The sequence below is a fragment of the Tetrao urogallus genome (assembly GCF_951394365.1).
Source record: "Tetrao urogallus genome assembly, chromosome: 8".
In the NCBI taxonomy this organism is placed as follows: domain Eukaryota; kingdom Metazoa; phylum Chordata; class Aves; order Galliformes; family Phasianidae; genus Tetrao; species Tetrao urogallus.
This window is the reverse complement of record NC_136821.1, coordinates 26673390-26961747: the sequence shown is the minus strand read 5'-3', so window position 1 is coordinate 26961747 and position 288358 is coordinate 26673390. Positions and strand designations below refer to the sequence as shown.

Here is a 288358-nt window from a genome sequence, read left to right as displayed (position 1 = left end):
ATAATTAAGACATCAATAGCTGATTTGGTAAGTGCTTTTAATGGTGAGAAGCTTCCTCTCAGATATATAAAAACGAATTTAACATTACACAAAAAACACTGCATTTTATAGAACAGAAACAGAAGCAGCAGTTTATTGAGGTATGTAAAAAAAAAAAATTGTTGGGATAAGTATGAGCAGGGCACAGCATTTTTGTTTTTAACAGACTATTTCTCCTGGTTTGCAAACACTTTTAAAAGCATTTCCTATCCGAACAGTTTAAGACTTGAACTACCAACAGTCTTTTGCAGTGCTTTAGGAAGAGCATTAATGGCTTTCCATCTCCGTGTTTTCTAACAGCTCTAGGGCATTTGTGTTGCCACATACAGGTGAGGGACTCTACTAAACACACAGTTGAAGCCACACTGGAGAACAAATTCGTGTTTTTTTTTTTTGTTGTTGGAGAATGCATTCGTGCTTTGATTCAATAAAAAGGCCTAAGATAATGAAATACATAAAAGACATTCTTGTAAAATGAAGACTGAGCAGTGTACATAAGTGTATGTAAAGAATTTTAATAACAGGAGCATTTAAAGAAAACTTACCAACAGTCTTACCCTCCCTCACAGCTCTTCTGCTTTACAAACTTTGAATTAAAAGAAAAAAAGGTGCTAGTAATGAACAACATTAGGAATGGCACACCTCAGTGCTCTAATTTGCGTAAGAGCATAACGAAACACGTAGCTTCAATTAGAATCCTCTCTACAGAAAATACACCCTCTCCTTTTCACTTCTTCAAATGAGATGGAAAATCTCTTTGTAATTACAAGTTCTGAAAGCCGTCTTTTGTTTTAGAAGCACTTTCAGATATTTCAGCATTCGTGCCCTAACCCAACCCAACCCAAGGTGGGTTAATTCTGTGTTCTTCAGATAGTGCATGAAGGCAGGTCATTCACATGCAGCCTTCATACGGACCGAGCAAACCCTTTCCTCTGTTTTTAAAAGGTCTTGCAGCAGGAAACCACTCTGCTACCCTTCTACAACAAGCCAACTCAGTCCAGCTCTCCCAGAGAAGAAGAATAGTAAGTCTAAGGACTAATGAGACCACGTGTTTGTGGTTCAGCGACTTTCAAAGAGAACTGAGTGTGTTTTTTCCTTTCAGGAATTTTTCAGTCACCTTTTAGATTCACGTAGCTTTATGTACAACATCCTGCAGCAGGAGTTGCACAGCCAGCTGAATAAATACTTGTTTCAAACCTTACTACTTACCATTTCCATTATTCCCTTGAGCTCTTGTATTAAAAAAAATGTGCTGAGGAACTTAATCTTTTGCTGCTCTCTCCATGCCACTCCCTTTACACGTATCTCTCCTGTCAATCTGGCAGGAAACCTTTTTTTTTTCCAGGTGAAGAATTGTATTTGGTTTGTTTCCAGTACAGAACCTAAATGTAGCCCTGTGAGGTGAAAGACAGTAGAAAACTAGAAGACAATCTAGATGAATGCTAATGCAGCAGGGGCAACTTTGTGCCCTGTGAGACAAATGGCATTATAAACCAAATAAAAATAAACCATTCTGTCCTTAACTGAATACCCATTGCTAAATGAGTTCAGAGAAAGAAATTTAGCATATTTACATATCAATAAATTTACAGAAGTTTGCAGCACAATCAAAACGTATTGAGACTCAAGAGCGAGGACTGAAGTACATTCACAACTCTGAAACAGAGCCACGTTCCTTTTTAGTAGCCTGTTTAAGAAAAGCTTCTCTTGCTAAAAAATGGGAATATTCCAGAATAGACTGGTGGACATCCAGACTGCTCTCTTGCAAAAATGGAATCTCCTGTGCTTATATCCCATCAATCATATGGGAGAAGCTTTTTTAGAAAAAGCATCTGGATACTCGTTGGACTTTTCTGCATTCTCACCACCTGGTGGGAAGAAAAGACCTCAATTAAAAGTTAAATGATTCTTTTTATCCAATAAATGCATTTTGGAAATAGTGACTGCATTTAAGTTAGTGCTTTACATATTATAACATAAATAGTTGCGATTTAGTTTTAAGATTCATTAATGTTAACTACTGTGGTACTCCTTTTTAAGGGGTAATTTTTTCTGAAACACACAGAAAGCTTTTAAACGTGTGTTGCCAGTTTTTTGGACCAAATTTTGCTGCTTTTTACAAGTTTGACTTGTATGGAGAACCACCAGCAGTTAAAATTAATGGCACACATGCGAGAGTATTGCGGGCTTTTTTGGATAACTTCTGAAAAACAGTTTCAGGAGTACAGCATCATATTCCAAGCTGCAGAAGACCAACAGCTGTCCCATTTTTAATATGCTGAAATTATTTAGCATTCTGCCAGAGACAGATTTTCCACATGTGTACATGCTACGTGTGTAGCACCATAGAGGAGCTGCCTGCTCTTCCAGGGCCACAACTCAGCGGGCTGCATTAGATGACAGCTCTGGGTGGGGGCACACAGCCACCACTCTCCCCTTCAGCAGGGAGATCCCCTGCAGTTGTCCCAGATGGGAAGAACGTGAGGTTTGTGCCCCACATCTGAGAGCTCAAGATGCCAGTGGGAAAGCAGGGAGAGACCTCGACAAGGCTGCATTTCTTAGTGTGCCTGCTACCCCAGGTTCTTCTGCAGCCCTCCTGCAGCTCCACACTGTGCACAGTGCTCTTGCTACTCCAGCGGCATGGATTTGGCTCTTACAACAGTCACATTCAGAGCTACTTTGCTAAACTGCCACCATTTTTGCTAAGAAACACAAATGAGAGAAAGAAGCTGCACTTGTCAGCAGTGTGCAACAGGAAAATAAGAGTAATTCATGGGCTGTCTCCAGTTCCAGGATTTACGGACAGGGAGAAGAAAACCTCTCTCGCAAACAGTTGTTAGAGTTGCTCTTTTCTACAGTGAAATTGGGAAATAACTCCAAAACGACACCATTTCAAGCTCCCACAACAAACCTCAGACAAGTGAGAAAACTGTCAGTGTCACCCCAGAAAAATAACTTGCAACAGGACTAAACATCTTTCTTTAGCTCTGCTACTAGGTTTTTTTTTAAATTAAGTCTTGAGATTTCCATTAATCTCAACTTCTTACAGACAGCACAGGCAGTAACTAAGTTATAGTATACTACGTAAAAATGCCAATACTGATCTGAGGAAAGAAAATAAATAAATTAGAATTTCTTTTCTTGTGGCTTTTGACTTTCTCCCAACTGTAGTGGCAGACCAGCTTTGAAGGAAGCTGAACATCAAACCAATTCGCCTCTCCTTACAAGAGCCCGCCTGAGCTCATCCCTACAGTAAGGATGGAATCCCAGGAACTTCCATCTTGCCCCTGAGCAGCATTCACGGTATCTGATGCAGTTGGATATAGTTTATCCAGTGTGATATTCAGTTAGCAAGGAATTTTTAGAATATATATATAATCTGTCAGCGTTTTTGTATCAAGTCTCATGTAATATTGTCTACTTCTTCCCCAATGCATATCATCAGCGTCACTGTGCACCTCGCTGTCAGTGTTTCATATACAGCCCCTCAAACTACTTCACAGAATGCAAGTTACCCGACTTCGGTGGCAAGGTTCTGCATTTCCACTCATATTAAGTCATGAATATATCATGCCATTTTCATATACAAAGTGATATACTGAGATAGCTTGGAACAGGGGACCTCAGAAAATCCTGCATAGGTGAGATTGTATTACAAGAACCAACACCTGCCTACAGCCTTCAGAAATCTTCTGTACATAGCAGGCTGAAGACAGCTTAAATCAACCCTCTATAGCATACGACTTGCATTTCTCCAGGCTTTTGAGTTCAGGCAGAGCAAGTGAAAAGTAAAGTGAAAACATAACAAAATGCAGATAATTCTTCCCTCCCCCACCCCCCCCACTCATATTTACAAGTCTTAAAAAACAGTAATTAAAAAAAACAGGCAATAACCAGTCCTCCAGCTTGTGGAAAATGCTCAGCATCCACATTCCTTTCTCTCTTACAGAACACAAACTGTCATTTCTTTTTTTGCAGCTTCTGTTTTCCTATTTATTAAAAATATTAACAACAAGCAGCAGAGCACCCATTTAGGTAGTTATTCTACTGAAGACAGACAGGAAGCCGAATTATTTTGCAGTAGTATTATTACTACAGTAGGATTAGCATAACAAAGAAACAGACACCAACACAAAATGAGTCTGGGAAAAGTCATAAGCTTACACCAATGCAATGAAAGAAGTACACTGTTTTACATTTGTGTGAATTATGTACATGTCCATCTGATGCAGTTACTTACTTGATCACATACATGTGACCTGAGTGACTCCATCTTCCTGGTCAAACTGTCCATCATCCAGCTCCCTTAATGCTCCATCGCTGCTACCGAAGCCTGAGAAACCCCCATAGTGGGAGGAAGCCTCTTTGACACAACATTGTTTAGAAGGAGACAGGTGAAACTCATCAGGTGGTTGTCCAATTTCTACAGGGTGAGAAGTAGCAGGGTCTAATCCAACACTTCTGCTAGCAGCTTTGCCTTTTTCCTCCCCAGTAACTTGCTTCAAGGATTTCTTCTGAAATACAGGAGAATGTGTAAACATTAGCTTATGTAGAAAAAAAAGCCAAATGCTTTGCAGCGAGCCACCAATCTGTCTGGAATTAATGCAAACTGCATTCTAAATAAGGTAGCATTTAACACCGGCTTAAATTATGAACCCCTCTGGAGAAAAATCCCAACAGATACTTTTCTATCCAAAATAAATAAATTTCGAGAGAGATGCAAAAGGTACAGCACAGTCAGGATTCAAGGAAGCATACACAAATGGTAAAAAGAAAAAAAAAATATTTCAGCAATATTCAATTCCTATGCAGTACTTCGTAGATCCAGAACGATTTACAAGTCTTACCCCCTGATAAAACCAGCTGTTTGCAGAAAGCCTAACATACATGCCTGACTCTGACCAAAGCAAAACAAAACCAGTACAGCTGTTTGTGCCACGCTCCGGCGAGTTCTTTGTTCCTCCTATACATCTATAATGTTTTTCCCAAACCCTTTTGGAAGAGTAAAAACAATGGCCCTTGAGGCGAAAGGAAATGTATTTAAGGGAAGCTGTTACAGGAGACATCAAGAAATGAGACCAACGGGAAATACTGTTGCCCCAAGAGAAGCAGAAGGAAATAAACTTTGCCTGGATGCCACAGTAAGAGGATGGAAAATCTGCCTGAAAGAAATAAAGAAAAAAGAGAAAACTCTGGAACATGAGTGTGGTTTAACATCAGATCTCCTCCTGATTCTGATCTGGTTTCTTAGAAAAGCAAATGGTATGTGATGAGGAACCCATCAGCACAATGCAGCCCTTCCAAATCCAAGAGGTGTTTGAACCACAACATAAATCATAATCCAGAGCATACTGCACAGGCCCATGAATATACAAGTAGACAGAGATATGAGGCACGAGGACATAAGATACAGTCTCCTCAGAAAGAGAATAATGGGAATAAAAGACCAGATAACCGAGGATTTCCTCAATTCTTACTTAAACAAAGTTTTTTAGTATCAATCTACTAATTGCAAAAGCAGCAACAAAGCCAACCCTAATTACACAAAGCGACCCGCATCATGTACTGCCAGCCCCCACAAGGTGAATCACAGTGGACCAAGAGCTGGTACTGCCTGTGGGTCAAAGCCCTGCCATGGCCCCAGCCCACTGTGCTACTCTGCTAAGCGTTTCAGCTCTAGCCTCAACCACCTCTTTATCCCATGCTCAAATGACCTCATCAGACTGAGATTTCCTGGCAGAGAAGTAAAATATTCACTGGTATTTAAGAGGCACATTTAGATCCTATGTCTCCTCAGATTTTGAATGCTGTAATGCTTGTGTAAATGGCTACAAAATCACCTATTTCTTGTTGATTTCCAATATTTTAATGCTTACATCAAAGACTTTCCATTGCAGCAAAACAGTGATCAAAAGCATACTCACCATTCTACTGTATAAATAAAGAACATGCAGGTCCAACAACTTCTGAACACCTCGCAATCAGGCCACAGCATTTACACAGCAAGCATAATGCTTCCTCTATTTCTAATTTCAAACACGTCTCAAAGACTCACCAGTTCCTCAGACTGAATGTTTTTACAGAACTGGTTTGTATTACAGCATCTCCTGGCAGAATCCAGTCTTAACCCTTCTAACCTGAGTCATGTAGCTAGGCTGCCTTTCACAAGCTGGTTGCAGTTAGAAACAGCGTGTCTTACAGCCACCAAGGAAAGAATATTCACACCAGGAGACCACATACTTGGTTAAAAAAAAAAAAAAGTTCAGGAATATCAGAAAATCTACTTTATTTGATCATAAACCAACATGGTTTTATGCATTTACAATACTTGATACCAACAAAATTATGTTCCAGAAGAAGCAGACTACAAAAGCAAGAAAGCCAGGGTCATAAGCTGTGACAATGTGTGGCACATGGGGAGAAAGTGAAGGAAAATTACAAGAGGAACTGGCAGAATTTAGAAGAGGGCATTGGCAAGGAATACAGCACAGGACAGAGATGAAAAAAACTAGCTCAAATTTTGTAGATCAGGAAAACAAACTACAGACAGCATACAAGAACCAGCTAGCAATTAAGGTGGTGATGGAGATGAAAAATAAAGCAGAATTTTAATTGTGCAAGCTGAAAGCCATTCTTCCAGGACTGGAAGAATAAACTACCATGGGACACAGAGAAAAGGAAGTTAAGCTGGAGATAAGCAGACATCTGGAAGAGAACAAAAAAGAAAGACTGTATTTTAGAAACACTAATCAGAGGAAAACAGTTGACAGTAGCAGTCTGGATAAAAGGTGAAAAGATCAAATAAGAATTTCAGATATTTAGAAACTTATGGCACTAATTATACAGATTGGGAAAGAAGAGGTTAAGTATCATTCCTTCACCAAAGTCTAAAAACATATAAGGCAAAATTTGTAAAGTTTCTATTGCAGTGTTGGCCTAAGTTGAAACACATAAAGCTCTCATAGCTTCTTAAAAGACTGTAATGGGAGAAGAAAGTTAAAGACAGAATAGCCATTAAAAAAAAAAAAACAAAAAAAGCCATAAAGGAAAATGCACTGTGGGATGCATAAAGACTTGGCAAAGAAGAAGCCTCCAGTTTATCCTTCCCTGGCCCTTCCTACAGCACAACAGGTGCCACAGCTATTGTGAGCTTGTGAGCAGGATGTGACGTTTATCAGTTGTTTAATCCTCAAAATACAGCCACCGTTACAGCAGCCTCATTCAAAAGGGACAAGGGGCTGCAGTGCTACAGCCACAGGCATTCTAAGGCCTGTATTTCTGTCATACATTTTCATGCAGCAATGGCTAACACTCCTTCACTCTGTTAACCTCCAGACTGCAGAATCCATAGTGCAGCTTGAAACTCGTGTTCTTTTACAGGTGTGAAACTGGATGCTTTGGAGGTCAAAATAAAGCGTCATCTTTTTCATAGGCAACAGAGGCAGGATTTGAGGCAGCTCACTTAGGAATTCCCTGAGACTTCCACAGAAACACTTGCAGCACAGCCTGCTTCACCCCCCCAAAAAGCAGTTATTTCTTACTGTATATAGCTACTGTGTGAATTACTCATTTTTTTACTTATCATTTTAATATTGATGCCATCAGCACATTACTCACCTCTGGTGTCTGGACAGCAGAATTCCATACAACAGGTCTCTGAAGAAAAACAACTTGCTTTGTGGCCAGATTTCCTTCACTAAAATGTAAAGAAAATGGTTTGAACATTTGAAGACAGTAATATTCACTGTAATACATTCACACGTTTCAGAGTCAATTGTGAATTGCTGCATGAGTCAGAAAAGCACAGACTGCCAAGCATTTACCGCTGTATTAATTCTTAAATAGGTCTGTAATTGTACTGAAAAAAAGCAGAAGCACATAGCTGGGTTCACGTACTGCACATGAAAACAAAGTATAAAGTAAGGGGTTATTTGTTCTGGAGTAACAACTGCACTTGAAAGCTTAAGTCCACACGTTTATAGCATCTGAAATTAAATCTCAAAGTCTTTTCATCTGTCTTTGCTGGCAGATGTACAACATGCAACTACCTGTCAGCACCACAAGTACCCTCAATCTTGAGAGCTCCACAGCTCCAAATATCTCAAGACCTTTGTGATATGACATTTGTGAAGTCAGACTCTTTGTTGCTAACTAAAAGGTCCTTTCTGGTTCCAAGGTGACATCTAACTAGGACGGTGGAATAAGCTTGCCACTTCATCACCTATGATTAAAAGGTCTCAGCTCAGTTTAACCTATACATCCTCAATGAGATCAATGCTGCAAACTTTTGTGCATGGGATGGAGAATGGCATAGGATACACAATAGAATAAAGAAGACAAACAGAGGAAAAAAGGGGAATTCAGTTTTTCGCTCTTGAACTTTTACAAATATTGATGCAGCCGCAGAAGTGATCTAAGGCAACTGCTATTTTATTAAAAAAGACACATGGTTCCTCAAAACCAACTCATGTTCATATCTCAAAACCAGTACATTCTTTTACTATTGGTAATAGTACAATCCTTCTTTACATTCTCTTGAAAATATAAGGCATATGTATTCACCACCTTTCCATCAGAAACAGGCCAGCAAATTGATCACGTGCCTTGCAGAGCAAGGCTGGGGGAATTAGATAAGAACAGCGAGACCAGAGCTCTCATACTGTGTTTTGATAAATTCCCTCATAAAGGAATTATGATAATTATGATAAGTCACAATCTTAACAACCACGTACAGAAGGCTGAAGTAACTGATTTGTTTTCATGCCAGTGCTGGAATGACAGCATGAATTTGTATTTCATGCTAAGGACCTGCTCCAAGAACAACTGGGAATTAAAACGGTTGCAATGGGATCAGGAAGAATTTATTAAGAGCTTCCCCTAGCAGAGGCCCTAAAGTAAGCTCTGAGAAAATACACAAAACAGCAGTACTCCCAGCTGTGCTGAGTTGATCAATAGTGAATCACAGTGACTTTGCCATGGTGTTTAGCTCCTCACAATCTTCTCAATGCAGCTGAGCTCAGGCCATAGTGGGTCTTTGCATATCTTCCTTGGATGAAAAAGAGAACTATCATAAACTACAGCCTATGGTGTAAGCAGGGAAACAGGGCAATGAGCCCACTGGTTTTCTCTTCTGAGAATCCCTACTTCACTTACTTCACTATTCCCATTCATTGAAAGAAAATGAATGTGTTACAGTTCCACACTATAACAAGAAAATCAGTAATCCTGCAAACTTACTCCACTTTGCCAGTTATCTTCCCCAGCCTGGTTGTGCCTATTTTAATAGCAATCAAATGGGAAATCTCTCTTAAGAGACAAGGTTGTGCAGAGTCCCTGCTATGGGGAGATGTCTAAGCCTTACTTCACAACTGTGTCTGCATTGCTTTAGAGAAAACAAAAAGAAACAAATGTGAAGCTTCCTTCAGCTTGTACAAGTTCTCCTAGAACAGAGGAAGGACACGATGGTGAGTAGACAATGAGTAAATTAGCAAATGCCTAAGTCTGACCTGATTAAAATGCTGCACACGACAAAGTAGCTATGAGCTTCATTCACAAAGAACTCGAAGACAGTGGGGTTTCCAAAGAATTTAAATGAGGAAAAAAATGCTTAGAGCAAGCTACTCCACAGCTTCCCTCACACTTTCTCCTTCCCACTTTGCTTCCTAAATTAGGACATTTTGAAAGCTTAGATTAAGTTGCTTGTGATGACAAACTAATAACTAAGTCAGTGTTTCTGCACTGTATTTGCCTGCTTGCTTTTCTATGCTAGCAGACACTTTGTGCTGCCCATTTTCAAGGACTACAGTAATCACTGAGGGGAAATAAAGGTCACTGCTAAGTAAGGCTGCTGAAGCCTTTTCCTGTCCCTTCTTTTACAAGGGATGAAGAGCAACAGAGACTCTTTTGTTAGAACACCACTGTTTTGCTTGTCTGCTTATGCTGTTTGGGCAGCAAACTCTTCATCCAAGGAGCAATCCATCCTCTTCATCTACATGTCTCTCAAAAAAAAAATCTCTCTAAGAACAATCATCCTACTTGAACCCAGATAGGACCACAAACAGCCAGGATTTTTACATCTGCTTTTACTTCTGTGCAGAAACCTTTTATATAAGGATCAATTAAGGTTGGACAGCATACCTTGAAAAACGAAGAAAAGGGGCAAGATAAATTCTTTTTAACCAATTCAGTTTATCTGCATTTCCTAAGAGAAATTTTCACACTCTTTTGGAATTGCATTGCATTTGGACTCCCAGTTATGAGGCAAATAGCAGTGGGACAATAAGGCTCCTGGCTGGTTTGAACCACAACTGTTCCATCAGATACTAATATTAAAAAATACATTTTAATAAAATCTTGCTTTAGACCATAATCATGCACAAGGTTCTACAAAACCACAGTACTTTTTTTTTCTTTTTTAACTGTAGTAGCACTGTAACACCAACAACATATTTTCTGACACGTTTTTCCCCCCAGTCGCTAGACTTAACATCTAAAAGGAATTCATTTTAGTCGTGCCATACAGCTTCTGAACTTGGAATAATTATGATCAAATTCTTGTCTTGAAAGCATTTAACTACAAGTAACAGCTGTATATAAATGTAGGAGGCTCCCTAAGTCTCTTCCATTCTTCCTTGGTCTGATTTGTTGGTTAAAACAAAAAGTATCAAAGATATCAACAGATACAAACATTGCATCATTGGCACTCCAGTTTTTATGTTCCATGTTCCTATATGCCTGGAAAAAACAGAATCCCTGACAGAAGGCAAGGAACTTGTATGGGTATTACAGCCTGCTAACTGAAACAAAAAAACCCATACTCCAAAACTGTCCTCACTTTTCAAGCAGTGTGGCACAAAAGACAACTCTGCATGCTATCTACTATTGCTCTGTTTGTAACAACAAAGATCACAGTTCTTAAGGAAATATTTCCTGTATCCAGCACGATTCAGCCTGAGGTGGGAACTGAAGGACAAAATAGGTCTACAGACTACTGCCCGTGCCTGAAATGGGACCGTGATGCATGACATGCAGTTAGCATGTGTCAGGACACCCCACACAACAGGACATTATTTTATGGGGAAGAACAGCTTTCAGGACGACAGACAACAGAACCACACAAGAAGAGGCTTTGTAGCCTGGAACTTTTCAACCCTTTCCTAACCAGAAGAAAAAAAAAAAACACAAAAAAACCCAAACGAGAAATACCCTGTGCATCACACACCTGCTACAATAAACAAACTTAGTCTGTGGTCACACCTTCTGTCTATGGACAAGCAGCAGGCTCAATGGCAAGGAGCAGATCAGAGAGATCTGCAATTACCAAAGTTTTGCAATACTTTAGGAGTAGATTAAGACAGAATACACTAAAACATGTAGGCAAATATAAGTGGGCAGCAGGCTGCTCTGCTTACCTACATCTTTTATTCTTGAATAGAATTTTCATTACATATTTTGCACAGTTTTCAGTTTTTAAATAAATGTGAAAACATTAATTTCTCATACCATCTCAACACATTGTTTACTCTGTTTGTTCAGTGGCTCTGGACCCTGTTCATATTCAGCCTGAGATGTGAGGTCAGAGTTCTCAGTCTCAGAAAAGAACAGCTGTTTGGCAGCAGTAAGTATCCTTCTTTATTCAGCACTTAACTGACATTCCTAGATAATCTGCCAACACAGTAATGGCATCTTTCATATCAGACACATAGTAATCATCTAGGAATTTCCTTCTCTTCTTTAAATTCCAACATCAAGGCCTAAAAATAGCATTCATCAATCAGTCTTTTAAGAATTCTTCACTCCCAATTAGGAATTCTTATTCATGAGCTTTTAGGGTTGTTTTTTTTTGGTTTTTTTTTTTTTTTGGTTTTTAAGAAACTGGGATAGTTGTGTATTAGATATATCACAACCATTCAGGCCAAATCACTCTGCAAACTACCAGGCACAAAACAGCGTCATTCTGTCCTGAGCAGAGCCATGTTGCAGAGCAGACCCCCCCTGCCCTATGAGCCCTTGGGGATATGCACAGTTACACTGCTTGTGCCATAAAAGAGAATGTAAACCTCTCACACCTTGTGACTTACAACCTTTCTATCCTGTTGTCCACTCAAGACCTCTCAACAAGTTCACCTGGATCTGAAGGTTTGCTTCTCAAGCTTTGAGAAAGACTAGAAGTCTCAGATGTTTACCAGCAGTTTGCATCCCTTAAGGCATATGTCCAAAGCCAACACACTTAGATTAGTTTTTAAAAATGAATTGAAAGATAGCAAAATTTTGTTTCATGTTCTGAAAACAACTTCTCTCTGGAATGGGAGCTCTGCAAAGTCAGTTAAGAACTTCCTGTGCTTATGAAGAAAAGAAAAACATACAGCAGCCCTTAATAGCAGAATGCACCAAATTTATCATCTGAATTTCTGCTGCCTTTGCTTGTATCCAGTTGGTTAAAACTATTAAAAAATCTCAACAAAACAAATACACAAAATTAAAAAAAAAAACAGAAAAAAACCCCACAGAAACAAAAGAGGTCCTTTCGGATCAGAAAAACCTCCTTCTCACATGGGTGAGTTTGTTTAATTATTTCATATCACTTCAGCAAAGTTCCATGTACTTGGAGCAGCTCACTTTGAATTTCCATTCGCATCCTTTTTAAGCTGTCTTGATTTAATACAGTGAGGTCTGCTTCCAAAGATTACTGAAGTTACTCAGTCCTTCCATTGTTTTTAATGAGTCCCAAGCTATGTCTCAGTACATTTATTTTTTTTCCCCTGAACATTAGCATTCTTAATCTCTAAAAAAACCCCCACACCATGTCAGCTTAGCTCAGTGATGTGCTTGCCATTTTTTAGCTTGGTATTATGAATCAAAGAGCAGTGCATTTTCCTTTAAAAAGAAAAAAAAAAGTCTGGAACAAAACAGAGGACCTATGTCTACTATTTCGCTCTTCCTATACCTACAAATGTTTGTTTCTCTGAAGAAATCTGAAGTAACATTATAGCAACAGAATTGAAGAGAAGAAGAAGAGAATTGAAATCCAGTACTTCGGTACTCCATGTAAACTGAAACAACATCTGTGTTACAGATGAGAAACAGCTCAATAACTTGCTGGACCAGCACATTCTCCTCCCTAGTTTGTCATATGCATGTGCATGACTGTCTTGTGACAAAATCATTTCTTACATAGTCTAAAATAGCCACTGACCAAGGCCCCAAGTTAGTGAGACGTTTTGACACTTGCTTAAACATGAAGCATACGAGTAACCCCATCACTGAGGGCTGGGTGTGTGAGAAAAAGGTTACTAAATGAAATACTTTATGCTTATATATAAACAATGGATTTTACACTTTGGATTCTTGGTGTAATTTTGAAACTTACTGAAGTTGGTAGTCCTGACTCAGGGTGGTGCAAGAAAATCCACCATAATGCTAAACAATTACCAAGTTTTACATGCAGTTAACATTGCTAGCATATTTTTTGCTTTTATATTTCAGTAGAGAAAGTAATTGCTTGATAATTCTCTAAGCTGTGTAACTTTGAATATACACCAAGATGCTGCATACCTGTCATGTCGTACAATAGGTGTAGGCAGCACACAGGTCAGGAGCCATCCAAACTCAGCCAACGTGTTCAGTAAAGGTCCATAATCTGTTTTCACTTCACACCCCTACATCAATAATTACAGAATTACTGAAGACACACTGCACAGTTTTCTTCGCATTTTTATACTTAACAAATCACAAACACTCTCAGTTCTAATGTTGTAATTTGTTGTGGTTGGTACAAAAAAGATTTTTCACATTTCAAACAAAGCACTTCGAAAAGTTTAAGACAAGACAAGCTTAGGAAAACAAAGAGGAGAATATGAACTATAGACACGAGTCCTGATTCAGCAAGACACTCAAAGCACGCCTCTGTTATATTTGTCGTGTACATTTGTCATTTGCACATGTCAATTAACCCCCAAAGCAAAACTTTTTAAATAGCAGAAAAGTTTTCACAACTGATACATTTTGCTTTTTATTTCAGATCTGAGTAACAAGCATCTCCCTCGAAATAAATCTAAATAAATCTACTTTTGTAGGTATTAGTCTTGTACCATCTCTTTTCAGGTAAGTAAATGTATTTATTATTGCCTATCTCAAAAGCAAGCCCTTAGCAACCTTCCAGCCATTACTTTAGATGCTACTAATTCATAACAAGCATATTATTTTAACATTTTATTATCAGTTTTATTGCTTTGCCACTCTATATGAGCACATGCAACTTTACTAGAAAAAAAAAATTAAGTCTTCCCCTATTTAAAAGAGAAGCCATTCCATATTTACTAAGAGAAGCCCTACAACTGAAAGACCTACTTAATTCATTTACTACATTTTTTTAAATCTCACTTTCAGATTTTGCTATTTGTCTTCCTCTTTAATACCTCAGCATGTTGTCTGTGAACCAATACTTGCTGAAATTAAATAGACATATTTCATACCAAAATAGATATAAAATAATTAATTTTATTTAGTTGTTGTATTTGCTGGTGTGAACATTTATTAGTATTAAACCAGGACACTAACCAATGATGGCCAGAAGTCTGACTTCATTTTTATGACTCAAAGCTAGTTTTAACGTATCCAGGTGGCTTAAAGAAAGCAGCCTGTAAAGTTCATCAAACACTGGTACAGCAATTCTAAGGATATGAATAAACTGTAAGCAGGAAATTGTACTGCCAAATAATCACCAATTTACCTCAATGACTGTCCATTGTTCAACAACAATTGCATCATTTCCTTTCCTGCTGGAACCTGGAACCCCAGAACCTTCTTCTTCATAGATAAATAATCCTTCTAAAGATCTGGGCAAATGGTCACCTGTGAACATAAAGACAAACTTAAGCTGAAATACAGATTTTTAGGTCAGAATCTCACTGTGACGTACACGTGGGCTTATTTTTTCACTGAAAAATCCTTTAAAGTGAACTAGGAAATCAAATTATGTAACTCCTATGTAACATAACTGACATTTCTTTCTGCGTCTAGTTACAACTTCGTGAAGCAGGTCAGCCAGCTTGTTATTCAGAACTCCTTTTCCTATACAAATTGAGCTATGAACTGTTTCATTTTCTCAAAAGCAAGTCTAAATTGAAGTTTCCCATATTCAACATATCCCCCGCAGCAGACAGGCACAAAACCTCTTTATTCAACTTCAATACTGTACGTCTGACAATAAATGTGGCTTTTGGTGTGGTGAGAGAGGCTGTGAAGACGAATGAAGCATGAAGTGTAAAGCCTAGCTGCAGTTACTTTAATACGCGAATGGGCGCAGGAAGAGCCTGAAACAGAAGTAATTGTAGGAAGATTCCTGATGGGAAGGAAGTTTGAGAGCCCACCTCCTTCACTTAGTTGTGAAAGTCTAACAGTACAATCACCCCAACTAAAGCTGCACATCAAATATGAGTTCATATTTTGGCTCTTCCCTCACAGTGATGTATGGCTTTGGGCACAGTCATATGAACGCCTGCACAGCTCCTGCTAGTTCAAAAATACTCCACCTCTTTAGTTCACCAACTTCAGCCATTTTCCAGTACTCAGGCAGATACTAAAAATGGTCAGCCAGAATTTTACTTTCGTCGTTGTTCAAACATAACTCTAAATCTTACACCAGGTACCACCATTCAGTGGCTTTTAAGTCAAAGCTCTAATTCAAAGCGTATCATGTCCTCCAGGTTATAATTATTGATATCATTAAAAAATGTGCTGCATGTCCTACATACTTCTATGGCTAACAGACTCTGCAAGGAAGAATGGAAGTAAACCAAATGGCTGGTAAAACAGGATTACTCAGATTACTTTTGTGACTGGGTTCTCTTTTGAGAACAGAAGACAGTTAAGAATTATGAGTGATTTGGTTCTAACAAACATCCACCTGTCTTAAATTAGGAATTGAGTTTTGAGAGGAGCGTTTCTGTGGCAGCTCTACCTGCATCTACTGTCTTCATTTTTATTTAATCAATAGTTAAAATCTTGCTCAATTCACTAAAGCAACGTGGAAGAAAAACCGCTGCTTAAGGTGCCTCACAACTGAAAGCAAACTAAAAAATGGAAGTGAAGACAACTAGATGTATTGCAAACTCAGCAGCTGAAATAATCCTTTACTGTGGTCACAGATACTTGTCAGCTGCAGAACGTGATTCACATGGGGGGCTGTGCCTTCAAATGCATTCAGTTTAATTCAGTAGCGTCACACCTATGTGTCCAGCTGAAATCTATACCCGTCCAGTGGGCCTGGAGAAGGAGCACCAACTGCTGCAAGAGGCAGCACGAATCCCTAAGCAAGTAATAACCTGGGTATTAAAGTTGGGAGAGTTACTCACATAGAAAAGAGTAGACAGCAACAGAGGAATGGGAAGATTGCAAAAACTGTTTTTGGAGAACAGCTGCAAAGATTAATTTCAACAGCTGCTGAAAATATCCCATGGTGAGTTGTAACTTATCTCCACAGAGTTATTTTGCAGCTCTAAAAAAAAACTGTATTGAAAACCAGTACCATTTCTCACCTCTCCACATTCAAAGTAATCTTGGCTTTTGTACTGACTTTAATAGATGGGAATTTAAATCTAAGAGACCGAAGAGACTGCCAATACAAACTGTGCCATTACATTCTTTATGTGCACAAAATTTGCAATTTGAGAGGGAATAGGTGACAAATTCAATTTGATGGAAATATAATGATGCTGATGCACTTGTTCCTTCATAGATTCTGATAAGTACTAAATTGACTTTGTTGCTGAGCTAACAGAAATGTAAGTAACAGTTAAAGCTAAGTTAGTGAGAAAAAAAAATGTTAACCTCATTCTCTCATGATTTGATTTATGAAGAACACAATATATATAACCTAGAGATCTCATACTTTTTAAAAGTTGAACAACATTTATTACAATAGACAGTGAGTTCTGAAATGATCAACTGTGTCAGACTCCCTTGGACTGTTCACTGAGCACTAGAGCATTGCCACTTCCTTAGTAATAATTTCAAGTAACTGCACAATGCTAACTACATATGGTTTCTACAACTCTTGCAACTCCCGACTTCAAGACAAATTCAGTCCTCTTAATCACATTTAGGAACTCTGAAATAGCAAGAAGAACAACTGAGATCAAACTCAGAATGAACAAGGAAATACAAAAATCTGAGGGAAAGTCCTGCAGGCTGAAGCTTTTTATTTGTAACCATTTCTGAACTGCTAACTGAGCTTGTACATCTCACAAGGAGGGAGCATCCAGTGTCTTCCCCTCCCAGCTACATGAAAAGATGCAGGAGGATCTCCCTACAGTTGAGAGCAAGAGCAAAAAGCAGATTCCTCTACTCTGTGTATTTGTCCAATTTTGACAGAACAATGTAATGAAAGATGCTGGATCTGAAACTTCAGGATACACAGTCAACACAATTCATGGTTTTGCTAAGAATTTTAAATCTGGCAGAACGCTGAAGAAAGGAGAAATTATTGGAAGCCTTACTTCGACTTTAGGCTTAATGGTACAATAAGCACAATGAGAACTGAAGTTTCTGTATCTCATTAGAAATGTTTCAAGCGAGCAGCAGCAGAACATGTGCAGGAGTGAAACATATCTTATGATTTTTTTCCCATTATCTTTCCCTTTAAAAAAAAAAAGAACTACTGAATAAAGTTTATTACATTATTATGCTTTGAAAATTGTGAATTTCAATTGCTGTTATTCAGAGTTATAACTGCACAAAACCATTTCCTTTTCAGGCATCAGATTCTACTAACTTACTGTGACTATCCGAACATGTTTACATACTGCCTTTCACCATCATGCAAAACAAGACCTACTTTTTGCACAGTAATTAGATCCACATGAATAAGTAAAAGCTTCAAGGAACTCTGGGATAGTACTCACCTTTAGAAATTTCCCAGTGTACAAAAGAATCAATTAAAGATAATCCTTGTTTGTAATAAAATGTGGTTAGTTCTAGCCAGTCTGCTTCCAGTGTACTGATAACTGGTCCCTTTCTTGTTACTTTCATGGACAAGGTGCCTTCATGATAGGTCCAGCAGGTAGAGTCATCATCAAAAACATTGAAGACTGTATAAAGCTTGTCTAAGAAAAGAAGAAAAAAAAAAAGAACATCTAGAAGACAGAGCTTTCAAATAAAGACATTTTCTTATTCCAGCCTGTTTCTCTAAGTAACAGTTTTACAAATTGTTTCCTGACATGACTGCACTCACCTAGAGCCCTAGGCACCAGGAAAAAAAAACAAAAACAAAAGATGAGGCTTTAGGAGGGTAAGTTGTGGGGTACTGTACAAATTGGAACATACTGCAGTTGAGTTCTCACCAGACCTTTTGCGTAGGCATATCTTGCAAAAAGGAAAACATAGTAGATTTAAGTGAAAACCCACTGGGAATACACTTTACTTTTGCCAGTCGTGGAACTTAAGGCTAAAAATATTTGAAGTGACTGCAAAGAAAGATTAAAAAACACATTCTAAGTTTTTATATATTACAAATACTCATATTCATTTTTACCATTCTTTTCTGAAGATGACTTAAATACCTGTATAATCAGTGGCCTGCTGGGGTTTTCCACACAGAAACTCATGAGAGCTTGAGTGTATGCAGAACAAACAGAACCTGCATATTCTCAAATGTGCTAAATACCTACCTATTGAGATAGTGCTCTTACAAAAAGGTCAAATATTCATCCAAAATAAAAATTCGAAAAGTCATACTATTTAAGTAATTGCTGGTGCTGAGTTACAAAATCTTAGCTAACTGAATGTATTCTAGAAGGAAAGAACAAGATAGACTCGTGTCACTGTAGTAGGGAAATAAAACAATTGTTTAAAAAACAAAAAACCAAAGCCCTCATGTTATGTCTGCTACTGCAACTTCTGAGCAGCCTAAATCAACACAGCCCTCTAGAAAGCAGAAGCGTTCACAATGCCAAAACAGGGGAACTCGGATGATCCCAGTTAAGATGTCACTCTCTCTAAGCTCAAGAAATATTGGGAGAATCCATTCTGTTACGGACAGGAAACTCACTATCTCAGGCTGTAAGGAAAGAGTTAAGCTTTAATGGATCATGCTATAAAGGCTCAGCATGTTGTACGAGAACTGCTTTAATTGAAGTGTTAAAAATAAGAGTGACATTGATTATCTCAGTGCTTAGTCATTATCCTCACAGCCCACCAGCTAGAGAGAGTGCTTAACTCTTTTGCAGGCAAGTGACAAGACTGCAATTAAACATGTGGCAAATCACAGGTGACCCTATTATCAGTGTAATCTTATGTGCAAGTTTATTTCATGCTTTCAATATAGTACATTAGTACATATAGTACTATAATACATTACTTCTTATGAGTTTACGATTCCTTCTTCCTTTCCACATTTTCCTCCTAGCAAATGAGAAGGACCTAGTGCTTCAGCATCAGAAGTCACAGTTTCAGGCAGCATCTTCTACACTACGTACCTTATAGATTCTTGTACAGCTAAATCTTCTACTATAGCAACAACATTTTTCAATGACACTTTTCCTAAGCAACTTTTCAGTGCTTCATTTTCTCTAGTGTAAACTCGTTCTGTAACAATTATCCTCTTTGATTTCACGGTCAGTGCATTAGTTGAAGTAATCTCTTTCAAGATACTTCTTGAAGGCATGTTAACTAGAAAGAATCCATTATGAATGGATTTGCTTGCCGTACATTATGCGAGCTGGCTAGAAGCACGTAGAATCACAGCTCTGAATGAATGGGGATCCCCTCATTGTCATTTTAAAACAGACAGGAGGACTCGGACCATTATAGTGTATTTTTAGATGCTTATTACAAGCTTAGGGTCAATATTAAGACAAGGTGAAAACCAACATATTTGGAAATAGCTTTAAAAGCATCCACATCACATTTTTCCTGCCACATTTGCTACACATATATCAAGCAAAAAAGTTACCTGTTTGTACCACACTTAAAACCAGGGCTTTTAAAAAAAAAATCTAAATATTACCATAGTTCACATATATAAAGCAGGAAGTAATGACTTTCTAAAAAAGCATGGAAGCATTTAGGAAAGATGTATCTTCCAAAACCAGTATTTGATGACAGGATATGCTGTTTTATTCTACTCCTTTTTAAAACAACAACCTATCTTATTTCTGCCACAAAAAAAGCATTCATTACCATTTCCTTTTCGTGGTTTAATAGGGCTGACTTCTTTTCCAAACTGGAAATCTGCATCCTGTAACAGTCCGCTATCTGCTTGCATTTCCTCTTCATTCCCACTCTCAGACAGGTTATCACACAGTGACTTTTCATTCCAGTTTCTATAGTCATCATCGGAACTTTTTCTTCTGTGTTCCCTATTTCTTCTGCCCAGCGTCGATTCCAGCTCTGCATTCCCATCTGTGCTTGCTCCATTACAGGCTTTAATTTGAGGAAAATGTTGTGTTACAAATCCCACAAACTTCCTTCCTCTTTTAGCTGTTTCATTAACCTGCATTTAAAACCAAAATTTACCTGTAAAGCTGTTTTAAGACACTGTGCCACACATTAAAAAACAATATAGTGTATATTACTATAATACACATTTTACTTAGTAAACTGCTGATTTTCAAGGAGACGTGGGGTTCCAGTGTTGCACTACAGAAGGGTAGCTTGTCTATGTAAATTGTCTATGTCTTTCAAGTAAATAGAAGCCTTCCAGCATGTATTTGGGCTCAGGCCAAGAAGGACGGCCAACACTGCTACTGACTTCAGTGTACACAGAATGCTTCAATAAGCACAAACCCAAAGAATTTTTTTTCCCCTCTCTGCATCCCAGTGACACACAGCATGCTGGTGCAATAAGCAGTATGGTACTTCTGAACTCGTGTGAAGTCAGTCACTCTAAGATTACTAACTCTTCACTCTGCTTTTAGCCGGGGGTGTTTTTCCCTCTCCTGGGGTCCCCAAAGACAACTGCACAATATGTGCAATCAGTAGGAAGTATCTGTTCTTGGAAGCAGGGTTTTTCTTTTCTTTTGCTGGGATAAAGAGCATTTCCTCTTACTGCAATAAAGACTTGACAAAAACACAGGGAAACCCCAGCCCCAAAAGAAGTACTCATTTGTGAAGCACTCAGTGAGGGCAGACAGGGAAAGATCTCTACCTAGGTAACTATGGAAACTATTTTATTCAGAATGATTAATTCTCTAACCACTGGAGGTACTACAAGATCATTTAGGTATCACAACAGTATTACAGATTATCACCATTATGTATGCATGCACAGCAATGATCTGCACATGTACCTGCAATCATTATGGAAAAAACCTCATTTTTTCTTGTTTTTGAGATCTTGAAAAATGTGTATGTAAGTTTACAATGGATTCCTCCCTCATCTTTTTAAAAACACCAGGAACAACTAAAAATAATTTTTCTGTAGCTCTTCTCTTCTACATTTCCTTGCAAGACTGAGTCACTACTTAATTTTAAGCATTTTTCCCCACTACTAACGTGGCAATAGGCACATCATATAAATGCATAATGAAACAAATCACAATTTTTAACTCCTGAAGATTTCAAAAAAAGCCATTTAGAAACTTGAAAGAACTCTGCTAATTTCAGTGATCATTCAAGTATTTCCAATATTTTTACTCTGCTTCCTTCTTCGACAACTGATGAAAAGATAACTCTTACAATAACAACAATTTCCTGTTTAAGCAAGTCTTCAATTTTGCAGAGGAAGTGAAACAAAAATAAGTGGAACTAGAGTTTCATTTCAGTGGAAGTTCAGTTTTCTGTAATTTACAATGTTTTCAGAAGCTCTGCCAACTAAACATTGTAATATAATTACTGTATCTATTAAATTTTGCTCGAAGAAAGAAGTACTTAGAAAAAAATCACTAAATTCACTGGAGGTATTCCTAATGAACTTTACACAGAATACGATCGAACTTGAGATTAAAAACAAAACAAAACAACAACCACCTAACTCAAGGAAAAACTACAAAGCAAGCGATTTACCACGACTGACCGAAAGTTTGGGCCTGATTCTGCAGTTCTGCTTGCAGTGCTCTCAGCAGCTATTCTCCCAAAGCTTTCCAGGTCTAAATAATAAATTCTAAGTTAGAAAATCAGTGAAGAAAATGATCTCTCTGCATAAAGGAAACACTTAGCTTCTAAAAAGTAAAACCAAAAGCTAAAGCTCAGAGAGAGCTAAAATAAACACAAACAAATCTGTCATTTGCTAATCCTCAGCTATTTACATGCACCCTACAAAAAAAAATCCAAGGAGAAGTTTGAAAAAAAAAAATACCAAAAAGCACAACTTACCACCACAAAATATAACAAACAAGAACCCACAAAATTCCATTACCTTTTCTAACAGTTCTTTCACTACCTCATTTGTCAGTGTTTCACATGTTAAAGGACATTCCTCAATCACTAGCCTGGGGTTCCTTTGTCCTCTGGGTGCTGCATGCTTCTGGCTGGAACACAGAAAGAAAGCAGGCTTTGTCAGTAGTTTGCTGCTAACTTGGGCAAATACAGAATTCTTTTCTTCTGGTATAAAAGTTATAAAATGAATCCTGGAAACATTTTTTCATATTTAAAACTCCACATTTTTTTGTGTTTTGCTCTACTTCTTACACACAGTAAGTTGCTATTTTGTACTTCAACATCAGGATAAAAATATATTTTATATAGAAATTTCATTTGAAGATCATTTATAGACATCTTCTGAAACTCAGCTTTGAAATGGTAATTTTACACTATTAATATGCTGTTGATTAATTTTAGCAATCAAAGCAGCTAGATTATCAAACAACAGCCCAGGCACATGTTAGAAATCAGTGTAGTCACAAGTACTTTGGGTTACACAATGTTAACTTCACTCTTAGGTTTCAGAACCCTAAAAGCTTCCTTTACAGAGTAGCATTAATCATTTTTTATCTTAAGTCAGTTACGCTGTTAATCACACAACATTTGGTGCATATCATCTACATAATGAGACCATCTTAGCTGATGATCCCATTACATAAGCCCCTGCCTTAGAATGAAGCATCAGTGAGATTTTTCAAGTATCAAAGGTTTCCTTCCAGTTAGTGGCTGGACAAGCTGCATCTGCATTCAAGAAATCCAACAGAGGTACATATGGCATCAGCATAGGAGGCTGAGAACTTACACCTAACAGTTTAGAGGAGATTGCAGGTTCTTGTCCCTCACCTGTTCCCAGGGCCCACCAGTTCAAATGACAGCTTCATAAGGATCCCACATCAACAGGGCTAAGATGTGCTGAGGGAGCTGAGCATAGGCAGTCTCAGCTCTTGGAAACCTCAGCTTCACAAAGCAAATTTTTTTCTTCAAGCATTTGTCCACACAGACAACATTCACCCTGTTTGTAGGTGAATTTATGAAGTTAAGTTGTATCAGCTATGGGTGATGCTTGCTTACATAAAGCATTTGACCAAAGAAACATCCCTCAAATGAGCCATGTTTTGTAGAACTCCAAGAGTCACATTTCTGCAGACTTTCAGAAGCAGCTGGAAGAACCTTTGTTCATCGTACTAGAACAGATAGAAGGGGAAGCATGACACCTCTTAATGCAAAAACAAAACCGACCCTTCTAGCTACTCAAATTAAGAACAGAAGGTTGCTTTCCTTGCAATTAAAGGAACATTTCTTTATACCTTTTCTTAATGATCACATGTTGATTATAATTCAGTGAAAACATGAGTAATATATAAGATTATGTACCTGGAATGAAAACAAAGTATTGAATCTCTTTTGCTGTAGCAAACAAGTTTTGTATGGCCTCCCCACTCACAATCATATAACACAGAATGGCTTGGGTTGGAGGGTTAGGGTTAGGTTATCAGGTTCCAACCCCCTGCCACAGGCAGGGCCACCAAACTCCAGATCTGGTACTTGACCAGGTTGCCCAGGGCCCCATCCTGAGCAACCTGGTCACAGAGCGCCTCCTCCTTAGTAAGAAGGATCACCTACTTCTCTTTGAGGAACTGTATTTCACCTACAGACAAGTAATGATCTTACAGAACAAATGAAAAGACAAATTTAAAAAAACAAAGAAGAAAAGACAGATGTGAGAGAATTGAAGCAGGTTATTAGTCTCCTGGCATTTTGTTTGATCTTTTACTTGTTGCAGGCTCTAAGACATGGTTCTTTATTATAAGAGTGTACTAAAAATATAAGGGGTAAATTTTAACAATCTCTCCGCAAATTCATTTTAAAATTCGGTTATAATTACAATAAGCAAATTTAGATTTGTTTTAAAGTTAACTGAAGTAAACATTCACCTATTATACGCTTAGGGTTAATTAAAAAAATATTATTGAGTTGGTCACCTTTCCAGATAGGGAACGGTTACTTGGTTCTTTGAGGTACTTTAAAACCATGTGTGCTGAGCAACCCTCTTACAAGCACTGGGGCAAAATAATAAAATTACTTCATTGTTACCTTAATTTTAATCGTGAAAGTACCACCCGATACATGTGACTTGCAGGGAAATTTCTTCTATGTCCAATTGGCAGCAGAATAGGATGAACAGCTCCCACAACATATCCTTTGTTGTAATATTCTTCTACCTTAGATGCTATATCCAACACAGAACTGATCCTGATAACTTCTGGATTAGAGGAAGCTAAAATCATTGAAAGGATAGAAGAGAAGCACATTATACCATGGACACACATACTCCTAAGAGAGTTTCTATTATTTAAAACACACAAAACCTATCCCAAGGTGCCTACTAAAAATATGTCGTACACGGCTGATCACTAAGTGCACAGCTAGGTGAAATACACGCACTTACAAATAAACATGATAATAAACATGATCTATTTACCAGTACTTCACCGGATATAGCTTTGTCAAGCTAATTTAAAAGCTGCATCAACACCAAAATATGCAATAGGTCTGAATACTAAAGCAACTACTTCATCTAGCCAGAGCCTTAAGCATATTGCAGCAGAACCCTCTGAATCCCTGTTGAGAGGTAAATTTCCACAGAACTAATGTAAGCCTACAACAATTGGTTTCTCCTCTTCAAATACTTTTTTTTTTTTTAATCTCTTAGAAGTGATTTGTGGATTGCAGGTTGACATTTTAACATAGTCCCAATTACAGTTCTCAAGTAGACTTAAATTGATGTCACAATAAGCTATGTGCTGTCACTAATTGCCAAGCAGGATCCCTCTGAGGGTATGCAAGCATTTCTGATTAGTAGGTTAACAGCACATAGGAGTTGGAAAAAGCTTTTGAACAGTCTTGTCCACAACTTTTGCATAGAGAAAAGAAACATTCTGCACTGTCAATAGCTCATGTATTTTGCCACAGTATTGAAGTACTAAAGAACTAACTATGCTACAGCAATGCAAACACAGAATAAAAGCAGTTGAGTGCAACATTATCATCATTTCAGAGATTTTCCAATTGCCTTAACCATTAAAGATCATTTACTTCCCAATATGTAACCAAAATACTCGTACAAATAACAGAACTACAGCTAACGTGCAAATTGTATAATTAGCTTTAGAAGCACCTATTGAAGATGATGACAGAACAGCTACTCCACACATATTCATACACTCTGTTGTTCAGAGTGATAAGAACTTAAAGCATGTCATTGTCATGGGCTGACATGACATACCCTTGCCTCAATATTCTTTCTCCTCCCTAGTAGGAGGGTTCTGGAAAAGCCTTAAGCATTCTGCTTGAAAAGGAATATTTAGCTTAGCCCTACATCATGCATAAGCTGACCTCCAGTTGCTTCTGAATCTGAGATATGCCTCATGATTGAAACTATGGAATTCACAGTCCTTGACAGGCATTTCAAATTACACTTTGAAGTTCACTGCTCCCCAGCAAAATGAAAGACTGGCTGTAATGTTTCTTGCTGGGGATTCCCCTGGTGCAGGGGTACCTCCATGGAACTCAGAGCTGATTCAGGCAGTAGGAACATGGGAATATTGGAGGGAACAAGAAAGTACAAGAGACAAGGTAAGATACACTGCTCACAACAAATTAAGATGCTCAGAAATGCCATCCAGAATATGTAGACTGCAGTATGGTAGATCTAATCTACATCATGGCTAGCGAGAAGATCAGGGACTCCTGCCAGTCTCTCAAATAGGCCTATTCCAACTTCATGCATCTCAAATCCAATGAAGCAGAGAATAAGGAACATAAAGCTGAAATAAAATGAGTTTATCCTTGGAGTACTTTCATATTAATGCAGGCTATTGCTTCCTTAACAAGGAAGGACATTCAGTTTGATTAAGGTTTTTTTTTTCTTTTTCTTCCTTTTTTTTTTATTTTTTATTTGGTTCCAGATCCAATGGTAACACGTCACATAAGGGGAAGACCTTGCTCTGGAAATCACCAGAGTATCATGAAGATATAACACACAACTTGACAGCCTAGTGAAAACTAAGTTTGGTCTGCAGTGATAAAAAGCTCGCTCTTTAAGTTGCATTTAGCCCGAGGATACTGGAATAGCAACAAGCATGCAAATGAGTTGAATGGGTTAAAAGGAAAGAGTAGTTCAACTTATTTTCTACAGTGCTTCAGCCAATCCTCATGTTTTATACGCAAGCGACATTCAGAAATGCCTCCAAGAAAGACTCTACAGACCACTTTTTACCTGTTTTCACGATTGTAGCTGTTGAGAGGCTTCAAAACAAAGACCCTCAGTGTTACATACGTGCACATAGCCAAAACCATTCAACAGAACCACATGTACGTTCACAAATCCAATTGCTTGCAGTTAGTACTTACAACCAAGCAACCATCTAATCTTAATATCACAGTAAGTTACAGAAGCTAAGCACTTCTGAATATCCGACTAAAAAGGAGAAAGTAAATCTTTGCCACTGGAAAGAATGCTAAAATACTTTGAAGAGAAACCTTTATTTGCAGTTCTCATTGCAATTTCTCCTTAAAGCCTCGATGTTCTTTTAAGCAGATCCTTTACACAACACTTCCAAAAGCTTGGTACTTCAAAACACAGCTAAGCTATTCAGGACACAAACTACTGAAAAATATTAAATGCATGTAAGCATAAAAAACCTGAACTCTATTGTCCTTCCTATTATCAGTAGGTCAGTAGGCAATTCATGTATTCATTCAAGTCCATCTTCATTTCCAGCAAGTTACCTAGTACTACCTATCTACCCAAAGCTTTGTTTATCCCAAAAGAATAAACCAATGAGAACCTCATCTGTCTATGAGTAAATAAACAGAGCAATAAATACAGGCAAGTACTACAACTTAGTAGAACATTGCTTCAGGTAGTTCTTGTAGTTCTTCAGGGAACACATTGATAAATTTTAACAAAAACATTACTACAATCCTTTAATTTGGGAAGAAAACTAAGCAGAGATTAAGTTTTGTTTGTGAAAAAGTTCCCGAACATGTAACAGGGCATGTGCTTACACTTCCTCCCTTCATCAAATCCCTCTATCTAGAACATTCACTATAATTACTTAATATTAAGAATTTCCAGTAGATTGGATGGTTATAAAATGCAAGTTAACAAAAAAGTGGCTGCAAAACTGAGCTGCCTGCTCTGAGAGGGCAGCCATCTGGGCTTGTTTATGTTTTCAACTTTCTGGAAACAGGGAGTTGCTCTGTTAGAGACAGGACACCCTCGGGAAGGAAGTATCCCACAGAGCACTGTCTGCCTCCAGCTATGCATACAAATTTTGTTTCATTTTGGTCACAATTTCAAAAGCCTATTCAGCAACTAGAAATGAAGCACTTGCAGAAAAAAGCTCAAGCAAAACTATAATGCTCTTAAAAGACCTACCAAAAGCTTGGGATGTACCTCAGAGGAAAGTATTCCCTGTATAAACTAAGGAATAGACTTTCTCTTGCACAAAGTAACAAAGACAATGACAGCCTGTTTTCCAAATTTGAATGCATTTTAAGACAATGTTTCCTCAGTTAAGGCATCCTGCTCTCCTTACTGAGGCACGGCATATTTTCTGAACAGTTGCACTAAATTCAGACAACCATTACTCAAAGTGAGTAAGGATGGCAGTGTCTGACTCACAGGAAACTAGGAAAATCTCTAGCAGTTTTCAGCCAGCTTCCCAACAAGGACAGTTGTGTAACTCAGACAGTTTGGTTGTTAAAAATACTTTGGTAGTTTCCACTGTAATTTTATCTAAGTGAAACCTTTGTCACGATTTGCGTTTCAAAATAAAAGTCTTACATTTTGGCTGGCTTTGATTAAAATAACAGACTTACTACAACTCAGACACAACAGAACAAAGTTAAATTCTATTTCCTACTTTTTCAGAATAGCAAAGCCGTAACGAAAGAATTACCTTCTAAAGTAAAATCCAGTAACACATATTCATAAGCAGAATCAGTCTTTGTTTCAACTTGTGGTCTCTTCAATGTAGAAAAAATTTTTCCAGGGCTGCTATCATCTGGGTCTTCCAGCTTTCTCAGTCCGCACCCCATGGTAAGATCTGCAAGTGATTAAATCTCAGGAGAAGGAGGGGGGGAGCAACGAGATCTGCTGCTCTCACTAAAAACAAAACAAAACAAAAAAGCCCCCCAAAAAACAGTAACCAAGAGATTCCCTTTGATTTTGTTTTCTATGAGCTGTAAATCCAAATACAGAAAAAGTCTGTCTCCCGAAACAAAAAGTGGAGGTACTTCCCATTCATTTTTTATATATAAACAGCAAATCCATCATGATTTCAAGCCATAAACTTAGTTCGAGTAGGCTTGATTTCTGCAGCAACGTTAGAGCTGCTACAAGCTAGCAGAGATTTTCCATGCCACGTCAATTTACAGCCAGCCCCCTATCAGTGCTCTCTCGCAGAGGACACCAATAGTGCTTTGTTTGTCCTTCTAGACCGACTGAGTAAGGAGGGGCGGCGGGTGTGGGGGGGTGGGAAGTAAAGAACTGAAAAAGAAAGTTAGAGAAACTTGTATGTGTGTAATTACTTACCTCCAGAAGGAGTACCCAAATGCAGTAGCAAGTCAGAGGAAAAAAAGCAAGTTAGTCAGAATGAAAGAATGAGAAAAAGAGCCTCAACATGGTTGGAGACGAAAATCATTTCCAGAAAGGAAGTCAGCTTCAAGAGGAAATTGCTTCTGGCATCTCAAAGGGCAGAAAAGTAAATGAAAAGCAGTTTAGTCTTTATTTTAGATTTCCAAGTTTGGTTCCTATTTCCTTTTCACAGAAACTTTCTTCCAGAGGGAGGAAAACACAAACATAAGGTAATAACGTAAAAATGTTGTAAAGAAGCCTCATATCAAGAAAATCGTGAAAATATGATTATGATAAAGCATATACATCCCTAAGACCAACTTACATAACTGGATTTGAGAAACACTGAAAAGTAATTCTGGCATTCACTTCAGGTCAGAGGGACCTTTTCAAGCTAATATGAACATAATTACAAGACCGCCTGCCCCACTTTTCATGAGTATTGAACAACTGAAGTCCTCTTCTCTGTCAGGCTGACCTTGGCTGAATAACTGCACACACTCAGCACTGCTCCCTAAGCATCTTCTTCCTGCAAGTGCTGAAAATTTAGTACAATTCCAAAGGCTCAGAATACATTTAATTAAAAAATAAACAAAATAAGAAAAAAAGAGGGAAAAAAATACCAACCAACACCTAATATAAGCCCTCATTATTCTTACATTAACTACTGCAATCACTTGTAGTCGTATTACACCTGATGCAGACCACAATAACGTATGGAGACAAAAGGAATGGTGAGTGATATTTCAGGGCTCTGGTACTGCAGGGATGGGCAGGAAAAGAATTTTCATTATTTATTTTTGGACTACATGTAGAATAATTCAGTCCAAGCCAGAGATTCACAATGCCATTTTGGATTAAAGGAATCGTGAATTTCAATTTTAAAAGCTTTCAAATAATTCTCCCTGAAGAAAAGCGATCTCATCAAAATGGCTCACCTTTTCTACAACCACTGTGATTTAGACAAACCATTTTTTGTTTTCTCCCTGCTCTAATGTAAACCAAATGATGTCACTTTATTATTAACATTACTATTTAAAGTAGCTTACCAGGAGTAATAAGGGGGCAGACTACACTGGCTCTGAAATCTATGCTGTACTCCAAATTTACTTATTCTGGAATAACTTAAGTCACTGAGCATGGAATCTATACACTATCACCAGTTCAGTCTTACAGCCTTTAAAGCAAATCCCCAGGTGCCAAAACCAAGAAGAGATCCTTGCCCTCTCTTCTGATTAAAACCTAGAAAAACATACCAACTAAGCAGTGGAGCTCTTCAGCTTCCTGCATGACTGTTTACACAGGGATCGCTTCCAAACAGATTTTCCTTTTCCCCCCAGAAAAGGTAATCCATGACCCGTTGCTATCCCAAACAGACACCTAAGGGTCTATTCAACCTGGAGAATCCTGCTGTCCAATTCCACAAGGATCTTGTAACCTCCTGTACAAAGACACGATGACAGCTAAAATAGCAACAACTGAAAAGCTTTCTGCAGCAAGAAACCAGCTGACACCTGGATTTTATTTTAACTAAAGCAATCTTTGCATTTAATGAGGCCAGTACTCAGTCATTTGAGCCTTTGCAGCAAGGCTCAAAACAGTATATCCCAACTCTCTCTCCAAGACACGGTTTTTCACAGTATCAACAAACTCTCTGGATACCAATGCAGAAACACTGCGATGGATGAAAATGACGCACTTTACTTTAGGTAACACTGGCTTAGTCAAGTAAGTTACAAGCTTCCAAATTGAAAGTCAGTCAATAAAGTCATTGAAGACTTGACTCAAGAGTTGTTAGACTGAACCAATGAAATAATGTTGATTAGAGAGAAACAATTTCCTTTGATTCCTGGCTATGAGAGGTGCTTCTGGAACTGTTTTGCTGTTGAAAATATTTACTTTGCAACAAGGTACTGCAACAAACCTGCCCATTTCCAGTGATCAAAATGCAGAGTCTCTGGCAAGTGGCACTAGAAAAGAAGAGATTGCTCATCACACTGATTCACAGCAAGTCCCACAAAAAAAGAGTGTGAGACTCAGTCATTCAACCTCAGTATCATTTTTAGACCTTTCAAAGGGAAAAGAGAGGCAGCACAAGCAAATGATGGACACGTTAATTCTAAGTAACTATGCTTCTGTGGAATGCTCTCAGGGTCCTGTAATTGCTTTCATTCTGATGAAATGAGAAAATGCTACAAAGATGGACTCATAAGAAGGCTTATAGAATTTGCAAGTTGCATTGCAATCAAGGGAAATGATTCCTCCCCAACCATATGATTTATAACTGGCTGACACTGAGAAAACTTTTTAGCCTGTCTGGTCACCACTGGGACAAAACCATCACCATCTAACTGCATCTTGTGAGAACATCATTCAGTCAAACATTTGAGCTGGTTAGCTTACCTGGAGTAAATTCAGCTGCACAGTCTTTGGAGATCTGCTTCCATTCTGGAGGTTAGAGTTGCAATCTTCAGAAATAAAAATACCTTAAAACTGTACCAACTCCCTACAGAATAAATCATTGCCATTTATTAAGATTTCACTAGGACAACTAGCAAGAAAAGAAAGTTTATTCTTAATTTGACAAAGTAAAGATGTAAAATAATATTGCCACCAAACTTCCCAGCTGAACCTATAATTCCCCGTGTCTGCAGCTTACAAAGGTGAGCTACATCTTTGTATTTAACAGCAACACTAAGGCATATTAGCATCATCACCTGCGACACAGCAGCCATCTCTGACACAGCTCTTAGCAGATGACAGAAATATTAGTAAGATTCAGGAGGATGGACTGCAAACTAGAACTAAATCATTCAACACCTGAGGTTAGCCCAACACTTACAGAAATGAAAAAATAATGCACTTCACAGCTCCTCTGTGTATTTCTCTTCAGGCTTACTTCCCTTGTTTTATGACTCCAGATAAAAAGTAAAGGTTTTGCTTGGGAAAGGGCAGAAGGACAATAGAGAACAAAGGAAAAAAGTTAAAAAAAAAAAAAAAAAAAAAATCGCATTCCCTTCAAGACTTCAAGAACTGTAACTAAAACAAAGCACTGGCACTTAGCAGTTCTTTTTCTGCAAAATGATTTGATAGTCTTTTGTCTATAACCTACATAGAAATTTTGTGAAGAAATCATTGAAGTCTTCTTGGCCACCCTCCTCCCCCCTTTTAATGCACCTCTTTTCTTCTTCCTCTGCAGGAATAATTTTGAAAATAAAACAGGAACTACAGCCTTGTTAGAGCAGAACAGCCAGCTCTTCTGGATTAATATTTACCTTCATAATCTAAAAAGTTTGATCAGATAGATGACAACAATGGTTTATTTTAATGACTGCAGAAGCACAGTTTAATGACAACAGCTCATCAGTTCCATTCTTAACATTTTTCTATAACTGTTTAAATTACTCATCTGTGCTACAATAAACAAAAAATGACAATTAAAACAGTAGATAGGGACCAATGTATATACATTAAACTCCCAGTTACCAAACCAGAACTTTGTGAAATGCTAAAAACCACTATTTATTCTATTTTTAACTGCTATATCGCACACAGAAAGAGCTTTGGATTTGTAAAGCTGCTAACAATTCTCTGAGACCTACACACGTATTACACATTTTTATCTATGCACATCTCACTTAACAAGGCTGCATTAAATAGATCTTCTGTACCTGCAATACAGTATCAAATGTAACAACTGTGATTATATGAAACCACACATTTTAGAATGTGTTTTTAATTATCTGATTTAAAAACAATTAAATATATATTTTTAAAATGTACACACTTATGTAGACAACAACTCCACTGGTGAACAGAGACATAAAATGACCATGTGAGGCCCTCAAAATTCGTTTCAGTATTTTCTAATTATTTGTGGCTCAAGAAGTCCAAGGTGGCCTGGTAAGATGTGCACTTTCCCATTACATCTCAGGAGCAATATTAAACATTGCTCAAATAAGAGCCACATATTACTGTTCTGCTTTCTGTATTTCCACTCAGACTTTCTACACTAAAGCTGTATGGAATTGTACAAGTGTATCAAGACACTGACATTTTTGATCTTTAATATAATGATACACAATATGCATCTTTTAAAAAGGAAACAGAAGTGAAGAAAATTGTATACCACGTGCATTTAAACTACTGTATCTGTTCAACATTACAAAGCCACAAACCCATTTTACTGTTATATTTACACTCAAAAACTTTCAACTATTTCACAACCATACAACTACTTACATTTAAAAACTGCTAAAAACAGGAAAACATTTTTAGAAAGCCATGTGTTCTGTCAGGTTTTGTTCAGTTACTACTGGAATGCAGTTGCTCATTGACTATTTTGAGAAACGAATATCAGAACAGAAATAATCAAACATAAGTAAGCAAAAAACTAAATAGCTTACAAGGATGATGAACAGACTTCCAGTACACAGGATCAGAAGCAGCAGGAACCCAAAACATTAAGGAACTAGAAAATTCTACTTAATGCATAAGTGAATCCCCGATCAAATACATAAAAATACAGGTGATAACTTTTGTAGCTCTCCTGTACGTCTAGGGGTTGTTAGTGTCACTTAGCACAACGTCAGAACTAGCAGTTTGCCATGGATATGTAGCATTAAACAAACAACAATCACTAGAAATACTGTGAAAGCTAGCTCAGAAAACAATACTGGCAGGGTCACTAAAATCTCAGTGAGTGAGAATCAGGGTGTTAATTCTGTTTGCTAATATGTGACAAGCAGTGCACAAAGACTTGCCGCTAGCTAGTGCACATCCAGGGAGCACAGTCCTCATCTGCCCCAATCTCTCTTAACATATATAAGGCCTGCAGAAGCCCAAAGGAAGCACTGCTGTTCTCCAAACCCCAAATCAAGACCCCACTTTTCTACACTTAACTGGATGACTTCAGTAAAGAATCACCGTATTGTGATGACTTTAAACGGTAGGAAAGTAACAGTGTAAAGTTTAAGAAATAAAAAAGTGCTGAAAGCTGTGATGTCAAAATAATGCAATTTTAGGCACTTGTGAGAAAAAATTGTTCATTCTTAGTGCATCTCTCCAATGTATTCCTGCACAAACTACAAAAGCTGGTTACTGTACCTCCACTGTGTCTAAGAAAGGATTCAACTACAGGAAGCTTAGAAGTTCACTTCCTAGTAACTGGTATTATGCCATCATTGTTGGCAGACATTTTAAAGAAAGAGAAGTTACAATGTCATTGGAAAGCCCTCAGTATTTCAACAGTTACTGGTAATTCCTGGAGGAAGGCCAAAAATTGGTGGTTCATTTTTTATTTTTTTTCCCCTCTAGAGGTCTCAGATCGAATCTAAACACTGTTAAAAAATGGTGACATAACCTTCACAAACAACATCTCTAGACTAAGTTAGAGAGCCTGTAAAAGAACACCCGGGAATACTTCTGTGCCCAATTCTGAACATGCTTCCAAATGATCAATTTCACATGCAAGGTAAAATGAAGTAAATGTTCTTTGAAACAAAGGTCAGGAAATCAACTCATTTAGCAATAATTTACCACCTGTCCCAACAAATGGAAATAAATGACATTTTTTTATTTGCATTAGATGCCACTCCATCTGATAGATGGACAAATGACTGCACTAGAGTCATACATTTTCAAGCAATCAGTTTAGAAGACTTCCCCAATACAGTACTTGCTGTGAACTTGACCTCTTCCATCTGTAAGCCACTACAGAAACAGGTAAATCCTATTTGTAAACTGAAACTGCAAATATCAAAAATAAGGATTTAGGACTAAATATTCTCAGCCTTGAGTCAAATGAGCTCTTGTTTCATGACAGAGCAAATAAGGCTCTAACAGAACACAGCACTTTCCTTTGACTCCTTCCGAGCCATTCCAGCATTTACAACAATACCATAACTACACAGAAATTCTTCCACAGAAATGACTTATTGTTAGGATGCATCAATATTTCTGTAACTTTTATACTGATGAATTCTAAAATCTAATTCTAAAATCTGCATCAAATAGAAGCCAGCTGGACGGCTCAGAGACAGGACAAGCTACAGCAACTATTTTCGCCCTCAAAAACATGCAAACAAGTTGCAAGTATCTGATACTTATTGGGCCCAACAATCTCCCAGTTTCTATAGTTTCTATTTCTTTAAAAACAAATGCACAAAAAGTTGAAATCATATTGCCTAGATTTCTTTCCACTTAGCAAAACATGGAAAACACCTTCAGCAAACATACAACCAACACAATAAATAAAACGACTGTGTGTGGCATCTCCTTTCATATAATTCCAAACCAGTGTAGGAACAGCATCTGACTCCATCTTTTTTCCTGTATAACACAAAGAGATGCTACTGGCTGTCAGAATCACCATTAAGGTATTTACCTATTACACACAGTTTAGTGGCTGACAGTAATGCCCACTGTGTAGGATCCCTGAGTGCTTCAAAACCAGAAGAAATAAAAAACCACCCCAACAACCAAAAAGCAAATTTCTATAGAGAAGATAAATTGAAAGCTCCAGGATATTATACATACATGCCAATAAAGTCATTATAGATTCTTTTTGCTATTAAGTACACTGAGGCTGTGTCTTTGAAGAATGCAAGTTTTACAAAATATAAAAGGTATTCAAGGGGGGTGAGGGGAGAAGCAAGGAGAATAAGTCACTTTCTGTAGCTGAGGACAGAGAGCGTTCTTTCTGTAGGACAGAGAGCGTTCCATATCCATTCATGGCACTGCCAACAAGTTCCTAAAGCCTTGCTCAGACAACAGAAAAATTGAAGGCAGTAAGGGGAAGTTTCTAAATGACCTTGTCAGAGAATTAAGTCAATTCTTGTCTTCTTCTGTAAATTAAAACATAGCAGAAACCCAAATATATTGCTTTCTGTGTACCAGAAAAATATCACCCTCCTATGAAAATAACCAATCATTAAACTAGTGGTTCAAACTTTCAAGTTATTACCCTCCAGCACTAAAATGACACAACCAGTGAAGATATCTTATAAAAGCAGAGAATTCCAATTGAAAAAAAAATCAAAAATAAACAAAAACTATTGCAATACAGATTTAAATAACCACATTTTAATCCATAGCAGGTAAATGCTGTTAGTACGTGGGGAAGATGGCGTTTCCACCTTTACTAACAAATCTTTTAAATCTATATAGTCCAGAAATGAAAAGTAACTTTTCCCTTGAAAAATGGCATATTTCATTAAATCTATGTAAGTAATCCGTATCTAAATAGTAGGTTGTATACTAGAAATTACAGTTTTGTCCAGTGAAAGTATTTTTATTAGGAAAGGCTATATAGAATAAAAACACAGTTTTGGGTGTTTCCCTGTCCAAACTGCAAAACCAAATGTTCTTCCTTTACAAAAGCTAACGGCATTTTCATTTAGGCACATCCAGGCAAATGTTACAAGTCAGGAACGACACTTCCTCCACGTGATAGGAACGCCAGCAAATGGGATGGCTAAAAATCTATTTTACAGAGTCTGTAGGTAAAGGTGGTGTAAGAATTTTATCTTCCAGTCTGTAATCTTTTCTAGGATGAAAATGGGGACTTCTTGTATACCAAGGTTTCAGATTCACGGAGACAACGGATGTGAAAAATTTCTTCTCACAGAATGCAACCTTGGTTCCTAAGGAGAGAGGAAAAATGCTGTGTTGTTTCCTCTAGTTTGAGCTGTGTCTGAATTATTACATTAATAATGCTCTAACGAAAAATAACTGTGCATTTTGATATTGCATCAGCAAGACAGATGTGGTTCAAGAAGGAAAGACAGACTTCTATTAAGTACACAGGTGAAACTGACAGTGGCCAAAAGAACCTTCACTTGTGTATAAGAACATTAAATGAGTTCAGATTTAATTTACCTAAAAGTTTTGTTCACTGATCATTTAGCCTTAGTGAAGTATTTTTATAATGTTATCATGCAAAACCACGTAGCAGATTCTATATATGTATTCTCTATAAAAGCTCAAAACTCAGCATTAGGTATTCCTAAGAACTGTTTTAATTTTACATGTTATATAAATATATAATCTGATACCTGAACGCTTCAACGTAGCTCTCTGCAGCCAATCTTTGTATCTTTCTTTTGTTATTCAACTATTCACATTGTCCTCTCCCTTCAAGCTCTGTCAGTTTCCTAACACTATCAGCTAACACTGTACTTCTTATATTCCTATTAGGATATCCAATCAACCTGAACCTCAAGATTTCAGTTTATTACCATCTACTCAATCCAAACCATCTTGTGGATTTCCATCCCAAATTTCTAGGCTCACAGGCTGTCTAGTACCAGCCTTCATCTAGAGCCCATTTTAATCTTCCTTATGTCAGCAGAACTTCAGTTCCAAATATTTTTCACTCTTTCTTTAGTTTTGACTCCTATAAAAATATGGATGGCACAAAATGTTTTCTCCTCTGTACTGCCACGTGCCAATGTGATGTTGAAGACTTAATTTCACACTGGTGGGACTTTTAAAAGTCATATCCGGGGACAAATTTTACAGACACATAAGCAGACAAAAAGTCACATTCTAAGCACGTACCAAGCCCCTGCTATGTACTATGGGGCTGTTAAAAGGCTATCACATAACAAACCAAAATAAATTACTTTAACATGTGTAAAACATATATTTTTCTCTAACTTCATCTTATTAAAATACTCCATCTTTGAAGAGAAGTAAACAACTCAAAGCAGCACCTTTTTCACAGAAGAAATATGGTTGAGCACTTGCCACAGAGTATAACTCCATGAATACAAATCACCACGTATCACAGAATAAAAAGAGGGAGGGAAGAAACTACAGTGCTAATAATGGAAACTTAAACAGTTTCATGAACAAAAATCATGTACCGAAGAACTAAGAACTGTCCTTGTTGGTAAAGGAAAAGCAACCCTGCACTGAACTTGGAAAATTGAACAACAAAGAAAATAACTGTGGAGTGAATATACACAGAAGTATCTCAGGAATTAATTACACGAATTACGTTATGTCTGTTTTACATAAATATCAGAACATTTACAAATAGGCAAAAAGCAGTTAAGTAGTACCGCAGATTATGTTAAATTCTCCCTTAGCAGGTTTTGTTGTTTAGCTATTTGTAAATATCAAGTATTGCAATGGAACAACTGACCCTAAGCTTCACAACAGGCAGCTGCTAGCTGGTATGTTGATGATCTCAGCCACACTGGAAGGACTGGACAAGAAAATCAGAACAGGTACACTAAAGCTGCCCAAAGTGCTTAATAGTGAATGCTCCACACTGCCTGTAAAGAGAGAGAGAGAAAATAAGATCAGAAAAAGCAAAATAAGCCACTAAACTAGAGTAAGAACAACCTATTGGAAAAATACAAGCTCATTGACAGAACACAGCAGGAAATAATGTGAGACAAAGAATGCCATCTGCAACTTGCTATGTTAATATAAAATTAACGAACATGGTTTTGGTGGTGCTCAACCTATCCCTGTGAGGAGCAATAGATCGTGCCACAGTTGGTGACAAACCTCTCCTTAATTGTGCATGAGGACAACTTCTGTGTTATTCATGCTTCTGAGACTTAGGGAACTTAAAACAAAAGCTTTAGTCTACCTTAATTACACTACATGTACTAATGAAAAAAAACTTACTGGACTGAAAACATGCTTTAAGGTTATATTTTGTTGCTGCTGTTCCAGATGGAATGCCCCAAGTGCACAAGTCGACATAATACAAAATTACTATACTTTTCCCAAAATAATTACTCTAAGACTTCCACTTTAAAAGATAACTTAGGTATAAATATGCATACATATACACAACTATATGCTTATATAAACATACGGATATTTACGTGCATTATATGCACACTTAAAACACATTCTAGCTTATTATTGCAAAGAAAAATGAAGTGCTCTAAGTTCAATTAAATTTACAGAATCATCAGTATCTGAGGCTGAGGCGTTAGCATCCTGCACCAAGAAAACCAGAAGGTGTATGTGCACAAAAGTTTGATTACACACCAAATGAATGCTCTAAATTCTGTTCTCACATTGGAAGATCTTTCTTTGGTTTTTGAGTTAGAGGCAATGCAATTATCTGCAACATCCAAGTGAACAATGTTTGATGTTTCTAAAAACATTTCCTTACAGCAAATATAAAATCTTATTGAAAAGCTAGTGAAATGATTGTGGAGAAAAAAGAACAAAGTGGTAACAAAAACCAAACACACAAATCTGAAAACCAAATTTTTCTGCTGTTGGCAGGTTCTTGATTCAAAAGCCAGCAAATAGCACATTCAGGAAAAAAAAACCAAACCAAAAAACAAACAAAAACCCCTATGTTCCTACTTTTGTACCCTTCTATGAATTTCTACAAGATTTTCTGAAGGCTGAGCTTAAAATTAATTAATACCAAAGCTCAGTGCTCCATTCCAGTGCCCAGCACTTTCAGTTTCCAACAACAAGATCAGGGAAGAGCAGCTGGCCATCAGCTAAAACTGTGAGGATAGACATAGAGGTGAAGTAGATCAATTTATGTCCCCTTACAGGACACTTCCAAGTTCAATAAAAGAGAAAGCATCTTAAGGCCCTAAAACATCTCCCACAGGAAGACACCGTATCATTACGCACTTTCAATGTTGGCCAAAATATTCCACTGGATAAAAACCACAGTGACAGCAAAGATACACCCCTACAAAGTTCACAACAGTTGGAAAAAATGACTGAGAAGAAATAAAAGCATGAAATAAATTTACTAAACCCATTCACCTTCCCACCCCCACATGGCACAACTTTTTTGTATCTACCCTTGGTTTTTGTAGACATAACAACCAGCTCCCTGTGCCTCAGGAGTTTCCCTCAAAGTAATTTTCCCTGGTCTGGAACCAGAAGAATTTCGGTTTTCCCTTACTGTTACCATAGACTACACAGATCTCTCTCCCAAAGACAATTCCCTATCTGCCCTCTAGATGCAACCAAGCACTGATCCCCTTATTACAAGAGGTAATACAAGATCTACAGAGAGAAAAGATGATCAAGGGGAGGCTACTAGTATACTATACTCAAACTGAATATTGGTATTAAACAACAAATTTGGATCCAATTATCATTTACTTCCAGAAATTGGGCAGTTTTATTCTAGTTTTAAGGGCATTACAAACTCTGTACCAAAAAAGTGATATTGGGAAAATACTATGTAAATATTATTTGTCACAATAGAGAAAATGAAGAACAAATTGAAGCACTGTCAGAGCTGAAGCTCTGTTAACTGTTAAACAAATGCTTTACAAGATGAACAAACAGAGTTCTTATACATTCACAACAGCAATGGAAACACAGACTCAGAAGTGCACGACTTTCTTCCTTGGTAAATATTTCATAGGTTTTGGTTGTTCACCTTTGTGGCTTCATTAAAATATGACTGCAGTGCACACTCTCTAGTAGCACAAGCTACATTTGAAAGTACTATGTTAGCAGTGCCAAAACTATCCAGACAGGGTCTGTTAGCCACTCTCACCATGTGACTTAAAGCTCCTAGCAGGACTAATATTAAAGCATATGTTTAATCCTAACAGAATTCCTATTGCACTGGAGACAATTACTTTCAATACAATGCCTGTATTTTAGAACGTGCTACCTCTTACAAGGCCACTACTTGTTATTTTTCAAGCAGCAAAGATACATTTGTTGGTATATTTTACCAAGAATGCAGTCAGCAGGCAATATTTTTCTGCAGCTGTGAAGCAGGTGGTAAGGATACAACCACTCACTTAATACACACCAGCCTGCTCTCAACATTTGCTCTTTTATTTCCAATCTCTGTTGAGTGTCCAGCCATTGAGATAGACAACACCAGCTGATACATGCATAGCATATTCAAAACTATGTGAAAAGTTAGAGTGAATGGAGAATTGTGTTCCAGAACTGTTAGTTACTAAATATAGTTAAAAACCAAACAAGAAATTAAGAACTGTCTGAAATGATTTGACATGATCCCTTAATAAATAAAATCATCAGAATTCTACCAGTCATTAGAAGGTTCTGAAGATATTTGTGAAGCTGTTTGAAACCTGAATAGAACTTAGTTTCAGTTACAGTCTCTAATGGAAAAATTCAGAGAAAACAGGTGAGATTGAGCAACAAATACAATGAAGGAATGGACAGCATTAGTCGCTCCAAGCTTAATCAAGCTTCAGTCTGCACTGCTAACACAACTACTTGGTCCACCCTGACCCAAACTTCCAGGGTAAGTAGAACAGCTTGTGCAATTGCCTGACAAACTGGTCTGAGAAATTAACACAAGTTTAAGCTAATGCATTCTGTGTAGTGGGAATGAAGAATCATATTTAATAACATCAGTTCCCTGACCTGTTTTAACACACTGCCACACAAAAACTTGTACCAGCACAGAAAATGGGTGATATGGAAAAAAGATTGAGTTCCTGGGTTACACCAGCTTCAGCTGTGCGCGAAATTACTGCTAAAGCTGTGAAAAGAGACATATGTAACACTGCTTCACAAGATAAATGAGTATGAGCTCATTTCCTATGCCACAGTAACTGTTCAAACACACTTTACCATGCACAGACATACCCTATGGTCAATTAACATGTCATCACTTACTGCTAAGTAAACTACTTCACCACAAAGAAAAGCCTTGGTACCATGCTAGTTATTGTGCAAGAGAAAGAGCTACCCCGTGCTACAGATGCATCTTGCAATTTACTTCACACTACTTTGCTCCTTAGGGCTAGGAGAAACAGTAAGTCAGGTACCAAGGAAAAAACCTCCTTCTGTGTTTGATACAGTAAGAATGATTTGTTTTTTACTCTGAGAGTACTGATATCAATTTTTTTCTTTGTTTTAGTGTCTTAATACGATGAGAAAAATGGAATGTAAACTGAATATTATAGTCACTGTGTTATGCCCACTTCCATTAAGTGTCTAAGTGTATGAACTACTCAGCATTACTATTCCTGAGTTCATATCCAGCTTGTATTTTCTTTTTTCAGTTGGAGTAATTACATTTTATTTCCAAACAACTCTTAATGTTACAGCTCCCTCTACTGGCTATTTTAGTAGATACTGTTACACAGTGGTCTGGGAAAAGATTCTTCTCAAGAGAAACCTAAAACAATACAGGTGCAAGCTTTGGAGTAGTCCCTATTCATTGTTATTTGTAGCTGGAGCAAGTATATTCACTGAAAAAACACTGCCGTATCAAGTAAACCCACTAAGACACTTAATCCCCTCTTACGATGCGAGATCTAGGCTAGATTCAATTTCACAACTTTTGGTATCATCCTTAGTGCTGCTCCAGAAGTTATACCTCCTGTTTTATTACGCTGGCCCACAACATCAGAGGTAGATGTGGTCTGGCAGTAGGGGCTGGACCTTCCCACCAATATTCCATTACATTTTATTGCTGTGTGACACATGACAGCAAAGGGGCAGTCTGACAAAGTGGTGCCTGACAAGAAGAGTGTATGAAGCAGAAGTAAATTACTGAATTCCTCCTTTTGGAAAAAAATGGCACCAACACTCATCAATGCTTGCTGAACATTTAAGGAGACCAAATAATGGATGTGAGCACAGTGAAAGGTAGGCAGTGCATTTCAGTAGTGGCAACAGCTAATCACCTCTGCTGGTGCAGAATTTTTACTTGTGACACACACACTCTTGTCCATCACTAGAAAAAAAAGGATCCCTAACTGTCATAGAACTGTAGGATGGATTGGGTTGGAAGGGACCATAAAGATTATCTAGTCCCAGCTAGTTTCCTGCCACAGGCAGGGCTGTCAACCTCTAAATCAGGTACAATTGTCCAGTCTTATCCAACCTGGTCATGAACATCTCCAGGGAAAAAGCATTCATAACTTCCCTCAGCAGCCTGTTCCAGCATCTCATCCTTCTTTCAGTGGAAAATTTCACTCTCACATCAAATCTAAATTCCACTTCTTTTAGCTTAAAGCCATTCTCTTATGTCCCTTCACTACCTACTCCTTTCTGCACATAAGCTCTCTTCAAGCTCTGGAAAGTTGCCATGACATTTCCCCTGAGCCTTCTCTTAATGAAGTTGAACAAGCCCAGCTCCCCCAACCCGTCTTCACAGGAGAGGTGCTCCAGCCCTCTGATCATCTTCATGGTCCTTGTCTGGTCCCACCACAAAAGCTCCGCATCCTTGTCATGTTTGAGGTGCCAGACCTGGATGCAGTACTCCAGATGGAGCCTCATAAGCACAGAGCAGAGGGGGACAATCCCTTGCCCTGGTGGCCTCCTCTCATTTGATGCAAGCCAGGATGCAGTTGGTACTCTGAGTCACAAGCACACACTGCTGGTTCATGTTATGTGTTTAATATACCAGGACCCCCAACCCCTTCTGATGATGCTACCCTTAAAGAGTTCTCCCTGAGTGTACTCATACTTGGGATTGCCCTGACCCAAGTGCAACACAATACACCTGGCCTTGCTTAACCTCATTAGGTTTACATGGACTGTTTTCAGGCTCGCTCAGGTCCCTCCGGATAGCATCTCTTCCTTCTGTTGAACTAAACCACTCCCTCAGCTTGGTGTTTTCTGCAGACTTGCTGAGGATGCACTTGATTCCATCATCTGTGTCAAGATGGAACCCTGGGGAAACCACCCAACGTTGGCCTCCACGTGGACATAGAGCCATTGACCACAACACTCCTGCTGTGACCTTCCAACCAATTCTTATCCAAAAAATAGTCCACTCTTCTAACACATCTCTCTTCCATTTTAGAGATAAAGATGTAGCGTAGGACCATGTCAAAGGCCTTGCAGAAATCCAGGTATACAACACCAGTCACCATTTCTTTGCTCACTAGTGCAGTCACTCCATCGTAGGCAGCTTTGTTCAGCCACAATCTGCCTCTGGTGAAACCATACTGGCTGTTTCAGATCACCTCTGTGCCTTAACACGTCTTCCAGGAGGATGTATTCCATGATCTTTTCAGGCACAAAGGTGAGGCTCACTTCTGTAGCTCCACATCTTCCTTTCTCCCTTTCTTAGAAGTGGGAGTAGCATTTCCCTTTTTCCAGTCACCAGGGACTTCACCTGACAGTCATGACTTTTCAGATATGATGGAGAGCTGCTAGGCAATCACACCAGCCAGCTCCTTCAAGACTCAGGGATGCATGTCATTTGGCCCCATAAACTAATACACATTCAATCTCATGAGATGGTCTCAGACTTGCTTTTCTCTTGACAATTGCTACCCCAGCCTCAACTTACTGGTTCAAGGATACAAGGTTCAGGAATGTGAGATAAATGACAAGTGTGGCTGCCAGTGAAGACTGAGACAAAGAACTCAGTGAGTACCTTTTCTATACGTGCTGTAGCAAGATAGTGACTAAGTTGAAAAATAGTGCTTAGTAGCTGAAAATTTGCTCCATCAAATAATAACATTGTGGTCCTTGTATCTGTTGCAGTTTCCATGGAAATAATTAGCAGATATTCCTTTCAGAGCAACCCATGTAATTTAGGCAAAAGGTTCTCAAATCGACGCTCAAGCAAAACCTTGTATTAGGTGACAGAAAAATCACTTTTTAGAATGCCCATTCAGAACTAGAACTGCAGAGTAGACACGTGTAGGTGATCAATCTAAACAGTTTTGCATCCTGTTCTAAAACTCCACCTTGCCATAACAAGAGGTGCTTGCCTAACACTGTAAGAAACGACTTCAGTTTCTCAAGACAGAGACAAAGAATTCACAACAATTTTCTCTCAAAATATACCTTCATTTGCAGTTCTCTAATTCAAGTATCACAATAACTAGTCTTTTTCTTTTTTAATTTCCATAAGCTGTTTCAAAAAAAAAAAAAAAAGAGTAATCTCAATGCCCAATCTCCATCTCTATCTAAATCTGTAATAGATATCTAGATAGATATCTCTATCTATCTATAATCTCTATCTAAGAAAGCCTCATGTGAAGAAAAAAAAAAATCACTTTCTCTGAAGCATTACCATTTTCCTTAATTATTAATCTATTAATAAAAGACTCTGATCCTTTCCCCTCTTCCTGACCCCTTTCCAAAGACTACCATGCTTACTTTAACTTGCTTAGTTTGACTCACAGGTGCAGGCATGGCTACAGCATTCTGGGCAAAAGGCTGGTGAGGGGTTGCTTGAACTCCATGATCAGAAAATGGCTGGAATAAAGAAGAAAGGGAAAAAAAAACAAACAGAAGTGAGCATAAAAGTATGTATTTTTTTACTCCTGGAAAACTTCCACACTAATTTAGACCCCTTAACACTTCAAACTGTGGTCTAACCACGCAAACCATGAACAACTGTTTAGAAACTGAAAACTCCATATTTAAACTTAAGTCTTCCTCGCTGTATCAAAGTTAAGTAAATACAATTTACTTAGATCACTGTCAGGTCTTCATCTCAAAGCTACTTTACTTAGATAAGTGCCAGAAAGCACTTTTGCAGTACAAATCCAGTTCACACAGTTCTAACTGGAACCGAGTTTCAGCGTGCAGATTAGCAAAGTGTAATAGTGTTGGGAATTCTGTTTCAGACTATTTACACTTAAATAACACAAAGGCCTCTCTTCGAATTTTACGTTGTCTTCTGCATTTCCACATAATGCTTCTTTTAAAACTAGCAAACGATACACCTGTGAACTAAGAGCACGATACAGCCAAATATTCCTCAACTAATTTCATGTTTTTCTGCTTATTGTTCCTATACTCTAAATTTCTCTCTATATAAATTCAGAACTATCTGATTAGATCTGATTTATGAAATACAAGAGCTAAAACAACGACAGTGAGATTCATGACTATACATTTAATACTGACATTCATGCATTTTATAAAGGAAGAAAAACCCCAACAACCAAAGCCTTGTCTTATTCACAAAGAATTTTTGAAGGGAAATCATGTGTGCCACGATTTCTCACCAAAGATGTATGGCGTATCAGTTGTGGAACTTTTCTCTTGTAGCAATAAAATTCTCAACTTTTAAAAAAATACTTGATTACTGCCCTAATTTACCATTTACTCTGATATCCCTGTTAAGAAGAACTGAATTAACAAAGCAGAAGAATAGCCATTATTTGTAACACATGTTCAATTCTTTAAAATAAGACTTTCTGTAGCCAATTACTGTCATTTTTCATACCCAATCGTAAGTAGCCTTATTGTACGTAAGTAACCTCTTGGAATTGGAACAGCTATTGACACAGAAGTAAGAAAAGCATAGCAAGGAAGAGCAGAAGAAACTGAGGTCACTCAACTACTCTTAATCCACCCCAGCCTCCAGATTATTCAGGAATTAGCCTGTACTTACACGGAAAAAGTATGTAACAAAATTGACATTGTTTGAGTAGATTAATTCAGCATTGTGATGGACTCCTGTTTTGTTTTTTATTTTCAAATAAAATGACTATCCTTTATACTGCTGTTTGTCAGATACCCTGTGACCTTCTAAGGTACTCCAGAATTAAGGCATCTGCCTAGAAAATGGAAGAGATACTCTAACCATAAGACAACTCAAACCAATCAGCAGAGCAGCAGCGCAGGTTTGGGGGACACTAGACAAACAGTTGACCCAAGTGCTCTGAACTACCTGTGCTAAAACTGAAGTGTGTTTTTCAACTGCAGATAAATGCTATGACTAAGAATAAAATTGTTCATAGAAATACCTCAGGAACTGCAGCTTCCACTAGAAGGAAAGGAGAAGGTACGCAACCACCTTCCTGGGCAATCCCTACCGGCTGATAAATAACTTCAGATGGGTGCAGATAAAACAACGAAGGCGAAGAGGTTGGAGACTGAAATAAAACACAATGCTTCCATAAATCATTTAATTCTTGCACTATATCTAGCAAATCTTGCTTTATTGTCATTTTTGCTACATATAAACAAGTTAAAGTTAAAAGTTAAAACTTTTAATGAAAGTGTAAAATTCAGCTTTGCTAATTTAAGGAAACCAGCTGATGGGGAGTACTTAGTGAAGCTGGATAGCAGGAAAAAAGAAAAATGTCTTTTAAGCTCTTCTTAAATTTCCAAAACACTGCTGGAAAAATCCTAAGCTCTATAGAACAGACACTGTCGAAATCACATAGTACAGTTCACAGAACCATAAAATGGCCTAGGTTGGAAGGGACCTCAAGGATCATTGAGCTCCAGCATCCCTGCCGCAGGCAGGGCCACCAGCCTCCATATGTAAAACTAGACCAGTTGTAATTCTCTTGCAGAGAGTTAAATAAAAAAATACATTTTCTCTTAAAATACGAACCACAATAATTTGAATGCTTAAGTTTACCCATGTCTATGCACTGAAAGCACTAAAGTCCTGACACATCTTTGGTTTAGTCAGCTAGCTGTCTGAACAGACCTTGCATTTTCTCTCTTTACACCAAGAGAGAAGATCCCTAGACGAGTCAGTCAGTCTGTTATCTTGGAAGAGCTAAGCCTGCAGTCTAAGTACAGGACTGCCTGATCCCATTGCTCAAGAGAAGTACCCTACCCTTTGTTGGCAGCAGGTGCTACCAAAAAGGGATCCAAAATTTAGAACTATATAACTCATAATTGATGCACATCAAACCTAACAATTTGGCACTTAAATTTCCAAGTAGCCAACTCATACTCACAGTGGACTAATAAGAACATGAAGAAAATAATAAGAATATGACTGGCCAGTACTGAAGTTATAAAGACACATTTTAATAGTTCAACAATCCTGGTTATTCTTTTAGCTTTAAATTCTAAATTCCCTCAGCGACAAGGTTTCCATATTAAGAGCCTCTGCTACACAGATCAGAAAATTGTGAAGTATATCCCCCACAAAATATCACACTTTTTCTCCTGCTTCAAAGGCCTGGGTCTAATTTTGCCATACTTGCATGCTTACCAGCTTCTACTACTACTGAACTAGTAAAATGTCAGTTATTACCAGGTAATGAGCTAGTTAACATTAATTTCTCCTATCAGGCACAATGTAGTAGTTCAGACACACTTCTGAAAGTCTCTTTGATAAAGTAATAAAAACCCCTTGCCAAAGGAAGAAGGGAAAATGCCTTCCTTAAAAGAAGTTTACATTTTACATTTCAATAAATGCTACATTTTGTCTTCTATCCTACTAGTGTTGCAGATTAATTGATAAAATATAGCTATTTATTTCAACAGTGCTACAATTAGTAATTTTTGCATTTGATTTGCAAACAAACTTGAGCACTTGATAAGCACACCCTACTTTTAAACTAACTGGACACTAAGGGTAAAATACTAGAACTACAAATGGTGTTTACCTGTGAAACAGACCACTGCCACTGACCTGGAAGACACTGCGTTGGTGCCTAAATTCAAGGACACAAGAAAGATATTACTTACATAATTAAAAACATATGTGAAGACATACACCTTTCTCATGTATTAGAACCAAAAATATCCCAAATCTTCATTACAATCTTATTAAAAGGAACAAATATGATTTACATAAACCCTCAATTCAAGAATTTTGTCTACTACCACTCAGCTGGGCATCTCATAATAATGAATAATGAAGCATCTAAGAAATGTGATTACTTAAAAAAGACACCCAATACAGCCAACTTTCCAGCATACAAGACAAATTGCCTAAGCTCAGCAGTGGGCTGCCAAGCTGGTTAAGGGCCTGTAGAATAGACATATCAGGTTAACAACTGAAATGGCTTCGCTAAACCTTAAAAAGGATAAAGGAGTCATGATGTAATTACTACTGGCTACAACTACATATTGGGAGGGTATAAATATGAGTAAGTCAGACTCAAAGGTGTTCAGAGCACAAGAGTTGACAAGCACGTATTAGAACTCTGAAAATTCTCCTATACAAGAATAAAAATATGCAATAAAAAAAGGCCCTAAGCCTTTCAGCAAGAGAAAGATCATCTACTGAAAGAGGTTGCCCAGATAGGATGTGGAATCTCTCTTGTTGGAGTCTTGTAAAATTGAACTGGATGATCTCCACCTAACCATTACTGCTTTGAGCAGGAATTTGGCTTAGAACAATTAAAAGATCCTTAAGAATGATACTAAGCCAGTTTTCTAGCAACCAAGAAGATTCCAATTTATTCAATTTCCATGTAATTAAATAGGAAGGAAGAAACTGTACTCTAAGGGCAGGGGGAGAAAAAAGTCTTCAACAAAATTGAAATCTGTTTCACAGAATTATTTCTTATTTTTCAAGAATAAACCGAACAGACTGTGCTGCAAACAAAATTGCACAGCTGACTGAAAAGAATACTGCTGCTCTGAAACTCATTTGCAAACATACCTGATAATGGCAAGTAGGAGGTTGATAAACTGGTTGCGTTACCACCACAGGTGAGCTGGAAACAGTGCGTGACTTGAAAAGACAAAACAGTTACAAGTCAATGCAGCAATTTCATCATTTGTCGCTTCTGTTAAGACCCAATCTTCAATACTACCTGCTGGATTATATCTCCTACCCTTTAAAAAATGGACTGACCATATTTTAGCATTCATTTAGATTCTTCAAGATCATTACTTGCAAGAGGGCCTACACTACAGATGAAGCAAAAACCCGTCTTTTTATCATAGTAACAAGTGCTTTCTGGAATTGGTTAAGCTCAGCCATTATGTCCTCACTATACGTACATTCCTGTAACAATTTTAGCCAATACAAATTATCAGTGATCTATTCCTATCCTCTCATAGTCCCATCCCATCTTCCGTTTTCCAAGTCCTTTCCTTACACCAGCCCCAGCACTCATCTGGTTGGGCGGTGATTCAGTTTAAATAACTGAACTAGCTGGAAATTTGCTTTTGTTTTTTGTAGGGTCAGAAAAACATCAGTGAAAGAAAGGGGTCAATCTCCCCATACCCATTAAAGCCAAGTAATTAACCTACTGCATTCTTCCTCCTAAAATAAGCAGCAGCATAATCTCAGACAAACAGAAGGAAAAAAAAAAGGAATACGGATGGAACATAAAAGTTATGGAGTATATATATATATATATGGAGTGCATAAAATTACTTAAGTTTTAGCATTAAGTTCTCCTTTTATATTCAATACATTGGCCACTGCAGCCAGGAACACCTCACTCATGGGGCAATAATAAATGAAGCCAAGCATGGATCCTAAGCACCAACAAATCCCCAGTAACAAAACTTCTGGAGCAATGACCACACTGATTCTGAATGAATTCTGTCCCGCTCAGTCACATCAAAGCAAAGCCCTCCCACACAAGAACAATAAACTATAAGAACAATAACCTTAAGTAACGTATTTTTAATCTGAATACAAGAAGGAAACTATTTAAATACCAAAGATACGCTGTAGCTGGAGAAACTGGAAGTAAGAGACTTGGAAACTCTGCATTCATCACCTCAGTAAAACATACATACAAAAAAAATCAATTACTTACTGGCCATGGCTGCTGAACAGAAGCAACTTCAGGAGTATGAAAATAAGCCACTCCATTATGGTAAATATAAGGATATCCACTTGAAGTCGTTAAGTACATTGTACTACCTTCTGGTATCACATTAGAACCTGAAATTATTTTTTTAAGATGATTTACTTAACAGTATTTGTTGACCAATGCAAAAGCCACAAAGAAGAAGGAAAGATCATTTCTGATCTTCAGAAACTCAAAACATTCAAAGGAAAGAACATGGGAAAGAGCGTGTCTTGTGCCACCTCAACTCTCAAACAAAGAATCACAGGCTGGTGCTGGGGTAGATGGGAAGGGGTACAGAAGATAACATGCATATTGATTACTGAACACAGACAACTCCAATTACCAGCAAATAATTTTTTTTATAATCTTCAAATGTCCAAAGGTAACTTCACATTGTGGGAGATTTTCATTGGTAACCTCCACATACTCATATTTAGCTGAAACAGGATCCAAGCACTAAAAACAACAGAAGGATTTCATTATAAAATGCAACCTGATTTCTCAAAGCACAAAAATTGTGTGACGGCACATTTCCTGACAAAAGAAAGAACAGATATCCAGATTTCAGCAACAAGGACACTTCTCAGCAACGTTACCATACTGCACAGGCTACAGTGTTCTAATCCCAAAGCACAGTTCCAGCTGTCCAGCTCTCTAACAGGAACTGACAATAAGCTTTGTTCAATTAAGGAGACTTCCATTCCTAAGCAGAGGTTGCTTATCTTCCTCAATCACTGCTTTTGGGATCACCTGGAGTCTGTTCCTGTCTGCATTTTGTGGGTAGGTAGAAAGAACATCGTGTAAAAGACAAATTTTGGTATGAATTACACACGATGCTAAGGAAAAAAAAAAACAAAAAAAAAAAAGTAAAGGAAAAATTATTCCATAACCAAAATGGAAATGCTGAAATCACATTTAACATGCAAAATAAATAAATCAGGAAAAACACAAGATGGAGGGCATCATCCCTTGCGTCTTCCTTGCAAAGGTAACTGCATCTGGAAACACCCTTTTACGGACAGATACAATGCCGAGGGATTGCCAGAATGATAAGTGGAGACCAAAAAGGACCCAGCTATGATATAAACTGCCTTTGTAGATGCTAGGAGTTTGGCTGACCCCTTGAAAAACCCGAGGATGCTTGTTTACAACAAAGCTGAAATATTATCCATTGAAATGTCACATGCTAAGTGATTCTTAAGAGAGTTAAAGAGATGTGAGAAGAATCAGAGACTACATGAATTCCATTAAGCAACCTAGAAAAGCATTGTTATCTCAAATCTTGTTATCTCAAATGAAGAAATTGAGAGAATTCACTCATCAACTGTTCTATCCACTTTGCCAAGTACAGAGCTCTTAGTGGGGAAAAAAAAAATCTTACTAAATGAAAGAAAAGTTTAGCTATCAAACCCAAATTCATTGCAACAGAAAAATGCAAGAACTTGGAGGAGACATAGCTAACCTGAAGCTTAGGAGATCCAGTCACAACTTCACTGCAGGTACTTGAACTTCTTGAGATACGTAAGCATTTTCAACTATAAGCTGTGACTATTTAATTCAGACACCTGTATTTGAGACCACCCTGGAGTATACATGAAAATAAAATTTACCTACTTACAACAAGCAATGATGTAACTGCTCTTGACTGAACCAAGAGAACCTCAGTGCCTTGACTAGAACATGATCTAATCTTACACCAGATTTGCATGGCCTTAACTGTAAGAATACTGATCATCCCAATATGGTCAAAGCTCTTCACAGAAAAGGTCCTGCAATAACAGCAGAGATGGAAATTGCTCTGCTGAACAGTAGGGGAAGACAGCAACTCAGTTGGGCTGGAAAAGACCAATAAATGAGAGTATCGAAGGAATGATCTTTTAAATTCTGCTAACTAACACAGAGCTACAGTGACACTGTGAGTCTAGATATCATGGCTTCACAAGCCTCCAAATGATCAAACTACCTTCATGACTAAGGTTACTGAGTTGAGCATGACAGGAGATGAACGCAAATTAGATCCCAGAATGTGTATCCAGATGCCAACTGGATCTTCTAACACAGTCTGATCATAGGCACACTGGGCAAAACCATCAGGAGAACTGAGTGATACGAGTCCAGCAATGCACTTGAGAATACTCACATCAAAGACAAAAAGGGAAACAAAACACTGCAAACTAACAGACCAAACAACAACAACAACAACAACAAAAAAAAAAAAGAAGAAAAAAAACACCAAAACCAACCAACCAAAAAAATGAACAAAAAGTCACAATTGAACACAAAACCCCTTGATGATGGCTGAGCAAAGATCACACAACTATTTCCTAAGCAAAGAAACAACATAGCAGGAAGGAAGAATTTCCACTCTCCTGGGCGAATCCTACTCTGCACACTTAAGAGGGAGAGTGTACCTATGCATACAGGAGTAGAAATTTCCTTTCAAGTGGAAGTATGTCTGCAGCAACAGCAGTAGCGTGCATATGAGAATATGTACATACGAATGATCTCAATAGAGGGCAACAAAAAATAAGAAAACTTCAGAATTAAAACTAAAGTTCCACAGAATTGCCCTCAAACGGAAAAGGTTCAAATGCTTGTGTTCCCCCCCTCCCCGCCAAAAGGTACCATAAGACAAACACTGAAGCACAAAGTCATGCTTCATTTGCTTCTGCATTTCTCAAGTAACATATTTTACTTCTCTGATTTTATTGACATTACTAAGGAATAACAAAATAGCATGTCTGGCTATACAAAAAAGCTGGCAGCTCTTATCTTCAAAGTTAGTGGTTTACACCTTTTGTAATTTATTATGGAAACAAAACAGTGCCTAGCGGAAGGCAATGGTATGTTATCTAGAAGGAAGCCCATAAAATGGAAAGATCACCCACGGAACTTTTAACAGCATACTTGCCCAAAGTAACAAATAAGCACCTGACAAAGGCATCTGACCAATGATTCTCTCTTGTATGTTTTCAGCTTAAATAGTTCTCTGCCCAAGAAGGAACCCTCAGCAACCCTGCCTTTATTTTCAAGCAAAGAAACACCAAGAATTCAACAAAGACTGGAAACACCCACTCGGTATGGTTTCTACTGAACAAAGCAAGGCGTAGTGGTCCTGATGGATTTTGCTACTAACTAGTAGTAACCCAGAACCAGGGAAACCTGCTAAACAATTTGTGAGGGCGGTATTTAGATTCGAGGTTCTGCATCGTAACTAAGAGAAGATTCCATTCCCCATGTCCCTAGGTAAATAATCATTCCAAGAGGGTAAACATATATATTAGAGGGGAGAAAGAAGTTCTGAAGATCAATCCTGGGCATGCCAAATCTGGACTTCTCCATTGGTACGTATTTACTCTGTGTTCTGTCTATAGCATGAATGCAACACATGATCAGGCATGTTGTGGTTAAAAACGAGATGTGCAATTACATCTGTAACAGACAAGTGTGAGTGAATATACATACGAGGAATCCGTGTTTGCTGTTTTCTTATTGCTGGTCCAATATTCAACTTCTTATCCTTGTAATTAAGTTTTTTAGCCTAGAATTTTTAAAAATAGTATATTCAGTATTTATATTTTTTTTTTAACATAGATCAAGGCATTTAAAACAAAGAACAACAAACAGAGCCACTACTTCTTATTTAGAATGCATCTTAGTAAAACAAGAAACACACTAGCTCCTTTTTTAACCTGATCTTAGACTTTACATACTTAAAAGCAATCATTACTTATTTCAAGTACTCCTTATTCATCATAGAGCCAGTAACAGATACCTATAATTGTCAGATTTTTGTTTGTTCAACTCTTCTCAGTCACATTTCTACTATTTGAACAAAAAGTAAAACATACTTAGAAATGGACAATTTCAAGTGCAAAGATTAAACTTATTTTTCTCACAATTACAACATCATTTTACTAAAGATGAGAACAAGTCAATAAAAAGAACCAGAGCATAAGGACTGAAGGCGATAACAAGCTTAAATTTTATGTGAGACCTGGTACTGCCTTAAACTTTACTTTCCTTATATCCAAGCTAACAAGATATAAACTAAATAATAAGAATCCGAAAATAGATATTCTAGTAAGATTAAATCATAGCAGAATAGCTAAAAAAGAGTGCTAAGTACCAACAAGTTATACAGTCTTCTGATTCCTACTCAGTTCTAAATGCTACCCTACTACACCACGACATTTCCAGTGTCAGGTGTAATTTTTTCAGTAAGGAAATAAAAAATTATTTATTAAAGAAGAACATAGAAATAGTTTGAAATCACATTGAAAAGATGGACAACAGTTACAAATAAAAACCAAAGCATTCTCTTTATTTGAACCCTTCTTAGTGAAACATGTGAGCACTTCATAATAACATACATCTGAACATAAGTAGAAGCTAAACTTCTCTTTTAGATTTGGGTCTTCATAAACAAATACTAACTACTGCAAATATACCAACTAAACCAATTTAAAACTAACCAACTCCCACAAAAACTGTTGTCAGTTTCAGTCCAACTGCATTCCACCACAGACAATAGGAGATGACTCTTCCCAACACATTTATTTCATTTCTGTGATCCATAAGAATTCAGGCTGCTTTTTCAAATATGACTTTCTCAGTTAAAGGAAATTTCTCATCTGGGTGGATTTCCTTAAAGCATTCTATATGGCACTGCACGAAAAAATTACATATGATGCTACAAAAAAAGCATATTAATAGGAGAAGCTGTGATTACTTTAAAGTAAAATAAAAAAAGATGGGAAGAGGTAGCATTAGATGTAGTAGTACAGGACTGAGAAGAGGCCCCTACAGAAATTCCACACAGTCTGTTCTTCAGATGCAATTCAATACTTTTGAGGAATGAAAAATACTAAGAAAAAACATCTGAAGATATAATTGATGACCAAGAAGTAGGATGTTTATAAATGAGAAGAAATTCAATAGCATAAAATACAAAATAATTTACATTACAATAAACTATTAAAACTGGGAAACCATCCACTCAAATAGCCTAAAAAAGGCTTAGATCGTAACTGATCTAAGGATGAATGAGGCTAAGAAAAATACAACCTAACTGCAGAATGTCTGAGATGAAACATTTGCTGCAGACAAAGAGGTTTTGGTCTCACACAGTCAGATACCACTAAGACTTGACATGGAACAGCCTTTCAGTTACAACACAGGCAAACATTCTGGACCAAGTTCACAAGGGTAACCTTGGTATTCTATTTCATAGAAATAAAACAAAATCCATGAGGAGAAGGAAAAAAACAAACAAAAACCCCAGCGTTTCTGTCTGCTCACTCCTCTGCTTACACTAGTGATACTTGTTTGGAAATACCCAAGAAAATACCCAAGATTTCTTTTTAAATGTCCCAGTTTGTATTTTGAATTTTAACACGTAAACATTCAACAGAGACTCAGTATTCTGGTATTTTAAACTTGCTTTATATTTGGCAGAAGACATTTTGCAACCCTTGGATACTGTCTTCTGTTTTCCTCCAACCCGTGTCTTCTAATATTTCTGCATATATGAACAGATTCCCACCAACTGATTTATCCAATATGTCAACCAGAATACGGAGCACCTATTTGCAAGTAAGAGCTGAAAGGCTAATAACCACCTAACAGCTAATTTTGTCTCAAGGAAGGCTTTAGAGGGAACATCAAGATGGTAACTTAGCTAAGTGGAAAAGCAACCACTGCGTAACATTAAATGAACTTCACTGTTTAAGACCTCTAACAAATCTATTCCTGAGAAGTATTACAACAGCTCTGATGAGCAAATGTGTCAGAATAAAATAAAGCAGTTATCTTTTCCAATTCCCCACAAGATCTTAACAATGGATTTTCTGGTAAAGCAAATGAAAGCAACTGTGAAGGATAAAGAGTAATCAGCATGCATCAGAAGAACAGACTGTATGGAGCACATGTAGAGTAAGAAAGTAAATATTATATGTCAAAGTGAAGTATTCTAATATCAAGTGACAGCTCACTTCCCTAGATTCAGAATACTTATATATACATCTTGTGTTCATAGAATGGCCCAGGTTGGAGGGGACCTTAAAGATCATTTAGTTCCAATCCCCTGCTATGGGCTGGGTTGCCAGCCACTAGATCAGGCTGCCCAGGGCCCCAACCAACCTGGCCTTGACTGCCTCCAGAGATGGGGCATCCACAGCTCCTCTGGGCAACCTGCTCCAGCACCTCACCACCCTCTTAGTAAAAGAACTCCTAATATCTAACCTAAATTTGTCTTCTTCTAGTTAAAGCCACTCCTCCTTGTCCTATAACTTTCAGACTGTGTAAAAAGTCAGTCCCCTCCCGCTTAAGCTCCCTTAAAGTACTAGAAGGTCACACTGAGGTCCCCCAGAACCATCCCTCCTCCAACCTACATAAGCCCAGCTCCCTCAGCTTGTCCTCATACGGAGGTATCTTGAATCTCTGTCTCTCTAAATATTTTCTCAGCTACATTGTATGAAGACAGAATGACCAATCTTAACAGACCTACCAATCCATGCAGGCCAGCAAACCAGAGATACCTTATGGCCGCTGTGAAATAAATTATTTAAAAGGGAATCGTAACAGAGAATATTACTCACCTCTTGTAGTATCTTCTGTGCATCTTCCTGAGTTTCAAAAGTAATGAAACCATACCTAAATAAAAAGAGAGCTAAGTCTCTGAAGATCATTATCACAATCACATATTGCATGTTCATACTTTACATACAGTAATGATATCAGAAGGGAAATTATTGGGGAAAAAAAAAATCAGCTGTAGAAATAGAGACTGTAGTAACAACTGTAATTTTAATTTGTTAATAATCCTTGTAGTAGTCTACTTTCTAATCTAGTTTAATCTAATTTAGATACATGGTCATACATTATTGTTTCCATGCAATAAATGAGTAGTTCACCTACACAGCTAAGCAAAACCTGCAGGACTACTGGTGTTGCATGGTGAATGTATGTAGATATTTCTTATCTATAAAAGAAAGGAATTCTGTTCTGGATCTCTCCATTGTTAGGAGTGCCCAAGATGAGATGCACTCCTAACTTTTTAAAAATTATTATTATACAGCCTTTTCAGCATAGCTCCCATTATGCCAGTGAAAACTGTGAACACTCCACATCTCCCTAAGCACTACGCAGTACATTTAATTGAGTTCTCAGACAAAGCAGCAAAACACAGCTATGGTTTACCTGGGAATTATTCTTGCCACTCTTGACACAACTAACAATAAACAACAGTTTTGAGGCAGACTCAAGGATAAAGTACTCTCACATTTCATGACATAATACATCTCCTTCACTGTATATCTCTCAACTGTTGCAACAAATCAAACAGGCTTTTGATAAAGAACTCCTACTACACCACAACACATCAATATTCCCACATAAATCTGTCACTGAACCAAGTACTGTCTGTGCAAACCAAGTGCCTCATCACACAATTAAAGTACATAACCCAATATGTACATGGAAGATAATTTTTTGTCTTGTTTTACAGAAAGAACTGCAACTTTCTGAATTGTAACAGTTTTTCTTAATCTTGTAATAGTTTTGAATGCATCATTTCTTAGGTTCATGGCTCACTCTCAAGGCCAGACTTCAGAAAAATACTAAGAAAGCCTGAAAGCTTCCATCATTCCAGACAGCCTATCAAAATTTGCAGTACAAAATATGTTTTCTGAGCATCTCCGTGTTCACGTGAGTACAGAGATACTGCTAAACCTACGGGCTCTTGCTAGATTGCCTTCTCTAATCAAATTTGGAAACATTTCCAAAACCAAGGGCACAAGAACAAGAAGGTAATTCCTTCATTTGGGATCTTACCTATACACAGACATCACATTCTACATGCAATTTGGACAATAATTAATCAGACATAGTCAATCTTAATTAGACAAAGAATCTTAAAATGAGTCTCTTCAACCACTTGTCAGCCACAAGCAATAAAGCTTGTGCTTGGATTTGACTAGAAATCCCAAATATCACTGAAACATTCTTATCCAACACGTTTACTTTCTATATGGAGGTGTAGCAATTTAAGTGTCAAATTCACTCTCAGAATTGATTAAAAAGTTCTGGTATATATACCACGTATACCTTTGGCTCAGTCTGCCATTTGCACATCTACGTAAGCTAGGGACTGAACTAAGATCAGGAGATTTGGACACCAAATCTCATCTCTACTGAGCTTCCTGCTAAGAAGAAAACTCAGCAAAGAACTTTACAGGTAATACAGATTCCCACAGATATTCCTTTTTGCCCCAGCCTTCTTTCTACCCTTGTGCTGCAGCACACTTCCCCACTTCACTGACTCCCCCGTCCATGCATCACCCCTTGGGTTTAAACAGTAACTTTACCTTCCAGTTTTAATCTTCCTCCAGATTTTTCTCTCCTCTCATTACTGACATCTTGTCCCAGCCTCCCTTTACTGCACTCATGATTCTTTCTCAGATTTGCCTATGTTCCCACGAATCTCCACAAACTAATCTCTGATCTCGCCCTGCGCTCCAGCACAATCAGCCTCATCTCACCTATTCCTCAGGATTCTTTCCCATGCTGACTCACAACAATGAAAAATTATGTATTCTTAATATATAATCCCCAAAAGGACATTTTAATTCATGTTTTAATTCACATGACAACAATTAAGCACGTTGCAAAGGCATTTACTTAGGTAAATGTTAGAGAACACAAGAAGATTTTTGCATACATGAAATATCTAAGGCCAATAACACAGTATTAATAATATTCTGAGCAAAGAAAAAATTAATAAAATTCACTACAGTCCGGCAATTTTCTGTTACATTTTCAGTTTCCACAACATGCTTAATCTACTATACCAACCCTTTTGATATTCCAGCTCTGTCATTTACTATCTTCACCTCTCTGACACAGCCATACTGAGCAAAAAACTTCCTCAGGTCATGTTCATTGGTCTAGTAAATTAAATCAAGAGGGGAAAAAAAAGAAAGAAGAAAAGCTGATTTGTATAGTTATTGTCAATGAGTACATTCCATAAGACTTCTAATGGATACACTTTGGATACAGGTTACCACAAACTATAACCCCATACTAAAAAACAAATTAATGAGCATAGACGTGTGCCTCAAAGCAAGAGAACAGCATTACTGTTTAATTGTTGCCTTTCCATATTCAGTGGTAACCTGGAAAACCACTAAAACATTCAGATGTTTTTACACAGTAACAGTCCCCTTACAAGTATATGCACTGAAGCCAGATAACAACCTGACTTTTTTTCAAACTTATCAGAACGCTGCTGACAAATCACTGCAGTCTTCTCAGACTTCAGAGCAGAAAAATATGTAGGCCTTCAAATGTATACATGCATCTCTGCACTTGTGTACATGTATACTTACATATACACACACGAAGGCATGCATATCATACACACACAGGCACATCATGGGAAAACCCTGCCATAAATTAAGTAAGAAAAGGTGCTTCTAATGGAGAATGCTCTAAATCCACTTGCAGGAAACTCTTCTCTCTAACCAGAGTGCACATATAGGAGGACAAGTTCCTAACAGATGCACACTCAAGGAATGTGAGCACTTGTCTCCCTTCTCTGAATTAGCTTTCTTTAATCCTCTGAACATAAATCAAATACGATGTCCTCAACACCATATTTCAGAATTTCTTGTCCTGCACTGATCTGTACTTTCAGGCTATTTCTGTACTTGTCCACATTCTTTCATTATTTTAGGTACACAAGTACTGTTTCACCTTTAAGTGAAAAACTTCTGCTGATTTAAAAAGTATATATATAATTTAGCAGAAAATCCCTTTTGCACATTAAGAACTTACCTGAGTTTGAAAAGCAAAAAAAATTTTAAAAGAAAAACTAAAACTCTAATTCGAGTAACATTCATAAATGAAAAGAATACGAAGCTAACACTTTAGGAATAACTCTGCCCTCAATACATATTTTATGAAAAGAATGCAATTTACTTGTTGCAATCTTCAAGTCCAGGGAGCACTCATGGTACAAGACTTAGCTCCTCATGTCTCCAAGTGTTCTGGCATTACAACAATATAAAATACAGCCACGCTGTAGAAGTGTGGGGAGCAGTAACAGACAGGAGTGCTCTCAACAGGCAGGAAATAGACTTCACTGGGTGTAGCAACTGGACAGGTCTGTGTGATAGGAATGGCATTACAACGAAGATGTGATGACAGAAGGACCAACACGATAGGAAGGTGTTCTAAAGGAAAGGAAGAAGTTTGCTCACCCATATCAGAAGATTCTAGGTTCACGGGAGAAAGTTTCACTAAGGAGGGATCTCCAGAAAGAGATCCTTCCCCAGTGGCAGTCAGAGAGGTGCTTCACCCCTTCCAGTCACACAGCTGAACTGCCTGCACCTATGCTTCCAGGGCTGACCAGGTCCCTTCCCCAGGTGCTCAACCAGTGGCTCAGGTGTGACTCAGCTGTTCCCATACAATTGGGTAATTATGTCTTCCCCTTGGAAATCCCCTGCACCAGATCCCGAGCAACTACGCACCACTGAAAGGTTAATGTATTACTAAATGGCACCCCAAACCATCCTCCTGAACAGATCACCATGCTTTACACCTGAAGAGAAATGTGAAGTTCTGTTTATGTAGGAAAACAATTCCAGCCGAACAAATGATAGCATATGCTCATTGAACTGTTTTATATAAGCTGAAGCATTCTCACATTCTTACACAATGAACAGCAAATAATGGGCAATAAAGATCGATGGTAAGATTTGTCTTTTCCTTAAAACTTACAATTCCTGGGAGAGCATTCGCTTTCTGGGAGAATGTTGCTTGTAAGCTCTGCATCTTATCAGCAGCTATGATGCTTCACGAGAAAAAGAATGTGATACACAATAGAATAGCTGAAGATAAAAATACATTAAGCAACACTTGAAGAGTTCTTAAGACTGCCATCAGTGCAGAAAGTTATACTGGACTCTTAACGGATGGCAAGGATGTATACACACAGGACAGTAGGCTTCAAAAGCCAAAGATATAGAAATAGATTCTTAAAAGATGGTAAAATAAAAAGCCTAAGGTTCACAGTGCAGTTTGCAAATATCTGGACGAACATGGTAACTGTAATTTTACCAGAAACACCCCTAGGACTTGTTTTCCTGCTCCTGACAGGACAAGGCACTTGTGAGACTCCCAAGAAAGCCTAATGTTAAGCCTACACAATGTTAAATAGTAATGGCATCCTCCACTAAAGAAAGACCTCTTCAGACTGAATCAAAAAGGTACCCAACCATAACTTCTCTTATTGAATTCTTGGAAGTGCAAAAGCTAACAACTAAAATCTGTACTGCAAATTGCCCAGAAAAGACCTTTTATATTCCTTTTTGCTTTTAAGAAAAAATTACTGCGGTAGGTGAAGAACACACATACTGTAGCTCCATCTTTGTGGGAATGGAAAGGAAAGCACTGAAGGAGCTGAAGCTACCCACGGCTGCTATGTTTGCAACATATACCACCGAGCTTACAATTAAATGTTACACTTAATTAAAATGTTACTAAATGTTACGCTTAATTAAAAATCCATACATTCTTACTAACAAATCTGCTTATTAAAAAATCTACCTCCTTTGAACAATAAAAAAAAAGGTAAAAACCAGCATGTCAAAAGTTCCTAGCTTCTTGTTAAGTGAAGAAGTTTATGCAACTTTGTAGCCCAATGATGTAAATCAAGGCTTAAACATTATTTTCTGCTGTTCATTCGAAGACTGCAATGAAAGGCACCACCTAAGCAAACACATCATTAGTCTTACTCTTCTTACTGAGCTTTATAGCCTATAAAATACCACTTAGTAGTAAAATGAGGAAAGAAAATACCTTAAAATCAATTCCTCCTACAAAGATGCGATTTGGAGTAACTGTTCCAAACCTTGGTGCACCGGTTGGGTTATTCAGTGGCACTGGTGACATAGCGTTGGGAGACGAAGATAAAGATTCTGTTTGTGTCTCATTTGCAGTCTGTTGATTAGAAAAAAAACAAAACAAAACAAAAAACTAAACTTTTCAAAGATTGCCTGTATCTCACACAGTACAGGCTGTAAAGTGAAATAACTCTGAACAGAAAACATATACAAACTTTTGGTGGGTAAATGCTGAAAAATGAGCACGTGTATTTTTATTATAAACGAGCTCAATTTTAAGCAATTCTGTAACACCTTGAACAAGCTAGTCCGATGTTTCACCTACAATTCCAACATCTTTTTGAATTAAACATTCTAGGCCTAGTTTCCAAACGTTTTTTCCCCTTTGGGTTTGCACAGCACTCTCTGTACCAGTGTCTGCAGTGTGTGACTACGGCTCTTTTAGCAGAATCAGCAAACGCTCGTGTTGGCGTTGAACGAACCTACGGCCAGTCACATCAGACCTCCAATGAACCCCACCTTCCAACAAACATCCCCTCTATCCTGCAACATCGAGAGGCAGACATCCGTCCCTCCGGATTCGTGGCTGCACAGGTCTCCAAAGCAGACACCCTCAGCTGCGTCTGAAGACCCACGGGGGCCGTATTTTAGCGCAACACTCGGCACCGTACCACAGGGGAAGCGGGCAGATGGCACAGAGCGCCAGCCCCTCCGCTGAGGAGAAGGGCCGAGGGGCTGAACCCCCTGACAGCGGCTGTCCCCCGCGCCGTAACGGAGCCGCACGCAAGCCGGGTTTCCCGGCACCGTCGGCCTCGGCCCGCCGCGCAGCGCCGCACACAAAATGGCGGCCCACCATAACCGCCAGCGAGGGCCGCTGCGGCGGGGAGGCGCCTCTCAGCTCAGGGCCGCCCCATCTCGCGGCCGACGAAGGGGCTCTCAGCTCCCGGCCCCGCCGCCCGCCCTCTCCCCAGAGCGGCCTCGGAGCTCTCGGGCCTCGTCTCACCGCGCCGTCGGGCTCCATCGGTCCCTCGCCGCTCAGCACGGCACGTTCCCGGCACGTGTCGCGTCCTCGGCTCCGCCTCGGCCCGGCAGACGAACCTCCAGAGGAAGAGGAGAGAGGAAAGCCTCGCCGCGGCGCTGAGAAAAGCGCGCGGCCCGGGGGCTTCGGCGCCGCGCGGCGGAACGCCGGCCACAGCTCGAGGCGCGAGGGTCGAACCGCTGCGGCCCCGCCCCGGCGCCCGGCCCGGCCCCGCCCACCGACCGAGCGGCCGCTCCCGCCGCTGCCGTGCCCCTCCGCCCTCCTTTCCGCACGCAAAGTGCCCCCTCGTAACGCCCGTCCCGCCGAGGCCTGCTCTCCCGCGGCGATCCCCGCAGCTCCTCCCGGCCCCGCCGGGCCCCGCACCTGTGCCTGTCGCTCAACGCCTCTCCTCGGGCTGCGGCTCCCCCCGCGGCTCGGGTTTCAGGGCACACGCACACCTGGCTCCGACGAGAGGCTGGCGGCGGGCGAGGTGCGCGGAGCCCGGGGCCGGCCTTCCCCCGCCGCTCTTCTTGCGTCGGGGGGCGAGAAGCGGCCGCGCGCCTCACCTGTTTGCCGGCCCAACGGAAGAAAGCAAGGAAGCGCCCCAAAACCGACAGCCCACGGTTTGAGGCTCCGCGCGGGTCACTCACTCGGCCTTACGTGATGGCGGCAGAAACAGATCAGCCCTTTTCATTGCTGGTGTGGAGAAGTACTGAGCGCAGCTCGGACACCGCTGAAGTTCTGAACGAAACTCAATCAGGCACGCTGCCCTGAATGCTGCCATGCAGCACCGGGCCTGCACGGCCCCACCGAGGCTAGTTGGGGCCCCCTAGCAGAGGCCTGGCAAACACAATGCTGCACATCTCATAGCCGCTTCTCAAACTATCACAGCTCTTTTCGGCCCTTGTAGGAGCAGGAGACACTTCAATAGCAATATTTCTGGTGGTCCTCCAAAGAGCAGCACCCCTGCCTGTTTGCAGTTACATCTTCTCACGTTGTTTGCAAATGGAAATTGGTGGGCTGCTAAACGGGTTTAGGAAAAAAGTGATGTAGGTGTCTGGTTCCTAACCACTAGAATTGCCAGGCAAAAATGCTTGTTTTGATGATGGCAAGAGCTAAAATGACAACAAATGTGTGCTGGGAGAGACCCTGACCTCCCTCCTCCCCATGAACATGCTGCTTTTTAAAGTGATTAAACATACAGAGAATAATCATAGAATGGCAAGGTTGGAAACGACCTGCAAGATCATCTAGAGCAACCATCCTCCCACTACCATTGCTACCACAAACCAAACCATATCTTGTAACTCCTCATCCAGGCGCCTCTTGAACACTGCCAGGGACGGCGACTCCACCACCTCCCTGGGCAGCCATTCCAGTTTGCCTGACCACTCTCTGAGAGAAAAAGTTCTTCCTTATGTTTAACCTAAACCTCTCCTGGTACAACTTGCGGCCAACAAAAAAGGTGAAACATTCACAGACTTCATCACGGCTGCTCAATCCCCACATACAGCACCAGGATTTACTGTAGGGTCAATTCATCATTGGTTATTCTCCTGTTTTACTTCTTTTGGATGCTTGAAATAAAATCTTCAAGGAAAGAGTATCGTGATTATCTTCTGTACAACAAAATGTTGTAGTTGCATTCAAATATTCTTGTCTTGCTTAATCTGCTTTATGCTACATGGACCCAACCCCAAACAAGCAGCACTTTCCACATGAATTACATCTTTAAACTCTCACTGAGCAGTGGCCCATTGTGGGACTCTGCACTGGTGCACGGTGCACCCTTCTGGTGTTTCTGCAGCATCTACCAGGGTCTGCAGCATTACTGTTACCACAGGAAATTAAAAATAATAATAATATTAAAGACTTGCCCCTAATTGTGTTTACGATATAACAATATAATGCTGAGCTGTTAGCAGCAAGTTTTTTTTTTCATTCCCTGAGAAAACTATAAAAGTTTTAGAAGAGCTGATGAGATTTAAAAAAAAAAAAAACCAACAAAAAAACAGTTGATATTTTATGGCAAAACTGTTGAATTGCATTCCTTCACTTTCTTGAATATTTACCACAGAGTAACAAAGCTTACCCTAGGAACAGCTGTGCTGTCTGTGTATGCTTAAGACCATTCAACTACTAGCAAAATGATTTCAAGTTCATTCTTCCTGCAGCACAGACCACCAAGTTGTACCAGCTGAGTCACAGTTGTTCCCCAAACTCTCTTGTATAACCTGCAAACATTTTTTTTTCCCCTTCTACAAGATTCGCTGGCCTGAAAGAGGGATTACTAACTAGAAGTCATTAGATTCAAGCTACCAGGCAGCTATTCTTACTAATCTCAGCTAATCTCATGCCTGCTTAAACTCTGTTTTTAAAAACTTCTGCTCAATCAGTTACAAAACAGCCTGCACTCACAAGAATGACCGATGTCATAAACAGCCTCTAACCTTCATCATACCTCTCTCATCTGACTTGAATAAATGCTTAATCCATGAAACTTTGTGGTACATGGAGGACAGGGAATTCTGGCCTGCATGGGCAATGTGAGGGTCACTGTGTTCTCCCAGAGTTGTTTTTTGTTCCTGCTCCACCACAGAGCTTTGTTAGCCAATCCGCCGTGCTTTCTGTCTCCACATTTCCTGCATACCCAGTGAGAACACACAGTGCTGCCCAAAGGGTACAGGCAGCAGAAATACTGCTTAGTGCTACCATGTTAGAATAACACATCCAAGCCCTGAGACTACAAAAGTTGCATGGGAGTTCTTCCAGGAAAACCGGACAATCTCCCCACTCCTTGAGCACACACCTGAAAAAAAAAAGGTGACTTTACAGCCTATTTTCAAAGAAAATATGCAAAATGGCACAAGCTAACCACTCAATGTGGACCTCACACATTTGAGTTGCCTTCTCAAAGGTGAAGACATAAAGCTGAGCTCTCTGTTACTAAAATATGCCAGGAGAGCAGAGGCTGCACACCATCACCCCTGCTGCCCTGCATCCTTGCAGCCCACCCATGTCCACATGCAGTCCCATAGTACCAAGCAGACGCCTGTCCCACTCTGTCCCTGAATGAGAGCTGACCCTCTGCCACACTGGGATGCAGAGGCAAGGCTCTTCCCAGAAAAACAGTGTGGACAGTGGCACTGAATCCCTGTCCAATGCCTCAGCCATTCTGCATGCTGCTGGAGGCAATTTTCTAAACAGTCACTGGTTTCATAGGATGTGCAGTTAGGCAGATTCATCCTTTCTTGGATTTTCTTGGTCAAAAGGTTACTAAAGAATCTATCATTTGGCTTTGTACAGGAAGAGCTGTCACAGCTAGCTACCTTTTGTACTTACAATGCCTTGGTTTCTCTTTATGGATTTCTACTACAGATACTTCTTGTAAATGGCAGAAAACAAGCATTGTTAGGATAAAACAAATTCTCTCCCACAGTCTGCAGCTAAAACAGACGGGACGAATTGCTGCCTAAAAACTACCAGCCTCAGCACTGGCTATAAGAATGGTTTAGCTGCACAGTGAAACCCTTATTGCTGGCAGCCCCCCACACACAGAGGAGCTGCTCAGGCATTGACCGGCACCACTGCTTGCAGGAACCCACCCTGGCCTCCCTGCTGGGCTGAGCTGCTGTGACCTTTGATGCTGCTCCAAGTGGGAGCTGCTGCACACCCCTGTGGGGAGCTCCAGGTCAGAGCATCCCACCCACAGCTCAAGTTCTGGGCAGCACTGATCCTCTACAATGGCAAAGCACCGTCTCCAACCCCTCACTATCTAGGAAAAGACAGGCCTTACGGGTACCTGCAGCTCAGATGCAAGGACAAACTGCTGGGTTTTTTGCTGGATAAGAGGATCCAGAGACATCAGCATGTAAAGCTACCCCATAAAAATCTCTCACACCAGGCCTTTTTCCCATGCACATCATTATTAAACACTATTTAGATAATTTTCACATCTAATTGACATAAGTAATGGGAAGAATCAAAACTGGTGCCATTCTGTCTTCAATTAATGCTGTTGTCTGACTCCATGTTAGAGGCTTTCATGTGCCCTTGATTTGCTGCCTGGTAAAAACATTTCTCCTATGAACATTTGGGTTCATTCAATGTTAATTATGACCTTTAAGCATTAAATCCCCTGGTAACAGCCTCCATGCACAAAAAAAGACATGACAGACCCTGGTGTCAGTTTTCAAATAACACTTCCCCTCGAGATCTAGGACACACAATTCCAACTGAACTACGGATGTGGGTTTATTGCAATCACCTTGCTAGAAGTGCTAGAATCAGTAACAAACAGAAAAATCTCTTTTCCTGTGGGACTGACACAACCCAACACAAGCAGAAGCACTGAAGTCAGTGGAACCACGGCATTATTTCTCTGGCTCTTCTTGTACAACAGATCGGTGAACACCTGAAATAAAATTGACCATGTTTTCAAAGTGCCCAATGTGAGAGGCCAAGGAAGCCACAAGAAGAAAAGCAAGTATCAAATGCAAACATGAAAACCTATGGGGGGGTTATTCATATTCCAGTAAGCAGGTGAACTCTGCTAACAGCTGAAGATAAAACTTCTGTCCCAGCACACAGCTGCCAGGGGGGGAGGTGAAGGTGGGAGTCAGAGCTGCTGCTGGAGCACTTTTCCTGGTCAGCTTTGCTGTGCTGCCTCTCAGTCCAGGCAAAAGCCTTCCTTTGCTAACAGTCCTATATGGCATAGGTCTGATACAGCATAGGAGGGAGCAAAACAGCCTGGCATGCAGCATGGTTTTAGTTTGCACATCTCCTGTCACACGGGTACCTGGGACTGTCTGCTGATCCCTCCAAGCCTGCTGTTGCTTCTCAGACCCTAAATTCTGCAGCAGGGTTTCCAGGATCACAGGATCAATTTGTCCTTGCCATAAGGAATATGTGCCAAACCTGAACCAAACAATATTGACCCCATTAAAGAAAAAAATTCACACCCCAAGGTTTTTTGCTGCCTCTGTGCTGTGCCAGCAGTGCAGGGGCCCCTCTCACCTCTATCCAGCCTTTCCACTGCAGCTCGTTGCCTCTTGGTCTCTGCGGAACAAGGTGAGATTATTTCGTTCTCCTTTGCAGGAGTGTAGCTGTTCTGCACTGGCTTTGAAAGTACAGCAACACCAGAAAGAAATGGATTTGCCAGTACCAATACGTCCTTCAGTACTTTACTCCAGCATCACCAGCACTCTCTAACTTGTTTTTCACTTGAGCAGAGCCCAGCTACAGAACGCAGCAGTGACCAAAGCTTTGGCCCACTTGCTTTGCGTGGTTGGAGGTAGCAGTGCATCCTCTCCCTTGTGCATGGCTCACTAATGCTGCAACTGCAAGGCCACAAAACTCCTGCTGCTCTCTGTTGCCAGCATCCTTCTCCGGATGGTGAGATAAAAAGCATCATAAATAATCACAGCAGCTCCTGCTGAATCATAATTTGTATCTCTTTTCTAATTGTATTACATGTAGCTGGCCCACCAGACCCTATCTGAGGAAGCATACAGATAATTCATCTATATTCCTCCACTCTCCTCATATGTACTTCCTGACAAGCCAGATTGATACTGGTCTTTGTCTACTTCTAATCTCATCTCCATCTTGTACGTCTAGTATCTTCTTTCAGCTGCCATCTGCAATTAACACTTCACATGGCATGTTCAATCTCTTCCCATATTCTGAATTCTTGATTACATTCAATTCAGAGGCCAAGGATGAACTACAGACATTCAGTCAGATTGATTTTGACGACTAATACTTTTGGGTCAAAAATTATTGTTTTCTTTTCCTTACAAAAAAAGTAGCACCTCATACATTACTGCAAGCAAAAATTTCTAAGATGCTCTTAATTGTGCATTACATAATTGAAGCATAGCAATTCTGTGAGTCAAATGAGGTGATTTAATGAGGTGTCACTTTGACAGTGATTGACACCTAGTCAAGAACTGCACTGAGCAGCAGGCTGGAGCAACAAACCACTCGCATCCAGTGGCAGCAGTGCCACTGTCCTGGCCAACAGGACCCTTCCCAGCCCCAGAGGGCTCCTGCTCCTGGAGGCCTTGGTCCTGTCCCGAGTTTGTCCCACACATTGGTCTGGGACACAGACCTGTGCTATCTTCTGCTGGCAGAAGGCATCCCCACCAGCTGCCTCTTGCTCACTTCCCGAGCAACCCCCCCATGCTGCAGTGATGGATGGCTCCTCCTGGGGGCTTCAGCCAGTGCTCCCAACACGCCAGCTCACCTCCTCCTCTCCCTGCTTGCATACTCTTCGTCTCAAGCACGATGTTTGCTTCCCAAGCCCAATGTATTCACGTCTGAATAAATTAATGGGTTCCCACTGCGCAATTTAACAGAGAAAACACTTCTGACATTACAGATAAGTCATACTTGCCTTCACAATCTTTCATTTTTCTTCCAGTTTCCAGTGGATGGCAGTGTGCACCGGCTACAACAAACAACTGCCAAATATAACACTGCTTTGTGCTCATGTGCTGTCTGCTGAGATTTTGATGTCTGCACATTCTCTTGAAATTACTCCATGAAGATTAGATGCAAAAACAATTTATTTTTCATAAACTACTTCAAACAACCAAAGAGAGCAGAAAAAATGCATTCAAAGCATGACCTGTTTGGTCAGGGCATGCTCACACAGTGTTCTCTGTTACACAGGAACAGCTGCTGGAATAGCTCTTGCATCACTTCTCTGGCCCAGCTGCTCACATATCGGTTACTGAACTCCTATACTCCTCAACATTAATTTAAAAAGAAAACTTGTTTTTTGTTTTTTGTTTTTTTTTTTTTCTTTTTCCCAGAGATCTGTTGTTGAAAGCAAACAGAAGACTACTCTGCCATAGCCTGTGAATGGGAACCCAAAGGATGGTGCTAGACCATTCTGATACAGAGGGATACCCTGGGATTTTCTTACCTGCCCTGGGAAGTCAGTGGGAACATTGCAGTGCCCGCAGTTTCCTCTACCCAGAGAGCTTCTACCACCTTCCTTTTCTTCCACAAGATGGCTGTAATGCGACCAAGCATTACAGGTACAGCCACATGCAGGATTTTCTCTTGCATTTGGAAAGTGGAGAATGATTTTTATCAGTGACCCCCAAAACAGCAATAATATAGCCCTGGCCTCTCTAAGCCATATTTCATTCCCCCATTTCTGCAGCACTGGGTAATACACCCAGCACATAGGTTTACTAGCCCCAGCTGAGCCACAGCCAGCTGCAGATAAACGTGAAACAAAATCAAAATCATCTCTTAAATAACTGTTCCTGCAGCACTGGTTCTACCCATCACATCCACTTCTCATGTACTCCAGGAGATTTCAAGTATTTCTGGAGTGAATCCTGTGGCCTGAAACCATTAAATCACCCTGTGTTCCCAAATGCCCATTCACTGTGCCCAGGTGTTTTCATATCTTACAGTCACCTTGCCCCTGTTATACTCTGCACTTTACAAGAGGTAAGTCTCAGATTTATTGAATGCATACATCACCTGCTGCTGCAGCAGCATGAGCTGGGACCACTACTCCCAGTCCTGCAGCAAGGAGAGGAGGTAGGAAGAGATTGCTCCTGCAACCCTGTCACCTTCTTGTGTCATGGAGTTCCTTGAGTTAGTCCCCTGAGTAAGGCTGCTGTCTGCCACTGCTGGACTGGGATGAAGGCCAATGAGGCTATGACCTAATGTTTTAGTCTGAACAGACAGGCAGAAGAGAGAGATTGTTATAAAGGAAAGCTCTCTCCATGCATGCAATTACCTGATAACAATCTATTATGGGAGGTTAATCTCAAGTGGAGGAATGTGCAAAGCTCTCACCTTGTTCATGCTGGGAAGTTGTGTTATCCCTTTAAAATCAGAATAAAATCCATGAAAATGATACAGAAAGAAAGAAAGCAGCATGTTGCTTTAACTCATGCTGAGCTCAGGAAAGGGAGGGGAAGGGGTCAGTCCTGCTGGTCAAGCAAGCATGTGAACTTTGGTAAAGAATTACCCCGGATGATATCTAGGTCCACGAACAGCTGGACTAATTCAGCCTCCTCTTCAGTGTCTCACGGTCAGACTCCTTCACGTATACAAAAAGCAAAATGCAAGTGAAACCCTCTGCATCTACTCTTTCCCTCATGGGCCCTGGTGCCAAACATAGTCAGAGGTCACACTGCAGCCTTGTTGCAGGAGAGCGGCTGTCAGGGCCTCTCTGAACCACTCACCCTGTGTTTTCTTGGGAAATCTGCAGGAACACCTGTGAGGTGGCCATCTCTGCCACACTCGACCAAAAGTGTGGTTTAGTAAGTGCCTGACACGCCAGTGAGCAGACAGCACGCTCCTGAGTGCTGCAGGATGCAATGCCCTTGGGAGAGAAGAACAAGTTGGGGCTCAGCCCTTGCGGCACGTGCTGGCTTCCCTGTCTTCACCAGTAGGAGAAGACTTGAAAGACACTGGTGGTACAGGACAGCCCAAACACAGTGTGGATCTCTTCCTGAGAGCACCAGCACAGTCAAGGGAGTTTTAGAAATCTATAACCTAACCCATACTTAGGAAGGGAAGAATAATTATTCCTATCTTACAGATGAGAGAATGACACATGCAAAAAAAAAAAAAAAAAAAAAATCGTAAAGAGCACAAACTTGATGGCAGAGCAACAAGAAGAACCAAGGTAAATTCACACCTGTACTCTCTCCAGCAGACACCTTGCATGTCAGTCCACTGAGAGCTCCCTGATTTCTCCTTGCCATCACACTGTAAACAATTGCACATACCTGTATCCTTCCCTACCGTAACTTATACAAAAGAAATTGCTATGATAATATCTGTCCATTAAGGAAGGAAATCAGGGAAATCATACTGACATGGAACAAAGGAAAGGCTGTACCACTCCAGTGAGCATGTCATGAAATCCCTCCCGATGGGCCAGACAGTCTTTCACGTGTTGTTGCACGAATGCTGGATATGATCTTTCCACATGTATACCTTCAAGACTGAATTTTTATTACGCTGGCTTCACTTTTGCATCCTCTCCCAGCGACTTTGAAAGGTGCACAGACGAAGGGAAGGTGCCGCTGGCCTCTCTCTTCTTGTTGGAGGGAGCACGGCTGCAGCTGCCAATGCCAGGATCAACCTGGCCTCAGCAGCATAGGACTGTAGAGTTTTATCCTTGTGTTTAAGCACAGAATGTCACACAGTTATGAGCTTGGTGCAGGACCTGATATGAATGTTAAACATGGCGTGACAGGTACGTGTCCTGCATGCTGTGGGATTTCTCGCTAGCCACCATCTTCTGCTTCAGCAAATAGGCATAGAACAGGTGGTACACCTCTCTGCAACTTCATCACAGAAAGTATGCCCATTTCTCCTATTCTGTAGCAACCTTGACCTTCTGAGAGAAATTACAAAGACCGCTTCCTTCACAACTGATGACATTAGGCCAGTTATTTCCATCCTCCCTAACTAATGCTGAAGGTCAAGTACTGTTTTTCATAAAAACACAACCCATGATGAAATAAAGAATGTGATCCAGGAGGGTAACATGTGAGCATGCACTGGTCACACCATGATCTGGGATTTAGGTCTCACGTGAAACTCAAGACACTCCTCTACAAATCTAACTGAAAGCTAAATACATTCACAGTCTAATAGAGAGATAAACAGAGAATTTAGGACTGCATCTGAGTAAGTACAGCAAGTTTTACTGAAATGGTATTTACAGCATCTGAGTTACAACCTTTGCAATAATATGGTTCCTGTTGGAGCAGGATCTCCTCTCACCAGCAACACACCCACTTCAAGTCTCACTGGTTACCTTCTGTCTTAAATCACTTTAAAAACATGGCTCAAAGTTGTTTCATAGCTTTACTCTCTCAGAAATGTGCAACATGAACATAATAGTGTTATTAAGAAGTCAAAAATAACTTAACACAATAGCTATATAAGATTCTCCAATGGTCAAACTTTAAACAATTATTTTTTTGTTAAGTTCAGAAAATTAGCATATTTGTTAATCAAATTAATTTAAAAAGTAGCTTTTCAAAATAAAAGCAATGCTTTAAATAAATATAGTCTTTTTTATAACCATAAAACACTTACTCCTGTTTAGGTAACACAAATACTACACTCAAGCACAGTACTTAAACAATTGAAATGAACGTTGTGAGCATATATGAACTGGACACTGGGAAGGACAAGAATGCATTGCTTTGTGACATTTTCTGTTTTCTTTCTACAGCAACACAAAAAGATGTCCAATTCTCAGCACTACCCTAAACACTTGATATATGCTAGGACATTTGTAACTGCTGCATATAAATGCTGGTACCCCCTTTTTTTGCCAAGCTATTTATCTGTACTACATCCACAGTAGTTCTGCAGCCTTGTTTCAAATGTCTAGCATGGTATGATTCTTAACCACCGCAACGTAAGGCCAGATCCTGCCCATACGCTGACTTCTCGCACTTCTTCAATAAAGCTCACGCTATGTGGGATTTTTAAAACCTTCCTTCCAATACTGGCACCACAGTGTGTTTCAGAAGGACCTGAAGCTCACCTTCAGAGTATTACCAAAGAATATTCACAGCTCTCCTTACAACTACAGCGCTGACTAGCTATGTTCATCACTATACAAGTTAAATATAAATGCCTATCAGAAAAGACTGTAGATGTCCTGCAGATCTACAAGGTAGCAATGATGTACTAGAATGAAATAAATCAGCTAGTTCTTATGTTAGCATGTGTTATCTGGATGTATCCCAAAGAGCAGTTTGCTAAAATTCAGTGAAATGTACATCTGAAATCTAATCACAATCTACTTAGCAATTCTGACCATTTAATATATTCCCTATTTAAATTGTTCATTAAAAATCATGTTCAGGATCTGCAGCAAACCATTGTTTTTGCCCTCACAAAAACAGTAGTTAATGACATTTGTTGACATATTTTGTCTGTTTAACAAAAGTGTAACAATAATATAACTTTAAGTTCAATGATAGAAGTTGGAGAGTAAAATAAAGCACAAAAGCTGATACAAGTACTCTCTATTTGTTTTGATCTTCAGAAGGAACAGGCCTATTCAAAGACGACAAAGGAATAAATTAGTAAATGACTAATGTGATGCATAAAACGGGTCTACAGGATCTGCATATGCGCACACGCGCACTTGCATACAGACAGCTGGGTTTCATTAGAAATCTTACTACCGGAGTTCAACTTAGATAAATTAACTGCATTAAAATACTGACATTGTGAGGATTTTAATACTATTAACACCCTGTACAGGGCATTCCTGTGTGAATTTTTAAAAGCTTTAGAAAAATAGTTTAGAGCTATTGAAATCTGTGACAAACGTGACAGCTCTGCCTCCTAGCACAGCCTCCCGTTTTCATCTCCTGTATCCTTCTCCTGTATCGCTTCTAGGCACCGTTTTGACTTTGCATCTGCATGCCCGCTTCCAGTTTTGCTCAGTCCGCAGGATAGGCATGCCAGCTGGATCTGTTTCATGTTTTCCAGGGCTTCATTCTTGGCATTCTTCAGGAGGTCTCCTTGGCCCTAAGGATGCACAGATAGAGAGAATCAGGGATCACACACATTGCTCAGAACCAAAAACAGGAGCAATACTCTGTCACTGGTTCAGTACTGTGGAATGTGAGCCAGGTGCTGTCTCAAACCTCCCTGAATACCAGCCCCAGGGGAAGGAACTGAAGTCTCTTCTGCAGCTCAGCTCACCAAGGAAGGCAGCAGCTGGCACAGTGAGCATGAATGCAATGGGAGCCAAACTTTCTGCCTTTTAGGGCACCCCTTGGGAAGTAAGTTGGGCTGACTGACTTACGGAGTTCATTGCTCCCAAGTGCTCATCTCTACAGAGAAATGGACTATCTTCTTCCACAGTCAGTAGCAAGGATCTGCCAGGGATGCGGTAGCAATGACACCCTCTCCCCATGCCATTGCTTCATCTTCGCAGGAACACTCATTGCATCAGATCCCAAACAGCAACAACTACATGACCACAGCCAAGGTCCCTTACAAGCTGAGACCCCAGTTACCTGTCTCTCCTTGTACCCAGATTTGCTCTCTAGTTCTTAGGAATGGCAGGCCAAATTGTGGTTACAAGAAGCATGACATTCTCTAGCACCACAGTGAATCTCTTCAAACCACTCTGAGACCTCTGATCAAGCAAGCTGGGAGCAAGGGACCGTATGAGTAAAGGCCTGTTTTTGTGTCTTGTTAAAGCATGCAAAAGTGAGGTGACTACAGGCTGTCAATACAATTTGTAACTATCAAGAAAAACATGTTACTTGAAATTTGTATTAAAGAATTTGTTGTTCAGAAATGCCAAAATGAATATTTATGTAATACTGATATCTCAAGTACCATGGTGTAACAAGATTCTGGTACTGCAGGATACAAATAAATAAAAGCTAGGAGATGCATCTGGTAATTAAAATTCAGTATCACTAAGAACCTGAGCTGCTCTTCTCCTAACATCACCCCAAGTACAGCTAAAAGTACACCAACTCTATGCAGCTGTTTGTGAGCATATTCAAAAGGAACACCCACACTGACTTAAATGTCACATTCACCTCTCTGCCACCTAACTTGACCTCCTGCAACCGGAGTTGCTCAGTGAGGTCTCACAGGAGGCAACAGATGCAAGAGTTGGGAAAAACTAGAAGGGCAACTAACCACTGAATCTCCTTCAGTTTTCAAAACAAACCACATGTGTTGGAGGAAGAACAGCATAACAACTTCCAGCAATGGGAGCATTTCAGCTCTCCCTTCCTCAATAATGAGAGGAAGAGTTTATCCCACACTGATGACCACATTTCCCTTTTTACCAGTGCCTGGCACTGGGCTTGCACCACCTGAGCCTCTGTTAACAGCGTTCACAAGGACGACACAATGGTTGCTTGCAAGTCTCCCAGCACTGGTAAACACCACGTGGGAAACAACATCAGCCAGAGATGGCATCCTGCATCCGAGGAGGTGATTGCCTCATCTCCTGCTGACATGAATTTGTCCCTGCTGAACAATGCAGATCCTTCCCCAGATGCTAGGAATCCAACTTAACACTAGAATAACAAAAAGCACTGGGATGGAGAAAGCAGCTCTGTGCTATTTGGTATGGAGCACTTTTGAAGAGGTTTCTAACTCGGCAGCATGACAGTTATGGGTAAGCAGACAAACAGCTTGGAATCCAGTAGGGAGATAATGCTTAAAAAAAAAAAAAAAAAAAAAAAATTTATGCAGCACACACTTCATATAAATGCATTCTTGCTCTTAGGATAAAGGTTGAGCTTATTTTTAAAGGTGGAAGGCAGGGATTCAACAGCCCCATAGATCTGCCTCTAGTGCTCAGCGTGCCTTGCTCTCCCCATCTGCAAATGGAAGGGGAAGCAAACCAGTCCTATGTTGCACATCGCAGCACAGCCAGAGAGCTCCAACAGCAGTGTTACTTATGACACAATAACATTATGAAAGATGGTAGTAGACTCCCCACTATACAAATGCATTTCTGAATAGCTTGGTTTTAGCACAAAACAAACCCACTTGCAGTGGGACTTGTTACTGGTTCTTTGTTTTGTCATGCATACAGGACTGCAGACACTGAAGGTTGCTCCAATGAGATGACAAATCAGTGCGATGATGCTTTGCAGCCTTAACTTCTCTGAGCAAAAAAAACCTGGCACTACATACTCACAGAATAATCTCTTTAGCACAGAAAGCAATTCAATATACCCATCCCTACAGCACAAAGCACAATTACACCCCAAAGTGGGAAGAAGCAGTGCAACAGAGGTAAAATAACACTGATGATGATGACAATGGAGGCCCAGCACCCAGAAGCATCTGGCATCCCCTTTGTTGGGGTGTCTGGGAAAAAATTTCTAGGGAAACTACTTGGGATTTGGTACACCCCTGTTTGGAGGATGGCACTCTTAGTCCACCCTGGAAAGACTCATATCTGAAGTCCCCAGCAGCCAGGGGATTCTTCACAGCCAGTGTGGCAGCACTGAGCCATCAGCTCTCCTTTATGCATATTCTGATTTCACATTTAAGTAACCAGGCAATTCTGATTACAGGTTTCATTTGAGGAAATACATGACATGTCTTCTGGTTCCAAGAAGAGAAAAACTCCTCCTTCAAGGTTTTGAAGACATATTTTGCAGTGATCTAAAAACAGAAATGGACTTACCAAAACAGTGCAATTCCATTAATGTGCAGACCAACCGATTTATGTCTTGGTTTCCTTGTGCTTTTTATTTTTAAACAGCTGTTTCACTTGAGCAAGCTGAAGGAAAAATTATTTTGAACGATTTGTCACAAACCAACCCCCTCTGACAGAACCGTGGTAATTCTAGAGATACTGAAAAAAAAAATAATCTGTGGGCATTCTCGGTTTGAAAAGCCATCTGTTTGCTTTGTAAAACTGGCTGTGAACATAATCCACTTAAGGAAAAAGTCAGCAAAATTGTGTCAACACCTTAACAAACTAAATACTGGATTGAAGCTAGAGTAAACTTCAAAAGTATGACTGCACTGAAACATTCTTCATAAGCCAGTCTTTGTGATAATCTCTGTGCACAAAACAACCCTCTTTGCTCTTACAAACAAAGCATCTCTCTTCCAGAGATCACAGCAGTGCATGTCAGCATCTATCCATCTATCTTCCTTCTGCTGCAGATATCATCAGCCTTCCTGAACACGAATACTTGTGAGAAAGGTTAAACTCAACATTTGGCAGGACATTAAGCTACGCCAAAAGAGATTAATCAAGGGTTACACTTCAAGAAACAATCAAGAGGCCCATTTTAATTTAGAGTTAGGGGACATTAAGTGTAAGGTTTCATACACCTAACTACAACAAGCCATGGAATCTCAGCATAAATTAACATTACTGTAAAAATAATGGAGCTTGTCAAGCAAGTGTGAGATTATGAGCTTTTACCTTGACAGGCTAATAGTACTGAGGAAACAGGGATCATCTAGCACAGCTTTAAGTACTGCTCAGTTCCAGTGACAACCTGTGAGAAGACTTCAGATGTGCATGAGTAGCTCCAGGTAGACATTGGCACAACGGGCACAGCTGAATTTTGTAGATATTATTATTTAAAATTCTTACAAAATCAAACTCCTGCATAGTTATGAGTCAAGATCACAGGTTCTTATATCCAGTGAAAAGCCAGAGCCTGATGTCAGACAAATGAAAGGAGAAGGTGGTTTAGGAAAGGAGCATCATTTTGTCCATTTTGTGTTTGATTTCACAATGCTTTCCTTTTTTTCTTTTTTTTTTTTAATACACAATGCATGTTATTTCCTTATGAATATAAATACACAGGTAGGTACCTGTACATACATTAATAATTATTATTTCTATTCTCATGCTTTCCAAGAAATTTTGGCCTTTATGTCATGATGCACTGCTAGCTTTGGGCTCTTACCATTACTGGGGCTCAGATGGTCAGAAGGGCAGGACACGAACCTCCCCAGGCTGCAGCTGCTCACACCAGCCCTGGGGCTAACGGTGGACCCTGGGGGTCATGGTCCAGCCCAGTGAGACACAAGCACCTTGCTTTGCCACAAACCAAGCAGAAAACCCTTGGTTGTGTTTCCAGGGGGCTGGAATACTGTCTGTGAAGGCCATTTTGTAATCTGCTCCTTGTAAAAGCAGACAGCGCTTATCTCCAGGCAGACACACTCCCTGACGGCATATTATGGGAGTGTTCCTTTTCATTCCACAGGAGCTGAGTACACAAACAATAAGTAAGAGAGGTCTCTATTCCTCCCCTGCTGTCCATGTCACATCACACTTGTGATATTACTGTTATTTTTTAGCTTTTTCTCAAAGAAACAAGCCCTTTATTATTTAATCACAAAGCAACATCCCCACTCTGGAGTACTTGGCTGAAAAAGCCAGACACAGCAAAATAGAACAACTGCAAAACAATGGCACTGATAATCAACTGAAGGACTTGGAAAGCACAAATGCCAGAGTGCAGTTGGGATATTCATGTACTCTGTGTGAAGGCTGCATTTACTGTGAGGGGTGCATTCTTGAAGTGTCATAGTGGGAACTTCATTGTCTTTAATATTAATAAGGAGGCACACAATTAAACAACCATACATGGCTTTGAAAATGTAATCCTGAGGAGGAAATCATGAATGAAATGATTAGTCTGCTATGTCAAACTTATAAAGAGCAGATATCTTTGCAAGCCTTCTTCAAAGTCAAATGTGGGGACAGCAGATACAAATTCAACTATGATACAACCATATATTTTTGGATCAGGTTTCTAATCCAAAAGACAGAAGGAGGAAGAAGAACTGACAGAACAGTCTCCTGCAGTGAGGGTCATTCATATTCTTGTGGACACAGACAACAGCTGACCCCCCCAACCAGTGACCACACAATCACACTGCCTACTGGCAGACCAGCAGGAGGAAACTGCCCGAGGCAGAAGGCAGATACAGACATCGGGGATGAGACAGAACAGCCACAGCAGTGACACATCTCATCCTTCTTCTTCACTTGACGTTTGCATGAGTCTTAGAAGGGAAACCACACCAGCAGCCTCAAAAGCACTCACTCCCTTGCCAAGATACACAGCCGTAAGGCCGATACGTCCCAGCCACCAACCTCCTGCCAACAGCACCAACTGTAGGATAATTCCTGTGTGAAGACCTCACAGGTGACTGAAAATACTGTTTCACAAAGCAGCCTCTCCTTTTGCAATTGTATAAGAACAACCCTAGCATTACTCCGGGTGGTTGGTAAAATTCTCATGAGCAACAGGGACTTGTCCGAAACAAGCAGTTCCCTGTACACCCAAAAGGGGCTCCCAGCAGTTTAAGTGGGAAAGGCAGGAATCAGGACTATGTCCCCTCCACAGAGTCCTTATGACCCCAGCCTGACCTGAACACTCAGCATGCTCATCTATCAGCCCAGTCCTCTTCAAGTCATGTATCTAAGCATCCAATGGCTACGCAACTGCAAACTGGTACTCTGACCCAGGGGTGGAGCCTGATGCTAAAATCATGCATGTGGTGGAAGCGTACAAGAGGTTCAAGTTACATGAAATACAGTTTGGTTTGATTTATCTACTTACATTTGAGCTCCCAAACTAGACTGATCTACCATCAGCTGATTTTTGGGCTGTCACATACAAGCCCCAAAACGTTTTAACTGATTTTATTTGTCATTTTGGTCTCATTCCAAAGGTCTGAGTTGGAAGTAAAGATTAAAAAAATGATCTATAAAATAGTCTGTAAAGGTGTTAAGCATTAGCCTGACTAGCTTTCTAGCAGGCTGGTGACAGACCATAGTAGCCAATGCAGTACAAGGTAGTGACGTGAGCAGCTGGGAAGAGGGAATGCCAGATATGGCACTGCCTCAAAAATTATCTGGGGTGTTCTCCAGCTGTTGTAAAGGTGCAATTAAAATCTAAATGACAGTGCTTGATATCAAGAGGCAGTTCCTTTGGCACCGCACTGGGCAAGGCTCTGTAATTCACTACGAAACTGCCAATCCACAACTTGTATATTTCCAAACTGTGCAACACAGCCCAAATGCAGACTTTGAGGACAGCCTGGGCGGCGAAAATTAGCAAAACTCCACTGTGACATAAGAATCACAGAATCACTCAGGTTGGAAAAGACCTAAAGATCATCGAGTCCAACCATGATCTAACCATACTGCCCTAACTCTAACAACCCTCTGCTAAATCATGTTCCTGAGCACCACATCCAAGTGGTTTTTAAACACATCCAGGGATGATGACTCAACCGTGTCCCTGGGGGGCCTATTCCAGTGCTTAACAACCTTTCTGTAAAGCTTTCCCTGATATGCAACCTAAACTTACCCGGGCACAACTTGAGGCCATTTCCCCTCGTCCTGTCACCAAGGAGAAGAGACCAACACCGCTCTCGCTGTAGGCACCTTTCAGATACTGGAAGAGAGCAATAAGGTCTCCCCTCAGCCTCCTCTTCCCCAGACTAAACAGCCCCAGTTCCCTCAGTCTCTCCTCGTAAGCCACATTCTCCAAGCCCTTCACAAGCCTTGTTTCTATTCTCTGGACCTGCTCCAGCACCTCCATGTCCTTTCTGTACCAAGGCACCCAAAACTGAACACAGTACTCAAGGTGAGGCCTCACCAGTGCCGAGTACAGGGGCAGGATGACTTCCCTGGTCCTGCTCACCACACCATTCCTGATACAAACCAGGAAGCCAACGGCCTTCTTGGCCACCCAGGCACACTGCTGGCTCATATTCAGCCGACTGTCCATCGGTACACCAAGGTCCCTTTCCATCAGGCAGCTTTACAGCCACTCCTCCCTAAGCCTGTAGGGTTGTCTGGGGTCGCTACGACCAAAACGCAGGACACTTTGCCCTATTGACACTTGGCCCTATTGAAACTCATAGTTTGCCTTGGCCCATCGATCCAGTCTATCCAGGTCCCCCTCTGTAGTGCCTTACTACCCTCCAGCAGATCAAGGTGTGGTCTGCTTACTGTGAGTGCACTCAATCCCCTGATCAAGATCATTGATAAAGATGTTAAATAGGAGTGGCTCTAGTACCAAGCCCTGAGGGACACTGCTCCTGACTGGACACCAACTGGATTTAACTCCACTCACCACAACTTTTTGGCCCAGCCATCCAGCCAGTGTTTCACCCAGCAGAGTGTAAGCCCATCCAAACCATGTGCAGCCAGCTTCTCCGTGAGGATGCTGTGGGGGACAGTGTCAAAGGCTTTACTGAAGTCCAGGCAGACCACTTGACAGCCTTACCTTCATCCACTAAGCAGGTCATTTTGTCATAGGATAAAATCAAGTTTGTCAGACAGGATCTACCATTTGTAAACCCATGTGTTTGTAATTCTCTTACATGATTTGCTTAATGCAATAAAGGAGAAGGTCCTATGTGGCCAAACTGCCACACAGTCAAGTGCCCTCCCAAAGACTGCTGGTCCTAGACCAAAGCCTGAGACATCAACATCAAGCATTCTCCTGAACAACAAAGCAGGAAAAGCATTCAAAGCTGTTATGTTCCCTATTGATCTTTAAACAGAGCTCTCCACTGAAATCAGTGGCCTCTTGCAAATCAGTGGCACTGTACAGCTACTAGCCTATTCCTTCATGCAAACATTTTATGAAAAAAAGAGGTGAGCATTTATTTTCATTAAAAAAAAAAAAAAAGCCTCTTGGTTCTCTCTCATCTGGGCATTTCAATTAAATTACCTTATACGAGGTTGTCATAGCCAATGAATGTGAGCACTGACTGTATCAGTGCTGCAGCAGGAATTTGCTTTCAGAAATGATGGTATTAATTTGAAGTTAGCAATATGCTGAGCAGTTCAACTGTTTGAGCATCTTCCAGGCACTGCCTCTTGCAGATAGCTTCCATGCACAGGCACAAATGTATGGACTGTGGCTGTCAATCCCTCCTTGCTTGGAGCCTGCCTTTTTTTTGGTGATAACTTTGAAACTGAAGGGCTGGCTGGAAGTCCCAGAGTGCACAATCAGTACCAAGAAAACCTCATATTATTAAAGAAATTGGGATATTATTTTAGATACGTGGTCTTGAGATGGAAGTCTAAGCATATGTTTAGACTTGTGTTGGTCCTCCTCCTGTCACAAAAACAAGCTCCTCACACGTACTAGCACCAGCTAATAACTCTAGTAAAGTCTGGAGAGAGTCAGCAAAAACAAAAGAAGGGGAGAAAATGAGGCTACAAGGGCTGACTTCTCTTGCATTTCATTTTTCTAAATAAAATAAAAGGATCAGATGCAGGAAAATACACATTTTGCAGCTCACAGAACTCCTGTGCAAGACAAGCCCTAAACAAAACACTAGGCTGGAAATAGCTGGCACTCCCCCACCTCCCTGCTCCCCCATGCTCTCCGCATTGTCACACTGGCTGCAAATCACATTTAATGCTGAAATCACGTCCTTCGTCACAAATGTTGACACCAAACATCCATTAAATACATCAGGATCTGGAAAGGCTTTACTGGCCTTCTCACATGTGGACTGAACAATGGGTACCTGTGCTGGTTTGGCATTTGGGCTGTTTTGTGTTTGCTTTTTCGGGTTTTGGAAAGAAGGTTTTTAGGAGGAGATGCAGCAGAAATAGTGCCTGCTCACCCTAGATTGCTGCTTAGGGCAAATAGCTAGAAAAATACCTGCAGCTGTGCTTCCAGCTAGCTGAAACAATCTCATTAAGGTGAAATGAGATTCAGAATGCAGTTCCCAGAGAGGTAATGGAGCATTCTTATATGGGGCCTGCTCCTACAAACAGCTCCTTACATTCTCATCTGATTGCCACAAGCATTGATTTCTTAGGAACTGTATGGTTTGCAGACCCAGTGTTCCGGTGTCTGGCAAACATCACCCACTGACTGGGCTGTGGGAATTACAGAAACTGCCAGAGTTTCTATACAGGGGACATGAAACCCTCTCTCTACTTCACCTGAGGTGCTCCAGGAAGCCTGTCTGTAACCTGTTCCGAAACAGCACAGATGACAAAGGATTTTACACTGAAGCAGAAAGCCTTAAGCTGAAACAACAAATTCCAGATCACATGAAAGGTAAGGGGGAGTGGAGGAGAATCTAATGGCTAGGAGGAAACAGGTTTTGTAAAGACACCAGGGTAAATGCTCTGATCCACCTGATCCTTGCCAGCTCAGATGTTAGTCCTCTGAAGTCAAAGGCCAGCTTGCCAGTGACCTCAGTAACAGCAGAACCAAGCTATTTCCTCCACTCACTTTCCACCAGGCAGAGGTCAGAAAGCTGCTATCTGCTAGCATCTGTGGGACCTGTGTGCAACACAGCTTGTTTGCCTTGGGAGAATCCCAGCTTGTCCCTTCCAGCGCAGATGTGAAACCAAGTACAAACAAGAGTGCATAAGGTTATTTCTGTAAAAAGCACACTGACCCGGGGGGTAAAGAGCTACTGAAATAAAGTGACTGTGAAGGAAGAAGAAAATCAGGAGAGGTCAGACACAAGATGTGAGAACTTTCTGTGAAAGATGAAAATGTAGGCAAAAAGCAAATCAAGTGAGCCAAGCACAAAAAACAATGGTGCAAGACAAGATTATAGTATTAATTTACACACTCATTCCCCCAAAATGTCAGTGAGGAAATCAAACAATTTCCAATCCGCTACAATGCCATGCCACTGAAAACGAGATGCTTTCAACAAAATTTAACTCAACTTTTAAGACCATTACAGAGAACTTTAACACTTCCCAAGTTTACTTGGGTGAGAGCTGAAGAACTTGCACAGGGGAAATTTATGTTCTCCAATCTCAGATCATCAAGTCACCGTGAAGTTGTCCGTACACGGATGCTGCCAGGTGCTTCCAGACTCAGTTCATTCATCTCTCACTGCTAAACTGGGCGCCTTTAACTGAGCTGTGCAACTTCCACCACCTTCATCACTGCTAGAAAATGTAAACCAGGGCTGGAGGACACAAACTCATGATGACAAGTACACATTGTTTTAACAGCTCATCTGAGTTTTGTTCAGCAAAGCAAAAAGTGATTAGATTATGGACCTCAGTTGGGTCCTACATTTATCACTAGTTGCCAGACAAGACTGTAAGATCACTGTCTAAGAAATGAAGACAGTAGGGACATCCAGAGTGTGCTGAGGGCAACCACCTTTGTGAATGATCTTTGGAGACCTCCTCATGTTACTCATAGAGATCGCCTGAAGAAGTTAGAGTCAAAATTAAATCCAGATGCCCGGCGCAGATATCCATCCCGAAGGAAACTACACAAATACATGTCTGCTCCAGGTGCTTTTTCATCACCTTCTGGCCCTCCTCCTCTCCGCTGCTTGGTACACCAGCATGACCAGTCCCCACGCACTAAGGCACAAGAGTCCAGGTGATACCAGGAGAGAACATGCAGAGCACTTAACTGTCATTATTGTCACTGCTAATTCTGTCAACTCAGAGTAAGTCACAATGCATCTGTAATGCGTCTTGCCAACATGGAACCTGTTTCTGACCTGTAAAATGGAAGAGCCTGGGCACTGAGCTTTTTAATTTACTCCTTTAACGCAGCCTGATGAGTCTCTCTAGTCTGCTCTCATACGTACACAGCTAGACATAAGTAATGCCATCTTTTTGTGATCTAAAAATAAACAGAAGCTGCCACAGCAACACAGTCTCTGCTTTTGTCTCAGCTTTTCTCACCAAATGCATCCCATAGGATCCTCTGAAGTGGGAAATTACCCGGACCTGGGAATCGATCCATAGGAGATGGAATCACCTTTGGATCCAGTAGGGCTAATTATCTTGCACTTTATTTCCAATGACTGTATTAGGTTAGATGCTACGCTTTTTTAAAAAAATATTATTATTATTATTTAACTTAGAGGGTGGTGCAGCAGTGGCACAGGTTACCTAGAGAAGCTGTGGATGTGCCATTTGCTGGAGGCATTCAAGGACAGCCATATCTGGTGGGTGGCAACCTGCCCATAGCAGGAGGCTGGAACTAAATGATCTGTAAGGTCCCCTCCAACCTAAGCCATTCTGTGATCTAGAAAAAAGGGAAAAAAAAAAAAGAAAACTGCAGTTGTCAAGGATATGACAACTACAAGGATACAAAAGATCATGGTTTTCCAATCTGCTGTTCCTGGAGTAAAGCTTACTTCCACCTGCAAGCACTTCAGTCTCTGACTCTTCAAGCAACTGCTGCACAGCATCTGCACAGATTTTTGGGATTACCTGCCATGGTTAGGGCTTACAGGATCTAACAAGGTCACTGTGATGAACAACCACAAAGCAATGCCAATGCCTGATCTTGCAGAATACCCTTGACACAGTTTGTGGCTTTTAACTAATCACCCAAGTCCACCCTGCAGATCCACATTGCCAATAAATGCGTATGTCAACATGGAAGTCTTTACTCAACAACCAGTGATTAGACTTAAAAAATAAATCAATATCACCACTGAGCTAAGTGTCACCACTTCATTAACCACAGATCTCAGAATATATTAGCAATGTGGATGACTGTTTTCTAATTTCAATGTAAGCAGGCAGAAAATTGAAGACGGGCTGGTACAATGACGTGGAGAAGGTCACACAAGCAAGTCACTGCCTACTGGATTCAGAATTCGGCTCTCTTGGCTCCTGCACTCATGTAAATGCAAAACAAGTCACAGAGGTCCTCGCTAGCAGTGAGATCATGCGTGTTCCAACAAATGCAGAGAGAATTTCTGTGTATGCCCAGGAGGGAGGAAGGAAGGGCTTGTTTTTCATAAAGAGGTATGCTATCCCCCATCTTCAGTAAAACAGTTATTAAGTACGTTACCAGATGTGACTGAGGTCACTGACAGCCAGAGAAAACCAAGCACCTCAGCAACAGAAGAAGAGGAAGTTTCAATGGAGCAAATGGCAGCTTTCATCACCTCCTGAGACCCCTCTAGAATCAGCTTCATTTAGACACTCATTCCCCCTGGGAGCACGGTTTTGTAGACAGTGTCATGCAATTCACCTAACAAAAGGGGCAGTCAACTTTGCATGCTCATACAAAGATATGTGACCTGCAGCCAGGAACTCAAGACACACACAACAAAGGCAGTTTTAAAAATACCTTAACTTTCTGGCACACACACAAAGATTACAATAAACCACAGCTGTTCCCAAAGAACTATATTCTTGAGTCTCTTAACTGGAGAAAGAGCAACGTGCAAGTCTTGTATGGCCCTTCCCCATGTACTAATCAGTACTCCACCTCCCTCTGATACTCAACAACCTTGCACAAAATCAGGCAAATTAACTGTGGCTGGAGGCTTCTAGCAGCAGCTCCCACCTGCCCTTTCCCGGATGGCCAACCATGAGACAACCTTCTGCTCACACCCTGGCTGCCTAAAGAAGCTTCCCCACAGCTCACAGCCCCATGTCTAAATGAAGCAGTGAATTTAACAGCTTAGGAACACAACCACTTGGGGTAAAAATCTTCCCAGAGCCCTGTGGTTTATTCTACCTCAGGCAAGGAACTGAGCTGATGCAGGTTAGCTCCATGTTTACAGAAAAACAGAGTATCCCACCTGCCTTTTTTTGCTCTGAAGCTATCCCAGCTCTGCTAGACCTTTATCAGGATGCACGATGCTGATTTGCAATGGCATTCAACAATTTAAAACACAACGAAGGCAAAACACCCTGCCAGGCACCGTCAGTCTCATCTCTGCACAGAGCAGAAACAGCAACGTGTGTCAGCTGGGAGGGACAAGATCAGCCCAGCAAAAGCAAATCCTCAGTTGTAATGTGAACTTCCTAAATTCACATTAAAATAGAATTAAAAGATTAAAATAGAAACAAAGTCATTTAAAAATGTAACACATTCTTTCAATAACAAATAACCATGCAACTGAATCTCTCTTGCCATATATTATTTAAGAGGTATCAGGAATCCTCTCAGTTGCATAGAGAGAGAACTGAAGATTCCTAAGCAGTACTCAGTGCTCACACTGTTACAAATGAATCTAACCAATTATGTCCAAGAAGAAATGCTCCATTTGATGCGTCTCAGCACAGGAAAAATATCCTTTGCTTAACTGGCCACTCTGAAACAAAATCAACAGTATGTAGGAGAGCAAAGAAGGAGGCCACCAACTTCTTCACTGTTATGAATCATCATTCAGGCAAGGTACTATAGGACACTGCAGTCTTCAACACATCGGAGGCAGCCACTCATTTCTTTTAATTATTTGTCAGTTCAGTCATCTGTTAGCAACAGATCAAAGGATGAAATGTGCAAATTTCTGCTAGAACTTTTACTTTCACTACAGCCCTTTTAATTCTGAATGAGGTCATGTTGTCAGATCAGCACACATTCCACATCAGACACTTCCACGTCTTCCAGGCTGTGTTAATTAACTCCACCTCTGGGCGAGGCAGCCTTTGATATCCTGTGTATTTGATATTTGATGTCTCGAATGGAAATGGCAACAGTGCAGGGGAGGCGATGGAGGAAGAAGTTGCTGAAGTTTCCTGCTCCACTTGAGTTCCTGCCTTCACTACCTCCTTTAAAGGATGGCAGATGATATTGACCTAGACTGACACAAGCTTCCTTCAGCAAGGAAACCTCTACAAATGCTATTCCAGTCAGTCACTACCTGTTTTTTCTTGTTTGCTTTTTCCTTATGACAACCTGTTTTCATGCTCAATTCTGCTCAGGCACGCCTATGTGCTGCAGCAGCTCTTGAAACTGTATCTGTTGATTTTTCAAATACCCTCCTCATAAGCAATAACCTTGTTGATAACCAGTGGCAACCAGTACTCACAGCACAAGCTCTCTTTCTATTTCACACGCTGCCACTTGACCACTATTGATTACTAATGCCAGTTACACACTCTTTGGACAGGATGACCTACAAATGTGACCGAAGTTGGCCTTCACACCTGGGTACTAAGAACAATGACAAGTTTGCAGAGAACAAAGCCTGCAGCAGCTGCAGCACAGGGCAGAGCAGTGCCAGCTCCCACATGCAGCCACCCCATGGGGTGTCAGTGTGAGTCTGCAGCAACAAGCTCACATGAAACAGAGTGCAACGAGACAGCTTCTGAGCCAGGACATGTCTAGTCCAGGTCAAAGATGGGGGGAGTCTGACACATGGGTATAACAGACAGCATGGTGGTGAGCAGCACCACATGCAATTTTATATATATATATATGTTTATAAACATAAAAATATAAATGCAGTTCTCAGCATGCCAACTCCCTGCTTGGGGGCGGGGGGTCCCGCCTGTTCCACCGAGGTGCCCGTGGCACAAGGGGCACCAGGCACAGTGACCCTGCAGGTCCCAGCCCTGCCTCCTGCCACCACCATCATGGCAGCACGATGCACCTTGTTCCACTTAGCATCCACAGCTTCTGGCAATTTGTCGTGTCACTGTAAACAAAATGTGCCTTGTAAGACTGCTTGCCACTTCTCTATGGCTTATCTTAAGCAAACACAAGAAAACCAGGCAAAGTCAAGACATCACTGGAGGCATTTTGTATCATCTTTTACTTCCCCGATCTGTGCTTGTCTCAGTGTTACTGCTGTTCTGCATACATGTTTGACGGCTTCTTACACTGCCTGATCTGAATGTCTGGGTCATTGCTTCTGGCCAGCTAACAAAGAACTGCTACCATGTCAGTAGTGGATAAGACCCCAGGTCTTATCTAACTAACATCGGATTAAGTCTCTCTTTTTTGACAAACCATGCCTATTTGAAAGCCATGTTCATCTTGGTATCCTGACACATATCTTTAGAAATTCAAGGTGTCATGAAGAAGCCAGAGCTGTGAACCCTGGCAGCTGTTGCTCTCCACTCCCCTCTCAGTCTCCTCCCTTGCCACCATTTGGTACCTGCAGATTTAAGATTCCCTGGATGGCCTTCACATATATTTTAAACATGTGAATATTTGTGTCTTGAAATTTAATTTGATCAAGAAAGTAGGCCTGGTCAGAAACACCATTAGAGCTTCCAAAGCTCACACAGAGCAGTTGGGTACCCTGAGAGACAACACATTACTTGTCTGAGACTGCTAACTACATCCTCCCCAGAGCAATGCTCCTGCACCATGGCTGACAGCCAAGAAGAACAGGATATTCAAGCTGATTAACCAGTACTGCTTAGAGACTGGGATTACAATCCTTTTACACTGATGCACACTGTTCAAGTAACCTGAAAAGTTTGCAGATGCAACTGACAAATTCCACCAAGATCCCACTGTCTTGGTGCTCAGCAGGTGCATTCCTACTTTCAAGTTTGGACAAGAAATGCAGAAGGTGGTACTGTGAGCAGAACAAGGGAGAGCTCAGGGCAGCATTTACCAACCTAATCAGCAGAGAACAGCATCCTGCTGAATACAAGAAGGATCCACCTACCTAGTAATTACGTGGTTTAGGTCTGTTGGTCTACAAAATATGCTGATTAAAACAGCTTTGTGTGGAATTCACACACTGTTACATCTCGTAACTCAGTATCATTGAAAGGTCTCTAAATCCCTATCCCAGAAAAATTATAAAACACCACCCAGAAGGCACAGGTGTGCCCCAAGAGTCAAGGGAGGCTTTGCCTCCTGAAACCTGGAGCCTCCACCATACTTGCCACCATCTTCAGGCCACACAAAGGGCCCAGAAATGAAATGTTCTCCCATTCTGTTCTTCTAAGCTCCTCACATGGTCAGCAAGCAGCGACTTAAGCAACTTTGTCCTTCCTGACCTTTCTCTTCACTTTTAAATAAAATGAATCTAGTTAAGCAGACTGGTACTTACAAGAATAAGTGGATGTTCACTTGGCTGGACCTTCATCTTCTCTTTAGCACCTTCTCGGTCAACCTTTTCATGTTATTTTTTTCCCTCTCTGGAAAATGAATCTTCTGAGTAACCACTTTCAAAACATATTTATCTAGGGAGATCTGTAGATGAGTAAACATGGCACAATATACCCAGCCCTGCATCTGAAGGGAGGTGTGAACGCTCCAATACCACACAGACCACTCCTGCCACACTGCTCCTGCAGGACTATCACTGTCACAAGGCGACAGCACATCAGAAGAATTTGTTGCTGAGCCACTACAGTACGTATTGCATCTACTTTTGCAGTTTTGCAGACTGAGTACCAAGGTTCTCAGGTTCCCAGAGAAGTGCTGGGAAGAGCAAGGACAGCAGATATGGGGATACTTTGGGAAGAGGCAAAGGCATGACTGACTTACAGGGGGAAAGAAAAAAATACACGTGCATGGAATGCAGTAGCTTTGCAGGTACTTGTGAGTTCACTATGTTCTAGCTTAAGACCAACAGAGCATAAACTCTCACACAAATCTTCTGGCAACAGTTGCATGACAAGAGGTAGAATACATTGCTACAGTCATGCCTTCTTGAAAATGCTGCACTGCTCCGGGGTCTTCTGCAGCATGCCGAGCAGCAAAGCCATAGTTCCTACCTAACTATAGGAAAAAAGACCTGTGTGAAAACAAGCACATCTTACTTACTAGATGGTTCCAGAGTACTGTACAACTCACACTAAAAACAGTGCCATACTGTGATATAATAACCATGTGAAAGGACCTTGTTTTTCCAAAGGATTCAGCAGCAGCTCTTCGCATGGTACCATTGTAAGGATCCTCAATTTATAATCACTGTCAGATACATTGCTTGTCTTCCTAAAGAAAATTGATACCTCATTATAGATGTGAAGTTCAGTTCAGTTGAGGTGAAGCCTGGTGAGAATTCATCTGTTTGCATGTACATATTTCAGAAATCTGTCTTTTACTTGTCCAAGAAGCCTCGAGGTGCCCACTTGGGGTTCTGCCACCCAAATGAGATGTCTGGATGCTGCAGGTCTCCAGTTACCAAGGGCTGATTACTCCATTGTAACAAATAACTGTGATAAAGAAGCATTAGTGGAAATGGTGGTCTGGAACTGGAACTTGTGCAGTTTCACTGCATAACTCTGCTAGATCTGAGCCAATGTATTGGTGATGACTACATCATAAATTTGAGGATTTCTCCCTCAAAGAGTGACTTGCATTAGCAATTTAATAACTGCATGCCTTCTGCACCAAGCAACCTTTCTCTTTATAAATCTAATCAGCAGTAATTTAAGTGCAAGATAATTAGCAGATGAACTGATGGACAGGTGGTTAAATGATCCCTGAAAATTTAACCACTTGATGTCTTGTAGTCAGGTCCTAATAATACACGCTAATAAGAATACAATTACAGCACTAGGAGCAAAACCCTATCACAGACAGCAAAATATTTATAAAACATGAACACATTCCAGAGCAGAGATCAAACTCAAACATTTGTTTTTCTATTTTGTTTTTTGATCAAAACAGTAAATGCCACTTTGTCTTCTCATGGCTTGTCTATAAATAAGTCTGCATGTAGATAAGTTGACTAACCAGACAGTTACCATGAACATAAACGCAGGTATTTGGGGACATTATTGCTAGACTGTGTACATGCTGATCATGAACACCCAGGAAAACACATTTGCACACATAACACATCCATGTGAGAGCACTAAATGTGAACCCACACAACACACACAAATCTCGTGGACTTGGGCACTCTGGTGGATCCCAGTTTCCATGCCTGAGCAAATACCTCCATGGCACATTCACCTCAGCAAGGGAGTAGTTTTGAAGGCTACATTTCCCCCCCAAGTACATTTCCCCCCCTTCTCTCCTCCAAGCTGAGCAGTTTGGCAGGGTCATTGGGTAATACCACGGCTCACATAAGGTGATAAACAGAACTTTCTTGCTACCTTTGCACTTTAGTGGTACTTAAGTACAAAAGAAAAACAGAAATAGAGGTGCACAGAAATAAAAATGAAAGCGAGGCTACATTTGAGATTATAATGACTAATTATGCTGTGAGAAAATGATTATTCCACCTACTGTAATTACACTGTGCTTCTCAATATTACCAACTGCATGTGTAATGCTACTTTACACACCATGGGTCCAAATAGAAAGACATAACATTTTATTAATAAACATCAGGAACTGACTCGTTAGATAGGCACAGAGTTGTAATGTCCCTGTTCTTAGCAATATCTCCAATATCTCTATATTCTGGTAAATAGCTTGTCCTTCTGATGGTGGGTGTTTCTAATCCACAATCATGTTTATATAAACTAAAGAAGAAAATAACATTGTTTTGATTTGCCCTCATTACATACCTCCCAAAAAACAACCCGGGTATTTTGAAACATGAAGAATGCTTGCAGTTGTGATTCTTGTAAAAAGTAATTTTATTTTACACTCCGTTACTATTTCATGATTTGGCCTGGATCATTTTCTTTTACTGCATCCCCTCTTTGAATTCAAAGCTCACCTACTGCAATGAATATTTATAAATAACACATTAATTAAATGTGCGTTTCCTTCACCAGCCTAGGAAGACTATTAATCATTCGGCGAGCATGCAAGCACAACAGCTATTACTGCTCATGGGCACAAACATGCAGGAAAAGCAGACTACTGCTGCGTAACATAACTGCCTCCAACAACCTGAGCACGTGAAGAAGCTTCCTCCCAGAGACGTTTTGCCTTTCTCTCACCTCACCCAGTGATGATTCATCTGATGTGTTTGCTAGATACTGCAGGCTGTTTTTCTTTTCTTACCTCTATGCCAACAGCTAGTGAAATGCATTCGTAGTGACCACCCTGAGAATGGGCATGCAGACAACACCCTGTTTTACTGGGGAAAGGTTTGCTGGTCTCTCATCAACACCTCCCTGAGAGCTCTCACCAGCACACCGCGGAGAGCAAGTGCCAAACACGAGATGCAGCTGTAACCAGCAGTAGGTTTGTTAGGGGCAGGGTTACTGAAATACAGTATTTTTTAATAGAACAAAAGAAGTTTGAAAAAAAGAAAAGGAACAATCACCAACTGCTTTATATCAAACATCTGAGGTACAAACATGTGCATCTTTGCCTCGTGGCATGGCTGAATCAAAATTCAGTCAGAATGAAAAGGTGTTTCATGTACTCTTCTATCGACAGTAGCTGCAACCAACATGGTTGGCACCTTAATGTGTAAGTAAATAAACCCAAGAGGCTGTGGCTTAAAAACTATGCTCAATTTATTCTTTTACCTTGACTAAATGTTCATAATGTTCTTTGATACATGACAGTATGTATTAGGCAGCAAATATTTTTCATGGGAAATGCTTCCCTGATACCCGACTCATATCTTCATTAATCACAAACCATCTGAGAGATCTGAACTTCTAAATTGACAAGCATCTAAAAATGCGTAAGTTTAGAGCAGCCCTGGCTGTGGGAACAGTGACTCAATGTGAGGGATTTATTTTACCTAACACAGCTAAAGGCATTCAGAATGATGTACACAATTGCCTAGTGCTTTTTTTTGTTCTCTGTAGCTACTCACCTTAATTATACTGTGTGGAAAAGGTCGGTCCCTTCCATCATGTTTGAACTGACTGCCTTTTCTCTCCATCAGAGGTTGTATTAACTGTACCTATGCTGACTCCGTTGCCCTTTTTCCTCCCTCTCTCACAGTGAATCAACATACACATTAACCACAGGTGTCCCTCAAATCTTCTAACTCTTCCTTCATACCACGACCCTCTCCCACCCATTTTTGTCCCTCAGCATCTCCATTCCCAATTCCTTTTTGTTAGTGCTCTTTCTATCTCAAAGAAGCAGAGGCCTGCCACCTCCTGCTGCTCTTGCTGCTGCTGTTGCACATCGTGTTTCAGTGTCTGTTTGATTGGTAAAGTCCCTCTGTCCTGCAAATGGAAAGGTGCTAGGGGGCTAGAGACAGGGCAACCCACCTACTGGGAGCTGGAGGGAGCGAGTGGCAGGGAGGGAGCAAGGGGACATGAGTGAACAAAGTGTGATCTAGCAGAGCAAGGTGGGAAATGAGGCTGTGAAGCAAGGTGTAAGCTGAATGCTAACAATCTGAATGCTTGGCTGGGTTCCTCTCGTTGCCTTTGATAAAGCTACACCAGATCCTCTCCTCTTTCCATCTGTCCCGGGGCAACTTCACCCAGGCCCAGATGTTCAACACTGGCAGCTGTAAATTGCCATGGCAGCTGGACCTGTCGCTAAAGCCTGGAGAGCAAAGTGCTCACTGCACAGCATGGCAATGTGCAGCCAGAATGGAGGCTCTTTTTGCCACTCAGATGGTGCTCCACTTTTGAAACACATCTCTGACATCTGCAGGATCTACAGTACTTGTTGTGTGTTTTTTTCCATCACAGCCTACCCCATTGCCCACCTTTCCCAAGAGACACTCTTGTCCTCATATTACAAATGAAGTGTGTAAAACCCAGCGTCAGGTCACATACAGGGTGTGTGAAGGCAGAACAGGGAAATGAAACCGGGTCTGTGAGCACACAAACTCATGAGCTATCTTTCCTCCTTTGTGCAGGCTTACATAAATCCCCCTTCACAACTTCCAAACCACAGTTGTGATTAAATATATACAAAATGCTCAGTAATTGGGAGTGACAAGCTAAAAAGACCAAAGATTTGTTAATAGGAGGCACAAGGCAGTGTTTTCTGTGCTTACCTTCAGCACTGTGATATTCCATGCAAAGCTTTCAATGGCTTTGCTTAATTTTCTTCCTTTCAAACCTTCCTTTGTCCCGAGGTTATGAAGCTCTTCATGGAATTCCATCCCTAAAAAAAAACACAAGATCATTGCATCATCCTCTGTATGATAGCATTTTTCTACTCACAGCTGGCACTTCCTACATCCTGTTTCCATGTTCCCCCTTTCTTCCCCATCGGAACACCATGCCCGGAGAGAACCTTCCAGAACAGCAGTGTTAGCAGAACCTCGCACACCCCTTGTTCCCCTTTAGACACTCCTCCAGTGCTTCTGCTTGCAGTCTGCATTGCTGAAATACTGTGATAAAAGGTGACTGTTTGTCCCTCTCCTTCAAAGGATGATTGTGCCCTGGGAGGCAATCTGGCAGATGTGGAAGATACCTGTGCAGCACAGAAAGACAGGCTCACGTGCACAGCTTCTTATTAATCTTAATCACAGTCATAAAGAAAAACCATTGTACTCCACAATGACAATTTCATGAATATACACCGCTAATGGTAGGATTGCTGTTCCTGCAGCCTGTTGAATGGAGACTTCCAACCATAGCCCTGGCCACTGTGACATTTCATTGCTGGATACTAGAACTGTAGAAATCCAGGAGCAGATTACAAACCTTTATGAGTCCAACTAGCTCACCAATTCTATGAGATTTGCACAGTATTTGCAAACATTCCTCTGAGGTTACTGAGAATGAAGAGAAAAAGGAGAAAGAGCTCCTTGTGTTCCATTAATTTTTACTTTACGAAGGCCTAATTGGCACTAAATCACTCCAAAACATCTGAAGCCCATTCTGGGCTGAAGAACGCGAGGTGGATCTCCAGTTCAATCTCCAGTTTCAAAGCTCTCCCTCCCCTAGTGTTTTAAGGCAAACATCACTCACAAGTTTAAGTTTTGTTGAAATTACATCAAAGAAACCCTCACTGACACCTGACAAAGAGCACCTGAACAGAGCAGTTGTTTTAGCAAGGTTGCTAAAGGAGAGAGAACCTGATGCCCTGAGGGGCAACCTGCCCAAAGCTCTTCTGGAAAACTGGCAACAGACTTCCTCTTGCCCTGCACTGAATCTGGAGGTGGCTGAGCCACAGCTCGAGAAATACTGAGGGAGTTCAACCTCACACAATGCAAGGTTTATCTACAGTTTATTGTCCAGAATGTCACTCACTCACAAGTTTTCCTTGTGTTACAAAAAGATAACAAAGCTCCTGCAATGCTTCCTTTGGAAAACAGTTTAGATAATTGTACCTTAAGCAAGATTCCCCTGTAAGCTGCCTCACACCAACAGAGTTACAGATCACTTGAATAAGAGAAAGAAAATAGACAGGTGACTTGCTTTGTCCACTGAAGAACTAAGAAGGGTCTACAGTGCTCAGTTTCACTTAGACAGCCCTGCCTTTGAATCATAGAATTGCTCAGGTTGGAAAAGACCTTCAAGATCATCAAGTCCAAGCTCAACCTAGCCATACTTAACCAGCCTTTCAACTTATTTCAAGCTGTATTCTGCTATGAGGATTAGCCTGAAGTCCCATTCAGCATCTTGAACCATTTGAAGGCCCAGAAAACAAGACTGCAAAATACTGCCAGTTTATGTAGTGCACGTTATTTTTCACCCAAAACTTACTTCTTCAGTAGTCGACTGGAGATAGTGCTGCCCCACATAGAAGCAGCTGCTAATATCTGTTGGGCTGTGGGAAGGAGCATCAGTGAAGAAGCATCAAACCCACACATGAAAAATAAATAAATAGAACAACAAATCAGCAGCTTGAGAAGTCATTTGGGGTCCTGTGGCACAGGGAGCCTGGGTCAAACCAGGCTGGGAATGCACTTGCTAAGGGAGCAGGATTGAGCTGACGTTGGTGAAGGATAATGCTGAAGGCAATTTTACTTCTAACATCTCACAACAGCAGGAGCCAAGGCACAACCAAGATGAAGCCCTTCAAATTCAGGAAGATGTACCACCTCTCCTCCATTTGCTATCACAGCTCTGGCCACTGCTTCAGAGTTCTGAATTTCAAAGAACAAAGACTGGGTTCCACCTTGCTCTTGTAACACTTAAAAATAAGTTAAATACGATTACTGAAACAGTTTTCAAGTTTCCTTCAATTAAAAAGATGGGTTTAAAAAGATGAATTAAAGCATTTACTACAAAGCACCAGTTTCATTCATTATTTACATTCAGTAGAAGCAAATGGGTGTAGATTGTTTCATTTGCCAAATCAAAAAATAACTACTGGAAAAAATAGTACTTGGAATTGTTGTGGCCCTAGAAGACTATGCCTGAGACCACGAATCAGATGCAGTAGCTAGTGTTTTTGCATTACTGAGCTTAGAGGCTCATTGCAGGTTATAAAAGGTGCAGCTATGCAACTAAATTGACTGAAAGCAGATTTTATTTCCTTAGTGTAAACCCATAAATTCACTGCATGAATTTATTCAGCGTGGCTTCTGATACATGAAAGCTGATGGATTTAGTTGTAGAGGATTAAGATCTTAACACTGCCTAATGTGGACTCTTATCTCTGTAGCAGAGCTTACTTTTTGTTATCATCATAAACTACAGGAAACATGTCCCAGTTAGGAGTCTGGGTTACTGTCCTGAATAAGAGATGAAGGGGTTGCATGAATAAGCTGAGCTGTGAATCACAGACATTTAGTAATTCCTACCATCCTGGAAAAGGAGCATTATCTTGTTGTGGCAGAGCAATCAGCATATATGGGTGGCGACTTTGGAACCCATCTCCTCCTCTTATACTGATATATGCAAAACAGAGTCCCAGCTCAGGTAGAGACACCTAGTATAATATAACAACAAGACAAGATCTGCTTTAAGCCCACTTACACTGGTTTGTGCTCACCTAATGCATGATGTGCATTATGCATGGCCACATGGATTTGTTGAACACAATAGAATTATATTGGTGCACGTTTCCAAGATCTAAAACAAACCTAAACGGCACAATTAAGTAAAGATAGGCAAGAAAACTTGGTCCTGTGGGTTTCAAACCTCTTGCCTATTGCATGTTCAAGGGAACAACCTGACAGAGAACAGAGCTCAGAAAATAAAGGTAACACATCTTCTCACTCTCTTTTTAATTGAATTTCTTTCTGGTTCACTTAACTAATTTAAATGCTGTCAGACATTTCAGGTCTGCAGACCAAATGAAGAAATAGCTTTTGGGATGAAAGCTGAGCATTCTTCCCTGATCCTACACCTCCACTGCTGCTGGAGGATGAGCCTTCTGGAGGACAGAGCCTGCTAAGGTAGACCAGGATGCTCATTTAACTATCAAGTGAAAGATGATGCACAGTCACAAACTGTAAGAAAATTCTGTCATGTTGTTTCCCATCTCCCATCCAGAACTGCACATTAGAGAAGGATTACCTGCTTTCTGACACTGAACGATCTTGTCGTGAGTGATGTCTGCCGTCTCAATAAGAACCCTGCTCTCTTGAATCATCTGTCAGAAATAAATGAAAAACAACAGCATTACTGGGGTCTCCTGCAACATATCATCCACAAAAAGTAACAAAGGTAAAACCCAGGAAGAGCTCTGTTCTGCAAGCAAAACCATAAAGATTGGATCACTGCTTCACATCAGGTTCCCTAGATCTATATTAAGCTAAGTGACAGTTGCTCAGGAGATGTTTTGTTCCAGAAATTAAAGAACAGCTGTTTTACATCAGTGAGACATACTGTAAATAATATGAAGTGATTTCAGGAGAAAGAGTTAGCAGGCAAACAAAACTCATCCTATGTGAAACCAGGCCCTTTCTGATTAGTAATTCCCTTGAAATGGATGAAGTAGTAAATATAGAACCCAGTATAAGCTGTTATCAAAAGCATTACCAAGTCATGAGCAGTGCTGATATCAAGAGGTACTTAAGCCTGTGCGTAACTTTATGCGTTACAGCCATTCAAACAGTTCAGTTGCTTGAGGTTCTCTTTCAAGAAATTCAGATTGAAATCATACAGCTTTCAGCATCTTGGTTTTGCAGTTGAAGTTTACAAGGGAGAGCAAGAAGTCAGCCAGACAGTTTCAACAGGACTACTCACAAGTTTCAAGAGACATCGTCATCTACGCAGCTTCCTAGAGCAGGCCATTAAGACAAACAGATGAAACATCCATTATGTGACACATTTCCTGAGCCTCTTCTCTTGAAACTACTTTTCTCCTTTGACGTTAACAATCCTTCCAAAGCTCTTCAGAAGCTCAGGCAAGCAAACAAATTGTTTCAATGCTTATTCCGTGAAATTGCAGAAGGTAGCACATACATCTGTTGCTGTAGGAAAGAACATGCTGTATAGCAAATTATGCCTGAGAATAATCTCGCTCTCCTGGGACTTCCATCACGAAAACCAGGCAGAACGAAAGCGGTGCCAATTAGAAATGAAGCAGAGTACTGCTTAATTTCTGAAAATACAGAAACCATCATCTGAAAGCTCTGCCAAAGCGCCACAACTGTAAAAAGCAGCCCTACTGTCAAATGCACTAAGTATGAAAACACAACCAGTCAGTTGCAAAGATTTTGGTGGAAGACATTATGGAAGCACTAAGCCAACCCCCACAGATGAAGATGTCTTACTGTTCTAATTAGATACAAAGGAGGAGACGTTTCTACACATCACACACAAAATTCCAAATCCTGGAGAAATTCAGACCCAAATTTTGCTGCTTATGCCATCTCCATTGCTAAATAAAGCTATTAAGAAAGGCTTACTTTAATAAAAATGCCTACACCCTTACTTCAACATAAACAAGAACACAAGAAAAACTAAATCCATTACCAGATTCACAAGCAGAAAGAAAGAGGCCTGACACATTTGTAAGAGTGCAAAATTATTTTTCAACAGAAGATGCCCAGTAGATATGCCTGAGCATTAAATTACTTTAGATAGTATCCTCTGCCTTTCACTGTGTATTACTCTGTTGTTCGTGCATCATGTTCATGTTTTCTCTTTGGTATTTTGGTATCTGGAAAGCAATAACAATTTCTACCCACCCTCTGGCTTCTCTGCGCTGCAGCACGTAGTCAGCTTGTGCAGGAGACATTCAGTCACCAACTACAAAGCTGCAGTCGGTCTGAACAGCAAAGAGAGTCACTAAGGGGCCAGCCAGAGGACCAGCGTGCATCTCATGGCCACGCAGACCCGCAGCCAGGCACTGCTGGCCACTCCCCACTGCCCCAGGGCTTGCCCACAGCCCCAGTGTGGGTCTGCACTTGCACTTCCTCTGCAGCAGCATCAGGGAGCTGCACACTGAGGTCAGTGCACCTCAGCCAATGTGTCTGACTCACATGCACAGATCTCTGAAGTGTAAAACCCGATTTATGAGAGTCAGAGCTGCAATAAACAGAAGGCAAGCTTGAAAATCATGAGTTTTTACACGCAATTTGGTAACATAGGTTTGACCATATCTTCCTCCAACTACTGGACCCATTCCCGGGATCTTGTGGTGCAGTTGTCTTTGGATTGTTTTCGAAAGAGAAGTAGCGAGAGGATGTCAATTTCCCTTTACTGCAGAGCAGGTAGAGCAGCACTCCTCTCCTTTGATGCTGACATCAAAGTCTCACTGCTCTCATCTCAGAAAGAACAATTAGAAACAGATCATGCAGCAGAATTTAACCTGTTCCTGTCCTCTTGCACAGTGGCACTTTTGACAAAACAAGCTGCTTTTGTCCCGTGACGTATCCTGAGAACTAAGTCAGAGCCCAAGGCTCAGGGACCAGGCTTAGATAACGCCTTCAGTTCACCACCTGGCATTTGCCCTCAGATATTTGTCTAGGAAATACCGTTAGGAAGAAATAATACAACCTGGCCCCATGACAATACATGATTTTGGAGGCTCTACAGTGTCTACCTGGCGTGCTAACACCAGGTGGGATCAGTACTTCTGCACTTCAGGCCAGAAACTGTTCCCAGCAGAACTGCGTCTGAAGTTTCAGCAGTTCAGGCCAAAAATATGCTTCCCAGCTCTGCAGTAAAAGATCACAGAGACAGGTTAGTGTGAAGAGGAAGTGAGAATGTTTGCTTCAAAGAATCAGAGATGGATTCATATAGTTAACAGTAGGACAAGCAAGTAACTGCTATCCAGGATAGCAATGTGCTTTGGTTTTGTGGGTGTTTGTTTTTTTTTTTTCCCTTTGTGTCTGTTACAATAGATGCTCTTCAAAGGTTTAGGAGTACAATCTTATACAATCTCCAAAAAATAATCCAACAGCAATGTGGAAATCCATTTCTTTTTTTCCTCTTGCATGTTTATTTATGTAATATTTACAAAGTTATTGCTGTAAGGATCACCTGAAATGCTGTCCCTGGTAACTGTTCACAGGAATTACTGCTAATAATGCCTCAGTACACAGTCTACTGCAGGTATAAGCAGGTGAAAGCTGCAGCTAGGGAGCCAGGGCTCCACACACATCCCCATGCTTGACCCGTGAGAGCAGCAGCAGGTTTCCTGGCCACAGCAGAGGATGCTGACCAGGGACACAGTATGTTGGCCAGGCCCATGGCTCTGCTCCTGTCAGCTGCTCCTGCACACAGCCCTGTGCTGTGGCATCTAGAAACACTTCTATATTTTTTTCCCCTCTTTCTTTGGCATTGGTTCTTAAATGACTCCAGAAGCTCTTAGTCTGAACACTCCCCTGCTTTTCCAGCTGGCACCAAACCCAGAGCCCTGCTCACGGATGTCAGCTACCTCTACTAGCAGTGCCAAGACAAGAACCAGAAGCATGAAACACAACATGGAGCTGTGGGATTTTCTGCTGGGAAGGTAACCCCATAAATCATACAACAGTCTGAGATTTCCAACGCCCAGTTTTGCCAGCAATGTTATGACATCCAGCAATATGTCTCAGATGTGAAAAGTGAGCACTTTTTTGCAATCTGAATTTCCATACACATCTGCACTGCTAAGATCACTATTGAGCAATGCTTTTGAGGCACTTTTTAAGACCCAGTCACCTGCCTGGAGTCCACCAGGCTGCTTTTTAATGGCAGCTCCCAAATGGCGCTCACTTTGGCCACTGCCTTCCAGAAGCAAGATATTTCTCATTCCTCTGTAAACTCATGGTTCACCTCTCTGACACTGAGCCTTAAGGGACTGACCACAAATAAGTATGTACTAATAAGCAACTTTCAAAGGCTGGATGCTGATATCTGGGTCCACTCAGACCCAAGATCTTGTTTCCCATGTTAGAAAGATTCATCTTGAGAGTGATGTGTTTCAAGTAACTACAGGGAAAAAAACATGGACAAAAAAGGCAGTGAAGCCACGCAAAAGCTTGATTCTGTTGCAGGTGCTTTGAGAGGTAGTTTGCTGACACAACACTGCATGTCCTGGAGGTGCTGACCCTGCTGTAGAGGCTGCAGTGCAAGAAATACTCTCATAATAAGAAGGGAAGAAGTTGTTGTTCAGAGTGACAGAAGACGCACATAGCATAAACCCCAGAAGAACATGTCACATTTAATAAACTAATGGGGATGAGGAACACAAAACCTCATCTGCATGTGTTAGTTATTTTCCTGCAAAGTTGCTCATTTAATTTAAATATTCTTACAGAATGCTGAAAACAAGTAGCTTAAACTTGATTCACCTCAACCTACCTGAAGCACCCTGCTGAAACCAGGCAGGTTTCTCACAAAAGCAAAGGCGGGAGCTGGCACAAACCCAGGAGCTCTCTAATACACAGTGCATGAGAACCAGGAGGTGGAACAGACCGTGGGCTGAAAATATACGTGGCCTGGCTTACTGAAGTGTCTAAACACTGTCTGCAATATCAACTTCTAAATCACATTCGCAGAAAGAGTTTAACTTTGTCATATCTGTTAAGTGTTATTACAAAGGTAAATAATATAGAAAGTACGTTTACACTACATTCTTTTTTTTTTTAACTGAAGAATTGCATGTTTGTGCTAAGGTTTAATCACAAGATAAGCAAAAAGTGAACAAAAATGTTTTCTTTTTTATTTTAACAAACTCCTGTGCTAAAAACCTATTTCATCCTTTTATTACAAACTACTCTAGAAATTGAAAAGGGGAGAGGAAATTAACACAGCAGAGTCTCACCAAAAAAAAAAAAAAAAAAGACTGGAAAAACTCCCAGCGTCAAATTAAAACACTGCTTCTGCTGGGAAGATAAATGATAGAGAAGGGACAGTTCAAAGAATCTACTCAGAAATATTCTGAAGTTTGAACAGAAACCGACAGAACATCAAACTAAAAAAGAGAAAGCTTCCCCCTCTCTGCCATTCTCCTGTGCCTGCCTCAGACAAGGAGGAATTCTGCCTGGGTAAGGATTGCCATATCATGCCTCTATTGCTGCAAAAAACGCCACAGAAACACAGCCAATTGGAAAAACATCCAAAGCACACAGTGAGCTCATGAAAATTTAAAGAGGATTTCCTCTAGCATCGAACATTTCTTGCAGACATTTGAGACTTGAACTTGAAACTGCCAGACAATCATGTGCCAGCAAGTATCGTAGAGAGGATGTCCACATAGTACCAAAATGTGGGAAGAAATAGAAGAAATACTGGCCATCTACTGTGCCTTGCCTGTGAACCAGTGCACTCCAGACCAGGTTTCTGTATTTGAGCATGGATGAGTTCAGCCCAGTAATTATCAGGGATGGTCACATTACCTGGAAGCCTCTGAAATACCTTAGCTACATGGACTGCAGAAAGAAATGAAGGAAATTCACCATAAGTTCCAATTTCATGGTTTTGCTTCCAAGTATTTCTGGACAAGTATGGTGTCAAGATCACATCCTGCAATGCTCTCTCATGGTTCATAGTTTTTCATTGGTATTCCATATCATGACATCATGCAATGCACTGGGAGTTAGAGAGTTAATGTTGTAGTTCCGTGCATTGTTGCTGTACTTTTTGAGTTCCAGTCTCTTGGTCTCAGAAGAGAAGAATGAGCTACAACTCCCACAAGACTTCATTTTTCCATTTTCTGTTTGGAGGGGGAAAGATAAAACAGACTGGGAGTCATGAGACTGCCCTCCATGCTCCCTGGCCATCTCACCTACAGAATGACAGTAAGGACTTTGGTTTCGGGAACTCTGTCTCTTTTGCATTTTATTTGTTTCAATTTCAATCATATTGTATTATCTAGCTTTTTGTCCTTAATCTCATCACCACTGTTCTTTCTCATCCAGACACATCTCTCTACCCTCTCCCTTTTTCTCCTACATCCCCCCCTTCCTGGGGCACAGATCCATGGATCTCTTCACTTGTCATGCAAACCAGGTCAAACCAGACAGACCTGGTGCACAAAGACCAGTACTCTATAAAACAATAGAAACAAGCAAGAAACAGGGGAAGGAATCAGCTTTCAACACGCTTGTGCTAAATGACTAACTAAAGCACCAACCAGAATTTCAGTCTATAAGAAAAGTTCCGATGGGACCACTTTCAGGTCCTAATTTACAAGAATGGACATGGTTATCAGAGAGAGAAAATGAGAGACTAGTGAGAAAAGAGAGAATTGCAAGAAAAGGAGAAAGAAAAAGTATAATTGCTTTCCCAGCCTAAGACCAATTTTGGATAGAAAGTTCTTTAAGACAGCTATGAATTCAACGTCCATGTACCGGACTGTGTTTGACGTCAGTGCCTTACGACACTTTCTTGGCAGCAAATATGCTCTGCAATATCCCTTGTTTTCAGCTGTTCAGAGAATTGTGAAAAATGTCCCTTTGGGGATGATGCTGTCCCAGCTGAAATACAAATTTCAGTGGAAAAGCTCATCAAAACCCATTCGGTCACTTCGCATTTACATAAACCGGAAAAAATGGATTTCCTCGCTGGGAATAAATAGCTGTCATGCCCACACCAAGACAAGGAAACCCAAAAGACCGAATCTGAAACAAGAATGTACAGACATACACACCTCTGCAGATTTCTGCCAGCGTGAATGGACCAATACTTGTATCAGAAAACCCACTGCCATTAAATACATCGTCTTATTTCCCAGCAGTGCATTTCTTATCGAAAATCCCCAATCCATCTCCACGTTAGCTGTGAAGTTAACTCTAACTTGCCTTCTCTCAACCATATCAACAGACACACCATCCTTCCTTCCTTACCTATCTGTTACAAAACAATCACGATCAGTTCCCAGAAAGAGGCGTGAATACAGAGCAAAACGAACATTTGAACATGAGTATATATAACAAAAACATCACCCATCCTTTGTGCAACTGTCATTCAAAAACTGAGTGAGAAAAATTCTTGGGGAGCTTCTTTCACTTTCTCCTGAAAAAATACTTGCACAAGAGCCAGATGACTGGGAAAAGACAAGAAAATGTATTACCAAGTGTGTGTTATTTCTAATTTCCAAATGATTTAATCATTTCATCTCAGAGGAAAAATAAAGCTGAACCAATAACTGTAAAGCAAACTGCACAAGCGATTCTTGGTTCATACATGCTTGCATCAGCAAATGAATATACTGTGCAGAGAAACCACAATCTGTTTACCCAAAAAAATTTCACACACAAAAAAAATCTCACTTCACAGGATAACTGTTTGCAATGAATAATTCAGCCATCTGTCACGTCCAGCTGGGTCCCATTCATATTCCTCACATGGAATATCTCCTTTGCTTTCTTTTCTTTTCTCCCTCCCTCCTCACCCCCCTTTAAGTGTGACCACTGAACACCAGCACCAGTTTGGCAGACTGTAAGGTGCAGCACATGCTGCCTCACCTGAGCGAGCTCCGTGCAGTGTCCAACCACCCATGATGGGGAGCCTAGAGGTAAAAAGCAACAGGCAAGGTCTGAGGAACAGCTCTGCAAATGGCATGCCCTGCTATCCTCTGTTCATGCAATCGCTTGAGTTGGAAGAAGCCTGCAAGGACCACTGAGTCCAACCCCTGGCACCACACTGCACCATCCAGATTTCAAAACCTCCTTCTTCCAAGCACTCCTTGATCTCCAGCAGCACAGGGATGTGCCCACTGCCCTGGGCAGACTGTTCCATGCTCACCGCCCCCAGGGGCACCACCTTTCCCTCACTCCCAGCTGACCCTCCATGACATCACACACTACGCTATGTATAGTAGTAATCAAAACTGCACATAAGCTGAAATCAACTGTTCTCAACTGTGTTTCTAGTAGCACACATATTCTTCAAGAATGCTTTCTCTGCATTGCCCGTGTTCTACCTGATTTTCAAGTGGTCCTGTTCTCTGTACTCTCCAAAACTCCCCTACCATTGAAGGTATCACCACTGAAGACCCCTCCCCCATAAGACACAACAGTAGTTGAGTTCCATAAAATCACTCCAATGCGACTGTAAGAAAAATAGAGCCTTAAAAAAATCATTTGGAATCCTGAGACAAAGCACATCAGATTTTATTCTAATAGAGCCTCTCTCAAAAGAAAATGTTTAAGGCTGAACACAATAGTAGAACTAATTACCCAGGAAAACACAAACAAACTGGTCTTTGTCTATCTGCCTGCTCTGACAAAGGCTGAACACAACGGAATAAACACTTATTTGTTTTCAGGAGGGCTGTGGCTGGTCTCAGAGTATTTGCACCCTCCATTTGCCCAGGCTGTCAGCACTGCCCATGCCACATTATACACACAGGCAGAGTTTATATTTTCTTTGGGGAAAGAAAGAAGATGTGGTCAAAACCCACTTTGAGCCATTTATGGGGAATGCAGCAAGTAATTGCTCTAGTCCATCAAGATCCATGGAGCTACGCTCATCAACAACTTCTAACTGTACTATATCTTTTTGGTTTGTGAGTTTTCTTAATCATATCTAAAAGTTTTAGTTTGCTTTCCAACATCTCCTTGTGCACATTCACACTGCTTCCAAGTATTTCTCTCTGGAGAACAAAAGCACAGAAAAATCGCCCCTGTATGTTAACTTCTTCCTTTCTCTTTCTCTCTCTGTACCTCCTTCAACACCCCCTGACACGCTCTAGCTTACGCTTGCTGAATCACATGCTGACTGCCTGATTCAACCCCTCACGCAAACTGACCAGGAAAAGCTTCATAATAACAAGTTCCTTTCTAAAGAGAAGTACACTCTTGGTTAGAACAAGTCACTACAAATACCATAGCAAGAATACTTTCTCAGTATTAAAAGCACAAAACCCTCCACCGCACACTCACTGTATTTTCAAATATCAGAGACTTTATGTTTTAAATATAGAAAGGACAAAATAGATTTCAATCTTCTGCTGACACTGCTTCAAGAAGGGAATAACCAAAATAAAGCAAATATATTCATAAAATCTAGCTTTTGCTTTTTCAAAAGCAAATTGTATTAGCAACATAAGACATCCAACCAGCCAGACAACATGAACGAAAGTATCATAAGCTATGTTCTTCTTAACAAGAACTGCAGCTCAAATCAGCTAAAATGGAAGAATCATTTCTCTTCACTATGATATAGCCCTTGTGCTGTATCTCGATAGTAAACCTTTTCTCCATCAGAGACAAATGTGAAAGTAAACATTATTTAAAAACAGTTATTAAAAAGCTTTGATCTGCAACTCAAAGAGGCCTTTCACCTATTTAAAACAGAACAACTATTTCTAAAGTGCGTGGAGACCTTGATATGTCTCATGCGTACTCTCCAGTACATAATTATAAAGATCAGAGGTGACACATTCATTTTGGTAAACTCCATCAGCAAACCTCCGAATACAGAAGAAATCCTTGTTTCGTGGCATTTGCTCATTCAGCCAAGCATCACACATAACAACTCCATCCTAAACATGGCAGGTGACTGGACATCAAATCCTCATTCTAATATTGATACAGCTGGTATTTTATTACCACAAATGCATTACCTTCAAATTATACAAACCACTCTGGAAGGAACCCAAAGTTTTTTTTTTCAGAGTATTTGTAGCATTTCTCCTGAAAAGTGTGTTAAAACAGCAAAATTGGAGATGGAATGGAGGAGGGCATTTGGCACAGTAATAGCTGGTCAAAGATGCAGTCAATTTTATAACACTTCAGGGTCTCTGGAAGCAATTTGATACCCCTCAACTTACTTGCAATTCTTACTTTTATTCCATGTGTACATAAGCTGTGGAAATAATTGCTGTGCACTGTAAATGCATGTGATATGTAAGTTACATTTCACAGAACTATGCAGTTTTCTACCAGTTGATGAGGATCAGCTACCAAAGATGGGAAGATACAAGGCAGTCTAATAACATGAGAGGTATGATGTAAGAACAACTATTCCTGCAACAAGTCACACGTGCTCAGCACATGAAGCTGAGCAGCAGCATTTACATCAAATTATTTTAGATTGACTCTTCACATTTTGCAAGTACTTCTGTACCATACCACTTTCTCCTTCCCCACATGTAAGAGGGGGCATTTCAAAACGTTCCTTCTGTGTCCTCTTAAACAAAGACACTTAATTGGTTTTAGCAGGGACACAGACACTATGTACAGTGCTGCAGAAAGGCATTGAGAGAGGACAGCTCAGCTTTGCCTCCCTATCTGATGGCCTTGCTCTCTGCTGAGAGGAGACAAGCAAAGGGAAACACAAATCTTGCTCCTTCTCAAGGACAATGACAAACAGCCTCTGGTACATGCTGAACTGCTGCTGTTTTCATAAACAAAGTCACTCGTTAAGTGCCAACATGTGCTAGTCACAGCCATGTTTAAAGGAAAAAAAGGAACAACAAGGAAATGCCCACTGTTGTGATTTGAATGATAGGACAATTTTGCATAGTTTAAATTGCTTGAAGAGCTCCATTCGTTTAACAGAAACTTCCAGGCAGAAGAAAGCCAGCAAGAAGCCTGCCATTTTTGCAACCATGGGAAAAGACACAGGTAGCAGTGGGAAGCACCTACCAGGTCATATGCAGCCAGAACCTTTTTCTGCACGTCAGGCACAGTCCCCAGAGGCTCTAGGTAAGGAAACGCGTCCTTCATACAGAGGGTAACAGAGGGAGCATTCTCACTGCTTACGAGCCGCGAGGACAGGGTCAGGATGCACTGCTTCAGGCTTGCGATGGGTGGCAGCCCACACAGCTCTTTGACTGACACTATGGCATTCTGGGGGAAGAAAAAGAAATAGTTTTGCACAAATCCTCACCTGCCATTAGTTCCCCACCTGCCAGCATACAGTCATTGCCTTGGGGCTTCCCTTTCCACCACACATCCAAATACAGGCGCAAGCACACCTTCAAGCTCAGAAGGGTCATGTTAGCATTTGCAGGATTTTAAGTTTTGCTTTCATACTCAAGACGTTGACAAGACAACATTGCCAGGACTATTCCCATGGCTAGTTTTACAGCTTCTCTGCATTGCAAATCCAGCCCCTGTGGGGACAAGCTTTGGTCCCAAGTATATCAAGCCACCAGCCTAAAATGCTATTTCTCTTCTCAAGTGTTTGGAGTCCAATTGCTTTTGATGCTGTAATCGCCTCACTCTCCTGTCATTATCATCCTCCAGCAAGAACAAGTTCGACAGACATATTTCCCATGGGAAAGGCAGACAGAAAAAACATACTTTGTTTTCAGCCCTGCATTACCACACCATAAAGAAATACAAACACTCTTTCTTCTTAATAGGTCACATGTAAGAAAAATCAATACTGGATATACAGGTCAAATCCAACTAACATACGACAATTTATTTATTTATCAAGTCAGTGGATGTATGGCTGAATCACCCTCAATAATTTAACTTCTCAAGTCATACAATCTGTGACCACGACACCAAAAAAATCTAAGTGAGAGAATAATGTAACAGCTCATAACTCACCCTACAATGTCTTCCTGAAAAAAGTCAAATGCCCAACTTATTAACAGAGAAGTCTCTCATTAATCAAATGCATTAGCATGCTGTTCAATCTAATGACAGCGTCTTTACGGAGCCTTCCCAAAAGCAAGATCTTGTACTGAAATTTTGTTTGGCAGGCAGATTAATGCTATTTCTGAGTTCAAGTCGAAGAACATTTTCTTTCATTATAGTTCACGTATATAATCCTGACCTAGACAGAAGGTGGAGTCAGCAGCTCAAACTAGTTACTTTCAAGGCTTGCAGGAAAGGCTGGGAAGAGTTTCCCATTCTTAAAAATATGCTTAGACTAATCCTTTGGGAGTGATTTAAAACTTATGTCATTTTGTAAACTTTTCTAGCTGCCAACATTTCATTTGCTTTAGACTCCATCCAGAAGAGTGGGGTCAATGAAGTGATACGCATTTTTTTCCTGTTTTCAAGACAGAAAAATGAATTGTTTATGTATCTTTACCAAGGAGATAGACAGTTGTGGCTGATTTCAGTTTCTCATTAAAGAAAACTCATTGTTTAATTGCTCCTCGGTTTTGTTTCTAGGCAGCGCATGGACCTCTGAGCTGAGTTCACACTTACCAAACCTGCACAGCTGCCCAGCACACAGAAGACAACACCCTTGCTGTGGCAGCACCTCCTGCTGCCCACAACAGTATAACCCAGGCACTTACACACAGTGAGCTCTGGCTGCTCTCAGAGCAGAGCAGGCAAGCAGACAAGGTGCCAGGAGAACATCTGAGCCACAGTGCATCACCACTGTCTGGGCAGGCACTCAGCCAGGCAAGGCAACACGGCTATTTAGCAAGGCAGAAATTACAACCCAAGCAGCCTTTAGCTATGTACATCAAACATTCACAGCCCTTGGCTGAACAGTGGCAACAGGCACTCAGGGCAATGTGCTGTTCTTAGCATGATGGGTTTCTGTGGTGCAGGCAATACTCTAAGGAAAAGAAAAAAAATATATAGCATAACCCTCATTGAGACAGCAAAGCAAAAGCTTGCTGACATTTTCCTGCAAGAAATGCAAAGAAATGAAGCTTTGAAGACCTGAGGATGTAAATGTATCCGCCCATCTGCTTTCCTGGACAAGGACACCCAGTAACGTGTGTGTTCAGAGAGAACATACTGATTTTTAAACAATTTTGCCTAGCCCCATATCTGCTTATTAGGTAACACCTATAACTGTCAGCCTCTTAACACCCAGTTACAAGGTGAGATGGCTGTGGGCCTCACACTTCTCCAGTTTTCCACCAAGCTTTCCCTACTGGCAAGGCTCACCAGGACCTCTGCTTCTGCATTCAGTATACACCAATGCAGACAACAGCCATACCTGCATGTTCTCTCTCATGTCGGTGGCCTCTCGTAGTGGATGCACAGCCAACTTAAAAATGTCATCGATAGTCTTGAGCCCAGTGTTCCTCAGCATGGTGTACTCCCTTGCTTTCTTTCCTATCCTCACCGAGAGGCTGCGCTTTTGGGCCTTTCCACCTCCACTTCGATTGGTTATTGCAATATGAACAAACAGCGTAACGTGCTCCATGATATCGCCAACAAAAGACCGCAGCGGTATGTGCCTGTATCCAGGCTGCAGGCACTCCAGTGGGATGGTGTACTGGCCTATGAACTCATCCCCGATGTAGTCATCGTCCAAAACAACAAAACGGATCATGGCCAACTCTGGTAGATTGATCTGGAACTCAAAGCTCTCATCAAAAATTGGGTTATCACTGTTTTGCTGAACGGTTTTAGTTCTTTGTTCAGTGCAATCTGCAGGAATCCCATGTATTTCTATACAAACGTAGGGATCAATGACATCCCCTTTTGCACACGCACCTTTGGGTTTTGGAAAGTTCTGTCCACTGATTATTTTGACATGTAGAACTTGAGGAGAGACTCCTGGAACAATGCCCTTTGTATTTGCACTGAAATAAGACACTTCTTCACGCATCACTGAAGGCCTGAGAACATACCCGCATCCACCATTCTGTAGAAACCAGCCAGTGTGCAGGTCCATCATGGGCCCTGGAGTCTGATAGTTCATTGCCACTATCTGACAACCACAATTCCAAAAATCTTGAGGATTTAAATTACTGGAGTCTATCCTCATAGCACTGGGGTACACTCTGGAAAGAAACTTTTTGTTGTAGTTGACAAAATCCTCAGGGTATTCATTTGCAATTCGACTGGCTTCTGCTTCACTAAAGGAGCAGATCTCCCAATAATTTTGAGCTTTCATGGACGTCTCAAAGTCTTTGTATTGGACAGATTTGCATAGCGACACCAAGTCAGATAACTCCCTGCACAGCCAGATCAGCTTTGGTTCCCTTGAGAAGTCTTCTGACAGTCTCCGGGATATTTCAGCCTCTTCATCTTCATCTGTGACTTCCCCTTCTAGTATATCCTGGTCGCAGGGCAGCTTCTTCCCCTTTACAATGATCTTCATTTTCAGTTTCTCAGGTGACGGGAGGTAGGCTTCTGAAGATAAAGGTGTCTCCGTGTAGAGTTTGTTTCCAAAGATCCTTTTCATGTGTTGTACCACAACCTTCTGCTGTTGTACGGAGCAGTGGTTCCCCAAGCATAGAATAAGGGGGTATTCTGATGCAAAGAATGCCAATTTGTTTATCACCTCGATAACATTTTGAAATGAAAGTGGCGATGTCATGTTGTTACGGTTACAAATAATGGGCTCATTATCTGGGCCATCACAGACATCTAGTTCAATACTCCGACAACTCATTTTTAAAGCTCTGATGTAACCATTGATATCAGCTGGCCCTCTGAGCTGGTCTTCAATGAGATATGTGTTGTGGGATGCATTGATGTAGTAATGCGACAAGGGCTGTGTCATGTCTTGGACAATCTTTTTGTGCTCGGGATCAAAAATGTCACATTCTGGGGACAGCAAATATTGAGTAAATCCATCAATTGCAAGAAAACCTTTCAAACGTCCTTCTTGAGAAAGCTCATATCTGCGTATAATATCTAGACACATTTCTTCTGTTATGTGGGTCACTCCTTGCTCAGCCTCTAAAAACAGCATGAGGTCATTGGCATCTAGATACTCTTTGTTTTTAGATATCTGCACAAGTAAGAAATAAACTTCTGGTCTGGTGCAAAGTTCGCAGAATGCTTCGTAAAATTCCTCTTCTGTTACTCGTGTTGTCAGTTTCTCTTTGCTCTTCTGGATTTCCTTGAATTTTAATCTAATTTTTGATTCCTTTAAGGTGGGGTTAAGCTTCTTTATTAGTTCCACAGATGTATCTTCTAACATTATGCCATTACCATCAACGTCTGCTGCTTCAAAGACAGTTTTCAGCCAGGCAAACCGTGGAGTATTATGGCTGCTTTCCATCAAATCCAGGGGTTGTTTGCTACGAGAAACCAAGTACCTTAATCCCGATACCCAAATATTGGCCACGTCAGCTGAATTGGCAACCAGGTCGAGGGACTCATAGTTCTCACCGTGAATTACCGACAGCGCGCAGTCCTCAGAAATCTGATCTGCAAGTCCGTTATTCCTGAACGTTTCTGTGTTCTTCCCTAGCCTGATTTCTTTTATAGCAGAAATATCGAGCTTGGCTTTCTCAAGGTCCTTTTTGGAAGGCTCCCAACGAAGAGCCTGCAGATCAGGATCCAAAGTAAAAAAACGGTTATAAATCCGGGAATTTGGACGAACTTTCTTCAGTTCACACCCAGCCTGCATAAAGCTGATACAGTCACTAGCACTGCTTATTTTTTTCTCTGATGGCATGCTGCTGAAGGACACTGTTTTCTTTCTTCCACATTTCTGGTTTGAAGGATCCTGTGAATGATTGTGTTTAAAGGAAAAAAAAAAGAAAAAAAAAAGAATGATTAATTTTTCTTTGGCCATTCCACAAGTACATAAATAATAGAGAAGATATTTTTACGTAAAGATAATTCATGATCTCCCGAACCTCAAAACACCACACGTTATCCCTTCCCACCATTCAGTTCCCTGCTGAGCTATAAAACAGTCATACAGTGACTTGACTGATCACAGCATTTCAGACACCAACTTTCCATGAGTGACATTTGCAGCTATTTAACTCTTCTCCAGATCTCAGCAACTTGCTAGAGGTGTGATGAGATAGCATTCAGTTGTGTCATGTCTTCAGAAAAGATACGGGAAGAGGGCTTTGTGCAAAGCTCCAGAACCTGATCTTAGATTTGCTTAAAAGTTGAGTAGAACTGCATTTACAAACAGGATTTAAAAGATGTAAAAGAGAAACTTTGGGATAAAAAGGCATTAGAAAAAGTCTCAGAGTGCATAGGAGGAGAAAGGAAAGAAGTCAACAAAGCAAGGCTGGGAGGCAAGTCTGGGGCAGACCACCAAGCCTGTGCCCTTGAACACTTGGTGCTCAGCAGATGAGTTCCTGACATGCCTCTGCCTCTTTTCTGTCATCTTAGATACCTCATATGAAATGAAAACAAAACCAAACAGACGTGAGTCAGCCCCTTGAGATACACACTCAGGAGGAATCTGGGCTTTCTTATTTGTATGTTTTACTATCTTTTGCCAAGGGATGCTCTCACCATGCAGAGAAGACCATCCAGCAGTGTGGCTCTCATGCATGCTTTTGTGACAGCCCCATTTACTCCCCTGCTCAGCCCCAACCTTCCTCACACTTGCTCATCTCTCTACGTGCTTTAGAAAGCAACTCTTCGGGAACTTTCTGAATGCCAAGACCACAAAACACCATGAGAAAATGAAGGACAACCAAGCAAAAAATCCAAAGCCCTTTCTTTATGGCATATTTTCTAGCTCCTTTTGAGGAGACACATGTGACCATCATTTCAGTATCAAGTACTTACTGCTGGATGTAAACCGAGCTGCCTGCAAAGCTTTTTGTAATTTTAGCTCAGCAACTAAATTTAAGTCTTTCTCAACATATTATCAATTCAAAACATTTCACAGTAATTACAAATTGCAAACCATTCTTTTTCTCTGCGTGATTTACATCTAATCCGTTAGTATTCAAACAATCCACCAGCTACAAAACACCATTTTTAAAACATTGTTCAAGGCTGTAATTCATATAGTTATACACTTCTGACAACTGCTTTCCTGCCAGTTTCCCAGAGATACTTCTCCAGTTCCCTGCCTTCTGCCATTGAAGGGACTTTTGCTGCCTGCCTGGATCTTAGGTGCAAGGGCAGTTCCCAGGTGAGGAAATCTTGCTGGGTGCTGGCACACAGCCTTCCACCCCACTCCTCAGGCTCAGACCTGAGAGGCACGCCACAGACCAGCTTCCCAACAGCCCTGGGGACCCAGTCTGAGACACCAGAATCACTAAGTTCCCCAAACCTTTGCATCTTGGACTGCACCATAAGCTAGTTTCCTGCAGCTCCCATGTATCTGCTGTATTATTCAGCCTTCCTCAAGTCAAGCTGCCCTGCAAATCCTAAATTAAACCCTAGCACTAGTCATGCCAACCATCCTCTCCCATTGCTACCTTCTTGCTGCTCTTCCCTGTCTGCACTCAAACAGGATCTCACATAGCTTTGCCAGCCAGACCAAAAGTCTTGGTAAAGAATGTCTTCACTTGTAATTGGCATTTTTGTATAGATAGTTCCAGCAAATTAGTAAGCAGAAACATTACTACAAAACTGCTGTTGTCATCCACTCCATTCAAAAACATCTGATATTTTCCCAAAACTTTGGACACACAAGTGGACTTAAAGGCATGGGAGCTATTGGGAACAAACTCAAAACCACTAAACTTCTTAGGTTAAAGATTTCTCATTGAACTGCTAAAGGGACTTCTCTTGACAGGAAGAATTACTTTAGCCATTTATTGCAGTACTTATAATAAGAATAGGTCTTTTAAGGGAAAATAAAAAGATGAAATCAATGAAGTGAGTGCCTTGGGCCAGCTACTTTTCAAATTAGTTTTCTGCTAAAACATTGTGTGGCTGCATTAGCACACATCTGTGGCCATGAAAATACTGGAGCAATATATGTTGATGAACATAAACTGCTCACGTTCAAGGGTTTGGTTTTTTTTTCCCCTCTTATTTATTCACATTTAGGTAACAGTTGATGTACACATCAACAGTTAGACTATTACTCAATTGAGAATTTTAGAAAGGACAAAAGCATGCATCTCTGCCTCTGAGTCATCCAGTATTGGTTAGCAACAGAGGATTTGATGGCACATGGAATGGCTTGAGTTGGAAGGGACCTCAAGGATCACCAAGTTCCAACCCTCTGCCACAGACAGTGTTCAAATACTAGACCATGTTGCCCAGGGCCCATCCAATCTGGCCTCGAACATTGTCAGTGAGGGGGCATCCACAGCCTCTCCAGGCAGTCTGTGCCAGGACTTCACTACCCTTTCTGTGAAGAACTTCCCCCAACATCTAATCTAAACCTTTCCTCCTTTAATTTAAAACCATTCCTCCTTGTCCTCCCACTAAGAGAAAGACCAGCTCTTAGAAAGCCATACACAACAGGGTACCCTGAATAAAACTCGGTGAAATGTTGGATCATGTTGGAACGCGTTGTTTCCTTTTCAATTTGATGCTTATTTCTTCTTGTTTGTCTCCACAGCACCTCCAAGCTTGACTTCAATCCACAGAGCACTTTCTCCAGAAATATGCTGAGAACAGTTGCCAGGAACCCCAGCAGCAATTAAATTCAATAATATTTATTAGCTTGCACAGCATCCAGAAAAACAGGTCCAGACATTAGGTTCACAGTCCTATGCATCTTTTTTTTTTTCCCCCGGTGCATTTTGAATAAGAAATACCCTTCAAAGACTCCTTTCACTTAACACATATAAGCTTAGTAAAATAGCAAGCACAAGCTACATTTTGTTTAAGAATAGCTGGCATCCTGTGGTTTAAAACAAATAAATAAAACCTTCACAAACACATTCAGTTGAACAAACCTGCTTTCAGCTTCACCCTTCACCACCTTTTTGCCCCTCTCCACACTCTAATAGTTTTACTTCCCCTGTGGCACCCTCCTCCTGTTGGATGGCAGTGCAGGGCCTGCTGCCCCCAGGGTTCAATTGGCCCTTCTGGCCCCAGGGCACACTGCTGGCTCAGATTCACCTGCCATCAGCCAGCACCCCCACATCCTTTTCCGTAGAGCAGCTCTCCAGCTCTTGTCCCCAGTCTGACATATCCGAGTGCTGGCCTGCCTTACATCCGAAAACTGCAAATGACTGTTTTCTAAAGATTGCTGAAGGAGAGATGCAGAGCTCCAGGCCCAAAATAGTAGAAGCTCTTCTGCTGCACACATCATCCTCGTCAGAGGCACTGGCTATGTAAACAGTGGGATCAGGAAGCCATCAGCAGTTGTGGGAAAACTCCACCCTATCCACCCTAACCTCTGACCACTCAATCTTCTGCTGTTTAAATCAAAGAACTAACAGAAATAAATGTGAGATTTAAAAAAACATATGAATAAACACTTTCCATCTCATTCCACTGCTTTTAGCAAAAGGACAGGACGTAAATTGTTGAGTCTGAAGTTAAGAAACAGGGTGGTAATAACGGCTGTAAAACACCAACCCCGAACACGGACTTAAAGCTCATGCATAATTTATCCGAAATCACATTACCTGAAGGACCTCTTACACATCAACAGCATTCCAAGATTCTAAGAAGCACAAGGAAGGCGAAAAGCTTCTCTAACTGAAAACACCAAGAGCTGCAGGGCTTCTGTGAAAGGCTGTTAAATTCAGTATTGATGTCGAGAGCTAAACTTGTTAAGTGCAGTTAAGAGCCATTTCCCCAAAAAACAATTCACATTTTCACCGGTATCATCACACCTAAAAGAAAAGCTTAATTCTGATCTTTGCCATTTACTGTGAACTTAGCGCTAAAAAATCAATAACAGACAGCTTAGCCTGCCCTCACAAATAGATTGTGATAAATGGTGCATCCTAAAAACTATCTGGAAACACCAGACGATACACTTAATTGGCCAGCTGATTACCTGATTTATTTTTTTTTTTCCCTAGGAGAAATGAATTAGCTCTACACGGGGGCGGATTGTTTTTTCATTTTTATTTTTTAATCAAAATCTCTCAGAGTAAGGATAGTCATTTTGATCTTTTAAGATGCTTCTAGTATTTGTTATACACAGAGAGAATCCCAATCCCCCAAGTTTTAAAGGCATACCAAAAGTGCAGTAGGAAAAATGTATCTTTATGTTAAAGAAACCAGTGTGTCACTAATGCCACTCCAAACATCTTGCAGCTGGTTGACATATGATAGTGTAATTTTTCTATAATCAAGTAAATCAAGAGCAGAAAAAACATCCAGTCAGTGTTGGTGTTAGGTCTGCAATCAGACCTCACACACGAGGCAACTCAAAGCATGAACCCACTGCACTGGCAGGCTACTATTACAGGTAGCTGATATTTTTCAAAAACACATTTATTATTCAGACTCATAGATTTCTGTGGACCTCAGCCATATTCTGGCCATCAGCATAGAGTACCCAAGAAAAGTCCACTTCACAGATTTTACCTGTTCTCATTACAGCCTCTGCTATCAGAAAGAATCAATGAGCTGAACTCCCTGTAATCTTCCCTGGCAAGGCCTGTATGATGCAAGTGCCAGACATTCACTGCAACATTCATGGGACAGTAAAGAAAAGGTTACATATTTCATCCATGCTGGCATTCTCAGCACAACACAGCCAACGCTGCACAGGCACTCAACAACCAGACAAATTCTTGAGGCAGTCGCAGGAATTCTGCCTCTCACTTGGGAATCACAATGATTTGGGTTGGAAGGGACCTTTAAGATCATGTGGTTCCCAGCCCCTGTTATAAGCAGGGACACCTCCTTCTAGACCAGGTTGCTCACAGCCCCATGCAGCCCAGCCTTGCATGCTTCCAGGGAGTGGACATCCACAACCTCACTGGGCAGCCTGTTCCAGTGTCTCACCACCCTCACAGTACAGAATTTCTTCCTAATATCTAGTCTAAATCTACCCTCTTCCAGTTTAAAACCATTTCCCCCCATCCTGTTACTGCTGCCCTTATAGTAAGTCCCTCCCCAGCTTTCCCATGGGCTCCTTTCAGGTACTGGAAGGCTGCTACAAGGTCCCCCCGAAGCCTCCTCTTCTTCAGGCTGGAGATTCCTCAGCTCTCAGCCTGTCCTCATAAGGGAGGTGCTCCCGTCTTCTGATCATTTTTATGGTCCTCCTCTGGACTCCAACAGCTCAAAACACACCGCTCAACAGATTAGTAGAGCAGATGATAATGCTGAAAAGTAGTCTTTTCATAGCACAATTTCTACTACGTCAGGGATTTGAGCGTATGTGGAATAAGAACTATATCCCATATATAATAACTATATATATAAGAACTATATAAGGTTTAACACACCCACTCTTAAAAACTGAGATCCGTAATGGAATAAACAAAAAATTTAAAGCAGACCAAAAATACAACGCAGACAGATCATATGAGAAATAGCTTCAGATGGCAGGATCCAACAATTTTCCAGGTATTGAAACAGTCACAACAACAGCACATCTGAAAATCGAGTTAGGTGTCACTAGTTAGCAGTTTAACTTAATCTCCAGTTCCACACAAAATACTAAGCACAACTTTCATTCATGGGATAGCAGTGACTGAGGGATCTCAGACACAGTGAGAAGAAAAGCATCATAGAAAACCGTAATATCAACATTTTCAGCAGGCTCCTTTGAGCACCCCAGGATCAGCCAGCTGCTGGGAATGGTTACGGAAGGACTGTCACCAAGACTGGTGATAATAACTTCACCGTTATTTGAGCTTCTCATCAAAAAGGGAAGAAATGTCACCGTGCAGAATGGGCACTGCGAGGGCAGGAAAATGCAGTAAAGAAAATAACTCAACTATGCTGAGATCCTGGATGGTCCCCTCTGGAGAAATTCAACAGAGGGCAGGATTACAACAGCTCGTCTGCTTTCCTCTTTCTCTCCAGTACTAAAAAAATCTTTTCAAATACTGGAGTGAATGCTGGAGAGAAATGACCTGGAGTGGGAAAGAAAAGAATGGCTGGAGGAGATCTGAGAAAAACATTGGAACCAAAATGATTTGCTATTCAAAGAATGTTTTGTTGCGTGTACTTGTTTGCGTTGTTTAAATCACTAGCATTGCCAAATTCATTCAATTAATCGTTAGAGAAAATATACCTTTGCAGCTTAAATGACAAAAGAGAGCAAAGGAAAAAAGTGGCAGAACGTGAAGACACCATCTGGAAGCACTTTCCAGAAATATAGTCCATATAACACAAGAAAGGTTTATTTTCTGGCACAGTATGACACTGTAATTACTATTCCAACTTTTTTTTTCCCAAATGATTAGGGCCATGCAGCATAAAGTCAAGGAAGTGTTCAATGCCTGTAATGATCCTACCACTTCCCAGCTCCTTCTGCCATGGTCGTTCCTCCTGTTCTCTCTTTACACCTCATCACCCAGCTAGTTTCCACAAAGGCATTCCTCGTAGAATTATGTAACTCCCTTCTATCCAGAAATAAATTCCTGCATACCAGTTCAATACATACGCATAACACCTTTGAATAATGCTGTGGAAGACCCTACCTGATGTAAATTTTCCATAGATCTTTGTTCTCCCTCTGAAACATAAAACTTTTTGACTTCCCCAATGCCAAATCTATTCCTAGCTGTATTTAACCACATAGCTTTAGTTTGGAAGGGACTCACAGAGTCCACTGGACTTTATGTCTCCAAACACTGCTCCTTTATTTCCATACATTTTGCTAGCTTGCAAACTGTAACGCTTCTGAGTCTCCAAGAGCACCTTGGATGTAGATTGGATTTATCTTCATGCATTAAGGAAATATAAACCTGAGAAAGACAGAGAGACACTTTGTCTTCAAGCAGAAGCAGTAACGGCAAGCCCAGGGAAAATGAGTCCTCAGCTGCAGCATTCCCAGGAGATCTCCTTGTCTTACTCAGTCTTCTACAGAGTCTCTTTTCAATGCAGTTAGTAGCAAAAATTAAGAGCGCTGTCTTCTTAAAGCAGCTAACCCCACAGCAGCCTCAGACCTACCTTACAGAGCTTCTCCCTCCCTGCAAAGCAAAGCACAGCTCCTATTAGCCTCTCATCTGCAAACAAGTAGAACGTCTGCAGAAGCATGAGAATCTGTGCTACTTCAGACCATGGAGAAGTGAGTTAAAAACCAGGGGTCTTCATTAAGTACTAGGTGGCACAGCACAAGTCTGACTCAGGCTGCAAGGTCCCAAGTTACTTAGATGTAATTGATCAGATTCATGCCTTAAATGCAATCTGGAGACAAGCCAGTGCCAAGAACAACTGGTGGAGTTCAGACAATATGAGCTTTTCCCATTTATGCTTATATAAGACTTGAAAATTGGTTTAAAGGTTTACAGAGGTGACTGCTTCATATCGATCAAAGCATGGATCATAAAAGAAAGGGCTACAGCTAAAGGTTGGGATGGGAAGCTCTGCTTCCTGGCTGCTGCGATGCTGTTCAATGACACACAGTGAAGAGAGAGCCCAGCTTTGAGGTGTATTTGTAAAATTGAGCAAGGGGCAATACTTAAAGATAAGTGAGCTCCATTCTGGTGACAGATTCATGGGGTCATGTTGCAAGGAACATAAATCCCATTCATGAGTGTACCTGTACAATTTAAGCAAGCAACCGTGTTATTCTTTTGGCATAATAAGCAAGAAAAAAAAAGAAGAAAACAACCACAAAGATCCAGGCTGCAAAGCTAGGAAACACCAACGCCTTAGTGTGTTCCTTACAGAACTGTGCACACTGACCAGGAAGACCTGAAAATTCCACTGACAAAAACAGCTCCGGCTTTACCCTGACATAAGGGCTGCCATGGCTCTGAGGAGTAGGAAAATAAGCGCTGCAATATCTACACATCTCAGCACAGCATTAACATTCATCTCTTTTGCTACTCAGAGATCGGTTGGCTTCACAGCAAGTACAAAGGACATCACTACACTGTCCTTCCAAAACATGGAGACTAGGGCACCTTCCCACTGTCACCAGGTAAAAAAATACTCAGCAGCTGCCCTGTATGCTTGTGCTACGTGCTAAGGGATTCTCTGTATCCCTTCTTCAGATAAAAAAACCAATCCTGAACTAAAATTAAGTCTCACTGAGGATTTGACCTAGTTGAACTCTTAAGGCTTTTAAAATTAAAAGATAAAAAGAGAGAGACCTCCACTGTCTACGTCAAGTCCTTAAAATCTGACACAAGATAGTGAACTATAGGATGTAGCTCAATCATCTAAGTGTGATCTTCAGTCCACCCACAGAAAACACTACTGATGCCAGACAAGCCAGAAAGGTGATGCTATTTAAAAACATTGTCTTTTGAGCAGGAAAGAAAGTCAGCTACAAGAAAGGAAAACATTACAATAGGAGATGTTGTTGTGGGTTATGAAGAGAGAAAAAGTAGGACAGTAGTAAAGGAAGAAAACAGAAAAGGAACAACAATAACCAGAGGAGCTGATACAAGTAGAAGGTTTTGGTACTCAGTAGCAACTAAAGCAGAGAAGATACAAAGGCTTCAGTTGCTTCGCTCTTGGAAATATCAGGAGCAGGCAGACTCCCACCAGTGGTCCATCACAGCGCAGGAACACTGGTATTGCTAGTAATATGATTACAGGAAAGCATTTGTTCACAAAAAAAATAATTAGAATTCCAATAGTAACTCAGGAAGAAAGGCCAAATTTAATGAAGGGGCAGTTGTTAAGCCATGATAAAGCCATATTTGGACACTTTCAGGATTTAACAGTTTCAATCAGTAGTTGAATTAAATAGTGAATCAATCTACTTTAAGATGATCTTCAAATTAAGTTTCCTTATCGATCTTGTAGAAATTCAGAATGTAGACTGACATTATTACAGATCATGGATGATTACATAGCGGTCAGTACTGTCCTACGATACATCTCTTCAACTGCTGGAAGTTGACATATGCAAAGTAAAAAAAAAGAAAGAAAAAGTGGACAGCTGGCCATGGTCATAAACTCCCAGTGACCACAGCTAAGTCTCCACCATCAGAAAGACCTTCATCATCACTCCTTCCAAAACAATGTCTTACGAGATCAAGTGTGATTTCATTTAAGTACTCTATACAATGGAGAGTAGACCAGATTTCCGCAATGTATTTTGGCCTGATTAGCAAGGTATTGGTTCAAAAATTCTATCCTGTATTTTTCCAGAGTGAACTGTTGAATGTTACTATGCCTTCTGGTCTGGTATCATGGTGTCGTAGATTACTTGGCACCAGGGACCCAAAATAGGATGGCCAATTTAATTTGAGTCTGAATCTTGTAACAATCCTCCAGGAATAACCTGTGTAATCCAATAAGCAACCCAAATCTCCACAGTCTAATCATATTATTTTAAGCCCTTTATAATCAACTTAAATTATTGGTTCATTAATCACATTTATGCTGATTCAGACCAACTGCAACCCCTACATTCAATAACAAAGTTTAAAAAAAATCAATAGAATAAGGTAGATAAATTCTTTTAATGGGACTGTTTTTCTAATTGCCACTCATAATTGAATTATTCAGCAGGTTGAGACAGGCGACAAAAATGATTATGACCTACGTGGGTAAGTATTGTTTTATCAATCTGTAATGTAGTTGGGGTGAAATTTTGCTTCAAGGGTGCAGCCTAAAGGTCCTGGCTTTCTGTAAGAGGAAAAAGCAACTTGAGTGCACCTGAGAAAGGCATTAGTTCCTCCAAGGGAATTGTGATGAATTTAGGAAAGTGTCCTTGAGATGCAGGAGTTGGTGCAGTCGGGTACAAATGGCAGCACGTTCAGTACTTTACTTCCACTTGTAGCGTTGTGTCTTTCCTTAGTAACTATGTACATCGTGCTATAGGCACTGTACTCACCTTCAGCATCCCCAGGCTGAAAAGCTGAACAGTAGGTTTAAGTTACACCCACGGATGTAATCCCAGTGCAAAGAGCAGCCTGTGCCAAGCTGTGAGCCCTGCTGCTGCACTCCAGTAGGGAAGCAGGGAGTTGGCGTGGCTAAAACCAATACAGAAATGAAACAGGGACTAGAGTGATTAACTTAGCATCAGCATAACAAGTTAAATGTCTGCCTTAAAAGCAACGATTTACCCAATACTGCAAAGGAAACAAGTACTCAAGGGACAGCTGTGGTAGCCTCATTAAATCAAAGTACATGAATTTAATAAGTGGGCATACAGTGAATTCCTAACAACAGAGAATCTGAATGTTTGCATTACTCATCAAAATCAGGAGTAAAAGATACAGGTTAGGAGTGCTCTGTTAAGCAACCTGCAGCACCATAGACGTCCAGTTTATTTAAAGAATTATGGATTTCCTCCAGTGAGACTTTTTTTTTTTTTTTTTTTTTTTTTTTTTTTTTACCACATTTCTTCAAAACGATGTACCTTCAAGGGCAGAGCACCCCTACTTCCAGGAGCTCAGATTTTTGTTTGCTTTGCTTAAATGAATACAGCGGTGTAGTAATTCAGCAATGTAATTTCACTCTGGTCATGTACTTTGGCAATTATCATTCCTTTTTCTCACAAGTAAATTAGCTGCATGCCTGAATATAACAGTCCCTTGGGTTTCACACAGCACATGCATTATATGCTTGAAGTTTATCACCTACCTGGCATAATTACTTCCATACAGCTAACATTTAAACATTATAAATTAGTGGCCAAAAGGGTATTAAAAAAAAACCAATCTAACCATGGTGCAATTACAATCTAACTGCTGTGTAGCACTGTGCTTAGTACTTCATGAGAGAAAGTAACACTTAAATGAACCCCCCCCAATAGTTACATACACATGACATACTTAGAAAATGTTCAGTAAGAAAAAAAATTGCAAAATCTACCAGAAAATGGGTACCATTACCTTCCAGTTGTGCTCAGCGACCCCTGGGAGACCGCTTGGAAAACACTGTGCTGGATTTGGACTCGTCATGCTCACAGGATTCAAAAATGTTTCTGAAGCACAGAGGTGGGTACCTCCAGATCTAATGCTACCCTTGCCAGGTCTCCATCCCCCTCAGCACCATGCCATGATGCACTGTGAGGGCACACGCCTGTCCTCCTGTCCCGATCCACCAGCTCACCACTGCCACCACAAAGCACAGGTCTCTCGTCTCCGGTTTCGTGTAGAAATGCTTCAGTGCTTTCAGCCAAGCAGCACAGTTACAGAACAGCTGCACTACTGCTTAATGCACTCAGAACTCAATACTGCTGAAGTTAGGTATTTAATTAAACTGGAGGATATCCACTGCAGAGTGCATTTGATGGGGAACCACAAGTGGAGGCGTTGGGAGTTTTAAAGAAGATACTGGGATAGGAATCAAATCCCACCTGTCTTCAGACATTTGCTCCATTATTCTAAATATGAGAATAATTTTTTCTTCACTTAGAGTCTAACTTGATGTCTACACATTTCTGTAGCAGACAAGCAAAGGGTCCTTCATGGAACAACTGAGGTAAGAGCAAACCTATTTTATTTTATTTTTTCCCCCCCCTCGGACACAGTGGTTGGCACCCAGTTGCAGTGAAGGCTTATTTCTAACCAAAAGCATGTAAGCTGTTGAAAGCAAAGCTTGATTGATGATCCTTGACATACTCTATAAGGACAGCTCTCAAATTCTTTCCCAGTGATATGCCACTTGTCTGGACATCCAGAGCAGGAGTGGGGCACAGTAAGGGTGAGGATGGGCCCCTTCCACAGCAGTCACCATTCTCCCTGAGCACACAGTCTCTTTTCTCCCAGCCCTGCCACCACAGCTCACCTCCTCCAAGCAAAGCCACAAGCTTCTCTCATCCTCCTGCTCAGCTGCCATCAGCACCAGCAAGCACATTCCCCAAACCAATCCGAATAGGACCAAAATGGTATCTGTTATATACTAGCAATGTTTAACTTCACCAACAGTAGCAGGAACATGGCACGAATGCACCGTGCCTTGAGAACTGGGACAAAATGAGCAACTTACGATTATGCTGCAGAGAACTGAGCAAAAGTCACACATACCAAGCAGACGCTGCATTTTCTACATTAGTACACAGTTTTGACAAGGATGGAAGCTGCTTACAGGGGGCACAAATAAAACATTCACAAGAAATTGCTGTTCACCACCACAGATCATTTTTCCACGGACACAAATGAGCAGAGAAAGCAATGCTGGCTCGATGGGTCCTTGAAAACAGCTTACAATTTGCAGAAACTGTGTCATTTAGCAGTTGCTCATGTAAAGCTTTAATCATGCAAACACACATTTAGTCCCCACAGTTACCCAGCTTGTGTGTTAACATGTTTTTCAGCATGAAAGAAGTGTGCCTGTGCATTTGTTCAAACAGTACCTCCTCAAATCCTTTTAAAACAGCAATGTCCTGGCTTTTCAAGATTTTCAGAGCCAACATCCTCAATAGGGGAAACAATTAGAATATCCATTTGCAACTTGGCTACTTTTTTAAAATATAAACAAATGCAGGAAAAAGCAAAATTTTAAGAAAATATTTTTTGCTGCTGTTGTTCTAAAATATCAACTCCCTATTTGCTTCTTCCTGTTATTTTTTGTTTATTCCTTCATGTGGGTGCGTGAGGAACGAACACTGACACAGCGCTCCATGACAAAGTGTATCAAACACAACGTACTTGGAGAAGCCAACTTTAAAGCTCAGTTTTCACAGATGATACTGTATTTCTTCCAGCTAGTAGTTAAAGGAAAATGATATTACGGTAAATATGTTAATGTGTCTGTCTCTTAGTGGCAGATAAAAAAAAGGACAATAATTTAAAAATGAAGATTATAGAAATTACTTGCTTTGCCTGCCAGCTCTTCGTGAAATTTCCAGTCTTAATCCTAAAACAAAGCTTTATGCAATGAAGGGCAGACATATTTTATATCTGTTTAATTATAACAGCAAAGACTTCAGTAACACATCTAAAAGAACTACAGTATAGCCACGGCTGTATCCAGAGAACTGCTTTGTTGTACCCAGGAGAATTTGTCTGTGTTCATTAAGTCTCATCTCTCAGATGCAGAACACAGCAACTCTTTTATGTGAATTACTTTACCTAGTTGCACAACAGCTCTACTTATTGCATATGGCATACACTGCTTTTTGGTGCAGTTTCTAGCACATTCCATCACACTTCTTACAGCAAAAATACAGACATCAGAATTTGCACAGCATGTCTTTGTGTATATTGAATGGTACATGTATGCTTCATTCCTGTGTTTTACTAGGGGGATCAGCAGAAAGCATGGTCTTGAACATCATGATTCATCTTGAAAGCATCTGTCTGTGAACCAGAATAAGCTGCCTTATTTCACACAGCCTTACCTGGACATTAATGAAAGCAAGTCCACACCACAGAACCATTATTCATCAAGAGAAGAAACAATCAGCTTTCTGCATGCAATGAAGAGGAAAACAGTTTTTAACTATGAACTTTGTAAAAGAATGCATTCCTAGCTCATCTTCTAAAGCCAACTGAATTATCTGTCATGGAGTTTTTCAGCTACCAGGGATATTGAGGTATGTCGGCTACTCTGCATACGCTAAATATTTACTACTGATCAAAGCACACTGTTGCATCTCAGCAAATTGAAATGGCATTACCACGCTCATGCAAAATGAATGCTTCATCAGCAGCCATTTGATATTTCAACATGTCAGCATCCTAAGACACAAACAACAGTGAAGAGCCTGAGTCACGCATGGTCAACCAGCACACTGATTTCAGTCATGTTGTCACTGTGTTAGAGGGCTGGCACAGCACAACCTCAGTCACTGGTTCCTTCCTGCGTCCTGAGAAAACCTTGTTTTAACCATCAATAATCACATCATCCACAAGAAACTCAAACACGATGAAGAAAGAGGAAGGGAACTACAAATCACGCTATCCAGAAATTAATCACTGTATTAAATTTTAAGAGATACGCTTGAGAGTAGCCAAAAAACACTTTTTGATATTGAGGTCAATATGGATCTCTCTTTAGTGGCAGAAGGGAAGAAGCTAGGCCTTTGAAGAACTGAAGGGCAGAGCATTTCTCAAGGACTGACTGAGCTGGGCTGTCACATCCCCGGCTTCATAGCTCTCTTTTTGTTGCACACTCTGAGAACCTTAATGCTGAACACAGAGTTGTCTTGCTCTCTGCCTGACCGGAAACACAGGGTTGAAATCAAACTCTGAACTCCAAACAGGAGAACATACAAGCCTGGGTATGAAGCACATTCTCCTTTCATCACCTTTCTAAAAAATACATGTACAGATGTCACATGGCAGTAACCCTGGGCAAAACAGCAGCGTGTGCTACAGACACCGTTACAGTGACCACAAAACCACCCCTGCTCACAGAGTATCTGTATGGGAATTGCTAAATCACAGCCTGAACCAATGATTGAGCACCTGGTGAAGGAACACAGGCAGCCTTGGGAGCACAGGTAAAAGCAATATTGAACCATGTTCCATCCCTCCCCTAAGCCTCATTGAAGGGCTGGCTGCCACAAGGAAAAGATCTCTAGCTGGAGAGCATTTGACAATCGCTGATCCTCAGGAAAGGTAAGCACATCTTTCTTTTTTTTCTTTGACTGGATGTTACCATTACCTTTTTTTGAGTAATTTAGAACTGGTCATCTACCACTGTCTTTCCTTACAGTATCAAACCCACGTTCCATGAATTGCATCTTCATGCATCAGCATGCAGTAAAAATAAGCCAAATGGTTGTCTTAGTAAGATCAGGCTATTTTTCTACAAATACAGAAGAGAAGCTGCACAGCATTCCTGAACTTGACTGCTTCAGATATCTTCAGAAGAAGACAGCACCTATCTGAAGAATATCTTGCTCATTCCTGACTACAAGGAGGAGTTGGGGGAAGGTAGGAGAAATGGACTTAATCTCTTAATCTAAACCACATATTTGACCACAAATTTCATAACAAACAAGATAATTTAAAAAAATGGTTCCATTTAAGTAATACCAAATACTGGTTTTATATTTAAAATTTTCAATGTAATTGTTTTTTGGTTTTTTTTTTTTAATGTCTTTTTTTACATAATCACAGAAAAAAGCACAGGAGTGCCATGTTATCCCTATCATTTCCTTGCCATATATTTCAACGACACAGATTTATTCCCTGGTTTTGTGCAGAGCATGTGCAATCCTGAAACAAAGCTCACTCTCACACATGCAGTCCATAAACACAGCTTCATAAAATGACACACTGCTATAATCCAACTAGAATTTCCAAACACAGAAAACATCTCAGTTTGTGAGATGCCTGTGTTTAAGAGAATAGAACAAAAAAGCCTGGAAAAATCTTTTCAATTGTTTCCTTGTGTAAGCTTGTGTGCTGTTTCTTAACCAAAGAGACAGACAATGTTTGGCTAAATAAATATATTTTAAGTACACATCCTGGACATGTTTATACTCCATTTATGAATAACATAGAGAGTAGAGAACAAAGCCACTTTCAGTCCTAGGACCCAAAAAGGGACCACATAGGTAGTAGAAGACAGGCAGGAGCACACACATGCAGCTGCACCAGCACAGTCCATACACCAGCACACACCTAAGATGGAGAAAACTCATTACCTCCTTCCCTGCATTCTGTAACATTATTTGTAACAACCATCCCACCTGAGGTACATCCTGAGCCACTCCAAAAGCAAATGCTTTATTTACCCACGACCATCTCTGTGAAACTCAGAGAGCAGTCATGATTTGCACAGATGATGAGGAAGCATCCAGAAGGAGGGAGGGAAAGGAAGAGAACAAGAGAACTCCAACAGAGAGAAGCTGGGAAAAGCAGCACAGAACTCTCGTAATTAAATCTATAGACTAACAGCAGAATTAGACAAAAGGAACAGCTACAAGTTCCTGCCAGCACGTGCTGCTATCGATACATCTGTTCTTGAAACTGATGTGTAAATTGACATTAGTTCAGACTGCGTGTATAATTTCAATTCACTCATTTTTCACAGCAAATCATGTCAGATTTTAATTGAAATCTTTTAACTGTAAATTAAAATGTCAGTAGTGACGCACAGATGCTGCTGAACAGATTTATTTTGTCACAAACATAAATAAAAGAGCAGAAGTTTCAAGCAGTCCTCTGGTCAGCCAGCATCAGGGACTGATCACCACTGAACCATGTCCTAGGGTTCTATTTTCTTTCTAAGCATTTTGTTTGCTACCACCTACGTGCTTGCAGGATCAGGGACTGCCCAGCTAAACTCCATTATTCAAATAGGAGAGAGATGTAAAAGAGAATCGTTCCTAAATGGAGAATATTACCACTGTGTGTCTGATGCATGCCTTAGATGCTCCAAACAGCTTCTTTGCTCTTGAGGCAAAAGACTGTCACACAGCAAAACTGAAGCCTTAAACTCCTTTGTTTTGACGTGCTCAGCTGGCTCTCCTGATGTCTCTGACTGCAGTATTTCTCTCACCACGTCTTGTGAGGATCCTGAAATAGCAACAACATGGGAGTCCCTCAGGCTCCTGAACTCAGAGCTCATATGCCAGCAGCTGCACGTGCCTTCCTCTCCTCGCTATTGCTTCCATGCTCTTTTACTCCCACCACCACCATTAGGCTCCCAGGGAAGTTTCTGCTACTAATCCAGAAAATCCAGAAGAGTAGGCCGCTACTAAGCACGTGTGACATTTCCCTCTGTGACTTACTGAGAACATTTTCCAGGTCCATCTCTAAAGGGGCTCATTTGCCCTGAGCTAGCCACCAGCTTCGGTCTGAATTTCTAAGTTCACAGTGGTTTGGCCAAGCCTGCCATCATAAGCAACAACCAAGCCTTATCTGTGGCTATCTGTGGAGACACTTCTTTCCATTCCACGATTCCATCATTACAAATGATGCCCATTCCATAGCTTAACTTTATTTTCTGGCTATAAACTAAATGAGAGTGACAATAAAACATTGCATATTGCTATGTTCCCTTACCGCAAATGGGGAGCCCTTAAACAGAGCAGGCAAATAGAAATCAGGCCATGAGTTATACAAAATAAGTCAAAAAATTAAAAAGATTGACACATGAAGGAGGTGAAGAAATTATAAACACAAAGGAAATGTCATTAGATCCATGCAGAAGTGGACAAGCTAAACAACTTTAGATATCTTGCTCACTCTAAATCCCTCCTCATTAAACAGTACCTGAAAAGAAAGCATCCCTTCCTCAGCAAGCACATTTACTTCTTGAAAAATGTTACCACAAATTGCACTATTAAAGTCAATAAAAAGAAGGCAGTTGATTCACTGGAACAAGTTTTGGATTTTTGATGAGTGTCTGCTGCTCAAGCTGCTAATGGTTTGGAACTAATTTTCTGATAATTCTTTTCTGTGTTTCAGTGACTGCATTTATCACCTTTTCCTCATTCCTGAGCTATCTGACATCACCCAGAACATCACGTGCTGGGAACAGAAAGGTTGAAAAATGAAATTGAGTATTACTAAGGAGAGCCCCCTTGCTTCTATTCATGCAGGATACAGCAGCTCCACAGAGTTGCACTACATTACATATTTGCACATGGCTATTTACTCTTTACAGGAAACACTCCTCTCACTTCACCAAGTTTTGCTGTTAAAACGGATCAGCCAAGGGAAAACAGGAAGGAGCTGAAACAGCACAGAGCCACGAGCTCACCAGGGACAGTCCCGCATTGAAATGGTGGTGAGACCATGTGCTTCAGGACAGCAGGAGCAGCCTCGCCATGCGCCAAGGGCTGCCACAGCCAGGTCACCTCGTGCCTGGGCTGTATGCTCTGCTTCACAGCATCCACTTCAGCTGCCAGAACTAGTTAATAAATTGCGAGTAGACTTTAGACTTGAAATTTTGCAGGGATGTTTAGACTGCAAGCTTGCACAGTAACATACTTCTGGCTCTGAACAAGACTGTTAAAACCTATCTTGGGTCGTTTATATATCCTCTTTTTCAGTGCGAGACCTGCCATCTGCCTACTGCCACTTGCCAGTTCTGCTGCCATCTCCCCAGTTACAATGCCGCTGCCACACTGCAGGCAAAACCCCCTTGAATTTCTACACATTGTATTTAGACTGCTGCCTGATGAGCAGTGAGGCAGGGGGAGGACGACTTTGCCATTTATCTCCCAAGTAACGGCACTCAAGAACGGCAAAGAGCACCAGCACCCCAAAGTGCAAGTGGGGCATCCCCCTGAGCCAGCTGCGAGATGCTGCCCAGCACCGGCACCTCCAGCCCTGCATCTCCTCTCTGCTTCTGAGACACCAGCCAGGGCCCCCAAGGATATCGACAGTGAAGGACAATATTCAAAGTGCTACATTTTTCAGAGGTGCTGAGCTTTTCACAATGGTTTCATTCTTATCTGGGGCCCTCAGCAGACCTTCAAACTAAGCAAGCCCCCAAAGTTTATCCATACAAACCATGCCCTAAAGGAGTATGGCTAAGGGTGGGGGCTAAACTTCTCACAGATTAGCCCAGCTGTGGAAGCAGCACACAAAGCAGCAGCAGCTGTGCATTCCACCTGAGCTTTGATGGACCCAGCACAGCTAATGCCTCTCGCTCCTTCGTCACCTGCCTGGACCCAAAGGTGAGCCGCAGTTTGTTGAAAAACACAGATATTTTGAATTAAAAAAATACCTTCCCGGAACAATCCCATAGACAGAATCAGGGACTCAGATTTGTTGTATTCAAAAGCCTGTGAGTAAGCTGTCGTGACACCAGAGCTCCAGCATTGCCTTAGTAATTCCATTCCCACTGCAGGGTGCTGTTTATCTCATTCCCTGTGCAACGTAAAAGCCATTTTCTGCAGTCAAACTCTACATTACAGATGGTGATTTCCTCCTTTATCATGAGCCTGCTAATAGACTATCTCATATCAAGGCAAAGCACGCAGCTGAGTTATGAAAGAGGTGGTGGCAAACCAACCCAACGCAAGCAATGAAGGGCCCTCTCACAGGATTCGGTTCTGTTTGTGAGGGCCTGGCTCCAAAGGCAGGCTGTACATCACCGTGACGGCACTGCCTGGGCTGTTCTGATTTACTGGGGAGACTGAGAGGCAGGAAATTGGTGCAGCAATGATATAGTAACGTACGCACTCCCCCAGAAGCTTCTAAATATGAAAATGTTTAAAACCATGTTTTTGATAAGCATGACAAATCACAACAAGTCATTACAACATTATTAGAGGAAGCGTTTTCAAATGCATTGATTAGATTAGGAATAATGACTTGGACCTAAAGATGTAAACCTCTAATCTCATCATCACTAATGACCTCCTGAAATAACAGGGAGGAAGTCAGCATCTTCCTTCAGGGTAGAGACAAAGCCCATGGGATGCACCAGCAGCTCTCTCTTGGCTTCACTGCCAAGTGGGTAAAACCCACTGCAGAGACATGGAGCACAAAGAACCACATCACAATCGCACATTAAATTGCTTCAGCTACCTGGGATTTCAGCCACTGTTTGAAATCACTGAGCTCTGCGCTCCAGTAAATATTGAAACGCTTATTTTAATTAAAAAGCAGCTTACATGAATCATTAACTGTTACTGTGCATGCTCACAATGAAGTGCACCGAAAATTAAATACGTGCAGCCTGCTATCAGCTTCTCCACACACATGGTGCACACCTTCTCATGGAGAAGCAGCATGCGAGCACTTTGCACACTCAACTGGTAATTCCCAGAGAACACCACGCAGCAGGGAGCCAGCTCTTAGGCAGTATGAGCTCCCCTCTCTTCTCTCACTTAAAAGTGCAGACCTCTTACAGAGGAAGAGCTCAAGGGTTGGGTCGCCTACCCCTTACCTCCCTGATCAACATCAAGAAAACATCAACCACCAAGCAGGCCAATCTGCAACCTGCATTTGGGAGTGTCATTGCCTAGATTATGGAGACAAACCTGAGGTGAAAGGCAAAAATACAAAGAAAGATGGCTGTGCATCTTCTCGAATGCTCTTGTATGTCCTGGAGGTAGATGGTGTTCGTTCTGCTCCCTGCCATGGCCGAGATGATCTCTGGGACAACTGCCACCTACACTCACAAATATCCACGTATGCGCAGCAGATGGAAGGAGAGTAAAGCACACCTCCTTGTATCTTGCTTCCCTGGGAACCAAGTACCTGAGTTTATGATAATTTAACTGAAATTAAGCATTAAAAAGGATCTTTTATCACACTGGCTCCTATCCCCCTCCCAGCCCAGATTTTTATCCTTTTCCCCCCCTCCTGCTCTGTGAAAATCTTCAAACGAGGAAGAATGAAATGAAGATACATTGCTTTGTCAAAATACAGAAAGTAAACTGGGGGAATAGTGGATTGTTCTTTATTGCCATCTTAATGTTCTCTGAAACACCAACAAAAATAAAAATTGCTGATGGAACAATTTATTTAATAAAGGTTGCATCTTTACATTAAATATTACTAGGAAAAACCACAATAGCAAGCAGTGCATCACTGAGAAACATAATTATCTGAGCGCTTTCCCCCACTGTCTTTCTTCTATGCAGTTTGAAGATTTATGTACTTCTCTTTTGCACAAGGACTACATCCTAGGATAATGCATGATTCATTCATTTGTTCATTAAACTTCACCAGCGTAGCTTCATCTGTCAGGTAAATGGAAACACATTCAGGCAATATACTGCTGTGCATTAACCCTATTCCTGCCTGCCTCACCATGACAGCTCCAATCTAAAAAAGAAGCCTCACCCCTAACACAGATGATGCAGCTTAATCTCCCCTCAAGACCCAAAATCAAGCAGCCTTCTGGAGCCCTGCATTACAGCATTCTATATGATGAAAAAAAATGTTTCTGAAGCTCCATGATGCAGGAGATGCCAGGGGCTTGCTGGCTGCGTACACCTTAGCAAGATCAGTGGTCTTGTGCACATGCCGATACACTCCATGGATACAAAGCAAAGAAAATATCATGGATGTATTTAGGAACATGAGAGAATGATTCACATTGCACATCTTACACAAATTTGGTCTAAAAGTCCATAGAACTAATTATTCAATAGTTACTACCATTTTTTTTTCTTTAACTGTAATTCTAGCTTCAAAGTGTGAGTTCAGTTGCTTTTTTCCTCCCCTTCCTTTACTCTAGGAATGAGTATTCTATTATTAGCCTGTATCTGACATTACATTTGTGGTGTGTGCATACATTGACGGTTGTCGGTTTTGTTTTGCTATATTAATCTCTTCTCTGTTCCAACAACTAGGAATCACATCTTATAAATATGCTGCATTACACGCAAAATATTTAGAGCAAACAAAAGAAAAACACTGGCTACCCACATAAACATATGAGAGTAAGGAGAAAATAATACATGTTGATGCAGCTGCAGAACATTATGATAATTGAGTCTGACCTGCACTTCTCAAGTCACCGAGTTTCAGCCTTTTTCCACATTTTCTTGTTCTTTATCTTTTTTTCCATTGTAAATAGACTTCATTTCCAAGCTCTCCCTATCTTTATTTTTTCCCCTGAACTCACTTCTGAGAGACTTAATGAGGGCAGAAAATTGATCAGCAGTAAAATTTATACCTTATTTGAAAGCATATAATGTTTCTCACAAGTCTTCCTTGTAGGCAAGCCCTTTCTTCTATAAAAATATTAGAAACAGTGAGGAGACAGACACAGCAGTGTGGGGCATGGGCGCAGGATGGGGTCATTCAGCTTCCACATGAAGATTTGTTCAAGCTCCATGCCAGTACAGGATAAACCACCAGAAATATAACTGCAGCTGCAATTGCTAGAAACCACAACTGACCTGTGATCCCTCTGTGAGCCACAGCTGGACTGCTGCTGTCCAACTGGCATGTGTCATCATGGTGACGGGGGGGTGGCCAGCAGTAGATCAGCAATGCAAGGCAGCACTCACATCTGAACCCTGAACCTGCATGGGCTGCTGCACTACTCCCCTATAAGCTGCCTGATACATGTCACTTTGGTTGTTTATATATGGCAATAGGTAAAACCCACCTACCAAAAAAAACCCCCACAACTCAGCAGTGACAGCACGTGAACATCCTCTTCCTGTTTTGTAAGTCACTGATGTAGAGCAGTCAAACGTGTCTTTCTTCTTTATGTGCCTCAAGAAACTGTAGGGGGTGAGCTTTCGATGAGCCTTTGGCTCCTACAAAAAACTACACCAACAGAAGTTAACTGCTAAACCTTACATTGATTTCAACATACCAACTCATGTGGCCACTGTATGGGGAAAAGGGAAGCAGGGCAGGTATCTCATGCCTGGGACAAATCCCTACCAAAGTGTGCTAACCTACCTGCATGGTCTTGGTGCCAAAGCCAACAAAACCATCAAGGTCCTTACCTTGAGCACGCAATTCCATGCATCATCAGGAAGATTCACTGTCAAATCCATTAACACGACCAAATACAACAAAAAGGTTATCACAGATGGGCACTCAAGACACATTGGCAGCTGGATGCATTTCAGCACAAAGCTGAGATATTTTGCTCCCCTTGGGTCATGAGCTTCCAGTGCTCCATGCAACTGCACCTAAATGTGAATCCCTGGGAAAAGCATGATGCTCAATTCTCGTTTGATTTTATTTAATTAAAGATAAGTATGAAAACAACAAAAACATACATCAGTGTTTAAAATCAAATCTTCAACCCACTGTGGGCCCCCCCCCGTTCAAACAGAGGTTTTCTTTTTTGTCCTCCAGAGCTGCCAGCTCAAAATGAATTCATAGCCCCATCCCAGAAAGGTGATGTTAACTGCAGAGTAACAAGAGGGGCGCACCAGAAATAAGGCACATCTGGCAAAATACACTGGGATGTAAGCTAGGGAACTTGCAGCTATAGGATCTGAAGAAAAAAAATAAAGAAGAAACTATTTAAAACTCTTCCTTTTGTTGTTACTGGTATTACCACCATAGAAAATGGCTAGTAAATACTTGCCTGATGGCAGCATCCAGGTTTTACAGCTGGAGTTGCACAGCACCACATTGGTACAGCATGAATGAAGAGAGGCAAAAGCTGGCCTAAGGGCCTTACTATTAGTACTGCATTATTCCCATTTCTGATAAAACCAAACACTCTGAATATATATACTGGCTCATCAGTTAGGTTACTCACATAAAATAACTTTTCAGCTAAACACAAATTATAGAGAACAGTAAATTACACAGTTTGAAGCAAAACCTAATGGTAGTAGAGATTTTCATGTCCCTATCACTATATGCATTTTTGGTGAATGGGTGTTTAAGCCATTTCCCACTCTAGACAAAAATCACTTTTAAGTCAAGGAGGGAAAGAGCTTGTGAAAAAAAATTGAAGTATATTTCATTGTAAATAAGACTCAAGATGGGCATTAAATTAAGTAATTTTATCAGGCTTCATTCAACTGTAATTCTCACTGGGACCCTAAAAGGAAAGTGGGTGGGAAGCGGCTTCAAGCACCTTTCAGCTTCCCACTGATGTACTCTAAACAAAAGGTTCAAGGTTTCTGTGGAAAGAGCAACAAACCCAGGAAGACTTCACACAGGGCGATGTCTCCTCACTGTTCCCACAAGCCCTTCCCCACTCACAATGCTGCAGCTGTGGGAGCTGAGCACTTGGCCTCACCCCCAGCTGTCGCATCACAGCAGGGGCAGCCCAGCTTGAGGCACGTGGCTCATGTCACCCATCAGAGCAGCCTTCCTGACACATGGCGTGGCATTTGTACTGCAGTTAGCATCTGCACTAGATCTTTTAAACCATTTGCTACATTTTTATAATAGTTTATAAGAAACAAAAATAGAGGTTTGGCATTGAATTGGGCTATGATGACTAACCTGTAAACAATTTTCCATGCCTCCACTTTGATTGCATCAAGCAGCAACCCGGTCCCTTCAGCAAAACCAGTGTGCCCACAGCCAGCATCTCAGGAGAACAAGCAAACAAGCAGCTCTCACCCAGCAGCAGCGCTCCTGCAAGACCAAGGCAGCCTGGCCCCCCCTGCTCCAAGGAGAACAAAGACAAGGACTCTGGTTTCCCTTCACACATGATTAAATGCAGCCCGCATGCAAGCCAGAGCTTCACCAGGCACTGATGCCAGCCCACAGGATTGCACCTTTGGGAGATGTGGGCATGGCTCCCACTCATCTGCTGCGGAGTACACAGGGCTTTTTAGGACTAGCAGGCAAAGCAGGAGCCCAGCCCTGCCACTGTGTAGCACTTGGGTAACAGCTGCTCCATGCTTCCTGGGGCTGCATCCAGCTGCTCGCACTGAGACGCCTTGCTCCAAGTCTGCTCACAGGGAGATTTGCCAAGGGCAAGGCAGCTGGCAAAAGCCAGTAAACCCTTCAGCTTGAACTAGCAGAGATCCTGCTGGGCCCCCATCGGCTCTGATGGTGGGTCAGATAAAGAGCCCTGCACTCCAGGTAGCTCATAAGTAGAGATTAAAGCAATGCAGTCAGTGAGACAGCTTCCTTCTATTTGACTGCTCAGGTGGAACTATTTATCCTCCAGATTAATTTCTGCCTTTCTTCACTTATTGGAGGAAGCTGAAAAATGGTCTCAGTCAGGAGGCACTGGGGTATCTGGGCATGAAAAAGGGGAGAGCTGCAGTCAGAACAGGCATATCGCCTAGAAACACACCACAGCCGGGCAACCCCACAGCCCCTTCTTGTGCACAACCTGTGGAGGAGGGCAGCCGACAGGATGGGAGCACTCCCTCTATATCCACAACCAGCATTACCAGGCACTGATTACCAGAGCTGTGATGCAAACGATTAAAAAAAAGAGGCAAGTTAGTTGAACGATCATTTTTGTTGTGTTTTCCAAGTCCATCCACATTGATCATGGAGGCCCATCTGACTGGGGGATTTTCTTTGCTCCTTGCAAATGTGGCTTTGATTGGTGAAGGACCACGAGACAAGCATTAGCAGTATGCTTCATTAAACTTGGTCAGTAATGCAATACAGCAGCCAGAAGAGTCAGCTGAGATGCGAGAACAGCAGGAGGAGATACTGCCAAGATGACACTCCTGCGCTATCTTTCCTCCAAGTGCATCCTTTCCTCCAAGGACACTCATGACCTACCCCAGCTCTACAGATAGTCATCTTTCATGTCAGCATGGAAAAAATAGCAGCCATTGACATTCATAGATGCTTGCTGAACATTTATGGAAACCTAACGGTGAATGCAAGAACAGTGAGGTGGTGAGCGGTGTGTTTCAGCAACACTGCCATCACAGCAGCTAAGAAACAGTGGATCATCTCCACTGGTGCAGATTTTTATGACTACAACATGCAAGCTCTTGTTCGTCACTAGAAAAGAATGCACAGCTAACAGTGCTGACTATGTTGAAAAACAGTGTTTTGTAGCTGGGAATTTGCTCTACCAAACAGTATCTTTTGTAGTTACCATGCAGATAAATAGGAAAGACTACTTTTGGAGCAACCTATGTCAACGATTTTCTTCAGAAACATTGTTTGTTTTTCCAAGCTGAATAGCTGATAACTTAGCATCTCCAATGCACTGAAAACATTTGCTACAGAGTCCCCCCAAGCACCTACTCCCTTCAGCACAGTCTGAGATTTCCATTCCTGCACCAGCAATCACAAGAACAACAAAAAAAAATTTATATCTCTGATCTACAGCATCTTTGCTGCCTACTACACACCTGTGTAGCACCTCAATATATTTGCACTTCTTTTTACATTTACTTTAAATTCTTTGCAGATCATAATTATCAACTATTTCCTGTAGTGAAACTTTCGTCTTTCAACCTGACCATCTTCCATGCTATGATGGCTAAGTACAACAACTGAGCCCTGAGGTCAGATTACAAAAACTTATTTCAAGATCATGCATAACAGAAAGCATCAGCTCACAGCAGGAGCCCATGTGAACGATTAAAAAGACAACAGTGAAGCCTTTCTCAGCTGTAAAGAGGCAGTTCACGTTATTTAAGACTATTAAGCACATTGCTTCTGGTTTGCAGCTTGAAATTAAGACAAGCACAGTTTGCCAATGATTATCTTTTTGCTTTTTAAACCAAAAAGTAACTTCAGGTGAACTGTAAAGTTGTGACTGTTGATTTGGGCTCACGCAATATCAGCAGGCTGTTCAACGCTAACCTTTGCCTAACATGGTCATCTTCTGCCATGCACTTCACCTTCAGCTGCCCCTTTTGCAAAGAGCTACAGTATGATTATTATTATTATCCTTGTTATCCTCAACGTGCTTCAAACTTACAGAATCCAGCCACAACAACTCCTGAATCTTTCATCTTCCAGCACTCAATTCCTATGAGAGCCAGAAGCAGAGATTTTCCCCTAAGCTGTCTCCACTCTGTGTTTATCTGGAGCTGCTGCACTGCTCCCACGGACCAGAGAGCACCCAGGGTAGGGAAGGTTTCTTTAATTAGTGTGTGACACTGAGATAATCTTGGAAATGGAGAAGACTTCCTCTCATTCTCTGTTTCACAGCCTGTCCCCAAGTCTCTAATTATATATATTCACACCTCCACACAGAATTTAATGGGAATGGAAGCAGACTGTACATCTGCAGGCAACAGACAATTTTTCTCTAAAATGCAGAGTTAAGTAAAACATCACTAGAAAAAGGAATTCCAGGTGACTTTAGATCATTTGAGTTGTCTAAAGTCTTAGCATACACTTTGAAATAAGAAGCTCCTTTTCACTTATATATATACTTTGAAGAGCTTGCAATTAAAAACCCATTGAGAAAATGCTGTCTCTAAGATGGCTAAGATCTTCACCACTCTGCTCATTCCAATAGATCAGCATATAACAAAAATACTTTTAAGTGCAGAAAAAAAAAAAAACGCTAAAAATATTTCAAGTCTTTTAATTGAAAGTTTAGGGGAGAGCAATTCTTCATGTACCTAACTACCATGGAAATCCCTTACTTGTGAGTTCTAATATAAGAATAAGACGCTTCAGCAACATCAAAAAGCCCATTACAGTCAAAATTCTGAAGAATCACTTGCTTTGCTGTGAGCAAAATAAAAGCCACACGTTTCTTCTAACAACTGATTCCTGACAGATGATTTACTAATACATATTTTTTAAATCTTATAAGAATTTATTTTTTCATCTAGAAGCATTTAAAGGAAGAGGCAATAAATACATTGGTCAGCCAGCTATGCATCCATTTCCTGATCATGTGCGACAGGGCAAACTCCTACCAAATCTGAAGTAGGCTTTCACTGCAGAAGCCAGGGCCAGCATCACAAAGACAATGAATGAGCACGGCTGCAGCACTCACACTGCACTGCAGCCAGATATGGCACACACAGGCTGACTGTCTGCCCCTTGTCTTTTCATGGAAAAGGTCAGCACAGCCTCGTGAGAAGACTGGTCATCCTGACACAAGGCAGAGAGCTGCAGGTTCAAACTACCCGCATGAGGGTAGAGGAAGATGTAAAACTCACAACTGCCCACTCAGGTTTGAGTCATAAACTTTGCAAGTTTGTTGGGTTGGTGTGTTTTTAGGTGATAAGTTACGTAGATCCAATTTTCTCCTCTTCTCCAAAGAGCCTGTCTGCTGCAAACTGAAGGACTGTCACTGCTGTGTTACTCAAGTGACTGCAAGGTAGAGACGCTCACATGGAACTCTGCAAGCCAAAACACACTGCCAGTGCTATTAGTTTATACAGAAGGGTCAACTGCAGTTCTGTAAGCGCAGTTTACCTACAGGTCCAAAGACATGAAGTGAGCTGGAACATCCATCTCCTAAATGCAAATCGCATCGTAATCTCACAAACAGGAAATGAAACTAAAGCCTACAAATAAATCGTATTTCAGCCACTAGTCAAAACACTGGACGTTTGTTCCCAGAACCTCTGGCCTTTAGTCCATATCTCATGGAAAATAAGGATTCAAGGATTTCTGCTTCGGATCACATTTTCCTCTCCTATGCAAATCAGCACACCCCCATGCCAAACCTTCTGAGGACCCAGAAAAGAACAGAACACAGTGCCCTGGGGCGCTCAGCTGGCTCTCTCTGTTCCTCCCGCTGCAGGATGGAGCTGGTCCTACCGCATTTTGCTTAGGAAGCATCCTGGCCTCCGGCGCTCCCACCTGGGTAGGCAGCTGCTGCTCTCCCTCATTGGGATTTCTTTTCAAGAATTTTATCACTTGCAAGGAAACGTGCTCTGTGTAAAAGCTTGCACAGAGGTGTTGATTAGCTAAATGTCACTCATTTCACACAGCCTTTTTTTCTAGCTTGCATCTGTACGAGCATCCTGGGAGGCTGATGGATGCATGATAGGAGTTCTTATGAAACAAGCCAAATGTTTACTACAAAACATAGGGAAATGGTTGTAAGGAAAGGCTGCCCAGAAGGCAGACAAACGCAGGGCTGGGAGTGCAGAGAACAACACAAGGGCTGTGCAGCTCAGGGTCTGTGCACCAGGCACCTCCCAGGGCACACGGAGAAACCAGCCTGCTGGCAGGTATTAGGGCATGACCAACGGGCAGCTACAACACACAGCAACAGCAGGGGAGGAACGAAGTGGCCCTCTGGCAAAACAAAGAAGAAAGGGGCTGTTCTGCCGTGCTCATTCACATGAACTTTTGACATATTAATCTCTTCAGCCCATCCATTAAGAAATAGGAAGGAACAAAAAAATGTTTCAGTTAACAAGATACACCACTGTACAGACCACAAATATATCACTTAGCTGCTGGAAAAAGAACAATTGACATACTAAGTACTCCATTGCACAGAATATTAAAACTCCACGGAGAAATTAAATTTTATATTTTGCTTTATGCAAATCAGCAAAAACAGTTGAAATAGGATTTTTGCTTTCAGAAAGTAAGAGCCACACATGTCCTTACTAAAACTAAAATCCACAGCTGGAGATGAAAATACTCAGAGCCTTAGGAAGTCAGGTACACACACACAGCACAGCAACCCCCAAGCCTCTGATACCAAAATGACTGCTATACAGCAGAAGCCAAGAGAACAGTCTCCCTCTGTTAGGTTTAAAGCAGAGCACGAATATGCTGAAAACACAGCAAAATTCAGAGATTTGGCAGTATTGAAGTATTTTGAAGCTCCAGAAGAAACATCCAAACCCTCAAGCATCTGAGTGACTCTAAAAACTGAATTTTGCCCAGAATCCCCTGCAAACGAAAGGGTGATCTGCTTTACATCCAAAACCAGCAGCAGTCACGCTCCCCCAGAAGACACAGAGCAACAGATTTGCATGAGTAGGGACACATCAGTCTGATCCACTTGCTTTTCTCCTAGTTTATCTCATAGTGTATGCTCACCTTTGAACAAACATTTCTGGTTTTCTGTGCAAAACCTCCCCTATTAGGATCTTATGGTGGAATGTAAGAGTTTTGGTATGCTTGATTTCAATATGTTGGGCTAAAAGAACATCATGTAAGGCAAACAGGAGGTTTGCTGCTGCCACTGTCCTTGCTCCACCACACACCCCAGGAAGATCTTACAGCTTAAGCAGCTCTCTGCATTCGAGAGGACGCTCTAAAGCTGCCCTGCTCTTCCCCAGAGTGAAGGTCTTTTAAACTACTTTTAAGCACTCACAAAAGCTGTGCATCTGCCTACAAACCAATACAGCACATAGCACATCCCCTGCTGACATGAACAATGCTCTTTCTAGTATCACTCTCCCAAATGCATCCTGCAAATGTATCCCTGGCTTAAGCAGCAGGTAGATCTGCAACCCTAGCAGAAGCTGGATGGCTACTGCTGAAAGAAACCCAAAGCCCACGTCAACAGAGGCCAAACATTTAAAATGCATTCACTTTTTTACAGGGATGTACTCTGTAGCATCACTTAGAAAAGAAAAATGTGCCGTTAAATACCTATCACTGAGCAATTCTGCATTGACAGATATGTCATTCTTCCTTTTGGCCTAAACAAAAGAGACTTTTTTACTCTGTCAACAAGGTGAATAAGCTGGAACATAACAATTATCTGAGCGTACAGAACTTGTTCTGCTCCAGTCACCCTTTGCAACCACAGCAAAAGCAGAGAGTGTGACAGAATGTTAAGATCAGATCTTCAGTGTTGAAAGATGATTCACAGACTACATGCCTGATAATTGTAGGAACTTCCATCAGTACTGAAGTGAAACATTGACCTTCATGAAATCACAGGAAATTGCACTGAGGATTTCAGCACGTCCAGGACACGTCTCTTCAACATCACTGAGTGGCACAAGTGGTGGCACTGATGTTATCTCTGATGGGCTGCCCTGAACAGGTCAAATCTCATCACCTGCTTCCATTCCAAAGAAGTTGTTTTGTTTATCAAGTGCCCCTGTGCCTTTACTTCCACAGCCATAATGAGACTCCTGTTCATTGCAAATCCCACAACAAGAACAGCATAAAAATGTATATATATACATATGGAAATCAAAGATATCAAAGAACACATTAACAGACCAAATCTCATTCAAAATAATCTGCAGCTCCTCATTTTCTGTAGCTCTGAGCTCATATGCAAGAACATGGTGCTGTTCTGTCAGCCAGGTTTCAGATCTCATTTCAGCCACACTGCTGCTGACCTTGTTGCAGCAGCACGTATCACATGTGGACAAGGGCCACTTGCAGCCCATGGAGGTTGCACCTGCAGATAGAGTAGGAAGAAGGATTCAAATAGTGGGAGAACAGCTGCCCGTTTTTGCTCTCACTGCTGTTCCTGATGCAGCAGCAAATGTGGAATGTGATGGTTAAAGCACTCCTGCACAGACAGCACAGCTTGCAATGGAGCTCTGCAATACAGAAGTCCTCTTCCTGGTGGCAGAGGATGCGCAGGCCAGCTCTGGCATCAGCAGATGACAGCACTGCAGAGACAGCAGCAGGGAGGAGGCAGGTGACAGAGGACGCACTGCAGAACAAGCTCTCGCACACTGCACATGGACAGGCAATTTGAATGCTGCACTGAAAGGCAAGGGAAGCCTCACAGGATTCAATGTAATCTATTTTACCAGTTTTCCTAACTGGAAACAATAAGGGGAATCTGTTCATCTCCTGTGGAGATTAAGTGAAATTACAGCCTATGAATTGGATTAAAAGTAGCTAAACAAAGCTTGCTGATTAAGGGCGAGTTGCATCAGGCGCTGAGGTGTTTAAAAGGAGTTTAAGAGGCCATACTTGTCAGTGGAGAGAACCAAAATAATTAATCATCCCTCATCTCTCCATGTGGCACAGCACAGAAAGTACTGGAATGTCAGGACTCAAGTGGGAACTGTATGGGAATAACCTACATAACACATGATAAAGTTACTTTCTGAGTAACACAACATACCTTATTTTTATCTGGAACAACAGGTTAATAGAGCCTGCATACAGATCTGAAATCACTGTGAAGGAGAACCACAGCAGTGGCAGAAGACAGAACTGACAGTTAAGGGCTCTAGTCAAAGGAGGATGAACTAAAGGAGAAGAGCACCAACCACTGATTGAGCTGGAATTCACCAGTCTCCCTGTTAGCAAAGAATAAGTCACAGTTGAGCAGGCACTACTGTGAAGGTCTATCCCATAGCTTCTCCAGGGCTGTCATTTGGGGGAGCCTGTCACATCCCTCTGGCTCAGAGGTGTGGAAAGCACTAGGGGGGAAGAGGGAGGAGAGAAACTGTTCTTCAGAATTATCTCAGATTTCATAGGATCCTCATTAGTCTTCCACACACAGAAAAGTCTCCCTTGGTTACAACTCCAACGTGGAAGATAGAGAAAGACTGAGTATGGAACAAAAGACCAAAAAATAAATAGATAATGTAAAAGCTCCATTTAAGTTAACTTTCTTGGGGGGGGGGGGGGGGGGGGGGAGGAGGGGGGGGAGAGGGAGAAGAGGAGGAAGGGAATATGTTAAAGATAATAGAAAGGTGGGGGGGTCTTTCCTATGAACCAAAGCCAGCCCATGGCCAAAATATCATTTCCACATGCATGGAGAAATGATGGCTTTATTACAGAACAGCAGCTGCCAAGTCTGTTCCAATATTATAATCACTCTGTTAATCACAAATCCCTATGACATCTGAGCTATGTAACTTTTTTTTTTTTTAAAGAAGCTTTAGAAATAAAGGCTTTTGCTATTTTGTCTACACCGTATTTTAGTTCAACTGATGAGTCTGCTATAGTTCCTATCCTCATTAATGCAGCCTACATCCCAAACCAAACCCTGCTCTATAAGCCTTGGTTCCTCTATATTTAGGAGCTGTGTTAACCAAGAGAATGCTGAAAATAACAAATTTTACTCTCTTTTGAGTTCTCTTTTGAACTTATTAAAACACCTAACAAGAAAAATGATGCTTACAGCAGTAACTGGTACCATATTATTGCTGCTGAAGACAGACAGAGCTTATTCCTAAGTACAACAAACGCTTTATCAGCTACTCTGGCCCTGATTCAAAGAACCAGCGTGTTGTTCACTCGCCAGGAAAAGTGACAGGATTTGTACAGCCTGCAAGTGCCTAAATGTTGTATTTATCCTACTGAAACGCAAAGCCGTACAGAACACAATCCTCTTCTTGCTGGGGTCGGTACAGCTGTTGAGTCAAATGGAAGCAAATGAAACTTGGCTGCCTCTACAGTGGCAGTACAGTCAAGGGGACCTATTGTATTCAGATCTTCAGGAGTGAAAGCAAAGTGATCTGGGTTGAAAACCCATATATACATTGCCTAACAGCTGCATGTCTCCTCAGACAGGATATGTGTGCAATCACACTGCACTGCAACCACCAACAGCCGCACCTGCTGTCAGCAAACCATTCCCTGCTAGGTTCTGTCACGTACACATCCTGAAGCAGCCATACCATGACTGCCATTCAGACCTCTGTGGACAGTAACTGAAACCAGGAGCCCTAACCAGGGTGTTGATCTGCTATTCCTTTTGTGCAGAAGCACTTGTGTAGCAAAACCCACTGCACCTACTGCGGTACAAACTGGCAGATAGCAGCAGGGAGAGTTCTGAGGAACATTCAATCAACCTGAACTGGAACAGAGACAAAGGCACACATTCATCACCCTGAGTTTAATACATTGTTTTCACCTATTAAATTAACGAAGGGCAAGGTACTTCCCCATACTCATAGAAATGGTATTAAATTATGCATTCAGAACTAATTATCTGATATGCAGTTTAAACTCTGTCATTATATATGTTGAATAAGGAGAATGCAAAATGTAGCTCTAGGGCAAACAAGACAGACGCAGTACAAGCATGAAAGCCAAACTTCTCCTATAGCACCACAGTGCTGGGCTCCTACCCGCAGCATGGGACAGGACAGGCCATTGCCAGGGCTGCTGTATGCTTGTAGGTATGGTGTCCATCGCTGCTCTCAGCAAGCCCTGTACCGCCTGGTGTCTCCTCTTCCATTCCCAGCTGGCAGAATACTTGCTAGAGGGCATAGGGAAGCATTAGCTCCTAGCACAAACACAGCTGTTTCTTGCACATCCACATATACAAAACAATTGCTGCTTTTGTTATACACAGCAGTGCCAAGTCCGCCTGGTCCTCCACATCCTGCCACTGCTTTTTTTTTTTTTTTTTTTTTTTTTTTTTTAAAGTCAAGGTTAGAAATCTTGAAAGAGGAGCAATTCTTTTGTAACCTGGAGAAACTTTTCAAGAGAAATGGTGAAATCAGGCTTCCTCTGTATTTAACAGCCACAACTGGCAAGGACTAAATGAAAACAAAGCAGCGCCAGGAATCCTCTGCAGCTGGGTGGGGATGCAGAAGCATGCCCTCCGCCCCCCCTTTCCTAATTACTGAGGAATTCCCATTCTGAATTGCTCCTGGAATAAGTCACCACTGCCAGCAGCTCTAATCAGGCTGTCCGTGGCTCCATCCCAATCCTTGTCAGCCACTAGCACCTCCCTTTCCACATGCCGCAGCCACCACAGGGTCCTGGTGGCTCACCTGTCCCAGCAAGGGACAAATGCTTCCCTGGGGTGTGAATTCAACAGGAAAAAAAAGCAACTGTGGTTTCCCTCATTTACACAACAGTGCAGGATGGATGCTGTGCTAAAAATGCTGGCAAGCTTCAAAATTAAAATAAGTTGTGCCTTTCAGAAGGGTGAAGGCAAGCTCCAGAACTCACTTCATCCAAAGTAGTCTAAGCGACTGTCCAAAAGGATGTCGTACCTCCAAAAAGATGCCTTTTAAAGTCATAAACAGGCTTGGAAATGCCCGCTTATTGTCACAATGAACATGCATTTCATTAATAATCTGACCAAAGAGTGGGTCACCAGAATTGTTTGTTCTATCATGGTTTACGCTGTGGGTCCAAATGGCTACAGACAATAGGATTACAGCGAGACTACATTGTAACAGGGACTGCAGAGAGGTATAACTGCCAAGCAGCAAAACTAGCCAAGTTCCATTAATCACTGACAAAACATCCTGATGCTAAACGCTCCACATTCATCTTTCCCTGAGCTTTTCACTTTGCCGTTTATTATAAACAGAGCCTGGCTCCAGGATCTCAGTAAATTCCCATACATAGCTACATTTTTCAAACTGTCACCTCACAAATGTTCCTCTGTATTTACATTATGCACGTTATGAAGATTTTTAATTATTCTTCCATCACAACAAATGAGCTCACAAGAATTCAGACAGACAGCAGGCATTAGTGCACTAAGCAGCAGTAGCTATTTTTTTCTTCAGCATGCAAAACTTTCCAGTTCAGAAGCTACCAGAACATCTTGCTGCTCCCTGCCACTTGCAGGAACCCCACCTGGGAAACACTAAACAACAGCTCTCTGCTGATGGTCTCCATCTGCTTGTAGAAGTACTTTGCCCTTCTTACAGCTGGAACATTGGCAAGACCATACAACCATCTGTTTCAGTGTACTGGAAAGCAGTATTTTTAAAAGGATGTTCAAGTGTTAAGCATCCTATAGATCCGGCTGCAATTATCTTATGACTCACTTCCCAGCGGTGATGTGAATTTTGCACAATTACATTTCTGAACTAGGTAAGAAGATAAGAAATCTCTGGTTTTCTACTGAGCACTAATCTCAACAAAGGCTTCAGATATTTCCTATCATCTTCCCTTGTCTCCCCACTACGCTATTTGTACCGCCCTTAGATCTTACCTCAGGAAATACCAGCAAGCACTTCATTCTTTTTGTTCCTCTATCTACCCCGCTCAGCGCTCCTCTGCCTTTCTCACATCTCCTGGCCCACAGTTACAAGGCTTGACTCATCCAGGTTTCCACAAAGTGACTGCAAACTTATGCACGTGTTCTGCAAACTTTTTTCACCCCAGCTCATGAATGCTCCATGTTCTCCTCATTTGCTTCAGCTTTTCACATCCACAAAACACTCAGCAATTGCTTACATACAAAAGCATTACATAGGAAAAATATTCCTGAGTTTTAAGGTTGCCAGCACAGCGAGAAGGCAGCTGGAAAGGCGCCATAGGTCACATTCAGCACCTGCTCCCTAACAAGGCTGAGGACAATCCACTGCCATGTGGGGTAATATTCTGATCAGCTGCTTCACTGCTGATCAGCCTTCAAGAAGGCACTTGGATTCCCCTCATCCACACCACACTTCATCAGATACACATGCCAATCTTTCTGTCCTACTGTTATCAGATTGGCTGATGAAGCCCAGCAAGAGCCAAAAGATAGTTGAGCTGCAAGGTAAAGGTTAAACTCTAGCCTAGATCTGCCTGTGCACACTTGAAAGGCCTACACTAATCACAACAGATAGCAACACAAAGTACTCCCTGCAAGAAAAGTTTCTGATCCCTGTTAGGTAGATTAGGCCAAATTCTTCCTTAGGGTAAATCTGATCTGTTAAGTTAAATTGAACAAGAGATTAACTTATTGTTATCCAATTATATCATTTTTAGCTACATTTCTGCTTATTCTCTATCAAGACACTGCTCTCTGGTATAGAAGGCAATGACAGTGGGATGAACTGTATTGATCTGCAAACTATCAGTCTGTAAGCTTTCTTGGTGAGAACGACTGATGTGCCACTGGCAACACCATAAGAATTAACAGTGAACTTGCACAGCACGTTCCACAAAACAAGTCATAGTTCTGTGCCAGTGTTCAGAGGCTGACAGGACATTGAACTCTCCCACAGACTTCTTGCCATTCTCACACGGAAAGCTCAACAATGCAAATTCAAACTCAGAAAGCTGCATCTGTAGATAAGAAGGAAGGTACCACAGTTTCCAAGTCAGTTCTTTTTAAGGCCTAACTCAGCTAAGTACCTGTGCTCTCAGTATCTCTTAATTTAGTGTGCTGCTTACGGTCTTGAAACTTAGCCTTCCCCAGAAAGACTCCAGAGTGAGATGGGAGCACATCTTCTCTTTGCTCAGTTCCCCACAGAGACCTAAACTTCCTGATTTTTCAATAAAGACACTAAAACAAGCAAGCAGCAACTTCTTAAGTCACAACCCTAAAAAACCAGCTCACTGTAGGACATGGGCAAGCAAATCAACCCACACCTAGGCTGTTCTGGTTCACTGTGGTTACTATACTCAGCAAGGCAAAGAAACCTCTTGAAATAATTATTACATCTTTATGAGTCTTCTTCCAAACTAAAATTCAACATAAGGCCTTTTAATTGCTCCCAGAACAAACATCACAGGGCACAGTCCAACAGTCCTCTGTGGAAACTCCAACTGCAGACCATGGGTGCATTATATCAGTGACTAAACCACTTCTGGTATAGCGCTGGGCTCCGAGGAGATCTTTCATACACTAAGTGCCTGCAGAGATCAGTCTGTGCATTCATGATACTAAGGATTTATCTAGGCTGGAGCTTTGATGCGTGTAGTAACAAGCTGTAAAAATACGTCAGCAGAATTTGAGCTGGAGCTGCCAAGTGTCAAAATAGGATAGCATTTAAACATTTTCAAATTTTGCTTAAGATACAGAAGCACAAATATACCACCATTAGCATTGCAAAAATAGTTTCTGAATGAAAGCGAGCTTTAAAAATAACTTCATTTTCCCCTGGCATCCTTATGCTAATAGATTCTGCTTTTAATTAAAAGTCTCTTGCATGCAAGGCACAAGGCGTCACCATCATCTTACGTAATTTTAGCTCTTCCTGCAAATCAAATCAGACCATGGCTTCTCACCTCAATCCTGATAAACCCAGGAGGTTTTTTGCACAGGTCAGAATCCCATGCCAGTCCAGGTGGCCACATTCAGCTCTCAGGTGACAGTAATTTTAAGGTATTCCCTCCAAGAGGTCTCTTAGGCAAACTTCATCACACCCCTGAGAAACATGAGTAATCGCTCCTACAGATAAATCAGCTGAGCCAATGAGAAATTAAATTTTTCCAAAGTCATTGGAAATTTGACAAGTACCATCAGATAACTGCTCCTACCATCATTAGAACCAGAGCAGACACTGAAAGAATAGGAAATCAACGAAACTACAAGTAAAAGCAAAATTTATACTGGAAAATAGTACAATTATGTGATAAATGTCAACTCCATAATGAATAACTGCAAAGATGGAGAGTTCTAGCTACAAACACCCTCATCTGCAGGATGCTTTGTGGTGCAGTGTCAACACTACCGTAAGATGCTTTTATTCCTATGGCACACAAATACACCCAGCTTTCTCATCTATCTTTCAGTATGTTTGGTTTTTTTTTTTCCCTCACATTATCTTCTCAGGTATCCAACCCAGATCTGCAGTTTGTAAACACTGCAACTAAATCAAGCATTATCTGCCAGGAAATCTCATTAGCTAAGATAGAGAAAGCACTGCTGAAATAGATGAAGATGATTCGTTTTATTTTTACTAGACAGAAGGACACAACAAACCACTGTGAAGATCTAGGATTACATGGCACTGGAACAACACCTTTGGACAAACAAGATCTTTCTAAGCAAGGTCCTTAGGAAAGCAAGTTGCTAACCTGACTTCTCACCTGCTTGGCCTGCTACAACCTTCAGTACTGATTGCTTTTTTTCAGCCAGGATTCCTATGAACTTTCATCACTTCTTTTCCCAACTTGCTACAGTTTAAAAGATCCCATCTTACTACAGGCTCTTGCACTTCCCAGCTGGAAGCACCGAGATGTTTTGACCAACCTCACATCCCAAGCCCTGTGCTGCAGCCACCCCGTACTTCCACACACTGCAGGCAGCTCCACAAGCAAATTCACACCCAAGGAGCCAGACCTCACTCCCAAATCCATAGGGCTGGGGCAGCATATAGGACAAGGAGTTATTTTCCCTCCTCCATGCAAGGAAGGTAAATTAAAAAAGGAGACCTTAGGGCACAACCAGACTTAGGCTGTGCTCCAATGCTAAGACACATCCATGCTATCCTTCCACCAATTAGCACTACAAAACGTTGCACCTCATTTTAGCTTTAAGGCATCTCACAACAATGTATTTATGCACAGGCTTATGCTTTTTCAAAAGACAGACCAAATAAACTGATTAAATTGTCCAATGGGCAAGTTGGCGTGTTTTGTTTGAAGCAGCATCCCCATCCCACAGTGTTCTCTCTCTCCCTGCGGGGTCTGTGGGAAGCCAGCTGTAGCCACGGGGCATCACAGGAACAGACAGTGCAGCTAAGATAAGGAACACTTGTATTTTGTCTGCACTAGGACAACAGCTCTAGGTAGGGTACCAATCAAGGTGTGCTGGCTGGAGTCACAGAGTACGTCTACAAGTCAAACTGCACAGCACTTGCTTTTATCAGTTCAGATAAATAAGAGTTATGCTGGAAATAAGACCACTTGTCTGTTTTCGCCTGTGTCAGCGAGGACAATTGTGAAAAATAACGACAGCGATCCAGGTGAAAGCTCATCTTTTCAAGTTCAGTGCTTACCTTTTCTTAGTTTTAAAACTTACATTATTCTTAATAATGAAGACTTGTACATAAGTATCAGAAACATCACTGAAGCCCACGAAGGAGTAATCAGGGGACACTTTTGTCTGCAGAAGCAGCAGAACTTCTATAGGAATTCCCTAGGTTATTCATCTACACTTAACTTATACTCATATTTATTTTCACGAAACATCACTAGCATTTCCCAACAGATTTTGTGGCAGCTGCTCCCTAAAGCCAAACTACTGTTACTGTTATCTTTTAGGAATCAGTATTAAGTAACGCAAAAGTAATTCTTTTCTGAGCTGGACCAGAGCACGGGGCTGTGATCCTGCCTGGTGCCCAGCACACAGCCTGCCCCATCCAGGGCACACGTTGTTCCCTCTCCCCTGGATAGGTACCCAGCTAAGCCCAGCCTTGCAACCCCCACTGAGCTGCTAAGGAGCAGAGGAGCCCTTCCCTCCAGCTGTGCGAGGCCTCAGGAGCTCCTGGCACCACTACCCAGCCCTCCTGACACAGCCGTGGACATGCATAGCTGAAAGAAATGCTCAAACAAATGAGCTTCAGCTTGAGGATTACTGCCCTGCTTTCACATCCAGCCTGAAAAGGCCCCCAGACAACAGCCACACCAGCACTGAATGAAGCCTCATAAACATAACCACTGAATGCTTTTTATAGGCATAATTCCCAGGGTCTCTAAAAACAATACATTCTGTCAAAATAGCACCCAAGTGAAACCGGCTCTTCAACCACCCCAACAAAGCCCTGTCAGATGCACCACGTTCCAGGAAGCAAAGCTCAGTATGGTTTTATCTGTTCATCATCAGTCCTCTTATGCCTTTTGTTAAAAAACTAACACAGCTCTGCAATAGGGTAAAAATATTCCCCTGTAATAAAAGTATGCAGCCAAAAAAGAAAAAAGTTGGTATTAAAAACAAATCACATCAAGTTTCCTGGTGTCATGCTTTCTGCTTCCTTTCTTCAATGATCCCCTAGAACTGGGGTTTTTTGTTTTTTTTTTTTTAGTCACCAGTAGGAACAAAAACATTTGGATTAATCCAACTATTAAGGTACTGAAGAGAAATACAGACCACGTTTTGTTCCAATGCATCCACTTCAGCCTCCAGTATCTGTGCATCACCTGGTTTGCTTTTAAGTCATTAGTCTGAAAATCACCTTGCTCAAGTGAGTGGAATGCCTCACAAGAGATGGATCCTTTCTTTCTCCTGAGGGCATCATGCTTAAGACTAGGGATAAGTTTCATTTTTCATGTCAGTGTAGGATCACACAAACAAAGTACAAGCCTCTCTAAACACAAGAGAAAAATCAATAACAAAGGAAAGCAAAAGACAAACTGAGTTCCTCAGGTGCACAGAACTCTGAATGATTATGATGGCCAAGGACCAAGAGACTAGCAAAGTTAAGCTGTATCTTAGTTTACTACCAGCAAAAATAAGCGGGTCTTTCCAAACCATTTTGTTTATGCTGCTATACATCTTTCTACAGACTCTCTTCTGGAATGAAGAGCCTTCACCTGGCAAGCCAGTGCTTGTTTAAGAAATTAGCCCTTTCACTACGGCTGTTCCCATTACACCACACTGGGTCCTTCTGTCCGACACCCCAGAGATGCAATGGCCTGTAACAGCCACAGACTGACTCACTGCTTAGGAACATCTTCAAAGACAGGGTTTTCTCCTTCCTGGAGAAAGAGAGAATCCACCATGAAACAATCTCACAAATACTAAACACTAGGAAAAACAAATGTATTTCTTGCAAATCAAGCTTCCCCCCCCCCCCCCCCCAGTCAGGATTTACATTTGTTTTAAACACATGTCAAATAAGGCAGTTGATCTCCAGCTTTTGTCTCAGAGTCCTTCCACATCACATACAACTTTGAGGTAATAGCAAAAAAGTGTTCCTATCCTATCAGGAAGAAGCTTTGTGTACTTCTGCAATTTGTTTCTCTTATATGTTAGCAGATCAGTTTTCAGTAGGCCTGGTATGATAACACTGGCAACTAGCCTTGAAATGATGAGTCAAGCCTCCTATCACTTGCTAATACACAACTGCTTTATTCTATTAACTACTTCTTGACAACCAGTGGTTTCTGGATTCAATTTCCCATCTGCTTGAAGAATGCTACCAGCACCACGGATCAGCTCCCAGCCTGAAAGGCCAGCCAGAGCTCCCACCACCTCACACCCCTCTGAGCAGGAGCTGCCACCTCCTCACTGCACTCCCATCAGCACACACAGCCTCCTTCTGCAAAGTGGTTCCTTGCCACTGAAACGCCAACACCACCAGAGGGTTGCACAGCCATAAAGGCAAGCAGCACGAAGGGAAAGCAGTCCATCTCTTCCCACTTCTCCCCACTGCCTTGCCAACAGGCACATGCAGTTGTTCTGGAGCAGATGTTGACATGTACTCTTCAGAGTTGCTCCCAGACAGCAAGGTACAGGGATTTACAGAAATAACAAGAAACTTGTGAGCATTTTGCTCCATGACCAGCAAGCTGAAATCCCCTCACAAGATGCAAGAGAGGTAACAGGAGTACGGCTGCACAGTCCAACTGCTGCTGCTCTGAAGTGTAAAATTCAATCTTCTGTGTATTAGGAAGGGAGCCTTACATGCAGAACAGCTTGCACAGCTGTGTTTGCACATGCTTACACATGATTCCTCTTCACCTCAGCATCTCTCCACTTGCACTTCAGTTTGTACTTTTGGCTTCACTTGCTGAACTGCTTGGAGCACGTATTTTATTATTTCCGTAGAATCACAGAATGGTTTGGATCTGAAGGGACCTTAAAGCTCACCAAGTTCCAGCCCCTGCCACAAACACTTCCCACCAGACTGGACTGCGCGGGGCCCCATCCCACTTGGCCTTGAACAATGCCAGGGATGGGGCAGCCACAGTGTCTCTGGGCAGCCTGTGCCAATGCCTCACCACCCTCCGAGTAAAGAATTTCTTCCTGATGTTTAATGTAGGTTGACCCTATTTTTAGTTTACAATTCAAATGATTACTGCTTGCAATCCATTCTCTCCCCAGCCTTTATTTGTGCTTGAAATTTTTCAAGTAGTTCAAGCTAGAGATAGAAGCTACTTGGTGAATGTTAATGTATTATGATTACAGTATTTCTTACCCTGTTTATGTAAACAAAGCTCTTAGCTGCTTTTTACATCACCTTAATTTTGCCTGCCCTAAGACAAAGGTGATTTGCATTGTTCTGTAACCTGACCTTCTCATTACTCACTTGCACTTCCGTATGCAAACTCTACCAACGAAACCTTACCCTGGGCTGATGACAGATAGGGGAAGACAGAAACAGCTAAGTACACGTCCACAAACTCACTTCAAAATCTCAGGTTTTAAATCCATTAACCAGGTCAATGAAAAGTTTTCTGCATTTCCTTTTAATCAAAAGGACATATATTACCAGTTCCAACCATTTACAGAAATTCAAGTTTATTAAATAACTGCTGTTACCTTTTTTATTATTATTATTGTGAAGGCATGTAACCACAAGAACACAAAAAAAAACAAGTTGACAAATCTACCAGTGATTAAGCCATACTATGAATTACATTTTTAGCTTTTAATACTCTAGAGCGTTAAATTAATGTGGGGTCCCAAGAACAAACTGTTTTCCAGCCTGCCACTGACATCAAATCTAACTGACCTCTTAACCAAGGTTATGCTTGCAGACCCTATTTAAGCACTGGAACAATCCGAGTCCCACAGGCCCAGTTTTCCAAGACCTGGTTAAAATTAACATTATCATTTCATAGAGCACTGCAGCTGACTTCCCAAGATCTCTGGGCAGAAGCTTCTCACCACAAGAGGATATCAAACCCCCTGAGCAGATGCTGCCTCATACCCTCCTACCCCACAAGGCCCTGCCACACGCCCCAGCACAGGCAGCAGCCACCCAGCTCCAGCACTTAGAAATAACCCCAGACATCCCAGCCTCTTCCAATTCATTGCCTGCAATCACAGCAAGCAACTGACAAACATGCATAGTTCATTTCATCTTTATGTTTTTAAACCAAATTTTTGTTAACCCTTGTAGTAGCTGGTGTTTATGTTATTTCTTCAACTGCTCTTAATTCCAGTCTTCCTAAAAGAAATTGTAAGTGGCTGCAACCCAGCCTGCCCAGTCAGACACTTCTACCTCTATACATTAACCAGCTCTGCCGAGGGGCACTGAGCCTCTTCTCTCCCAAGCCTAGGAGGCCTGTAACTCATCCCAGCTCAATCCTATGTTTACATAAATAGAGAGCATGCAAAATATGCTACTTTTATAATACCTCACAGATACAGCCACTTGTATACTGACACAATCTTCTTGTGCAGGCACCTAATTCTGTAAGCACAGATACTCCTGTGCAAATACGCACAGACAGTTGTGGCTTCCCACATATGGATACAGAAATGAAATCAGCCCAGGGCTCATTAAACCAGGAACTGCTTTGAAGTACTCCATAAACTCACTTAGCATAATGCAGTTTGCATCCTGACCAGGGCTTCCAGAAACGACCAGAACATAAACAAATTATAAAGATAATGTTTCTAGAAATAATTGCAAGACTGGTGTGCTCTGCTTTGCACAGCACCAGTATTTTAACTCAATGACCTAGCATCTCATTTTTCCAAAATGTGGCATTTAATTATTATCATTTCCACGCATCACTTCCTCTTGCTGTCACATCAGAAAGCACAAGGTACCTTTCATCTCTAGGAGTGCATGTATGTGTCTGCATATGCATCCTACAGAGTAGTTTGCACACATTATCAGGTAACCTGAGAAAGGACTCTAAGCCACTGCTCTCACTGCCATTACTGCACTTTGGTAAGGTGTGTTTGGGACAGAGACTGGACCCAGCACAGCTGAGCTGCTCATGGCCACTAGGCACCCACCACAAGGAAGGTGTCCTTCCCACACTCCCTCAGCCTGAAACAAGGAAACAAGGATCAACCTGCCAAAATCTGCTCTGAGATGAGCATCTCACGAAGCTGTTCCAGGACTCAGCCTTAATGGCTGCCCCTTAAGAAAGGTTCTCCTCCAGGCACTGTTTGGAGGTGATGGCACAGCCCCCATTGTATGGCTGCACAACCTGCTGCAATGTAAGCTCACAGATGGGGTTGTGCGATACCTTTAATGGTCATTTGCGGTCTAAAAAATTTTTAAAGGCAGCTAGAAGGAGCAACAGACGCCTTTCTGTTAGTTTTACAGAGACTCAAAAATAAATACAGTAAATAACGTCATATTTCAGACCCATCTTTCGCATTAAGTAAGCATCCAGACTCCTTTTTTGACCTAGAAAACTTCCAGCCTCTCTACCGCACTCCAAAATAGCAAGGGGTGCACAATTAATTTGCTTCTGTTGTTTCCACAGTGGCAAGCAGCCCACAACCACTGCTACCACTACTTAAATCTGTGCCTTCTGATACTTCTCACTTTCCACCCTCATCTATTATTTCCCTTCTTCATTCTTGGAGAAGCACATGATTTCTGTGGCATGCTAGAGAAAAGATAAAAAGCAGTCTGTATTTAATGAGCCAAACTGTGCCCATTTTATTTACTTAGGCAGTCTCTCTGAATTCACTGGCTGTATTTGTGTTAGTGCTCCTCATCTGGCCTAGCTAGATGCTTCACAAAAGAACCATCATAAATAATAGATATTTCATGAGAAAACATACACTTTGGGAGCTATTCTGTTCCTCAAGATCTGTTCCCTTCATCTTTATTACTAAGAACATTTGTAGACAACAGGACCATTTCTTCAGCGAATGTCTGCTATTAAAAGCTACTTCCCCAGTGACCCAAATGGCATTTCCCTTAGTCAAGTTTTGTCGACTCTGATACAACTATTGTGCAAAGCAGACAGGACTTGACCCCTGCCTATGATTTGGAGCATCACGTCCCAGCAGGCTGCTTGCGATACTCGGGTGATCTCACACACTAAGGTTTAAAAGTCACAGTAGTTTGAACAGCAGTAAGCTAAGGAAAGCAAGTTCCTGCTCTCATGCATGATGCTCAAGAAGAGTCAGGAGATAATAGCAGAAAAGGCATAAGACCTTTTCCTTGCAAAAATATTCCTATCACATTTCAGTCTGTTTTGTACCAGTAAATTTCTCCCAATACTGTTTTCTTCCCACTGCATTAAACAGTCAGCTCTATTTCACTAGAAGAACACTAGAAGCAACTTTTCTGTACATTTATAAGGAAAACTGGAGAGGGACTTCTTAGATGGGCATGTAACGACAGGATTAAAGGAAATAGCTTCAAACTGGAAGTGGGTAGATTTAGACTAGATACAAGGAAGAGATTCTGTACTGTGAGGGTGATGAGACACTGGAATGGGTTGAGAATTATCAGCCCCTGGAGACATTCAAGGCAAGGCTGGATGGGGCTTTGAGCAACCTGTTCTAGAGAGGGGTGTCCCTGCCTATAGCAGGGGATTGGAACTAGGTGATCTTCAAGATCCCTTCCAACCCAAACCATTCTACAATTATTCCCAGTTCCAGAGCTGGTGAGTAGCCACCATCATGCTGCAGAGCTGGTCCTTCCAGGCACATACAGTGAAGAAGTAAAGCTGTCAGAGAGACCAACTGCACAAGCTGGCAAGTCTACAATCTCTTAAAGGGCATTGCAAAAAGCCAGGTTTTTCACTGAACCCTTCTGTCATTGCGTCTTGCACAGACACATGGCCATACAAGTGAATCCTGACCATTTTTTTAGTTACCTTTTTTCAAAAGACTATGTATATGCAGCAGCTGCAATCTGCTGCTAGCTCACACTGCAGCAGTGGATATACTTGAGTGATATTCCTATGCTTCCTTTACATTTGTACAGCTGGTGAGCACCAACTCTAATGCTTATGAAGCAATTAACTATGGAGGAGTCAGTGCTGACCACCTCTATTCAACCATAAATCACAGCGGTTCTACAGTCACAACTATGTTGTAACACCACATCTTGTCAATGCTGGACTCCCCACCTGTATGCACTTCAGGAAGGCTTACTTTATTATACAAAGTAAACTCCTTAACATGCTGCCCTTGCACAGCTGATTCATTCAGAAATAACCTAAAGACTCAAATGGGCTCTTGTCACACGAACTGGCTAATTCCTCAAGAAGTGACAGCAAATCCACTGAGCAGCACAACCTTCCTGCAAAGCAGTGAACTGGCTAATCCCTTTAAGACTGTCTACCACATGTTGAGCAGCTTATCAGTGCCACTGCAATTAAAAATGCTATCAACCACATCAACCATAAATATTGGTTGCTTTACTTATGATGACAGTTGTTTTCACGTGCATGATGCACAAAATAGGCTTTGACCAATCTAGACTTTAAAACATTTTCAATTTTTTTTTTTTTTTTTTTTTTTTTAACTGCAGCATTTGACATTTACTCTAGAGGCTTTTTTTCCTGATAGTTAAAACACTTGCAATTTAATTTGCTAAATTTATGAACCATGTCAAAAACAACTATTTAGGACACGTTTTACCTTAGGACCTTAATGTGGGCACATTTCTTCTGAGGACTACTGCACTGACACAACCTAGCTGAAAATGCACCAGCCATTCTACCTTCTCTCAGAGGTTTCCTGCAATCCACCGTGCTAACTACTGGCACAGAGAAGGCTCCTTCATTCCTAGGAAGGGACACCTCCTGCACAGGAATCCCCACAGGGGCTGGGCCTTGGTGGGGCTGCCAGGTGCCAGCTCCCTCCCTGGGGAGCCCTGAGTTTGGCTGGGCCACCGTGAAGCCCCCAGATACAGAGGCAGCAGGACGTGCTGCTTCCTGCAGGCATGCACAGAGACACTGACAGAGGCCCCTAATGAGGGGAGGATAACGAGGAAGGTCTGAGAGACAAAGGCAATGGTGCACTTCCAGGAGTCCCAATTATCTTGCAGAGCAAGCTGGCTACATCTATTCCAGCTCCTTTTAAGGTATTCTACAGGCTAACAGATTCCAAAACCAGAAAATAAACTGGAAATAAGCAGAACACAAAATACGATGCAATTAGTGGGAAATTACTAACTCCCTGACTTGAATTCCCTTTATGTCTTATAAGGATTACTGATAGCACTTTTGAAGTCTCAAAGAACAGATATTTGACTCAGAAAGCACGTACTTCCTTGGAGAGGAAAAAAAAAAAGTGTATTCATCACTTTCTCATTATACATCCACCTCTTTTTTTTCCCCCTATGTTAGTAAGACAGGGAGGAAAAACAGCTGTCTGACAATTCATTTGCTCCGGTTTATCGATTTCTCATATGAAGCCATGCTCCCTGGACTATGATGTCATTTATTTCCATAGCAACTGTGTAACATCAGAAGACTGTATCTAACAGGTGGAGGAAAACCTTAAGACAGCAAGAATGTCTCAAACTCCTGCAAATCTCCCTACACCAGAAAAGAGCCTTTTGAGGATTCTGAAAGCTTGCTCTCAACAGGTCTGTAAAAGACTGAGTAGTGCAGGTATCCTTAACCATAGCTCACTGGCAGTGGTCAAACCTCTTTCAGATATGTGAAGTCCCCTCTGCAAAGCACTATTCCATACCTGCCTTGTGCAGAGCAGCGTCAGAAAGGTGCAGCTTCTCACCAGCCCATTCCAGCCTCTAAAGTCTCCCACTCCAGAAAATGCAGCACATACCAAGTTGCTAATGAATCCAGGAATGTTAGCAGCATTTAAGTTTCTAATCCTACAGAAGAGGTGTCATGGAAGTCCAAGGACAGAATTACGTGAGAAATCAATTACTAATTACATTCATTACCTCCCTCAGAATATCTGAGAGATTCAGTTCAGGCTCCTCTTCAGCAGGAACAAAGTCGTGAGCTGCATTCGATCTTTTCTCCACCTAGCTGTCCCTCTTCTCTCCAGAGGGCACAGCAGCCCAAGCCAAAATTGCAGGAAAACGACCCAGCCAGAGCCCCTCCTCAGCCACAGATAGCAGAATGCTGGCATCAGGGCAAGGGATATCCCCTGAGGTCAGACCAACAGGCTAATCTGCCTCTGCCTCTTATGCCCATGGGAATAAGCAGAATGGACACAAAGTTGGCAAATGGACACAAAGGTGTTCAGAGATTCTCAGCTGGGTTGTATATAAATCTGCTTTCTCTTTGTTTCCCAACCTATGTACACAGGATTTATTACACTCATACAGATGAGCAAATGAGATAAGCTCTTCCTAGCATCACTAACTATCAACAGCGAAACTCTACTTCCATCATGCTAAAACACTTATTATCTATGCTGGTTAAGTATTCCAGACTGATTTCTGCTTTGTATAAAAAGAGCAAAGGTGAAGTAAGCCTCTTTACACGGTAAATAAAATCAAGAAAAAATATAAATGACTTGCTTCTTCCGTGAAACTAAGAGATAAATATCTCAGAAGGGATTCACCTAATGAACCTCCCGTAAAACAGAAGCGCAAGATGGTAAATGGCTGCCTACTCAGCAGTTTGCTAAATCTGCTGTGTGATCAAGTTCATCTCAGCAAAGCATAAACCAGGACTTTTGCTTAGAACAAAGAAAATTTCAACAAGCTGGTCATCTCTTTTCCCATTAGCCAAGAATTTAAACCAAGTAGGGATGTTTTAGGTAAATTAAATACTTCAATTATTCATTAGCTTGACTGCTTAATCTGTAGTTGAGTGCAAGTATTATTTTTCTGAAGTAGCCTCAGAACTCATAGAGATGAACAGCAACAACCAGCAGGGCAAAGATACTTTTCCTATTTTTTTTTCCTATTCCTAGCACACCAAGCTGCACATAAAGCTTTCTTTTGATGTGCGATTGTGTTCCCTTGGAGGAAACGCAGCATAAGTTCTGTTTATTGCTGCCAATAACCAGTATTTTCTATTTTTATAATCTTTGCATCCTTCAGAGACCTACCTCTCTACTTTACAGTTCTACTGCCTATCCATTGTCTGGTCCTTCCATGATTTGCAACCTGTTGCCAACAGTGATTTGATAGCAATGCCCTTTCTTGCACCCTTCTATCTCTGCTTAAATGTAAACCATATTGGCAGTGAGGGACTTGACCAGCAGCTGCCCATGTCTCTCTCGCAGTTAGTGCTGAGTACAGCCTCATGAAGGCATACACAAAGAGCTGATACTGCTTATCATGCCCCAATGGCAGGCAGCCTCACTGCAGTGCTCTGCATATTACCACATGCTCAGCTTTGCTCCCCAAAGCAACATGAGTTCCTTGGCCAATGGTTCCCACGTGACACACTGGAGAAAAGGCAACAAATTTAAACAAAACTGGGTACTGCAAAACCCCATTCTTCCTGCAGAAGGGTGTATAATCCAATAAATAAGCCCCTGGATCCTTCCAATGAGTACTACCTAGATGTGAACAAAGTTGTCTGGCTGTTTTTTTGTTTGTTTGTTGTTTTTTTTTTTTTTTTTTTTTTTTTTTTTTAATTTGGTTCATTTCCTATTAGCCCAATTGACTTGAAGCAAATTCCTGCTAAGTCCTCGTTGCTCAGGCTGTCACTCAGCATGGACCTTACCTATGTGTTCAAACACCTCAGGAACCTCTCAGTCACAGCACAGTAGCTTATATGTTCCTCCAAATACATGCTGGGTTCCCTAGCCCAAACCAGCCTTTATTGTGAAAACTTGTTCCACATTAAGAAATCATTACCTAACAAACTACTCCACATGCAATACCAGAAATCAACTGATTTTTTGCTTATAAATCAATTTAAATGTAATGGAAAGGTAAGAACATGCTACCTTTTCCAGATGATCATCCTCTCTTACACATTACAAGTATTAAAAAACTGCAGATATTCATTAAAACCCAGTCTTGCATTGTTAAGTAGCGCTGTAATACCATCCAACCAGATATTCCAAGAACACAGTTTTTCAGCTGTTAAGGCCATGCAGATATTACTTAGGAGAGGAAAGTGGAGAGTTTCCAAAGCATTTTCGGCTCCCCACTTGAACTTACCATGTGGACGATTATTTTCATTTGTGCAATGAGCCACAATCCTAAGAATATTTCCCTATTGTTTTCACCAGGCCACAGAAAGGTCTCCGGCCATATAAAAATCAGAAACAGAGCAAGTTGAAACAAAACCATTTATGCCTAGTTCTCCTTTTCTCTTGTGATCACAAGGCCCATACATGACAGACAGCTACCAGCCTCCTGAAATCAAATCAGCTCCTTTCAAAGAACATTTGTATTTTGTAAACCAATTAAACAGCATGAATAGTACAGGCATGAATAGGCTTTTGTTTTATTTAGAATTAAGATATTTTCGATTGGTTAAGATGCAAATAGATATGACAAAAAAAGTAAGACAACTACAATGGAAAATTATGGAGCAGGGGAAAATTTAATTACATGCCTGCTTGATTTCAAGTTTTGGCCCTTTTTATATTGCTTCCAATTTAAAGATTCATTTTACAGATCTCTTCCCTCTGTTACCCAAGTAAGGATAGGAAAATCAGTTGGTCCTCACACAGCTTTCCATTTCAGTCGCGCACTCTTTGGGCCCTTTTATTTCTAAGGAAATGCATGAGTGATTCCAAGTAACCAGTTGTGTCCTAACAGACTTCCTTTTAATAAAGACTGCATCAAAACCTGTGCCATCCCACAAAAGAAAAGTCCTGAAGAATTCAACAGCGCATGATAGCCTTTCTATATAATGTTTAAACAAATTCTAAGCCACCCAGCAGAGCTCTACAACATTGCGCTCAATGACTGAAAGAGCAGAACTCCACAGCAGTTTCTGTGAGATTTTAAAGCGGTTTTTTTCAACTGTTTCCCATAAGCCAAATTCTTCCACGACTTTCGCATCAGAACTTCCTACTAACTCAAGCAACGGGCTCTGCTCATAGTCACACTGCAGCACGACCACAGGGAGTTCAGTACCTCCATCCCAATCACCTCCTTAGGGCAATGCCCCAGCCTCCTCCAGCACCACCCACTAACTTCACTTCCCTTGAGTTCACTGGTACTTCGATGGAACAAAAAGATAAAAGAAAAAGAGGAAAAAAAATTCCAAGAGGCAAACTTACAAAAACATTCACGTGACACAAGCCTTCCTGCCTTCAAAAATAATATTTAAGAGGAGGAAAGAGGTTTAGAACTCTAAAGTACAAGACTTGAGCAAAGACTGCAGTCGTCTTGCTCTAATCTTTTTCCCATGCAACAGATGCTTCTTATTTTTACTGAGAGCTGCACAATGGGCACGACACTGGAAAAAAAGGCACTGACATGGGTCCTCACCAACTTCTAGGTGAGAACTCACCATAATGAAATGCACATGACCAGAGCTGAGACTTATAGGGCAAACAAGAATAAACTTTGAGAGCATGACTCAGAATAACAACCTAGCATGACAAAATACCGAAAACTGCCCCTTGCTTTCAGCAAGCAAAAGCAGACCTTAGATTTTAGGATTACCTATTTTTATCCTGCAATCCTTTTTAATGCAATCCATTGGGCCTTAAAGGTCCCAGCTGCCCAGTCATCTACAGGGATCCTCATAAATGGCAGCTCTACACTGGCAGGTAAGCTGCCAGAAGATCTAGTCAGTGCTGTGTAAAATCTAAATAAGTGAAGGTCACATCCAGCCCTCATGGCTGCCCTATCTCCTGTCAGTTATGGGACACAGGCTAAGGAAGCTAACACTGCAAGGTGACAGCAGCGCCTATGAATTAACTCCAGCATCATCAAATCCTAAAAGGGGACATAGCAACACCACATGCTGTTACCTGAAGAATACTCACAGAGGTTCTGACACCACTTTTTGCTCTCCAAGCGGGAGAATGAAACTGACTGCATGGACAGTGACTTGGAGCAAAGAAAGAAAATGAGCCAACTGCTGCATTTAGCATAATTTTTGCAAGACTGTCTTAAAGCACTTTTCAGCTTACTCACCAGATCGTCTGCATGTACTCCTACTTGCAGCACAGGGCCAAAGAGCTGAGCAGGCCAAGTGCCTCCTCTCCAAGCACATCACCCTCTTCAACACAGACAAATGTTCACCAGAGCCGAGGGCTGCCTTCTGATGTACTGTGGGCACAGGCCAGAAAAGGTCAGACAAATTCCTGCTGCTGCTGAAATGGCCAAGTCAGACAGAAATCAGGGGGGAGGGGACACAAAACTGGTCTGATTGAGAGTTCTGCAGAGGTTGCAGGTACCCATTTGTACTGCATTTGACTCCAGCTGGCAGTGAAGCCCTGGTGTGCCACTGTCTCATTCCTACAGGGACAGCTTCCAGAGAGGAATTGCACTTGAAATAAATTAAACCACAGGAAAAGTGAGAGCACTGCAAAACTATCTAGCTGGTTGGCCTGCACAATGCAGTAGCTTTGTAATAACCCTTGCAGGGTAATAAATGTGCTTCAACTAATACCAACAAACCTCAGAGTATATTAAAGCACATTCAGAGGGAAACAAAGCTAGCATAAAAGTCTTGGATTTAGACAGCCACCTTTAAAGCTGAAACAACAGCTGAGGATTTAGTCCAGTAAACATGAATGAAATTCAACAGAGTCGATCATACTGGGCTTTGCAACAGATGTTTGTGGGGTGGAACAACCATAGTTTGTTTTTCTTTTTTCAAGTTCAGTCAGGCAAAACAAATCTATTGACTATAATGGGATAAACTCAAGGCTGCGATGAGGTGTTGCACCAGCAGAGCTGCAGCTGGCTAACAAGACTGTTCAGAAACTACTCAGCAGGCAGCTTTCCATTACACGACCTGCTGACAGCAGCTGACTACTAACTTCATGCTCAGAACAAGAAGCTGTACCAAATTAAGCGTGCTGTAGAAACCTTACTCCATCACTAGGCATATCTGCCTCTCCACTGGAAGTCAGCTACAGGCCTGCAAACTGAGAAGGATTGAAACTTGTTGCATGTTTTACCACGTCTGTATGAAGTCATCCAGTCTTGTACTTCTATCTGGAAAAAGGTAGGTCCTACAGTGTAAGAGGCAAATTCCAACAAATAACCCTCCACTACAGTTCCATCTATTGGTAATACCGATTTTCTGCACATAGAGAAGGTATGAACTTCTACCTTCCATGCAGTGCACTCCATATTTACAAGCACTGCTTCTTCCTTTCTACCTTTCTCCATAGAACTTCCCAATTGCTGTTCCAACAGCCATAGGATGAAATCATGACTCTAGTAATGCCAGTGGGAAATCTGCCATTGATTCCAATGGGATTGCTATTTTATCCTGCTTTAGGAGGGAGCTGTGCCTGAGTGAGCGCTGCAGGTTTAGATCCAAGAAGGGCTTGCAATCTTCAGCAGCAGTACTTTTCTACTTTTCCCTTTGCCTAATTTCCCTAACTCTGAGACAGCAAGACTGTTTTTCTAGCAATTCTAATCATGATGGATACTCTGTAGAAGTTGGTTATTACCTCAGCAAACCAGTCTCTGGAGTAACGGCTGAATTTAATGGCCATCCATTTCCCAAACAGGCTGTGTAGGCAGGCAGTGCTGCCTGTCTAGAACTTGACAGCATTTCTTTCATGCCACCATTACCACACTTCTGTGGATATAAATTTCAGTTCTCTTCGCTCTTCCCAGCTAAAACTTTCTCTTTGGATAAGAAAGCAGAAATCAAATAGGGCAACTTTAGTCAGCCTTATTAATAACGACAGCTCTAGTAACAGTCACTTCCATAAGGTTTTTATGTCAGTGGCTTCGTGTGCATTCAGTCAATAAACATTCTTACACCTGGGCAGTTAAAGTATTGATCACCTCCTCTACTTCATTTTGCTTTTTATAAGCTACAAAACTTCAGTTAAAGTCAACTACTTGCCTGCAACACAGCAGTGTCCAAAACTCAACTCTACCATTCCAAAACTTTGGATACCCACCTTTTTATCTTCCAAATCTGCTTCCAATTCTTCATTTTCATAAATACCTGCTTTTCTCTTTCAAGCCATCTCTTGATTTAGTTACAGCAACTACAGTTTACATTAAATCTACTTCATAAATACCTAACCATAACCATTTTATGTATACATCAACACAAATTGTAGGATACTTTAAAATACAATTGTAGACTACTATTTGCAATGCTGTAAAGGAACTTCAACTTTCAAATGCTCAGCCTGCTAAATTTATTAGGAGAATGTTAATCGTTGTTCCCTGTCAAATTCAGACAGGCAGTTGATGTCAGATCATCTACATCAACTTCAGCAGACAATCTAAACTTGTCATTTGCACAGAACAAAGAAAAATTGTTACAGCAAAGACCTTCCATTTCCAAGCTGGATGTGACCTAAGTCATACTAATACATCAGCTGTTTTATAGCCATTCCCATTTTTAAATAGTTAAAACAAAAAGACCTTCCAAAGCTTCCTTTTCAGAAGCACTACTTGCCAGTTACTATTTAGGAGTTAAATTACGATCAAAAAATCATTTAGAGCTTCATTGGAATTAATGGGTAGGCGCTGCAAAAAGTGTTGTAGCTCTGAGTACTGTGCACACAAATCCACACAACACTTTCCACCAAAGAAAGCTGAAGTCTCCTCAAGAAAGCTCCCACTCAGATAGTAATTAGGGGAAGATAGCATAGCTGAGGCTGACCCATAAGAGCTGCAGCATGAAGAGCAGCTGTAGAATTGCCACCAGTGTTTCAGTGCATGCCAGAGAACCAGGAGGGATCGCAGCACTCACTCTGCCTGGCAGATTTTTCAACAGCAAAATCCAGAATCCTGGAACAAAAAATATTTTCTGCTTTGTATTTGAAGCCAAAGAGCACCAGTTTTGGTCCTTCACCTCTCATGAAACAAAGCTTAATGTTAGGAAGGAAATATCAGGAAGGAAGATTCAACTTCGTCAGTGGAAGAGGCGAAGTTTTGTAACTTACCTCACTTTAGTTATGATCCAGTTTATACTCCTAACACACACACACACACACACACCCCTTTTCCCTCCTCTGTTGCTGTTCTATAGACCAAACTAGGAATACCAAAACTCCTGGAGAGCAGCCTTTAGCACTAACCCACAGACACACAAGCTTTCTATTCTGAAGCTCCAATCAACTAGAAAGCCTAAGGCTTCACGTGAGACAATAATCTGAGATGTTTTTCCTGCATTTTCTGCCAGAGGAAAAAATGCCATCATCTCTAATAGCATTTAGATTCAGCCCACAGATACTGTCACATTATTGAGGTCCAACGCGTCAACAGAGGCAAAGGCTCTTCTTTCCTGTGCTGTGCTATCAATCACGCTGTGAGACAGAAATGCTGAAAGACCATATTGCATGTTTTCATAATAAAGTAAACCAGGGTCTTCAATCTTATAAAATTATGTTGTGCAAGATAAATAAAGCTGTCCTCACAACCTTGAGATGAGATGCATGTTGTCCCACCCTACAGAAAAGTGGCATGAGAACACACAGGCACATCCCGGGGTGGATCTCACTACAGCTTTGCCCAGTTACAGTTTTTCGTCATCTCCACATTTAGCAGCAGCTGACTGAGCTACCTGAGGAAGAGTGCATATTCCAGCAGAGCTCAACGCCGGAGCACAGGCTTTTCTGAAATGAGGGAAGGCTGGAGCTCCCAGCTCATCACATTGATAAGTAGTTTTTCAAACACTTCAAAACTTGACATGTTTCTAGTACTTTAGGATTAATTAATGAGCAGCAAATCAACAAACATCTCAGAAAAAAACTGAAAAGGGAACTAGCTGAAGGAGACTTTCTGAAGAGCATAACATAGTAGTCGAAGTCTGCTTTCTCCTCTGTGGAAACCCTTCAGTCAGCGCAAGAGGAATATCATCCTCTGGTTTGTACATTAGGCTAGATGCTGTTCACATGCTACCCACTGGAAAAAAAAGATCATGTACACACAAATATCATGACTACATAAACAAAGCACGAGTAATTGTGCAGTAATGCTGTTAAAGTCTGCCATACTAAGCCCTAAGACGTACTTTCAGTACTGGCCTAAAAGCAGTCCACAGCATTTCACTCCTACAAACTCAACAGAGCACCAAAGCACTTGTTTATGTTTTCAAAAGAGTAAAATTAAAAGAGACATTACAGAAAACTATTTTATTTATGTATTATTTTATTGTTACAACAGTAACTAAAAAGCCTTATAAAGTACAAGAGCAAGCAGAGATGAGGCCACGAACTAGAAAAAGCATTCGGTTTCTTATTACACTAATTAAATTGTTAATCATGTCATTTCATTGGTATTTAATCTCTTTAAACCAACACTGTAGTATGATAAGTAATAAATTTGTTTTTATGAGAAAGCTTCCAATGAATCCTCAGTTGCCAGGAATTAAAACTATGTTCCTGGATAAAGTAATCTACAGCAACAGTTTACATGAGGCACAGAGCTTTAGGGATACCAAGCCATACGTAAAACAACCCAGAGCAAACAGGTAAAGAAAAATACGCAGAAGTTTTGAAAATGCTTCTGCAACACTATTTTGAATGCATCTGTCTTTGCATCAGCAGCATTCACATTACCAACTTGATCCACGAAGAATTCAAAAGTATATTTAACTGTGCATCCCTTTTATATTCCAACAGCCTCCATCATCCCAACTGTAACTCCTAATTTTGTCTGGAGTAAGAAAATTAATGCAAGTCATTCATGCTTAAATGTGATGTTCCCAGCTGCCAGCCACCTCCTCGCCCACCCCAGCACACAAGACCTAGGCATGAATTTAAAACTTGTACCCAAAATTGTACAAAGAAATTCTAATTAAATCCAAACAAGCAATTACTACCTGCAACAAAACTAACAATCCTCATTCACGTGCCAAAGCCAGCTCACCCCACAGTTCTACAGCCTAGTTGCTTTTATGATCGTTCATCCTCTTTTAACAAGCCCTAATACCAACAGTAATACTAGTGTAATAAATGCCCAAATCACTCATCACTGCTAACTTCACTAATCAATTTTAACACAGCTCTTCTTCCTGATCCAAACCGTATCCCAAACCTGAGAACCACAAAAAACCACTTCCAAAACCAAGCTACAGCCTTACAGCCCCGGGATCAGCAGCGGCTGCACGCAGCTTCACCTCCAGCTCTCAGCCCACAACAGTGCTTCCTTACCAATACAGGAGGGAAGGGACATCTGCCCTTTTCTTGCTAGCACCTCAGTGCCAGCAAGGGAGGGGAAAGGTGGCAGCTGTGAAACCAGCCTAGAAAGAAAAAAGGGGCATTAAAAAAAAATAAAATACAGGAACTTTGATGAATTTGTCATTACTTCAGACCTGAAGTAGACTCCCAAGACCTGTCGTGTTGACTGCTTTGAAGCTATGGTAATTCTCTATGTATTTCCACATGCTCCCAGGCCCTAGGCAGTATGATTAATAGCCCTCTCTTACAGCTCTATGCGAATGGGAAGATAATGACAGTGACAGATCACTGTGGTAGAGATTCTCTTCATAGCTGCTGAGCTTCTTGAAGTTATAAATTCTGTGGTTTCTTTAACCCCCAGGCGAGGTGTGCCAGCAGCTCTGCCTCTAAGAAGAGCCCACACTTGTAACTCCATGCAAGTTACTGAGCTGAGCAAAGTCATTAACACTCTGACCAAGCACTAATCAGGGTGAGAGCCTAAAAAAAAGTAAACTGTAATCACCAACTAAGCCATGAATGTTTTAGTCTTTCAAATGATTTTTTAAAACCTAGAGCACATAGGACAGATCTGCACAAAAAGGACTTGAAGTCCATCAATTCCTACCTTAATATATCCATTCCTGATCCTAAAAAGCACAGAAATCTACTAAATCTAAATTCCTGGAGGCCTTCTGATGACTAATAAAGACAAGTCCTTCCTGCTATACTGTAGAAAAATCAACATTTGCTTTCAGAAGTCTTTTCTGCTCTGAAATCCTCAAAAATTCAATTTCTGTGCCTAATGAGCATTTCTGCACTCATGCTGCACTGTTTTCAAGCAACAGTCCTTATTGCACAGTTACACATTTATGTTTTCTCTGTTTTTGAGTATATGTTATAGTAAGCAGATTCTTCAGTCTCTTTCATATGCTGGTTTGGGTATTAGACGTATCAATGCTCTGAAGGATCAGCTTCACTTTCATATCCATTTTGCTCAATTACTTTTATGACAGCACTTCAAAAATCTTTTCCACAAAAATTTTTGACATACCTGAAATTCACTATAGCTTCACCTGTGCAAGAATTAACTGCCTTTTCATCTTAGTAACAGCACTACAAGATGCAGTCTTGAAAGATTGCATGAGCGGATAGAGAAGGGCAGCAGAAATCCTTTGTCAAGAGAGTCTTTTTAGTGAGCATTTGTACCTGTTTTGTTTATCCTTTCTATTTTAGCATACATTTAGAGCTCTGGTCAGCCTCCCGTGCTTTCACTCACATACACATCATTCAGATCTGCAATAGAAACAATGCTGCAGATGAGGAGTATGGTGAAGACCCACTGACAATACCGGAAGAGCTGAATGTATCACGTAAGTAAGGTAACAATGTACTATGAGACAGCAGAAAGGTTAATGTATTCTCCTGAGTATATATTAGTTGACTATTTGAATCACCACAACTTAGGAAAGCTTAGGAAACGAGTTTTAGTACAGTTCACAACTAACTCAGAGCTTAAATTTTAATACAACTCACAACTAGCTTCATCAGTGACAGGCTTGGGCAACCTGGTCAAGTACCAGACCTGGAGGGTGGTGGCTCCGCCTGTGGCAGGAAGTTGGAACTTGATCCTTGGGACCCCATTCCAACTCAAGTCATTCCATGATTTGCAGCGCTGATGGTTAAACACCACTAGAAAAACCTGCATAACAAAGTCATCTGAACAAGATTGGTGAACTAATAAGTAACTTGTCCCATTTATATTGTAAGCTTAACATTTTATGAAGTGATTTACCTTTTCTTCCTTTGATTATTCGCATCTTTCTGAAATGACACATTCACCTGGGCACATCTGAATGCCAAGTCAGCACTGCAGCATGCCAAGGAACCCTGGGGTTTATCTGGGCAGCTGAGAAACATGCTTGTGAGGAGGCTGTAAAGAACTCCCGGTTGTTATCCTCAAAGCACTGCTTGTAGTTCATCACGCAAGGCTGCTTAGGGGAGCAGAGGGCTGACTGTACTTGCTGTGCCTCAACCCTTTCTGTTTTGTGACAAAGCCATCTTTGGGCATTTTCAAACTTGATGGCCTGCAGAATGTCATGTCTCATTAGTGTCTCTGTCCTACAGCTACTCTACTTCACATTTGCACCCCAACTTGAAAGTCTGGTGTAGCCAGACTTATTTTTTGCAGTTATACGTTCAAAGTGACCGGGAGCTGCTTGTGCCTGTGCTGCCTGTTTATTTCTGCATGAACTAAGTTTCAAGTTGTTTTTTTTTTTTTTTTTGATTGCTTCGATGGGCACTCGGCTGTTCTGATACACATCAGCCACTGCTGTAAAATGCTATCATTTAAGACCAGTTGCAGCAAGCTGTAGTCTCTCACAGTACAGTTCCTGGGTGATTAAGCCTTGGAAAAAAACTTGGTAAGTGGTATTAAAAAAAAAAAAAAAAATCGTCCTCCCAACTACCAGTGAAAAAAAAAACACCACACTGTAGTATTATTTGTGCAGTGAAGCACAGGGAGCATGTTGCTACAGCAAGGGTGAGCTCCAGATTTCTTGGTAACTAAGCTAAACCAACAAAGTCATGGAGAGCCAGTTCAATGAGCAGTATATGACAACCTAAAGCATACACGGAGCACCAAGTCATCAGCATTCCATGAAGGATGAAGGTTTTCAGACATTCCCTTGCACAGGAAGGACAAGCTCTAATGAGGTTGTTCTGATCACAGATACAGCACAAGCACAAAGGAATGGATCAGACCCAACTCACACTGAAGCCCAGGCTCTGGATGGCCAGTAGCATCCCAGCTAGAATGACGGTTTCTCTAGCATAAGCTTTCCAGTTTGATAGTTTTTGTTGTTATTTTGGTGCTGTTGGGTTGATTGGATGGGTGCATTTTGTGTTTTGCTTTGTTTTTTTAACCAGGCACTACAAGTTCCCATGGAGATAGAAAAAAGTGCATCTTTACAGAGACTTGAACGCTTTTGCATATGGCACTGTTATTTATGCTGTCATTCCTCCAGCAGTCAACAAAATAAGTTCCTAACAAGTAGCAGCACTTTACAAATAAAAGGCATGACCTCTACCCCAAGCAGTTTACAGTAGAATGAGAAAACATGGTAAGAAATGGAGAATTGGAACAAGACGAGTGATACAGAGCTAAGTCAGAAAGGCACCTGCTTTCATGGTCCAAATGCCCTGCTGCTTCCACATTTAAATATACTGACACAAGTCTCCAGGGCCATGCCTGCCCTACTATCATTAACATGCCAGTATGCCAAGCGCAACTCTGACATGAATGATTTCCTTTTCTAAATTCCTCTGCTACTTTGCTTGCAATGTTATTGTTTCATTAAGATCTCATTACATATTAATAACCATGCACCCATTCATTTTGATTCCAGATGGGGAATAGCAGCTACACAGGGGCTAACACAATGAGATTTTATTCACAAGTTTTAACATTTCACTCATGTTTCCAATTTCACCATGCTTTTTGAAGCAAAAAGAAACAGCCTGGCACTCTGTCATGCTAACGATCTTCTTGACTTTTCCAGGACTACAATCTAATTCTGTGCCTACTTCGATTAACTGAGAGTTTGACTCTTCAGTTGTCGCCTCATCGCTCTCTGCCAGCCATATTTTTCAGCCAGCTATCCTTTCATTCCTTTTCCTTTCCTCCTGTTTCAAGCAGGAGAGCTTTTCACAACTGATGCTGTGGGCTTAATCACGATGCAGCCTTCTGTGATCAACAGTCATGAAGCTCAAGTAAGGATAAAGATGATAAGCATATTTCACTACCATGTGCGAATTTTAAGTATTTCACAGTTTTCTGCACTGAAGCTCTGCTTGACATCTCTCAATAAAACAGAAAGGCCGCATATACTGTGGATTGATAGCCGTGTTCATTTCCACCGTCTACAGAAAAGACAAATACATGCAGCTGCAGTTGATACAGCACCTTGTTCCTTCCACCTCTTCTCTTGCCACAACCCTGCATCAGGACTCTGGCAGTCACTCCGTGAAAAACAAACATGAACTCTTCCACTTGAACCTTCTATTACTTGGCTGTACAGCCCACAAATCAGAGATGTTTGATGAACAAGTCCCTCCCGGTAACCTGCTAAGCACAGAAAACAAGCTAATAAGTCATTGATATAGCTGGTAACAACGCAAAAATGCCTGACAGCTCAGTCAAAAGCCAGTATCCATAGCATAGCAGTAACCCAAGGAACACCAGCATCTCATGCCTGCACAGACTACGCGATGGACATCACATCCTGACACTAAATTATATCAATCTGCATTTGGCAGAGTGGCACATATCCATTTCAGAAATACGTCTCCTGACCCTACTGTAATCCCATAACAAAGCAGCAGCTCTCCTGCTTTTCAGACTTTTAAAAAATCTTTTTCTCACTCCTGCAACCCCCACCCTGGAAGCCAGCCTGGCCCCCACATTTCACAAGCTCCATTCTGCCTGATTTCTGTTCTTTCTACTTTCTCTCTCTGGGCATGGATCAATAACACATTTTCAGCAACAGTAAAAGAAAGTCTGTGGAGAAACAAATATACTTCATATCACAAGACATTTACTTCGATTTAGCATTTCAGGTCCCCAAGCAAATTTCCTATTTGGTAATGCAAAAAGCTACTTGCTAACCTAGGTTTGAACATACTTAACATGTTTAGCTAAACGACATGACCACCCTGAATCACAGGCTATACTAAAACAATCAACCCTTTTAAACTTGAAAAGAAGTTCTTACTGGTCCAAAAGGATTTTTTATGTAGCAAACCACATCAAGATTTTTTTTTAAAATCATACACTGCTGAGACTGTAAAGATCATAAGCTGTACGCGTGAACAGACCATGTATACACATGCATACACATACTAAAAAAGGTTCAGTGACAAATCTTTTTCCATATATAACAGCTTTGATTACTATTTCTTAAAGTTAAAGCTTGAATAGAATATACATTTTTCACATACATTTGCAAGGAAAGGTTCGTGCTTTTGTTACAGCTCTTCTCTGTTCATCAATGGCCTGCAGGACTTTCCACTTGTTCTCTGTTAAAGGTTACAGAAGAGCAACCATCACAGCCACTGAACACTCAATTTTTTTTTCCAGAGATGGGCCATTCACTCACACCTTGTGCCTTTCACCTTCAGTCCCACCAAGCATGCTGGTCACTCCCCATTTCTTGAATGAATACTTTATTTTTGACTCGATACCCAAAGATTCTGACCCACCTGAAAATTGATGGGATCAATTCAGTTCTGTCCTGGAGTCACCAAACATTTAAAGCTTCCCCTTCTGGGTACATAGCATTTCACTAGCTTCTTGCCCACAGTGCACTTACCTGCTCCATTGATTTCCCAGACATTTTTTTCATTCTTCCCCTTCACTCCACCCCAAATCAGTCTGCTTTTCTGCAGGAAGAATGTCAACATCTCTATCACTGTCTCCAGCTTCCTCTGTGCATATGTATGTCTTTAAGTAAAAAATGAGAGAACACTGTAGACACTGTACAGAAATGTACTTGTTTACATGTTCATACATGTACAGAACAACTTGACAATAACCAAATACCTCAGGTGAATATCGAAATTTCAAGTTCTAAAACAAATTTCTGTATTTAGACACGAATAAATCAGGCTGTTCTCATGGTTCAGCTCACAAAGATGATCAGAAAAACAAGTATGCAATATTTTCTTCAAATTACTGACACATACTTTCAACTACATAAGCTTTCTTTATTAAGCATCAGTTTGCAATTAAATTCTAATTATATCTTACACAGAAAAGAAGCACAAGCTGGACTACAAAGAAAGGACACATTCAAGAAAAAGTTCCCCTTGAATGGAAATATTCCTTAAGCTTGGAAAACAAACAAAACCACTTTGTCAGTTACCTTGGAAAGCTTCACTCACTAAGCCTGTTGTTGTTTTTTTGTTTTTCCCCACCACTGCAGAAACTAACTCTCCTTGCAATAATACAGTTAATAATCCTGGTGTATAAAAGACAAGTGATTTCCAAATGTTAATGAATTCTTGGATCCTTCCAGAGACTGCTGGTGCTTCTGGTGCCTCCAGTGCTGCATGTTACCTCATCAATACACCGAAACTGATGTGTCTACAGTTCAGATTCCAAGATAATTCATTGACAATAAAAATGCCAAGAACATCAACCAGCCCTTTATACTTACATGAGTTAGGAACCTGAAAACATACTGCTTTCAGCTAAACACTCTGTCAAGCACCCTTGCATTAGCAAGCACCTAACAGCATTTCAGATGTAGCTGTAAACGGAGATGAAGCAACCTCACTCTGTCCGTGCAACAGGTGAGCAGCTGCCTTCAATGGAGAAAAAAAAAGGGAAAAAAATCAATGTGTAATAATCTCTGCTGATAATGTCAGGTGAGCTCTTTAACCTTTTTCTGACCGGTCCATTCTTCTTGATGTTTAGCAGACAGCCAAAGCCTGTAATGGAGAATTGGCAGAGAACAGCTTTCCAGTGGGTACTGACCGCCACAGTTCTGGTTCACTGCCTTTCATGGCTTGCTCACATGTTTAACAGCCAATAGCACTTAATATCTTCTGTTCAATCACTGCTGTATTTAAAAACTAATAGTTCAGGGCAATCAGTATCTCCTGTTCTCAACAACAGCTTCAAGAGTTCTTTTTAATATTATATTCTACTCAGCCAGCATTTCTTATCCCCCCCCCAGTATATTACACTTCCCAAAAAATGAAGTTCAGCCACTTACATGCTTGTGTCAAAAACAAAATCCACTTTAAGAGTAAAATCCAACTTACTTAAAATCATAAATCCAGTTTTAGCAATGCATACTCAGCCTTCTGTACACATATGACCACTTAAAAAAACCTGAAGCTCTTTAATACTTGGATACACTGGGACTTATATACAAATAAATCCACCAGAGAGCATCATCCTTATTCTCCTTCTTCCTTATGCTAGACCATCTGTGCAACCCATTGCACAGCTAGGGAGAAAAAACAGAAAGGAGATAGACTAGCCCTAAAGGAAAAGAGTTATCTGAGAGAAGAGCAGTTCCCTTTTGCTGGAAGCAGCACCTTCAACAGACAACGCTTCTAAAACAGAAAGCAATGCTTTATTTCAAGGGAAGTTTGCCTCTGTTTCTGTCCTGATGGACATCTCCAGCACACAATTTTACCTCCTGTATGTTCCCACTACATTTGGTTCCCAGCTGAACTAATTCTTAAATGATAGCTTTCTATAGAGATGTTACTCTGTGCTCCTGCATGTTCATGCTGGTGTAAGCAGGTGAATTCTTTGAATCCGTCTTATCTTTGTTATTCCGGCTCCTAGCCATATTACCAGGGGAAAAGATGTGCTGTTTTTAAGCCCTTGACTTTGTTTCCTAGTCTTAGTAGTAAAACTTAAGCATTTGCTACTCAGCTTAAAAAAGTTCAAAAAAATCACATATATTCCAAATGCCATTTTTGGAAATGTAGCCCTATAAGGAGTACTTTTTTTTTTTAAATGACAGCCAGGTGTGCAGCAACAGCAAGTATCCCAGCAGTCCTCCATGCCCAAGGGCAGCAACACTGACACAGAATCACAGAATTGTAGGGGTTGGAAGGGACCTCCAGAGATCATCGAGTCCAACCCCCCTGCCAAAGCAGGTTCCCTACAGCAGGTGAACACAGCAGGTGACACATCTGACACATAAGAACCAGCAACTAGAGAAAAATCCAGCATCAGAGTCAGTAAGACTTTTAAAGATTCATTGGGATGAGTTGAAGACTGTAACAGGAGGATTTTAGTCAGCAGTATAAATTTAACTGCAACTTTTGTGCCACCCAAGACTAATGAATATGTTTGGACTGCTAATTATCCTTTCTTCTCCTGTGAACTTCCCATTTCTGCTATTTAAAAGATGCATCAGCCTACCAAAAAGCCAGCACGCTTAAGACAGGTTTTCCTAGAAGACCCACAAATCTTAGAGAATTGTGAACTGAGGAAGCTCAATTGGACATTTACAAAATTTAAACCATATTTCCTCCACAACAACTTTCTTCCCCCCCTCAATTAAAACAGTGTTTTTGGTACAGTTCAAGGGTTTTTGTCTTTTGCACGAAGCCATCTTACTCATTTGAAACATTTCACATTTCATATCACTAAACATCATCTCGAGGATGGTGTCACAGCAGGGACAAACACAGCAAGCCATCTTCACTGACAAGAGCTCCCTCAACTAAACACATCATACAACGCCTTCTCCACACACAGAAGGCTATTTTTCACAGAGCACATGGTTTCTCAGCACTGCTCACCGGTTTAAGTCAGCTTTCTGCTTCTCCTCAGCTAAAAACACAAAATTAGAGACCATCTTTTCACTCTCCTTTAATACTGTGTCAAGAGATAGCACAGGCATGAGGCATTAAAATGGTTAGTGAGTCACTTCTGCACAAACAGTTTGGGTCCGTCTTCCTCAAGTAAATTCTTTCTGTTCTATTTTATTTTAGATGGACAAAAGCAACTCTCTAACATCTTAGTAATATGGCAGATAGCCAGGCTGCACCATCTCAAAACCAGCACCAGACCTTTGCTCCTAGACACACTCCTGTCAAAGATGCTGGCATTAGTCAATGTGACACCTGCACTGATGGTAACACTAGCCAGCTCCCTTGTCTGGCTGCAGGGGAAGGCACAGTAGGGGGCCAACTCCCCCAGGACCTGCCTGCTTTCAGGGAGGGAACAAGTTGAGGAAGAGCAAGACTCATTGCCCCCAAGGGCCAGGAGATGAGAGCAGCACTTGCTCGTCCCTCCTCAGAGGAGGTGCCAACCCACAGAGAAAGCCTCAAAATGTTTAGAAGTACATTATAGAGGGGATGCTGCCTTGACTCCTTGGAAGTCAGATTGCTGTGAAACACTGGCTCAGCTAGGCTAGTGCTTCGGCATCACACTGATTCATTTCAAAAACACACCATAAATCATTAAGATAATCAGAATGTAATCCCACAAAGGGTGTGCTATCACCATAAAATGCAACTCCCAATGCAAGTCCTAATTCAGAAAGATTTTTATAACACACCTATTTTCTGGTGCATGGAAATGTTTTTGAAGCTAGAAACACACTTGAGACATTTCCCTGAAACCAAGGACAAATCATCCCAGGACATCAAGTACCATCTGTCCTGCCAGTATCAATTCCCACTGGCAAACCCAGGTTCTAGGGAAAAGCACTGCAATTTAACTCAAATTGAAAATAATGGCTGAAAGTATGAAGAACAACAAGAGCTATCATGATAAGAACTGACCACTACTTGGCTGCACAGCTCCCTGACAGGGAAGGAGCCACCCTTGTCCAGCAATATCCTGACCTCCCTGAAGTGCCACAGAAACCTCTGGCCTGCAGGGACCGCCCTTCATCAGGAACTACATCCACAGTACTTCATTTGAGTAAGCACAGAAAAAGAACATTGGGAAGAACAGAGCAGAGAGGATAAAGCTGCGTATCGAATCCATACAGCAGTGCCACAGAACACTGTGCTGCACACCCTGCTGAGGCTTTGTAGCATCCCAAATCATCGACCATCAGCCCATCCAAACTAGAGACTACACTCTGCTCATGTAACTGATACAAGTGCACCCAAGCTTTTGGCTTTCCTTGTGTAAAGTGGAAGGAAAAGGGACTGTAACTTTGTATGGAGGGACATTTGTTTTACTTTCACCTTAAGATAACAAACTTGCTACCAACTGATAAGCACAAGCTCAATAGGGCAATTCATTAGACTTCAAATTCTTAATAAAGTGCTTGTATAGTGCATCTCGATCACGACGTGGTATTACAACTAAGTTAAGAGTAATACAAAGAAAATGGTCTGGCAGCTAAGCCTCCGCTTCCTCCTGCAAGGAAAACTGTTAGCCTTTATCCACAGGAATATAAATCGTCATTGCAGAAGCAGTGTATATTTTTTCCATATAGGACTACCCACCCTATTATACGCATAAAACATTTTAAATTTCCATATTGTGTCACATTTGTGAAAGCTTCCAACAAACAGATCTTGATTTCAGTCAAGTCACCAAAAAAATTGAATTTATCTATTATTACTGTAAAAAAAAAAAAAAATCAGAACAAGCTTTTTTTTTTTTTGGTCTGTAATTAAAGTTTAGCTGCTTTCCGCAACTGTCATCATATTAAGTTGTAGGTTTTATTGAAGTTAGCCTGTACTTTATTGGCCCTATTTCAGCTGCTTTGGGCATAATAAATATAAATTTAATTTCCCTGCAGCCCACTCTAATTGAACATAGATCTTGCCCTACTATTACAAGGAATTGGATGGACAAGCTAAAGAACGTAGGAGAGGAGACATAAGGCAACATGAAATCTGCTTGTCAATCTTAATAACAGTTTCATTATTACCAGTTCTATTTCTGTAGCCCTTTCTTTTCCTCAGGAGGCTCCTACAGCAGGAGATGTGCTGTACTATAATCTAAAAGCTGTCATAAGTTCTCCACGCTGCGCTGTGGTACCAGCCCTAAAACGAGTCAAATGCATGCGGAACCACAAGAATGCCACCCACACCCACCCGCAGGCTGTGCTTGCTGGCTCCTCAACCTTCCTTTGCTACTGTGGTTTATTTTCTCCCTCATGGCTTGTCACCTCAGAAAGGCAACTCGAGTCTCACACCACGTGCAGATGATGAGCAGTTATTGTGGCACCTGTAATACAGAAGCATTTGATATGGATCACGCTATCCACATTAAGATGAATGTCTAAAGGGTTGCACAAGGTGACCTGCAGGCTGCCCTCCCACTAATGTAATCAATGAAGCCTATAAATGAAGAAGGTCAGAGGAGGAAAACTTTCTGCCTATAGGAAGCTCTGGAGCAAGTGTACTCTTCCTATTTGCTGCACTTTATTTTTCAAAGATAAGCAAAAACAAATGAAAAACCCTACTTCTAAATTCTTACTGCATGCCACATAGCAACACAAACATGCTAGATGGTTCCACACTGGAGCAATACATCCTTCTCCCAACTCTGATGGTTTCAGCCCAGACTGCTACCTGCATCCACAGAGGGTTGTCTCCCAGTATATCTCTTGGGCAGAAGCAATCACTGTGTTGTACGTAGCAGCCAATGCTCAGGACTAGCTATCTCCTCTATCTACTACTGAGTAACTCATTTCAAAGAATCTGAAAAAGAATCTGAAAACGATGAACAATGTTTTACTCAGCGAAATAGCTCAGATCTTCATGAATAAAGTTTTCCAGTCCTTGATGACCAAACACTGAATGTTCTTGTTCCTGTGTTACTAAAAATATAAAGCCTTTAAATTTTCATTTCCTTTAAACCAACCGAGGGCCAGGTGAGGAGGGGAGAATTTTGTCACAGATGGGAATTTTCTGAAGAACCTACGGTTAGGCAAACTATTTTTCTTCTAAAATCCTTCGCCCAAAAATCACCAACCATTTTTGTTCCCAGGTTCCAAAGAATTTTGCAGTTCAAATTTATTATGGCAGTGATTTACTGTTTAAAAACCACATTTTCATTGACTTTGAAGTGCTTATTAAAGCAACTTGTTGGTGTTTTTTTTATTTTATTTTATAAATATATACATATTTTACAGTCTCATTGTACCTCTGCATAATTAACCTTTTCATTTAGCATGTTCTACTACCCTCAATTCAGTAAATATCCACTTGCCAAACCCACCAGTACTTCACATGGGAAGACATTAGCATTCACTGACTACTCTATAATTATTCTCTCAAGTTGAATGGGTTTCTTAATGCAAGTTCACCAGCCATGATCAGCCTCTACAGAAACAGCCTGCTTCCAGTGGCTCAGGACCAGTCACAAAACATGAAGTTACAGTGCAAAAACAACACAACTTTCTGCATGTTTAATTCTCCAAAACATTAACTTAAGGCACTCCGCAAGCAAGTCATTTCCTCTGCAGGTTAAGAAGGAAAAAAGGAGTGATAGAGATGCCTGCTTTGGCCTATGTTATTTTCCAACTATTTTTCAAAACAAGCCAACCATATGGATGTAATTTATAAAAACCTGAGTCATACTGCCATGTGCTATTCGTCATAACTTACCACTGCAAATGAAAATGGCTTTCAAACTAACGTGAATTAGCTCTTTTGTTCCTAGAAGTGTGAGATAAGAAACCCATTCTTGAAATGACATTACCCAAACATCCTACAGAATGTATCTATTCCCACTTCTCATCACCACCTAGTAACGCAATCCAATTGGGAAGTCTTTCTAATCCAGTCATAAATGCTGCAGAGAATAATACAGCTGAATAAAATATACAGAACACATCAATTGTACAATAACTTCAGCAGTTGTGGACCAAACGCTGAACAATCACCTGTATTTTCATATAGCCTACCAACTCAGGAGAACTTAAAGGTTCAAACAAGGCTATAAAGTAATGACTACCTTAAAATCTGAAAACATGAGTTTAAAACAGATTCAGGGGGAAGCAGACTAAGACTTGACTTTTGAGAATGCAGATCTTCACTCGAAATAGTGAATTCCTCAGTCTGTGCGAATACATCAACTCAAGATGTATCCTCTCAAGAGCAGCCATCTTAACATGGAGGAGCTTTCACAGAACAACTGCCTGCAAATCCTCTCAGCCACCCCACCAGCACCCAGCTCAAAATACCAATGCTTTACAATGGGAGCAGCTGATCAGACAGCAGCATCAGCAGGATTACCAAGCATCTGACACGTCCATGAACGTACCCAGGTTCCGCAGCCCTACTGCAGGATTTCCTTGTGCGTCCTTTAGTATATTAATATTGCATTAGTCTGCCCAAATGCTTACTTTCACTTAATTCTATTAGTGTCAAAGAAATTCATGCCAAATAACAATCAAGATGGGTTTCAAACACCAAAAAAAGGTCTAATTTTCCTCATTAAAGTGAACAAGTCCCTGTGTTCTCCTGTCAGCTGTACAACTGACTACAGTATCTCTGTTCTAGAAGTTCTAGTTGTAGTATCTCACCTAGAAGGTAAAAATACAGGGTGAAAATAATTTCAGCTCTATCAGCCTCTCTTGGGATCTGAGGCACTGCACTGTTTTCATATGCTAGGAGCAAAATTATGATATGCCAGACTACGCAGTGTGCTCTGTTGGGATGGACTGTTTGAAAAGGCTATATTTACCAAGGCTGTTCAGCCCATTTTACTGCTAGTGCTGAATTGCTCTTGACAGGTTCTTTTCCAGTACTTCATCCAATCTAGTTTCAGATGCCCCAAGATAGAATGTGATTATTTTGCCTGGGAGTTAATCCCCAAACTGAAGGCTTCTCCGTGGCTGAGAAATTAAGCCCCATTAACCCTAAAAGACATTGAACCCAGCTTTCTGCTTTTTTTTTTTTTTTTTTAATTCCACCTAATCTGTCTTAGAGCCTCTTGTTAAGTATCATAACCAATGCTTTCACAATAAAGCTTGTAATCCATTAGAAAGTCATCTGTGGCCACAGAACTCAATTTATGTACAACCTTTTAAGCCATCTGATCACAATTACTCTGAGCCCTGTAGGCCCAGCCTACAGACTAAGAAAGTTCATTAAGTGATATACTGAACAGTACGTATTGATGCTTCTCTCTGAAGAGGAAGTATGTTCTCAAAGGCTCCTCTCCCATTCCCACACGAATCACACATTACATCATGTGTTTTACCTGCAGCTGTCATCTACTTTCAAGCCACTGCTTCAGAAGAGACAGTCACAGATATCACCTCGTCTGTGTTAAAATGTTTCCCTAAGCCAACCTGTGGGAAGATCTGACTCCTTGACAGCCACCACTTTGAGGCTTATTGTGAAAACTAGAAGAATAACGTGAGGGCATAGCATTAGAAAAAGAATTCACTGGACCAGTTTATTACCTTCGCTGTAAAGCGATACGCAATTTTATTGAAGATATTTACTGAACTTTACATAAAACATTACACAGACCAATTATCTAACAGAACATCAAAATTAGCCACTTTGAAAGATCTGATTTTATTAAAGCTGCAGCTCCCAGCATATTTATTTGTACTGCCCTTTTTTCCCCCCTCAGATAAGAGTAGAAAGCAAGCTATTTGTATTCAGCCCACTAACATAACTACCCAAAATGTCATTAGCAGGATAGGTGTTTATAGAGGCCATTGCATTCATAATACAAAACAGTTTGCACTCAGAGTTGGTCACCCTATAGTGCAGAAAGAGTTATTGTTATTCTGCTTCATTTGCTAAGAAGGACTCTTCTGCTTGGCTAAACCCTGAACGGACTCCATTTAACTGTCCCAGCATTTCTTATCTCATCCAGCCATGTCCAAGGGACTTCATGATCCCCCACAGCAAGAAAAGGGCAGCCAATTAACTATTGTGAGGGATACTGCAATATCATCCCCGTCACAAACTAAGGATTAAAACATCCCCGCAGGCAAGGTCTGCATCTGAAAAAACTCCTCTAGTGGGCTGGGAGCACGGAGGGGAGAGAAGACTTCCTGACTGGCCTCTGCCAGTGCAGAGCCTGTGTGAAAAGAAATAACATACAAGCCTGCGCTAGGAAGCCCTGAACACTCTGTAAGGAGACAGGAACCTGTGGAGCTAACTCAAATGGACAGGCAGATAACAATTACTGTGCAGAGTTTTTAATTTCTGTTTATCACTGCTCTTGTAACGGCGTTATTCCCTTTAAACTTCATAAATTTAGTGTCCATATTTCCTGCTAGCTAATCCAAAATACAGTTGCTCTCCACTTAACACTACAGCCTTCCTGGCACTGCAGCCCCTAAGAGCAGGCCTGAAACAGTCACCTTGTGCCCAGGATTCCCTTGTTCTTCTCTAAAGCACTGCACAGACAAGCTGCAGTCATCACCTCAGGACAATCCAGCCCCCAGTCTGTATCAACACTGATGAGGTCTCAGTGAGCTCAGTAACAGCACAGAAGACAGGAGAGTGCATACATCCCAAAAAGCCAAGCGCTTTTACAGGGAAATCAGACAAAGACTGGTCTCATAGATGACCAATCTGTAACGCAGGAGCACAAAAGAAAAAGCCTACATTAACATCACACAGCAAGGCTCATTGGAACACCTTGCTGTAGTCTCAGATGAAACACTGCAGTCACACGTGCCTGCTAATAAAATCCACTCGACAGCTGAGAACATTGCAAGGGAATAACAAAACAAAAAGCCAGCTGGCTGGAATGGAATTTGCACACACTCATAAAAAGTTTGCACCATATTCGCAGTTTTCAAAGAACTGTGAGCATTAACACACGGAGGAGCACTTACTCGGGGTTTAAACAAAAGTATCTCAAATGCAAACTATTCACAGCTTCCAGATACACAAATACAGTAGGGTTGAAGGTTGCCTTCAGGTGCAGCAGGTTAGGTTTCAATTTGGATAAAAGCAGAAGATGATGCCCTTTAGTCAGTCAAAGCATTGCCTTCAAAAGCAAGATGCCCATATTCCCTTTCCCAGGCTCATGCGTCTCAGCCCCTTCATCTCCACAGATGACATTGCCACAGCTGAGGAAGGAGGCAAACCCAGGCCCATTGCTCCCTCTGAGCCTAGCACAATCAATAGTGCACAGCAACTCATCCTTTGTTGCTTCTCGAACAACAGCTTTTTCTCCCTGCTGTCCCAGACTGCTAGGGCCACGTTTCCACTTCTGGGGAACAAAAGCCAGAAATAAATCTCTATTTCCAAGTGAGTGTCACTGCACAGGGGTGCAGATTAGCATTACTCAACTAAAACCTAATAGAGGAAGATGAGAATGAGGGACGTGAATTCAGAAAGAGATAGAATGAAAAAGACGAGCAAGGAAAAGACGTACATTTGCTCAACTAGTGAAACAAAAAAGCCAAGATGATAGGAAGCTTAACATCAGCCTTTTGAAACTGAAACGATCCTCTTCAACCCACCCACAAAGTACCTCTCCTCTCACAGCATCTGAAGACTTGTTTCTTTTATCTAATCACCACCAGCAGGCATCTGCTGCTGTTTGCATCCTCTCTCTAATGAGCAAAAGCAGCAGCCAGATCTGGCCAGAGCAGGGGAGGGGGAACATAACCAGAAACTGTATGTCTTGAAGTCAGTCCTTCACAAGCTCCTCAAGGAAACCCAGAGCCATCTCAAAGTTGGGAGAAGGAGGAGTGCAATGAGATTAAAGCAAGCAGAGCTTTCAAAGCTGCAGTCAACATGCATGGGTACATCCAGGCCTCAATGTTCACTTCCACCGCTCAGCCAGGAGGGAGCTATCTGGGGAGGGAGCTGTACAGAGGCAAAAACAACTGCTGCCTTTCTCACTGCCAAATGTAGGCAGGGTAAATTCATGCACACCACCTGAAGCTGTCTTCTCTAGCATACCAAAATGGAGCTGAACACTATTTCCAGAGGTAAGTATGGGACACGGTGCTCCAGTTAGAGGTGTCTCTAGGCTGTAATAGAACTCCTAACTGACATTTCTGGTTTACCAGCTTGAAAACAGCCTCACAAGACACAAGGTGCACCGTGAATTATCCATCTCAGCAGAGAAATGAGAGAATCACTCATTCAAAAAATTAGCTTTTAAGCTTCTCTCCAAAGACAGAAGTAACAAAGAAATGTAAGCCAGCCTTTAAAGAAAACGTAGCAACTACTTGGTAATTTTATTCAAAACGTACATTAGCAAGTGTATTAATGTCACATACCCAGCAGGGAAAACAGAGCCCTCTAAGAAATAAATGGTTAGAATAAGCTATTACTGACCCTGACAAAAAGGCACAGATGGTGAATTTGGTTCCAGTGAGTTTGATAAAATGCTGCAGAGTCAATAGATGGAATTACTCTTTCCCTATTTCATGTCGTTATGCCATCAGCGCCAGACAGCAGGTGTAAAACACTGGCCTTGAAAGACAATCTCTTGTAATACATGATAGTAGGAAAACACAGACTGAGGTTTTAGGATAAATGAGATGTATGGAATGTTCTATTTATTTTATTAGATGTATAAACCTAGATAACCTGAAGAACTTCCTCTACATTTTGAGAAGCTCCTTACTGTAGTAGGAGTTTAATTTGAATCATTCATTTACCTTGGGTAGGATTAATCCCACACTAATGGAAATTGCCAGGCTCCTCATTACTATAAACATTTTCAGTAAAGTACTTACCTGGTCTGTCATCAAGTTCTTTACGGAAGAATCCTGCAGAACTGATCATGACTACAAATACCAACCTGCAAAGCTTTGCCTGTATTCTTACCCTTCCTCTATCACCTAAACTCAGTGGCACTTGGATCTTGTCTATGCCAAGGTGAAAGCCCTGTTAGCAGCCAGCCACACACCAGAGATCTAAGCCCTGCATTTATAAAACCCTCTGTACCAAGATTTTCACCAATCCCTTTCTATGAGGGTTTCTACAAGAAAAATCAATTTGCTAATACTCCACAGGAGTACACGCAGTGGTTGTAGCCTAGTTTCACATCTGTCTCTGCAACTTCACTGCCATGAGGGAGGTTGTAATCTATTTCCAATATCAGGGCACTGACCAGCAAAACACCCCTCCATCAATGGTTTAAAACAGTTTTCTTCCCAGCAACAGGGGGAAAGCACTTGAAAACCTCCCTTGGATCACAGCAACTTCCTCCCAACGGTACTGCAGAGCTGCTGGTTTGATGCTTTCAATTTGGGTGAGGTAATACCGACTTCTCCTGTCCTTGAGTCACACTTACTGAAAAAAGAAATACTTCTGTTAATTCTCATTTCTAAAAATCTGGCTTGAAGCTATTTTCTATCTTGAACGTTTGCATAATGTTCCTCTAAAAATGCCGTTCAATTATATACACACTCATAAAGTCTGTTGGAACATCATGAAACACTGCTAAGCGACACTGAAAAAGCACACAGATTATCCAGTTTAGGTCAAACCACTCTGTCTGCACAAATAGACCAAAGGCAGAAGACAAATTATTTTGTGTGAGGAAACAACATGAAAGAAACAAGCGTTTTTTTTTTAAACCTTACTCTACTCCCAAATGAGCATGCTCAGCAACAGACATCTCCACACCATTATGTCCAGTGCATCTCTATTTGCCTGTGTAAGATCCCCACCTCCCAAGGCACGCTACTGTATGTAAATATTTGGCTTTGGGTTACTAAGCAGAAGCCTTCATCACTACTGACTTCAAATGATAACACATTCTGGGAAAGAAATACGTTAGATTGTGAATTCCCCTCAGCAACTATCAAAATTATGAATGAAGTGCAGATATTTGTTGTTTTATGATTACACGAACTGCTAAATAGACTTGACTAGGGTTGGGGGTTCCACTGCAGCGGAGCATTTCTCTGGTCAGCACTGGCTTCTGACTACTGGTTCAAGTGCCCATTGCTATGAAAAGCTTATCTGTGGATTGCTTACGGCTGGTAGTAAAATTAATTGTGTGGATAGGCACTCATTAGAGACTAGGATCACTGAAATATCCCTTTCTTGAACAGTGAATGCATTCTCTACTTCTCAATAGCAACAGTTGTGACTGCTGAATATTTGCAATTATAGCTGGGTTGCAGCCATACCCTATGGATACATTCTTCTCTATGAAGGACAAGTCTACTAATTAGAATTGCTACAGCTCTAAAGTGACAACACTCTTTCAAGCAGAAGCTTCTGACGTTTTTAACTACTTCATGCTTTTATTCTAATGCCTTTTTCTTTTTTCCTAACCAAACAGCATACAGTTGGAATATGAAATAGATGGTATCTGCTGGTTGTTATATTTAACATAGCACCTCTCCTTAAGGACAGAGGCATGCTGCAGACAGACCTGACATTCCTTTTAAGTAAATAATATCTTTATAAAGAAAGAAATTTACAAAGTACTGATTTTTACATAATTTGCAGTCAGCATCTGAATTTCAAAGACTTGGCCCCGAAGTTCCTGTGAAATTCCTGCTTCCACACACAGGTTAAGGTCTGACTGGCATAAGCCAACTATAGTACTACAGTACTGCCTTCCTATCTACATACTTTCAGTTACTTTATAAGCAGTATGCGAAGGAACAAAACTGCTTAAGACAGGTTCTTGGAGATACCTGGGAGAGCATTCACAGGTAGATTAACAGTCCTGCACAGAAAGAAGAATCAAACTCACCTGGCAGGTGAAAGGGCTCATTGGCTGCACAACACTCCTCCCCTAAAGGAGCCCAGGTCCAAGAGATGTTCCCCCACCAGCAGCTCGCCTTTATATGAGCCCAGGCTGTTGCGTCCGCTCCTCCTGGTTAGCTGGGAGCACAGGTGCAAACAATTTGCCTGTGCTCCCTGGGCCAGCCACACCTCTTCACCAGATGCTCAATCACCACTTCAAACCCTCACCTAGCAGTTCACCTCCATCACAATTAGCCCAGTTTTAGGGCATAAGCTTACACTTCCATTCCTCAAGTTCTCACCAACATAAAGGGAGTCTCCATTTTTTTTCCCTAAATCACTATTTTTAATAGACCACATAGAAATGTTTCTACCAACACTGCTACTGATTAAAACATATATTGAAAAATGCAAAAAAAAAAAAAAAAACATCAATTTTCATAAATTCTTTATAATCATTGCTGAGTTAAAAAAAATGCCTTATTCAGGATTATCTCAGAAATATTTGTACCTTAAAACCTTAATACCTTAAAACAGTATAAAACAAAAGAATGGATTTCCCTTCCAAACTTGTCAGGTCTCACTTGATAACTCTCAGTTACCATGGAGTCATTGGTCCCTTCCAATTCTGAGGCTTCTTTAACAGCCACCTGGTCCAAGTCCCCTGCAGCGCGCAGGGACATGCACAGCTCCATCAGGTTGCCCAATCTGATTTCAAAATCATAGTTCCATGCTAAACTTTGGAAAACAATGTAGACTGTAGCAAAATCATTCAGAGTCCTGTATGTTGTCTTTCACTTTTCTTACCTGTAATACACCAAAATCCAGCTAATTTCCTTTCTATTACCAACTGCAGGTCCTTCCCAGCACTACTGCTTTCCAACTGTCTTCTCCTATCATGGAACATCCATGTTTTGAATTATTTCCCACCAAATGTGCCAGCTTGTATTTTTCCATTATGAATCTCATTCCTTGAGTTTCTGGTTAAGCTCTCTAGAAACTTTCTCTGATTTACATTACTCCTTCGGCTTGCCAAGCAGTGTGAGGAAATAAGCCCCACAGCTGTATTTAGCCACCTCTGCAATTAACGTTCTCTTTCATAGAGTAACAATGTTAACCAGCACCTGGCATTGAACAAAACTGCCCTCAGGCTACCTGGCACAGGACACAAGCTCTTCAGCTGGAGTCTCTGAGCCTGTCAGGTCATTGCTGGGTGCTTTTCCCAATCCTGCACATCTCTCTTCCCCACTCCTCCCCCTGAGCTGCCACTCAGCCCCATTCCTACCCAAACATAAGCCAACCCCAAAACTACCAGTTGTCCCTTCATTAGAACACAGTTTCATCTGAGAGCACACACTTCATTCCCTACTTGCGTTACTTGAAGTTTTGATCAAGTCTGCCTGCCAAAATCCATCCTTCATAAACCAGGACTGTTTGTTGCTGTCTGATCTTCTCCAGACTTCCTCTCCCCCTGTCTGAGCCAAGGACCTGCCTCACGGCTGCAGAGGTGTATTTTATGGCTCTCTGACACTCTGTTTGTTCCAAGCACCTCCCCTTTCGTTTTGTCCTGTTCTCATCTTGCTCTGTGCAGTTATTTATGGTTTAACTTGCATTTCTGAGAATCAGCTGCATAACGCAATTATTTCTCACGTTTCTGAAAGGTGCCCGTGCCAAGCTGTGCCCCACAGACAAGTAGGTGGGAATGCACGAATGGAGCCTGTGCTCCATGCCCCCCAGCAGTGCAGGATGCTGCCATCCCACAGGCACCCTGTGGGAAGGCAATGCTCTGCTCCCACCTGCCCACCCGAGCCACGGCTTCTGCAGGTGTTTCACTAGAGGGAAGCTGCATTGCTGCAGTGACTGCTCAAGCAGCCCACGGCTTTCCTCCCAAGTAGCTTCAACTGTGTAAAAACTGGCACATACAATGTTGGCAAAAGGTTTTTTTCTTTTTTTTCTTTTTTCTTTTTTTTTCCCTCCCCACAAGGGACTTTTCTGGTATGGATAGAGTTTTTTCTAACTTTTTCTGTAAGATTAAATCATGATAACAGCCACACTTTGAGGCAGTTATGCTAACTTTTACTACTTTTCATTGCACTTGGCTTTTTTTTTTTTTCCAGACAAAGTCAGTTCTCAGTGTGCTCACAAACCCTCCTGATGAGGACCAGTTTTATTGTTCATGTATTCAAAAGGAAAATTACTTAGCTCAGGGGTTGAAGTGCTCACGGAGAGGAAGAGAAAAAAGTAAACACCCATTAGATTTATTGTGACCACTGCAGAGAGCAGTTACAGGTGTAGTGTCACAAAATATTTACACGACTTCAGAACTAATTGTGTCACATTCTGAGCATCAATATGGTATTTATGTCACATTCTTATTCTTCCTGATTAACAGGGTCATGAAATATTGTTCACTGCCAGCAACAGTTTGTGGTGGTCACAGGAGCTCCATTCCACTCTCTTCTAGCTGGCCTGGCTGTGCTGAAAACAAGAGCCATTTGCATGCATCTGAGATCAGCCCAGAACACTTCCACCTGCCAAGATTCATTTATCAGTTCAAGTAAACAGTAACGTAATTTCAAACAAAATAGATTTTCAACCCAGTCGCTGGATTATTTCACCTAATAGCTGCACTGTTTTCCACGATCATCTGGTAGCACCTTTTGAGACCAAGATTAGCACGGAACATGTACTCACTCCACAAAACTGCCATCAGTTAGACACTTCTTGTTAGACACCATTTTGTTTCTAAGATCGCTGGCCAAGTACTTGAGTGCAGACAACTTGTACATCCCCAGTAAAAATCAACGGAGCTATGCAGCGTTACTCCAGCTATAATTCCCCACACATGTAATTTACAGTCATGCTATATGTTTCTTGGCTACTATTTCTTCGCACTAATCATACCAAAATGGGATGAAGAAATGCAACATCACTGTTGAGATGAATCACATCCTATACAGCTCAACCCTTTTGCTCTCACATAGCCCTCAATCACATAGCTTTCCCAGAGCTAACTCGCAACATCTGCTACGGTCATTTCCTTTTAAGAATTTATGATAACTGCATTTATTGCCTGATGTTATAGGATTTAGTGGACAACATAAAATGTAGCAATTTCCATACTAATACAGCTGTTCCATCTTTTCCCGGAATATTAACTTCTTCCAATCCACACTGATGTGAATCACAAGATTCAGTCCAGTAATTTATGCCTGCTCCAAGCAGTTACTTGGAAGGGCATTATTTCAGCAAAGCCAGCATAACTACTGCAACCTAATGACTAGCTAGTCCCTTCTGATGCTCAGTAAACCTTCCATAGATTCCACCTACTATCTGTTTATCTCATCAGGCAGACTCCTGGCAGGGAGCAAGAATGGCTTGAAAAGGAAGGAACTAAACAAACACGTACACCTTTGCCCCTGAAGGATAAATCCAACTGAGGCAATCTCAGAATTCTTTGAATCCAATGGTAGTTGTAAACGCTTCTACCAACGTTAAATGTCACACCAAGTGGGCAGCCATACGCAACATACACATGCAAAGGTAGCGTAAGTCAGTGAGTGGAGGATTTTTTATATTGTTTTTGCAAGCGTCAGTCTTCCCCCACTCTCCTGCCTCCCAGCCATCTCTTGCCCTGTGCTCTTTTTCCTTTTCCTCATCGCTGAGGAACAAGCAGCAGCTTTGTTCCTCCAGCACCGGGAACCAGAAGCTGCATGCAAGTACAGCTGCAAATGCAGCCACTGTCCGGCACCAAGCAGACAGCAGATGAAGCCCATTAACAAAGATCTGCTTGTCCCTGGTCCATTTAAACACTGGGAGGTCTCCTTCCCACACCTCTGCTAATGGATACACCCTGCTCTGCCAAATGAGGCCTGAGGCACTATTTGCATCTGTTCACAAAGTCAGTCCAAGCACACAGCACTGCAATGCCCACCCTTCCCCAGCCATCGCTTACTTACAAGTTCTGCCCATTTCTTTGCTCCAGAAGCACTCGGTGCCACACAAACACAAGCTGACATACAGGTACATTTTCCTGAAGTACCCAGGTCCCTGTAAAAAGCCAAGCCCATGAACAAGTTCAGTGCTTTGTTTAAGGGCGAGTTGAAGATGAGAAAGACACAACCTCCTCTGCACATAAAACCAATCCCATGGCAAGCACATTGGTTTTTAAGAAATAATATGTTTAAGCCTCATCATGTATACTCCCTTCTTGAGGGAGCTACAAACACCACTTTTCCAATTCCTTATGCTCCCAAAGGGTCTGTGTTTCACAGCTATCTAAGCCCCTTAATCTTTTAGTTGTTTGGATTCCAGATTACTTTGTGTTTATTTTTTTTTTTAATAATTCAAAGGCAAGTTCTACAGTGCTGGGTTTTTCTGTTTGTGTTTTTTCTTTTTAATGGTTGTTTTTGTTTTCTTGTTTGTTCCTTTTTTTTTGTTTGGTCTTTTTTTCTCTTCCTTAAATGACCAGTGCACTTGCTACAGGAGTTAGTCACAATACACTGCTCATTACTGGCACATCTTCCAAGTATTTTACAGCACATTCTCAATAGCATTATGCAATCATTTCATTAGTCTGAACTGTTTCACTTGGCAGCAAGATGCATTACAAAGTGATGTCATCTCTTAGAAAAATATGAAAGCCAGAGGAGGTGACAATTTCAGGGGTATACAAGTCCTAAAAACTCAACCAGTTGGAATTCCAAAATCTCCATATGGATACCTGTTACCTCTGCTTTCCTCATTACCATTCCGCAGTTATTAAAAGTGTATATTGCTGCTCCTCACCACCGTTCCTCCCCCATAGAAAAATTGAGCCCATTTTTAGAGAAGCTTTTGTACTACCCAAGGTGAAGTCATGTTCAGTTCACAGCACATAAGACAAAGCAGTGATATACAGCACGTCCTTCCAGGCTCTTCACTACTGCAGGATGCTGTGACATGCATTGCACAAGTCACCACAAGGTGACAAAGCACAACTTAGCATCACCTTGCCACCTGCCAACTCTATTCAATGAGTTTTACTCTAGAAATAAAGACCTCAGTAGATGGATCACTTCCAGATGCCTGAAAATTAGTCTTCTACAAAAGGCACACACAGTGCTTTTGCTATAATTCATTTGGTGGCTCCCTGAAATCCAAGTGTTTCCGTAGTAAACAAAATCTATTACAGAAATTTTGCTGACAGGAAAAGAGCTGTTTCTCGAGCAAGGGCTCTCCTCCATCTCACACCACACTGCATACCAGATGGGATTCTCTCTTCAGGGGCTTGGGAAAAGTGGCAAACTGTTTTAATTATGACATTTGCAGCTCTGATTTCCCAGGCTGCCTCCATCATCTTGGCAAGCCTCTTTTGTGAGAGGTCACAGAGCCAAACAGCCCGAACACTGAACTGCAGCTTGTCAAGAAACTTCACTTCTGTCTCTACTTTCAAACAAACAAGTCAGCTCTCCTTATTCTGCTCAGCTTTCCTTCTTCGCAAAGCAGAGCGCATGTCCACAGCTCTGAAACATTTCAAAGAAAGTAAAGAAGACTGTATTTCTTAATAAAAGCAGCAGGATTAAGATTGAAGCATCTAGCTGGATTCTAACTAACCAGTCAATATATTGAAAATGGGAAAATCAAGCCAGACTATACCAGTAAGTGATAATGACAGAAAATGGTTATGTATAACCCTCCCCTTGCATCTTTCTCAATCAGGAGGGTCACTTATTTGTTATTCTGCAGTATCTTACTGAACAAATTATCAACAAACTAGAAGCCCGACCTATATCATTCTTGGAAAATTTCAGTAAGTACAAACAACCTCAATGAATTTATTAACCTCTCATCACCATTGTCACCTGCAGATGAGCAGTACATGTCAGGCCTGCCATCCTCTTACTTCAGATGCCGTTGCTCCAGGTCCAAGCTCCATACGTACATGAGAGGAACTAGAGAGCCAGTCCAACTGCAGAGAGCTGTATGTTTGGATACACAATCCGTATAACAAGTTCTACAGTGCTCAGAATCATAAACTGAAGTATGCAGAACTCAGTTTTATTCATTTACAGTTATCTTAAGATAACCTGCCACATTCAAACAACTGCTGAAAAGCAAGAGAAAATGAGAATTGGAGTTGACTTTCTTACCTCTAGCCATCTAAAACTAAACTGATAAACAGAGAAAAGCTTCCACCACGTACAGACTTTCAAACAACCAGATGCTATTGCTGCCATTGCAAAACAGGCTGCCCTTAGCAGTTGGATCTCCTCCCAGCTCCAAAGCAGCTGGCACTGCAGTCTGGGAATCACGTTGCCTGTCAGCTTCAGAGCTTGTCATTAGCTGTTAGCACACCAGCACGGACAGGGCAATCTTCACTGAAGGAAAGGGGGGGGGGGGAAAGAAAAGGCTGCATGGATGGGGAGAGCCTTGCACAGACCTTTCAACACAGCCTGCCAAGACATGGCAAAGTGAGGATGAGGAAAAGTCCTATTGCCAGAAGAACTGTCTCAAACTAACACACCCTGCAAATGCTCTGTGCTTTATGATAGACCAGAGCATGTGTTTTTATTAACAATGAGCAATTAGCAACAGAACAATTAACACTCACTGGAGCAAAAAAACCCCAATGCTAACAAAAGCCATTTCACTTATATATGCCAATATTTTCAGACAATTATCTCTAAATCTATCTGTCAGAATAAAATATGCTTTAAACAAGAATCACATTCTTCAAGAATGCTGCTGAAGTGAAATATTATGCATTGACTTGGTAAATAATTATTCAGGGAATTCACAAGTAAAATCAGCAGGGCTAAAGCAAAGTGACAAAAAATTAATGGTTTGGTTTTGTAGCTAGAAGAAACTGTTTTTTTTTTCTTCAATGGAGGCATTCTATTTGTAACATATTAGTCTTGAAGAAGAGGTCTTAAGAGCCTTTAAAAGTCAATTTAAGTAATACTTGTTCTTTTTCTCTAACTTAAACTATATAGGATCTAAATCAAGTACTGAAGCTTCCTGCATAAATCAAACTTAGTAGGAGAAAACAGACAAGGACCACAAATCATAAAGTCACAAAATGTACATAGGCTTCATTTCAAATGCATCTTTAAATACTATCAATATGAATATAAAAATCTTAACAGCAAATATGAAAACCCAAGAAAAGATATAGAAGTTATTTATGGCACAATGACAGCATCTTTTTTTTTCTTTCCTCTCTTTTTTTTTCCTTCCTTCTTTTAAGACAGAAACTGCACAGGATGAGTCTATGGTTGTGGTATCTACCGTACCACTCAAGTCACTGCCAACATGGTAGAGCAATGCTTTTGGGACCCATGTGTTTACCTGGATTTCCCTCTCCAGAATCTTTCCCTATCACTTGCCCATAAGAGCATTTCAATTCACTGTTCAGAAAACCATAAGTCAGGTAAGCATTTTTTTTCCCTTTGTTTCTCATAATAAATGTCTACAGTGTAAAGAAAGCTCTTGAGCAGGAATAGCCAAAAACTTACTTTTACACACTTGGAGAACCTCAGCAAGAATGAAAACCTTAACCCGTGCCTTGTTTGTTAGTTTAGAGGCACTTAGAAAACAAGTCTACAGGGGACAGTGCTGCAACAGTGCTGCAAGCTAGAAAGTCCGTATAGTGCAGCACTGAGTTCACGCTGCCACTTTGGGTTGGTTCTCATGGTATCCAAGGCTCTGTTCCGTGCCTCTCAGAAAGGCCATGAACAGCTGATGAGATGCAGTCAGAGCCCTTTCTTTGGAGGAAGATAAGACAACTGTCAGAAGGAGGTGAAAGAAGATGATGCGGTTTAGGACAGAAATAGGAGAAGATCACTCTGGAATGTTTCTCTAGAGACCTTGCTCTCCAGAGCTCTCTGCTGCAGGATTTATGAAGACAGTGCCAGTAGATACTTCTCAGCACTCATAGCTTTGATAACCTCTCACAGTCTGGTCGCTTCAATTAAGCAGAGGAACAAAGACTGAGCTTTGCCTTTATTATAGCACTATGCCATAAATAACTACTTGGGAAGCATGACTAGATAAATGCTTCCAACTGTATTTATCAAATAAATTTAGTAGCATACATTATCATCACATCAGCCTTGCAATTATATGTATCAATTTGCTTTTTAATCCAGCCATTAATGAAACCTAGTTGGCTTTTTTAGTTCTCACCTCCCCTCCTTCCCCCCAGCCCCCACCGATTTTCTTCAATGGAGGCATTCTATTTGTAACATATTAGTCTTGAAGAAGAGGTCTTAAGAGCCTTTAAAAGTCAATTTAAGTAATACTCGTTCTTTTTCTCTAACTTAAACTATATAGGATCTGAATCACCCTTGGAAATGTGAAGAACAGTCATCAATAGGACAACATTCCACCTTTAGCCCAGACATCCTAAAGACTTTCTCTTTCCCAAAGGAAAGTAGTAAGCCAATTCATTATTACCCTTCATTTCCGAGGTCTCATGTCTGATGGATTTAATGGATTTAAGCACAACTCTTCTTTTGGCAGATTTTGGCCTTTCATTCGTTCATACCCAAGAATGAAAACAGCATCACAGGTTGTTGCTCACCTGTGAGATTATTTCTCATTAATATCTCCTATCTCCTACAGGTCACTTGGAAAGCAACAGACTTGGTTGCCCATCTTCTGGTAAGCAAAACTACCTTGGTTGTCTCAGATACCTAAGTATAAAATGGTTCAGAAGCCATCAGGCAGATTCATGGAGGAGCGCCTATCAATGGCTACCAAACATAACATGAAAACAGTCTTTAGTTTACAGAATCACCCAACTGTAAGAAAATGGAAACTTGTCCTTTCTCGTGCTTTTTAACCTACAGCAGGCAGAGAGCCATCAGCAGAGATGGGAATGTGGATGCTGCTTCAGCCCCACGCAGCTTCTGTAGCAAGGCTCCAGCTGGGACCTGTCGCTTTTGTCCACTCCCACCATCTTCTGGACAGCACGTTTTCTGTTTTCACAGCTGCCATGTGAGAGAACCGTGCCACCAGCAAAATGCATCTTCAGGTACCATTTGTAAGATTTGTAAGGTCTGTGACCAATGCACCGCAACCAGCTAGGATTTTCTATAATAGTGTCAAGGGCAGTGTGAAGTAAAAGGATCAGTTCTTATTTTAAAGTAAACACAAATTGTAGAGAATGATTTAAATGTGAAAGTTGTAACCCGATTTAAAAACCTGTGTTGTTAATTACTTGTGTTGGCATACTCTAACACTTTGAAATGTGCCAGAGAAAATCGCAATGGAAGCTGTCAAATGCTTTTTTGAAGTTATACTGTTAGAAAAAACCCGTTTCCTTACACCCACTGAATGCTAGTTCTTGAGTGAAAACTGGCTAGCATGTTATCATTGAGACTGAATCCAATATAGACCCAGCCTTACCTCAGCTGCATTTTCTCTGCCTAATATGACAACGCAGAATACCCACTTTCACACTGAGATTGTAACATTTTGAGTTTCTGTGGATCTTTAAACGACATTTTTTAAGGCATTTTCACAATAACACCATGTTCTTTGTTCTGTCTCCTTCAGTAATCTAAATTTCAATCGTTGAGCAACAGCTTCAGCATTTTGACTTCAGCTTTCTTAAGTTCTAACTGCTTTACCATGGTTTTTGCTATGAGCACTGCTGGTAAAGATCCACAGACACATCCTTAATACAGTAAAGAACATTCCTGTAAAAATAACATTTTCAAAGGCCCTCCCTGTTTATTTTCCAGCCTTCCATCTCTCACATGCACAGGCCTTATTTTCCCTCACACAAAGCAGTTGGTGTTTCCAAAAGCTGCTGTTTCTGAACGCCTGATTTAAGAGACTGTCATACCTTCTTTCTGTGAAGACCTTCGCAGACCTCATCATTTGTTTTGTTCTTTCATTTCTTGGTAGCTTTCTCCATGTTTTGTCTTTTCTCAGCCTGTAAGTTCGTTGCAATAGAAAGAGCATGGATTCCTGTGCCTCTGAACAATCATATTTCATTTTGAAACAATAATAATTTTTATATTTCATAGGCATCTTGCCATCCCAGAGACTTAAGTTTCAGTCACTCAAATCTTTTTTAGAAGACTCATCAATGCTAATGAACATCTTTATTATATTTTCCAGCAATAAGCAACAAAAACAATGGCTTGCAGTTAACTAATTAGGTGTTCACCTAGAAGGTAACACTTTTAATAATGCATCACTCTTCATTTCCCAGTAGACCGATAATGTTTTGAAGATTACACTAAAAAAAAAAAAAAACAAACCCCATCACTATGCATCTATAATAGAAGATCTGACTACATAAAGTACTCTGGTAACCTCTCCCTTTTAAAGCAACTTGAAGGAAGCCACGTGTACCCCTGTAAATTCCTACAAAAACTTGAAAAAAATTGTTTGTTCAGAAAGAGGGGGGGAGAAAAATATAACATTCAGCTGCCATCATTTGTGTTTGACAATTCCAAAACAGCAACAGATAAATGAGGTAACTCTTCCCGCCTTTAGGGCAATGAGCTCTGTCTTGATACTACTAATTAGAATAAATCTACATCGTAAGAAACATTGCAGCAACAATTATCTGCAGTGTAACTACTCAAATTCAAAATGTGAACAAATAGCCTTTAATAAAGTGTAAGATAAGTGCTAATTAACTATCATCTCCAACCTACCACTGCAGGCAAGAGATTTGCTGTGATTTTTAAAGCCAATAGCCTTAACTAAGGGAGAGCTAACATCGAGCAAGCCCTGGAATTGTTGTGCTTCCCTCCTGCAGCTCCAGAGCACCTAGTGGCATTCAGTCATCATGAACAGTGCACCATGTACTCGGATCCAGCAAATTCCATGAAAACTTGATCCTACTGGAGACTCTTTTCCTCAGACTTTTGGGGATTTCATAGCCTCACATGAATAGATTTAGATTGTGGTGCCCCTTGATACAAGTACAGGGCAGTGATTGGGCCTGAACTCCCTGGAATCATTCGAAGCTCCAGGTGTTTGCAAAAGTCCCCAGCCCAAAAGACTCCTTCAGTCTTTTCAGTTTTACAACACTCCAGCTGTTTTAAAAACTATGCTCATGCTTACTTAATTTAATGTCTGTGCCTACGTCTCTACACAGACGGAATACTTTCAGTTGGACCTGCTTTAGGCAAAATTCCTACGTTTTTTACATTGAAGATTTTTCCTGCACTATCTGGAACCAGCAAAATCAGCTGTAAAACAGAGCACATCAGCCATGCCTTCCTCCTCCCCCTCAGTCACCTTGCACATCCGATAAAAGGACGGAACACAATCTGTTGCAAAAGGCACAAGCTTTTTTTCCACTGCCAATATTTGTTTAGGCAGCCAATCCAGATTTTTGGTATAGTATGATACAATCCTCTTCACTTCTGGTCTCTGCCAACATTATCTTCCTGTGCTATTTTGCTTCCACAGAAGAAAGCATTTAAATAAAAAGCACACTAATCATATTAGTCTCTGAAATACGCAGAACTGATTTAAATACCTACCTTTACTGGAACATATACTCTCTAAATACACATTTCACACACTCCAGTTCTTTGGCAATATGCAGCAAACTAAATTGAACAAAGCTGATCCTAACATGGGAAGTTATAGTAAACAAAAGCATTCAAGATCTTGAGCTTATTTTCAGGAGTTCCATCAGCTTGAACTTTTTACACCCACTAAACAAGTTGAATCTTGCCAAATAGCAACACACGTTTGGAAGTCTCTACAGAGTCTTTCAGAGTGAAAGAATATCCCAAGGTCATGTAGCTGCTCCATTTTTGAGGAATGTGAAGAAAACATATGAACTAACAGCAGGACTACCTCCTGTATAGCATGAATATGCTACTTCTCTTAAAAGCAAGTTAAAAAAAAAAAAAAAGAAGAAGAAAAAACCTTAATTGTTACTAGCAGCATATGCCACTCCATCCAGACCAGTAATGATATTATCATTTATCAAGATAAATGAAATGCTAATCTGCAAGTCGTTGAATCTCTGTGTACACAATTCAGGTTAAAGTGAAAAGCATTAGCTTTGGAGGTCAGAAAAAGCAACTTCCTTCAGAAAACCCAACTGAGTACTCTATTCTACTCAGTAAACAGCAAGTAATGCTCCAGTAAATCCTGTGCACTGGTAAATCCACATTCTGTTACAATCAAAGGTTACGCTGGTTAAAGAGCTACGAACAGCTGATCCAACCTAACCTGAAAGCTGTCCATCTTACGGATCACTAGGTGGTGACAATAAATACCACACGTGTGCTTGAGGTGCTGTGTCTCAAGCTGTCCTTCTGCATGCTTTCATCTGTCACTCACTTGTACTCATTACAAACACATGGTAGAAATCCAAGGGTTACCAGGTGGTCATTTCCCACCAAACACACTCTGGATCTTCAACGAGTCTAAGTGTCACCACATTAACAGCCTTCTAAACAACACAGATCCTTTCATGATCTGACAAGGTGGCATTTCAAGTTCAGATATCCACTGAGAAGACTTTCCAAGAAGGTGGATGTAGAGGGAGAAAAGAGGATGGATGTAGAGGAAAGATGCTATTCATACAGAGCCCGTATTAATCCTGACAAAGCTGTTAGCCTAGGACGCATTTTCAGTGGTAATATTACCTCAGTTTGATTACTCCAAGTTCTCACAACAACAGAATAACCAGCATCTCTTTCACAGCCCCAGCAGAAGGAAAGATGATTGACCAAGGTCAGCAGTTCACCTCTATCCTCTCTTACAATCAAATGCCTAGGAAAGATCAGGAAGTGGTGGATTGCATTACTTCTAGTTGAAATGGTAAACACATGATATTAAATCTTAATTCTACGTGTATCTGACAGCTGATCTGTACAGAACCTCAGGCTCTGCAGCTAAGTGCTCCATGTGGGTGTTTAGATACATACAGTGCTTCTGTTTTTCCAAAACGCTCCTTATTTTCCTTCTGTTTCGCTATGTTTTTTATTGATGCCAACAGAGCAGGGCCTGCAGCAGCCAGACAGGTGCAGTTTGCTCTAAAAAATGGACAGGCTTTGTCCTGATCTTTTCTCATACACTGCGTCAGTCTAAAGTCAGTGCCTTTGGTGGGACAAAAAAAAACCCAGTTCCTATTAAGTAGCCTAGGAATGCATGCTTTCCATGTCACAAGCTGCTCACTGGTTCAATCATGGCTGTAGGTGACAAGCCAGTTCTGAGATAAGCACATACTTCTAGGGAACTGGGTAGGGATCACAGAAGTCTCCAGGTAAGGTACCCCCCTGCAGTATGACTGGACCAAAGATTATTGCACCAATTTTGTTTCTTTGTGATCAAACAATAAATAAGAATAGAGTAGTATCAATAGAACCTGTGCTGTTTTACTGCTTGCTACCTGATGAGCACAGAACAGATCTTGCTTTCCCTTCCTCACACTGAAGCAATGGGTGCCTTTGCTGTGGGAGCACAATGGATCTGCAAGAGGATCAGCCCTGCTATCACACTGCTGCAGCCCAAGCAAGTGTCTACAGGGACTCCAAAGGGATGCAGGTAGAACCTGCTGGATTCCCTAGACACTGCACAGAGCTGCCAGCTTCACCCACATAGAAAGGAACACAGCCTACACATGGCTCTGGAATCAGTGGAAAAACTTGTTAGCTCCAGAACTGAAATCATCTTTGTTTAGTTAGGAAGCAAGTAAAAACCTCACCAGTGAGGAACTATGCAAAACAGAAAGCCGTATGGACTGCCTCAAGACTTGCAGCACAATAGCAACACAGACTTCTAGCATCATGATTACTGAATCAGTTAAGATTCAGTGCAGGGTAACCATTTTAGAAAGCAGATTTAAAACACAGTGTTATTTTACTAAGTCTACTTCTTTTGTTAATCCCTTTTCTTAAGAAAAGCCCATCATGCTGTAAGCACAACTTGTTTCCGTAAGGAAATCACAATGCTGTACATTCCATCTAGCCCTGCCCACTTTCCACACTGTTTAACAACAAAAAAAGCAATGTTTCCTATACTATAATGGTCTATAACTACCTCATCCTTAACCAAGATTCTTCTCAATATTTGGTATCACACTTCCTCTAGCAGTTTTTTTTTCAGCATTGAACTTATTCCCCTCTCACACTCCAGCAACCGGTCTTCCTATGAGCTTTGTAACTCATTAGCCTTTAGTTCTGAGGAAGCCCTGCTCCTGCAGCCTGCTCTGTTTAAGCCTGCCTTTGCAGATGCAGGCCCACACAGCTACAGACACACCAGAAAAATCTGCTCACGCAGACCCAATTGCACTGCTGTTCTCCCTTCTGTGCTATTACTCTCAAAGGATTAAGATTTATGCCTTTCCCTAGCCCACACTTCGCCAAACTCAATCAGTACTTGCCTCTTTCTTCAACACTCCCCTCCAGCATTTTAATTATTTATGGCTCCCTTATCTCAATTCCTTCCAGTTTGTTTATGTCATTCTGACACTGAAAAAGCACGGAAATAAAACGGTTTATTAAAAGCAGGCACCACAGCTTTACAAAACAGGTTTATAACCAACAGACAGACTCTTGTTTAACTTTTACCTATGTCTCCTTTGCCATTGTTTATCACCAAGCATACTGCCTCAATTAAACATGTGCTTTGGTTTACTTCCGACCAATAAGTTGCTCACATGTGATCAAATTTCATTAATTCTTATTCATATTTTTTGTTTCAAGCTGCCATATTCTGTAATTTTTCCATCTTTAAATGCATTTGCAGTTCCTGTCAGCATGCTGCATTCTGAAAGCTGTCTTGTTTCTGATGCACCACCTGCACATCAGGTTTCTCTGCTTGCCTGAGACTTTCTGGAAACTCAGAGTCAGCCAGACTGAGGGGCCTGAAGAAAGTATGCAACAGCTTCCTCACATTGCAGGTCCTTTCCCACAGGGATCAAGCACCAGATGAGGAGGCTGGAAAGCATTCTCAACCTGGAACACAGCTCTTGCTGTCCCCACCAGCAGGTCATCCCCACTCCAGACTGAATGACTTGCAGAAATCCTGTACAGTGATAAAATCTGCGACTCTGTGTGATATAACCCAATGAATGGCAGTAGTTGAACAATCTGTACGTCTTTGCCCTCTCCATGAGGGCATTGGACAGGAAGCTCTGCCCAAGCACAAGCAGATGAATTCTCCACAACCTTTTCACTCATTGCTATGCTTTTCCAGACCTCCTCAGTGTGAATCTCAGCCCCCATCTGCAGTGCCCACCACCCAGTATAGCTCTACTACCATAGGTGGGCATCAGGGAGAACACGATGCCTGGGACTCTGTGCTGCTCGGCCCGCAGCTGTGCTCATTCAGCCCATGAAGAAGGCGGCCCATGTCTGCTCCCTGCCTCTGGAGCATGTAGAGGTCTACACAGCCTGTCCGCAGCACCTCTAAGATCATCATGTTGTTCACTGTTCCTCACGCCTTTTATCACAGGCAGAAATACCAGCTGGACCCTTGCACGCTTCTGATGAGCCCAATTCTAGAGAAATGAGCAGCTGACAATCTGCTCCCTCAAAACACTCACAGTTTAGTAAGGAAAAGTAGCAGCCCTTTTCAGCCCAGCGCCACACACCAGACTTCAGCTGAAGCAGGGTGCTGTCAGCAGCCAGCCACCTCCATTGTAGCCCTACACGCTCATAAATACACGTGCCACAGGATGCAGCCTCCATTAATTTCTTTTCCATTTTATACAGTCAGTTCTCACCACAGTAGCTGCACATCTTGTAAAAATCAATCTGTGAAGCATTTATGGAAGTCTCCACATTTTTTTTTTATTTTTTTATTTTTTTTTAGGCAAAGAATAATTATTCACCAAGGCAGGTTGCAAAGCATTTATGTTTTAATAACAGCAATTTCTCAGATCTTGGCTAAATTTTATATATTCATTTTTTACTCATTTGTGCTCTCCACAGCATATTTTCTTAATAAACTTAATGGAAATACTATGATTTTAATTTCAGTTTGAATTTATTCTAGCCACTAAATTTACTCCGGAGATCTACAAATTTGTGAACAACTTTTAATAAGTTCTTGCTGTTTTATTCATGCACCTCTGGGTGCTATTGCGGTGGAATTATTTGCTATTGCAAATGAACAATGAGGTGGATTTCCCAAGGAAAAAAATCCAGAGGGACGTGGAAGATTCACAGAAGAAAAGCTTCACCTCCATCACCACTGCGTACAGTTAGATGAAATGCCTACTTGCTACATACCATGTTTAAGCTATAGACTGAAACAGCTCTTAAGAAGAAATGTTTTTTTGATTGCTTCCATAAATAAATCTAGATAAATCTGTGTCAGAGATGCATTACTCAGAAGATGTATGGGAAAACTGTAATGAAGGAATATTCCAAGCCCTTAAGACATTAAAAAAATAAAATAAGATAAATACAGTCTAAAATCAAGTCAAGGATGTCAGGAAAGGAGACAGTTCCAAAACCCATGAGTTCATATAGTATCAGAAATGGTTGGTACTGAATTTGTGTAATGTATACAAGTGCTGGCCACTCTACTTACAGATTCCTTGCAGCTGCTCAGAAAGAACTATTAAGTAGAGCTCTGTCAAAATTAAATCCTTCCCATCTTAACATCTTCTTCAAACCATAATGAGAAAGTAGAAGAGGAAAGAAAATAAACCTAGAAAAAAGAAAAAATCCACACGTGGATTGATTACACTTGTATACTTATAGGCTTTTGTTTTTGCCATCTGTATGTCATAATTACTCTGCAGACAGTAGCATATTATGGTGCAATGGTGGCTTTAGAACGGAAGACAAACTTATCGTAAACAAGTAAAATTGAATAGGGTCATTTTAAGTCTATTTTCAAACTGTTTATTTTCGAGGCAACCAAAGATGCAAGAAGATGAAGTCGGACAAAGAGACAAACTGTACTATCTACTAACAACACAAATTAACTTTAATCCTTCTCTCTCAAAAGGATGCGTTTCTCAAAAAAAAAAAAAAAAAAGTTGCCTTTAACTCTCCTGTTACAATACAAAGCAGGTAGTGAGCATCACCCTGGGATTCGTTAAGATTTAGGAACAAGAACTGATATTGCAAAACATCTAAGGTAAGTCCCAGAGAAGCATGCAGTTTCTCTGGAACATCACACACGGAAGTGCTCCCAGGGTATTTCCTCCTGCAGTGCAAAGAGCCAGGAACTACCTCTGATGTGAGGAGCTGCACCACCAGGATCTGAGTGGAGAGGATTAGGGCAGAGCCACAAAAGCAGCCACACTGTAACATCACTTATCTGGTATGAGTAACTGTAGTTTGTAAGAAATAATGACTGCAGACAAAACTGAAATCTCTAAAGGTGTAGGATGTGAGAGTGAGGAAATGCATCGGAATTCAAGTTCAGACCTCTTTTCTACATTTACTGTAGCATTTGAATGACACATTCTACAAGGAAGTGAAGAGCACTAGCAGCCACAAACACAATTAGCCTGCCCGCCTAACAAGTTAGTGTTCAACATAGGTGCACAAAAACATGTTAAACGCTAAATTAAGTACCACAGTGAAGAAGTCTGAGCCACCACATTGCTCAGAGCATAAACCAGATGCCTTGGAGGAGGCAGAGATAACAAACATCATTAGAAACAGAAGCGCTGAGTCAGGTCTTTCACTCCAGTGAAACAAAACCTGATTGCATCCAGGCGCGTGCCACCCTCAGCCCATCAGCAAGAGGACAAGATTCAGTCAGACAACGAGTAGCAAGAGCAAGCAGAAATGGCATATGCACTCTTCTCCCAGACATGTGCCCAATTAAAGCATAAAAGGGAACTGGATGCTGATAAAGTACCAAGGAGAACAACTTCGTATAAATAGGGGTTTTCAAACTTTTCTCAACTTCTACTCCTCCTACGCGTTCTCCATTAGCAGTATGAAGTACTCTGAAATGTACTTGAAGCCTTTTGACAGAAAACTTGTTTTTACCATTCACAGATCCCTTAGGAGTAGTCCAAGTCTGGTAGCCTGAACAGGCTACCCTGGTTGCTATCTGGTCTATGCAGAGTTCCCCATTCAGCAAAGAAACAAAAAGGAGGCAATGGGAACAGGCTCCATCCCTCACCCCAACTTGCTGTCCTTCTGGGAAGGCTCACCATCTCCCCTCATCTGCTGCTCCCTGCTCTGGCTCAGCTCTTCCCACTGCCAGCCCCTCAGCCCCCGTTGCCCTCTCAGCTGGCAGCCCAGGCCACTCCAGAGATGACTCAAAGCCTGGATCATTTCCATCCCAAATTGGGTGCTCAAAGTGACAGGTGGAAGGTGGTAGGAGGACCCAGGTGCTAGACCCTGGATGCAAGCTCAGATGTACCACAATAGCTTCTTTTCTCCACCCTCCCCCCCAATAACCCCAAACTCCATGGGGTCAGTAGTAAACAGCCCCTAGAGTATTACCTCACCCTGTGAGAAAGGAAAGGAAGGAGGATCATCACCCTCCTTTTAAGCGGGGCAGAGCATGTGCTGCCATGCATGTTTCTTCACTCAAGTGTACAGTGCTCCAGAGAATCGCAAGCCAAACACACAAGCACTCACTAGCTTCAGCAGTTCCAGCCTATTTGCTCCTGATTTTCACCAGCCCCTGCTCCAGCCCTTGTCACAGCAGGCAAGACAGACAGTGCTTAAGGGAAAACAAAATACCACAGCTCAATGATCAAGAAGAGAAGTCTGAAAGGTCTGTTTCCATCCCCACTTAATACGTATTCTATTCACCCTGGGACAACATTTTGAAACTTGTTGAATACATTTCTCATGAGCAGCATAGTCCTGGGAATCCTGCATCACAACCTTCACCCACATGGACTCCTCTAAATTTGTATCCTCTCATCATGCATGACAAACGTTGACAGTAATAAGCCGTTTTCTTATTTAAGAGAATAACTTCAGTGGATGCAGGGCATTAAAGTAAAGACCATTTCAACTTTATTATGGCTCTCATAAGTAGTCTTGGTAAAGTTGTTGCCTTTAATCAATCTTTAGTTTTCTTTTCATAGAAGATTGACTGCTTCATGGTTACTGGGAGAGGTGGGAAAAGAAACAAAAATGGAGTCACTGAAAAACGAACTGGGAAAGAGATGAACAATCAAATTCTTTTTTTTCCTAATAGCATTGCAATAGTAATTAAACAGCAGCAGAGCTTTCCTTGCAGAGACAGCAAACCATTTGCTACGTTTACAAGAAAATAATATATATATTTTTTAAACATCTCTAACAGAAGAAGGTGCGCAGTAAAACATTAAATGCGCCTCTAATGCTTCAGCTCACAGTGTTGGTACATGAAGCCCAAAAGAGACAAAGATGCATCAAGAGTACAGTCAGCCAGAAACAATCTTTACAACAAACTCACTTCAAAACAAACTTCCAGTCTTGTTTTTTTCCCCTTCTCTTAGGTAGGCAAGGTTCTAACAGCAACAACATACAAAATTGAGGGGACTGAATCCTTCTTTTTACTAAGAATTATTCCATTCCAGGCTGAGTTGAATTTGAAAATGCACTTTTAAAAATGAGATGATTCATTTCTAGCCAAGAAAAACAATACAACCTGAATATACGGGATAAGCCAATGATAAAAAGCCAGAGCGACACCTGGATTTCTCCTTCCTCTCCCAGAGTAGATGGCTACTGAGTTACATACTGGATTACAATTACACATTAATAAATAAACTAGCAAAGATCCTGAGGATTTCATAACCTGAGCATAATATACTAAACAAATAAGCCATCCTGATCCCTTGATTTGTGACCAAGATGAATCACATCAAGCCCCAAGCAGCAACTACTCCAAATTCTTCTTTATTTATATGAGGTACAAAAGCTATGTTTACTTTCAAGTGCTTCACTATGTGAATGTTGGTTTTCCTAACAGCCTAACTTTGAGCCAGCTGTCATTTCTAAAAACTGATACAGAGGCAATGCTCCAGCCGGGTATTCCTAAAAACAGACACCATATTCTCTGTTGCTCCTAAGATAGGAGTCCTAAAAGGCCCTCGCACCCAGTGGGAAGCCTGGTCTGACAAGCAAGGATAAATATAAAAATCATGCAGTGCCTGAGGTTATAAACACAGTGTGCAACTGCTGCTCGCACAGCTACAAATACACCAGACACTGACCATTATCACTGCGCTTTATTTTCCCCATACACCATCTGTGGAGCACGATAAAACAGCAAAAAGAGGTGTGATGACTTCAAGGACAGGTTAAATCAAATCGCGCCATGAAAACACAGTTTTCATACATGTATTTTTAGCATAATCCCAAGGATGTAATTTTATCTTGCTCCCACACAGTGCTTTCCTATCAAGTCCTGCAGTCTGTGCTATAATTCAGGGTGAACAGCCCCCACTGCTGCATTCTGCTGTCTCAAAGAAAAGCCGTGGCTATTTACTGGCTTTTAAGCACTGCAGACAAAATGAACTGCATTCTTTGTAAGAGGAGCGTTACTGAAAATATTCTTAGTCTATTTCACTCTTAGCCCAAATAGGAAAGAAATCACACCACAAAGAACTAAAAATCGAATACAGGAGGACAAAATCTAAAGCACGGCTCAAGGACATGTGATGACTTAAATACATACATACATACATACATATATATATATATATATATTTCTTTTTTTTAACATATATATATATATTTCTTTTTATATATATATATAAATCCTAGTTTCTACTTATAAAAATGTAGCCCTCAAGCTGAAAAATTTGAAAATATGGCTTAAGTGTAATCCTGACAGCAATATTTACCTGGGTCCACAGCTAGTCCAAGGCAGTTCCAAGCAGAGTGAGGGCACTGTGTGTTTGCACAAAGCATAACGCCTTCTGATGCTTTCAGTAGTGTGGATGTCAGCTCCATTTCCTTCTTTGAGACAGAAGATTTCCACAGCACACACTTTGTTTGGATTGAAACAGTCGTCAGGTTTCATTTTGGCAGTCTGGTTTCTGGGATTATTTACAGAAGTGAGTCTTCATGGTAAACTGTTTCTCTCAATTCTTTCATGTTACACACCTTTAAAAATTATGCTACAAGTGTGGCTTACGGCAGATCCATGAATCAAATGGAAAGGGGCAGCAGTAACAAACTCCCCCATCTTTTAACTGCACATAGGAATTTGGATCTTTCTGTAACTCTCCTCTCTCACCACTGGCAATAACTTGCCTGACAAAAAAAATTTGAAATATTTTACACTTAGCCACTGTCATTAAGGCTGTAATCCTGGAGAAGGAGCAGGATGCAAAACAAACTCACTACTGCAAGCGGCGGCTACAGGGCAAGAATTCTCCAGGAGTACAAGCACACTTTCATTACCTTATTCCTTGAACAAGTTTCCTAATTCCAGAGCAAACCATTGTTATCACCACAGTTTCATTGTTTATTACATGTAAAACAGTGTTCCTCCTTAAAACGTTAAAAATAAGCACAAAACTACAGACACAGGAATAAAAATAACTGTCACATCTGGAGATCAAAGAAGAAAACAATAGGAATGCACCTCAAAGGTGTTTTCTACTTGCTTAAGGTTTTTCAAAGACAATTCCTTTACCTTCTAATCCTTAATTAAATAGGTACCAAATAGCCTGTCAGAAACTGCACTCCAGAGAAAAATAATTTGGCACAGAACTCTGCATACACAAGTGAGTGGCACACACACAGTGCTGAGAAAATTCTTTGCTTTATCTTCTCACAGAACCATCACAGGCAGTCCCACACAAGACTAGCTTGCAGATGAAATGCAGTGACAGGATTACCTGTGACATTTTGGCTCTACAGCCCTCTTCCAGGCATGGTTAATCCTAGGTTCAAGGTGCAGACTCAGCATTGGTACAACATAAAGGTGGCTGCTGTCACTGCTGCAGCATGCCATGTCATCTGCAAAAGAAGGCTCGCCTGTCTATCTCCCACTACTTTGCTTCAAATCAGTAAATAGAGTTCTAGAAAAAATACCTTCCTACTAACAAGTTTTTCTAATTAAGACATTTAAGGGATGATGTTATCTTCCTAAATTAAACCGACGTATTGGTAATCTACTGGTATTGAAAAATGCAGAAAAATGTTTTCCTTTTTTTTCCCCACAGCAGAGCTGGGTTCTACTTCAGTGCTCACATCTTAACTAAGGTCTGAGCACTTCATCCCTTGGCTTTCTCTAGCACATGTACAGTTCTAAAGCCTGCCATTCTGAGCTTGCTCTCTGTTCACATACACGACAAGGACAGATGCCAACCCCTTTGCCAAGTCTGGCATTTCAGTGACAACTTGGGTACTGTCTCAGAGCTAAGTGCCCTTCCTGGAGCAGCCTGAATTTTACAGCCCTGGCTCACTGGTGTTTCTGACCAACCAGGTTCACATCAGATGGGGGGGGACTGCTGCCTGAGCCTGGTACTGCTCAGCTCTGGGACTGCTCTTATGGGCCACATGCTTTGAGGAGGAGGCCCTGCAGCTCATCAGCCTGGCAATAAATCAAAAAGCAAGTGAACACTTATTTGATGTCTCTGAAAAGTCAGTAAGCCTTCCACTGCTCGATCAGCACTGGGTAAGCTCTTTTTTTTTTTTTTTTTTGTCTCAACACCATCATTTTTCAGCTCTATGATAGCAGGCCTTTTGATCCATGTAAATCCCTGCCTCCCTGATTCTCAGTTACATTAACACAAATTTAAATCAGACAAATTGCAGGCATGATTCACGCCACTTTCCCACTGATCTGTTTTTCAAAATGCAAAAAGATGTCAACACTAATGTCTTCATTTCATGTTCAAAATATGGATCATCTAATAGGTATTTGCAACTGCCATCCTCTTCTCCCACAAGCAGCAGCAATATCCAGAAAGTCTCTTGCAAGTAGGTGTTTTTTTTTTTTCTGGTACTGGTGGTGGTGGGCTTCTGTGTTTCTTTGTTGGGTTGTTCTTTGTTTTTGGAAGGGCAGTTTTGTTTCATAGCTGAGTGAATGAACATTCAAGCCCATTTGCTTACCTATATCCTATTAAAGCAGCAAAACAAAGAGAACAGCTATTATCATCTGGCACTTCAATTTTTAAAATTTCATCCATACATAACTTTATTTTTATTATATTATTGGATTTTTTTGTTCTTAATTTTTAAGGTAGCTGCACTTCTACCATTGCACATTGGTTTAAAATGGGGAATGCTAGAACTTGCAATAATGCAAACCCACTAATAAACAAATAGCACCATATTCATAGCAAGAAATAGAAACGACTATTTTCTTGACTACTAAATTTAAATAATTGAATTAATCCACTCACGACAATTTAAACTGATTACTGACTGAGTACGAGGTTTTATTTGACTAGTGCACCAACATTATTTAATTGGATTCTATTTTAAAGGAGCTACATTTGCAACCAAAAGGAGGAAAAAGAGAACTAATGCTGGAATCACAAATATATCACCAAATGCAAACAATCTCCTTTCACGAATACCTAGAGATGAAAACCTAGCAGTTGGTGAGATCAGTCCTAAGAACAAGGCCCTTACTTGATGGGTAAGTGGTTAAAGTCAATGCTGTAGTTTCCCCTACTGCTTAAACTGCCAGAAGTTTTATCTAGCCATAACTGGAAGAAAAATAAGTGCTTATTTTAATTGGTTCCCCTTGTTATTTTAATTGTTAAATTAAAGCTTAAACAGAAGCTTAAACAGTTACATTCATACTTTTATTTCTACTGGTTTTATATTTATCTTCATGGGAGTAAGAGTATACTGAGAGGTGGCAGAACTGCCACGCACACAAAAATCCATATCTGGGAAAAAAAATAAAAGCTTCATCCACTGACACAGTACTTCAGTAATTTATCTGAAGAGGGATACCCTTGTAAGGAGATTTAATATTCAGACTTAAAATTAATCTGGAGGTTGGCAAGCAGAGCTGTACAACTCGGAAGGCAAAAAAACCACTTTTGGTTATAGTGAAGACACCGCACTGCTACTTTGTCAAAACAAAGATGAGATGAACATAGTTACAGATAAAGCCTGCTGCTCTCCGGTAGCTGCTAGGCTCTAACTGGGTGGCACCAAGACACACTGATACAACAGTGTAAAACAAAACACTGCTCCAACCTCATTCTCATGCTAATGGTTTTGAAGTATAAAGAGAAACAAACTGCTCAGTGCCCCAGCTACCCTCAGCCCTCTTCTGCATACATAGGAGCCCTGCTGGAAGTCAATAATTTAGCAGCACGAGTACACAAAATATCCAGCTTACCATATGTTTGAAAACAGACTTTCAGACTGGTTGAATTTGAACTTCCAACCTAGAGATAACGGGCCCACTTCTGAGCCACACTGTACCTCAGGTTCAGTCATGCCTATCCTAAACAGATCATGCAAAAGACCAAGTATAAATGTCATTTGTGGATTCCAGAAGAACATGCAGTTATGGCTATTTCTACACCTTTCCAGTGAATTCCAAACAAGGAATTACCCCACTGTTGCCACCTGTGTCTGCAACCCAGAAAAATGAAAGTAAACTATCAGTTACATTTATTGCGTTCAGAAAATCTGAGAGGAAAGCAATTACATTCGCTCACAGTAATTGATGTTATCACTCTAACATTTGAACAGTGGTGCTATGAAAAGAACAAGTAGTTGACATCTCTTACATTTCAATGGCACATGCCTATGATGAAACATCACTACAGTTTATCCACATTTACCTCTCAATACCTTCTAGTTTAAACTTTTCTGCTAAAACATCATTTACCTAAAATGAATCCAGACTTAGAGGAGGTAGGAGGGGAAGCAAAACCAGAAAACAACCCAATATGCTAAAGCAAAATATAAGTTCAGCATTCAAAGTATGTGATAAAGAAACAGGGAAAGCAGGCATTTTGGAGTATAGCCTGCTCACGTTCCTGTGATGTTTCCTTTTACAACAATTGGTGAAAGACCAAGCTACACATTTTGTTGGGATTTGGGATCCTTGCACTAACTGTTGCTCTGCAGCGTTCTCAGAGATCATTAGCACTAGCACCTAGGACAAGCAGAGACCACCAGCCAACTGCATTCTGCAGCTGAGGGGAACATGCAAAAAGACTTGCTATTGTCCCTCAAGATACAGCTCAGCCAGTTCTAAAACATTTTCTCCCTTAAATGAAAACAAACAAAAAAGAAAACATTATTAGACTCTGTAACAAAACAGAAACCTTCTAATCTGTGCTGTGCTCCCCTGGCTCCACAAGGGAACCGCAAGCAGCAAAAGCGTGCTCTCCTGCAGGGTGACATTTGTTCAGAACAGACACATAGTTTTTATTTAATGGTACACCAAGTAAGGAGAGCATTCAGGACTCGATTCAGTAGCTGCTTTCAATGACAGTGCAAATGGTTTGTCCTTACTTGTGATCTCCTAGTAAAGTTCCTATTGTTGCATTTCTTATCTTGCTAGAGGAACATCCCCCAGGGTTTGATGAAAAAAAAAACAACATTCCCAGCTGTTGTACCTTAGAAGTCACAAAAGCTCACAAATTTAGAAGCTAAAACGGGGCTGTATTTGTTTGATGCCCCTCAGGCATTCCCAGCCTGCTAGAAACGTTCAGGGAAAGCTAGAAGGATTCTTCACATGCAACCATGTACAGCTGTTACCTCTCCTGTGCATTCGCACAAGATTGAGTTATTTTGGGATCTTCAAAATGACCAAAACAAACAAACAATAATACTAAAGAACTTTACAAAATAACTTTAGTCTGAGATATGGCCCAGCAAGAAGAAAATGGGACCAGAAGGGCTAAAGTCCTGAGAGACTTCATACAACTGGAGCACAGCTTTAAAGCAGCTCATTTTCAGGTACACTTGCCTTTTGGTAGGTGCAGCTTTGCCCTGTACAGTGAACAGACTGCTCACAGGAAAACTAAAATTTTAAACCATTTTATCTGTAACAAGAGGAGCATCTGTTCCTTGAAGTAGTAATTAGTTACATTACAAGGCAGTATGGAGAGTTTTCAGTCTGTGTGCAGCTGAAGTGACCTTGGTTCACAAGCTAACTGTATTTGACTTGGATTTATTTTGTTAAGCTGGCCCCTCTCTGCAACACCCGTGTTTTCTGAAAGCACATTCTTCAAAGAGCAGTTAGAACACCAAAAAGCTCTGTATGTATGAGCCGTGGGTTACTGCTGCAGAGAAGCATGCTTCTATCCCCTCAGCCAGGATGCCTGGCAGACCCGGGGCACGACAGGCTCTCTGGAACTGCTCTGTTCAGCCTGAAGCCTGGGCAGCTCTCTACAGCCTCCCCCATCCCACCAGCAATCTGTGTGCAGAGCTCCGGCGACTGCATCACCTGCTCAAAAGGCATCTCTAAAGAATTTCTCTCTCCGCAGTGAGAATACAGCTTAATTCAGACTGCAGAGTTCCACACTGCAAACACCTCTGCCTTCCTCCCATACTGCTGATACATCTTACTTCAAACATCTGCCTTGTCTGCTCTCTTTGACAGCAAGTTCCTGGGACTAAAGACAGTTCTCTGCTATATATAGGTACCTAGTTTAAAGTGGTGTTGAGGCCTCTGGGCTACAATTAAAATGTCAAACTAAAATAGTTACCAAGGAACATTGCAGGAAATTCAATTTGGGGGGGAAGAGAGGCGGGGAGGCAAGGGAGGAAGGGGACCCTGAGAAAATTTAGCACCGAGTGCCTTGAAATGGAGGCACAGCTTTCAAACAGACCAGTAAACAACAGCTCTGAACAGCCTTAAACTTCAGTGATCCAAAACTGGGTTAAAAACTCCACATAAAAAGAAGTCTGGTTTTTGTTAGATCTCTCATCTGTACAAGTTTCCTGCCAAGAAGATCTGCTTATGATATTGCATATCAACAGCATGATCTATTTTCTCTTCCTGCTGTCAAGAAATTAAATCATGTTATTTTACGAAGATTACAATCACTGCTGTGACAACAAACATATGACCTGAAGAATGCCATGAAATAATGTGGCAAGTGAAAGCAACAAAGGAAACAAAGGGTGAAGAACGAACAACTCTGGAAGAATTCCCCTCTATTGAAATATTCTTTTTTCAGGAAAAACAGTTCAGGACATCCTTAGACTGATCTAACAAGGAGACAAAGATGAATTGTTGACTTCATTCAAAATTATAGAGATCCCAACTGCAAACAGATTTCAGCCCAGACCAAGGCCTGCACTTCACAACAGTACTAACAAAACCCCTTTCGAAATCTCTCTTATCCTGCTGGAAACCTGACATCTTGTCAGCTACTGCACCAAAGGAAAATCTATTCTAATGCAACAGATACTTCCAAGCAAACTTCAGTTTCACTCAGGAATACTCACAGTGTGCCTTCTGTGGAAAAATAAAATCAAATGAAAAAAGCCACCCTAACAACAGTAACTACCACTGCAAGACCAAAGCTCTTCCAATCAAGAGACAGAAGATCGGATGAGGCATACCACAAAAATCACCAGCCCTCATCAATGTGCTCAAGAACCACTCTGTGGTGGTACTGTGGTCTCTGAGAATGTCCAGAAAGAAGGGGGAAATGACAGCAGCCTCTGCTGCAGTTAAGAGCAGAGAGGCACCTGCAGCACAATATGGCCAGGAAAAATACCATGTAAAATAAAGTTTAGAAGCTGCCAGAAGAGAAAGATTTTCGCAGATGAGCGCAGCTTCTCCAGACATCCTTTCTTTCCAGCAGAAAAGAATATCTTTGAAGTTGCTTTGTTTTGCTGCTCATAAAAAGGGAACAATCAGATAGGACAGAACAGCATTCCTTTCCTCTAAAATGAGAATTACCCAGATCTGTTCCCCAAAGCTTATGAAGACCGATGCTTCTGGAATACTTTGAATACTGAAAGCATGATAAGATAGATAAACGCTTTTATTCTGTCTTTTGTTTCTTGTTTTTATCATTTCTCTTTGCCCAAGACATTTATGCCAGCTCACGTACTGGGATCGTTTTGCACATAAGAATGATTAAAGACACAAAAGTAACTCATCTTAACATTGCTTAAATACTCTCAGGTCCTCTTTCAGCAACCCATTAGTGCTACCAACCATCTGACACACTCTCCAGCAGACAGCAAAATATTATCACTTATTACACAGCCCATCTTATAGTGGGAACTGTTTGCAGCAACTTAAATAACCAGTAGTTTTGACTTGTAGAATAGCATCCAGTATAAAACAAAAGCAATAGGCTAGAAAATTACTTTCAAGCGGTCAAAGAATCAAAAAGCCTCCTCTGAGTCAAACTGGACCCTCAGTTAATACATTTCATGCTACAGTAAAACCAAGCCCGTGCCTTGCACATGGGCGTTTTCAAAGTTGGGGCAACAGTGTCTTGAAGGTATTTGACAAATTTAGAATTGATGTTGCATCTCCTTTTTGTTCAGTAGGGGCTTCGAATTCATTTACGTAAGCATAGAGAAAAGTTTACCTCTACTTCATACACTTTGAACCCCAACTAGATTCCTACTCAACCCTCGTACAACTTAGACCTTAAAATCCTTTCATACCCACCCATCTCTGGGGTTAAATAGCATCAGGCAGAATTACTGCCCAAGGATATCTAGATATAATAAAGCTTGAGCAATTCCACTTATTAAATGCTAAGCCTGTGTCAAATTAATATTTATTAAACAAGTGAACTTTCATATTTCACAGCCAACAGCATAAATGTAATTCCCAGTTCATATTTGTAATTGCTCACTTTCACCTACTTTGTGAATAATCCGTTCTTTACCGTCACAGCCTTCAGTAAGTACTGCATCCTGTTTACTGCTAATAAGGAAATGCAATGGCAACAAAATATTTCCAACTGTCACAAAGCTTTACGCTGAGAGAAAGGTCTTACTACATGTAGGTTCACATAACCACTGAATTCATTTAGGGAATACATAGCGGTGAAAAAGACAGCTAACATCGACCTATGAGATCAGAACCACACGTAATTAAAATGCTTCAGCTTTTGTTTTCAACAATTCATTTTGCCAGGATTGGTTCTTCAGGCTAATCCAAACAACAGGGTACATTCAGGTGAATTTTGACAATTACTTTGGCCACTACAAGTGAAACAATGTTCTCAAGCTGTTGGGATATTTCTGGTTCAGGTTCAGCAAAACGTGGTCAAAAACAACAATAAAAAAAAAACTCTTAGCTGTCTGTTCCATCAGTTCCAGAATGAGCTGCACTGACACTTCCAGATTAAGTTTTTCAAGCTCTGATAATGATCCATCACCCAACCCAAAATTAATATTACATCTGCAAACAACTGTTCCCTTTTACCAGCTGCCTCCCCATGCCACAGGGGAGCCACACTATTCATAGAATCATAGAATCACCAAGGTTGGAAAAGACCTAAGAGATCATCCAGTCCAACCGTTCACCTACTCCCAATAGCTCCCACTAAACCATGTCCCTCAGCACAACATCCAGCCTTTCCTCGAACACCCCCAGGCTCGGTGACTCCACCACCTCCCTGGGCAGTCCATTCCAGTGCCTGACCACCCTTTCTGAAAAGTAATACTTCCTGTTCTGTTCATAATTCTGTTCACATCACTGCAGGCCCCCACACGAGTAATTCTTGAGGTCTTGATTCCATGCTCTGAAACAGCTGAAGAACTACAAATTTTGGTCTCCCATTTCACAGGAAGATGCTTCTAAATTAATGTTAAAAGGGCATGGCTACCTAAGGAATTAAGCTAGAAACGATGGTCTGCCAGCACTGGAATACACTCACCACCAGCTATGTGTTAACAGGATGAGTTATCAGATACTGCAAGAAGCAAGTTATGTCACACACACGACCTGCAGCAGCAGCAAGAGCTGGTCCAGCTCATGGCCCTGTTTTGAGAACTGCATGCTTCCTTTCTAAGGGAAACCAACACATTTGGCAGATGTCAACGCAGCTAGCTTCAGAAACATCAGAATAAACTATTTTGACGTATCAGAAACATTATGTTTGAAACAATGGAAAACTCAGTTGTCCTTCATTTCATCAAAAAAGCTTTGAATATATTTTGCAGATCATCCCAATCTGATTTTTCTCCCTCCTCCATCTCCCCACTTTGGTCAACAACTAAAAGTACCAGGTATTTACACAAAGCAGATATTTTCTGATGCAAAACAAACAGGAAAGCCTAATGAGAGAAGCAGTGGTTTAAAAAAAGTAATAAGGAAAGCAAGAAAATGCCTGTTTCACTATCAACATTCTCCAAGAGAACAAAAACTATCATTTGTGTTGAGACAATACTCAGATGACCGATATAAGAGTAGCTTTCCATCGCGCTCAGTAAAATATATCAGCCCAACTAAATAAATAAGGACTAAGAGCAGAAGAGGAAAAAAAAGTAGTAAGCAAACAACTTACCCAAGATCAGCTAAGCTTCTTGGAAGAGCTCAAAAGACTTGCACTGTGCTCCCCATGCACTAGTGCACGCTAAGCCTAAACACTTTTCCCTGGGAAGCAGTTCCTGAGGAAATGTGTTAGATGAGACCGCATCAGAAAAGTTTAAAAGAAATCAACTGTCTGTCAGTACTGCTACAGTGCAACTTCCAGGAAGGAGGAATGAGGCAGAGGAGGATGGCCATGCTGCCTGACAAAGCTCAGAAAAATAACTGCAAGTGTAATCAACTATGTGCAGTCCGTATCTATTTCAGCTTCCTGTACAATCTCAAACCCAGCACTACCCTCAAGTCTTAGACTGTTATGTATTTATTAAGTTCTTAAACCTAAATGCTAAAAAGGTGATGCATATATATAATGTAATATAAACCCTGTTCCTCCAAGCTATACTAAACAGACGTGTCTGGAGACACTGCTCTTGTCTAGGATACAAAGTGTGTACTGAACAGCTAAAGAAATGGGCAAACCAAATACTGTCCTCACCTCCTCTTCTTGCAGAGCTATGTTATCAGGAATTTTCATTGAAACTAAGCTCTGGGTCCCCTGGACAACAATCCAGTGCTGACTATTAAATGACAGCTTTGGACAAATCAATTGAAAACATGCCTAATTGTATTCATTTTGTGTAGCACAACAAAGGAATAATGTTTATGTGAATAATATAAAGGATGTAAAAGCAGCAAAGCTGCAGTTCAATTACATGAAAGAAGCCAACACTTTTTGCATCATTTCAATAATGAGTAGAGAAAATTATGATGTGCGCCTGTATGGCAGAGAAAGCAGAGACGAGAGTGTTTGGCTTTTCTTCACTATAGATCAGCAAAACACTTGGGAGTGATTGACTTAAAGTCAGCTCACTCTTATAGACCCTTTTAACGCTTATTTTCATTGAGATGACAAAGATGAGAAATCATTACAGACAAACGAATTTATTTTTGTGTTATCAGGAGACACCATACAAAAAAATTCAGGTTCTCTTTCAGCTCTGTTTATCCAGTTTATTTTTGGGGGATGTGTCCATGGCGATTCCTCGAAGTTACATTGTTTTTTACAAGTAAACAATGCAGCCTACTTACCAACATGTCACTGACTAAAGCAGCATTAACGCGGTATTTACCAGGAAGCAATCAATTTCCTCCTGAGCCTGTAAATCCTCCTACAGCCATTAACTTTTATAAATATACATTGACATTACTATTAGTCATTAAATACAGCTTCTAACACAATCAAACATTAATCACTAATGACATTAATTGCCTGTCTGTCACAGCCTTAGTAGTCTTACTGGTCTCTCCAGTGAGCAAAAGCCTCATTTATTCCTGGCTGAGGAACACACAATTTTCTGATCATACTAGTGAGACAGTTATGAAGGCCTTCACTGGCAACTGTCTTATCTGAAGATTATGTATCAAACACATCCCACATTCCTCCTCTCAAAAGAAAATTGTTTGGATAGTGTTCTGTGCGTTCATTCATTCATGCTCTTCTTCATAACAAGTCAATTTGTCCCTAGATTTCCATCTCAAAAAACTTGTAGAACCTAAAAGGAACATGAGGTACTAATTCATCAATCACCAAGTTTTTTTTTCCCTTCTCTTTTGGATAGTGCCTTTCTTTCCCCAAGAGAGCACACTTTGCTAAGTCTCTCCCTACAGACTATCCTTCCTTCCATTTGCCCTTCCTTACACTCCTTCCTACTTGGCAGACTATTTGCCTCTTTCCCTTGCTACTCAGACTCTTCTCCAAAGTTCCCCATCACGCTGACTCTCTACCAAGACCAGTTATCCCCTTTCAGCACCCTGCTGAGCACCTCCTTATTTCAGACAGCAGGGTGCCTATGGGTGAGACACCAAGCCCACCACGCTGACCAAAAGCTTCTTGTACCACTTCAATTGTGTACATCTACAAAGAAAGCACTTAGACAGCCTGCCTTTATTTGCCACCTTCTCAAACACATCTTACCTCTTCCCCTCTTTTCCTACTCCTCCCTATTGAGGAATAAAAACAATGAAAAAATAGAAAGGGCTCCTTAATCTGTTTGGACGGCTCCTGTCTGCTCACACAAGGCACCTGGGTGGATGACAGAAGCAGAGCAAAATGCACTGAATGCTCACTCTCCCACACTGGAAACACCAAGCATGGCAGTTCACATTCTAGGAACTCCACGTTTCTGCACCTGAATGTACAATCATTTGTAATTCAGATATTTGATTCTGAAGTCAAAGGAAAGCAATGCAAGAACAGGCAGTAAAGTGATTCCAGGCAGGTGTGTGCATTAATCAAAATGTGACAACTGCACTGCCATCATTTGCATCTTCAAAGCCCAACAGCACCGGATAGTAGAAGTGGTGCAGCAACACGCTTTTGTTTCACTTCATTGAGTATACAACACAGTAGGAAATTTGGGGCACATCATTTCTTAAAAGAAAAAGAAAGAACAGTCTGCAGCCATACTGTATAAACAGTAAATATGGAAGATAAATTCATCACAGATGCTTCTATTTTCATTTCAAATAGCCAGAGAGCTAAAAGAGCAGAGAGCATTCCCAACAAGACCAATTGTTAACACACCTAATTAACTAGCAGTTAGCTGAGAGTAAATTGGTACAACAGAGCATCCTTTCCATTTATCAATAGAGGGCACTAAAAAAACCCCCAACACTGTTTAAGCTTAAGCCACAACAGGAACACACCACACGCTACTCAGTTCACAGCAGAGTCCTGCTGAACTCAGAAATCCAGTCAGAATAGTTAGTGACTAAATACTGACAGGGCACAGGGTTGGAAGGAAAGCAGATGGAGGATCCTGCCCTACGGCAGTACTGGAGCCCAGAGGAGTCGGGGCACAGCGCAGGCGTAGGGCAGCCCAGCCAGGCCCAGTGCCTCCCTCTCATGCTTTTGCATTTCGGAGGGGAATTTTCAGGCCAGAGTCAAAGCACATTTGTCTGCGGGTGTTTTGATTAACACAGTGACCTCTGCCTGTTCTGTACCACCAGGCACTTCTATTAACTTCATAAGCAATACTGAGCTTAAACTAGGAAATGGATAAATAACCTTCTTGTTAAAGGTTTTACTTTTTTCTCCTTACAGAAAAAGTTATATATCTCTCTCAGACAGGTTCTACAGAAGGCCTCACCCCTTTCCCAGTCACTCAGTCAGGCTTAAATTTAAAAAGCATCATATTGAGAATAGAAAAGAACAGGCTAAAGGTCAAGTAGGGGATTAGGTCTTATTCTCACCGGGTTTAACACTAGGCTAATGTTAAAAGGTCTGCCTTGAATAACAATATCCTTAGGACCAACGTTAGAACCCTTTCCTGAGCTGGGCCATGTGTGGGATCTACAACTCTGAGGACTGGGAGAGGAGTTAAGAAAAAAACAACTGTACATCACCGTCAAGATCATTGGCTGCAGAAATGTGTTAGTGCATTTTGTTCCATTTTGGTACTTACATTCGCAGTGTGTGTGATCTTTTGTGATCACAAAGAAAAGTTTTGATGTGTTCACACAAATGTGTGACTTCACTCAGTGAAGAGTTTCGATTCAGCCTGCTAGAGGACACACTGCACAGCGAGCAACCTCAAGCAGTACAGTGAAGACAGGCACCAAACTGGGCTTCTCAAACGCTTCACAGCAACATGCTTGTTGCAGGTCTCACCAAAGGGTCAGTGCCTTAAAAATTTAGTGATTCAGTGAGAGCTCTTGCAAGACTTCTCCCAAAGCTCCTGGGAGCAGAGGAGGTGATTTCATCTCTCGTAAGCATCCACTGCTGGGAAAAAAAAAAAAAATGCAATCCTTGGCTAAACAGCAGCTTTCCAGCACCCAGGTCACTGTATGACAGAAGCAAACAGACTTGAGACAGAAGCAATGCAACAAACCCAGCAGTTTCCCCATTTTTCTCAAGGATTAGGACTTAGTCCTCAAGAACATCTTTTTCAAACACCCTCAATCAATCTGCTTCTTTCTTAAACCAAGCTGCACCAAATTTGAATGCCATTTTCTGTTGATGTTTCATCAATATTAAACATGGCAGCACCTGAATCCTACATATCCATCTCTGCTAATGCCTAAAACAAAATCTCTTTTCTTTTAAGCCTCACTGGCACTGCACAGCTGACAAATTTGTGATCTCAATCTCTGGATTCTGTTATCCAATATACCTGCTAGAAAGTCTCTGTTCTTCAGTCACCAGTCACACTTTTCTCCCCCCCCCTTTCCTTGAGCTTTCTAGTCAAGGTCAGAATAGCTTTTGCAATACTAAACAGAAAAGCTATTTAGAGAACACAAAATGCTTTGAGGAAACACAAAACAAAGTCAAACTTTGACATACCTCACTTTGTCACAGCCAAACAATTTGAAAACAAGTTTTTGCACTAAAGTACCACCACATATTTGCAGCAAATACTACATTTTTGCTAACTTTGAAAACTCTAAGTAGGTAGTTTGTGTATTTCTTGCTTCTTATCACATTAAATAGTGATTGCGTCACAATAAGAGCTTTCCTCTACACCAGTTTTTAGTAACCTAAAAACCATTGCTTCAATAATATGCAGTGGGGGCAAGAAAAAAAGCCTGGGGGGCTCACACACAGCAATGACCAAAAAAAATACTGAATTATTGATCATTAGATAGAAAATTCTTCTTGCATGCTGGATAAATCATGAGTCTTAGCAAAAAACATTGTATGCGAGCATAATGGAGAGCATGAGAATGTACACACACAATAACCCCTGATGTGACTACCCACGTAATTTTCCATCTGCTGTTTCCTCATTTCTGTCAGAGTGCTAGGCTTCATCCCTTTACTAATGGTCCATTAATACAGGGAGAGTTGTATGTTGATAGGAGATAAAGAGAAGCCTAGCACTGTGTTCCCCCAGCAGGCCAAGGAGCAGAGCAGCTCACAGGGCAGATGAAGTAGCAGCTCTTCTCTCCTAGATCTTGCAAAGCAAATTAAATGGTAACAGTAAGGTGAGAAACAGCCAGGATGTTCTTCCAACTCACAAGGGAGTGAAAAGAGCCAGAGAGAGTGCAGTGTGCAGAGAGCTGTTAAAGCCTCAAAACAGTCCTGGCAGAGGCTTTCAGCACTGCCAGAGAGCACCCCCAGCACAGCTCTCAGTAAACAGAAACGCACCTCGATACTATGATATGATATTGGGGCACAGCATCAGACAGTCCCACTATACCTCAAATAGTGCTTTTCTATAATTAATGCCATGGGAGCGATGGAATACAACAACTCAAACCTGTTCTGCAAGATTGAATGGCATACATCACAGAGCAATTTTTTAGTGGATTAACCTTTCACCTCTAAAGAGGGGGTCACATAAAGCTTAGGCAATAAGTGGAATTAATATGAGCACCTGGTAATCCTGACCAGGAAAAAGCAAGCCCTAAGCAGCAATGTCAACTTTAATTTTAGCTTTTCTAGAACATCGCTTCTAATCCTTCGTTTTAAAAGCTTCCAAGTTCAAATGATTGAATGCAAAGAAAATAATCCCTTTTCTGAGGATTAACATTGTTTAAATTATAGCTTCTTGTACTTTATGTTAATTAGTGGTTAAGATACCTATTTAAGTGTCTGATTTTATCTCAGCTGTAATAAAAACCACTATAAAAACCTTTTTATCCAACTTCGAGGAAAAGTGATCCACATCTTTTAAGTACAGGTTTAAGGTATGGTGCACTGGAAGAAGGAATACATTCAAAATCCAGCCCAAATTAACTACATTAATTAATTAAATCCTATTGCCTTTGGATGCAGTGCTTACTAGCTATGTTCTCAGTGAATTATCATTGCTGGTTGCTAACAAACTTATTTCGATCTACAGAATTCTCATTTTCAGTGTTCTGTTCAGCTCCAGTGCACTGGAGCCCACTGGTACTCACAACTAATTTTACACTGGAACTTGCCAACAGTCAGTGCTCTCCCACCTAGGAGATTTCAAACTGAAGCCTTTAAGCAAGTTAAATATTTTAAATCCTCAGGGAGGGATGGTAAAACAACAGCAGAAGTCATTAGGAAGCATGTAGTATTCAAACAGTCCCTCCAATTTTGAGAGGCAAAGAAACCACAAAGGGATTCTCAATTTCCCATTCATCTTCCTCACCACCAAAACCAACCCAGCTCAGCTCCTGCTGATTGCCTCCACAGTAATTTGTTCAACAAGGCAGGCTTGAATGTTTTCCTTTGTAGACATAGGATGACATCACAGACTACAAGAGGTGACAATGCTGCACTGTTTCTCTCAGTAGCCTTTAATGAAACAAAAATGTTTATGAACTCTAACCTATTAAACATGAGCAAAAAGCCTTCTTTCTCATTCACAGTTCAATCAGTGAAATTGGAAACTGCACCCAATAAGGTGTAGGGAATACTTTGTTCATGGGAGCTGCAGGGGTTCCTTTTAAAGAAGAGATTTTATCTCAAAGGTTTTTTAAAATGCTGTTTTCGGTATTCAGTCTGATGGTGACCATCCAGGTCTGAACAGCAGACATACCAATACCACGCTGCAAATCTTCAGCTGGCACTGCCTCTGCCATCAGCCCACATAGCCAATCTCCATCCAGACGTTCATCTCTGTGCTATAGCCAGTGAGTAGCCCTAGCTATGCAGTCACAGAGGCAGAAGCACACGTGAAGCTGGGATCACATCACTACCTACCTTCCCATGCTCTGATGCCTCTAAGCTACTTCCACAAATGCCACCTGTTTAGTCAATGTCTTTCCTACCCATGTTTTAAAGAATACAGCAGCAGGCTGAGAAGGGCTGCTCACCACTCACCTTTTGGTACATTTCTGCTCTTGAGGGAGAGAGACAAACTGGAACAGAAATAGGACACAAGTTATTAGGGATTTTTGACTGGATTTGGCCACACTCTTACCTCAAATACCTTAAATAGAGCCACAAAAAGTAGTAAGGATATTTACAGCACTTGGGTTTGGAACCAGCCCTAAACCATCATCTGTTAATGCACACACAGTCTCTGCCAGGCTGCAAACAAAATACCAACACTTCAGCCTCTGCAGCAGAGAAGAATCCAGAAGTCAAACTGCAGCAGGTGTGCTGCTCTGCCCTGAGGCTCTTGCACTGCCCAGAAACCTGGCAGAGCTGGCACCAATCTGAGGAGCACATTTGAATGGAGCTCTGGTGGCCTGTCCACAACTCTGGGCAGCTTGAGGAAGCAAAGCTGCCTCTCTTCTGTTTTCTCCTTTCAAGAATGCAAAGCAAGAAACCAAATTTGCCCCAAGGCTGATCGTGTAACATTGTAGATCCCTGGCCCATGCCTAGCCTACACAGTTCAACACAGTGAAATCCTCATGGAGACATGGCGGTACTTCACCACAGAAACAAAACGTTAAGTCAGGTAGGAAGAGCTGAACTCCACTGTTCATGAGGGAAAACAGCCTCACTTCCCTACTAAATTCTCCCATGATTTGCTTCATCCTATCAGCCTGAGGAACTTCCATGGTTGGGGCTGGATGGCTTGGAAAACTAGAGAAGATTGATGCAGCAACTGATAGGACACAATGCTTTCTCTGCTTTCAAACTCCTTCCTCTCTGGGGAATCCCTCTATCTCTGCTATCACCACAAGTTTTCTGCCAATAATGCCATCAAAGAATGATTAAGCAGGTGAAAATCTTAAGTTTTCCATTTGTTTACAACGTACATCTGAAAACAGTTTGATCGTAGCCATAACTATTCCCTTGAGGAGTATCCATCAGTTTCCTATGCTGTATATGGATTTTTCACACAGCTTAGAGGAAGAACAAACATTAAAATGAGATAACATTATTGCAAAAAAAAAAAAAAAAACAAAAACAAAAAAACAACAACAACAAAAAAAAACAATCTATGAGAACAACTTAAATGTTTCACCACTTTTCTGCACCTTGAATGAGGGAAAAAAAACCCTTCAACACATTGCTATTCATCTATTTTTCCTATCCCAGCTCTTTTAAAGGATAATAAATTAGTAAAAGCAACAAAGATTAGTAAAAGTAAACAGGTTTCTTAATGGCTTTACTCTGCATCTTGATAATTAGGAAGAAATTCCAAAATAGCTTTCCTGCCCTATGTGTACAACACAATTTAGGCAAGTAAAAGTCACTGTTCAGTGGAACAGGCTGCCCAGGGGGGTTGTGGAGTCTCCTTCTCTGGAGATGTTCAAGACCTGCCTGGATGCTTACCTGTGCGACCTGCTGTAGGGAACCTGCTTTGGCAGGGGGTTGGACTCGATCTCTAGAGGTCCCTTCCAACCCCTACAATTCCGTGATTCTGTGACTCTGTGAAAAGTCACCAAAAAAGTAGCCTTTATACCACACCAGCACTTAATTCACCATAATCAATTTCTATTTAAATTGTAGCGTGGCTGTAGTGCATTTCAGAACAAACTGCAATCTGTAATAGTCTGACTTCTGCACCAAACCAGCTAGCTACCTCTCCTCCACACAGAAGAAAATCAAGTTTTCTTCACTTCCATTTTGGGATGGCTTTGTAGACTCCACCACCATTCTCCTCTTCTCCTCAAGAGGAGCTCACCTCCACTCAAGGTACGAGCAGGAACTCACAGCTTGCTGCCACTGCAACTTTAGACATGACAGAAGAGATTACTGCTGCCACCATATCAATTTCTCATTGCCAAAGGATCACTTCCCAGATGCGGGGAGAAATAGAGTACAATTATGTTGTTTTAGCATTTGTTTTGTTGTTGTTTAAAGGAGCAACAGTGGGATATTATTTATTATTGCTTATGTGGAAAGAAAATGTAGCAGGAGATGGGAGATAACCAGTCAAGGCAGCACTGCAACACCCCCACTAGTCTTTGTACCATTAGAGCTCCCTGGCGTTGGCCAGAGCGGTGAAGAAGCCTGTGAAGAGGCGGGCTCGGTGCTCCCTCATGCCTCTAAAGAAAGCAGGGGAGCAGGATTTACAGGGAAGCACGGTCTCAGCAGCCACTTCCTAACACCCTGGCACAGTTTCAGAAAGGCGGACTGACGCTGATAGAAGTGACTGCACAAAATCGTCCCCCGTCTCAGCAGAAGAGACAGTGGCATATGACTTCCTCACAGCTCTGTGCAGTGAGTGCAGAAAGACAGATAATTATTTCCCTGTATAAATAAATGCTCACAGTCAACCTAATCCCACTCAGCTGCTCAAATTCAGACCCTGGTGACTACCAAAGATCCATAGAACAAGTTCCAAACCAGGAAACATCCACATTCAATTATCCTATCCCTACTGGCCTTAAGTAAGGATGAAAGCTCTCAGTAATTTTGGCTTTGTTGGTGTTGCTTTATTTCAAGATACAGCATCACAACAGCCACATCCTGCAAAGCACTGAAGTCCCCAAGGTATCCTTAACTTTGTATGCATGGCTTGTCTATGATCTCCTCAAGCACTTCTGTGCTCCAGGATAGTTTTGTCTTCCACATTAGCAATCTAATAACAATTTAATTAGTTGCATTAAGTCAAAGAGCAAGCAAGTCCATTAATGAACACTGTTTTAAAAACAGAACTTTGCATATCTCAGGCTTCTTAATAATTTAAGAAATAACTACATTAAACTCAAATGAGTAAATCTGAAAAAAATGAGCTGTTCAGCATCACTCTGGCAAAACTACCAGATTTCTGTTACTAGCAGTAAGTGAGACTTAAGTAATGGTGAATGATACAAGGTGCCTGGACTGAAAAATAAAATTAGCTTTTTGCACATAATATGCACACAATACCAAAGCACCATAAAACATGTGGACATTTCACTTTTTATCTTTTACTCATACTACTGATTTTGGTTCTACTCAAACCACTATTAGGGCCTTAAGAAGTGAAAATGAAAGCACATTTCCTTATTTTGACACATGATTCTAAGAATTCTGTAAGAACTTCACAATAACCCTATTTTACCTAAACAATACATACTTGTGAGGATACACTTCCCCTGAGGTGTGCTGAGCAAATAGCAAGGAGGTAACATATAAGCCTTACTTTTGCTCCCAGCTCATTAAAAAGAAATGGCTCTAGTCTTAAGAGGAAGAGTGCTCTGCTTCCAGGGTGAAATTCTCCATTGTGAACAAAGAATTAAGCTGTGCTCATGCATCACCTTGACTTTCATATGCTGCCATCATAGCCACCCAGTTTATCTCTGTGATAGTGGCTTTGAGGGGTCATATTCATTCTGTGTGGTAAACCAACGCTCACTGGAGACAAAGTTGAGATTCCCAGACAAAGTTCTGGAAGCAAACAATGACTTAATGAACTCAGCAGCATGTTTTCTATGCATTCTTCAGACTAAAGCTCTTAACAGTTTCCTGCCTATAAAATAGGAAACAAGCAGCACGTGAGCAAAATTACTACCTGCTCACCTCTGAAACTTCATTTGAGACTATTTTTTAGAGACAACGGGATTGAGGAGAGCCACAAACAATTCTCCTAATGCTGCAGTGACAGAGAAGCCCTTTGCAATTGTGTTTAGATGCCTCATTTCTTTTTTTTTTTTTCCCCCCAGCATGCAGAAGTTTCATAATCTCAATGCAAATACACTGTTCACAACAGCGGGAATCCAAAGCCTGACCTACACACACAGTGAGCAAACTGAAAGAGAAAACAAACGGATGCTGACTTTCTTGAGATCATAATCAAGACCTTTTCAGTAGATTAGACTGCTGATAGGTGAAGGCTGACTAAAAATAGAGTGCTGAGGAAATGTTTAGAGCTCTCTGAACTGCAAGTTCAGAAGTCACACACTCTGAAGGCCAAGACAGTGAAGCCCTCCACTGCTAATTTTACTCATCAGCAAGAACTTTTTTTTTTTTTTTTAAATATTGCTTACATACTGACCGCTTTCAATTTGAGCTGATGTTTTCCTTATCAGGTGCTTGTTTTTAAAGAAGAAAAAAAAAATCATAAGCATTAAAATAATTCAGCAGTTCCGAGAGTAAAGCTAGGAAAAAGTTACGATGCTTTGTTAACATTTAAGCACTATCCTGACCTTGCTTCAAAAGACAAAGTTATATACAAGGAAATACACTTTCAGGACCTGACTTGAGAACTTTACCCAAGGCCTTTGCACATAAGGTACACTTAAGTGGAGATACATGTATTCCTTAAGCATTCCTGAAGGTATAGTTTAAACATGAACAGTACATTACGCTGCTGTTTTTGAAATTTGCCTTCTCTCATCAAAGTAGACAGGGGGAGCAATCACTTGCAGAACGCTTCTCAGATTGCAGAGCATTTGTTTTCTTTTTGGATTTTGTTTCTTTTGAACAGAAAGTATTAAAGAACACTCTGCTTACTCATGTGATAAAGCTGTCCAAGATTACCAAACCCCAAGCACAGTCCATCTCTGCTGTATCTTTCTTCGCAGACTTCCAAGACCAGAGACATGACAACATCCTCGCCGAAACAAGCAGCAACACAAGGGGCAAGGAAGCAAAGAATCAGCTCTCCTAATCTTCGCACTGCAGCAAGCCCAGCAGAAGCTGAGGGTGTCAAGAAACAGAATGAGTAAGCAAGAAGTGGGTGTTTCAATATGTTCATTTTCCTCCACTATTTCCATTTCAAGTGTCAGCTTCCCAAAATGTATTTAATTTGTACTATAAATTTTGATTCCAAAACTCTTGCCATGCTGTTCAACAAAACAGTCTGCACATACGCATGTAAGAGGAAATATTGCTCGAAACCCTAATGACAGCAAGGGCCCTTGTATGACATCTGTTGCAGCTACATTGCTTCCAGAACTGAAATAAAATGAAGTTTTTTGGCTGGATGGATCCAATGACAAATGAGAACCAATCTCCCTTCCATATTTCCTTCTCTGCCCAGTCTACGTCAAGCTTTCATTCAGCAGCAGTAGCAGATTGCTGACAGCTTTGTCAAAGTTTGCTATGGGCTTCTAATCACAATTTGAGATTTTATTACAACAGTATCTTTCTGACTCCTCATTACAGCTAGTGTTGTTACATTACTCCAACATACCAGGTTGTGTGGGTTTTTTTTTTTTTTTTTTTTTTTTTTTTTTTTTTTTTTTTACTTTTTTAACATACTAAGTTTTATTTAATCTTGGTATCTCCAAATCCAACTAAACTAATGAAAAAACTTTTCTGGAAAAGAAGGACTCTTTGCTGTAAAAGTGTGATGAAAGCTATCTTCCATGTCTCGAAAGGAAATAAGCCCATCCTTAAGAGCTCTCTCCTGGCTACCAATGGCAAGCTTCTTAACAGTTCCACTGCTAGCCACATTGACATTAGCCATGAACTAGCTCAATTGGGGGAAGGAGGGTTGAGTTTGGAATAGTATCTTCACCCCACTGAGCAAGAGGAAAGAAGGCAGACAAAAGCATATCACATGCAGTAAAAGCACCTAACAGGAGACACTGCCAAACAGTGCTCTGCACATGTCATGCTTAACTCAGCACGTTTCCCATGGGGCCAGACAGCATTGCAGCCAGTCCTCTGCAGCCAAGGGTGCCTGTCACCAGCTAGCCTTACATTTGCAAGCCTTCAGTGCCTGCCTCCAGCAATACATGCACACCCACTGTGGCAGGATCTCTGCCAAAGTTCCACTAAGTTAGGCCTTTTCTTCAACCAAAACTTCAGGAAGGTCAGGCTGCGTGTCAGTCACCAAACTCTTCCCTTAATCTACTGCACATACAGACACTGTTACTGGACTCCTCAGAATGAAGCGCTGCACAGACACCTACTGCTTTCCAATAATTATTTCACAGCACTATACAAAGGTGCCATGGCTTCTGTAATTCATACCATTAAAAAAAGTCCTCATTAATAAGAATCATAACCAACAGCGAAGAAACATTTAGTGGAAGGCAAGAAAACTTACCGACCCATGCTCAGAACACATCCCCCCTGCGATAATAAAGGAAATAAATCCCTAGCAATGCATTACCCACCCAGCACAACCCATTACTCACTCTAGCTGAGTAGAACAGAATTTCACAAGCTTGTCAAGGGGCAGAACTTACTGTATCAGCTCTAACTTTTATTGTCGCTTTGCTCTGCAAACATAATCAAAATGGCAAATAAATATCGACTAATGAATTGTAAAACTAAACCCCTATATCTGCAAAAGCTGTTAAACTCTTCATAATTATGCTGTTAAAAACAAGTAATGTCTGTTTGAGCCCATTCAAACACTGCTGCAGAACTGTTTGAAAATATGCAGAGAGCAGAAAAAACCAAGTGTGGAATTTATTACCAATACTGTGGTCTTACATCAATACTTCAGGTCTTATATCCCAGATTATTTGTGTACCGTACCAGAAATTGTGTATGCAGAATAATCCCCAGCACAAGGAAAGCAAAAGACTCATCACCTGAACAGAAGAGTCCTGCAAGAAAGACAAGGTGAAAATAGGCACAGAAACTGCATGAATGAAGGCCAACACTTTACTCAGATTTCGACATGGTTCTTTCTGAGCAGATCTTCAGCTCCACTGACTTTCAGAGCAATACAGAATGAGCTGAAGAATAGCAGAAAGTAAAGCCACTGATTTTCTTACTGAGGTACAGCACAGAACATTGCTCTCCCTACCTGACAGGGGACAGGAATGATTTGCTTCCCTCTGTAAGGCTGGAACACTGCCAAAGGAACAGTTAGGATTAACTAGTATTCCGTAATTAAGAGTTTTATGGGCAGCCTCCCTTAGCTTTATAACATACATAAAACCTTGAGCTGTCCTTGAGAACTACTAAAGGTTTCCAGAAGATTTTCCCTGCTAGCACTACAGTAAGCTATCAACTGTGAATTCTGCACATAAGCAAGTTTGTTTTTACAATGCCCACAGACAGAAAAATCTACAGGCCCTGTGTGCTGGCAGATGCTGCTTAACTATAGTCAGCAATTATCCTATTACTATACTTTAATCATTAATGTTGGTGAAAGTCATTTTCTCTAAGTCCTTACAACATCCTTACCAGCAGCACATCTGTTAAGGTGGTTTACAGTTCAGGTTTTCACATCTCTGGGAGTCAGTGACCTCAACTATTTTACAGGTCAGGTATCAGCTGAAGTACACACTCAGACACAGCTTCCTTATATGATTAAACACCCGATTTAAGGCTGAGAAAAAAAATCTGTTGGTTTTTTTTTTTTTGTCCAGTACTCCATTGTCTAATGAGCTGCAAAACAGCTCTTCTTGCAGCACTTCACCCTTTCCATCTCATTTGAAAACTGGGCAGAGATGTATCATGGCAATTGGTATGGAGATGAGCCAAGTAATTCAGTCCTCAGGCGGATTTCACTTTAATTGAAATTCTCATGTGTTGTTCATTCCCAAAAGATGTGTCACTTCACAAAATCCGGTTCACAGAACTACAGAAGTTGCACTTCTTAACTGTGACTAATCCTAATTGGTTTTAGATGCAATAAGTCCAGAAGCTCTCTGCAGCCTCTGGAACGAGCACCAAAACAGAAAGCAAGAAATTGTGTTTTCCCATACAAAAAAAGCAAAGTAACTTTCCATAAGGCATAACATCCTTACTAAGTCAGTTCCATATCTAACACCTCTAACATGAAAAATATTATATAAAATGAAAAATAGCTAAGATGGATGCAAGTACTCTATTTTATTTTCACACATGTTCCTTGTCTGTTGCAAAGCCTCATAAAAAGTTGAGCACTAGCAGCTACAGAGAGCCCATGCTAAACTACCCCAGATGTCTTCTGCTCATCTCTTCCTTCAGTGGAAGGCCAAGGGACCTAAATTACACCTTGGAAGCTGGGCCAAAGTTACTTATGCAGTCCACGTATCCGAACTGCCATAAACGTCTGCAGCATTGATCAAGCCTGTATTCTTGACATTCATTCATTTACAGTTTCATATACTGTATCACTTGGCTTTGGATGTGTGAAGAACCACAAACAGAATCTGCTGTACATGAGCTAACAAGGCAGAGGCTTTAAGCAAAGTTCTGACCAATCTGAAAGATGGTTTTAAACAGTACAACATTTTCTATATTTCTCCATGCATTTTCTGCTAAATCACTTGTTGCTGTTGATGTCAAAGAAGGGCTAAACAAATGCAGCTGCTAGCTTTTAAATCTTAATGCCTTCAGTCTTTAAATAAATGTTTATATCCAGCAGATCAATCTTACACCCTTTCTTCATTACTACGCATCTCAAGTACTCATCACACACAAACCAGATTCACTGGTATGTATAGCACACACAGCAAACTCACACAAACAGCTGGTTGACTTTGTTTGTTTTATGCTGAAAATGTTAATTCACTCACATTGATTCAGTTTTGACTGGAGCACACAATTTCCTTTTTACCTCCAGAACAGACTTCTTGCCAAATATACACAAGATCAAGATTCTGAAATTGCATGCAAGCATGTACATATTCATACTTTAAGGAAAACACTTTCTCTTCTTTTACTTATCTTCTTTACGCATCTGTTCCCATGCTTAAGGTTGCTGTTTTGGCAAATAAAAAACACTCTGAAAATGAGTCTCAAAAAAGTAAACAACATACTGAAGCTAAAGCACAAGACAATTTAGATGTCCATGTGGACAAGCTATTGCAATGTCACATCTCCCCATAATTTAAAAAGCTGTCTCAACATTTACACAGTTAATCCACAAGTTTGCAGCAAATATAGAAAGACAGTATCTGGCACAGTTAACCGTATTTGGTTGTGACTTACATCACAAATTCAGCGGGAGGTCATCTGTTTTAAAGCAAGGGCAAAGAATGGACCCACTTGTACAAAAGTGATGCTTTAAAAGTCCATTTCCGTGATTATAATGAATAATCCACACAAAAAGCTTACCATTTCTCAAAGCACTCCAGTCCATGTTGTCACTGTTCTAGAATTTACTCAGCTTCATTACATGAATTGCTTGAGTAGTAATAAAAATACAAGTTATTTTTGCATTTACAGATTATCTCCTCCCTGTCAATGATCATGTTTTCTTTTTTGCACATCCCTGATGCACATCTGTGGCAAAGTCTGGATGGTATCAGAATCTATCAGCAGAGGAGTATCAGTTGGAAGAGTTGTACCATCTTTTTATAATACAGTTGCCTCCCAAAAAGGTTTACCTAGTTCATCTTCTAAACCGACTTCCATAAAAACACACATATTAGCAACATAATTTAATATCTCAAGCTCAGTTTTCTTTCCAAGGCTAGACACTTCTATTACAGAAGGGCCTATGATCATCTGCCAATGTAGTGACATCTTCTTGTTGAGCTCTACTCAAACCTGGCAGCAAAAAACTATGCCGCTTCAGAAGGGCCAGGCAACCAGAACAGGGCCACGGGAATACCTGGAATTGGTCTTGAATCAACACATGGCACAGTGGGAACCACTGCAGAAGCCATGCACAAAAATCAGCAGAGCTCACTGCTCCTTGAAAACAAGAGTCCACAGGCCTAAGTTTTAATGCATTCCTATCACAGTCCAGAAAATAACAGCTATATACCTGATGCTTGCTTCTTTCATGATACAGACAGTGTCAGCCACAATTTGCTTTGCACATGTAACCAAGCGTGCCTGGTGGATTCATTCAGCACCAAAAATCATTTTTCCATCAACAACTGAAATAAAGCCTGTCCTCCTATACATGCATGCCCATCTCCTCTGCTCCAACACTTGAGTGTGCAGATTCTGCACTTTTGACTGCAACCAGTTTTGCAGAGCTTGCTTCAGCACAAAAACAGTTACCCTTCATCAATGCCAGAAAAACAAATCATTTAAACCTAATCTCTAATTAGCCTCGATCAAAATACATAAATACGATGTCAAAGCACTCTCATAAGGCCTATCTAATCAGTTGAAAATCTTCCTTGGGTTAACAGCCCAGAGGGCAAGATTTTGCTAAATACAAGTATTTTAATACTGACAACATCCATGAAAAGCCTGAAGGATTTTCATTTCTAGCCTACTTCCTATTCTCACAAAAAAAAAAAAAAAAAAAAAAAAAAAAAAGGAAAGAAAAATGAAATTATGAAGAGGAAATAATTCATCCATCAGCTTCAATGCTCCAGAAAAATCAGTGGGGCAGCATTTAGAGTGAAGTTCAACCCAGCACAGGGAAAGCTGGCCTGATCAAGCCCTCTCAACACAGAAACGGAAGAAAAAGCAGCAACCGCTGCCCAATGGTATTTACAGGATAAACTGAGAAATAAAACCATCTTCTGTGTTTTAATCAGATTTTTCTTAATATTTTAATATGAATTAGTTAGCAAAAATACATTTTATTCAAATTGCAAGTAAGAACTACTGATTGCATCTGAACTTAATTTAACCAAATGGTTTCTATGTGATTGGACAGGGATTATCAGTGAACTAACGCAAGCAAGCAAGTTTGCTCTAAATCATCACATTCAATTAAATTAATGGTTGTGCTAGTCAGGAAAGCAGTGTATTGTTTTACAGTGAAAATTTATAATACTGGTTTATGAAGAAATACTGCTTTATATTAAATCAGCTTTAAAGCAGAAAGTACATTTTGCATCCAAAATTCTGTAGCCGACAGGGAAAAAGGGAAAGATGTTAACTTGCTTAATTTGGAACCAGATTACTGTCACAAAACATTCTGTAGTAATATGCTGCCTAAATGATGCAATAAAATTATTTACTCATTCAACTATTCCAAGGAACACTAGGATCATGTTCGGATACAAGCATCATAACACATCTTCTGGAAGGACAGTAAACAGAAGGACACGAGCACAAACAGTAGAGGCCCTACATTACAACTCTGCAGTGAGGAGAAAACCAAGGCAATTGGGATGGTCAGTATAAGCCTGTGAAAGATAAATTACCATGAAGAACCATATTACCATAACAAGTGACAAGCATCTTCTGAAAATTAGAGATGGAATACACAGCTCCACTAAGCATCCCTGGCCTCCCCATCCTTCTCTGCTTACAACTATGAGCACCTACGACAGAGGATCTGTAGGTGCTCCTCAAATACCCTCAATGTGCCACCACACTCCCTCCCTCCCTCCCAGCTGGACTGAGTCACTATGCTGAGCACCCCCAAGTACAACTGTGAGCACGGACCACAGCTGTCCAGCTCCCATCACAGCCTCCCTACCCAAATGCAGAGCTGCTGAGCTTTCCCCAGAAGTTGCCAACTTGATGGCATCCACCCTCCAGCAACATCTGCAGTAAGGTTAGAAGGACAGAAACATTCACCAAGAGCATTAGCAGCTTCCTCATGAATCCAGAGGAAAAAAAGCACAGAATATCATGTAACATGCACGCTGCACAGCTTTCCTTACATGATCACAGGAAGGTAATTACAAATGAGAAAACAGTTTCCAGGAATTAAAGCCTTCGGAAAAAATATGTGCACTTCTTTATCTGAATGGTTTTATAGGCTGCTCAAAAAAAGCCACAAACTCAATTTGCTACTGCAAATTGCAGACGGACTGAGAATTTCCTCTTGGACTTGAATTACATGCTGTTCTATGGCAAAAATTAGGAAGTAGGAAGTTGCTTAACTCATTTTCTTATGAAGCACCACACTTAAAGCTGTTATACAAACTGAAGCCTAGGATGGTGGTGTAGTTATCTGCTTTGTGTGTTTCTAATGTTCTCTGGTCACGGTGACATTTTATTAAAGGAAAGAAGCAACAAAATCTACTTCTATTTTTATTACTTACGTGTCATTACCGGAAAAGACTTGAAGGGTGTTTGGCTAGTGTTTTAACTGATATTTCTCCATATTTCATCCATGGAAGCTAGAGCTGTTCATGCCAAAAATACTCAAAACAAAGAGTTGCAGGAAGAAATTAAAAAAAAGGATGAATTGCAAAATTTTCAGTTCTCAATACTGCATTCAGCTGTAACCTCCAGAGCCGAGTTTTGTTTTATGTAACAGAAGACAAAAAACAGGTGTTGGAAATGAGCATGAGCTTGATTCTCTGCATGCTGTCCTACTATGAACAGCACACACGACTCTACATTCCCCCTTTTGTATGTCCCAACAGCCTCAGGCAGAACAGCCAGACAGCAAGCTCCTCATCCTAGGGCTTTTTGCATACCTTTACAACTTGTCATGAGATAATTTTGCAATTAGATCTTACTTGGATGGGACAATCCACTAGAAGTATGGCTTGGAGGAGACCAGACTCTCTCTCAGACTAAATAATCTTTGAAGAACAGAACAGGTTACCAATTCAGATAGTCAAAATTGTCAATTAACTGGTTTCAATCCAAACAGCCAAGATATAACATGTAGCATTCAGATACCCAGAACAACATTTGTCTGGTGGCCGACACTGAGTACATTTCCATGATAGAAGGAGAAATCCTGGCCTTCTCACCACTCACATGAATTCCACAGGACGGGAAAGTAATACACCTGCTCTATAGACACACATCCAAGTATTAGCAAAAGCAGCAGGAATAGCTGTGTAACAGACAGATTTCCATTCCCATGGTTGTAACATTATAAAAAACACAGAATTTGAGAAATTAAATAGAACTACAAAGTAGAGTAACAGCTTGCTGAATTTTGGTAACAGTAGCCCCAAAGGAATAATAATTTTGGGGCTGCAGATGTGATTGTTCTGAAATCCCTTTCAATTTGTATCCAGCATAAACTTGTGAAAGTTTATTTCCCCCATAAAACTGCAGGTTGAGACTTTTCCATTGCTCATCAAACACTCAAACAGCTCCTTACACTGTACAATCTGCGCTAGTCCTGTCATTGTTTCGTAGAAAATTGGTTAGCAGAACATCTACCTTTCAGTTACTTTCATCACCTATTTAAATATGAACAACTTAAGTCTGAAATTCTCCTCAGACTCACTAAGCACGCCCAGTATTTTTCTTTGTAGTCAGAACTTACAGGAACTATAAAATATAACATGATTTGAAGACTTTTACTCCAAAATAAATGTAATATTAACAGTGCTGGCAAATTTCAAAGGGAATGTGGAAGGAGGAAAGAAATAAATGGTGACAATTCTGATTCCTTACGCTGCAGACGAGAGAGACAAGCCTGACATCCTCAAAGCCATCTGGAGAAGAAAAACAATTTCACTTCTTTGTTAATACAGTTGTTTAGAAGTCACATCCTTTTGGAGAGGGATGCTCCTTTATCTCAAGCACTCCTTTATCATTCAACGTAAGAATTTTTGCTGTCTTTTTCTATGAATTCTCATTTCTCTATTTCTCCAGACTCATATTTAATCAGTGCTGCACCTGCCATGCTTCCTGGAAAGCAGATTACACCAAGTAAAACAACTCTTACTGCACTGAACAGTGTCCTCATAAACATCAGAGTCTCTGCTTGTCTTTCTGTGTTACCAAAGTTAACTACATACAATTTTATCTTTGTCTAATGATTTGTATTTTCTCTTCCCCCAAAGACAAAGCATGGTGTATTTACCTTTGAAATTGCTACACAGACTAAAAATTCACCATTTCATCACAACAAAAATAGTGCAACTTCAGCCAACACACCAAGAAGGTAAACAGAAACTAGTAAGTTAGCTTGCATGCAGAAATGGTGATTCTACATTTTGAAGTACTTGAACACTGGTAGAATCTACTATGGAAACTAACCAGAGCTCTATATTTTATCAAATACAGCACTAATTTAAAAAGTGTGATTAAAAAAAAACAACCATAGAACCACATCAGTGCTTATCAAGTCTGTTGACAACACAATATTGTCACCCTCACTTGCTCAGTAGTGACAAAGCAAGGAAGCCAGTACCACAAGTCTTCACACCACAGCAACTCACTCCCATACATTTTGACAAGCCCTGATCCTGTAGCAATGACATAAGGTGATGTCATGCAGAACCCAGGAAGCACTTACGTAACTCATTTGATTCTTAGCTTTGAGCTATGCCAGCATAGTCCAGAAATAAGACAGTAACAAGGATATGGTGGATAATGAATGAAAAACATCCATATCTGAGTTAAATCCACAGGATGATCAATACCACAGTGACTTACATCAGCCATCACAACAGTTTCAAATGTAGCACAGATTTCATTCCAACGTAGCAGGTAAAAACCAGCACTGCATGGACAAAAGCTCACAGACATAGTGTTTTTTATTTGACAGTGTTATTGATGACCTTTGTCATAAACTGATGGCCATTTTCTTTGCAATCAAAAGTTCTAAATGGCAAGATAAGAGACAAAGAGCAGCAGCATTTGGATGTCAAGAAATGATTATGAAGCCGCTATTTATAAATGGCTGCAAACTCCAGCAGAGGTTAGAAGTATTTAGTCAAGGCCTCGTTAAATCACACTGTAAGCTTTCTGCCACTGCTCTCCTGTTGTATACATCCAGCCTATTTCACCAAGCTGGCAGATGCATCCAACAGTGCCACATCATCTGTTCTGACTTCAACAACAAGCTTCACAGAAAGAAGAGTGGCTAAACGCAATGAAGTTTCTGCACACAACCTGCTCTTCTCATGAAATATAATAATACAGGAGAAACACTACTCAATTTTAATTCCATTCATGACACATTTCTATGCTCCAGTTCAGTGGCAGGGTTTTAAAGGTAATTACAACCTCTGCAATCTATATTAAAAGATATTTCAATATCAAGCAAGCCTTCACCTGCCTCAGAACTGCACATTCCGCTCCATCATCTTCACCTGTTTGTTTTCCCTAGAAAATTACACTATCACTGTGCATCTTCAGTGCTCTGGCAATACAGCATTCAAAACCTCCTCACCCTTAGCTCCAAGCAGGCGTTAATTAACACAAGCAGCATCAGCAAAACATCTACAACAGACTGCAGGAAAGGTTCCTGCAGTTAATAACTCCTTACAAGCCCTGCTTTCTTGCTAAACAGTCCCTCCCCTACAAGCCCACTGTTGCACTACACACAACATACATTAAAGAGAAGGAGATGGGAACATTTGTTCTCCTGCAATTCTTTGAATGCTTCCAGATACAATTACTGGCAACCCTGTTTTTCTTTGCACTTTCCAGAACAAAGTGGAGTGGAGTCTTCAGAGAAGAAGATACCCAGACAGATCTGTAAAATCAAATATGAATCCATCATCATGAGTCATTTAATTAGGCAGCTTTGCATGGTTAGAAGTGACCTGCTGGGAGAGAGAGTGGTAAACTTCTCATATGGTATACAAACTCTAGCAGGAAAAAAAAAAAAAAAAGCAAAAACAACAGAAGAGTCAACAGCAACAAGAGCATTAATCATTATTATCACTGAAAACACCATGAAGCTTATCTGAAAAGTTAAACAACCACTAGAGATGATCAACAACACTCCAGAGTGCATTGCCTGGATTATTTTACTGCTATTGATCACCAAGTTACCAGCGAAAGTGAATAAAAGTTGCATTTCTTGGTGACATAATTAGAAGCTCTGTAACGTGCCAAGCCACATCAGGTCCTTCCAGAAGGATGCTTATTAAATCCCTGAGGTCTGGAGTCTTAAATGCTGGTGAAACGAGCTGTCTGCAAGAGACTTAGTATTACAATGTCAGTAGAACTGCCACTACCAATACAGCAGAGTGTGACAAATACCGTGAATACTTTCCTCAGCATAGTGAGATCATTTACACAGCAGCCAACATACAGTGACAAAACCCTGAAATCCAGCATTTTCATGAACTTAGAAAAGGGAGGAAATAATGAAGTTTGCCATAATTAGGAAACAGTAAGATCTGCTGTACAGGTTAACAAGTAGCCAGAATAAGTGAGAGTAACTGATGAGATCAAGTCACACAAACATAGAGTGCATCTACACTCCTGTATTCTTCTTTCGTACCATTCAGCCTCATGTTTACACTCATTCACTGATTATTGTATAGGAGCATGATAAGCCTTAAGGGTTATGTAATGTTATGACCAAACACTGGACAAGGATCCAGATATCAATCATGAAATGGAAAATAACCTAAGTTCCTGAAGATAAAATGTACTATGAACAGCTGCTAAAATACAGAAAGGAATGACAAACAAATCCAAAAAAATATAGACTCATGTTCAGTTGTACTAATCAATTAATTCAACATTACCAGGAAAGTTAGAATAATTTCTATTGTCTAAACTACTAATTATTGCTACTTGCTGTAATGAAATGGAAAACACAGCAGCAATAGCACAGTAGCAAAGTCCTTGGCTGCAGCAAGTGAGGATATGCTCAAATACAGCCACCATGGACACAGAAACAAAAAGGGAAATTCTGCTGACACTTCAAAGCCTCAAGTATGCAGGGATTTCTTTCTAGCAGGATCCCCTTGCTTCCACTGCCAACTCTTAAATGAGGTCTGGGAAGAGGTGGACCCTGACTCCATCCCTTCCAGTCATTCAGATGATTGCATGCACCTGAGCTCCCCAGGTTGGCCCCGACTTCCACCAGTGCTCCACCACTGCTTCATGCCTTGATTAGCATTTCCACTACACTTGCTATGAGAGGCATTCATTGTTCCTATTCTAGAAGTTGTAATTCCTTTACAACTGCCAATATCTGTCACTCATGAAGATCAGCATTTGTTTCTGGCGCCAAGAGGTCTGCTGAAAAGTCATCTAAATTCACTACAGATTAAGTCCTGCTTTGATGCAACAAATCTTAAAAAGAATACCTGATATCTCAGACACACAACCCCTCCACGCAGCCAATTCTGATGGCACAGAAGAGTGCTCTGTACTCCTTTGCTACAGCAGCATAATATAGCCTGTAGCTCTTCTTTCTCAGGCAATGAACGCAGCAGCTTTCTGCAGAAACTTCCAGCTCAGGCTGAAAGTAAGCGTTGCACTTTTCAAGCAAACCCACAGCACTATGAAGACAACATTTGCTCTTTTGCATTCCCTCGTTCTTCTGGCACTCATTTCAGAGGCACCTTTCCATCTTTCAAGAAAAGGGACCTTGAAAACATCCATGCACAAGTTTATTTCAAAGAACCACCATTAAAAATCATTATACAGATAACCTAGTATACCACCTTTAATTTTAGCTAACTCTTGACGAGCTTGTTTAAAATTGATATTGGTCTATACATAAATTCTCTTTTAAAAATCCTTTTTAAATAAGCCATGGTAACTTGTAATTACAGCAGGCCAAAAAGAATAACAGATAACTCCTAAAAAGAACTTGCAATGTTGCCAAGTTATTTGGCAGTGAAAACCATACTTTGCCTTCTTATACACACGCCTCTGCTCCAACTCTCAATTAAAACAGTCTTTTTTCTTTGAAAAGAATGTGTATTCTGCAATAATTATGAAGTTTAGCTCCTAGGTTCACTGAAGGAAACAAGACGATCATTTCCCACTGCTACAACTGCGCAATACTGCAGAATTTAGCCTACAAAGTCAATGTAACATTCTGTAAATTTTAATAGGCATGCCAAGTATATGCAATGCATAGATAGATGGTGTTGCATTGAAGGGCAACATGCCCAGTTTGGCACCCTAAGCCCGGTCATGTTCAACACAAACAATCATGATGATGGATTCACAAGTAGTGTCCTTCCCAACTCACCTAGCACTGTTCCAACAGCTCATTCACAACCCCTTCTTTACTGGTCTAGCAGTGTCCAGTCAGAACTCCTGTGGCTAGGTCAGTGAAAGAATTCTGGCCATGCCCAAGCAGAACTCACACAGCTAGCTCAGTAAATTGTGCCGTTTATTAGCAAGAGATTAGATTGTTTTGAATTGCCAGTGATAATTCATTGTCTGCTAAGCATGTGAAGTTCAATTCGAAGCATGTGCCAAGAGCGAAGAAAAATTCAGCCCAGCCATAACTGAGCTGAGTTATAAAACCAACTCTACTCTCCATAGCCACGTGTGCAATCCTTACCAGCAGCTAAGGTAGATAGGTTGAGAAGAGAGGTTCAGCCTGTCCACTGACTCCATGAGTAAGAGAAGATCCGCGTCTGACTTGTCTGCAATGATATTTTTCCTGATCTTCTGTCTCTCAACCCATTTCTGCGCTATTTCTTAGTCTACAGGTGGAACTTGAGTAACTCCAGTTATTACATACCTTTGTTTCAATGGACATAAAATTATCTCACCTCACTTTTATAGGTATATTATAAAGAATTCAGAACACACGCATAGAGATGGTAACACCTTACAAGCAGGTAGCTTTTGGGAGCGCAACGTGTTATACTGAATGCATAATAAGCAAAGTGAATGTTCAAAGGACATCTTTTTCTGTTAAAAAGATGGCAGACTTTTGGCGCAGGGTAGCAGTTAAGCAGTTTGGTACCAAATCCCCATCCCAGCTTCTAAGATCCTTTCCCCACTTCTAAGATCCAGTACGTCAAGTTCTCCCGATGTTGCTGACATCTAAGGTTACCTAGGCAACTATTACAGACCACAGAACTTGGCCTGAGAGTCTCCATTCTGCTCCACTTCCCACACCACTAAATGGCACACAGGCTGCACTTTGTTCTTGCACCCCTGTGAACGGTCTGTACCTTAGTTTCCAGTGAGCAATGCTACACCTTAATCAATTATTCCATGGATGGATGAGAAGATAATAAACAAGCAAGAAGGTACCATGTTCTTTTAATACACAGGTAATCTAGACCTGTAAACACATCACTATTTTTTTAAATGGTATTTGGAGAACTGTACAATATGTGCTCCTGGCTGCAAAATGCCACAACACAAGTCAGAGACATTCTGCAATCCCTGAGTGGGTGTACAAAGAGGTAAACAAAGTAAATGGCATTTCAAATTTTGCATTGCAATAAAGAGTTCTGGATTACACCACTTACGTGGTTTAGCTTTGGCGTATCTTGTGCCTCACGACTAACCAAGAAAGAAAGGAAACACTGCAACCTTTTACATGAGAAAGCTCATCTCTCCTCTCCTAGTGAATGGAACACTGTGCCCACACTGTTCCTTTCAAATCCTCAAATTTCTAAAAGGATGCCAACAGCACTCACAGTGGGATGGAGCTCAATTTATTCAAGATGAGAGCCAAGCATCTTTGGAGAATTTAAAAGTTCATCTGATGGAAGTTTGCAATTCCCTTTCTGCAGAGAACAGATACATACAAGGCAGACGCCAGCTGCAAGTCAGTTTTCTTAAGCCACGAAATATGCTGTCCTTTCCTATCTGGAAGTAAAGCTAGAATGGGATCAGAGAATACCCTTAAGGCTGGGGGGTTTTACTTCACAGACTGCAAGTCTCAAGTCTCCAAAAAGCTGCAGCAAAAAAATCACTCTTTCAGATGTCCTGGGCACTGCCCACAGCCCTGCAGCTTTCCAGCACCTCCTCTCTTTGGCACTGCTCTTCTGCCATCTCACTACTTAATGTGCTCCTCTTCATTCCCGCTGTGGTCTTGTCTCTGGCAAATGAGACCATCCATCCAGCACCAGAGCACGTCCAAATCTGAGTCCAAGCATTTACCCTCAGAAAAGGGAACTCTACAGGAAAAGGGACGGTTCTTTTTAATGGAACTCTAGCAGCCACAAGATTTTATCAGAAGTACTTACATGTCAGCATTTCACAGTATACGAGGCATCGTTACAGCGAAAGACACTTATTGTCTTTAGATTAATCAAAGGAAATGAAGTTATTAACCACATGTCATCTCACTGGATTAACCTTTTTTCCTATCCCTTCAGCTTTCTACCTTTCTACATGTCCTCCAAGCCAGGCTGCTGAGCACATGCAAAGCATGCTGCTTCACAACATCACTTTCACTTTCCCAAGCCAAATTTTTTACTTGTATTCCTTCTCTACTGCTGAAAATCAGCTTCTACAGAAAGGCAACACAGTTTATGGACTGGTAAAAAAAAAAAAAAAAAAGTCTTCAAAAATCAAGAAGATTGTTGAAGGGCACACTCTTACTTGGTGACCAAAGGACACTGGGGAAATGTTTGGCAGCCGATGAATGAACTCTAATTTGATCTCAGTGGTACTTGGATAAAAATCCTTTGAATGATTCACTCTCACCCTCAGCCCTTGAAATGAACTACTTGTTTACAAAGATGCAGGGGAAAAAAAAAGTATGGAGCGTAAAGAAAATTTTCATAGGCAGTCAGCACACACCACAGTAGCACTGCCGAGTAACTTCCAGCAAGCGCATTGTTCATTAAGTCATTTCTGTGTTGTTTTGTCTGCTCTAATAAGTTATTCTTTTTTGTTTCTACTAGGAGCAACTGTTATCCCCTGAAACCCATTCTTTATCAGTTGTCCAGGCTTAAACCAATACACTTCTGCCATAAAAACTTAATACAGCTTAAAAGTAGAATTACTTTAACAAAATTAACTACATTTTTAAGTTTTTAAGAGCCTGAAGAATAAAATTTCAAAACAAAATAACTTAGTATTGTGATTGGACATTTGTATTGCAGATGATCAGCTCAACTCACTCTCCATTAACAGCAGTGGGAAAACTGCCTGGTTTCACAGACTGCAGAAGCTGTGCCTACCCAAAATCTGCATTGCTCTAGGGAGCAAGCACCATAACAAATCATCACACTGAGAAAACCCACGAGCTGTACATACAGTATGACTTGCATTTTCAAATCACACAGAAGCAGAGCCAGTTTTATATAACATTAGAAAGCTCCACTTCCTTTGGGTTGCAGCTGGGTTTCCCTGTACCGAGCAGAGCACCACGGCTCAGGCGTTACACACAGAGCAAGGCCGACCCCAGCAGAGCTCCTGCTGAAAGCTGTGCAGCTCCCAGGCCCCCTGTGGCACAGAGCTCCGTCTGCTGCGGAACGCTCAGCATTTACCAAAAGTCTTTTTCATTAGATTAATGAATTCCAATATCTATTTTTTAGCCAGTGCTCACAAATGTTTTCACTCCAGTATTTATATCAGGTACCCTGGAGGTGTGTCATGTTCCAGCAGAGTACAGTTTTTAGTGAACTATAACATTTGTTAAATTAACTCAATAAAGCTTCTACATAATCTCATTTGGGGAAGAAAGAAAAGAGATCTTACAGTAATTCATTCATAGAGCTTTCCCCGATAGGTCTGGCTTCAGCAGTCACTTTAGCTAAGCAAAATACAACTGCTAATCAGATACTTACATATCATAGAATCACCAAGATTGGAAAAGACCCACAGGATCACCCAGCCCAACCATCCACTGATCACCAGCAGCTCTCATTGAAAATGAAAACTGTTGCATATGAAAACTGCTATGAAATTAAATTGCAAAAACAAAGAAAATCAAGTTGGATGGCTCTTCCAAACGAAAGTACAACTTATAAAAAAATGCAATGCTAGCACTCAAAAGTCATCTACATTTACAATGAGCTGCCTATACTCTATTTTAAAAGCATCTAAAGAGAAAACTCCAGTAAAAAGCAGAGTTGCTTACACTTTTACTCAAATAGCAACAGCAGACTAAGACTGCCTACTGGATCCAAGAACAGTTTATTCCTTTCTGAAAAAAATTATCCTGACAGCAAAGAAAAAAATTGGAACACTTATGTGTTATTTAGAATGGCAAAACTTCCCTAGGTTCTATAGGGCATGGAAAGCACAACAGGAGATGTCCAAACGGCTTGGAGCCACCCCAGGGCAGCTGGTGAGCCTTGCAGGAAAGAAGGACACAAAGCAACAGCAGCAGCCACAGAGTTAGCAGGAGCAGGGCAGGAGCTCCACAACATTATCAGCTTCACTCCTCTCCCTGACAGCCTCCCCTCCAGCACACGTCTGTATGACATTCGCTCCCACTTTTTGAACTTTGCTTGAGCTTCTAAACACTCTCACCCTCAGCTTCAGCCTGCTCTGTCCCACAGCTTTCCCTGTTACCTGAGCATTACCATCTGAGCCCTGTGTCAGACTTGCTTTCTGTCTTTTCGCTTGCAGACATGCTGTAGCTAACTTTCCTCATGAAATCACTGCCAACACACACAGGTTTGCTGACTTTGCAATAGGATCCAATGTTACCAAATTTATTAAATTCATGGTGCCTTTTTCAGCAGTATGAGTGTGAAAAGTTGTTGGTTTGTGTTACAATCTGAAGCTTTCTAAAAGAGACAAAATGCAAAGGAAAGTACAGCAGCACACACAAAGCCAAGATGAATAGATATGTTTCCATATGCAGCAGGCCCCTCTTAAACCACAAATGCACCCCACATTTCATTTATCAACTCCTTTTTTGTTGCATTTTCCCCCATAAGATACAATCTTTTTGTACTTCACAATCAAAACAGAACCACAATCCATCAGAACTGCCCAGTGAATTAAAAACATGCTGTGCATACCTAAAATACCCAGTACACGTAATTAGACCCAAATCATGCTGGTTGGATCGCTGCTCAGCACAGTTAGACAGACTGCGGGTCTGTAAAGGAAGAAACCTCGAGCACTGAGCTTTATCTGAAAGGTGCGTAACTGAAGTTGTATCCCAGTTACCAAAACAAATTTCCAGTGAAGAAAGAGGATTTGGGAATCCTAATTATCCAACGTCCTAATTATCTAGCACCTGTAGTCACTCACAACCATGCAAATCAATTCAAGACAACTCGATACTCAAAGTAATTCCTACTTTCTATGAAGCCCAGAACAAGGCACTGGGCAGCAAAGGCTGGCTCCCTCAGCCCCCAAAGCAGTACCAAAGCAGGATGAGATAGGTCAACCAGGAGAGAAAAGATTCCACAGGACAGAGAACCTCCTGGGAATAATCACTATGAATACACTCAAATTTAATGCTTTCTGAGTTATGTGAGCTCAGGATTCTCTCTCTTCTCCCATCTTCTTTTGCCAAGATTATCAAAGGCATGGTGTGACTACTGGTACTGCCCTGAGCACGCAGCTCAGAGGAAAAATCATTCACAGTAACATTTACAGCTGGGATGTTTTAAATCCCCCCTGTACACTAACAAGGTCATGCTTGGGTGTCTGAGGCTTGGGTGTTCTAAGGCTTCAATCCACCATTAGACATGCATGTCACAATAGCATTACCTGACATACAATGCTCCAAATTATTAATCACCTTAAGTGGTTCTGGAACAGGAATACTGTATCTCAGTTTACTTGCAGATAATCACTGAAGTAAGAGCATGTACACAGCCTCAATGGTCAGTGAGTTCCAACGTAACAAACACATGGCTTAAGAACGAGCTAAGACTAATGGATGTCACCACAGTAATTTAAACATATTTCAGGAAAGGACTCAGTAACCATGAAAGCGGTGCATTCTGAAATAAGAACTCCCCCAGAAACAGCACCTATATAGTAGGCTTCAAACCCAAAAATGTTTATGATACAGAAAGATTAAAGAACAATGCTTCAACTGTAAGTACACTTCCACATCAACAAGCATAAAGATAGATCTTTGGAACTGTTAGCATCTAGAAAATCTATTTAGCCTTTCCCAAAAGTTAACTTCTTAACCAAACCTAGATTACAGTTTAGAAACTAGCTATGTCAGAACCCCCAAGTCATACTGACTAAAAGAAAAATAAATAAGCTAGAATGCAAGAGTCTAAACATTCATATTAATCATCATTCCCCATTCCCTAATAAAATTGTAAAGACATTACAAAAAATTACACCTACCAGGTGCATCCCGGAAATAAAAAAAACATGCTAATTAGGTTTACGAGCAGTTAAATGTTTCTTTTGCCACAGAGGATGCCTTACTGGCTCTACAGTAATTGCTTCCATTTTTTACATTTGCTGCTGGGAAGGACAGAAAAATATATATCATTAACTGAAATAAAACATTTCTGTTGCAGACTCAGTTGATCTCAGTGGAACTACAAAATTAATAAAATATCATTATTATGAGGAATAGGATTTGCATCTCAGCACAGATATGAACACTTAGTGTTATTAACTGCTGCTGAGCATATTTGCAAAACAGTACAAAGCACTCCTTTGCTGCTGCCCTACCCACCAGGCCCATCACTCCAACAGAGCATTTCTGAACTGTTAATTAAGTACTTCTGTCTTTGGGTACACAACAAACAGGTTGATTTCTTTTTGACTTATCACCAACCTTGTCTCTTTGTCTTGAGAACAAAAACAACTGCTATCTCTTACCCCAGGAAATCTATCAAATGACTTCCCACACAGATCTGCTAGAACTGGTGTTTGCAAGCCAGCAGACAGGCTAAGTTACAGTTGCTGGTATCCTACAGAAATGATAATGCCCTCCCAGCTCGAAAAAAGGTCACCTTCAGAAACTTTCAGTGAAAGGCACTCAAATAATGTCGACTATTAGGACACTGCATGGAAAGACACTGCAAGCACTGCATTACTAGTACCCACATTTAAGAGTCCATGTGTTAACATCACATGCTTTACTGAACCAAGTGACCAGAAAGCTGCTCTATAGTTAGCAGTCAATTTCACAGAGAAGTTAGCTACAAATTCTTATGCAAACAGTTTGCCTTGTTTGTAAAATACTAACTTAAGTCTTACCTTGAGTCCACTCAAGTAAATGTAAAGGCTCTCACTGATCTGTAAGAAACTTTTAGTCAGGCCCCAACCTCTCTCTGAGCAGAAGTTAATCTAGAGAATTTGTGCATAACAGCGTCTGAAAACCACAACTACGGTACCATGTGGAAAATCTGACCATTGGAAACAAAGTCAGTGAAACATGAATGAATCCATGAAATGCAAAGAAAAGAAACCTTCGCCCCTTCATCACAGGCTGACTTGGTTATAAGGTACATATCAAAATGCTCCACAGCAAGTGTAAGAATCCTTGAGCATGCTCTACCAAAAATATGTATAAGAATTTACCTGGCAAAATGCAGATCTCTGAAAAGTTAGGAGAGCATAAGTATCTAGGAGAGCCTCCAGATTAGCATCGTATGCCTAAACCCCTGCCTGAATCCCATTTTATACACTGAAGTCTTTGCAGAATGCCTTACTACAGAAAATCATTATTGCTAATTTGATTCTAAGAACTGCAGGGGACCTAAATCCTTCTCACTACAAAGTTGTTATCTTAGGCACAGCAGTACTTGACCTCCCTACATTCACAGAATCATAGAATGGCCTGGGTTGCAAAGGACCACAATGACCATCGAGTTTCGATCCCCCTGCTGTGTGCAGAGTTGCCAGCCACAAGACCAGGCTGCCCAGAGCCACATCCAGCCTGGCCTTGAATGCCTCCAGGGATGGGGCATCCACAACCTCCCTGGGCAACCTGCTCCAGTGCATCACCACCCTCTGTGTGAAAAACTTCCTCCTAATGTCTAACCTAAACCTCCCCTGTGGCTTAGTTTAAGACCATTCCCCCTTGTCCTATCACTATCAATCCACATAAACAGCCATCCCCCCTCCTGTTTATAAGCTCCCTTCAAGTACTGGAAGGCCACAGTGAGGTCTCCCCAGAGCCTTTTCTTCTCCAAGCTAAACAAGCCCAGTTCCCTAAACCTTTCCTCATATCAGAGGGCTGGAGCACCTCTTCTCATCTTAGTGGCCCTCTTCTGGACCTGCCCTAAGAGCTCCACATCCCTCCTGTACTGGGGGCCCCAGGCCTGGACACAGTACAGCAGATAGGGCCTCACAAGAGCTGAAATTGTTTTATTTCAAAGGAAAAAGCAGGGATCAGGGTCCAGTCTGAAAGGCCCATAGCCCACCCTGAGGAATTATCTGTGCAATAAATGCAACAGTTCCACAGCATTGCTGAAGATGAACAGCTATTCCACTTACTGGTTATAACTCATTTGACAAAAGCAAGCTTGTAACCAGTACAGTTCCTCTTCCAGCCTGCTTGAATTAGATGCTTATGAAAAAACAGTGGTATAGAGAATCCCGGTGCAGAATCATGACTACATGCACTAAGACTACAGCAGTGCCTTTGCAATCCAGAAAATCTCTTCAAGATGCTTCCTCTTTCTAAAGCTGATAAAAAAATTCTGAATTATTAATGCAAAGTACTCTATTTCTAATCACTAGACCAACAATAACAGAAAAGTCACCCGTGTCTCTTAATATTTCAGTTTTCCTTACCAAAGGAATTCTGGGTTAGATAAAGGTCAGTGCAGGCTGGTATCCCAGCTACAGCAGAGCATGCATGCAGAGGCACATGAGAACATAAAAAGTGATCAGTCCTCCACTGCAGCTTCCCTTCAGCTGGTAGTTCGGGGACTTTGTAAGCCAGATGCCTCTGGTGCTTCGTGAAGCTCTCCTCCATCAGTTTGTCATTTTGATCCTGCTTGAACCCATTTACATTTCTGACTGTCACAGCTTTCTGTGGCTGTTACGAGCATGATTTAATAACATGCCACATCAGAAAATATTTCAAACTTGTTGCTATGTAACTATTACTGGGTTTCCCCCAATTCTTCTGTGAAAAAAGCAAGAATAAGAGTTCCCTATTTCTCTCTGCCCTGTGTTTGGAAATTTCCTTACATCTAAAATACCAACCTGCAGTTGGCTTTTTCCAAACTGACCTAAGGAACTTGTCATTTCATGGCAGTCTTTCCATGGTTAGGCACATCAGTCTCGCTCTTCTCTGCAACTTTTCAAGCTCTGCCATCTCCTGTACAGCGTGGTCTACCTATTTTTCATTTTTCCAGGGTACCTACAAATATGCCAAAGAAAGCAACTGCAGTAAAAGTACCACTGGCTATTAACCAATTAATCGATTAGAATAAATCTTAGCAACAGCTTCAGATTATTAAGCAGCTGGTATCTAAATGTAATCTTACACAGCAAAAAGCAAAGTAATTGAAGGTTACTGCAGAATTGTTAGTCCTGAAAACTCCAGTCTTCTCAGGAAAAAAATGTTCTGTGGTCACGTAGCACAGGCAGACTCGCCATGTACTCAGAACACGTGAGTTCTGTCATCATACTTTAAAATGCAAGCCAAAAGAAACTAAGCCTTGCATTCTTTTTTTGTCATAAGTTTTTAAAAGCTAAAAAAAGTCATTAGGGTAAATACAACTTCTTGAAAGAAAACGAGCAACTATCTTGATACATTCCTACTAATCAATCTGATTACAAAACACCAATCCTTGCAGTTCTTAGACTAGCAGCACATGATGAGCAAGAACAACTCATCTGGCCCTTAGAAAAATACCCGTGCACAAAAAAAGCAGCAAGTAAACTTCAGAACAACTTCATTAAAAGGAAAAGGTCTGTCAGCTCTAACATGACTAAAGTTAAAGTCTGATTCCACAGTTCCTACTTCAAGTTCCCTTCACAGGAACAGCCTATGTTATTAACGCAATACTGAGCTGTGTTATCTGCTGCAGTATCTTTAGACAAAGATCAGGAAGAAGAAAAACATGGCCCTGAAAGTACCTACTGCAGGCAGACAAAGCAGAAATAGAGCCTGATAAGCACTGACCAGAAATACGTTGGTAAGAAGTTACAAAATATTTAAGCAGGCATTACATAACAAATTACATGGCCTTCCTACCCATTTATTAAAATGCCCTTATGTGGCAACCTCAAAAGGAACATGCCAGAAGGAAAACACCGGTCAACTCTGCCTGGAACTCTGCACTAGAAAGGTGGCAAAATTTCACATGTAAAAGAGGTATCCAAATCTTTGGCCTCTGTTTTCTGACTAGAAAGTGGCTCCAATTAGCATTTTATTTGCAAACAATAGGCTCACAAATGAAAAAAAGAAAAAAGCAATATGGAAAGACTTGAACAGTAATTTAGTCAAGGTGTGCACTCCATGTTAAGGCTTTCTGGAAAATGGGGCTGGTTCTATCCTGCCTCACCCTTCCTCTCAATCCGTCCCCAACCATCACACACTGCTTCTTTCAAGCTCCTCACAGCAAACATCCTTTCCTGCTCCAGTTCCGTGGTACCACTTCTTACTCTCTTCTTGCAGTAATAAGACAAATAAAAAGACAGCTAATGCACATGTAATAGGGATATTTGCTAAAGCACAAGAGCACCTACAATCCTTTCTCATGAATGCTGTTTCGACGTTACCTCAAGCTGCAAAGCTGTGAACATTAGCAAAGTAAAATGGGAATAAAATATTCCAGCTACATTTTGTTCTTTTTCTATGAGCTCTCTGGTTTCAGAGGCCAAATATAGACCACTTGAATGCACTGAAGATTATCTAGAAGGGTTCATATTTTACTAATATATGCCAAATGCAATTTGCTGCAAGAAGTTTTTAAAGCAAATTGCTGCTCAGCCCTTTGCACTTAATTATCCCGTGGACACCAAAACCCTCCAACGAGAGCAACCGCAGCTTGCACTGGAACTGGGCTCTCCAATGCTGAACACAAAATTTGTGAAGCTCAAAAAGAAAGACTGCTGGGGGAAAAAAATGGTGTCAGAAGTGTATTTTGATCATTTAACCCTACAGAATTTTGACTTTGTGTTCCACTTGTGCTTAAGCATACCTTTAGAAACAGGAAAATAAGGCACGAGTGTTCAGTTCCTGCAGAATGAAGGCTTGCTCTCTGCTTCAACTGCTTTCTGAAATCCATTTTTTTCTAGCTGATAAGACCAGTTTAAGGAAAGCAGTGGAATATACTCTGGTTATGGGCTCTAAATACCACTGAGACAACATTGCTGGGAAGAGCAGCATGCTCAAATGGAGCCTCAAAAGAATCATACCTTAGAGATGAGTAGCCTGCAAATTCTCAAGTTCAGGTATCTGCTTTCAAACACTACCAATGCAATTTAATTTAATCAATCACCTTAGCAATTAACATTAAGCTGAATTATTCAAGATAAGTTATGGGACTGTTTGGCTCCTGGTATTTGTACCTGAAGACCAACCCAACCCCCTACAGTGGTGGTTCAGATTTACCTACAGGCACGCACCCTTTGTCCCACAGCCTCCTTCCCATTTAGCAGAGCTCCTCTCTGTAACATACCAGCCAAGACCCACCAGCCCTTGGCCATTAATTCATCAGGCTAAGCAAACCACTGTCTGTAGTTCTCGGTCCCTTACTCTTCTGAGCCCACCCTAGTTACTGTTACTTCCACCTGTCCCAGTTTGGATGCACAATTCCTAAACACAGGAAACAGATTCTATCCAGTATTCCAGATCATGAGTTACCATTTCCTCACACCGCATTAATACTTTGTGAACTGCCAGAAATAGCTCTGTCAATTATCACCACCCCAGGATGTATCTCAAGAAATTTTCTCCAGCTGGAAAGTGTACCACTTCGCTCAATGATAATGCTAAATGTCAACCTGTACTGAAAATGCCACGCTATCATTAAAACATATCTTGCATTTGTGATATTCATATTGCTGGTAAACTCTACAAAAACAGTGTGTTCTTTCCTTTGTACCCAAGATTGTGCATTTGCAGTTTCCAAAACCATCGCACAGTTCTGGAGTTCCAAAGCAGAACACTTTCAGAACTTTGTTCCTGATTTAGTAAAGCATTTACGAGTTGACGTTAAGTTCAGATTGAAAGCATTCAACATAGTGCACACTGGATGCCCTTAGAAGACTGGAAGTCACACTTAGTTAGACCTAAGGAGTTAGTATTTCAAGGCGGAACTTGTAAAGGACCCTCGGGGCTCTTTTGCACTTGGCTACCTTGGTCTCCTTTGAACGTTAAAGCTTTATAATGCAAAAGCAATCCTTTCGTTTATCCCTTCGTACTCAGAAGGGACGCACTCAGACCCAAGTATGCATTCTCCCCTTCTGGAACAGGGCTTTGCCGAGTGGTTTCACACGTTTAAAAAAATGAATACTCATTTCTCAGTGTTCCCACCGATGTTTCACAGAGTGCAAATCGCTACAAGAGAATTACACGTCAGCAAATGCTGAATTAACTTTGCCCAGGAGGCTCCATTCATCACCTGCCTAGAAGCCAGCGATCCGCCCATCCACCAGCAAGGAGATTCCATCTAATTGCAAACCACACATCGCTAAAAATTAAACGGCAAAAGAAGCACCAGCAAGCACGGTCCGAAGGCCGCTCTCCTCACCGGATCGTAGCGGAGACAAAGGCTGCAATACCGCCGCCAGACCCGCTAATATCACATGGGTGCGCACCGCGCGGCAGCGATCCGCACCGCGCTCCTCTCCCAGCCCGCCCGCAGTTAACTTGTGACAGCGCACTGCTGGCTGCCTGGGAGCGACCCGCTCCGCCTCGCGCTCCTTCAGCAGCGTTCCGCAGCACAGCTCCGCCGCCGCGCACCAACTCCTCAGCTCCCGGGGCGGCGGAAGGCGCCGGGTCCCCACCCGGAGCGGCACCGTCCCGACGCGCGGCCGCCCGTACTTACCTTGATGATGCTGCTCCGGCGAGGGGTGGCCTTGGCCGCCTCCAGGAGAGAGGCGTCGGGCTCGGGCGCAGCCGCCGGCACCAAGCCGCCTCCGGGGAAGCGCTCCCCGGCACCGACGGTCGAGACGCCGCTGCGGCGCTCCCTCCTCCTACCCGCCGCCTCGGGCTGCTCCTCCTCGGCGCGGGCGGCGGCGTCGGGAGGCGCCCGGCCGGTCGGCCGCTCCCTGCCACCCGCAGCCTCTGCCATCACCCCGCGGAGCGGCGGCAACTTCTGCGGGGCGCTGCGGGGGACGCCGGAGGGGAGGGCGGGATCGCGTCCCGCGGCGCTCCGTTCAGCGGGCGGCGACGGGGCAGAGGCCGGCTTTCCGCGGAGCGGCCATGCCCGGGGGCGGCCGGGGGGCTCGGCTCGGCGGGGCGGCGCGGAGCGGAGCCGGGAGCGCAGGAAGCGCGGCCGCAGCCCCGCTCTGTTGTGACAGGAGCCCGGGCGTGCCGTGACGGGCGGCGCTGACGGACGGGGCGCCGCGCCACTCAGCGCCGCCGAAGCCGCCCGCGGGCGCCCCAGCGACCAATAGAAGCGAGGAGGGGGCGCGCCTGAGGGCCGCCCGGAGGGCGTCGGGGCGGTGCGGGGCAGGTAGGGCTGCGGGACGCGTGCGGCGCGGGGCGCGCCGTTCTCGCCCGTAGCTGTGAGGAGCGAGCGCGTGCGGCGGGACGGGCGCGTGAGCGCTGCTGCACAGGGCGGCTCGCGCCGTGCCGGCGCGAGGAGGAGAGCGCAGCGGTTGCCGCAGCGGGACTCGCGACGGGCGGCCCCGGGCACGGGACAGAGCGCGGTGTTGCGGGAGGCGTCGCCGCCGCAGAAAGCGCCTCACGTCGCCGTGCCACCGAGTGCGAGGGAGGGCGATCGCCCCTCTGCGCCGCGAAAGCCTCCACCGTACCGCGGCCGGAAACGCGCCGGATGAGGCGAGGCCGCGATGTTTCGCAGCCGACGGGACCGCCACGGCCCCTTCGCAACGGCCCCTGGAGCCACGGCCAGCGCCGTTGCAGAGCCAGCAGCGCCCCCTAGCGGGAACGCGGCGGCGGTCCCGTATGGATCCTCTGCGAGGGGCTCGGGACGGGCGGCACGGAGGGCTGGGGGCCAACCGTGAGAGCTCGGGGAAGGGGTGGCAGACATGAGAAAGCGGTACGGAAAGGGCGGCAGGGCTGGCTGATACTCGCTAGATAAGCGAGACTGTGCAGCGCAGCACTTATCAGCTTGACATAACTGAGAACCAATGGAAAAGTTTGCCTCTGTTTTCTAAAACACTTAAAGTTATATACTGTAGTATATATCATGTTTATACCTCCACATGAAAAAAACACCAAACTGCTGTCAAGGTTATAGAGACATTTACCACATTCAACATAAGATGCACTAATTAAGAAGTAGATCAAAATCCCCCTAGCCTTCTTTTTCCTCACAAGATGCCATTCAAATTACATCTAAAAAACATAATACTCACATGGGATAGAAAGTACGGCAATAACAGCAGGACAGCAGTCTCCAGCTACAAAAAGTAATAATAAATCCAAGCACAACAACAAGAAAAATGAAAAAAATGGGGAAAAAAAAAAAAAGAAAAAAAAAAAGAAAAAGAAAAAAGAGCTGCTTACCTTTTGAAGGTCTCAGGTACAGAGAGATCCTCTTGCCACTGCCAACCCTTAAATGAGGTCTGGGAAGTGGTGGATTCTGGCTCCACCTCTTCAAGACACTCAGATGCACTGCATTACATACACCTGAGCACCCCTGGGTTGGCCTTGCCTTTCACCAGGTGCTCAATCACTGCTTCAGGCTGTGACACATATAAATGCAACTGTTTTGGCTTGCTTTCAATGAAAAAATAATACGAAATAAACAGTCCTAGAAGAAGATAACAACACATGAAGTAATGGATGTTCCAGAGCACTTCATTCTTTGTGTCGATAGGTTGTTAAGATAATAGAGACACAGATATTCTCACAGTAGACTTTTCCATAGATTTTTCTGTAGCCTGTGTTTCTCAGAGTTTCTGTTTCATGTTGAAACAGTGCATTTAATGCAACTTTTTGTATTTCAAAACTGCATGAAACCTACAATACAAGCATATGCTGAGATGGGTAGAAAGCATGGGGTAAGGGTGTGTTTTCAGAAACAAGAAATTCCATCTAAGGAAAGTAAGGTGGTAGATAAAAAATATTTATGTTCAAGTTTGTGAGTTAGTGCCTGTAATGTACTTTTTTGTGTGTGTGTTCTTTTTGTATATTCAGCTTACTCTGTTCTTAAAGCCTGCTATTGTTTTTCAGTGGGTGTGTTCTGTAACATGAAACAACTGAAAATGTCTTTCTAGAGCTTACATAAACCACTGGAATCCCCCCAGAGAGTGTATTTTGGGAAGCTCTTAAATAAAGTGTTCTGCTGGGAGCATGAAAGTGGTGCTTCTGTACCAACTGACCATGACTGATGAAGTGTGAAAACTGATGTCTTTTCCTGTGTCAGGAACATTCCGTTGGCAAGACTGGGGAAGAGCAATAGGGAACAAGTTGTCATTTTTTTTCAAGTATGCATTCACAACGATAGCAAATCATATTTTGTTTTAGAGGTGCTGAGTCTTGTACAAAGGAAACTCCCTGCTAGATAATTCTTAAAATAGTATTTTTTTAGGTCTTATTATTGCACGAGGTTTTTTGGTGTTGCTACATCCTGAATAGGCAATTCTAAAACAAAATAGCACAGGAATGTTATAATTTATTTATTAAAAAGTGTACTTGTTGCTAAGCTTTACACAGTTTTTTGCAAGGCAGTTACAACTCTCATTTTTATTATGATGTTACTAAGCTGGAAAAACAACAACAAAAAACAAACTGTCTGTATTTAGCAAATACATTAAAAGATAATAATCTTTGATGTATAACTGTATGTTTTCAATGTCAGTTGTTTGGTTTTTTTTTCCAAAAATATTTACATTACTTGATTCAACATCTTTTTGGTGACTCTTAGTTCTTGTCTCCTACTTAGTTAAAAAAAAAAAAAAACAAAAAAAAAACCAAAAAAAAACCATAGTTTCTAAGTAGTATAAATGTTGTTTAATCTTTAACTTAGGAAGAAGTAGCTTCTCGATATGCCTCTATCTTAATGATTTATTTGTTGTGGCTAAAGACACTGGTGAATTCTTTCCTCTGACTGTACTGTCAGGTTCAGCCAATGTTTTTAATAATTAGAACATATCAGGTTTGGAAGAGACTGCCAGTTCTTAACTCCTGGAAATAGTCTGTTTCATTGGCATTGTTCACCCAAACAGATAAATCAATTAAGTATGAGAATAGGTAGAATCAAGACCCAGGGTTAGGTCACATTAAATCCTATTTTACAGCTACTGCTTACTATACAGATGCAGGCCCAAGCACTTGGAGTGGGATGTGTTGATTTCTGTGAGGAAATCAGTGCATATGAGAAGATCATTAAGACTGCAAAGAGCCACGCAAAAGTTACCGAACACCAGAATTAAGGTTAATTCTGTTCAGTGTGGTGTCCTTTGGTGCACTCATTGCAATCACTTAATGCTATATGATGGTGGCTCCTCCCACTCCAGAAAGTAATGCTGGTGAATGAGACTGTTCTCTCTTTGTTCCTCACCTTCAGCCTTGTTGCAGTTCTCACCTTTCTTTTTTTTCTTTTTTCTTTAACCACCATTGAGGGGTATTTCCTTCATTGCTAATGCTGCAGTTTTGCTTTATTCATTTGTGCTCTTCTGCAGTTCTTGCCACTGCATTTGTGCACATCTTCCTTCAGCCCTGGCCTGAGCGTAGTGATGGGTCACTGTAGGGGGAGGAAGAACATCACTGCTCTGGCTCTGCTGCTTGACTTTTGTCACAATACACCACAATTGTGCCATAGCTGCAGAAGAGAAATAATAGATCTGGTTTAGGTAATGCCTGTTGTGAACAGGGGAGTTCTGAGATAAATCAATTCTCAGAACAGTTTTTCCAGAGGCATAGCAATAGCAACATCAAAAGGGAAGAACAGATTCCCGATTCCTCTACAAAAGTTAGGATCAGCTATAAGATAAGGCAACACTTGAATTTTTTGAAGGTGGGATCAAAAAATGTCTGTTGGTTTCTTTTTGTACATATTTGAAGAACATTAGTTCCTATTCTGATCTTCCAGGACAGGTTCCTTTCCCTTAACATTAACTAAGAGTCAGAACGTGAAGCCTACACCTATTTTCCAGTTTTTGGATGAAGTGACTGAAGTTCAACTAGTTAACAAGTAATTGAAAACAAGCATCAGATAAACCCAGAAGCAGTGTTGCACCTTTGGGAAAACATTGTGATGCATTGAAAGACTTTATTCATTGGTTTAATAGTGAAGCTTTCCTGGTGTTTAGTTTGGGGGAGGGAAGAAAAGTCATATTGTATACAAAGTATCCAGACGATTTGGAGGAGTCTTTTAAACATCAGTTCATATTCAAGTCTGATGATACTTAATAATAATGGCTCCTAATAGTAATAATGGTTATAGGTAGGAGGTAATTCCATTCAACAAAGATAGTTACTGGTGAAGTCTTTTTCACAGAGCTCTTTTTAACTCCTGCGATCATTGCTTTTATTATTTTTTCGGCTGTGACACATGTATAGAAATCTAATTGTAGATGCTGCAGGATATTTGAACTTACTTGTTAACTGCTATGAACAATATCATCCGTTTCTTCCTTTCTGTAGTAATTACCCACCAACAGGTGCAATTTCATGCCAGCGTGCTATTTAGCAGTGCTTTGTGTCCTTGCCAATGGATATATTCACTGTTAAAATGTGTGGCACTGTAGTTCCTAAGCACTTACATGCATTTTATGGGGGAACGTTTGTCTTACTGTGAAGTGTATGGCTGCTGGGGAAGCAGCGTTAGTTAAAATGATATCTTTAGTCTGGAATTCTTTCTACTGATGAAGGAAAGCTTTCTGGTAATATCCTATAGGGAACTGTTGAGCCATGACCTGAACCACTGATTGATCATATACGGCAAGCCCAGAGTCAGCCGTGGGAGCACAGCTAAAGGCAGTTCAGCTGTGTGACAGGGCTGGAGCCTGGCTGCACCTCTCCTAGACCCCAGTTTAAGGGCTGACTGCCACTGGGGAAGGATCTCTTTCTGGAGATCCCTCCCTTTGCAGTTTTCTACTGTGAGCCTAGGACACGAGCGAGCATTTCATTTATTTTTGATTGTCTCTTTCCACCACAATAATCTTTCTAACTATAAACCTGTAAAATACCATCCTAACCACGCCACTCTGCTAACTTTACATTTGTTAATTGTACATATCTGAATTAAAAAGCTCCTTTTAACATCTGTAGTTTTGCCACCTCAGAAAAAAATTGCTAGCAATGCCAGTAGTAACCACGTTCCTATTTACTTTGCAATTATAATTTCTGGAGGCAATTTGGGAGTATACCAGGCATGGAACCTAGGCTATACTTCTGCCTGTTAATCAGGCATCTTAATCATGTGCAGCCCGCACCACTGAAGCAATCACTGAAGTGGCAGCTTGTCCACTCAAACTGCTCTGTACATGAACCAAGCAGGTAAGTTAGGATGAGTGGAATATATTTGCTTCAGAATTGGACTTCACATCAAAAGAAAAATATTAAATCACTATTAACCCAAACTATGTCAGTGATAGAAGTGCAGTCATTCTTCCAGATTTCCAGTTCTTGATTAGCTACCCAGGAAGAGAGTTTAAAGAGCCAAACTCTCATCTGCCTCATTTCAAAGATGTCTGATGTCCTGTGAAAAATGTGAAGGCAGTTTTTATCTGTGTTCATAGAATCATAGAATCACAAGGTTGGAAATGACCTATAAGATCATCTAGTCCAACCGTCTCTTCATCACCATTGCCACCACCAGCACTACACCATATCACGCAGCACGTCGTCCAGACGCCTCTTGAACACTGCCAGGGACGGCGACTCCACCACCTCCCTGGGCAGCCATTCCAGTGCCTGACCACTCTCTGAGAGAAATAGTTCTTATGTCTAATCTAAACCTCCTCTGATACAACTTGTGGCCATTTCCCTGTGCCCTGCTCATTGTCTGGGAGAAGAGGCCAAATCCCTCTTCACCACAACCTCCTTCAGGAGGTTGTAGAGTGCAATGAGGTCTCCCCTGAGCCTCCTCTTCTCCAGACTGAACAATCCCAGCTCCCTCAGCCGCTCCTCATAAGACTTGTGCTCCAGACCCCTCACCAGTTCCATTGCCCTTTTCTGGACACGCTCCAGGACCTCAACATCTTTCCTGTAGTGAGGGGCCCAAAACTGAACACAGTACTCGAGGTGCGGCCTCACCAGAGCTGAGTACAGGGGGATGATCACCTCCCTGCTCCTGCTGGACATCCTGCTATTTCTAATGCAGGCCAGGATGCCGTTGGCCCTCTTGGCCACCTGGGCACACTGTCAGCTCATGTTCAGCCGAGCATCAACCAGCACTCCCAGGTCCTTCACACTCACCCAGCCACTCATCCCCAAGCCTATAACACTGCATGGGGTTGTTGTGCCAAAAGTGCAGGACCTGGCACTTGGCCTTGTTGAACCTCATCCCATTCACCTCAGCCCAATGATCCAGCTTATCTAAATCCCTCTGAAGGGCCACCCTACCCTCAGGCATATCGACACCACCTCCCAGCTTGGTGTCATCTGCAAACTTACTGAGGGTGCACTCAATTCCCTCATCTAGGTCATCAGTAAAAATATTAAATAAAATGGGCCCCAGTACCGACCCCTGGGGGACACCACTTGAAACGGGTCACCAGTCAGACTGAACTCCATTCACCATTACTCACTGGGCACAGCCCTCTAGCCAGTTCCTTACCCAAAGAAGTGCATACCTGTCCAGGCCACAGGCAGCCAGTTTCCCCAGAAGAAGCCTGTGAGAGACTGTGTCAAAGGCTTTGCTGAAGTCTAGGTAGACTACATCAACAGCCCTTCCCTCATCTACCAGACTGGTCACCCAGTCATAGAAGGAGATGAGGTTGGTCAAGCACGACCTGCCTTTCACGAACCCATGCTGGCTGGCCTGATCCACTGGACACCACGCATGTGCCATGCAATCTCATCCAAGATGATTTGCTCCATAACTTTCCCTGGTACCGAGGCCAGGCTAACAGGCCTGTAGTTCCCCAGATCCTCCTTATGACCTTCTTGAAGATGGGAGTCACATCAGCAAGCCTCCAATCCTCTGGGGACCTCACCAGTTAACCAGGAGCACTGATAGATGGCCGAGAGCAGCTCAGCAATCACCTCTGCCAGCTCCCTCAGCAACCAAGGGTGCAGCCCATCCGGTCCCATGTGTGGGACTTGTGACATGTCATGGACTTGTGACAGTCCAGACGGAGGAGAAGCTCTCTGACTGTCTCCACCTGAATCGCTGCGGGCATATTCTGAGCAGCGTCCCAGACTTCCAGATCAGGGCATAGAAAGCCCAGAGGATTAACTGATCTGGCTATTAAAGGCAGATGTAAAGAAGGCATTGAGGACCTCAGCCTCCTCAGTGGCCACATTCCCTGTTGCATCAAGTATAGGATGAGTATTATCTTTGGTTCTTCTTTTGCTGTTGATATATTTATAAAAGGATTTTTTATTGTTTTTTACTGCAGTGGCCAACCTGAGTTCAAGCTGGGCTTTTGCTTTCCTAATAATTTCCTCCCTGCATACCTTAGCTACTTCTTTGTAATCTCCCCAAGTAGCTTTCCCTTCTTCCAGAGGACGCAGACTCTCTTTTTCTCCCTGATTCTCGACAGTAACTCCCGCTCATCCACACCGGTCGTCTTCCCCTACGGCTCGCCTTACGGCACTCAGGGACTGCCTGTTCTTGTGCCTTTAAGATTTCAGTCTTGAGGAGCGTCCAGGCTTCCTGGGCCCTTTACCCTTGAGGAGCGACTCCCAAGGGACCCATTCTATAAGCGCCCTGAACAGATGAAAGTCCGCCCTCTGAAAGTTCAAGAATGTAGCTTTGCTGATCACTCTTCTGACATCCCCAAGAACGAAGAATTCTACAATTCTGTAGAACTGTAGAATTCTGTGGTCACTCTGCCTGAGACGGTCCCCAACCTTCACTTCTCCCACCAGTCCTTCTCTGTTAGCGAAGACCGGGTCCAGCAGGGCACCGCCCCTAGTAGGCTCTCCTACCAGTTGCGTAAGGAAGCAACCTTCCACACAGTCTAGAAACCTCCTGGACTGCTTTCTCTGCGCTATATTATATTTCCAACATATATCAGGGAAGTTGAAGTCTCCCACTAGAACAAGTGCTGGCAATCGTGTGACTTCCACAAGCTGCTCATAGAATGCCTCATCCAACTCTTTGTCCTGATTAGGCGGTCTATAACAGACCCCCACAGAGATGCCGCCCCTACAGGCCTTCCCCCTGATCCTTACTCATAGACATTCCCAACCCCAAGCTCTTCAACGTCGAAACAGTCTTTAATATAAAGGGCCACACCACCACCCTTCTTTCCTTGTCTGTCCCTTCTGAAGAGCTTGTAGCCATCTATCACAGCACTCCAGTCATGGCAGTGGTCCCACCATGTTTCAGAAATAGCAGCAAGGTCATAATTAGCCTGACTCACAACTGCTTCCAACTCTTCCTGCTTGTTGCTCATGCTACGTGCACTGGTATAGACACATTTCAGACGAGTCATCTGCTTCACCCCCAGCTCAAGCATTGTTCCCCTAAGCTCATCTCTTGAGAGGCCTGTTTTGTCCCCTTCCCCCTTCATAGCTAGTTTAAAGCTCTTTCAATAAGCCCCCCTAGTTCCTGTGCTAGTATTCATTGTCCCCTTTGAGTTAAGTGGGTTCCATGGACAGACAACGGGCCAGGGGCCAAATAAACTGCCCCGTGATCAAAGAACCAAAAGTTTCTGGCTCGACACCAGCCTCTGAGCCAATTACTCATCACTTGTGCTTTCCGATCCCGCTCAGAGTCCCTCACTGCCCCTGAAGGTGTAGAGCAGATCACTTGAGCTCCCGCTCATTGAACTAAATGCCCTAAACTCCTGAAATCTTTTTTCATCATGTGTAGGCTTGTCTGAGTGATTTCATCACTGCCCACCTGAACTACGAGTAGTGGAAAGTAGTCAGATGACCTAACCAGCTTTGGGAGTTGCCTGGTTATGTCCCTGACCCGAGCCCCAGGAAGGCAGCACACTTCCCGACGGCCCGGGTCAGGTCTGCATATGGGGCCCTCCGTTCCTCTGAGAAGGGAGTCACCCACCATGACCACCCTTCTTTCTTTCCTGTCAGAGGCAGTCTCAAGGCGTGGGAGTGACCTCCTCACCCTGGGCTCTCTCCTAGGCAGATCCTCCATCACCTCTCCAGTCACCTCCCCTTCAACTTCCAGCATCTAGAACCTGTTACTTAGAGGGAGTTGTGCAAGCTGGCTAGGCAGGCGGGGGTGTCTCTTATGACACCGAGTCGGGACTTCCAACCTTCCTCATAAGTGAGGTCGGTCAGACTGTGGCAGGGCAGGGAGTCCACCACCTGTCTGGGGTTTTTTTCCCAGAGCCCTTCCCGGAGCCGGTCTCCTCAACAAGGAGGGACCAGAGCTTACAATTCTCACCACTGGACCCACCTCCCACACGCACAGCTGCAGCACCCTATGGGAAGCGTAGGGTGTGCTCGCTCACTGAACCTCCCCCTTTCTCAGTGAGCAGAAACAATGGTTTTCCACCTGGTGTGACTGGGTGACTTCTACCCTCTCAGGAGCTATTTAAGGCTTATCAGGTGTGAAGGTTAAGGGCGGGTGTTTAAACCGTGCTGTTAATGTGCCAGCTCCACCCATGGTGACTTAGGAGCCCGCCCGCAAGCTGCTGGCTCCCAGCACAAGCGCAGTGCTGATGCTAGCCTCAAAAAAGCCTTTAAAAAGCCTTTAAAAAAAGCCTTAACAAGAGCTTTTTGGTTGGCCTTTGTTTTTTCACTCCAGATCCCTTGCCAGTGCAGACCTACCTGCTCAGAAGCTAGTCTCCGCAGCAAAAAATGTTTTTTGTCAGCTCCTAAACTGGCTTAAAATGGTGGGGAGGGGAAAAAGAGGCAGGAACGCTATAAAGTCTATGTATTCTTATGCTGGAACTGAAGTTAGGCTGACTTTGGCCCAGCCCTTGATACCGCTTCTGAATACAAGCTTCCATGTGTCTAGACAGATGGTTCTGAAGACTTGCTAAAAACACGCATGTCTGTTTCCCATGCATGCAAATTTGACCCCTCTTAATTCATTAGAGAGTCATCCCAAAGAAAATAGAAAAGATGAGAATGTAATCCCCAAAGTAACTTACATTCCCTTAGTGTGTTAATTGAACAGGGTTTAAAGAAGATTAAAAATACTTTCAATTAGATATGAAGTATATTTAATCTTTTATTACAAAATCTCTTGTTGCTGAATGTCAGGAAAGAAGCTATTCTGTGGACATGGAAAAGAACAGCTACTGACTAATCTATGTGAGCTTATTTTCCTGAAATTTGGTGCTGTGGGAGTACTAATGTGCTTAAGTTGAAAGTATCGTTAACCACTGTTTATCTACATCTCTTCTGAATCGGGTTAAATAAGCTTGCAGTTAAAATCCATACAGTGTATACTAACTCCCACTGTAGCTTACAATGGCATTAGTGAAAGTGAAGCATTTTGTGAACACTCACAAATGCAGTGCTTTACATTCAAATGCACAAGAAAAGTGAAAATTCTCTCTGCTTAGCAAACTTGCAAGACCCCACCATATGCTACAAAGCACTGTAATTCCTGCAGAAGGCCTCTTCAAACTTCTTGAACACAGAAGAACTCTTGTTTTTGATTGCTCTGTTAAGGCACATGATGCAGATAGCTTGTATGTTCATAAGCCAATAGGAGAAATCGCCATGTTCATCTTCATAAATTGTACTTTTATTTTAAATAAAACTGCATTCTATGTGATAGAGGCAGAAGTCAATCTCTTAGTTACAACCTATATGACACTTTTATGAATTTGAGAGCAGGAAGTATATTAACGCCTGTATTTCTGTGAAAGGATCAAAAGATGCTGGTAGGTAAGGTAAGCTAGCCTTACCTACAGAGAAGTAGTACAGCAAAAGAGGCAGTGTGTCTTTTTGAAGGTCAAGCAATCAATCAGTGGAAGAGTAGTCCGTTGCCAGGCTCAGGTATTGCTCATAAAATTGCACTTGCCTTTTTGAGCCAGGAGACCTCGTTTCCTCTTTTCTCCTCCCAAATAATTTTGTCTCTATTTTTGTCTTTTGGTTTTTTCATTTTATCTTTCTATACTTAGCCTCTGACTTTCTCTGATGCTATAAAAAGGACAAAAGGAAGAGCCTACAGGAACCAGCACAGCTAGACTCTTGTCTTTGTCCAGCACTGCCTTTTAATTTGTGTGAGAGAACAGTAGGAGAGATCACTTCATGCTGTGTATATTGCTGGCGTGCAGAGTCAGGAAAAACAGACACTCCTGATTTGCTTTGAGAATGACTCCCTAATCCAGGATGCTCTTCTGTTAATGAAGCAGCCCCATGGTGCTAGGGCAGCCCACTAACTTTTGTTGTAATATTTAAATCCTGTGCACATGGCAACAATTTTTGCCAGCTCTGCTCTGCTAGCTCTTGTTACATTTGTGTGTTAGATTTTCAGGTTTTCATTTTTTAAGTTATCCCAATAAAAAAGAGAAATTTTTTCTCACTATTTGTGATCATCCTATTTTTGTCACAGTTGTCTTATTTTGAATGTAAATGACTTAGATTTAGTTTTGTAACCTGAAAAGGTGTAATGTAGAAGATCCAACAACTAAAACTATGCAGAATATACTTTCATGTCCTTGAATGTTTTGGTATTCTTTCAGCTGTTCCTACTTTGATTTCCCTACCTCAAGGTATGAAGCAGGTGAAAGGCTCTGCCTGTTCTTTTTTTACAGAACATTACAAGGTATAAAATGTTCTAGATATAGAAGTTAATTAAGATCAATGTAATAAAGGCTGATGTAGTTAGAAATGTGAGTATCCCCAAAAGCATCTGAAGAAGCTCGACAGATTTGCCTTAAATTCAGATGCTAGTTAATGCAGACTGAATTTCTTTGTTGACAAGCACTGAGCTGGAGGACGGCTCATGGAGTGCTGGGCAGCTCCCAGCAAGTTAGCACACAGCTTCTGCTCAGCAGTGCAGGGTGAGAGCAGAGTGGTTAACCAAGTTACTTTGAGATGAAGAAAACACAGGCTGTGATGCTGTTCTATCCTTATAATCCCTTATGCTTTGGTTGAGCCATATGGCACAGGTTATCCCAGTGCACAGTTGATGCTGATCTCCTGCTTGTAAATTAGCTGGTGCATTGATGAATTGGATGACAGTGTGACCTGCAGTGAATTACCACACAGTTCCTCCCCAGCAGTCAATGGAGCATTGTACTTTCATTGCACTTTGTCTTGACAGGAGAAAGAGAGGAGGCAGAGATGTTGGCTGGTGGTTGGGTCTCTCCAGCTCCAACTGTCTACAGATGGACCATATCCTGCATTTTAACTCAGCAGAATGCCGTTTTTGGCCATGTGAGCGTGTAGGAGCATGGTGCGAAGCCACCTCCTCGCTGATGTGGTTTTGCACTGCTGTCACTGCAAGTCCTGTAACCAGGCCCAGTTCCCCAGTGCTCACCAGCTCCCAGCCTCTCTGCTCCTGTCAGGGAGCTGCTGAGGAGACCTTGACCAAGACTTTACTCATCAAAGGGCAGAAAGGTAATCACTAAAGAGGCTGCAACTGCAAGCACGCAGCTTGTTGCAGAGAAACTGAACCAGCCTTGGGGCACATTGAGGGAGGTGATTGCCTCAGCCTCTCCATCTCCTCTGGCACCAAAGTGGGGCAGTATGTCCCATGTCTGTGCCAGATCGACCTGCCTCCTTTCCATCATCTCTGCGGAAGACTTTTCCTTGCTCTTGCCTTGGAGGGAGGCTGGGATGACGTAGATACTACACCTTAGCCTAGGAAGCTTCGCTCTAGGTTTTGCTAGCACTATATGGCAAGTGCTCTTCCCAAGAGTCCTTACATTCACTAGGAAATGCTGACAAGCAGGTCAGAGCTGGACCTCGTTCACTCTCAAGTAAGTCTGTGACCTGCTGCTCAGCTGCTCAGCCTTTTGTTGGTTTGCATGAGCAGCAGAGAGATTTTCTGTGCTCAGTGAATGTCCTCCTGGCTTGGAAGAGGCTGTGCTGTTAATTCCTCTGCTTGCCAAGGCTTCTGCACTTGCATTTTCTTCTGAATTATGGAGTTCAGTGGTGCAAACCACTCTGCCACTATAACTGAGAAACACAGGCAAACTGAGCACCCATAGCATATACACGTGTAAAGTTTTAAAATGAGTTTTTTCCTTTAACTACATAAAGAAAAGTTCCTAGGTACCTTCTTCCACACTTTTTTTCTCAAATCACTAAAGCATAGAAATGGCTGCTGACTACAAGGAGAGATGAAAAGGGAGATTTAGATTGGACAATAGGAAAAACTCTGAAAGAATGATCAGACTCTGGAACGAGGAGGTGGTGGAGTCACCGTCCCTGTGGAGATGTTCAAGAGACATTTAGATGTTGTACTGAAGGACATGGTTTAGTGGGAAATATTGGACAGTTGGACTGGATGATATTGGAGGTATTTTCCAACCTTGGAGATTCCATATTTCTATCTATAATCATGCTAGGAGTCTCCAGGTGGCGTGGACCAGGCACAAAGGGTTTCCACGTTAAGGGGTATAAATTCTTGTACTGTGACTATGTGGGGAGCAAAGAGTGAATTTTTCACCTTGACTTCCAGACTGAATGTAGTGGAATTTTTTTTGGATGAGAGGAAGCTCAACAAACGTAGCTAATTAGAATCAGAGCTGCCTTTTCATTGTATTCTGATGCTTGCTTAACTTGCTCCTTGGTTTGCAGTTTTTCAGTATTTATTTTACATTAATTCAGATGGATTTCAGTGAATATGATTTACTCACCTTCTACTTGAAGGTGATCTTTAGGCATCTTTATTTCAGCTTAATATTCACCTGTGGCTTGAGTAAAATGAATATTTCAAGTGCTAAATTATGTACGCACTGCAGCACTTCCAAGACCTTTGTGCAGTTTTCTAAGTCTCACCCCTTTCTTGACATCTCCTGGAAAACGATGGGGAACTTTTGTTGGCCTGTCAGAGAGTGGTGCCTGGCTTCAGCAGGCTGCACGCTTTGAGATGTGAATAGGAGGCTGATGGAGCGGTGCTGGGAGGTGAAGGCTTCCTCCTGGGACACTGACCCTGAGCCCTTTGCTTTCCCTTTCAGCATGGGTGGGCTGTGCTCTTCCACCTTTTTTTTCCCTTTTTTTATGAGTTTCTCAGTGCTAAGTGTTTTCTTGGCTGTGCTTTCTGGGTTTTATCCTTCTCTATCCCTTTTCTCCATTTTCCCCAGTGAAGGTGGTGTGGCTCCCTGGCAGTTGCCATAGAGATTGCAGAGCACTTATCTGTACCTTTGTTCTTCTGTCCCTCTGCAAAGGCACTCCAGCTCCTCCATGGCTTGGCTGGCTGCCGCAGCTGCCTCAGCCCACACATCAACTTTCCCTGCTCCCAGCCATGAGCAGACAGCCCTGCAGGCTGGTGAGATGTGTGCCTCTATCCTGGGATGGACAGCTGTGCTACTTCATTTTACTTCAGGCTTACAGTAAGTCACACTGATCTGTGCACAAGAGTGGAGGACACTGAATCTCCATCTACTTCTGCCTTTGGGCTGCTGAGGACCCTGCTCAGATCAGAGCAGTGAGAGCGCCAGTGCCTGTGAATGATGGGGTACTATGAATCCTTGCCTGCTTGGGCTGACAAACAGGAGAGATGCAGCTGGATAAAGAAAGAGTCAGGAAATTTACTGCACTCAGTCCTTCTATTTCTCTTCTTCTATGCTCTTACCATAATACAGGGCCCCTCATTGCTGGTGATACAAAAGATGAGAGAGAACTGCTTTTGGCAATGTGTTTTATAAGACAGAAGATACAGCTACCACTGATCAGCTTTGAGATTACCAAGAAAAGTACTAGTCACAATTCAGTAAGAAAGAAGGAATAGCTTGCCCCCTTTCTGAGGATCAGTGCTCACCCAAGAACTTCCAGAGGAGGTGATTTCCAAGTAGAGGTATTTCCCCTTTGGCTGCCAGCCCTAAAATGAGGTTGGAGAGGGTCCTTCTGGTTCCTCAGGAGTGTAAGTGAATGGCTTCCAGCCATGCTCACAGGGCTGGCCTCACCCCTTCATCATGTGCTCAATCATTGGTTCAGGCTGTTCCCAAACAGACTAGGCTTCATGTGGAAACTAATTCAAGTGCTGAGAGTTGATGTCTTTGTGAATATGATTATCCAAAAGAATGATTTTTACTTGGTGGCTTTGTACATGCTGTTCCAGAGCTCTTGTATGTTGATTCAAAATGATCAATATGCTTTCAAGAAGGTTGTCCTGAATCCTTATGACAAAGTATTAATAAAAGTAATTTAAGCAGTTGTACAATTCAGAAAACTTAAAGCTTTTATTGTTCAAAAGCTAGAGTGTTGGGAATGTGGCATGCAGAATAATCAAAGAGTCTGTATTTTCCTTCCATCAGAAACATTTAGAAAAAGCTTTCACTTTATGTGGCAATAAAGAGCAGAATACCAGGGAACTTTGAAAGGTTCAGAAAGAACTCCATCTGAATGGAGTTTATCAATCACTACAAGATGAAACCAATCCTGCTTCCGTCTAAATCTGAATGAAGAAGGAAAATTATGAACTGAGTCTAATGTGCAGCATCAGGTAACAGTTGGATGCTGCAGAAAATATTACCTTTGTCATTGTCAGTGGGACATGGGATTTGACTAGATTTGATATGGGAGATGACTGCCTCCCCTGGAAAGATTCAGGTAGAAGAGACACTGTGACAGGGTAAATGAGACAGAACAAAGACTTTCTGATCACAGCTGGTTTCAGGAGGCTTATTTTAATAGGATAACTGCCAGTTGAGGGTAAGCAGTGCTGATGACTCAGTTCTGTGCAGTGAAGGAGTTGTAGGTTTATTATTTTCAGTAGTTACGAGATTTCCTGTTCCCTGCTAAAACCACAATTAAAATGTTAGAAGATCTGAAGAGATGGAAAGCACCCCACTCGAAGTGTTTGCTTTCCACCCAAGTGGTAACTTGCAAGGCAGTTTTACCAGCCAGTCAGAATCAAAATAAATTTTTACTTAAACTTTGTAAAATCTGCCTCTATCATTCATGAGAGGAAGAGTTGTTCTGTGGAGAAGGCAGTGACTTGGCCCTCAGAAGCCTAAAGCTCAGTTGGAGACATCCTAAGTTGTTTTGGGAAGAGTGCTTAATCTTTCTGTATCCTTTTAAAATGTGATTGATATTTTACTAACCAGCCTGGGCTGTCTTCTCTTGCAGGTCCTTTCTGACAGTGACAATGCTGTATGTTCAGTGTGTTGCTGCCACAGAATACTGATCTTGTCTGCAGGCTCTGTGCTTCGACTGAAGAATAGCTATAAAAAACAGTGCAGGATGTTGAAACTACATAGAAAAACAACTGGAGAGTAACCGGATTACTCTCCAGTATGCTTGATTGTTGGCCAAGCTTGTTCAGTAATGTATCAACCGTCACAACCTCTGGCTCTCACTGCTTTTGAAGGTTGGTGCTTGTCCTGTGTTTGATGGGTGGGTGATTTAGGTTTTAAACTATCCCAGCAGAGATTCTGGGCCACTGAGATTGTAAATATGAAATAGTTAAAATTATTATTTTCTTCTCTTGCTGTTTTGAGGAAACAGATCAACTAGATAACAGCTTTGAGTTAGCCCAGATGTGCATATACTTCCCCCGGAACTGGAGCCTTGCATGTGTTTATGATCACAACAGCTGGATAAGTGCATCCCCTCTGGCACTGATGAACCTGTTATCCAGCAGAAGCAGCCACCGGCCTGAGCGCCTGTCTGGCACCCAGAGCACTGGCTGCTATAGCGGTGCTGGGGCTGGGAGTGCCGGGTTTCATATTGTCATGGCATTGCTGAATGACGTTGCTGGAGCTGAAATAAAACTGCAGCAGCTGAAGCCCACGGCACTGCTGGCTGGGTGAAGGATGTTCCAGCTGTTCTGATCACTGTGCAGTTTCCAGAAAGTTATCTGCGTTTCTTCTCCTAGAACACTCAGAAAAATGCTGCAGGGCATCACCAAAGGACACAGGTGGCCAGTGGCTCCAACACTGCTCCAGTCGTAAGGGAGGAATCAGTTTGAATGCAGGAGTCTGTGTGCATCTGTGTCTGCAGCAGGCACTGAAATTCTCTCTTCTTTCTCCTGCTCAAGAATCTGCCTGCTCACCTAGCTCACTGTGAGTGCTTGGGGCCTCTGGGGCAACTGAGTGACAGCTTGCTGAGGGCCATTTTTGGGAAACTTGTGATGACCCCACCTTTGTGGCTTGTCCTGTTGTTCATGTCTATGGTGTCTTCATTGTCCCCACCTGGTGACATGTGGGGATATTGCCACCCTCAGCCATCAGTGGTACTCTGTGTAGGTGGGGCTGTGCTTGATTTCTTCCAGAGACAGTTGAGAAAATAAGCAAGAAAGATCAGTGTTCCGTAGCAACACATCATCAGAAGCCCAAATACACAAAGAAAGAAAATGGTGGTCTCAGTAGAAATCATCTGAGTGAAGTCAAAGGTGTCTCTAAATTTTTAATTCTTCTTGCCAAGATATTCCTCGTAAAATAAAGTAGAATTTTGAGCATAAGCTCATTTTTGGTTGGCGAATCCTCCTTTTTGTTTGTTTTCTGTCTTTGTATGTTTAACCTTATTGCACTGATTTCCTGGCTATTCCTGCCTGAAAGCTTTACTGGACCATGACTGAATCCTTTTGTCTTGTCTGCCAAATAAAGCAGATTGTCACAAGCAAAACTTGTGCATCGAGTTTTGCAGACAAACCAGAAAAGATCTTGGATGCTTCACTTCCTCCGAAATTGCTGCCAGATCTCATGGGCTGTCATATTTAAGTTACATGGCAAAAGACTGCTTTGCAATACCTTTATAGGAGCCTCGCTGAACTGTCTTTTCTAAAAGCTGGGCAGTACTTTTGAGCAGTAACTTGTGCAAAAGATCTTCACAACTCAAGTATTGTGGTGATTTTGTTTCATGAGGGGTCCCATGAGGTTCAGGGGGGTTATCTGGTGAGTAGGAAACCTTGTGAACCAAGAGTGCAAGGCTCAGCGTTGAACAAGGCTTTGTGGGCGGCCTTTTATGTGCCAAGAAACAATGTATTCAAATCCTATTTATAACATCTGTATTCTGCAACAAAAATGTTTTATAAGAAATTTGGCAAAAAAAAGCAGGTTTTGGATCTAATTACTTAAAATGCTACCTCTTTTGAGACCAAGACATGTACTTTGTGCACTAGGAAGCTATGTATCCATCATGTAAGTACAGATTTTAGCACCAGGCTAAGCCTTGCAGCAGGTTTTGATGACCTTAATGTATGATGTAGCCCTGAAAGCTCGGGTCTCTATATTATAACAATTTCTACTGAAATACTGTGATGATGTACCTGGATTTTAATCTGTTTTACAATGATCTGTAATGGTTGGTATTAGACACTGCCTTGCTATCGCTGGGTCACCAGCCTCTAGGCATGATCTCTCAGTCAGCCTTGCTTTCCAAAAGCAGAAACTGCCTCATCCTGAGTTCTAGACCTCTGTGGAGGCCTGAGTGCATGTAACATCAGCTGGGTTTTCTTTTTGTTTGTAGTTGGGCTGCCTGTCTTGTCTGCCTGTAACAATCCTCTGCTCAGCTCTTGCAAAGCACAGTGTGCTCTCGTGGCCACGCTGCAGCTGGTCTTGGTGAGCAGGAAGCAGACAGGCTCAGTGAGCTCAACTATATTTTTGAGGCTGCTTTTCATTCTGGAGTGAATGCAAGTTACCGATACACACTTTGCAAAGGAGACATGTTGCATTCAACTCCCAGCTCAGGAAGGAGATGAGTTTTCAGACTGTTGGAATTTGAGTAGAAGGCTGGTTCTTCAGAGGCCGTGTCTTTTCATAGCGATATCTCAACGCTTTCTGCAAATAATGTTGGTAAAATTCCCCAGTGGAAGTTTAACCACCAATGAGCAGAGGTGGTGAAGGAGAGTGGGTAGGTAAGAAACTTCATCCCCTCCAAGCAGCCTATTTTAATTGCATGTTGTGAAATAAGGGGGCTTTAAGTATGCCAGCCAAGTATTCTCAAAAGAATGGAATTATCTGTATGTTTTATCTTCTGAGACTTTTTTTTCACCTTTCTATGGGGAATTAAGCTGTCATTTGATAAAGTGGGTCTGTGGTGCTGTGTGCCTGTGTCCCAAATTCTTGTCAGAGTGGGTGGAGTTACATAACTGTCAGGAGGAGATCAAAATTGCCACTGTGCTGGGCTCATTACATGCAAAGGGTATCAGGGGAATAGACACACAAGTGTAAGATTAAATAAATAGAGCAGAGAGAATGAATCTGAACGATATACAGGGAAGAAGATAGTTTTAGTTGTGATTTAAGAGTTTAAAAGGGCAATGGCAGAATAGGGGTAAAATCAGTTTTCTTCTGTGTGCTACAAACAGATGAGTATTTTCATTGAAATTCCTTTTCAGTCCAGTCTGAGCTATCTTACATGAAGTCTTGCAATCTTTCTAGATTCTAGTCAACTTTGCAAGTTTTGTATCAAGTTCATATACCTTTACAGTAAATGATTCACTGAAATTAACCTTGGAAAAGATAACATTTGTTAAGAAAATACTCCTTACAAATTCCTAACAGGTAGTACTCTTGTGACTACTAGCCTCCTAAATGCCAAATGGAAGAACGGTGCAACATTTGACTTCGTGCATGCAAAGAAATGAACTAAAAATGCTAAATATTGTCCCTGTTTGGTTTGAAATGGACCCATGCACATGCTGGAGCATGCATATACAGATGCACAATACATATGTGGAGCAAAACTTCCCAGAGCAGCTCTCACTGCTCACCTTCCTCAACTCCTGATGTAAATGTAGATGGGAAGTAGCTCCTTTCTAGAAGAACATCTGTTTCCACCAGGCATTTAAAGAGTTTTCTTATAATTGGTAAACAAAAGGGGAATCCTGTAGCCTCATCTTATATAATTTTTCACACGTTAATGCTCATTCCTGTGTGCTCTACTTTCTCGCTTCTTCCGAACTTGGTGTAACAGAGGTAAATTTCCATCACTCGGGCATACCTCTCCTTTTCTTTTCTTAAGCCTGATGTGAGCTAGGTAACAGCCCTACAGTGCCTTCATAATAGTAGGACACAGCCACAGAAGATGTCTGATGGGCAAATGTGGTTGGCAAAAAGCCAGACTAACTTGAGTTTGGGTAACAGTAGCACTTGAAGGAATTCCAAGAGGGACCCTGCCACAAATTCATGTGACGAGGCAAAATCATCTCTCAGCACTCAATAGGAGCAGAAAGTCTATGAACCCTTGAGGATTATTGACTTTTCTTGCACTTTGCCTTCTACGAATCGTGCGGTCTGCACATCATCCAGGGCTTGCTCTTTTCATAGTGTTATCCTCTTATTCCCAAGGTGAATGTTGCTAAAGTGACATGGACATGACTGCAAAAAGCACTCTTCCCCAGGTTGTCTATGGAATGCAGAGAATCAACGGAAACGCCCCTGGTGCATCTAAAAGGATATATTAGTTCACAGTAATTCCTTAACGTCACCTTAAAAATGAGAAAATGCACAACTTCATTAAATGTAAATGTTTTCAGAGAGACAGAAAAAAATAGAAAAGAATGGAGGGTGATGGGAAGGAGAAAGTTATTCTCTTCTCCGCTTGTGATTACAATGGCTGAGTCTCACTGAACTCTTCTGAGTTCTGCCTCCCCACTTGATAATGAAAAACAGGGCTGAGAACAATGGCTTAGCTGTAAGAGCACTGCAGCTGGGGAACTGTTTATTACTAATAGCCTGTGCTGATATGGCGTTGTGGAAAAACTCTTCAGTACCTCTTCTATATTTCAAGCACTCCTTATTTTCTTTCCTTCCTCTCTGAGCCCTCTTGTAGCCTGCAGCTAGAAACTCCTGTGCATCCTGTTTTACATTTGGATTCCTACCATTGCAACTTGACTCTTCTATCAGCTGTTTTCAAACAACTTTTGGTGTCAAGCTAATAAAGACTAGATGTATAATCTTAGTGAAGGACTGATCCCAGATACTTTTTTGCCTTATACACTAACACATGTTTCATCATTTTGGAAATCTGGCTTCCCTTACCTGATGTTTCTCGTTTTCATGAAGAGAACTGTAAGTAAAAATACATGCCAAGATCTTTAATCGCAATTGGAAGGTTAACACCAACAGCTTATGATCTGCTTTTCCCTCAGAGCTTAAAGAAATACTCGATGCCGCTACTTGTCACAATTTCTGTGCTATGCCAGCTGTTGTCTGATTATTATTGGATTCATAATAAAGAATTGTATAGCTGGAGATAAGGCTGAGCTGTGATACGGAAGTGCATCACCATTAGTCGTGTACATGAACCAGTGATGTACATACTCCTAAAATGTACTTTAGGAGACATTTTTGTTTTCCTTTTACCAGCCTGAGAGGAGATGCCTTTTGAGCAATTTGCTGAGCTTATCAAGTATTTGCATGCCTGAGTGAAAGGAAACTAGCATCTGGCTGAGGGGCTGCATGTGTTTGGAGCTGCTGGTGTGAGAGCAAGTCAGTTCCCCCCCATAAGACTTTTTGCTCAACAGGATAAGTATGCCCTGTTGGCAACTGTGCACTGGCATGGCAGAATTCCCTTGCACAGTGTGAAATGCAGCTCGGAGAGCTGCCAAGCTGATAGAGGCCATTTTATCATGATAGGAAGTTTTGAGTCTGTAATCAACTGAACACATTCAATTCCTGGTAGTGAATTTAAGTGTAAACACCCTGTACTACTAAGCAATGACTCCCTTATATCTCCCCAAGAGATTTCTTATCAGGAAAGAAAATTGTAAACTATCCAATTTGCCTTTCTTAAAGAAATTTGATCTCGTGCATCCTTGATCTTTGATCTGTTTGTTCAAAAATGTGATGTTCAAGGAGATTGGATGTACCTAGGCAGATGTGTGATGCCATTTCTTTAAGTGCTTCCTATGAATGCTTTAAAATCAAGAAGTACAATTTCAGTGTATTATTTTATCTTATCCAGGAAGAAGAGCTTTTTTCTCCTTACACCCACGGCCCAAAAACAGATTGAGAAACACACAGGTATGCACAGATGTATAATCCAGTTCTTCCTCTCTCCCTCTAATTACAAGACTGCATAGTTTTCTGTGAAACAAAATAACTGTTTAATTACTATTACTATATCAGGTCTGCTCTTTAGCTCTGCTCACCCCACTGCAGACTTAAAAATTTATCTCCCCAGCATAAGTCCCTTCTGGGCTTGACCTTCCATTTCATGGTGAGTTTGGCTGCTAAACATGCAGTAGGAGAGCAGGGAAAAGGGCTGTAGTTCCAATAAATCTCATGAGGATTTAACAAGTAGTTTTGCTGACCAGTATTACCCATCGTACTGACTAATAGTTGTCAGTTATGCTTGCAGGATGTAATGGAGGTGTCTGGTTTAGCTCCAAGGAAAAGAGTGAGTATTACAAGCTGCAGCCTGGGGCTGATTGCTCCATGTGACTGATCTCCTTTGGACGCCATAACTAGTTCATTGAAAGGTAGTCTGACCCTCTCTCCAAAGCACTGCCCTTTTTCTGCTTGCACACTACAATTTCTTCCTGCTTGCTCATTTGTCTCTATTTACCTCCTGTCTCTTATTTGCCATCGAGATTGCAAGCACTTCCTGAACATTCTTAAGTTCTTCTCATGCCTTTGCAAACATAAGAAGATCCCAGACCCAGGGATGTTACTGTAACAGCCATAAATGTTCTCACTGGAAGCCACAGTCAAACTGATGGTTTCAAATTTGTTTGGTGAGGTGTTATAGTCTTACCAAAATCCAAGTCAAGTTTCACATATACCACTGGCTTTGTTTTGAAGGCCTGTGTAAGCACAAGTCCTATCCTACTACCACATTATTTGGAATCAGTCACTGGATGCTCTTTTGTGTGCATCCCAAGAAAGCGTACTGTTCACTATCCTGAAATTCCAAGCCACATGGGAAGGTTTGATGCAAGGGTTCTTTTGGCACTGTGCATGCTTCTGGTTGTGAATGCTGGGGTCTTGCCTCACTTGAGCAGGGAATATAGCAAAGTTCTTCCCTCAATAATTTGGTACAACTCGCTGGTGGCTTTCTTTATTGTTCCCTCTAAATAGCAACATGCAGTGGTAGTGTAACACAATGAAGTTTTAACTCCTTTGTACAGTTGTTTTTACTCCCCATCAATAATATTTTTAAAGCTACCATCAAGCAAAACATAACTTAAAGCTTCCTGTTGTTGTTTTTTTATGACATATGAGTACAAGGAAACTAACAAGCAAGCTCAGTTATTGTACCTGATGTATCAGTACAACACTGATGCAAAGTGAAGCTAACTCAGCGTGCATCAGTGAAGAAAGAGTAAAGGAACAGAAGGTAATTTGGTACCTTATTGAATTCATCTTTTTCCTGTCTTCTAGAAGGCAACAAGCTCAGTGCTCTTTGAATCCTCGATGAAGAAACAGTCAAATATCTGGTGTTTTAAAGGCATTTTTTGAGGCTCACTTATGACCATACTGACTAAGAACCCAATTTGTGGATGCTGAGTTGTTAATCAAACAAACTCCAAAATACTTAATCTATATTTTTGCACATCAGTTGTCACCCTGTTACACCCCAGCTCCAGGAAAACACATAAACCTGCAGGTAAATCCATCCCTATTTAAGATTGCACATAAGCATCTGCTTAAGTTGCACTTATTTGTATTGCTAGACCTATTCCTGGTTTGGGAGTCTTTGCAAAAGCTAGCCCTCCTGTTTTACTGAGAATCACAGTGGATGAAAACAAATCATACCTACAATCTACTGAGAAACACTGGCTTGGTGTGCCTCTGAGTGTGACTGATATTCTGGAGCAGGAGATAGAGCTGTGGTTATTTGACCAGGATTCATTCACATGCAGCATAAATCTGTCAGAGGCTGAACAGTTAAAAAGCCTCACAGGTGCTATCCATGCAGTTAAAAGATGCAGCTATAGGACTGTCACACAGGAGTTTTGACTGTGACTGAGCATGGAGAGCCAGGACAGGCTCCATGCTGCTGTAGCTGCCTTCCTACCACGGTGCACTCACAGTTTTCAGAAGTAGACATGAGGTCTAGATACATGTGCAGCTTAAAACATCTCAGCAGAAGAGCCTGGGGCTAAGTAACAGATTACATAGTTTAGGTGGAGGTGAAAAAGCCAAAAGTATCATTAAAACTTGGCAAGTCCACACACTATTTATTAAAAGGCATCAGATTTCTTACAACACGAGAGCCCTTCTGGTGTCCTTTACAAACCTGCAGAATGGGATGGGGTGACTGAAGAAAGAACTTCCTGTGCCTTTTTTTTCTCTATTGTGTGTAACATTAAAGAGCTTTACCAGCAGATTTGTTGTTTACTACCTGTTAGACCCTGGATTACAGATCCTTTCTGCATTAGAGCGTTGTAGCCAACATCTTCCTGCTTCTCATGTCATGTCTGGACAGGGGTACCCAAAACTACACTGTTATTTATCCTGTTGTGCATCCTCTCCACCTGTCAGTTTACTAACAGTAGCTAACAATTTTTTAACATATTTACAGAGAATAATTGTAACACATTTCTCTGAGACTGATCTTTCAGTTCCAGATTACCTGGATTTGTATCTGAACCATTGCAACTGAGAATATAAAACAAACAAACAAGAAAGACCCTTGTAAGCATCTAGCTTTAATATTGCTTGCTGTGGTTTAAGGATATAAAGCTTTTAGGTTCTGGAGCCTTTTCATGATGCTTAAAATGGACTTCAGAAATTTCTTTTTGATGGTTGTGCACATGCAACAGTAACAGCTCAGCACCTTCTGTGAGTGCAAAACAACACAAGCCTTTCACTGATAACTAACTCCCAGCAATGGGAAGAATATAGTCTGAAGCTTGCCAGTTCATGGGCTACGCGTGTTGTTCATTCTTGTTAGCTAGAAGCATGAGGCTGAGATCTGACAAGAATGATGATGGCATTCTTCGGATACCAAAGCTTTGAGCATTCGATTTTTCTTGTTGGGGAAAAAGACAGAAAGACAGACAGAAAGACAGAAGGGCAGAAAAAATGTATAGCTTTGTAGGATGGAATTGGTATTTGTTTTTGTCTCCTACCTGAACTCATACACCTAATGATTACATTTGTTGTTGACACCTTTTTCTCAAGTAACTGAACCTAAAGCTTGATTCAAGCCCAGCAGAAATGGATAAAATCCTTTTAGAAAACTCCTTTATTTATTTATTTATTTATTATTTTAATGTTTAGGATGCCTTCTCACAGAGAATTTGCAATGATTTAGAAACATTCTTACAGCTACCATGATCTAGTTAGGCTAGGTAGAGAAATGTAATAATAATAAAAAAAATGTATTTGATTTAAAAAATAGAAAACAACAACAATAAAACCACAGAGACTATTAAGTACTATTAAGGTAGGAAACTTCTGTTTCTTCCCATTATATCAACTGGTTTAACAAAAGGCACAACTTCTGTCTTGGATACAGTCACCAAACCTTTGCAAACAAGATGCATGTTCCACATGCTTCCAGGAATTCTCAGAAGACCCCTTCTTGTATTTCTTTCTAGAACCAGAATTTCTCATTCCTTTGTTTACTTGAAATACCTTGGGGAAGGAAGAAGCCTGACCTTCAAATTCACAAATGAATCATTGTTGGAGTATCTGGAGCAATACTTCAAGAGAAAAATCAGCACAGGGAGTATTTTGATGGCTATTCAAAAATCAAACCCAAAGGAATCTTTCTTGCCATTCACTCTTCTAATCTCACTTTGAAGTCAACCAACTGATCAGCTAGGTCTGTAAATATACATAAATACCAGGGAGTATCAGGCTCTCAATATACATGCCTCTGACTTCCGTATTCTCAGCACCTATACCTGATCCAGGATCAGCACAGTTTAACAAGTACTGTCATTACCTTCCTTTTTCTCATCTACTTTAGGGCACTCTTTGCAAGGCTTTGGTTTGTTTTGTTTTCCTGTAATGTGATCTAATTCTATTCTAAGTCGAAATGTTGACAAGCGTATGCTTCCTCTGTAGGTTTAGAGTTTGTGGGTGAACAGTATGTCTCTGTACCACATTTAGCTTTGTGCTTTGCTGGAACAGACTGTTCCAACACTTTCTTTTTTTTTTTTTCCTAGACCTCACCTTTCTGCCCATATGAAATACAAGCCACTTGCTCTTTCCTATCTCTCTCCTGTATAATGAACTAGTTCATTTCCTACGCTGTCTTCCTTTTACTGTCACTTTTTCTCTACATCGTGACTATCCTTCAGAGGAAGTCACCTCTTCAAACAAAGTGCTGTGCTTGATTGCTGCTTTGTAGTTTGCATAACCGTGATGATCTTGTGGCCTGGGGTCTCTGGAGAAGATGATGGAATGTGATGCTGTTGCTCCCCAGGGAACTGAAGGGTGTTGGATCTACACTCTGAGATTCAATGCCAAACTATGGTATGAGATTCTAGGCATTTCTTAATGTCACTGTTTTCTTTTAAGCAGGAGTTGCAGTTGTCATGGATAAGTATAGTGAATGAAAGAGGAAGAGGTTGAGAAGGCTTGTGCCATGGTGATGCCTGGGCATTTAGACAGCAGTCCTATTGGACTACTGTAGCCAGTTAAACCCAAACTCAGAAACTCAAACTCAGCAGAAGAAAAAACTGCACATACAGTTCTCAAACAGTCTCCGGATTCAAGTGCAGATGTGAGAAGTAGAGTTGAACTAAAAATACCTGGGAATTTAATTTTTGGCAGGCAAAACACAGCCAGCTGAAGAACAGTTTGGGTAGGCAAGACTCTTGAAGAAGGGCTTGTAGATCTGGCTTAGAGCAGGTTTGTGCAGCTGCTATTATGCACTGCTGTTGTTTTCTTGGTAATATTAGATTTTTTTCAGTTCTTGGTGCTCATTTGTAAACACATTTATAGTTGATGTTCTTAGAGTTTAATATTTTCTTTGAAGTAGACCTATACATCTTTAGGGATGTTTTCAGACATGGAAGAAGTGCCTCAGTAAGTAGCTGTCATTCTTTTCTCAGTAAGTGTATTGATGGGCTAAGAGTTCAAGGGTTTTTCTGCTTTCTCCAGAGAATATATTCGTATTTCTTTGACTGATTTTGTATCTATTCACCTGGTTTGCCTATTCTGTTTGTGCTCTGAATTGGGAGCACATCTCTGCGGGAAGCATAGGATTTTACAGAGGAAGTTATTGATCTAGATGCTTCATGAGAATTAGTTTCACATTTGTGTTCTCAAACCTGAGATTAAATGGTTTTTATCTTCTCAAGCATTAAATGAAGCATTTAATTTTCATATTTTTTCTTCTTCTGTGAAGAACAAAATATCTACAGAAGTTGCAGTAGTCTTTTTTTTTTTCTTCCAATGGTCCTGTGAGAAATTCTGGCTTTGCTACAAGCAGTGATAGGTTTCCAGTCTTCAATGGCAGTGGGGTTTACCCGACACTTGGGGTTGGGATTTTTAGCAAATAATTTGATAAGCAGGTTGTATAATTCTCACTTACATGAGATTTTGCTACTACTGAAGGCTTCAGGTTTATACATCTGTCTTTTTCTAAAGGAATACAACTTAATGTAACACCAGTTACACCTTCCATCTGTCTCTGGACTCCTGTGAATAAACAGTGAAGGCTGTCTGGAACCGCCCTATGTCCCACAGTAGCAGGTATGCCCTTCTTATTAGATTGGTCCCAGTTTCGTAATACAACCTTTAAAACTGGGGATCACTGGACTGGAAAGCCAACTGGAAACAACTCATCTTGTTTTCAAGGCCTTGTTGAGATCGTTTGTTTCGCTGAGTGAGTGTGATTTCACTTCAGGGATGCCTCAGGTGCCAATGATAGCTCCCTGCTCAGGATGATGTTGATTATGAGACCTGGCCCATGCCTTCAGATGAACCTAGCAGATTTTTCCGTTGTAATTTGGAATGCTGCCTCCTTTGGTACCAAGTATTAAAAAAGACAATTTTCCATTAGAGAAACAAACCGGTACTCTCTCCTGCATCTCCTGCTGTTCTTTATTCTCCTCTTCCGTTACCATGGATATTTGGCAGGACCTTGAAACCTCTGGGCACTCACTCATCACTTCTTTTAAAGTTGTGATGCTTGGGGAAGGACCAAAGGACCCAGGGATCCTGTAAATGGCACGCGACCCTGTCCCTCCTCATTCCCAATGTCTTCGCTCATCCCCTTATGCTTTCCTCTGTCTCTGCATCCTACCTACAGCTCCTTCCTGACATACTCTAGCCCCTACTGCAAAATTAGCTGGGTGCCCTCTCACCTGGCCAAGTAAAGTTGATATTGTGGCTGGATTCATTCCACAGCAATGAATGCGGGCACACCTGGGTCAGTGCCTCCAACATAACCACCATGCCCTGTGGGCAGGGACTCCACAAGTCCATAACAACTGGGATAAAGCTGGCACATTGGGACCCTCCACACTAAGGCATTTGGGCAAGCCAGGAACCCCAGCATCAGAGGGGCCCACCAGTTCCACAGGAACCCAGACATCTAAAGGACCCACTCGCCTGTGGGGACCCCCTTTTTTAATAAAAAAAAAAAAAATTGATACTGAAGAAATAAGGGATATTTCTAAATACTACTTTTGAAAAATATGTCATTGTGCTACATACATTATATATTTAAAATACTGCATTTAGTAACAAGTTCTGTCATCAAACAGGCAAAATCTTCTTTGTGAAATTAGTGCAGTTCTAGTACTCAGGATCTGTCAGACCTCCGTCAGATTAATGGTTGTTAAGTGAGGATATATAAACTGTCCTATTCAATATATAATGAAATTCTAATGAATACGTGAGCTGAGATTAAGGCTCTTAATGTAATCACTGACAGTCCCAGTGCATGGAAAATAATACTTACACACGGAAACTTTCATTGCTGTTAATTTTTCCATGTGGTTATTGTGCTTGCAGAGATCCAAAAAGGGCCATTTTCCTGGAGGCAGAAACAAAACTACAGAAGCTTTAGAGGTAGCTCGGCAGAAAGCCGTGGGTCTGACTTTGCTGACAGAAAAAGTGATCTTGGAGAGAAGCACAGTCTGACTTTTTATTGGGAAAGTCATTCAGGTGGAAAACTGCTGATCAGTTATACCCTTGTGATGTTTCAATGGAGTCTGACCGTCTTATTTTCTAACTCCCAGTGCTAGCTTCAGGTGTCTGGGGGAAAAGTTCCTTGCTGGGAAATGGATGACTCTGTCATGGTGTTGCTGGCTGATTCTCCACCCCCACCACACTGATGACTTCTTAAAATTACAGCTGATTTCTCGGGAGCAAATTGTACGGTTTTGTATGAGGGCTGCTGCATCTGCTGAATGTTAAATAGATTTTGTGTGTACCGGTGTCAGGAGACAGAAAGAATAAATAGTTCCTAAGCAGACAGAAAGGCTATATTTAGGTCTACACTGAGTATGACCTCTGCCTGCCAAATGAAATAAAAATAAAAATAAATAAAAAATCCCAAACAAAAATGACTTATTGTTTCCTGTAATTTTTTCATTATCGTGTTTTAAAACATTCAAATACAGATCCACAGTCTAGTGTTAGGAAGCCCATACCATCCTGTCTCTACGATAGTCCCAAGAACATGGAGCTCCTTTCGTGCATGACACGGAAGCACTAAAGGACCTGCCCAGCCTCCTCTGGAGCCTCACCCCCTCCCTATTCATGGTCCAGGGCCCTGCTTCAGTCCCTGCACCAGCAGGGCTTTTGGATATCAGACTCCAGCTCTGCCACAGCCCTGCCCTGCCTGGCCACCATCCACAGGCTGGCATCCTGACCTGGCCTCAGCCTGTTCCCATTCCCAAGGATCTTCCTGACCGTCTGGAGCTGTGCCCGACCCTGGTTGCCTTCACCAGGCCTGAATGCAGCTCTCACCCCCAGGGGTACATCTCAGCCAGGCCTCATCCCATCCCTGCCCCCACTGCCAGGGCTATGCCTGCTCCCTGGATAAGGTGTGGTACGAATCCTGGCTCTAAGTCCCAGTCCTGCCAACCCCAGAGGTGCCTTCGCTGCTCCTGGCCTTCACAGTGCCCTGACACACGATGCGCTGAGACTTTCACACACCATTCTACCTTACGGGCAAATACTAGGAAAGATTAATCCACAGAAGTCTTAGACTAAAGGGAGCACAAAGGATTTCCATGATTCCCTCTTTATGATTTTCCTTGAAGAGTGCAAGCCTCCATTTTAAAGAGGTTTTGGTCTTAGGACCCTGGGGAATGCATCTGTGTCGCAGTGGAGTACAGAAATACCTGAGTTAGTTTCAAATGAGGTGCTTTGGATATCAGAGAGCAGCCCAGTCACGGAACTCAGCATGGGCTGAATTTACCCTGCTTCTCTGCACTGTGTCCATGCACTGGTTTAGTAGTTTGACAAATGGTCTGCAGGTTTGAAACAGCTTCAGAAACAGGCTGG

General features: G+C 41.4%; 3 protein-coding genes across 3 annotated transcripts; all 3 read right to left on the bottom strand.

Annotated features, from left to right (window-relative positions):
* Positions 1-4283: 4283 nt before the first annotated feature.
* RFTN2 (raftlin family member 2) lies at positions 4284-28503 on the bottom strand (the record flags this gene model as incomplete). Its single annotated transcript, XM_079539022.1, has 9 exons — positions 4284-4553; positions 7657-7735; positions 13594-13697; positions 14771-14892; positions 17943-18143; positions 20218-20530; positions 22394-22505; positions 24493-24676; positions 28365-28503. The coding sequence occupies 9 exons, from the start codon at positions 28501-28503 to the stop codon at positions 4284-4286; spliced, it is 1524 nt and encodes a 507-aa protein (XP_079395148.1).
* An 8127-nt stretch (positions 28504-36630) lies between these two features.
* BOLL (boule homolog, RNA binding protein) lies at positions 36631-63393 on the bottom strand (the record flags this gene model as incomplete). The annotated part of the gene is made up of 11 exons (XM_079538799.1): positions 36631-36684; positions 45107-45205; positions 46708-46836; positions 48316-48363; positions 49320-49391; positions 50434-50561; positions 53935-54010; positions 57069-57123; positions 59323-59414; positions 62329-62469; positions 63376-63393. 11 exons carry the CDS (start codon positions 63391-63393, stop codon positions 36631-36633), a joined length of 912 nt encoding a protein of 303 aa, XP_079394925.1.
* Positions 63394-74748: 11355 nt separating this feature from the next.
* Positions 74749-257943, bottom strand: PLCL1 (phospholipase C like 1 (inactive); the record flags this gene model as incomplete). Its single annotated transcript, XM_079538888.1, has 6 exons — positions 74749-74934; positions 95437-95546; positions 98858-98933; positions 109312-109515; positions 111587-114058; positions 257698-257943. 6 exons carry the CDS (start codon positions 257941-257943, stop codon positions 74749-74751), a joined length of 3294 nt encoding a protein of 1097 aa, XP_079395014.1.
* Between the last annotated feature and the right edge of the window lie 30415 nt (positions 257944-288358).